The sequence below is a fragment of the Anthonomus grandis genome, chromosome 1 (assembly GCF_022605725.1).
Source record: "Anthonomus grandis grandis chromosome 1, icAntGran1.3, whole genome shotgun sequence".
NCBI classification, from domain to species: domain Eukaryota; kingdom Metazoa; phylum Arthropoda; class Insecta; order Coleoptera; family Curculionidae; genus Anthonomus; species Anthonomus grandis.
The window spans coordinates 24,272,484-24,560,841 of NC_065546.1; the positions used below are offsets into that span (position 1 = coordinate 24,272,484).

Consider the following 288,358-nt stretch of genomic DNA (forward strand, 5'->3'; position numbering starts at 1 on the left):
AACCCGAGATCCGATTTTCAAGATGAGATCCGTTTTCGGATCTCGCCTTGTAACACGTGTATATAGGTCGCATTTGAATGCTAAAGGTCTAAAACGACTTTTTTCAAAAAATTGTCCGGATCTCGTTTGGCACGATTATGTATATTATATACTAACATGTATTCCGTCCTAAATCTCTAGGTGGCGCTCGAGCCGCCTTCCTCTGTATGCTGTATTTCAGTTAAGACGAGATCCGTCAATCGCGGCAACCTTGATGAATTATTTTTTAACTGCAGGCGCGGATTTTTATGGGGCATTATAAAATGAGCTTTGTCTTGAACTTGATGATTTGCAATATATAGGGACATAAATTATTATTTTTAGTTGCCAGCGTTTTCTAAAGTATATTACGATTAAGACGAGATCCATCAGACCAGCATGACTAATGTCTTTAAGCAGGTGATAAAAGTATAAATAGAGGAAATAAACTTTGATTCTCTAGAACTAGAACTTCTTTGCATAACGTCAAAAAAATTAACTGTTAAAAAATGTTTAACTTATACGCTGCCAATTATATTAGAATCCGCCAACAAATAACTGCAGAGAAAGAAATTAACAAAATTTGAAATGTCAAATTGTATATAGACTGACCCAAATTTAACATTTTTAGCGTATTCATAGCGCTCTTTTCCAAAATTATTTTTTTTTTATGGTATGTTTAAAATTAGAAAATTTTAAATAAAATAAAGTCAATTTACTATTAGATGGGTTGTGATAGAAATCAAGTAAATACGGCAAAAAATGAACACTTATGTTAGAATATTCTCATTTTCTTTTTAACGCTTCTTTAAAAAATAACACACGTCAATCTTGATATAGAGGTTTGACGTTTAATTTTATATTTGACAAAGTTCTGTCAATTACCTCCTCACCTCCAGCTAACCTCACTTTGATACATCAAATGGGAATCCCCATCGTGTGATACATCATTGTGAGCAGCATTAAAATGTCTATTCAACAGTGCCAAAAAAATCAAATAGATTAAGGTACCAGCGAATAATGAGCTAATAAAATCTGGTAATAGTTAATATTTATCGAAGTCATACTTTGGTATGTCATATCCTATAGTCGTGTATAAAAATGTAAGTTTATAGACTTATAAAGAGTAAAGGTGTGAAAAGGTGCTTAAAAAACAATTTAATTAGTTCACAGAATTTATTTTATTAAGTGCTCAAAATCTGTTCTGTCATTCGCGAGACACTAAACGTCTGTTTTGAAATTCCTCACGAACATTGGCAAGTGTTTGTCCGCTAATTTCTCTATATTCGCGAGTTATTCGCTCCTTTATCAATACACATCCCTGGAAACTCTTTATTAAGCTACTCGCGAACTGTCACAGCGTAGTGCGGGGGATGTTGTTGTAAATACAACAACATTTGTTTTATCAAAAGATATCCACTTAGTTTTCCAAAGATTGGACGATTCAAGGATATATTGTATTTTCAAAAAAATGGACTATTTGGACTTAATGAACAGTTTATTACCATACATTTTTACTAGTAAATCGCTTCAACTTGCATCCAATTTTTTTTTTGGCGAAGTAAAATGGAAAAAGTTTAAGTTGATAAAATGTCTTTTATTACCACACATTTTTTTGGACACTGTTGAATAAACATTTTACATGCTACTTACAACGATGTGTCACACGATGGAGGTTCCCATTATGACATATCAAAGTGAGGTTAACTGGAGGTGAGGTATTTGACAGAGTTTAGCAATTTTTGAAGTTTAAAATATTTCTTGAAGCAATCTAAAATGTTGCTCATTGACCACTACGCTGACTCATCACAGTGAAAATTTAAAATGAGTATATTTTCTCCACAAGATGAGATCTCGAATCTGTTTGTTTGCCCAGATGCATTTCTGACGATATTCGATTCTCACGATATTTGTATACGTAGCAAGAAAGAGATAAGTTCTTTTAAAACAAAGATATTAAGTCTTTTAAAAAATACAAAACATAAACATGAATATTCATCTGATTCAACTTATTATTAAGTTTGTAAGTTGAAAAACAAAAATATAAAAATCCTATAATTCTTTTAGGTAATAATTCCTATAATTCTTTTAGGTAACGTGAATTATATTTTGGAATCAAACATATTTTGAACAAGTTTGAGATATTTTTTTCCTTAAATGGAACCTCTTGTATATTTTTGCATTTTCAAATTCACCGAATAATTTTGTACATGTTTTATAAATATTACCTATCTTCAACTGTTTACGAAATAATTATGTTTAAATAATAATTATAATACTTTATTGCAACAGAAATTAATAAATTATATTGCATATTCCTAAAATTTATTTTATCAAATGCTGGAAGTGACCGCCATTAAGATAATTTTAAACCAATTATTTATGTCTACACAATCATTTATGTATATAGTTCATTCACGATTTAAAATTCAGGTATTTTTTCTTTCTTTTATTTTTCGGACACGTCGATTAGCATTGTCACATTTTTCAATAAAAAATTTCTATACAGGGTACCTCAAGTAGAAACTATGGCGTCAACATTAATTTTTTTAAATGGAATACCCTGTATATTATATTTTACAATTATTCTACGATATACCCTGAATACTTTTTGCATAGCACACCATAAAAGTCACCGGTTTGTGAAATTTGACGTAATAGACTAGTAAAACATACCTTATTAAAAAATTAAACTTTATACAATATTTATTTCAACTAATGTTCAATTTTTTGTCAATTCAATGCATTTTCGATTGACAAGTCTAATTTCTTGTTAAATTTTTGGCTTTAAGTCATCAATATTATTTGGTCTATTCACATCAAGTTGGGATTTCAAATATCCCTATTAAAAAAATATAGTGGGATTACATCGGGTGGCCACCATTTGTTAGAAAAAGTTGCATCCAGAAATGTCGAACAGCAATGGCAAAGTGAGGAGGTGTCCCGTCTTGTTAAAACCATATCTCGCTCATTACTGGGTATGTCAGCCTCTTGTGGATCAAGGAATAAAACAACTAAAGCAGGGATAAGTTCAAACTATAGAAAGTCTCAGTAGCGCTTTCCGTTGTATTGTATCTCCGAAAAAAAAGGGTGCAAAGATTCGATATTTCACAATACTTGCCCACATATTAAATTTATGAGGGCACTGTATGTGATATTGTTGGGTCAAATGAGGACTTTCGGTTGGGCGGCATGACAAAAAGGACGGTTCATCGAATATAAAAAAAAAACCGCTTCACATGCTCCTTATATTAAGGAAAGCATATGTAAACTATCCTATACATAACAAGCAAAACAGCTAAATATTTCTAAATAATCATTAGTATTTAGTTTATGAAAGAATTTAAAACGAGCAGTAGTCGCAATAAATCTAGAATTAATTTTTATTTTTTAATGACTTATGTTTCTTTAGATATATGGCATGCTATACAAAAAGTATTCAAAATATATCATAGAATTGTAAAATATCATGATATTCCATTTAGAAAAATGAAGGGTGACGCCTTAGTTTCTACTTGGCACCTTGTATAAAATTTCATTTATTTCTTTAAAATTTTTATTTAAAAAATGCCCAAGTGACAATACTAATCGATGTATCCAAATAAAAAAAAGAAGAAAAAAATATCTTAATATAAAATTAATATGTTCCTTTCATGGTAAAAGCCAATATTATTATATAACCAATCATTTTAATTACCTGTATCTCTGTAAATATAAGTGTTAATTATTTAAAAGTTTCAACTGGATTGTTATTTTAAAATATTTACGATACACTAAACTCAGAGTTAGAGAATCGAAACAATAACTATCATGTGATGAGGAAACTAGAACACACAACGAAGTTTGAATAATCTTGATGTCTAAATATTTGAATAGAGAACCTGTAAGTCAGTAGCAACGCAATTAATATGAATATCTTTCTTGTATTTTGTAATTTAATTAAAAATAACAACCTCCAATTTGCTCGGCCAGCAGAAGGTATTCTTTCAAAGCACACATAGTATAAATCCATTGAAAAAAAGTAGACTGAAGTTTTGAAATAAAAAATTGATTTAAAAAACTCTCAAAAGTGTTAAATTTAATTAAAATAATAAAAATACAAACATTTGAAAGGAATCAATCATATTTAAATGTTATCACAATAAAACTCATTCAGATTATTGTAAACACTTCCAAGGAGAAAATTACAGACCTTCTTCCGAAATAGTTTAAAGAAAAGAGAAAAGCGCTGTTCAATGTGTTCCAGTAAACGATTACAGATTTTAATTTTATATATGATTGATTTGTTAATCAACGTAGAATGGGGCATTTGCAATACTAAATTAGCAGCAATATACAAAATCTTCTCCTTAAAACACCTCCTTAACATACTTTTGAAAAGCCAAGAAGAGAGTGCTGACTACACAAACCCCAAAACCTTATGCCATATAATAATCTCGACTCGACGGGACTGAAAATGCACCTAAGTCGATAATCTCAAATTGCATTCTGTGACGTCATCAAAATCGTGACAAAATACTTCTTCAATTGACTTAAATGCTGAATAACGCCTATTAGTTATTAACGCCTATTATTATAATGTTATGAATTAATCAGAAAAGTACATATTTTCTCGAAGACGTTGGAATAATAAAAGGCCAACTTCAATTTTAATTCGATAATTCGAAAACGTCTAAAAAAGTATTGTTAGAGTAGAATATTTATCGTCCTGAATCCCGGCTATTACTTAAAATGCAAACATTTCAAACGATTGTGACAATTCCTTTTTTTCCATTACTTTAAAATTAATAGGAATTTTTATAATTTACACAGGTAATTATCAAAACATTTAATAACTAATATCAGCAATAATTAAAATATTTAAACTTCCAGTACGTAATTTCCAATATATAACATTTCTAAAACAAGAGTACTCATGATTCGATATCTTTTATTCTGATTGACCAATTTTTTTGTGAGAAAAATATTATTTGTAGAGTATAATTTAGAAAAAAATTAATCTAAAATCTTGCAAATAACTTATTATTAGAAGAAAATTCTAAAGAAGTCAATTTACGAGTAATGAATACAATGAAAAATCAAGCTACGTCAATAAATGAGTCGCCATATAAATTTACTTCATATAGGCCAATATAGCCATAAGGCATATAGGCCATATAGGCATAAGCCAATAATATTCCTTATTTTCACGGTAATCCTTAATTACCATAAAGAATTATACCTAATATTCTATGAAAGAAATGAACCAATAACCTAAATATCACAGATTTACGAGATTAATATATTTAACTAATTTAAAAAAAAAGAAATTAGTAGTTTGTTTAGTTTGCTTTCATTAAAAAAAAAATCATCAATCCGAACACATAGACTTTTATGGGATCCGACCTCTTCCCTTAATATTGTGGCACACCTATGTAATACATATAGCCGTAACGAAATATAAAATATTAGCGGAAGATTTTTAAAATATAGTCCTATTTTCTGTTTAAATTACTGAATTATCGTCAGCTACATTATCGTCACAGTATAGACCTCTTTGATTACTTTTTAGTTTTTCGTTGTTAATCTACGTTCTTCTATAGTTTCCATTTGTATTAATACAGAAATAGTTTATAGGTAAACATAAAAGATTAACAAAACGTAATTTTGTTTTACAAAATGGCAATATTTGATCTGGCAACATCGTTGGATCTCGCGTTATGCGGTGACTTTAATGATATACAAGGTCGGATCTCGAGTTTCACCATATATTTAGTGGATCTCGGGTTGATATATATACATGGTATATATAAACAGGTTGAAAAAATCTACCCCTCTAATATTCCCATTAATTGAACCACTTTGTTAAATATATTAACAAATTATTGCTTCCATATATTAAGGGCTTCAGGTGGATCTCAGGTAGTCCACGATATGATCGGATCTCGACTTGATAGAAAGAAGTGTATGTATATATATATATATATATATATATATATATATATATATATATATATATATATATATATATATATATATATTATTTAATTATTCGTGTTTACACGTTTTTAAGATCATCAGGTATACTTATTTACTTGTATTTATGTACTTACCATATAGATTTTGTAGATATTAACTTTAATAAACACCCTATTTAAATTAAATTAAGGTGTTTTACTACTGAGTGAGGGAGTGTGACTAAGACAACTGACCATACAGAGAACCCACGAAGCCGGCCTGATAGGTTCTTTTTTTTTCCATGATTTAAATTTAACAGGGTTTCTGGAACCTATCAGAACTAGGGAGTTGTTCTTGTTGTTTAGAACTTTTAAATCAAGACTGTCGAACAAACTCAACTCTCTAGGAATGGTCCCTGTAAACCGGTTAGTCTTGACGGAATATTATTTATACCATAACAGCCTTAGAGTGTAGGGACAACTCGAATAAAAGCGAATCAAGTCCAGAAGTGTCCAGAAACATAGCAATATCTCCTGTAGGTGGCCTAAAAACACAAAGAATATATAAATTAAAACGCTTACAAAAAGAAAGAGAGAATTCAAAAACATTCTCTAAAAGAAGATTATCATACTTATCAATATTACAAAAAATCGTTTCAATTGTTTGCCTAGCCGTCATGGTTCCTCCATGTATAGATTGTTGACGACAAAAATTTGATATAGAAACATAATCAGATATTTAAAAACATTCACTAGGCCTCAACCAGTGCTCAGTTAGAAGTAAAATTACATATGTCCAGCAAAAGATGAAGCTCATCCATCTTGTTTCTTAGGGACTGTATATTAAGAATAAAGATACTTAAGCTTTTCGAAGAGCTAATTTCAATCTTACTAGTAGAATATGAACATGAATGAGATTCAACCTTCGTGGACATGTCTATAAAAAAGAAGAATTCAATTCAAGATCAGTAATCAGTTCAGACTCATTAATTTAATGATTCAAAGACAATTTATTCGATGAAATATTAATTTTAAAATATTTGAAAATATATGCATGTAATAATGATGCCAAGTCTGAACCAAAGTTACTGGCGTGATTAGACTCTAAAATCCCATACAGATTAATATTATTTGCATAAAAAGTACGATAAAGAGCCTTATTACTATTATAGATGTACTATTATAGTATACTATTATAGTATGATTTAAATAAGTATAAGGGCTTGTCATCACTAAAGTGTTTGTATCAACATGATTTTGAATTAATTTTTTTAAAACATCAGATGAAGAACAAATTCCATTTAACATTACTAAAAAATCTTCTTTCGTAAACTCCTTAACTAAATTTGTTGCTGTCCTAATTACTTCACTGCTTGAACTACCCAGCTTCAGGAAACACTGGACCTTGTAGTTAGCTTCAAACTTTAAACGTAAATGTTTTAGGAATACTCTGCTACAATTTCCACCAACAAAGAGAAGCCGAGGTCGACTATTGTCAGGTGTATTTGGCCTTGTTGGTAGCTGTGTTGGAGAATTAATAACAACAGATTTAGATATCTGTAACTGTTTCTTCAATGCACCAATGTCGGAATAACAGGTATCTTTTTCAGCTTCCAACACCTTTACGGAGTCTAACATCTTCTTATTTAAGTTAGTTAAGTCGTTTACGTCTTTTTGTAGCAAGTTTATTTCAGTCTTATAGGTTGAAGACTTATTTTCTAATGTTTTTATCGTTACAATTAAATTTTTATTTAGGATATTTAGCTCGCTAATTTGTAAATTGAACTTAAGACTTGCCCTTTCACTCACTTTCAGCGTTGATTGAAGAGGCGATTCCCTTTTCAATCAACGCTTTCAGTAATGCCAACAATTCACTCGCGTCTAGAGAGAGATTTCTACTTTGAACCCCTGGGCCCCGCATGCGCAATGTACGTGTTTACCGGCTGTAAAATAGACTAGCGTCTGCCGCCTGGAAATCACTGTGCCTCTGCAGTCAGATGTGTGGTGCTACGTTGCCGCTATTCATATTAAAATACCGGCTGCATATGTTGCGCGCCGCGCCGGCAGCTCTGAGAGATATTTTTTAAGGTGGTAATTCTAACGGGTTTGAATGAACAAAATTCGAAAGGGCGCGCCTGGGTTGGAGTGAGACTTTATTTTAGAGTTGGATCTCAAAACGGATATCGACCGTGGGTTGGAGCCTCCCATCGGTTGGGTTAGTGTCTTTTGAGCCGCGTACCGGGAATATTGACTTTATTTATTTATTCTATATATATATTTATAACTTTTTTTCGTTTTCACGCAAAAAAACTTAATTTTTCCGCATTTTTTTCCTTCAAAAAATAAAAATACTATACAATGCCTCTCCTCTTTAAATTTTCTTCAAAAAACGTTTACTCTTGATTGTAAAAATATTAAATAGACCTCTAAAAGGAGTTAAGAATTGATAAAGGTACCTAGTACGATTTCAATGAACTCATAATGTAATAAAATCACATGCCATTATTTTATTCAACCATTCATGAGATAAATGTGTTGAAAATTGTGCTTGCTATGACTAGGCAACTGTGCAGGACTCTAAAGATGGTAAAAACATATTGCACTTTTCTGAATGTAACCATTAACCTTTGAATTGCTAATTTTTAGGATTCATAAACATTTTGATATTTTATTCAATAAATACCTAGGTATTTTTTTACATAGGTAAAAAACGTAAGATAAGAAAATGCGATTTGTTTATTGTTTATCTGCAAATAGATAATAGATTTAGCTGCATATTACAGACTGAAGAGCATTAACGCATTAAAATAGTAATAATGTAGGATTTGGAATTTTTAAAATATCGCTTTTGAGAAATATGTTTAAATTAGCAATTATTTCAAAAATATTTCAAATTTAGAAAGAAAATAATTTTCTAATGATCTAAACACTATCAATAGAAGGAATAAAGGCACCAATCCAAAATAAAACCATAGTATAGGTAACTAAATTTTATTAATAAAAAACAAAGAAAAAAATAAACTTATTTATGTAGCGAAGGGTTACCAGAAGTAGGACCCAATAACAGTGGCGAAGCGTGAACTTTTTTTTCGGGTAAACAAATAATAAAAATCGTTAATTAGAAAAAAATGTGTATTCGATATTATTCATTTTAATGAAATAGAGAATGAAAGCGCATGAAATATTAACTCAAAGAGAAAAATTATGTAGTGATATAAAAAAGAAAAAAATAATTACTACTAGCATAAAAAGATAGATAAATAAAAATAAATACTACTTTTAAAAAAACACAACATAGGTATGACTATAACTTATAAATCCATAATATCCATTATTTTAAAATTAATTAAAGACAAATAAAAACACAACTAAAATACAATTGCCAATATCGAACAGTCGTTCATAAATAAGAACTAAAAAAACCTGTAAGATGTATTGCGGCTGACCAGATCAAGCGTGTTAATAAACAATAACCCTCAACAGCATAATAAAATAGCTGGTCGACTTCGATAGACAAAAGCTCGAATGTCTTTCCCGCGAGTAAATTTTGCATACGTAATAGGCTGAATGCTGATGCGGCCGGACCTCTGCCACCTGCTTGATGCGTATATGGTTCGATTAATTGCTCTAAATTTCGGAAGATAAATATCAATGTGTCTTTCTGGGGCACGTATACAATAATTGGGTGTCAGCCCTGCATTTTTATTTTAATTGGTGCGTCAGGCGGGGCGCGCCTTAGATATTATCGATAGATAGATATTATAGCCGTTTAGATACTATATAAAGGAGCGACTACGTTTTGTGTTAATTTCTTTTTAATTCTAATTCAACAATTACATGAAATAATAACGAAATAAATTAATGACAAATAACTGGATAATTTTGGGTAGACGGTGTCTACTCGTACGCTTCGCCACTGCCCAATAAGGAAATGAAACCAATTTCTTACAAAAAAAATGCCGACGTTTCGACCTTATCCTTATATTTAGATCATCTTCAAATGTGGCTGGAAATAACACAATACATGCATAATGTAAATGGATATACATTTAAACCAATCACTTAGCTAATGATATTTGTTTATATTAAAATAAACAAGTAAATACAAAATTGCTAAACATTGAGCCTGCGAGACTGCGAGCGAGCACATAACGGCTCACCCAGAATGCGTTTTAATCATAAAATATGATATGTTTGATGAAAGCGGCAACATTGACTATGCTCTGCCGCGAGAGCGAGCGCCGGCGGCACAAGGAACGGTGGTTCCGCAGACGCTAGTGTAAAATACAGGTTATGTTACGTTTTAATACTTTGTATTCATTAGTATTGATTGGAGTTAATTTGAAATACGGAAATATTTTTATGAACTGTTTTATATTTCATAATTTGTTTCCTGGTGTTGGAAAACTTCTGTTCTTCTTATAATATTGTTTTTTTGATTTTGTGTAAAAACTTTTATTGTGTTTATTGTTGTGTGCTACGATCATCCTTATTACTATGGAAAACTCTATGGAAAACCAATGTGCTGTTTGTAAAAAAGACTTTTCCAGCAAGTCTAAATTAAGAAGTCATGCAAAAAAGTTCCATTCTGGTAAGTTTATTGATAAAATATGTTTAAACAATTTTAAAAAAATATATTTTTTCATAATTTTTAGATTTGGTAAATGAAATTGCCCCAATGAAGGTGGTTAAAGTCGCAGCCACCTGTAACAAGTGCTTGAAAACATTTTCACAATATTCAAACCTTAAGAAGCATGTAATAAAATTCCATCCTGGTAAGTTTGGAAATGATATGTGTATAATATACAGTGGTAAAATTGAGGGTAATATATAATATAAACAATATTCTTGTAGTGTAAGGTGTAAGTTCTATCTTAAAAACATTTGGAGATAACTTGCAATTCATATAAAAATTAGAAATACTAAAGCAAAAATTCTATTATTCATTTGCATACCGTATACCGGGCTGCCATTTCTTTATTTTTCCACCCTGTATACTGAAACTTGGTAGAAGGCAAAAGTCAAGAGGATTTTCATATTGAAAAAGAAAAACTTAAAATAAATGTCTTACAGCTAATAGAAAAAGTAACAAATAATGATCAATTGGAAGCTTTTAAAAAGATTATAGCCCCTTTGGAACCAACTATGGCAGCCGTGCAGGAAAAAAATGAACCCACACTGCCCGCTTCCCACAAAAAGAATATTCCACACATATAAAATTATAGATAAACAAAGACGATTTTTTTCAACAAAGAAAAAAAAAACAAAAAAAAGCCAACTTAAATAAACCAAATGCACAAGAGGCAGATGTTACTGCTATGCAACTTTTAAATATATAGATTAATAAAATATATTTTATTCAATGTCATAATAATATAGTTTATAATTATATGTTATAATTAATAAAAACAAAAAGTGTTATTAATTAATTCACAGTTTAATTTATTTTATAACTATGTCGAATAAAATGAACAAAAAATCCTTTTTGTTCCTCAAACAATACCAAAAAAACCAGGACGTATAAATTTTAAAAAATTTATACGTCCCGGCTTTTCTACAGCCTACAATCTAAATTTGAATTAAGCGCCGTTTCAGAGATGCAATTTGCGCATGCGGGGGCCAGGAAATTAAAGTGGAAATCTCTCTCTAGACGCGAGTCAACAATTCACCTTCTTTAATTTTTAAGATTTCCAATTTAACTTTAAGTTCTTAATTCCGTTTATGCAGATTTTTCAGGGATGAGGAAAACTTCTTTTCGGCCTCCGACACTTCATCTTCAAAAACCATGCTGTTTCTTCTCATTCACTCTATATGCCTATATTTATACCTTACTTTCTCTTTCAATTCTGTCAACAAATCATAAATCTTTTGCTCATTAATTTTTCCTTCCTGATCTCTTTCATTAAAATCATCTTGACATCTTTGTGAGCATAAAATCCTGTAGCCTCCCAGTTTTATGGCATCAGAATTTCTTTCCAGACAACTTGGGTGGAAGATTGAAATACAAGAGATGCAGCAATAATTTGAAAAATCCCTTTTTTGGCAACATTTGAAACTGCGGTTCATTTTAGATTATAAGGAAATATTATTAAATTGAAATAAATATTAATGGTAAAAACAGGAACTGCAAGTAAACAGTAACTTGAACTTAAACCCAACGCAGGAAACAAACGTACAACAAAACACACAATTGCACGTCCTACGGTTAATGTTCAATTATTTCAAGTTAAGGTCAATGGTAGCCAGATAATTTTAAATTTAGTCAAAACAGGAACTGTTTATAAAACAAAAACATTTACTGATGCAGCAACTTAATTAGTTTTTTAGGAAACACTTGTACCGCGAAAATATAGCACGTTAATGTAAACACGCAACACTAGATCAAAACAATTTAAATTAAATCAAAACAAAACAAAACAGCACCGGCGCCTCCTACGAGTATAGACGTCTACTCTGTACGACTGCTAAACCGATACTAATGGATCTAGTACTCTTTTTATACAATGCCACAACTGTTAACTATTCTATTTAATAACTTAACTATTATATTATATTTAATATTCTATTGCAGCACGCCCGCGACATAATTTTATACCCGTGTTACAACAAACCACCCACTATATTTTTGAATTTATTTGCATTTTTACTCAATTTAATTTAATTTTTGTTTAATTCAATCTATTATAATTAAAAAAAAAAACTGTGTGAAAAATGTGTGTCATTAATTGTAACCATAACTTCTGCACAAGGGCTCTTCGCAGACGAAGTAGATGGTGTTTAGAGGTTAATGGCGGTATTTTTCAACATTTATTAAAACAGCGCGATAATTAAAAACACATTAATGTAGGAAATTTTGCTTAATTGTAATTACGCTATATTTTGAAAACAATTTTTTTATTATATAAATTATGTCAACAAGTGTATACATACATAATATATTTATTTTTTAATAAAACAAAACTTTAAACTTAATATCATACTAAAGAAAAATTGAACAAATTAATATGAATTATTGACAAAATTTACTATTAACGTTTAAAAAGAATAATTTTTGTATCTTTGAACCACTTGGATAACTTCTGTCACAAAGTATTAAACCAGCCTTCGAAAACAGGCTTTCACGAGGCAAAGATGAGCCTTGCACGCAGGATTTGTCTTTATTATATCTCTGTACTTCTATTATCGTAGTAGATTTAGAAGTTTGTGTGGATTTTGTATTGGCATTCGATTGCGGCCCATACTGACATCTCATCTGCCTCATCAAGATCATCATCTTTTTGTTCTTTTCTAATTGGACATCTAGACGATATTTTAAATAGTGGTAGCTAAATTCTCGCTATTATGATGACCTGAAGACTGGGGCGAAACTGTTTAGAGCTGAAAATCATCTGTGATGAAATGGGCGGTCAGGGCGATATAGCTTTCTGAATTAATTGATGACCATTAATCGGTCGTAAGTAATATAGACTTTAAGTTTTTTATATATTTTATATACATGCATGTATTATAATTTTTTTCATAGTGTCCTGGAATTAGTGTTTGTGAAATATACTTTCCATCCGGGTGAGCATAGAAAGTATTTAATGAAGTCTCTAAACCCTATGCCATCAGTCATACCAACTTAAAACAGATCTGCAACGTTTTAGCATAGTAAGACTGGTGGCATACCTTCAGTCTTACTAAAAAGTTGTGTGTTCCCTAACCAAACCCCTACATTATTTGTTTTGCCTTTGATTCCGGATGTTTTCCAGATTACTGGACAACAAGTTTCTTGACTCCGATATACAGGGTGTTTCCTAACTACGGTACGAAACTATACAGGGTGAATCGTTAGGTCGTTTTATGAAAAAAAGTTCCTATGAACGTATGTCAGGAGTTGCTTTGTTTCTGAGATACAGGGCGATGAAGGTTAAAAAATAACGGCATTTTAAAAATACTATAACTATCCTTAAACCGATTTGAAATTTGGTAAAGTTATTTGAAGTTATAAGACGCTTATTTAGCTGTAACTAGATTGAAATTATTAGGTCCAGTGGAGTGTCAGTGGGCACCACATGCTTATTGTTGAGAAAAAACAAGGCCAATAATTGTTTTGCAGCTTTTTATTTATTTTTGTATTTAAGCAACTAAAAATACAACTTTTTCGTATCTTATATTATCTTCATATCTGGCTTTGTTTTCGAAAAAAAAAATTTAAGTATCTTTAACTCATTTTAAAAATTATCCATGGACGATAACATGAGATAAAAACCAATTAATTCGATAAACAATTTCGACCTTAAAGTAAATGAGCAAAATGCCCACCTTCTGATAAAATACACGACTGCAAACGATTTGTCATCGAGTGTCTGACACGCTCAAAAATACCTGGAGTATCCCTTATGATATTGCAATTGACAATTATCCGATTCCTCAAGTCATTCATATCTAGAACAGGAGTTTTATAAACAAGGGCCTTCAGATGGCCCCATAAATAGTAATCCAGGGGATTCATATCAGGACTGCGAGCCGGCCAATTTTGAGGTCCTGCACGTCCAATCCAGCAATTAGGGTAGATGACGTCGAGATTCTGACGAGCAAGAACACTGAAATGAGCTGGAGCCCCATCGTGCATAAACCACATATTGACTCTTACTTGTAGGGGTACTTCTTCTAATAAAGTGGGTAAATGGTGTTGCAAGAAATTCGTGTAGGATTCACCTGTTAATCTTGCCGGCAAAAAAATGGGCCATTTAGGTAGTCACCAATAATTCCTATCCAAACGTTCAGCGAAAATTGTTGCTGAAAATTAGTTTCTCTAATAACGTGGGGATTTTCGTCGGCCCAAAAATGATCATTGTGGAAGTTCATAATAGCATCTCTTGAAAAATTTGCCTCGTCCGTAAATAAAATATTTGGTAGAAAATTATTATTGTGTGCCATCGTATGAATCAACCACCTGCAAAACATTAATAAGATAAGATACGAAAAAGTTGTATTTTTAGTTGCTTAAATACAAAAATAAATAAATAGCTGCAAAACAATTAATTATTGGCCTTGTTTTTTTCTCAACAATAAGCATGTGGTGCCCACTGACACGCCACTGGACCTAATAATTTAAATATAGTTACAGCTAAATAGCTAAAAGCGTCTTATAACTTCAAATAACTGCACCATATTTCAACCAAATCGGTTTAAGGATAGTTATAGTATTTTTAAAATACCGTTATTTTTTTGAAGCTTCATCGCCCTGTATCACAAACAGAAACAAAGCAACTCCCGACATACGTTCATAGGAACTTTTTTTTATAAAACGACCTAACGATTCACCCTGTATAGTTTCGTACCGTAGTTAGAAAACACCCTGTATAAGAGTGGGGATAGAAATGATATTGCCAACTACAGGGGTGTAACCACTCAATCTGAAATACCCAAAGTTATTTACAGCCGTTTTGCCAGAGAGATTTCATAGCGTAGTCGGAACATAATTATACGTCAGCCACATGGTTTTTCTGACAGTATATCTACCGTAACTAATTTGTTTACATATCAGCAATACTTGTTGGATGCTTTTGAGAACCATAGTCAGGTGGACAGTATTTATACTGACTTCTTGATGGCGTTTGACAGAGTAAGCCATGGACACCTCATTTAGAAGTGGCTTATGATCGGTCTGGGCGATAATCTTTTGAAGTGGATTGATGGATTTTTATTGAATCGTATTCAATTGGTGCATATAAATAACATGATTTTTGAAGAAATTTCTCGGGTGTACCTCCGGGTTCCCACACAGGGCCTATTTTTATTCATTCTTTTTATTAATGACCTTTGTTGAACAAAACCTTGTGCAATTTTACTAATGACCTAAAATTCTACAAGGTGATAAAATCAGCAATGATGCGCAACTTTTACAAGATGAAGTAGATAGTGTTTTTTATGGTCAGTAAATACTGGTTTGGAGCTTAATATTATAAAATGCTTCATCAAAAGCATTTCTTTTGGTCATTCTCTAAGATTAGGTGTGCATCATTAGTACAAAATTTCCACGAAATTCTGTAGCGCGTGATAGAAATTGATCCCGATATTCCTTTGCTGTCAAAAACCTTTCAATGGTAACGAGAATATTCTAAAAACCTATCAAAACTCCAGCTCAATCCATTTAAGTTCCAACTTATTAATTGAGTCTTCAACTTATTAAATGGTTTGCGAACGAGATGCGCTGTCAGGAATTTGCCATATCCTCAGCCTTCTATGGGATAGCACTGGAGCTCTACTGAGGCTAGTACCTGGATTAATTTCATGTCAAACAAAGATTGTTTTTACGTTACATATTTCTTATTGTTTAAGCAACGACACTAACGCCATGAACATTTTAAGCTCATTTCTCAGCTGGTTGGCAGTAATATTGGTTTCATGTAGTCCGTAATGCCTGAAAGCGAATAAACCTATAATGTATAGATTCTGTTGCTCTTGTTGGAACATTATCTATGTCTTTCTTTCACATTATAAGTTTATTTAGATCTTTGCCACATTTTTTTTTATATGGCCCTTGGTTGAATTTAAAGCTTATTTGACGTCACGTATACCATACCACCCTGTATCATACCAATAACTCGCAAAAGTCTTTCACGACCAAGATGTTGCCTTTGCATAAAGACTACATTGTACGCACAATGAAAACAAATTCTCTTTCCACCGGCAACAAAAATTGTACTAAATACATTTTTTAGTTTACCTATCAAGCCTTTAAAAAACCAGCCTACTGCGTGTAGCAGGCAATTGCGTGTCAGCAAGTACCATCCTTATTTTTTCTGCCCTCTGACTCACAAAATATCCTGGTTTACCCATCCTTTTGTTACATTTTTAGTCTCTGCAATTTTAATATCACGATTCCAAGCGACTATCACAGAATTTTAAATCACTGAAGTTTTATTAATTGACATAGAATGATTGTCAAGCCTTGGTTATTTCCTAATTGCTCAATCGCATGTTTGTCTGCTTGGAGATGACGAAAGCCCTAAATTGGATTCGAATTAGGGTTTTTCTTACTTTAAATAGTTTAATACTAAAATAAGGCAAACAAAATTACAGGCCTCTTTCGGACTTTGTGCCCAACATATACTTTAGTGGATCTGTGTTACTAAGTCAGGCCATGGAATTATTATATAATCGTTCATAGTCAGCTTGTTGATTCTTATGTTGCATAAATGTAATATCATAAAGCGTCATTTCTTTTAAAATAACCTTTTTTTTCATATATCTCCCATGCTAATAGGACAAAGCGTTATTTTAATACAGAAAATTTCGGCTGACATTAAATCCCAATATTTATAAGTCCTATTAGGTATTTCGGATATTAATAAAACAAAAAAGACGAGATTTATGAGTATTATCTTGTATATAGATTACAAATTTTTTTTTCATAATAGCTATTTCCACTACATTAGAAAAGTTATTATCACAGCCGCACGTTAACTTTGATGTGAGCTTTGAATCATTTTCTCTTTAGAATGTTTGATCTTAAAGAATTCCCTAAAAATATATACAGTCAGATATAATGGTTAGGTTTGTTTTGATTGAATACTTACATCATAAAAAATACTGTGTAAGAATCTTGATATATTTTGTAATGATCCAAGTTTAATGCTTTATCAAACAAGATCAACCTTGTGTCATTTATTATAGATTCGTCAACGTTTCTTTTTCTGGATATTTTGTACAACTAGAAAAACAATTAAAACTTAACTAAATTTCTAATTAATAATTCTATAAAGAGCGTTACAAATTCTTGACAATGTGTGAGGATCTCGGTAACGGTAAGAGATATGAGGTCGTAAAATTTTTTAAAAATATCTCGTATAAAAAGCGCAACACGTTACTTTTTATTGTATTCCTATTAAATTATTATAGGTATTTGCCAGCAAACACAGTAGAAAATAAAGGTCTTATTTCACCAGAAATTCCTTTTATTATGACGACCGGTTTCTCGATTACAATATCATCGCATCATCAGGTCGAGGACTAAAAGTAAAGACACAATTTACATAGATCCTACGCTTATCAAAAATTGGTAAAATGCTGAATAAAAACGAATTTTAAAGCGTACTTACATTGTTAAAAACGAGATTTGTCAGAACAAAACAAAAGCACATATAGAACGGTACAGTTAAAATTGAGCGAGTAAATCTTATCATAAGATAACAAATAATACACTTAGGTTCAAAATAATAACATCTAAAAAGCACCGTTACAACACAATAGACAAAACGATCTAAAAACTATGATAACCGCCATTCAAACTAATCTTACTAACAGAGTCATCTATATCTAGTTTTCATATTTAAGAAAGAACGTTACAATAAATCTATATTTTATATCATATAACCGAATGGGTACTAGATAGCGGTACCCACAGTAACCTTAAAATATTTAAAAAAAAAACTGTTAGACTGTAGAGACATCTGTTGTTATCTTATGATAAGATTTACTCGCTTAATTTTAACTGTACCGTTCTATATGTGCTTTTGTTTTGTTCTGACAAATCTCGTTTTTAACAATGTAAGTACGCTTTAAAATTCGTTTTTATTCAGCATTTTACCAATTTTCGATAAGCGTAGTATCTATGTAAATTGTGTCTTTACTTTTAGTCCTCGACCTGATTATGCGATGATATTGTAATCGCGAAACCGGTCGTCATAATAAAAGGAATTTCTGGTGAAATAAGACCTTTATTTTCTACTGTGTTTGCTGGGAAATACCTATAAAAATACATCCCAGAACATGGACACCATTCTCCAAACTATCCTATTAAATTACCTTTTGACTCATAAAATAAGGAACAATACTATCATCTTTTGCATGTAAAAACAAAATGGGACAGGACACATTTAAAATGGCACTTGCTGTATCAAAAATAAATCCATTTTTATGGAGTGGATTAACGACAGTTTGTTGAAACCAAGGCAACCATGTAAAATACTAAAAATATATATTTAACGTTCGAGGGAAGTTAAAAAACATCCAATCTACCTTGACATAAGGATGGTGGTAAAGTTCATTTTTGAAAGTGGTAAAAGCACTTTCCAATACCAATCCACTAATATTAGCTGTCGACCCCAGATCTTTTATAGTGCTAACAGAGATCGAGGTGCCGAGAGAATGACCCCATATATAAATAGAAGAGTTTGTTCTATTTTGAAGCCATCTATAGATTTGACTACAGTCATTAATTATGTTTTTTTCAAACATATCACCTTCGTCTGAGTCACCATAACCTGCAAAAATTAAATGTTATAACTAAGTTATTACGTTAAACTTGTTACAAATCCTCTCACCTCTATAGTCAAAAGCTATTATGTGAAAGAACAACCTAAATATCTGGTACTTTCTAATGTTTTGAGTCCTATCTTCTCCAGTTCCATGAAAATATAATAAAACATCATATTTGCTATCTTTTAAAGCTTTGTCGTAGTCAATGTTGCCAGTTACTAGCGCTTCCATGGCTAAATCTATTGGCAAAACATGCCAAATTCCTATATTTAATTTAGGTTTATTACCTAAATCTTCAACTTCAACATAATGTTGTTTGTAAGCTGGAAATCTGAACTTTTTATAGGCAGTTTTATTTGTCAAAAGATTCCCTAGAATCATTTAAATATTAAATATTTTTTCGATAAGCTTGATAAAAAACATTGAATTAAGGAGTTCGCACATTTATTAATTTAAGGATTTATTATGATTGTTGCATGGAAAGGACATCTACCTAATCGTGTCATAGGGATAATTTTACCTTAAATGAATCAAAAATTGACAATAACGCTTTTAATCAAAAAAAGAGACTTCTTGCTTTAGGTATCTTTGTTATATTAGTAATCTTATCAAGCACTTTCATCTAATTAAGCCACCACCAGAAGGGTGACGTCAAGTAGGAGAAATATAGTATAAATAGGCTTGATTAAACAATAGTAATACAACCACTAACGTATATAATCCAACATACGAAAAGAGATTAAAATTAAAATTTGTTAATTAAGATTATTTTACCTATGACCCCTATATAGATTTTTACGTATTTTTATTTGAAATTAAAACAAAACAGGAAATCAGTAAGAGCGAAATAAAAACCTCGTCTTCCACATGTGGAATTTTACCATTAATTTTGGATGGTTAAAACTCATATTTATCTAGAGTCAAAAAAACTGCTATTAATAAACCTGTGAACTCCTAAACCGACTAAAAAAGTTATAAAATTTTTAACTTACATCTTGTAAATACTAAAGTCTGCTGTAATGTGATACTATTCATAAATACTAGAGGAAAAACAACAAAAACCAGTATAAAACCAATTAATAGAAGCCCAAAAAACCTGCAACCAATAAAGAATATTAAATAATAAATTAATTTTGCTTAATAGTGTAGCATTTCTACTGTTTGTCTAGGTGTGAATTAAAACACTCGATACACAAACTGATTTATTACACACTCATAAACAAATTATTTACTCGTACATGCTAAACAAAAAGACTTAAGATTTCCATCATTGCAGAATTTTCCAGCAACTTAGCTTCCAGACTTTGCAACATTGACCGATATCCCTTGCAGATATAATTTGGACAAAGTTGTCCGGGTCGCGTATTTACATACTATAGTACAGCACAGAGCACCCTAGAACTCGGCGGTTCTGCACCGCAGTATAATATGTAATTGAAAAATGCGCTTATTTATCACTCCATACACAATAATTAAATGTGTTACCACCAATTTTACAGCACCAAACCAATCACATAAAAACATTTTTCTTTCTAATGCTCTGTAGCGTAGTATAGTATGTAGTGATAAACAGGCGCATTTCTTAACTACATATTATACTGCGGTGCAGAGCCGCCGAGTTCTATGGTGCTCTGTGCTGTAGTATTGTATGTAAATACGCGTCCGGGTCATCGCCTTCCGCAATGACTGCATTACAGAGCCACTCTTCAACAAGTCCGCTTTCTTTCCCGTCGTATTTACAGATATTTTCAAACGCTAATAATAGGATTTATTTCAGTTCACTATTATTTATTTTTAACTAATGTTCAGTTGACTGACGTGGAATTCACACCCTACACCAATGTGGCGTTTTTATTGTTCGTTTAGATGTGAATTAAAACCCTCGATACAGAAAAATAATCATCTGATTTATTACACAATAATTATTACATACGTACACGCTGACACAACACAATATCTTAAGACTACTAGAATCATTTATTTACATTGTATTTATTTCGATTTAAGAGTATAAACGTAACATATTTAAGATGACTGATTTCCTAGCTGTGAGGGCTCCTTATACAGATCGTGTTATCGTGAGCTACGTATTACCCAAAATAATGGCAACACCGCTTGGTTGCGGCTTGCAGGCAGCGGAATTTTTCGTTTTTATTTTTTGAACCGAGAGTCAGCAGACCTCACTTTGCTGTGTTACTGCACGTTGCTAATAATTTTTGATCGTTCTTTTCGTGTTTTTTTCACTATGGCTGTTTATACCCCTTCCGAAAGAGTTCAACTAATTAAATGGTTTTATGGAGGCAATTCGGCAGTACAATGTAGAGATTTGTTTTCAGTGACATTTGAGAATAGACCGATTGCTTGTGCAAAAACGGTTTTAAATGTGGTTACAATTTTTGAGACATCTTTTTTGTCTTCAAGATTGTAAAAAATGCCACACAAACGTCAACCTGTTGAAGTGGTCCAGGATATAGAACGGCGGGAAGAAATGGTTTGCAGTACCCTAGAACTTGATTCGACACGGTCCACTAGAAGTGTTGGAGAGGAACTGGGAATGAGCAATAAAACTGTTGCTCGTATCTGGAAAAAATATGGGTACAAATGTTTCAAGTATTCAAAAACTCAGGAAATATTTCCTGAAGACCAGTGGCGAAGAATGGAATTTTGTGAAACCATGATGCAAAAGGCCAATGAAAACGAATATTTTTTAAAAATATTTTGTTTTCTGATGAATCTTCTTTTCCATTACATGGCAAACACAATCCTTCCATTGTTCGTTATTGGTCTCAGGAAAACGAGCACAGAAGTTTTCAGTTTCGTACCCAGTATCCTCAGAAATTGAATGTTTGTGCAGGTATTTTGGGCGACAATGTTGTAGAGCCATTTTTTATTGATGGCACTTTAAACGCCCAAAAGTACCTTAAGTTGCTGCAAAACCAAGTTCTTCCTGCCATTCAAATCCTACCAGTAGACCTGGGATCGGTTTATTTTCAGCAAGATGGCTGTCCTGCTCATAACGCGGCTAGGGTAAAAGAATTTTTAACAAATACTTTTCCTAACCGCCTTATTAGTGGGACTGGCGATATTAAATGGCCTCCTAGATCTCCAGATTTGTCACCAAATGACTTTTATCTGTGGGGTTACCTTAAGCAGACCATTTACAAGCATGAATTTAGTAGGCCAGCAAATTTAGAGGAGTTGCGAAATAAAATTGTCGAAGGTGCCAATTCCATTTTACCTGAAACTCTTTTGGAGGTGCGAAATAGCTTTTACGATGGGTTAAGTTTTTGTTTAGCGAAAGAAGGCGGTTTATTAGAGCCTTTTATTTAAAAAATTATATGTTGTTAAGTTTGTTTATTAGAGTTTTATTTCTGATTTTTTATTATATTTTTATCAGAGTTGATATTTAATTTTTTATTAGAATAACATATTAAACATTTTAAGATTACAATTCTATGCGGGTTTTACACATTGTCATGTCTGTAAAACCCGCATTAGAATAAATATTTAAAAAATGCCTGGATTTTCGCGTAATATTTTGGGACATTTTGTCGCCAAACGACGCAACTCCCACGAAATTCAGATGTTTACTAATCCCATCCTCGGGCCGGCCGGGGCGGTGCTCTGTCGCAGGCACTCGTACATGCGTGACATTGCAAAATTTCGCCTCTATGCCATTCGTTGGTACTGTTTGATGACAAAACTTTTGGGTCTAGGCGGCGGACAAGATAATTCTTGAATGCCGAAAAACAGCTGGTATATTCGCGGCTTATTATGATCAATATAAAATTATTACAGTACCTATTCAAACAAAAATCAATTTAAACAATACAAAATATATAATAATACAGGATAAAACGGTAACTTTTAAAATGGCAGTTGCCATTTTACCGTTTTTGATACCCATTCAAGATTTTTTCAAGAAGTTCTACAATTTATTTTTAAATAAAATTAAATTTCAGACGGTTTGATCTTGTATCTCAGATCAATTTGGGCTAAAGATACACTTTAAATGTGCAAAGAAAAAATATCAAGTTGTTCTTACGGAAAAGATATATTTTACACAAACTAATATTTTACAATGCTAAATGTATATTTGCTGGGAAAGCTGGGAAGATGTTAGCGTCAGCTAAAACCAAACACACAGCACAGTATTTTTGCTGCAATGCTACTTTTATTTTATTTCCGTTATACACAGGAGAACAAAAAGCTCTCTTTGCTGGATGCACACAGAAATAAAAAATTATGCCAATTATGTTAAAGATTTGTATATTTTTTTATAAAAACAAATAGCTGACACTCTTCTCTCATCGGATTTTTTATTTTCTTTTGAAATCAAAATAAATGGAATTTTTTATGGTATTTTTCGCCCTTAATTTCGCCTTAATTTAATTTGGGATAATGGAGTCGCTGCAATAAATTTAGTAGAAATTTTTTCTGAAGATTACGAGCATTTAAACAAAATCTATATTTTAAAAAGATCTTAATCTTTAAATTACATTTAAAAAAATCTTGTAAACCTCTACACAAACTTTTATAATAAGGCTTGGGATTTTATAGTTTAAAATTATTAACTACAAGATTACAAGTTGTCCCTGCATGAGATTAAATCTTCTTTAATTTTTAACTAGAAGGAATGAAATTTGGTATGTAAGGATGTTAGATAATCGTGCATTTTTTGAAATATTCTGTCACTTTCGGTTTAACGGGAAATTGCTTAATGTTCCAATTTTTCTTTTCAAATATTTACATTCTTACCATTGTTTAAAATTAAAACGCCATGGAAACAATCATCAAAAATTTTGGCTTTATTAAAATTGATGAAACATTTTTTCCAGAAAAAAATATAAGTAAATTAGGAGCATTTTACAAGTCTTAAACTAAATGAATAATTTTTGTTTAAAATTGTTTAAAAAACGATTTGAAGATTGCAAATACGCTAAAAATGGGTCAATTAAGTTAAAGACCTAATGGCCTAAAAAACCTATCCCATTAAATTATTAAAATTAAAAAACACTTAAATTTTCGTGCTTTGAGATTTCATTTAGATTGACTTTGTTATTTGCTTCCTGTGGAGTTATTTTTTAGGGATTCTAAAAAAGATTAAAGAAAAACGGTTGGAAAAAATCTACATAACAAAGGAAGTTTAATTTTTTTGATTATATTTAATCATCAAAACTAAGAGGTTCAAGAATTAAGAAATGCAGAACTCTTGAAACAAGATTGGCATTTGCTTTGGAGAAGATTCCCTTAAGAAAGCATCTTCCTTATTAAATAAGAAATTGTTTCTAGTGTCAATTAAAAAAATTGATTTAAAAATGAATTTGGCATAAAAAGCAAGAAAATTATTGAGTGCTCCGTTTAACCTGAGCCACCTGGTAAAAAATAAAAATAAAAAAATTAATATTTTTAAAACTAAGAAGGATAGATTATTAAAAAACTACATTTGATGTTAATGCAAGTCAAGAAACGTTTAGAATTAAACCAAAATAATATTTACACCGTATTTATTTTAGTCTTTTTGGCATTTCATTGAGATTTTAAAATTTAAATAAGAGGAAAGAATAAATGAGTAAATACTTTTTTATCCATTAAAATAAAAGATTTAAATCCCATCAAAAATATCAAATAGGCTTTTTAATGCATGGCTTGCAAAGGTGTCAGGCAAGTCAGTCAAGTTACTAGTGGCAAGCGAGGAACATTAGTAACTGCCCGTTGTTTTATAAATGCCTTAGGAAACACGATTCCACCAGGTCTTATATTTCCTAGAGTGCATTTTAAGCCGCATATACTTCATAACGGACCACCTGATAGCTTGGGACTCGCAACACCATCGTTCTGGATGAACAGCGAATTATTTGTGGAAGTTATGTCGCACTTTATAAGACTCCACTCAGTTAAGAAACTCCTCAATGGGAAATCCAATATTACTACTGTCTTACAATCATAAAAGTCACCTTTCAATTGAGTGTATGACTTTGTCAAGGACAACGGAGTCACTATTTTGACCTTTCCGCCTCCCTGCTGTAATAAAGTACAACCATTAGATGTAGGCGTTTATTTTTCATTTAAAGCACAATACAATCGAGCTGTTGACTCCTGGCTTATATAGCATCCGGACATTCTAATGACGATTTATGATATACAAGAAACTATCCACGTCCTTGTACCTCAGCCCTAACCATGTACATCCCCCAATGCTATTGTTAAATCATCAGCTCTGAAGATTTAGGCAATTGTGATACTTCTAGAGCCTGAGCCATTATAACAAAAGCATTTTTAACTTCTCAGAAGTTTCGAGGATTTCCCAAAGCTGCTCAGAGAAAACAGGTATAAAACAGACTCGAAACTTGAAAAATTAAAACTGGAAGTAAAGAGTCCCAAGAAACGGAAAGTAAAAGCCAATATTGTAATTGAACATGAATATTGTAATTGAACCGGAAACTCATTCATCTAATGACGTAGCAGGGATTCTAGATAGCTTATCCGAGTATGATGATACAGGATTTGAGGAACTAGATAAAAATGATGGCATTAACGATTCGTAGTGAAATTGTCTGGCAAAAATCAGAATATTTTGTTGGCCAAATTTTAGGCAATATCTATCATGAACCTGAATATGATATAATCTATTTGCGAAAAAAAATAGATTCAACAAATTTGTCTACCTTGCTTTATATTATAAAACTGTTTTCTTAAATGTTTAACCGGTTTTGAAAAAATTGAGAATAACATAAAAACGTCTCACTGTGGACAACTCTCCCCTACACTGGAATAAATATAGGCTGTTTTTTATTGAGCATTCCACCTACACAGGTAGCAGAAAATATTTTCTTGATAAACATGCTTAGAATTCCACGTTGCCAGTGTCTGACTGACTCAATTTTACCAAAAGAAAAAAATTGTATAGTAATTTATTGTAATTAGCATGAATTAAAGGATTACTTATTATAAGGCGAAAGAAAGAGTAAAATTAGTTTAAAAACAAAAGGTATATTGGAGTATATTTATATCCATCACTAATAATAATTAATATTTATAGTTTAGCTTCTTTAACTCGCCAAATTTCCACACAGAACGGCAACGCTGTAAATATCGCCCGGAAATAGTATCTCGATAAAGATATTTAGAAACTGCGCTTATTGTTTACGTTTTGATGGAATAGTATTAGTATAAGCATATTTTGAGTAATTTCAAATTTCAATGCGTTTTTATGTATTAACAACTTAATTTCTTCTATTAATAACAAAATGAAAAAAATCCTTCTGCTAAAAAATGATAAAGCAGTGTGGGGGGTTACATATATTGGAGAAAGGAAATTCAAAGCTTTCCTTTCACAGGTAAGTCAGCTGTCATCTTTATAGGTTATATATTATAAAATATAAACAAAATATTTCTAAAATTCTATTGAGTATTGGATATCAAAATTAAGATATTTGCTTTAATTTTTCGAGGAAAATATTAATAGAAATGTGTATTTAAGTAAATTATTATAATCTGGCAATGGGCTTGGAAAATTTAAAAAAATATATATATATATTTTCCTAAAAATAAATAAAACATAAGTTTATAAGAACAATGACGTTTATTTCAAGTTGTTAGGGCAAGTATTTGCAAAGTTATAAGGCTGCTAGTCTGGGGTTTCTTATACCTCCCGAGATTCCGTCCCAATTACGCGCTACGTCATAGACGCCGACGCGACGCGACGTTGTATTATAGAGCGCTCGCTAGCCAGCCAGCCACAGCCTAGTGCCCAGGCGTTATTTTGACAGGGTGGTTTTGTTTGTTGACATTTTGACTTTAACTTTTATTATTTACGTATTTTGCTTGTTTACTAATTACAATAGAGCAGGGATTTGTTGGTTGTCAGTCAGACAACTTACCCATTATTGATTCCCTGGCAATGGCTAGAAAGCACTAGCATTTTTGCAAATCTGCAAAAATGTCATCTGGCAATTATTTTTCCTACGAAATTTAAATCAAAATACTAAACATCCCACTTTGATGTAATATCCAAAAAATATAGATTTAACCAAAAATTTTACTTATAAAAAAAACCAAGAATCTCTTAAAATTCACTCAAAAACAAGTAAGCGTGTCACCATAATGCGAGAAAAATTCGGCTCACTTCGTTAACATTGTAAATATAGGCTAATACCAGTCCAACCATTTTCCTTGTCTAAGGCGTTTTTCGACATAGAACATATTATGTACATATGAACTTATTAAAATATTTTTAAAAGTTCTACATTTCGTTAAAGTTGCTGCTACAAAAATTTAACTCACCCTATATATTAAGAAGACACAAAACTTAACTTCTGTTGTTTCACTTTTTTAATTTACTGTAGTAACCGTGAAAGTAATGTAAAAATATCAAAAATTGGGTAATTTTCTATTGGGTAATGCTATTAAATCGAAAAACTGAACGCAACCAGTGACCAACCCTCATATTAGTATTTATTTCATTCCACTTCCAAAAAAAACCTGGAAAACGGAGCATTACCTCAAAAAAAATTTTTATGCATAGTATTCTTATGTAGAATCATTCTAAAAAACATTTTTTTTTCGTAACCTGCAATTTCCGCTTAGCGAAACTTTAAATTTTAATAAACGTCTCTATTTTCTTATTATACTGAAATATCCATAAAAACTAACTATTCAAATTAATTTTTATCGATCCTATACCTATTATGACAAGACATTTTAATTTAGTAATAGCAGACCCTGTAAGTTTACTAGTATGTAGTAGTAAAAGGACTGCCGTCATAGCTATCTTAAATAACTTTAAATTAACTTACCTCAAAATGATCCTCACAACCGAGAACAAGTACTCGAAAGAACTTTGTTTAAATTATTGTCTCTCTTCATTGCATTACACCACTGTTTTTTTCACTGTATTTTCTCTCCTCTGGGTACACTAATAAATACTTTATTTGGGTAGTTTTTGTCGTATTTCTATACCTTGGCACAATACAATATTTATAGCGGGTATGTGGAGCAGACATTTTGAAAAACAACAGCAAAAACATGCATAATAATATTAACAAAGCAGCGTGCGCGGTCGACATGCTAGCGTCGGTCGCCTGTGACGTATCATCATGGCCGCGCTGGTACAAGGAAAAAATTAAACATGGCCCATTTATTCAAACTTTGAAAATTAATTGTGAACTAGAGAACTGAAATAAATTGCTAAATTTAAGTTGGAGCCTGCTCTTTTTTACTAAAAAATAATCGAATTGTCGTTTCCAAGCTCATTATTTTGGTGGTAGATGTTGTTTTGGTGGTAGATGTTGTCCACTTGCATCGCCCGGTTCAATACCACCACATAGGACTTAGGCGGCGTGAAGTGGTTCCATTGAACTCACGTTTCGCCGCCATGTCGATGTGTCCGGTTTCCAAAGGGGAAATGGTAGAAAGAGATGGTAAAAGAGTAGAAAAATAAATGCATGATGGCGCCCTCACGACCAAAATTTTCCGGAGGTAAACTCGCCTCCCATTCGGATCTCCGGGCGGAGGCTGGTCGGGGGGGGGTCCATCAAGTCGGATTAAAAGCCTAAAAATCAATGTCTGCAACATCAGAGGCCTAAACACCAATATTAATGCAGTACACCAACACCTGCAATCAAATAAGCCTCACATTCTGGAATTAGCAGAAACAAAGGTGAAACCTTCAACAACAAATGTTTACCTCATTTATCCTGGATACGATCTACACATCCGATTTCGACTGAACTTTGGATTGGCAGTATTTGTCAAGAGCGATTTGAGTTGCCAGCGGGAGGAAACGCTTGAACCTACGGACTTCGTAGGTTCAAAATAATAGCCAGTGGAGCCAGAAAATTTATCTGCTGTATCTACAGACCACCAAGCGACACCCAATAGAGGCGGCTCTTTTTGAATCTGGTTGATTGCATTAACCAACTGCAAATTGACTACCCAAGCGCAGAAATCATCGTCATGGGTGATTTTAACGTTCACAATATCAACTGGCTGCGCTTCTGCAACAAAAACGACGATGAAGGACGAGAAGCTGAGCTATTTGCCACCATATGCGGGCTTACGCAGCTTGTGGAGGAACCTACCAGAATCCCCGATCGAGACGGCGAGTTCGCGAGTCTCCTAGATCTGGCCTTGGCTTCAGACCCTGACTCTGTACACTGTATCAGTACAGGCCCCCCTAGGAACATCAGATAACAGTCTCTTGCCAGTTGGATGTTAAAACGCAGGATCCTCCGATGCCGCGGAAGGTATGGCACTATAAATCAGCAGAGTGGAACCATCTTCGAGAATTTTATCGCTCATTCCCTTGGAAAGAAGTCTGCTTTAGAACCAATAACATCTCAGAATGTGCAAACCAAATTACAGAGACGATCTTGGCAGGAATGGAAGCTTATATCCCTTTTTCTACTAAATGCGGATCAAACAACAAGCAATGGTTCAACCTGAATTGCAAAAAGGCAGTAAACACTAAAAACGTAGCATATCGCAAATGGCGTCAACATCCTTCCACCGAAAATCGGAGGAACTTTTTAACCTCCAGAAATAGCTGCAAGCGAATTATTGATGAATGCAAAGAGAGTCACAAAAACAGGATCAAAAACAAATTGCTAAACTGCTCAAATGGAACAAAATCTTTCTGGTCGCTATCGAAAGCCGTTAGTCAAGGATTTGCTAAGTCGGCCTTGCCACCCCTAACAGCAGATGATGGTTCTATCGCGGTAACAGCAAGGGAAAAAGCCAACTTACTGGGTAAACTCTTCGCGTCCAATTCTACTCTGCACTCGCAAGGCAAAACACCACCATATTTGCCAAGAGTGAATTCATCGATGGGAGAAATTTCGTTTCCCCAACGAATTATAAATAAAATTCTTAAAAGCGTAGACACCAACAAAGCTTCTGGACCCGATGGAATTCCAGCCCTAGTACTAAAAGGTTGTGCAGACGAATTGACTCCTCCCTTATGTAGACTGTTCACGGCATCGTATAAGCAGGGCTCATTTCCAACAAGCTGGAAAACTGCTCGAGTTCAAGCTGTACCCAAAAAGGGTAAGAAGACGATGCCCTCCAATTACCGCCCGATTACCGCCCGACGAAGCAGTCAAACAACAACTGTTAAGATATCTGGAATCATCTGGACTAATCAGCGATCATCAATGCGGCTTTCGAAAGCTTAGATCCACCGGCGATCTTCTGTCTTACGTCACACACTTGTGGACGGAGGCCATGGAGAAGCACGGCGAGTCCCGCTCAGTCGCTCTTGACATTTCCAAGGCATTTGATAGAGTGTGGCATGAGGGACTACTAACCAAGCTCTCCTCAATCGGCATACAAAACTCATTATTGAATTGGATCAAAAGTTTTCTTGAACAACGAACAATCCAAGTAGCCATCGATGAATACCTCTCCGACAAATTTAACATTAACGCTGGAGTCCCTCAAGGATGCATTCTATCCCCCACCCTTTTCTTGGTATATATCAACGATTTGCTAGGAACCACTGTCAATCCAATCTACAGCTTTACGGACGATAGCACACTTATTTCCACATTTAAGTACGCCAAACCAACGACAGCCGCAAGTTCTCAGAATCTTAGGCAGCAACAAGTAGCTTCAACCAACAACGATATTAGAGCAATCTTGGAGTGGGGCGGTAACAATCTGGTCAATTTTAACGCTAAAAAAACGCAGGCTGCAGTATTTACGATGAAGACTAACCTCGGTGGCCCGGAGCTGGTTATGGCAGGGAAAACATTGCCAATGAAATCATCTTTACATCTTCTAGGAGTCGAAGTCACCAACAGTGTGTCCTGGTATGACCACGTGGCCGAGGTCGCCAGGGCAGCTTCCAAAAAACTCGGAGTGCTTTTCAAAACGAAAAAACTGTATACACCAGAACAGCTGCTGACTCTTTATAAGGCTCAAATACGCCCTTCCCTCGAGTATTGCTCGCATGTCTGGAGCTCTGCACCCAAGCATAGTTTAAAACTGCTAGATTCTTTACAGAAGAGAGCTATTCGTCTTATCGACAAACCAGAACTGACAAAGAGTCTGGATAGTCTGGAGCACAGGAGAAAGGTGGCTGATCTCTGTTTATTCTACCGTTATTATCACGGTAAGTGCTCCTCTGAGCTGGCAGGCCTGATTCCACCCAGGGCTGTTCCGGCAAGAAGGACGCGTCTAGCAGTTGCGGCTCATCAACATCGAGTCCACCTGCCTACCCCAAGGACGTCGCTGTATCGGGACTCATTCATCTGGAGAATATCTTCTTTGTGGAACGGGCTTCCACCTCACATATTTCCCGACGCATACAACCTGCAGCGATTCAAGATAAATGCCCACAAATATCTTCGCGCAAGCACCACTCCAAGAGTGACATAGGACTTTCCTCTTGTGCTTGTGTTTACCATAAAAAAAAAATATATAAATGAATTAATTATTTATTGTCTGTTGCCAGTGAGTGCCCAGGCACCCAGACAAGCTGAACCCTGCAGCCCAGCTATACCGTTTCCTCCAGGACCTTTGTGTACTCCAGTACGAGCTTGGAGCTCACCTTCTCGGCCCTAATTGCCTTGATGGCAGCCCTGCTATCCGAGCAGATTGAGACTGTGTTGCGGTGTCCACAATGTTTACGTTTGCGCACAAAATGCAATAATCCATGTTTTATTATTTGAAATATATTTTTTAAATACGTCTACCTGAATATTTTCATGCATGCAACTCGATGATCCAAAACAAAACCATTTCGGAGCAACTCTAACCAATATTTCCTAGGTGTATAGACGCAGAACGCCCATATCGCAGGGCAAATATTCTTGATGGTGGCAATTACGTTTAGGATTCGAACTAAACTTGACTAAGACTCAAATGAAAAAGCAAGCAACTTACTAACACGTTGGGTTTAAAATAATTTGATATTTATCATAAAAATTTACATTGTAAAACACAGGAGTAATTACAATGTGATAAATAACGGTATAATGTTGAATTTGCTAAAATGGCATGTTAAAAAACGGTAAAGTTCTTAATTGGATGAACTGCCGATTAGTGCACTCGGGTGGTGGAATCCGATGCGGGGGAAACGCTGCTGGGTACTCAATGTGATTGAGCCCGTGATCGGATTTTCCCTTTGTTATGCAACGATGTGTTGTTCCGTCGTTTTTTATTTAGCGGCAAACGCCAGAAAATGAGGGTGTGTGATTTGAAAAAACTTAGGTTTAAAAGAAAAAGTAGAAATAAAGAATAACGGACGTCCTACACCGGTATTAAATATAAATGAAACACAAAAAGGATGTAAAAGCACACCCGCTATTACACGTAAATTTAACATAAGTTAACGACAAATTTTTGTCGTTAAATACAAAATAATTAGGTGAGTAGTAGTACGTAGTAGTACCTAAAAATTTACAATAATAAAATTTGTGCTTTATAAAATTATACTAAAATTGGCTACATTTTTAGCCTAAAATAGTAAAAAAATAAAATAGAAAAAACAGCAGCTAATAGGTACATTTTAAATTTCAATATCTATGTTGTATATCCAAATATTATTTTCACGCACCCCCTAAACCCAAACTCACGAGCCACCACTGCTGTATACTTTTATTACATTACTTTTTTACTTGTATTTTTATGGCAATACAAAAATAAATATATATAGTAACAACTTCTAATTGTGAAAAGTTTGTTCTGGTAAGAATATTCTAGCTTTTTATTTCTCCTATAAAAACTGATGTAATTAAATTTCTTCACATGCAAAAACAAATAATTTTTTAATGCATCATTCACATAGTCATTATATCTCCAAGCAATAAAACCTGATCAAAATATGATGAAACTTCTGTATAAAAATTTACTATATGCATTTAATTTAATAACAAAAAAAACTACTAATCTTAAAACAGATGCCAAAATGTGTATGTAAAACCCAGAGAATCAGCACCCCCAAAAGAATCAGCAAATTAAACCAAAAAGATGCAATTTCTATATTTAAATATTGTAATCAACTCTGTCAAAAGCTCTGGAGAAATTGGAATAGATGAGATACATCTGCCACAACTTTTCCAAAGCATTTATAGACAACTCTTTATTGTAGAAAGTCTGTAAAGTTCTTAAAATCTATCATACACTTGATCATAATAGAAAGACCTTAGAACATTAAAAGGCTAGCATTGCCGTGGAACTATGGGCACTTTGCTTGAAACAGCTCTAATGCAATGACGCCAAATGCTTAAGTCGAAATGGCAAAAAAAAAACTCATATCATAAAAAATTTATCACTTATTTTGACAGGCAAAAAACAATACTACTGTTCCCTTTTAATAAAATATAAAGCATTTTTTTAAAATTAAAATATGATAAGATACTCAAGATATCAAGAAGTCAATATTCAAAGTTAACTTAAAGTTACCTATCTAATAAAAATGCATTTTTATGAAAGTGAAATATTTTACAATTATTATAGATTTCTTACTAATTCATGTTTTAGGATAAAATTTTTAAATATTTTAATATGTCATTGTTCTGCAAGACAACAAAAAACATAAAGTAACTCCTGTTAATAAAATCATGGATAAAACTCGAGTTTCTTATTCTTGATTTTATCTTCGTAATAGATAAGTATTTTAAAAAAAAATATTTTAATTTGAAAATATATATTCTTGTATTTCACACACACTTCACATTCAAGTTTTTATTTAAGTTTATTTCTATGATCCCCTATTCTACGTTTATGATGACGGTTCTCCCTTCTTATGATGTTAAGACAGTATCGGTATTTACTTGTGAAAAGATCGGCTTAAATCGCCTTTTTTTATTGGTGCGGTACAAATTTTTAACGTTAATTTTCTCCTTGTGACAGTTCACAAAAACACTCAAATGAGACCATTTTCCTTTTTCATCCAAAAACTAAAGAAAAAACACTAAATTTCACAAATGTTGAGTGTAAACTCAAGGCCGTTTGACAAGATGACATTTCGCGCACCACTGAGAATTTGCTTGCGGTGTTGCCATTCCAATTTTTTTAGAAGCATTTTGAGGAATAAAAATGTTAATAATTTTTTTTTTGGTTTGAAGATATAATTTTTGCCCTTAGAATATCATATCTACATCTACTTTTTATTTTTTATCTAAAATCCAACAAGTAAAATTAACATTATTATAAGTATTAATATATAGCTGAAATTTTCTCATTTGAAAATGTGTGTAAACTTGACAACAGAAAATCGGTGAATATTATTGTAAACAACAACTCAAACAAAGTTGTTGGTTCCTGATTATGTTCTTTCAATGTTCTAAGAGAAAGACAGTTATAAAGTTCAGTTCAGAGATCTATTAGAATCTTTGATGTGTTGCAGATGCCGCACTAAATAGTCCGTGCGCCTATGTCGTATTTATTGTCGCATGATATACTTGTTTAAATGGCAAAATTTTATATAGTTTATCTATGAAATCATTTTAAATATACATAAAACCCCATGTTTTACACTATTTTTAATTTTTATTTCGAAAATGTCAATTTTTAGAAATTATAATATTATAAGAGAATAATATCAAAAAATTGACCGCGGACTAAAATCCAAGCATCTTACAAAATATTTTAAACACTTCCAGCACTCACAAACTTCTCACCTCTTTTTAGCCAGTCTATTAAAGAAAGTTAAAACACATGCGTTCTGGCGTTTCCTACTACAGGCTGTGCAAGTGATTGTGTATCTCTTTCTATCCCACTGATTTTGAAGATTACGGGGCCGTACCTAAATAAATTTTTGGGCTGTTTTTGTATTACTTTTGTCGGGTTTTTAAAGAGATCTTTAAGGATGGGTCTATCGCCTTTAAAATAGTTCTGTTGGATGGGTCTATCGTCTTTAATAGTTGGGGAGGCATGTGAGGTTATTATTTGATGGGTTTTGCCGGTTTTGCTTTTTTACACGTTTATGAAAGTGGAGATTTAGAATTTGATCTGTATTCGTATTGCAGTTTTTACTGTGAGGAAGTGTTTTTTTTATTTGTGGATTTGTTTTGGTATTATACCTAAAGACCTTAAAATGTTTCGACCTTGGGAAAATAGGCAGGAAAATTTGGCAAATGAACAGGAAAGTATTTGTGCAGGCTTATGGAGACCGTGGGTGCACAAGAAAGACAATAACATTTGTGATGAAAAAAAAACAAGAGTGATCTGGACAGTAATTTAGACTCACATAGTTCTGATAGTTAATTTTCTAGTGTTGAGGAAACAGACAAAGAAGCAAGGGAAGTATTCTAGATACAAAAAATATAAGGTTCTGACCATAGAGATGGAATGAAGGACACCTTATTGGCAAACGGCAAATATTTCTCAGTCTCAACCTTGCGGAGATACCTGATAAATCTTGGATTTCACTTTAGGATGGTTAACAAAAGAGCTGCTGTAATGGAATTGTTAGGTGACGTATAGAATATTTGGAGTTAATTAAAAAATTTTGGGAGGAAGAAAGATCAATATATTATTTTGACGAAACATGGTATGATACATTTATGATTGATGTAAGATTTCCATTCTCTGGGAAAAAGTCCCTTTTTTGCCATAGTAAGAAAACCATATTCTTATTAATTAAACAAGTTTAAAATTTTGTTTTTTACAGATTACTGCCCCTGTTTGTCCTTCAGTGACACAATAAAGACTGCTTTTTCCTTCGTTCTCTGGGAAAAGTCCCTTTTTTGCCATTGTAAGACACTAATGGCACTAAAAACTAAACTTATTAAATTAAAATTTTTGGTTAAATTGATTTTACGTACGTAAATCTTATCTTTAAATTAAATATAATCTTGTTATCAACTATCCTGAATTTCTAGCCTTATAAAACTAAACCCAAAAATCCCGAATAATAAAATTTTAAGGCCATACCTGTGCAACTTTTCACGGTTGAGTGGCTGGGACGTCTAACAAAATAGTACGTGGGCGTCTGAAGCCAAATTTTACGAACCAAAAAATTAAAATTAAAAAAAATATGTTTAAAACATTTATTTATTTAATGGAATGATTAAATATCGCAAAATTTGCGATTTAAACATGCATGCCATGTGACAATACAAGCAACACCGGCACACGGACTATTCGCGGCACATCAAAGATTCTAATAGATCTCTAAACTGGACTTTACTGTCTATACATATACTGTCTATAAATCTTATACTGTATACAATACTGACAGGAGACAGACTTACAATATAATACTGTCTAATAGGGATGGTCTCTTTGGATTTTTGATCGGGACATAGTTTTTACTGTGATTCTAATTATACATAGTTAAAGTTGGGAAAAAACCAGTCAGACATCTGTGCCGTGCCAAGTCAAAACAATATACATACATTACAAAAAAATATAATTACAAAAAAATTAGTTTTGAGATAATTAGGTTTAAAGTTTGAACTCTTCCCAGTTTAATACTATTAAATCTTTTTAGGTCAAACCTTTATAGAAAAATGTATAGTTGATCAAGTAAATAGTAGACTATCTTAGTATTTTAGTATTAAGCAGTATTGGAATAATCTTTTTGATGCATTGTTTGTCAAAGTACTCTGCACTAAGTACAGTTTTGGAAAACAATTACTAAACACAATAATATACAGGGTATTTTTTTAATGTTGCGACAAAATTCAGGGACGTGTTCCTTGGACGAAATCAAGCAAGAAAAAATTTATATGAACATGTCCTAAACATCTTAGATTTTACACTACAGTGGTAAAGTCGAAAAAAGTTACTTTTTTCGATAAATTTGATACCCTAGTAGATTTTTTATGTTTATCTATGAATGCGCGAAATGCGATTAATGTAAACAGCACCAAATCTAAGCCAGCCTTTGCGTTTTTTGCAAGCTCAGCAAAACCCGAGCTTCAGGCAAGGGGAACACGGAACCAAGCGCGGGAAAGTACCGCGCCCGGGGAGTCTTCGCGGGCATCTGGGATAAGCAGCAGATTATCTTGTTGTGCTAGACAATAAATCGCGTTTGTTTTAAGAACTATTTGTTTCATTTAGGGTTAAAGTAACCCTATTGTTTACATCTATGCTTATGTTAATGTTTTGCCGGAAAAAACTTCTTCAAAAAAAGATGCTGAAAATAGAATAATAAAAGTAATACTTGCCTAAGATAGTATAGATAAGTTTTCTTTTTCAACAACAAACCCTGTAGTATAAAATCTAAGAGGTTTAGGACATTGATTTTGTCCAAGGAACATGCCCCTGAATTTTGTCGCAATACTAAAAAAACACCCTGTATAGTACAGTATTTTGATAAGCATTCACTATCGATTTTTTTATTGTTTTTGTTTAAAAAGAAGGTATAAAACATTACGTTCCTTGTTTTATTGAGTTAGAATATAAATTATTTTTTGTGGATATGAAAATGATATTAGCCTCGACAAGTTGGTAAAACTGCATAATTGTGATTAAGTTACATTTTAGAGTAATATTTTATTCTTATACACCTTCACCTAAAATATTTGACGTATGTTATTATTTTCTGGGAAACCGTACCAAAACATTCTTTGGTTTTCTTGAATTTTTCGCACAATCATTTTAATGATAGTCTAACGAAACACCTCCTAGCCCTTTTGCCCTTTCTGGAAGTGCGGCATTTTTAAAAAAATATATTCACAGCCATATTTATCTTTGTATTTGATGTATTTGATCTTGACCAGAATTCTTGACAAACTTCACTTTCCCGATGCCCTTAAAGTAAGGCAGGGCAGGGCAGGGATTTCTTGGAGGTGACAAGTTTGTTTTCTATTTTCATAAAATCGGTAAACTGCATTTCAGTAACATTCATTTTAATAGACGCTCTTTTACGGCAATTCTAAAAAAATACATAATATATACATATGTCAATATAAAAATTTTCTATATAGCTTTTTAGTTGTTTTTCATATACAAAAATATAATTATAATCAAAATATATTCAAAAAATCAATGATTTCAAAATTTATTTTCTAATTTTTTAATTTAAAATTCCATCATTTTGAGTTTACTCAATGTCGTTGTCTGTATTGATTACCAGTTTAATTTAAATTATTAGCTTAATGGTTGCATAGCAGCGAGTTAAAAAGAGGTGGAATTTTTCTGAGTAGGCAGCTAAAAATAGACTTTTTAATCCTTTGAATGGCCATTAGACTGCCATTAGTTTTTAATGACATTTAGAGAAAAAAAAAATTTACATTTTTGGTTTCACCCTTATTACCAATATTTTATTTACAAGTTTAATAGTAATATAGCTACCTTAAAGTGAATAAAGTCTTGTATGTCCCCTTTCTTACGAACTATTTGTTCAATTTTGTCGTGGAGTCCATCGGCTGCCATATAAGTGGGTCCAGTGTTAAGAAACTTTAATGTTATTGTATCGGAAGTGCAAAAAGAAGAATCCACATATATTAGAAGAGCCCAAAGACTATATTATTTTTATTCTGCCCACCACAATTTTTCCATTATATAATTATCCCACAATATTATAATGTTTGAGTATTTCTATTTATCTCCAAAAACTTGCACAACATCCGGCAATTCCTTCATGCCATATTTCACAATAATGTTGTGCAGTTTTCGAAAGGGAGGCGAATATTGTATTAAAACCAATTAATCTTTGGCATTCGTGGCAATAAAAATACTTTTTGTAGGTCAACTGCAAATACTCGATTTTCGGTATATGAGATTTCTTGATCAGCTCTATAAAGAGGTCTGACTTCTTGCACCTAAAAGTATGCAAGAAATAATATATAATATAATAAGCTTGAAAAGTTCCACTTTAAGACACGCATATAAAAATCTGCAAAACTCTCGCAATTGCATTTCATACTTTAGAGTCTCTTGAATGCACTTTCACACGTATATATTAGATAGAGAGGCGCAGGCAAAAGTCCGTTTTTTTTTTTGGGTGATTATGATCATAATGTAGATTCAAATACTCCGGTCAAGCGCAAAATAGAATGTTTCAACCACCGACTTACTGAAAATTATTTATGATGAATGAATAATATCTCTTTCTTTTAACTTTTATTTATTCATAAAAACAAAAACTTTACTTGTCTTTTGTACTCATACTAAATTGATTTCAGTAAGTCGATGGTTAAGACATCTTTGAACGCGTACCGGAGAAATTGTTCCGAATTTTCCAATGGTTCCGAATTTAAAAATGATTCGGTACAAGAATTATTAAAAGCACACAAAATTAAAACACATTTTACCAAACCTCTTCACCATAAATCTAATTCACCAGTTGAAAGATTTTGTTGACACTAATAGAATACTTAAGAATTCTTAGACACAAACAAAAATCAAAAATCTTTGAACTGACACTTGGTGACACAAACTACAGAGACCCTTGCAATATTATTGAACCCAATATTCATAATGATTGTGTCAATGATCACAAAGAAAAAGTGTAACATATTTACGAAAAAGTCGCAGACCAAATCGATCATATCCACAAAAATAATTGATATATCGCAAATCTTATTCCGTTTTTTTTATTCCACCTCAACCTAAAAGAAAATCTTTTTTTCAATTCATAGATAATCGAGCATTTTTCGCAAACCTAAATAGAATATTTTTTTAAAATAAGAAACTTTTAAATTAAATTTGCATTTTAATTGAGGAAGTGTGTATTATTAACTTAAATTTAAAGTAAAATGTTAGAATTTAATGAGATTATACAAATTTAAGTATTTTCAACTAATATTATACTAATCAACCTTGCAAAGAGTCACAGCGTAATAAGCAAGAAATTAAGAAAACCAAGATAAAACAACATAATATGCAATACCATGTTAAAATTCAGAGGACCTCTCTAAAGTCAAAACAATGTAACATAAAATACCTTGTTTTGATAAAGAATTTTTTTTTGTTGTATAGGTAACTTTTTTATTTATTTATTTATTTACCATTGTCTAACAGGAAATGCCTAATAATAAGACAACATATGTATGTATGTATGTATGTATGTTTAACAGATGAAAAGTAATTATACAAACAATAAACTGAAAAAACTAAATACTTAAGGCAACCAGGCAAGGTAAACAGCACCTAAAACTTAACAGTCTACAAAAATTGATTTGACTCAAAAGAGCCTACATTTTAGGCTGACAACTTCAAAGTATACTACAGGCAAGAGAGAATTAAATGGAGAGTTTATATATATAGAAATATTTAATGGTTATAAGATCATAATCATTGCAGCAATTTTGCGTTTGAATGTAGCTATAGTGCCCATTAAATAGGTCAATATCATTACTGTTGCGTAAAATATTAAACTGTGAGCTATTCTGAAAAACCACCATTAAGTATAACAGCTTTAGAAATTTTAGCTGCATTTTTAGAAAAAATGGTCTATATATGTTTTACTGCTACCTTGAGCTCTAGTTACATGACACTCCAGTCACTTTTGGAGAACTTCGTAACTCTACATTCTAGTTACAACTCTAGTTACATAGTTCTCCAATTAAAATACTTGCATACATTTAAGGTATTACTTTTTGTGTTTAAAATGTCAATGTTGATATCTCCAATTTTCCAAAATGATTCTCTAAAATTTCAATTTCGTGTTTTATTTGTAGGTTTTGGTATAATGGTTCCAAGCCCGCCATTAAATCAATTTCATCCATGTCATGGCAATGATAAATTCATGTTAGACCAATACTACAATTATTTGTTTGTGTAATATCAACTTATTCAACCAAATTAGATTTTATATAAAAAATTAACCCATCGCACTTATTTATAATACTTACGTTGTAACATAAGCGATAATCAGGAATATTTAAGTTATTCAATTTATACATAACATTATTTGTTTCAGAGAGAGCAATTAAATTGAGCCTTTATTTAGAAAGTCTAACTAATTAAATTTTCAGAATTTTTATCTATGCTTCTTACATTAAAGTGAACATTTAAATCCCTATCTTCACAGTTAAAAAAGTTAATAGAATCGCTGTCTATTTGAGTATCATATCATCACATACATGGTTATGAGCCATATTGAAGGTTTTATGCCACCAATACTATAGATATGTAAAAATATTTGTTTTTTTTTATTATTTAACATTTTCTAAAAGATCATGCAAATGGTAGGTACTAAAAATTTTAATTGCTCACCTTCTTTTGCTCTAGCATATACAGTGCCGTTACAACTCCAAATAAATTTGTAACCAGCCTTCCTCAGTTTTCCAGCTTCACGCAAAAGATGTAAGTTGCCGCAGTTAATTCTTCATTGACATAAATTCTTTTGGCTTCTGGAATTTTGCATTTTTCTCCTGGAAGTTGTCCAATCGGGTTACTTTCCTTTGGTATTCCAGCCTTTCCCTCTTTGCTTTCCAGAGTTACAATTAATCCCATTTCCAATTTAGTTTTCTGTAATTTAATATCAATAATATTCTCTTGTATGAGTAATTCATGAATAGTTTTCAACACTGAGTGTTTTTTTCCTTGAGAATCTTTTTATCGTATTTTCCATTTCAGCGCAAACTCCACTGACCACTAAATTATTTTTGATTTTCTGGTATTCAACTTCATTCATAAATTTATTCGTATGACTTAAGTCTTTTTTGTATTGAATTCTCAGTTCGGAGTTCTCTACAATTTCTGTAAGAACCTATGTGCGCACTCGTTCTGACTCAAACAAGTCGTTCATATAGACTAGTGAACTTCTCATTTGAGAAATTTGCTTTTTTATTGCCTTAATAACTTTCGTAAGTTCTGCAAGATTATTGTCAATGCCAGCCTCCTGATTTTTGATTAAGTTTTTTTCAGTCTCTTTGGACTTATTAGCTTTAGTGGTAGTTGATGCTTTGTCATTCTTCTCATTACGCACAATTTTATCACCAGGGAGACAACCTTCACAAGTCCATGTTTTCTTTTGTTTTAAAAGAACTATCGTATCTACTTCGTTAACAGCCGCGCATGTTTTATGAAAATATTTATTGCATACATTGCAGTACAGCTGGTAGTAACCCTTAGGCATATTCTTAGTGCAAATTTTAGAAATCACAGACATGTTTTCCTCATTAAGTCAGTTTGTCAATTCCAATCAGTTTGAAATAAGTACTCAACATGGAATAAAATGAATACTTTTTGAGATAAAGACGTTAGTCTATTGTTTGTACTGTAATTTCACTGCATAGACTACACTTAAATATTATATATAGATTTTTCAAAAATTTACTAGCCTTTTACCACTAGAAAACAAGTTTAAAGGACAGGCAATGCAGACAGTGCTTATGAAATACAATGTAACTTCAAAAATATAAAAGTGCATTTCTTGCTAAGTTAGTAGGTCTATTTTCTAAATTAATTCGAGGGTGTTTTCTAGTGCATTAAGGAGAACAAAAAAGTATATATACTTCAAAAACCTGCGCTGCACATATTTTAGTCTGTCTATATGGATATTAGAGTTGGGAGAGCACATCATTGCATACATTTAACAATATAGGCATAAAGCAATTTAGAATTAAATAGGCCATTATACAAATTAACAAGACTGTCCAACCTTTTAAATTCTCTTGTTGATCTGATTATGAAACCAAGAGTTTTCAAGGAAAATTTAACAACTTCATTGATGTGTTTATTGAATGTCAGTTTATTATCAACTATGACCCCTAGATCCCTCATAGAGTCAACATTTTCTAGGAGTATTATCTAACCTGTAACTGTTGCCATGATATATGCATCTAAGTTCAGGTGCCAAACTATATATTTGATTTCTATTTGGCTGTACATACTTTATAAGAGTAGAAAATAAGAGTAGTGGAATTTAGACATACATTGGTGTATCATTACATAAATAAAAACCATAACAACTGTGCTTAATTTCATTGGGAATATTGCTTCCTGGTTTGCAAGATTCTTCCTTGATTTGGGATCATTTTTCACAGATAATTCAGTTCTTTTAATATATGGTTTATCAGTCTTCTAATATTAGAGAATGCAATATAGTTAGAATGAAGTTTATTTTTCCTGTTTATTTTATGAAGTTTTTCTTTCTTTCGCAGATTTTTGATAATTACATTTGTATACCATATGGGGTATTTAATTTATATTTGTTGTATTTAAAGAGAGGCACTGTTTGGTCGAGTATGTCATATAGATGCTTATAAAAAAGTGATACTGCCAGATTGACATCAGATGTAATTAAAAACTGCCAATTCGTCTCTGAGAGTAGTCTATAAAGCAGAGGGTAATTAGCTTTTTCAGTTGCAGCATTTGCTATTAGGATTAGTTTGAAAGGAGCACCATGTTTGATTTTCTTTAGCAAGCTCTCTCAAAATTACTTATCACAAGATCCAATATATTATTGTAGGGTTTTTTAAATGTATTAAGTTGTTTTCATAATGCCATAAAATCATTTAACTTATTAAGTTGGGGAATAGATGTAATATTCAAGTGTCCAATGAATATGAAATCTAATGTTATTGTTTTGTATGGGCTTTTGTACAGGAAAAAGAATCAAAAAGTTATGAGAGATGATATTGAAACAGTGGCATTTGTGGTTGAATATAAATACCAAATATATATACACCCCTAAGACCTAGCAGAACTCCTCCTCTCACTACATTCATCACATCCAAATTCCTATCCCTTCTAAATACAATGTGGTATGTGGTTTTAATTAAATAGTCTGGCACTCAAGACACTATTCTGGATCCAGATCTCTGTAACTACCACCTGAGTTATCACTGAGAGACATATAAAATTCCCCAATTCGAATTTTGGTGGTCAAACCTCTGACATTCTCATAGGTCATACTTATATACATGTTAGATCTTGCTAGTTTAAATTATGATTTGTTACAATTATAGGTTTACCATTGCAATAAACAATCCTTAGATTAGTTTCTCCAGTATTTAATCTGTCATAGCTTGTATAACTTTTAAACTGTATTATATAAAAACTGTACAATATATTATTTGGAGAATATGCACTCTCCTATTACAGAGTTTCTGAAGGTAACTTGGCACATTAAAAACAACTGTTCAACTGAAACATAAGCCACTTTAAGCCTGCTACAACTAATAAAATTCTGCTCTTTCCAAAAAAAAGCTATTACTCATTAGCCACTAGTGGAACAGATTAGATAAGCTCTCAACAAAAATTAAGACAGTGTGAACACAAGATAACTTTTTCTTAACTTGGCCATAGACCACCAACTATATAATTATATATGACTATAACAACTGTAAGAGCATTATTTATCTGGGTAAGGAAAGAACCCATTTAAGAGTTAACTAAAACCAAACTTTCAATTTTGCATGCTATGAAAAGAATATTGTAAAAAAATAATTTTTAAGTGATTAGGCTTTTAAATTGTTTTTGGAATTAAACAAATTTTTGTATTTCAAGAAATTATTTTATTTTAGGAATTTATGTATCCCTGTTCAAATAAAATATTTGCTTAAAATAGAAAAACCTTTTTAATTCCAATGATAATTTCAAAGCCTAATCACTTTTTTCATTTCCAAAAATTGTCCAAAAACAATCCAGCTTTTCTTGTATAAATTATTTGCCAAATTAGTGACAATATCTATTCACTTAATTCTCCTTTTCCATAGATACTTTAGATAAGCGTTATTTAAAGTGTGCTCCGGTAGAAAGAAACCTCCGGAAGGGGTCCGACAGCAGTCATAATAAATGAAAGCATGTATTAAAGTGGACCTGTATCTATCTTTTTTTGTATGATTATTAATAAACAATTCACATATAACTGCTTTTGCTTTTAGTTTAGAGTTTAGGGTATCATTAAAAATTTAGTTTTTTAAAAGGGTTCCATCATGAAAAAAGTTTGAGTAACACTGCTTTAGATAAATTATTTTTTCTACTACCATGTGTAACATGCTCACTTTACACACTTCGCAGGGTGTGTAAAGTTTCACTTTTAATGCACTTGTGTGTAAAAAGTAATTTGACACTTCTTTGACATTTAATTTATAGTTTGTCAACAAATGTTTTAACTTTTTTTACCGTCGTTTAAGTGCCTAAAGTAATTTGATATTTTTGAAGTTTTCTTTGGTGGTAGAAAAAAATTTGTATTTTACACTTGTGTAAAATCCCCTTTTTTTTATTCATGGGAACATGGAAAAGTTTCCCATTCATGAAAAAAGGATCATTTTACACACTTGTTACATTAACTACTTTATTTATTCAAGGGGGTTAATGTCCAATATTCTGATTTAAACACTTCAGAAATGTAGTTTAAACAAATTAAATCCTTAAAAACAAAAATAAGTGAATACTCACACTATTATGATAATAAACATGATCTTTCTGTTCTTGCATTTATCTGGACTTCTGTATGGAAATTCTTCTGCTTCATGTTCCTCCATATCTTTGTTGTTTACCAAATTCACCAACTTTGATTGTTCATTTTCGAGATTACATTTCAAGTTTCTGATAAAATAATGTGTGTGAAGCTAGCGTCCGATCGATATCCAGCAACCAAAATCGAGAACGCAGCATATGCCGGTTGCCAGCGACCAATTTATAGTCCGCGCTCCCTGTTATTTAATCAATATAATGCCCGTATCTCCAAAAATTCCCAAGGGATTTTAATAATTTTTTGTCCAGATATTAACAATGAATACCTAGATCGACTGACGATGGTCTCAAACCTCTACAAACTAAGGTTTTGTTGTGAAAATTAATTAAAAAGTCAAATGGTAAAAAAATGAAAAAGGCTCTAACTCCCAAAATTCCCAAAGGATTTGGATAAAACTTTTTTTTATAAAAGATAATAAATATCTAAATTGATTTTAGATGGTTGCAAACCTCTACAAACGAAAGTTTTTTGGTAAAAAATTATTGAATTTTTAGATGTACAAAAAAAATTTAAAAGCTATAACTTCCAAAACTCCCAAAGGATTCGAATGAAACTTTTTTATACAACTAATAATAAATATCTAAATCGATTTTACATGGTTGCAAATCTCTACAAACGAAAGTTTTTTGGTAAAAAATTATTGAAGTGTTAGATGTAAAAAAATATAAACGGCTATAACTCCCAAAACTCCCAAAGGATTTGAATGAAACTTTTTTACGCAATTAGCAATAAATATTTAAATCGATTTTACATGGTTGCAAATCTCTACAAACGAAAGTTTTTTGGCAAAAAATTATTGAAATGTTAGATGTAAAAAAATATAAACGGCTATAACTCCCAAAACTCCCAAAGGATTTGAATGAAACTTTTTTACGCAATTAGCAATAAATATTTAAATCGATTTTACATGGTTGCAAATCTCTACAAACGAAAGTTTTTTGGCAAAAAATTATTGAAATGTTAGATGTAAAAAAATATAAACGGCTATAACTCCCAAAACTCCCAAAGGATTTGAATGAAACTTTTTTACGCAATTAGTAATAAATATTTAAATTGATTTTACATGGTTGCAAATCTCTACAAACGAAAGTTTTTTGGTAAAAAATTATTGAAATGTTAGATGTAGAAAAAAATAAACGACTATAACTTCCAAAACTCCCAAAGGATTCGAATGAAACTTTTTTATACAACTAATAATAAATATCTAAATCGATTTTACATGGTTGCAAATCTCTACAAACGAAAGTTTTTTGGTAAAAAATTATTGAAGTGTTAGATGTAGAAAAATATAAACGACTATAACTTCCAAAACTCCCAAAGGATTTGAACGAAACTTTTTTACGCAATTAGTAATAAATATTTAAATCGATTTTACATGGTTGCAAATCTCTACAAACGAAAGTTTTTTGGTAAAAAATTATTGAAGTGTTAGATGTAAAAAAATATAAACGGCTATAACTCCCAAAACTCCCAAAGGATTTGAATGAAACTTTTTTACGCAATTAGCAATAAATATTTAAATCGATTTTACATGGTTGCAAATCTCTACAAACGAAAGTTTTTTGGCAAAAAATTATTGAAATGTTAGATGTAAAAAAATATAAACGGCTATAACTCCCAAAACTCCCAAAGGATTTGAATGAAACTTTTTTACGCAATTAGCAATAAATATTTAAATCGATTTTACATGGTTGCAAATCTCTACAAACGAAAGTTTTTTGGCAAAAAATTATTGAAATGTTAGATGTAAAAAAATATAAACGGCTATAACTCCCAAAACTCCCAAAGGATTTGAATGAAACTTTTTTACGCAATTAGCAATAAATACTTAAATCGATTTTACATGGTTGCAAATCTCTACAAACGAAAGTTTTTTGGCAAAAAATTATTGAAATGTTAGATGTAAAAAAATATAAACGGCTATAACTCCCAAAACTCCCAAAGGATTTGAATGAAACTTTTTTACGCAATTAGTAATAAATATTTAAATTGATTTTACATGGTTGCAAATCTCTACAAACGAAAGTTTTTTGGTAAAAAATTATTGAAGTGTTAGATGTAGAAAAATATAAACGACTATAACTCCCAAAACTCCCAAAGGATTTGAATGAAACTTTTTTACGCAATTAGTAATAAATATTTAAATTGATTTTACATGGTTGCAAATCTCTACAAACGAAAGTTTTTTGGTAAAAAATTATTGAAATGTTAGATGTAGAAAAAAATAAACGACTATAACTTCCAAAACTCCCAAAGGATTCGAATGAAACTTTTTTATACAACTAATAATAAATATTTAAATCGATTTTACATGGTTGCAAATCTCTACAAACGAAAGTTTTTTGGTAAAAAATTATTGAAATGTTAGATGTAGAAAAAAATAAACGACTATAACTTCCAAAACTCCCAAAGGATTCGAATGAAACTTTTTTATACAACTAATAATAAATATCTAAATCGATTTTACATGGTTGCAAATCTCTACAAACGAAAGTTTTTTGGTAAAAAATTATTGAAGTGTTAGATGTAGAAAAATATAAACGACTATAACTTCCAAAACTCCCAAAGGATTTGAATGAAACTTTTTTACGCAATTAGTAATAAATATTTAAATTGATTTTACATGGTTGCAAATCTCTACAAACGAAAGTTTTTTGGTAAAAAATTATTGAAGTGTTAGATGTAGAAAAATATAAACGACTATAACTTCCAAAACTCCCAAAGGATTTGAACGAAACTTTTTTACGCAATTAGTAATAAATATTTAAATCGATTTTACATGGTTGCAAATCTCTACAAACGAAAGTTTTTTGGTAAAAAATTATTGAAGTGTTAGATGTAAAAAAATATAAACGGCTATAACTCCCAAAACTCCCAAAGGATTTGAATGAAACTTTTTTACGCAATTAGCAATAAATATTTAAATCGATTTTACATGGTTGCAAATCTCTACAAACGAAAGTTTTTTGGTAAAAAATTATTGAAATGTTAGATGTAGAAAAAAATAAACGACTATAACTTCCAAAACTCCCAAAGGATTCGAATGAAACTTTTTTATACAACTAATAATAAATATCTAAATCGATTTTACATGGTTGCAAATCTCTACAAACGAAAGTTTTTTGGTAAAAAATTATTGAAGTGTTAGATGTAGAAAAATATAAACGACTATAACTTCCAAAACTCCCAAAGGATTTGAATGAAACTTTTTTACGCAATTAGTAATAAATATTTAAATCGATTTTACATGGTTGCAAATCTCTACAAACGAAAGTTTTTTGGTAAAAAATTATTGAAGTGTTAGATGTAAAAAAATATAAACGGCTATAACTCCCAAAACTCCCAAAGGATTTGAATGAAACTTTTTTACGCAATTAGCAATAAATATTTAAATCGATTTTACATGGTTGCAAATCTCTACAAACGAAAGTTTTTTGGCAAAAAATTATTGAAATGTTAGATGTAAAAAAATATAAACGGCTATAACTCCCAAAACTCCCAAAGGATTTGAATGAAACTTTTTTACGCAATTAGCAATAAATATTTAAATCGATTTTACATGGTTGCAAATCTCTACAAACGAAAGTTTTTTGGTAAAAAATTATTGAAATGTTAGATGTACAAAAAAAATTTAAAAGCTATAACTTCCAAAACTCCCAAAGGATTTAAATGAAACTTTTTTACGCAACTAGTAATAAACATTTAAATCGATTTTACATGGTTGCTAACCTCTACAAACGAAAGTTTTTTAGTAAAAAATTATTGAAATGTTAGATGTAGAAAAATATAAACGGCTATAACTCCCAAAACTCCCAAAGGATTTGAATGAAACTTTTTTACGCAATTAGCAATAAATATTTAAATCGATTTTACATGGTTGCAAATCTTTACAAACGAAAGTTTTTTGGTAAAAAATTATTGAAATGTTAGATGTAAAAAAATATAAACGGCTATAACTCCCAAAACTCCCAAAGGATTTGAATGAAACTTTTTTACGCAATTAGTAATAAATATTTAAATTGATTTTACATGGTTGCAAATCTCTACAAACGAAAGTTTTTTGGTAAAAAATTATTGAAATGTTAGATGTACAAAAAAAATTTAAAAGCTATAACTTCCAAAACTCCCAAAGGATTTAAATGAAACTTTTTTACGCAACTAGTAATAAACATTTAAATCGATTTTACATGGTTGCTAACCTCTACAAACGAAAGTTTTTTAGTAAAAAATTATTGAAATGTTAGATGTAGAAAAATATAAACGGCTATAACTCCCAAAACTCCCAAAGGATTTGAATGAAACTTTTTTACGCAATTAGCAATAAATATTTAAATCGATTTTACATGGTTGCAAATCTCTACAAACGAAAGTTTTTTGGCAAAAAATTATTGAAATGTTAGATGTAAAAAAAATATAAACGGCTATAACTCCCAAAACTCCCAAAGGATTTAAATGAAACTTTTTTACGCAACTAGTAATAAACATTTAAATCGATTTTACATGGTTGCTAACCTCTACAAACGAAAGTTTTTTAGTAAAAAATTATTGAAATGTTAGATGTAGAAAAATATAAACGGCTATAACTCCCAAAACTCCCAAAGGATTTGAATGAAACTTTTTTACGCAATTAGCAATAAATATTTAAATCGATTCTACATGGTTGCAAATCTCTACAAACGAAAGTTTTTTGGTAAAAAATTATTGAAGTGTTAGATGTATTAAAAAAAACTTAAGGCTATAACTTCCAAAACTCTCACAGGATTTGAATAAAACTTTTTTTAATATTAATAATAAACATTTTAAGTGATGAGATTTAAGACATGTTGCAAAACTCTCTATTTAAACTAATTAAATTGAGTTATTTTAACTAATCAAAAGACCATAATAATTTTCCAATTGTTTATTTTATATAACAAATACAAAGATAGTGATTTCTGAGTAGAAATACAAGATCCAAGTCCAGCCAAATAGTAGTAGGGAATTAAACCATCGGGGCTAGTAGCTCTAAGTCGTCGATACTACAGTCAGGTGCTACAAAAGGAGTCCGGGTCTTCCCTTTAGGTAATCGCTCTCTTTCAGGAGACAACAGTCAATATTCTCCATAAAGGTCCAATCAAAAATTACGTTAAAACCACTGGCTGGATTGTTACCAAGATGCCTAGAAAGTATACCTGAGGAGGTTTCATTAATTGTATTTAAGGAAAACTTACATAGGCCCCGTTTGTAGCAGTGTGTGGTCTCAGTTAAGATCCTTTTGGAAATTCATCCAGGAATTTGCATATGTTGTTAGAAGCAGTTAAGTTTTTACCCACTGAACTGCCCAGCAATAAAATTCTTTGCGCACTTTGGTGTAATTTTTTTTTTAATTTTGTTTTATTACACGACGGGGAATGCATTTACGCACGAACTGGGACGCACAAGGCACTCCATATTATTCCATACTACTATTTGGCTGGACTTGGATCTTGTATTTCTACTCAGAAATCACTATCTTTGTATTTGTTATATAAAATAAACAATTGGAAAATTATTATGGTCTTTTGATTGGTTAAAATAACTCAATTTAATTAGTTTAAATAGAGAATTTTGCAACATGTCTTAAATCTCATCACTTAAAATGTTTATTATTAATATTAAAAAAAAGTTTTATTCAAATCCTGTGAGAGTTTTGGAAGTTATAGCCTTAAGTTTTTTTAATACATCTAACAATTCAATAATTTTTTACCAAAAAACTTTCATTTGTAGAGGTTTGCAACCATGTAAAATCGATTTAAATATTTATTATTAGTTGTATAAAAAAGTTTCATTCGAATCCTTTGGGAGTTTTGGGAGTTATAGCCGTTTATTTTTTTCTACATCTAACATTTCAATAATTTTTTACCAAAAAACTTTCGTTTGTAGAGATTTGCAACCATGTAAAATCGATTTAAATATTTATTGCTAATTGCGTAAAAAAGTTTCATTTAAATCCTTTGGGAGTTTTGGAAGTTATAGCTTTTAAATTTTTTTTGTACATCTAACATTTCAATAATTTTTTACCAAAAAACTTTCGTTTGTAGAGATTTGCAACCATGTAAAATCGATTTAAATATTTATTGCTAATTGCGTAAAAAAGTTTCATTCAAATCCTTGGGGAGTTTTGGGAGTTATAGCCGTTTATATTTTTTTACATCTAACATTTCAATAATTTTTTGCCAAAAAACTTTCGTTTGTAGAGATTTGCAACCATGTAAAATCGATTTAAATATTTATTGCTAATTGCGTAAAAAAGTTTCATTCAAATCCTTTGGGAGTTTTGGGAGTTATAGCCGTTTATATTTTTTTACATTTAACACTTCAATAATTTTTTACCAAAAAACTTTCGTTTGTAGAGATTTGCAACCATGTAAAATCAATTTAAATATTTATTACTAATTGCGTAAAAAAGTTTCATTCAAATCCTTTGGGAGTTTTGGGAGTTATAGCCGTTTATATTTTTTTACATCTAACATTTCAATAATTTTTTGCCAAAAAACTTTCATTTGTAGAGATTTGCAACCATGTAAAATCGATTTAGATATTTATTATTAGTTGTATAAAAAAGTTTCATTCGAATCCTTTGGGAGTTTTGGAAGTTATAGTCGTTTATATTTTTCTACATCTAACACTTCAATAATTTTTTACCAAAAAACTTTCGTTTGTAGAGATTTGCAACCATGTAAAATCGATTTAGATATTTATTATTAGTTGTATAAAAAAGTTTCATTCGAATCCTTTGGGAGTTTTGGAAGTTATAGTCGTTTATTTTTTTCTACATCTAACATTTCAATAATTTTTTACCAAAAAACTTTCGTTTGTAGAGATTTGCAACCATGTAAAATCAATTTAAATATTTATTACTAATTGCGTAAAAAAGTTTCATTCAAATCCTTTGGGAGTTTTGGGAGTTATAGTCGTTTATATTTTTCTACATCTAACACTTCAATAATTTTTTACCAAAAAACTTTCGTTTGTAGAGATTTGCAACCATGTAAAATCGATTTAAATATTTATTGCTAATTGCGTAAAAAAGTTTCATTCAAATCCTTTGGGAGTTTTGGGAGTTATAGCCGTTTATATTTTTTTACATCTAACATTTCAATAATTTTTTGCCAAAAAACTTTCGTTTGTAGAGATTTGCAACCATGTAAAATCGATTTAAATATTTATTGCTAATTGCGTAAAAAAGTTTCATTCAAATCCTTTGGGAGTTTTGGGAGTTATAGTCGTTTATATTTTTCTACATCTAACACTTCAATAATTTTTTACCAAAAAACTTTCGTTTGTAGAGATTTGCAACCATGTAAAATCGATTTAAATATTTATTGCTAATTGCGTAAAAAAGTTTCATTCAAATCCTTTGGGAGTTTTGGGAGTTATAGCCGTTTATATTTTTTTACATCTAACACTTCAATAATTTTTTACCAAAAAACTTTCGTTTGTAGAGATTTGCAACCATGTAAAATCGATTTAGATATTTATTATTAGTTGTATAAAAAAGTTTCATTCGAATCCTTTGGGAGTTTTGGAAGTTATAGCTTTTAAATTTTTTTTGTACATCTAAAAATTCAATAATTTTTTACCAAAAAACTTTCGTTTGTAGAGGTTTGCAACCATCTAAAATCAATTTAGATATTTATTATCTTTTATAAAAAAAAGTTTTATCCAAATCCTTTGGGAATTTTGGGAGTTAGAGCCTTTTTCATTTTTTTACCATTTGACTTTTTAATTAATTTTCACAACAAAACCTTAGTTTGTAGAGGTTTGAGACCATCGTCAGTCGATCTAGGTATTCATTGTTAATATCTGGACAAAAAATTATTAAAATCCCTTGGGAATTTTTGGAGATACGGGCATTATATTGATTAAATAACAGGGAGCGCGGACTATAAATTGGTCGCTGGCAACCGGCATATGCTGCGTTCTCGATTTTGGTTGCTGGATATCGATCGGACGCTAGCTTCACACACATGATAAAATAAGCGAATCGTCCCAAACAATAGAAAAGATAACTGAAAAATAAATAAATCAAAATAGAAAAGGAAATATGCAAAGAATATTATCAGTTATCAAATCTGCTTGATAACTGGGAAAATAAAAATATGGAAATCATGAATCAGCTGATTTAAGAGATCACATCATTTAGTGTGTGAAGCTAGCGTCCGATCTATATCCAGCGACCAAAATCGAGAACGCAGCATATGTTGGTTGCCAGCAACCAATTTTTATAGTCCGCACTCCCTGTTATTTAATATAATGCAATATAATGCCCGTATCTCCTGAAATTCTCAAGGGATTTTAATAATTTTTTGTCCAGATATTAACAATGAATACCTAAATCGACTTATGATGGTCTCAAACCTCTACAAACTAAGGTTTTGTTGTGAAAATTAATTAAAAAGTCAAATGTTTTAGAAATGAAAAAGGCAGTCTGGGGATTAAATAGGCAGGTAACTGAATACTTGCGGGTACGAATAACTTGGTGGCAACAACCCGATTTAACGATCAAATCTATAATAAATAAATTAAACGCATAATCTGCTCCGTAGGGTATCCCTGGTGGTACGCTACATGTGTCTGAAAATCGTTAATAAAGTCTCCGAGTAACCTAAATTTAATTCTAGCGGTTACAAAAATGGTGGCAGCGGTGGGATGTCCTAGTTATGCCTCTGGAATAATCTAGCCGTTTCTTTAAAATTCTCAGTTTATTTATTCAGTTTATTATTAAAAAACAAGACAAACATTAGAAAAAGACCCTAAATTTTTTTTTTGTACGGAGGTTGTCCCTCACTAAAATAATCTCAGCCAACGAATCTTTTCTTGTTCTTGCAATTTTTTCTTTTATTTAGGTACCTCTTGTATGCCACTAAAAATAAAAACACCATTATATTTTATGCAGGTCCCACGAAATAATAATTTCATCAAAAGAAATGTATCAGAATAAAAAAATTTGACCCTCCTGACCCGTAAAATTTAAATGATAAAGGTTTCTCTTTTATAAATACATTGAACTTGAGTTAGCATAGGAAATTAAAAAAAAAAACCTAGGACAACGAAATAAATATCAACCCAGTTTTTTTATCAACGAGTAATTAATTTTATTTAAACCCGAACTTTTATGATTTCTTATAAGACAATTCTGAATATACTCTTTTCTTTAAACGCTTAGAAATATCACTAGGTTTCTGTCCCGCCAAAAATAGTCAGCCAGCTAGTAGTTATTTTTCAAGATGCCTTTTGTTTTCTATGTTACTAAAGGTTTGTCATCTCTACTTTTTACAAGGTTATAAACCATTGAAGAAAAATCTGAGGAGGTTGAATGTTCAGAGCCACTGAGCGCATTCGTACTTGGTTTTAATCCCGAATACTATACCTTATTTTTTGACACCTTCTTAAAAATGCCGAACACTGATGCTTTAACTAGTAGTACTCATAACTCAGCTAGCACCCCTGCTACTTCTGCGGTAACGGTAGGTAGTATTGGTCCATATGGAGCCATCGAGGGTATAGATAAGTTTAACGGACAGGGAAACGCGCATGAATTTATTGACATAATTGAATTAACTGGTAAACTACACGGATGGGATGACAACACAAAAGCAACTATTTGCCAAACGAAGCTAAGAGGCAGAGCTTTGGAAATAATTAATGTTCCAAACACAACATGGACTTGGAAAAACCTACGAGAGAAAATCCTTAGTGAGTTTACTAGCAAACTGACGGTATTCCAAGCAATGCAAATTTTGCAGAACACCACTCAGAGATCTAATGAATTGATTAAGGACTATGCGCAGACAATTCAACGAGCCGGACGTAGGACAATCCAAGATAGAAAAACGAACGACGCGGAAAAGAATGCACTTCTTGAAGAATCGTTAAAAGAACACCTGCACATTCAATTTCTAAACGGGATGTTACCCTACATCCGCGATAAGGTGGTACTCTGCAGCACAAGCGACTACGATGACGCAGTAAAAGTAGTTATAGAGATGGAGAATAATATGAAAACTTGGAGAAGGCCCGATAGAACACAAGCTGTTCAATGGTCCGCTCAACCTAACCAATCTCATGGACAAACTTTCAGAAGAACCGAGACATCCAGACCCCAACAACCCCCAAGAAACCCTTGTCCAAATTGTAACAAACATGGACACTGGCGATGGGAATGCAGAGCCCCACCAGCATGTTATAATTGCCATCAATCCGGACATTTTAAGCAAAATTGTCCAAAAAACGTGCAAGCCCCGGTGCCTGTACAGAGGCACCACTAAGCCATATTATCTCTCTAAACTTCTCTACGCCATATAACTGTCAAGAAACATCAATCATCGTACACATTCACAGCAATGCAAACTATCTTAACTTATTTTTAACCGATTCTGGAGCATCAGCGTCGCTCATTAAGAAAAAATATATACAGAACCAGCCTTTTCATGCTGAAAATACACCACAACTAGTTGACGTTCAAGGAAACCGGATACGTAACCTAGGACAAATTACTTTAAAGTTTAAACTAAGTAATTTAATCATAAATCAAGAATTTGTTGTCGTACAAGACAATTTTCCCATAGAACATGACGGTATTTTAGGAGCCGATTTTCTCCAGCAGCATGCAGTTAAAATTTCCTTTCAACAAGAACACAGTAAATTGCTAATTAAAGGATGCGAGATACCTTTATTAACCCTAGAAGACGGTCTAACGAGTCTAGCAAGCAACAGAAAACCGAAAATACTAGCAGTTATGCAGAATACCGGAGAGAGTTTTACAACAAATCTAAAACCTGAACCTGAACCTGAACTTGAACCCGACCTAGAAACTGAGGATCGATCCAAAACGGGTGAACGGCCGGCCACCCGCAGTGAAAACCGGAACCTAGAGGATCCAGTAGCTATTCCAATTTCTATCCCCGAGGAAGTAACCATACCTGCCAGGTGTGAAGTGATTGCAGTAGGGAAGTTCACAGTACCTACCAAAATCCAAACAGACACTGCTATTGTGCATCCAACGGAAGTGCACGTCCAAGGAGTTATAGTAGTGTAGTCAGATGCCTAATAAAGCCCGAAAACTGGATACCTATCCGCTTGTTAAATTACTCTGGGACTGAGGTAACTGTACCTGCATCAACGATCGTAGGTTACATGGAACCCTTCACTAGTATTGGTGAAGAGGCGCACACCCAGCCAGAAGTACGTTGTATAAAACAAACCTCTCGGTACCATTTGCTCCAGACAGTCTTACAGAAGATAAATCTAGACCACGTTAGCCCACCTTATAAAGAGACTATAATTAGTTTAATTAGCAAATATCTTGATATTTTTCACACCGATGAAAAAATTTTTGCAAACCACTCATGAAGTTCAACACGGAATAATCATAGAAGATGTTCCTCCTATAACGAAAAAACCCTATCGAGTACCTTTTCATCAGCAAAAAATTCTTAAAGAGCAGATCGAGGATATGCTAGAAAATGAGATAATTCGCCCGTCACAAAGTCCCTGGTCCACTCCTGTGGTTATGGTAGCCAAGAAATCCAAAGAAGGAGAATCAGCAGTACGAGTCTGCATCGACTATCGAGAACTAAACAAAATCACAAAAAGGGATTATTTTCCACTGCCAAATTTGCAAGAGACGTGGGATAATCTAGGAAATTGGACTCATTTTAGTACATTAGATTTAGCAAGTGGATACTGGCAAATAATGGTTCACCCAGATGACATTTGAAAAACCGCATTTAGCACCCCCGATGGACATTACAAATGCTTGAGGATGCCTTTTGGATTAATTAACAGCCCTTCTACCTGGCAAAGGTTAATGTATAATGTTCTGGGAAACCTTACCCAAGATATTTGTCTTGTATATTTAGATGACATCATCATTTTTTCCAGAGGTACACAAGAGCATTTTTCCCGATTAGAAAAAGTTTTTCATAAAATTCAGCAGGCTAATCTTTCACTAAAACCATCAAAATGCAATTTTCTTATTACAGAAACCGAATATCTGGGTCACGTCATATCTCAAGAAGGAGTTAAACCTGACCCGAGGAAAATTGAAGCCCTCAAGAACTACCCTGTATCTAAATGCGTTAAGGACATCCGATCATTTTTAGGATTAATTAGATTCTATCGTCGTTTTATACCCCAATTTTCTCATGTTGCCTATGACGCAACTTACGCATAAAAACACACCATTTATATGGACAGAAGAAACACAAAATAGTTTTGACACTCTTAAACAACTATCATGTAGTAAACCGGTAATGAAATATCCAGACTTTGAGAAACCCTTCACCCTAACGACAGACGCTTCAGGATATGCCCTGGGCGCTATCATCAGCCAGGTAACCAATGGACAGGACCACCCCATTGCATATGCCAGTCGACTAATGAACTCAGCCGAAAGGAATTACACCACCACAGAATAGGAATGTCTAGCCGTAATATGGAGTATCAAATACTTTAGATGTTACCTGTATGGAAAGAAGTTCACTATAGTTACAGACCATAGCGCTCTAAGATGGTTACTCAACATCAAGGACCCGAGCCGTCGTCTAGCTCGATGGGCATTATCACTTGCCCCTTACGACTTTGAAATCATTCACCGACCTGGTAGATTAAATGGAAATGCTGATGCCCTATCTCGACATCCAGTGATTGCAGTATATAAATTTGAGACTTACGAACCAACCTGGGATAGACAACAAATTAAAGCCGCACAACAACTTGATGCAAATTTACAAGCCCTGGCAGATCAGGAAAACTTTATGTATGATGTCGAAGGATAATTATACAAACAAAAAGAACTTCACCAAAGGCAAGATTTACTCGTGGTTCCCACACCGATGGTACGTAAGGTCATCGAAGCTCAGTGCTGCCAGATGTGACGTATGAAATTATCGAGCGACGTTGTCAAAATTATCGGATTTTCTCGAAAAATATGTTACAATCCGGAACTTATTTTTCTAAGAGAGTATTGAGGAATGGAAATAAAAAAATTGCGTCGTTAGTAAAAAACAGTTAGTATTAAATAAAACCCCAACAAATATAAATTTAACTTATATATTTTGATATTATGTATGAAATTTAAACCAGAAATTAGGTACAAGAAAAAAATTTTAACACAAAAGTCATTATTCAAATGAAATATTAATATCTTCTTCACCATCCTTCTTATATATTATATTTGATATCATAGACTTTGTCATTTTTTGAGTAACATCAAAATTATAGCATTCACCATGAGCGCGCTGTGATGATAAAAGTAGTGCATTTATAGTTTTAGTGCACAAACTATTACGCGTATCAGTTTTAATGAGATTTACCTTAGAAAAAACCCGTTCACAATCTGCATTGGAATGGGGTAAAATAAGGATATCCAAAACAAATGCGCCTAAATCTGCATATGGTTTGGAGTCTAAAAGGTCTTTCTTTATAGATATTTTATACCAATATTTGTCAATGTTATTTTCATTTTTAATATCCTCATCAAACTCATTTAGGCACTGACAATATAGCCTCCACTGGTCATCAATTTTTTGTTTTTTGTCGGTATCTTGAGGATCTATAATTCTAGGTAGTAAGTTTATTACCCCTATAAGAGACTGAGGTCTTGGCTTACAATAATTCTTATCAAATATAGCTAAGTTAGATAAGATACTATCATTGAAATTAAACCTTTTTTTCATCTCCATAGCAGATACTATTAAAAATTGACGACATCGGATGAGGAAGTCATCTTGTTGTTGCTGATTTAGTTTATTAATATTTTCCATTACCTTAATACCAAGATATACTTGGTTTAACTCTATAAAAATTTATCGTTAGATGGATCTATGTTTTGCAATTCTGTTTGATGGACATAATTGGGTTTTAAAAGGGCCAACAAAAGAAATTTAAAAGTTTCGCACATTTTAGTATAAACTGTTGTTATAACTACTTGTTCGTTTTGAAAATAAATGTTTAATTCGACAAATTTTGGAAGAATCCATTGGAGAAAATAAAAAAAAAGTTTAGTTTCACTGTCACCTAACCTATTGGCTATGGTTTCGGATGCTAGTAATCTATGTCCAATCCACTGCTGGGTAAAATATAGCTGTAATGGATCCCACTGCTCAATAATTCTGTTAACTACCATGAGCAGTGAAAGCCACCTAGTCTGCGAAGGCCGCAAAATTTTGTGAGGCTCAACTTGACAAAATTCTTGAAATTCTAAAAGCTGAGCTTGCCTTTTGCTACTGTGTTTAAAAAAACTAAAAATATTCCTAGCTAAGTCTTCACAGTGCCGTGGAAGAACTTTACATGCTTCACTGGCGCATAAATGGAGAGAATGACATATACATTTTTGAATAACTATTCCAGGGAAGTTAAGTTCTAATCGAGTAACAACAGAATTTTTTGACCCAAACATTGTGTTGCAGCCGTCCGAACCAAAGCCTATGATATTTTCTAAGGGTAACACGGATGATGTAAATACAGCAATAAGCTTGTTGTATATTACCTCAGCCGTAGCACCAGTATTTGCTTCATCAGCATTTTTGCCAGAAAAACATTGCACTAAACTAAAAAATCTAGTTACAACTTTTTGACATTTTGAAGAAAAGTACCGCACGCAAACACACATATTTTTTACGCTGCTTATATCTGTAGATTCGTCTATTAAAAAACTAAACCTTTTATACCTTAGCTCTTCTACAAGCTCCTCAAAACAACATTTCCCCAAAACGTTCTTAATAATGCCGGTACATTTGGTTCTTCCCATTTGCATGTCTTTGGCAATTCTGGAGTCAGGAAACATATTTTTCATAAGGGGCACTAAATGATCTGACAGTTTCATAGATAAGTTATGCTCAGAAATAAAAGCGGCTACTTTGATCTCTGCTTGGGAAACTTGATCTTGAGCCTCATTCTTTTTAAAATATGAAGAATCGATTTTAGGTTGATTGTATGCCAGTCCCTTTACAAGCTTCATGTGTTTAACGCCCTTGCCGTGATTTTTGATGACTGTAATATCAGCTTGGAAATCAGTGTTACATGCAATGCACCTTGCCGGTAGAGGATTATCTAAAACACAATAAATACCAAATAAATCAAAGAGTGTCCCACAGTCCCACCAATTATTAATTACATAATTTATGTAATATTAAGCCACCGAATTTATTTATTTATTTTATTTATTCTGTTTTTATTTATTTTGATAAATTTATCTAAAGAAAATAAAAAATCTATATATAAAAGTCAGTTACGATTATTTTTCTAAGCAAAAATATTCGTTTAGGTATACCGCTCACGACGCCGCTTCTAATAAATTGAATCAAGCTAAGGCTAAATTAACACCTCACTAGTATAAACTATCCACCGCCAAATTATGACAGAATTAGATAAAGCGTATTAGGATATTCCCGAAAAACCAATTGTTTTATTTAAGATTAACATCTCGTAAACAAACCGCCGTTGCGGACACATGTTTATCTAAACTTGTATTAAAATAACCTAAAGATTCATCTGTCAAATTTATTGTACCTAATATACTAAATTAACACCCTACATAATGGAAATATACCACTTACCTTTAACAGGTTTTAACCACGCCTTATAAAGATTTTCCCATTCTACCCTGTATTGCTGAGGTCTAGTTTCCCGTCTTTGCATGTTTTTAAAACGTTTCCTATTGATGTTTGCTTCAGATTCCGAGTCCGAATCAGAAGAATATTTTGACGTAGTTGCAGCGTTCATTTTACACGTTTCAATTATAATATTACCAATTACACAGTGAAAAAGTTATAGCTCTCTACCGTAGGCTTTAATATGTATGATTTTATTTTTATTTGACGTTCTGTTCGGTGATTCCCACAACTCGTTACCGGCGGAGCGGAGCCCACGCCGAGCGCCGTTTAAAGATTTGGATTTGATTGATTTGGTCTTGAACTTGCACCAGAGATGGCGTTATCGGTTTGAAGTTCGGATAAATAATTGAAAAATAGCTAGTAGGGAGGAAATATAATGGGTAGATGCCTATAATAGATAGATGGTATACATATACATTTTGCCAATAATATAACTCACGTTATGGTAAAAATCCTAAACTCTCTTGATAGTTTATTAAGTTTGAAATGTATTTTAACGTTTTGAATTATTTTCTGGTGAAATTATGTTACAATTAACGAATATGGTACAAGTAATATTTCAGTTCAATTTTAAGGATAAATTATGTTACAATTCGATAATTATGTTACATCTGGCAGCACTGTCGAAGCTTACCATACAGCCCCACATGCCGGACATCCAGGAATTGAAAAAACTACCCAACTCATTAAGCAACAATTTTATTGGCCATCTATGAACAAAGATATTAGACACTTCTGCGAACAATGCTTATCATGTAATCTAAGAAAAACTTCGCCCCATTTAAAACCAGCCCCATTAGTCAAATTCCCGGAAGTAATTAGACCTTTTCAACGAGCATCTATGGATATTGTAGGACCCATCACAACAAGCTTAAAGGGTAATAAGTACATCCTTACCTATCAGGATTATTTTTCAAAATGGATTGAAGCCATTCCACTACCTGACCAAAAAGCTTCAACTGTAGCACGGGCTTTTTCCGAACAGATTATTAGTAGACATGGAGCCCCTGAACAACTTCTAACAGATCAAGGATCAAACTTCTTATCTGAAGTCTTTAAAGAGGTTCGTCAAATCTTCCACATCAAGAAACTCCAGACTACTCCCTACCACCCGAGTGCCAATGGAATGATTGAAAGAACACACCGTACCTTAAAAGATATGCTATCGCATTTCATCAGCCGAGATCAGAAAGATTGGGACACATGGCTCCCTTATATTACCATGGCTTTTAGAAACATGATTCATAGTTCTACAGGTGAAACCCCATATTTTCTTATCCATGGCCGAGATATGCAACTTCCATGTGAAGACTTCATGAAATCCACTCGTGACCGGTACGATGTTAGTGAAAATTATGCCGCTGAATTACTAAAACGACTAGAAACAGCTTACACTACTGTCCAAGAAAAGCTGAGAGAAACTGCTGAACATCAACAACTTAAATATAAAGTAAAATCCAAAACACCCGCATTTAACCTAGGTGACTTAGTTCTCATGAAAAATATGGCACCAGTGATCAAAACATCACGAAAATTGCAGATGAAATGGAAAGGACCTTACCGAATTGTTTCCATCCCCTCCGAAGTAAACGTCGTCATTCAAGAATTAGGAAAGAAATCGACAACACGTGTACATACGAATCTAGTGAAGAAAATTAAAACACCTTACCCCGGTTCACCAGTTATAGCTGAAACCTAGAACGATTCTCTCCATGACCATACTACCGATATCTCCGTTGATAAAACAGATTTTTCTGAAAATGCTGAAAACCCCGAATACTTACCTGAAATTTATATTGACCTTCAGTCACCAAACAATAGCGTACAATCCAGTCTAGAAAATCTCATAAATACCGACAATACCGACCCTGACACACTCACAGACATAACAAACACTAACATACTAAAACCGAACTTTATACAAATTCCGCCTGATCAGACCGACTCCACTCCTGATAGTGAGTTGGTATCCTTAAATCCCGTTCCCAACCAAGTACAACCCAGTGAGACTGATAGACTACAAGTCACCGCCAGGCAGCCCCAGACGACCACAGAAGTACCAGACGAAACCAGACGACCGATCACTGACACCCAGCACCGCACAAGAAGTCACGGTCCTATTGAAGAGCATCCCTGGGTTCTCCGTAAGCAGATCTAGCCCAGTCCGACATGTTGCTAGCTGTATTTCTTGTCATGTTTACCTACTGCTACGCGGACCCAGAGTTTACTCAAACCTTATCCCAGGGCATACTGTTTACGAAAGAGGCGCATGTGACCTTAACCGACGAACGATGGACACTGGCAATAGACATTAACTTGAATAATTACAATTATAAGTTCGGGAACAGATGAAGGAACAGATCACTAAGGGCGTTGTCAACGCACTCTCAGGCTATCAGATGACATTTTTGAAGGAGGAAAAGGACTTCATGACTCAAAGTGTCGAGCAGATCATCAATACCATTCAAGGCATTAAGGAAACTACCACATTTCCACCAAGAACACGCCGAGGTCTAGTAAACCTTGGAGGCACTGCTCTGAAGTTCCTATTCGGGCTGATGGTGATAACCGCTGGGCCTATAGTCTTAGTCACCCTCTCAAGGCCGTTATAAACTGTTTAAACAAGAATAGCTCCACTAAAAACTACGAGCTCCGAACTGTCCAGTACCTAGAACACACTGGCCTATTATCCTTGGAAAAGAACTGTAATGCTCAAGTGGAAGGTAGGACCCTCCTACCTCACAGTGAAGATGTTACCCCCATCAACACCTCATTGGAGAAGTTCCACATACCGACCTTGCTAACTGGCAAGTCAGCTACCCGCCATGACGTTACTAACGAATCAGAGGAGCAACTGCCCAATATATTGAACAACCTAATGAGCCAAGACTTTACTGCAACAGATCAAGAGCTTGAAACTTTACTTAAAGCTCTTAACCAGAACATTCCGTCTCCTGCCCCTCGTACTACCAAACCATCATGGCAAGGGATTGCCATCGCTAGTACCTTTGTAGTAATCATAATAGTTCTGATTACTATAACCTATCACCAACGCCGCCTCGCCCGTAAATCAAGATCCAGAACCCGACTCTCGTTCCAAGAGCTTCGATGACTACATTGACATGACCCAAGTCAATGTTTCGAGATCGCCCAGACTGACCAAACGAAATCCAGAAGAGCTGCCTAGCCTAGTTCCAGTTCCACCACCTATCCCTAATCTGTACTGCGAGGAACCAACCACTACTAGTCATGTGTAAGGACTTTATAAGTATCGTGCTATAAGAGAAAACACATACCACCTTAAGGTGTATGTTTCCTTCTAAGAGGAGGGTAATGTAACAAAGCGGTTCTAATTCTCTCATTCCTTTCAAAAAACAGAAAAAATTAATTTTTTTTTGAATTTTCATATAATTTACCAGATAAGAAAAAAAATCATATTTTTGTTTAAAAAGTATTTCGTAGAAATAATTATTGTTATATCCAAATGCGGTAAATGAGTGTCAAATCAAATTCGCCGAAAATAACGAAAGGTTAATAACGGGTTAATTAGCATCACGCGCTTCCCGTCAAAAGCTCTCTGTCTTTTAATTGCTCTAGTGGCCGCCAAAGAAAGTCTTATCACATCTAAATTTTGCCAACGACCACCCACGGCACGTACGCAATTTCTTTTAATTATTGAATAATTTTTTTTTTTTTGGATAAACCAAGCCACCCCACGTCAGTGTAGAGGATATAAATTGAATAACTAAGCAGCGGAAAAGTTAGTTTGTGCCCGCGAATTACCAAAACCAGACTAAAAGGTAAACATGTAGACCTTATTGTTTTTTTTTGAGATTTTTCTGGCTATTGTCGCTATTGTACCATTTTATTTTCTTTTTATTTTATTTATTTTTTTTTCTTTTCTCTCTATATTTTCTCTGTTCCGATCTTGATATTTTTTTAAAATTTTTGTCTTTACATTTAAATCACTCTAGTAGGAACGATGATTTACCCTGAGAACCGTTACATTAATGCTCGCCCTTTATACACCTATAAATCTAGTAAATACTTATAAAGCCCAACTAAATACTAATCTAGATTTAGTATTTTGTTTCGTATCTTTTCGTAACTTTGACATTTTTATCTACTACTCTTATACTCTGTTTTTGTTTATCTCTATTTTCTCCAATTTTGTAACTTATTTAAATAAAATATTTTCTTTTAATTTTAAAATAAAGCTTTTAATGGCTCTTACACTGATTATATTATTCCCTGGGGATTAAATAGGCAGGTAACTGAATACTTGCGGGTACGAATAACTTGGTGGCAAGAACCCGATTTAACGATCAAATCTATAATAAATAAATTAAACGCATAATCTGCTTCGTCGGGATCAGCAATGATCCCTGGTGGCACGCTACCTCTGTCTGAAAATCGTTAATAAAGTCTCCGAGTAACCTAGATTTAATTCTAGCGGTTAAAAAATATATGAACAAAATATACTTATCTCTCAAATTTCCTGACCACATTTTCTACTAGATACATAGGTCTGGGTTTCAGAAATAAAACAAGAAATATTCACCAAATGTTTTATAAAAACCATATACCATATTATAAAAAGAGCAAACAATTCACAAGTTATGCAACAAAAAAATTATATAACCTTAAAATAAAAAACTGTTAAACATTAAATAAAATTAAAAATTCGTCTAAATTTTACATTATTATTATTATTATAATAGACTGAGTCAGAAGAAGAAGCGAACGGACCAAAGGAACAAGTTCTCGAAAATAATCTAGTAATGGAATTTAGAAAATCCATGATAGAATATGGCGGCTCTGACACGCTTAATAGGCCCACACTACCAACGCTAAGCTCAACGAAAAAACTTGGAACTATGATAGGTTTACTTAACACAATTATTTTGGGATATTTCTATGGGAATATCAAGATCTGTCCAAGGCTTTCGATAATGTAAGCCACAAAACTTTGCTTGACAAGCTTGAGAGATGTGGCATTCGAGGTCCAGCTCTAGAGTGGTTAAGATCCTTTATCTCAAACAGGCAACAAAAAGTGGTCATTACATGGGGTGGGCAGAGCCTCTATTCTGAGGAGGATATCCTTGCTCTTAAAATTGCCCAGGGAAGTGTTTTGGACCCGATCTTGGTCATTCTTTATGTAAATAACTTAGCCAGTGATATATTAAATAACAATTCCCATCTAGTAAACTTTGCCAATGATTCCAATTTTCTGGATCACAACGAATTCTTATTTTATATCCTGACAAAACTAACTTTGTGTGTTTTAGATCAAAACAGAAAGGTAGGGAGACTCCTTGGGAGGTTTTTTTAGATAATCATCATGTAATGCTGTCAAGGAGTATTAGATTTCTGAATATTCATGTAGATCTGAACTTAAATTGGACTGAGCATTTAGTAAGTGTTTGTGGTACAGTTAACAAGGCAGGCACTCCTTAAGAGTCATGGATATCTAAATTTAGAACATCTGAAAACTGTCTACTATGCGAGCATTTATAAGGCTTAAATATGGGATTATTTTCTGGGGCAACTGTATGGAGGCGGATCGGGCGTTTATAGCACAAAAAAGAGCAGTATGTACCATGCTCAATTTGTGAAAACGCCATTTATGCAGAGGCATTTTTAGCGACTTGATACTTCTTACTTTAGTGGGTCTATATATATGTCATCTATGTTATCTATGAGGGCTTATTATTTCCCTCCAAAAGCCGAGAAAAATTTTAGAAATTTAAAGTCGCGATTGAATTCGAAGTCGTGATCGTATCGAGATCGAGTCGTGATTTTAGAATCCTAGCCCCAGGATTTTTTTAAAAAGTTGATGAAGATGAAGATAACTTCTACATTTTGAAGTTTACTGTAACATGTGACGTTATTTCATAAGTAAACTTTAAGTTATCTGCCAAAATAGCTTTACAATACCGGTTCCTAGTATTGTCATTATTGCCTTATGTATAAATTTTTAAACATTAAGAGCCAGGAACCAGTGGCTGCTTTGCCGACCCCATATTTCGCCATTGTTTTACGTGTAGATTTTTTTACTTACATTTGCCAGGCAGGCACTACACTACTGCGCAAACCCCAGTTGAAGAATAGCAGTGTGGGTTAGCGAACTTACGCTGTTACGCCATACATGATTTGGTACACCCAGCACAGGCAAAATATCTCTCCTCCTTACAGTCTTCTCGGTCGTTATCTATGGTCACTGACATAATAGAATTCTATAATGTCAGTGTCTATGGTGATGTCATGTTATCTCAAAAAATATCAACAAACTGAGGGTGTATTAATTATCAAAATTATAAAAAAAATTCAAATTAGGCACATTCCCTTACCTTAGTTTAATGGCTCAGATAGGGGAACCTCTTACCTTAGGGAAAGGTGAGCCTTTGTTTTACTAATAATAAACAATTTTGCTTTTTTTTCTTTTACCCTAGATATCAAACGATCCATTGAACTTCTAGAAAAACTGCAGAAAAGCGGAGAAGTGCCGGCTACGAAACTTATAGCTCTTCAAAAAGTACTTCAAAGTGACTTTTTACATGCTGTCCGAGAGGTTTATGAACATGTTTATGAAACAGTTGATATTCAAGGATCTCAAGATGTTAGGTAAGATTTTCAAAACTTCTGTATCAAAATCTGATGTTTTTTGGTATAATTGCCACCAGACATAATTTATTTTATCACCTTCCAATGAACCTGACAATGTTAGACAGGTAAAAAGCAGGAGTTTTGAGAGGTTACCAAAATAATTGACATCTGGTGGTGACTATGCATAGAAAATTTTGTCAGATTAAATCTAAGCAGATGTGAAAGATCGGCTATTTGGTGATTCAAGTTGCTTCAGCCTTTGAAAAATTTTTTGATGTATTTACAATGTATATAAATACATAAAAAAACAGTATTTATAAATTTTATGCATTTACTGAGTGTCTTATGAAAAAGATTGTGAGCACCAATTTTAAAAATATTTGTATACAGTGCTTTTAATTGAATGAATTACCACCCTTTATAACTTAGAAAGAATATATACACTGAAAAAGAATATATCTGTTTAGCTGTTAATGGGGGGTTGTTTGAACATTTGATTAATTGATGTTTTTACGTAATTCTCTATTATTTTTAAAAAAGTTACTGTATTTTATTTTATTTTATTTTTCCACACTTAGTAAAATATTAAGAGTTCTGTTCTCTCTTTTTTCTGATCTATTTTCGATCTTATGAGTCTTACTCATAAACATTTACAATTATTTATTGCAATGTCTTTGGACTCAAATTTACTAACAATAGGTTTAATGGGTGAAATAGACCAGATAGGCTTCATGGGAAAATAAATTGAAAATATTTCAGATACCTCTTGGTTTATTTACTTGGTTTACCATTGGTTTAATTAAATTCTAAGTATGATAAAATAATTTTTTTAATAATCTATAATAATAATTGTTATAAAACCAATCATTATATTAAATAAAAGTTTAACTAAAAAAGTAATGTTAACGTGTCTTACGTTGAATGTGAGATTGATAAAACAAAAAAAAAAACATTTCTTGTATTTGGCTGTATGTCAGATTTGACAAAGCCTTATAACAAATTGTTTGCTGGTGGCTGGTGTCTGGTTTTACCTGAACCGAAAATTTGGTAATTTTACAATTACGTTTAATTGAATAATTCAAGATTCACTTATTCAAATTTTTTGAAACTTTGCACGAGGGTTTGCCAGATTGGTCTCTTCAAAAAGTTATCTTACATTTTTTCTGTAAAATGTACAGGGAAGCCAATAATTGACCCCCTTAAAATTTACATGGGATTTCCTATGTTCCGCTCTGTAATTTTTTGCTGGCCATGTATTTTATTTTTTAGTGGAAAGAGCTTATGGAATAAGAATGGTTTTTGTGATCTGAACAATTTACATAAATTAATTAAGACACAGCAGTAGCAAAGTGCATATACAGGCCATCATCAAAGAAAAAACTTTTGGTAAAACAAGAATTGAGCACATATCAACATCAGATAATCAACAAAAACTAGTGGTACAGAAACACAATGAAGAAGTAAGAAATAATTGTGAACTGCTAAAAAGGATGATAGATGTGGTCTGCTTCCTTGGTAAAGTTTGTTTGTTTCTTAAGCTTTTATGTAACAAAATGGGACATGTGTACAACATTCAATATTTTCTAAAACCTGGTTGCTTGACTCATGATTTGGTACTAACTGCTTCAGCTCTTGCTTCCAATTTTACCAAGAATGATTTGGTGATCTTGTGGTTGAACGGAACATATTCTCCTACATCTATTATTAATGATTTTATCATTCCCTGTAAAAACACTACTTTCCTCGTTATGACATGCCCTTGTTTTGGACCAGGTTGCAGTGTCGTATATAATAGTAATCTGTCATTATATAAAGCTTTCCATAGAAACAGCATTGACCTAAGTCGAATACTTGAATGCAATTATGCTAATCATTTTGCTGATTTGGCTTGTATATTACATGACCACATAAAAAAATATTTTCTAAACCCACTGTATAATTCTAAGCATCTAAAACTAGATAGATCACCTAATTTTGTCGAAAGCGTGGGAACTGCGTCTGAGCGTGTGACTGGTTCTCACTCTTTTTTATAGATGAGACCGTAGAGGTTAAAGCTCCCCTTCATTCAACTGCAATATCAAAATTAGAGCATTGTAGTGCATTTTTATTAAATATTCAATCACTTCGGAATAAGGTGGATGAGCTTTAACTTCTGCTTGCTAATTTTAATTTTCCTGACATTGTTATATTAACGGAACATTGGCTTAGACCTAATGAATGTTTTTGTATTGATGAGTATGTACCACTGTCAGTTTATTATAGACAGAACTCTCTGCATGGTTCTAATTAGGAGACATTTTCAAAACTTTTTCTGTACCATTGATAAGTTTAGTGATGCCTCAGTTGAACGGGTTTTTGAGGGTGTTCGGTGTGTTTTTTTAAGTTGTTTAATATGTGCGTTATTTATATATACCGCCCGCCCTCTGAGGATATCAGTCTGTTTCTTGACAGGTTAGATTGTCTTCTGTCCCGGCTCCCAATTCACTTGCGTGTTATCTTGGCTGGAGATTTTAATATTAATTATTCAGAGGTTTCCTTACCGCAAAGAATTTCTCTTGATGGAATCTTCAAATCATTTGCACTCACCATGCATGTTAATGCGCCCACTCGTATTTCGTCCTCTTCATCGACCACTATTGATTATTTCTGCAGTAATCTGGACGGTGTTACCTGTTCAGTGCACTCATTGGGTGTATCGGATCACGAGAGGGTGTATGTCCAATTCCCTGGTGACTTTAAAGACTTTAAAAACAAATCTGGCCGCCGCATTGGAAGAGTGTTTAGCGGGAACAATTTGAATTTATTTTCTCAATCCCGGCCGCACACAGAGGGTGGTTGCATCTGGATTTTCGTCAGGGATAGCACATCTTAAATGTGGTGTACCTCAAGGGTCAGTGTTGGGTCCTATTTTGTTTTTATTATACGTTAATGACTTAAGCTCTCTATCACTGCATGGACTAGTGGTTCAGTTTGCCGATGATACTACAATTCTGTGGCATAACAAAGATCAAAAAGTAGTCAGATCTCTCATAGTAGAGGACCTTCACAAAATTAAAGAGTGGTGCATCTGCAATCAGCTTGTATTCAATGTTGATAAGACTTGTTGATAAGACTGTTCTGGGCTTTAAATGTAATGTAGAGGGTTTTTTGTTTGATGAGCAGAGCCCACTACATGGTAGGGATTATTGTCGATTTCTCGGCCTCTTCATTGATGAGAGTTTAAGGTTTGACAACCACGTTTTGGGCCTCGCTGCTAAACTTTCTTCTTGTTGTTTTGCAGTCAGGGTTGCCAGGCATGAGTTGGGGGGGTTGTTTGCTCGTTCAGTTTATTTCGCCTTAATAGACTCTCATATCCGTTATGGGTTGCCATTTTTGGGGTTTGTGCTCCAAGGGACTCCTTAGCATAATTTTTACTATTCAGAAAAAAGCATTAAGGTATCTGTGTGGTGTTGGTCTGAGAGTCTCTTGTAGACCTCTTTTTGTAGCTGAAAGAATTTTAACAGTTTTCAGTCCACCATCCTGCACCAGTCATAATACTTGTCAAGTGGGCAACTTATCTCTTCCAATCCCCACCTCCTCACTTACGAGAAACTCTCTTATATTTATTAGTCGTAAAATATTTAATCATGTTCCTTTTTCGATTAGGAATGTTACAGACCTTAAAAAGTTTAGGAGAGAACTAAAGAAATTAATCTTACCAAAAGCTTACTACAGCATTAAAGAGTATTTTAACGATTCATTTTAATATTTAAAATTATTTGGTTTTTTCTTTGTTTATATAAAATATGCTTCTATGTACAATCAAAATCGATTCTGTATTCTGTTTTTGTCCTGTATAACCAAATAAATACTTATATTATAAATTCTAGGATTAGGAAGCTTTTAGCATAAATTTGTAAACTTAGCAAATAAAGTATATTTTGACTTTGACTAAACATGAGCTATCTTTTTATCTTGTCGATATGATTTATTTTTTATCAAAATACGATGACGTTTTAAGGCTCCATTTGGAAAAATCGACAAGATTTAAAGGAACGTCCAACTTGATTCAAAACGATCTTATTTTAAGTGTGGGGGAAGTTATCCAAAAAAAAATTCAAATATAATGTAAAAATTTCTAGAGCTTGTCAACTTCAAAGAAAATAAAATCATTTTAGAAGAAGGTTTTGATTCGTTAAGACAAAATTATCCTTACTTTTTTGACCGCGTTTGAACTGTCTGTTATAAGTATTCAGTACTTCAGAAGGCCTAAATAAAAATAGTGTTAGTGACTTAAAAGGTTTTAAAATCAATAAAAAAGTGTGGACTACATCTTGCTTGCCCCGAAAGGCTCATGCTTTGTGAAATTACACTTACTATACATAGTTACAGAACATAATACATAGTTACAGGACATATAAATTACACTTACTATACATAGTACAGAACATAGTTTTTCTCAACTCAAGATTAATACTTTTACCAGAAATTCTACAGGACAAGAAAGACTTTCTGCTTTGGGAATGATTTCAATTGAACAAAAACTACTTCAGGAACTTTTCAAAAAACCAAATTTTTATGACAATGTTATTGAAGAATTTGCAAAAAGTGGAGTTGCAGTTACATTTTAAGTAAGGTTAGGAGAATATTTATAAATTCAGACATAAATTTCTCATTAAATTTTATCATTTAAGGTAATTTTGTTTTGTTCCTACCTGTATGAGGTAATAAATGCGAAACAATAATATTGATTTTCGTATTTTTATTCTATTATTAAAAAAATATATGTACCTATATGTACTTGAACCGCACATATTCGTGATGAGGACGAATGTAACGGTGTAATGATGGTGATAGAGGACGTAATGTAAATTACGTCGTAAATTACGTAATTTACATTACGTCCTCTGTTGATTTTAATTTTTGATTATGTCAAAAAATCGAGCAAAAAAATAAAACAGCTTCCCCATTTCTTAAGGACTAGAGACGCCTCTGTTATAAAAGTGATTTTAATGTGGACTTCCTTAAACCCTCAAACTATTTGTCTAGGTTAAGTTGTCTTATAAATAGATTTGATTTAAATCAGATAATTACAGAACCTACCCGATTTTGCTTGCGGAATAATTTCGCTATTTTTAATTTTAGTACAGAAAAAACTAAAGCCAAATATTTGAAATGTCGAGACTACAATAATATTTTGAATAATCGAGATGCCTTTGATTATGCTGCTAGCCTCTTACCATGGGACGAAATTTATTATTCTCCTAATATAGATGAAAAGTTTTTTAATTCAAGTATCAAATAATTAATTGACAAATTTGCACTTACAAAATTAAAGAAAAATAATAAAAGCAAGCCTTTTACTCCATGGATAACCGATAATATTAAACAACTTATAAAGCTAAGAGACACAGCACATAAAAAATATCTGAAAACTAAAAGTTGTAACTACCTCCAGTACTAGCGTAATTTAAAAAAAATTACTAAACACGCTATCATACGCGAGAAAAATGCTTATTTTTGCAACTTCTCTAAAACTTCTGGAAAGCCCTTTTGGGATACAGTAAAGAAGTTAAATATTATACAAAGAAAAAATGATTTCAACATACCTGCCGTGTTATCTGAAACAAATGTACTCAATGACTTCTTTGCTATTTCTAATAAATCGAATGACACTACTTGCAAAGAAAAAAATTCCTTTTATCAAAATAAAGCGTTCAATTTCCGCAATTCACTAAATTTTAATCTTATGGATGAGACTATTTTAAAAGATATTATAGCAACAATTGGTACTAATTCAGTAGGCTATGATGGATTAGGAATAAGAGATATTACTTGTTTTCCATTCTGTAGCAAACCGCTCCTCAATATTATTTATTCTCATATATCGAAAATCAATTTTCAGACGGAAAAAGGCTATCATTAAACCATTTGCAAAAGTCTCAAACCATAAAGAAGCCAAAGATCTACGCCCTATTAGTATTTTACCTGTTTTGTCTAAGGCTCTAGAGAGACATGTGTTTAATCAAATTACTGCAGACATGTGTTTAATCAAATTACTGCATTTTCAAATTCCTATAAAATTATACCTGAATGTCAATCCGGGTTTAGGAAACGTTTAGTTTTAGTACAACTACTTGTGTGGTAAATCTCATGAATGATATTAGGCACTATGAAGAACAAGAACAAGTAACAACCGTATTTTTTATTATTATTTATTTATTTATTCATTCATAAAAATAATACATCTCAAACCAAATATATATTTTACACAATGGAGCATAGCTCTGTGTGTGTATAAGGGTATCTAATTACTTTAATATACAGGGTGATTTTTATAAGAAGGTCATGCTTTTGGGCGATGATAGGGGACGTTCAAATATAACTTTTGATATAAGACACTATGGGTCGGAAATGCGTAAGAAGCAAAATACAGGGGGTTAAAGTTTTTAAAAAAATTAAGAAATTAATTTTTAGTTTTTTGACTGTTTAAGATATCGGTGTCAAATTTTCTCAATAAAGCTACCTAATAAAGACGCTTTAAGTGTAAAAAGTAAATGTTTTAGTTTCAACCAGTGGCGTAGATCAGATAGGCATTAGAGTAATTTTTTAATAAAAAAAAATAGTACGCCACTGATAATCAAACATTTTAAGAATCCTTGGTTTATTTAACAGAAAAAAATGTATCCTGCATCTTTTTCCCAAAAGGCACCATTTTATCAGAATTTAAACATAAATAACTTTAATAAAAACTAAGGAAAAAAAATTATTGGATAACGTTAAAAAATACTAAAGAATAATAATTAATAATTAATTTAAAAGGTGCTCAAAGTGGCCGCCATTTTGTTGGATACAGAGCCTGCAGCGTAATGTTAAATTGTCGTGAATTTTCTGAATAACTTCACCCCTATCTTTAATTTCGGTATTTGGTCTCGCACGAACTCATCGGATTCGCCGAGTGTGCATATCCGCTAACTCAATGCCACGCAAATTGTAAAGAGGGACATGATAATAAAATAAATAATAGCTTTAACGGTTGCTAGGATATTTTTGACATACGAATCAAAACTTTGTTATAACGTCATCTTCCTGATTAATTTAAATAAGGTAGTTGTTCTGCCGTTGCTTTATTTTGAATGTTATGGAGCGATTTACGTGGAATGAATTGGCAGATATGCATTTAACCCTTGAGAAGTGAATCCAGAGGAAATGCTGTATTAGCTCGCGCGATTTATGCTGAACGTTTTCCCAATCGAATGGTCCCAGAGAGAAGATTTTTTCTTAAGGTCGAAAGTCGACGTGAGAGAGGACAATTACAAGTAAGTACCTACTTAAAAAAATTAAAACAAAAAATTAACATGTACTTTTTGTTTTAGGTGAACCCAGGCATAAGAGTTCGTGCAAGACCTATTCGTGATAATGTTGAGGAGGAAATACTTCACAATATTGAAGAGGATCCAAATACAAGTACCCGAAAAATTGCTGATCACCTTAGGATAAGCCAAACGTTTGGAAAGTTTTACATGATAACCACCTTTATCCATTTAAAAAACAAAAGGTTCAGCATCTGTTGCCCCAAGACTATGCTAATAGGTTCGCGTTTGCCACTTGGTATCTTCAACAAGGGGCTGAACACCCAGATATACGCCAAGCTATTTTGTTTAGTGACGATTCAACGTTTTGCCGAGAGGGACATTTCAACCCAAGAAATAATCATGTCTGGGCTGATGAAAACCCTCATGCTAAATTTATCCGTGGCTACCAACAAAAATTCTCTGTGAATGTTTGGGCAGGCATTGTAGGGGAGAACTTGATTGGTCCGTACATTTTGCCAAGACGTCTCATTGCAGAAAATTATTTGATTTTTCTTCGAGATTTTTGCCTTTCTGCCTGAACATTTAGAAGATGTGCCATTGGATGTTCGGCAAATAATGTGGCTTCAACATGATGGTTGTCCGGCACACTATGGTCGCGTTGTCAGGGAATATTTGAACCAAAGATATCCTAGACGTTGAATTGGGAGGGGAGGCCCAGTGGCTTGGCCAGCGCGCTCCCCCGATTTAAATCCCTGTTATTTTTATTTGTGGGGTCATTTGGACCAACTTATTTATTCTACACCTGTGCCAGATGAACATGATCTTTTGGCTCGCATTGCAGTAGCTGCAGGCGTAATTAAAGATAGGGGTGAAGTTATTCAGAAAATTCACGACAATTTAACATTACACTGCAGGCTCTGTATCCAACAGACGGCCACTTTGAGCACCTTTTAAATTAATTATTAATTATTATTATTTATTATTTAGTATTTTTTAACGTTATCCAATAATTTTTTTTTCCTTAGTTTTTATTAAAGTTATTTATTTTTAAATTCTGATAAAATGGTGCCCTTTGGGAAAAAGATGCAGGATACCTTTTTTTCTGCTAAATAAACCAAGGATTCTTAAAATTTTTGATTATCAGTGGCGTACTATTTTTTTTTATTAAAAAATTACTCTAATGCTTATCTGATCTACGCCACTGGTTGAAACTAAAACATTTACTTTTTAGATTTAAAGCATCTTTATTAGGTAGCTTTATTGAGAAAATTTAATACCGATATCTTAAACAGTCAAAAAAACTAAAAATTAATTTCTTAATTTTTTTAAAAACTTTAACCCCATGTATTTTGCTTCTGAGGCATTTCCGACCCATAGTGTCTTATATCAAAAGTTATATTTGAACGTCCTCTATGATCCCCCAAAAGCATGACCTTCTTATAAAAATCACCCTGTATATCTATTTTTTACAATATAACAAATTTTAATAACGTGTATACTTTTTATATTAATAATAAGCCGTTATTTCCAACAGGCAACTTGCCCAATAACAGGAAACAGTTGCAAAACAATGAGAAATATAGTTTAAAGAAAAAAACACAAAACAAACCTAAAAGAATAAAAAGAAAAAAAAAGTAAAGTCACAATCTCAAAAGTTATCCAAAAAATTAGAACAAATAACTGTTAATATGATATAAAAACCCAATTATAAAAGTTTAACAAGATAATCATATATTCAACAAAATTGAATTAAACTAACTGCAATATACCTACTAACTATAACTTAAACACTTGGGTCTTAATCCCAAGAGTAATGATCCACCAAGATATTAACAGTCACATGAACCGGAGAGAGATTTATATCACACATATGACAGATCCGATTAAATATAGCGCATATTGTATATAGTGGCGATTTCAACAGGATGTTAGTATGAGGCCTTAACAGAAAGAATGTTAGGGGATGTCTAGCATTAAGCCTAGGCACCATGAAACGTACACCAGAAAGAAGTACAGGACTATCAACTGAATCCATTCAGTAACCCATGCAGGAATTTTACAGAGAAGATCATTCTTCTGAGATGTAATGGATGTAGATTGAAGCGTTCCAATAGTTGCCAATGATCAAACCCCCTAACTGTATATATGCCATCCTGCCTGAAGGCCAAAAACTTAGCAAATCTATGCTGAACAGATTCAAGGAGACCAACATGATTCTGATAGAGCGGGTTCCATATAATGCTGCCAAACTCCAGTTTTGATCTCACAAAGCAACAGAAAAGCAGTCTTAATGTAGATTCCAAAGTAAAACTCTGAGAACTTCTAATTAAAAACCCAAGCCTTCTCAGGGCTGACTTGTCTATGTTGTTGAAGTGTGGAACGAATGTAAATTCAGATTCAAAGGTGATACCAAGATTAGTAATTTGCTCTAATCTACTCAAACTAGTATCATTAATAAAGTAATCAAAATTTAAGAGTGTTTTTGATCTAGAGTAACTGACCACACTACATTTAGCCGCATTCAAGCATTACCTGTTAACAGCGCACCATTCCTCCAATGTATTTAGGCAGTTCTGAAGAAAAACACAATCCTCCAAACCATATACATTTAAATATAGTTTCAAATCATCGGCAAAAGCCAGCCTATGACAAGTGAGTGACTAAATAAAGTCATTTATAAAAAAACTAAACAGGAGCAGACTAAGGTTCGAGCCCGCTGGCACACCCGATGTTACGTTAAAATGTTTCGATTTAAAGCCCTCATATTCGACATATTGAGATTTACCAATCAAGTAGGAATGAAATAATTTCCCTGAAAAACTATACTGAGTTAATTTATGCAGCAAAATATAGTGATCTATCCGATCAAAGGTTTTTTGGAAGTCGGTATAAATAACATCGACTTGAATATTAACATCAAGTGATTCACAGATGTAGGCTAGACAGACAGGATAAGTTAGTAACACAAGATCGCCCGCTAAAAAATCCATGCCGGTCTACAGAGATAAGTTGTTTTGCGTGACTAAATAGCGACCGATTCAGGATAATTTCGAAACTTTTTGGGAAGTTACTGAGTATTGAGATTGGCCTGTAGTTTTGATCAGAGTCCCCAGCTTTTAATATAGGTATTATTTTAGCAGTCTTCCAAATTTCAGGAATCTGATCTGTTGACAGTATTAAGTTGAATGCAATCTTTAACCAAGAAGCTAGGTACACCGTCTACACCAGATGTTAACTTATTTTTGAGTTTTTTACTTTACTTACTATTACGCCAAAATAATCTGGGAAGCATAAACGTTGGAAATGTCAAAGTGGGGCACATTATCAGAGGTCGACGAATGGTTAAGAGCAATCATCAGCACGTGACTTTGCCTGAAATGGATTTAACGCGCTTTATCGGGAAGATGAGCATTTGGCAACAACGCATCGCTAAAGCAAAGCAGAATACTGTTCGTCTCGCAGCAGACGAGTCAATGTTACCAGAGATTCATCGGGAGGAACCAGTAAAGAAAATAACATTTTTGTATTAGTTCACTCAAAATATCCTCATGTTCCTCTGGTAATACGGTTTTTTCATTATTCAAATTGACGGATTTAATTTATTCATAAAAAATGCTTTTATATAGGAGGGTATTAGTATCACAAATTTAGGGAGAGAAGGAATGAAATATAAAATTTGTGATAATTTTGTCTCACTTTCAAATATGCCTAACACGGTTAGTTGACAATTAAAATACAAAAAATAAATTATAATAGTAACGTACTTTAATTACCTACACTACATTAATATCACAAATTAATTTATAATGTACAGCCCAAGAATAAAAATCTAAATAAGGATTACAAAATAATGATAATAAAAGACAAAATAAATTAATCATAACAAAAATCAAATATACAGTGCTTTCATTTCAAAACGATCCACCCTTAATAACTTTCTTTAAAAAAAAAAAAAAAAAAAAAGTCAAATTAGATATGACTTTGCGGGGATGGGTCGATGGGGGACGATGCATTTACTGAAGTTTTGTCAATCACCTCCTCACCTCCAGCTAACCTCACTTTAATATGTCAAATGGGAACCCCCATCGTGTGATACATCATAGTAAGCAGCGTAAAATTCTCTATTCAACGGTACCAGAAAAAAAATGAAATCGGTAAATGTGTAAGCAAATAGTTAGCGAAAATGTCTAGAAATAATGAATATTTTATTTACGCCAAACTTTGGTATTTTAAATGAATACTTTTAGTGTGGTACCTACCTCATTTTAAAATTCTTACATTTTTTATAATAGATCATCAAAAAAAAAATACAAGCAATTTAGAAGTTAAAATGTGTGGTAACAAACAGTACATTTAGTTCAAGCAAATTATTTATTTTTTTAAGTAAAGAATGTGTACTGCTATTTGCGAGAAAAAAGTGTCTTCAAATTTTTTGCAAAAATCTTTGCAGTCTTATAACTTTGTATGTGTATTTAAAACACTGCAATACCTTACATTTTTAAGGCGTTTAAAAAGCAGGCGATTTATTATTGTTAAAACTGTCAGTTTGACGTGTGCAATTTTTCAATTTTAGTTAAAACAGTGAGTTAATAAAATGGTGTATACGCTAGCCGAAAGAATAGAAATAATTTTCCTTTATGGAGCTCAAGATCGGTGTGCTCGCAGAACCGCGAGAGCATTTAATGAAAGGTATCAAGATAAAAACGTGAGCCATAAATACGTATTAGAATTGATATGAAAATTTGAACAGACGGGATCGATTTGCAATAAGAAAAAATATGAAAATAAAGTTGTCGATGAAGCATGCCAAGTTGAAGTACTAGGATAATTTGCTATGGATCCAACTTTGTCTATACCAAAGGCCGCAAAACTAACAAATATTTCCTCTGGTTCTGTACATAAAGTTAAAAAAAAAATAAGTTCTTTCCTTATAAAATTCATATTCTTCCTGAACTCGGAGAAGATGATTTTGATAGGAGAATTCAATTTTGTGAAGTGATGTGCCAGCGAATTGACGACGATCCCCATTTATTGAAGAACATTTGCTTCAGTGACGAATCGACCTTTTTTTTAAATGGCCTGGTGAATAGACATAACTGTAGATAATGAAAATCCGCATGTTTTTCGGGAAGGCCATACCCAATATCCCCAAAACATTTATGTGTTTGGGCAGGAATTTATGGGAATGAAATAATCGGGCCATTTTTTTTGGAAGAAAATTTGACTGGCGAAATTTATTTAAACCTTTTAGAAAATGCAATATACCCTTCCATCATCCAATCTATGGAAAATCAAGTAGATCAACATGGTGCTATATTATTGAATGAAAATAATATGCATTTTCAGCAGGATGGAGCTCCCGCGCACTACACTTTGGTAGTTCGAGAGTGGCTTGATGAAAATTTTCGAGAAAAGTGGATTGGCAGACGTGGTGCAATAGAATGGCCTGCGTGGTCTCCGGACCTAACCCCACTAGACTTTTTTCTTTGGGGCTACTTTAAAAGCAAAGTTTATAAAACCCCACCTGAGAGTATTCAGAATTTAAAAAATAGAATATTTCAAGAATGCAGAGAAATTAGCGGGCAGACCCTTGCCAATGCTCGTAAGGAGTTTGAAAATAGTTTTTTTTATTGTCTTGCTAATAACAGCGCGCATTTTGAACATTTAATAAAATAAATTTGTTAAACTAATTAAATTTGTTTTTCTACCCTACCAATTTACACTTTAATTGCTTCTTGGTCAAACAGATTTATTTTTTTTACAACCAATGATAGCATAATGAATGCCCTTTAAAATAATGTATCACACCATGGGGTAGCCATTTGACATACCAAAGTTTGGCGTAAATAAAATATTGATTATTTCTAGACATTTTCGCTAACTATTTGCTTACACATTTACCGATTTCATTTTTTTTGGTACCGTTAGTAATTTTACGCTCCTTACTATGATGTATCACACGATGGGGGTGCCCGTTTGACATATTAAAGTGAGGTTAGCTAGAGGTGAGGTAAATATCAGTAAATGCATAATTAAACGTCCCCCTGTATATCTAATTTGACGTGTTTTTTTTTTTTTTTAAAGTTATTAAGGGTGGATTGTTTTGAAATGAAAGCACTGTATGAGAAAAAAACACACACAACACAACATTTATCTAAAATTATAATTACCAAAGATTGTAGATGATCTGTAGTAACGCAATAATAAAAATCTAATAAAAAGGATAAAATGATGGTTACTATATATATACACTGGTGGCCAAAAGTAGATTGACCACTACTTATTTTTCAAATTTCTTTATATCACGGTTTAGGAAATGATAAATTAGGTGGGACAGTACCCGATTAAAAAACAACGGAGCCTATTTGTAATGTTTAAATATATTTAAACTATTTATTCGTAATACTCAATTTTATAAAAAAAAATTAAAAAACTAAACAATTTTCAAGTGGCCAAAATTAAATTGACAAATTCAAAGCTTACTAAAATAAAAATAAGTATAGAAAATTTAAAGGGTTTTATTCAATAATGCATTGCATAGCCTCTCTTTCTTCTCACTTCCACCAACCTTTTGGGCATTGACCTAATAAACGCAGGATCCTCCGATGCCGCGGAAGGTATGGCACTATAAATCAGCAGAGTGGAACCATCTTCGGGAATTTTATCGCTCATTCCCTTGGAAAGAAGTCTGCTTTAGAACCAATAACATCTCAGAATGTGCAAACCAAATTACAGAAACGATCTTGGCAGGAATGGAAGCTTATATCCCTTTTTCTACTAAATGCGGATCAAACAACAAGCAATGGTTCAACCTGAATTGCAAAAAGGCAGTAAACACTAAAAACGCAGCATATCGTAAATGGCGTTAACATCCTTCCATCGAAAATCGGAGGAACTTTTTAGCTTCCAGAAATAGCTGCAAGCGAATTATTGATGAATGCAAAGAGAGTCACAACAACAGGATCAAAAACAAACTGCTAAACTGCCCAAATGGAACAAGATCTTTCTGGTCGGTATCGAAAGCCGCTAGTCAAGGATTTGCTAAATCGGCCTTGCCACCCCTAACAGCAGATGATGGTTCTATCGCGGTAACAGCAAGGGAAAAAGCCAACTTACTGGGTAAACTCTTCGCGTCCAATTCTACTCTGCACTCGCAAGGCAAAACACCGCCATATTTGCCAAGGGTGAATTCATCGATGGGAGAAATTTCGTTTCCCCAACGAATTATAAATAAAATTCTTAAAAGCGTAGACACCAACAAAGCTACTGGACCCGATGGAATTCCAGCCCTAATACTAAAACGTTGTGCAGACGAATTGACTCCTCTCAAGCTGGAAAACTGCTCATGTGCAAGCTGTACCCAAAAAGGGTAAGAAGACGATGCCCTCCAATTACCGCCCGATTGCACTAGTTCCAGTATTATCGAAGATTATGGAGAAAGCAGTCAACCAACAACTGTTAAGATATCTGGAATCATCTGGACTAATCAGCGATCATCAATACGGCTTCCGAAAGCTTAGATCCACCGGCGATCTTCTGGTCTACGTCACACACTTGTGGACGGAGGCGATGGAGAAGCACGGCGAGTCCCGCTCAGTCGCTCTTGACATTTCCAAGGCATTTGACGTAGTGTGGCATGATGGACTACTAATCAAGCTCTCCTCAATCGGCATACAAAACTCATTATTGAATTGGATCAAAAGTTTTCTTGAACAACGAACAATCCAAGTAGCCGTCGATGGATACCTCTCCGACAAATTTAACATTAACGCTGGAGTCCCTCAAGGATGCATTCTATCCCCCACCCTTTTCTTGGTATATATCAACGATTTGCTAGGAACCACTGTCAATCCAATCTGCAGCTTTGCGGACGATAGCACACTTATTTCCACATTTAAGTCCGCAAAACCAACGATAACCGCAAGTTCTCAGAATCTTAGGCAGCAACAAGTAGCTTCAACCAACAACGATATTAGAGCAATCTCGGAATGGGGCGATAACAATTTGGTCAATTTTAACGCTAAAAAAACGCAGGCTGCAGTATTTACGATGAAGACTAACCTTGGTGGCCCGGAGCTGGTTATGGCAGGGAAAACATTGAATGAAATCATCTTTCCATCTTCTAGGAGTCGAGGTCACCAACAGTGTGTCTTGGCATGACCACGTTGCCGAGGTCGCCAGGCTTCCAAAAAACTCAGAGTGCTTTTCAAAACGAAAAAACTGTATACACCAGAATAGCTGCTGACTCTTTATAAGGCTCAAATACGCCCTTCCCTCGAGTATTGCTCGCATGTCTGGAGCTCTGCACCCAAGCATAGTTTAAACCTGCTGGATTCTCTACAGAAGAGAGCTATTCGTCTTATCGACAAACCAGAACTGACAAAGAGTCTGGATAGTCTGGAGCACAGGAGAAAGGTGGCTGATCTCTGTTTATTCTACCGTTACTATGACGGTAAGTGCTCCTCTGAGCTGGCAGGCCTGATTCCACCCAGGGCTGTTCCGGCAAGAAGGACGCGTCTAGCAGTTGCGGCTCATCAACATCGAGTCCACCTGCCTACCCCAAGGACGTCGCTGTATCGGGACTCATTCATCTGGAGAACATCTTCTTTGTGGAATGGGCTTCCACCTCACATATTTCCCGACGCATACAACCTACAGCGATTCAAGATAAATGCCCACAAATATCTTCGCGCAAGCACCATAGGACTTTCCTCTTGTGCTTGTGTTTACCATTAAAAAAAAATTAAATTGTCGATATAGGACGTGTCAATGGATATCCAGCATGCCTTCAAAGCTTCAAAAAATTCTTGTTTATTTTTGAAATTTTTACATCGGATGTGACGATCAATGTAATCCCAAATGTTCTCGATCGGATTTAGGTCCGGTGACTATGACGGCCATTTGATAACATTAATTTTTTCTTGGGTCAACCATTGCTTAATGACCTTGGATGCGTGTTTCGAATTTCATGTTGAAAGTAGTGGTTGAGTGGCATAACTTCATCAGCGTAAGGTACCATAACATCCTGCAGTATGTCTTTATACATGAAACGATTCATCGTGCCTTCTATCAAGTGTAGTGGACCCATCCCATAGCCCGAAAAACACCCCCAAACCATCACGAAACCACCTTCATGCTTGACTGTGGACACCGTATATTTGGGATCATACCTTTGCCTCACAAGACGCTTAACATATCTTTTGCTATCCGAATTAATCAAATTGAACTTTGATTCATCACTAAAAATAACCTTTTTCCATTCGGAGACTGTCCAGTGACTATGTTCTCGAGCAAAGCTCAATCGCGCCCGTACGTTTTTTAAACTTAGCAGTGGTTTCTTTGCAGGGCGTCTTGTTTTTAAATCACTATATTGAAGTCTCCTTCTAATGGTGCGACAACTAACTGAACCCACACCTTCTTCTTCCAAATGCAGCTTATCAGCCTCGATTATTCGCATCTTAATATCGATCGATACAGTTATACCACGTGGCATTGTGAATATTTTACAAAACTAATAGTACGGAAAGTCAAATCAACAGAAACCAACGCATAAAACTCAGAGACTGAATAAATAATTATGTTGTTTGTCAATCCCATTTTGGCCATCTAGCAGTCAAACAAAATTATTGGAATTTGCTAAAAAAAAATATTGAGAAAAAGTGCAAGGAATAAAAATCTATGGAATTTGTTTCTTCAAACTATGTTGTTTACATTCCTGAACACTAATAAGCTCAACCGGTTTTTCCTTTGCTTCAGATAAAATATATCCATAAAAATGGAATTTGTTAATCTACTTTTGGCCACCAGTGTATATATATATATATATATATATATATATATATATATATATATATATATATATATATATATATATATATATATATATATATATATATATATATAAGAAGGTCCTAAACGCAAATCTCAAGAGAGGTGTAAAGATTTAGATTTTTTTTTATATATTTTAGACGATATAATAAATCCGCTATCACTTCTTTTCATATACAAGACTTCCATTTATCTAGTCAACCAAGTAACTTCTGGCGGTGTTGCCAATAATATGAAGTGAATACATCATATATATATATAAGAAGGTCCTAAACGCAAATCTCAAGAGAGGTGTAAAGGTTTAGATTTTTTTTTATATATTTTAGACGATATAATAAATCCGCTATCACTTCTTTTCATATACAAGACTTCCATTTATCTAGTCAACCAAGTAACTTCTGGCGGTGTTGCCAATAATATGAAGTGAATACATCCTCTTTGGATCCATTTTTTTATTTAATATATGTAAAATTGAAATTTGTATTGTAGGAACTGTGGTATGGTAACAACTTAGGTACTCGTAAATTGAGTTTAATTGGCATCGCAGAGGCAGATTAGTGTAAACAAAATAAGTGGAAAGAGAATTATGTCGCCGAAAAAACTTTCTTAAAGTTTATACAAACCTTCAAAACAAAAGATTTTTAGGGAAAAAAAGATTTTTGGAAAAGTTAAAAAGAAAAGTTTTATTCTTTTCACTGACGAAATTTACTTTAAATTATTCAATTTTAAATTATTAGAACTAAAATAATGAATTAAATTAATGAATTAATAAAAACTTATTTATTAAAAAAATATACTTTATGAATTTTGGTATTATAAACGTAAGGCATGTTATACATATAAGACAAGTTACATAAATCTTTTATTAATTTTATTAAACATTATATAAAAACATCTTAAAAAGATTTAGCTTTTCTCAAAGTTTTTTTTCATTAGGTGCTGCATTTTTGCCTTGATTTGGGCTGGTGTTCTTTTAAAATCAACGCTTTTTATAAGTTCCAAGAGAGATTTTTGAGATTTTTTAATGTTTTGTTTTGAATGTGCTTTTGAAAATTTTCTGATATTAAACTCATTTCTTTCGGTGTCCAACCTAAAATAAACAAAAGATGTTTTTTAACATGTTTTAAGAACGCAAAAGATCATACCTCTTTTTATTATTTGCTTCTTTTTTAAAGGTTCTTCTGTATAATTAAATTTCTCTTTTTAAATTTTATTTTTAGTATTTTTTGGTACAGCTGACCTTTTTTCATTTAATGCTCGTGTAGTTTCTGAAAAAATAAAGAATATTTTAGCTGAACCTACAAATTATTTAAAAAATTACCGAAAGATATTCAGAATATTTTATTTTCCGAATAAATGGGAAGTAAAAATGGGTTATTAGTTTAAATTAAAAAGTCTTACCAACATTATTATCTTTATTTGTTCTGCTAGTACTGCAAGATGTCGAAGGATTATTTTTTTGGGGCACAAAATGTCCTAAAACTGAAATATTACATTAAACGATCCATCTCGTAAAATATATTATTACCTTTGTTACTTTCTTCCGGAAATTCCAAATTAGGATTGAATTCTATTTCCGATAAAGACTTTCCCCTAAATTCATTCGGTAATGTCCCCTTTTCCATCATAAGAAGTAGTTTGGAAACCTTCGCGGTTTGGTAAATATCCACTGGTAGTATTAAAATATGAAACATGATACGAAATATTGGGTATACGGAAAATTGGAAAACGTAAATAAGAGAGCAATAAAAAACAACCTTAAGATGTTAAGGTTACATTTTTTGACTTACTCGTAAAATTCCGCATGCGTTTTTTCAGTTTGACCCATAAATTTCGAAAATTGTGCGATGTCTTCTTTGGAAAGATTTAATATTTCGTTGCACAAATATTTGTGTGTGGCAATATTTTTTTTAAATTTATTGCTCGATATAGCTTCAGGATATTGAGGCTTCATTGTAGTAGTCAAATATCGCATCGTCGCCTTGTCCCCACTTAATTTTGCTATGTGGCATGGCAAACATGTATACATTGTTTTGTGATATATACTTATTTCGACATTCTAATAATTTATTTATATATTTCTCTACATTTCTGGTAATAAAATAACTACTTGTCTAGAACCTTTTCCACTATTTACGATACGTCTGTATTTTGTTGTTAAGATTTTTTCCGATTCTGTTAAAACTGATTCAAAATCTTTAAAATTAGATATATTTTGTCTCATATAGTTCTCTATCTTTAAATATTGTACATCACCTATACGTCTACGATTAAACAGAAAAAGTAGTGTCAAAGAACATTGAACCAGCAATTTATAGCTTTCATTATCATCATCATGAGTTAAAAACTTTGTGTAGCAATCTTCAGCAAATTTTGTTGTTTCCTCTCTAAAAATTTTAAATCGCTTACTAGTGGTATAAGGAGTGGTTTATTCCAACGTTTTTCTTGCATATCCTTATTTGCCAGACTTGATATTTCTGTGTTCCAACTTGATATTACCAATTTTTCCAATATCCTTAAATTTAATATATACTTAAAACTGCATGTAGGATTGCCGACCAAATTAATAAGCGCGAAAGCTCACGCATTCTTGCACTACAGGAATACTCTTTGCGCTCTCTCTTATGTTTTTTTTTAGATATAATCCAAAATGACAAATGAGAAGATCTTTTTTTGCAACAAAAGATATGTCATCTCCCTTCATAATAGAAAATACCTAAAAATATTTTTTTTAATGAACTTATTTTAACTTCACCGAAATAATTCAACAAATTATTAATAGTTGATACGAAAAAAAAGAATCGAGTCGGTCAAAAAATTAATTAAAAAAAATTTTTTATTTAATATGCTAATTTGAATTAATCAATTTGTGAATTATTATATTATAGGGTATCCAAAACTAAACTTCCACTGATTTTCATTACATGTATATTACTTAATAACAACTGGGCTGAGCTTAAAAAGGCAATCAATTAAAAAAGTGGTATTTTTATTAATTGTTTAATATAATAAAAATATTAACTGTAACAAAATTTTGATATAACATATTTTTTTGGTATAAGATCACTCTAAGTTGAAGAAAAACCTTGGAATATTTTTTTAGAAATAATTAAAAACATATATATGTATAAAAGAAGTTCTAATGTATCTATTGTTGCAATTTCATATTATGCTTTTGTCTTATATTTATTGTTTACAATTTGGGATACCTTGTATTGTAGCTGTCGAACAAATTTAACGCTGCATGAAACTTTGTTTCTTAATAAAAATTTAAATTATTATTAGCATCTTTTTCTATTTAATCTAGATATTAAAATTAAAAAAAAATAAAAGCAGACTCACCAATTCCTTTATATTTAGCTTTGAAAATACATTTGTCGCATTGCACAGGCAATTTCGGATTGCGAGTCGCTAATATAGTAGTTTTTACCCTTTTTTGGTTTTAATTTATTATTTTTAATAAGGCACTTTTTCGTGTGTCGTTTAAGATTATCTTTTTTAAAGACTCCTTTACAGTAAACACATGGATAAAAAGTTAAAGCATTTTTATCCATCGTTTTCCGATTTGGGCATACTTTGCCCTCTATATATAAATCAAAATTAATTTTGTTCCTAAACAAATTAAATGCCTCTCTTCTGTCTTTACTCTTTCTTGGATACTGCAAAATATCTTTGACCTCATTTTCATTTTTGTGTTTTGTTTCCAGGTGTCTAGCAAAGTTTTTCGTAAAAATTACATTTTTACAGAAAATACATAAAACATCTTTCTTAATCTTTCCAATTGACTGTAAATAAATAATAAAAATTCAGTTTGTTTTTTAACATTTACCTATTAAGTTAAAAATCTTAATTAGTATAATTGAAATTAAATTTAAAAAAAAGGATGTCTTACATTTGTAATTTCCGTAACCACCGAGTTACTTAGCTCACTACATATCATTTTAGAAGTATCCTGTAATTTCTTTTCAACGCATCCCGTACTATTAGAACTATTTTTACTTGTGCTTCCTATTAAATTTTCTAATTCGTCAGAAATATGGGAATCTGAACTTTCAGTCGCATCAGATTGATATTCATAATCCTTATCCCTGTCGTCTTCGTATGATTCCGAGATACTATTATTGGAACTGTCTGCCAAAACCACGTTTTTTAACATAATTTTGGAGATATAGAAACATTCTTAAAAAAATACATAAAAAACATAACATACATAGAAAAAAAAAGGTTAATAAAAAGCGTTTATCCTTACATCGTCATCAGAAAACATATATACATTTTTATCTGTCACATTATTACGATTCACTATTATGATATCTGCTGGTAATAATGAATAATTATTACAAGCAGATATATTTCCATTTACGGAAATATAATTTTGTAAATTTGTTAAATCATCATTTTTAGCTGTTGCAAAAGTCACTTCGCCGGAAACAGGTAATTTAGGAGAAAATTCCACATGTTTTATTGTAGAAAACTCTGTTGAATTCTATATAATTATTTATATAAACTAGTGATAAAAATAAACTAAATATTTACTTTTACCTCATTAGTATCCAAATTATTAGTTGTTTCCGAAACAACAGTACCAAAGGAATATGCTTCAATTTCAGAATCAGAAGCATTGCTTTCAATTCCTTTTTATTTGAATTTATTTCAGAGTCGTTGAATTCAGAAAATTGAGAAGAAAAATTCCTAATTTCATATGAATCGGGTAAGTCCAGAGAGTCAGGGGAATATGTACTACATTTCAGTACATTCTGTAAATAAAAAATATTAAAGCGCCTTTATGCTATATGCAAGGTTTTAAAATGCAATTAATTATAACGAGCGTTTGAAAACAATTATTCGAAAAAATTACAAAAATCATCACTATTGGAGACATGCACTCAATGAAACTCAGACATGCACTCCACATGCTTCTTCTATGAGAATTATCAAAATTGCTATGATATTTGAAACACTGAAATTTGGCAAAATATTTTTTTACTTTATTCTAAGAGATATGAAAAAATGATTAATATTTTCAAATTACAAATTTTAGAGCCATGCATTAAGCACATATATTTAGATGTTTTTTCTGACGTTTCGTTTTCAAGAAACCATCATAAATATTATGTTTCTAGATGGACCTAAAAAAAAGAGTATCCTATATCTATCCTACCCTACCCTATATCATATAACATTTTTTATTACAAATTTAATAATGAATGTTGTATATTGGACAAGGAGATAATTAACTTAAAGTCAAAAGAAAAAAATAATTAAAATGATTTTGCCAAATTTAAATTTTGTCCAAGTATCTTAGCAAGTTACGTATGGGCCGAGGGAAACAAAGTTTTAAAAAACAAACTTTTATTTAAAATACCTCGTATGAGTAACAAATTTATTTAGGGAGGATTCGTACATGAAACAAAATTAAAGAAAATGAAAATTGGGGTTTTAACAAAATACAGAAAGTAAGTTGAGCTAAACAAAGAATTCCTACTCAATGCATTTATCTTATATTTATAATCTTGCCTTATCTAATAGTAAAGGAGTGGTATTTAATGTAAACATCAGCTATTTTAGGGACGTAACTCCTCCACCCTTAGAAAGGAATGTAAACTTTATTAAAGTTTTTATTAAAGTTTCCATGACCAAAATTTAAACAATTATATTATCTTCTTTTGAAGGTTCGCTATTTTTAAGTTTTAATTGGAAAAAGGGCCATAGAGACTTCCATAAAAATGCTATAATTAATAACATTATTACAACATATAGTAAAACTGTCCAAATACTTGTTCTATTATAATAAATAGGATTTTTAAGTAATTTATTATTTTCACTTTTTTGTAAATTAATATCATTCTGTAATTGATCAAATTTATTAAAATTAATATTATTAAGATTGAGCAGTTTTACTTTTTTATATACAGTGTTTCTTGTAAAATTAAACGATACATTAGGTAATGGTATTTTCTTAAAAGTATGTTTAGTATTTTTATAAGCCTTAATAATTATATCATTTAATTTTAACATACATGGTGAACTTAATTCTATAAGATAAGTACCATTAAACATTATGTTATATTGCGAGTTTTCGCAAGATTCTATTCCTACAATATCGGTAGTTGTTATAATAATCCACGTATTATCGTTAATATTTTGGATTTGTGTATCTTCTATATCTATAGATATTGGTTTACAATTTGAACTATTAGAATTATATTTAAGTAACTGTACCTCACAGGGTATATTTTCATAGAATGATTCAGAATGAATATGATAAATATAACATAAATATTCATTTTCTGCAATTTTTTTACAGGGTTGGTTAGAATATCCAAAATGTTTTTCATTTAGCAATAAATATTCAAAATTGGGAACAATTATTTGAAAATGATTATTTTTATTTTTTGTAGGTAGTGGAAATAAATGATACAAATTATAATTGTATTTCTCTACCAGAGGTATTTCTATAATAAAGATGATTTCTGATTCTTTAACGTAACTTCTAATATTTAAAGTATTTTCTATTAACAAAATAGTTTCTACTGAGGGTTCAAAGGGTAGTTTTTCAGGACCTAGATTCTTTTTTATTAATTGTAGTTCAATTAGGAAATCTTTTATGTTGACAATTGCATTATGAAATACGTTTAATTTTGCAAAACTTATGGCTACTTCAATTTTATCAAAAATATTATATATATTTTGAAAAAGTGTATTTATTAGGGAAAAAGTTGCGTGTATTCGAGTAATGTCGGAAATAAAGGCATTCTCTAGTTCAAATAGATTCATAGTTTCTAAAATTTGATTAATGTGATTCTTTAATGTTTCTTGATTATGAGATATATTTTTTATAGATTCTTGGAAAGTGTTAACGGATTTACTAAGGATTGTCATTTGTTGATTTAAGGAATGTTTTAGGTTATTTTGGTTTTGTCTTAGAATTTTTATATTTTTATCTATTCTTTCGGCATCTTCGTTATCCAAATTACCTGTAATACTTTTTATTATACTACCTAATCCATTTATTAAGCCTCGTTTTTCACGTTTTTTTGTAGGAATTATTTGATTAATTTGTTCTTCAATTTTTCGTTGTAAATTGTCTGTTATTATCAGTGAGTTGAAAAATTCATTTTTATATTTAGGATAAATATTAAGATTATTTTTGAGTTCATTATATTTATTACAAATGTTATCATATTCATGAATTAAGTTTGTCAAGTCAAATATTTGTATAAAAGTCCAGTGATTTATTACCTTTTGTGCGTTTCCTATTTTGTAAGGTAAAATTCCAGGGTTGTTATTTAAGTTGTGGTATTTTGGGGATGCTCCAAAGGCGAAGGACCATCTGTAACAAGAGGTCTTTTTAACTCTTTAATATGAATTATTTCTGTTTTTCCCGGGTTTTTGCAACTTTCTATTTTGACACGGTTATGTTCTAAAATTTCAATAATAGTAAAATGGCCTGTAAACTTACTTTTACTTTTATTTCGGGGAGACAACTTTTTGTAGACTTTCTGGTTTAATTCAAATTCAATAGGATCGTTGCCTTTTACGTTAGTTTTTGCTAAAACTCTCTCTTTTTCTTTATCAGTTTTAGATATTACATTTTTGTATATGGCATCAATTTTCTCTTTATGGGATGTGACATAATCAGAATAAAAGGTCGTTGAAATTAAATCAAGTGGGTCACGGGAATTTGTATGACCTAATACAAGTTCATGAGGAGTAAACTTGGTAGTACTATGAGTTGTGCTGTTATATGCAATTATCGCATAAGGCATTAGTTCAATGACAGTTTTATTTTTATCTTTTTGTTTTAAAATACGAAGGTGTTCGATGATTGTTGAATGGAATCTTTCAACAGGGGAATTGCACTCATGATGCCTTGGGGTTGTAAAATGTATTTTAATTTTTTGAGTCTTAAGTAATTCTTGTAGAAGTTCATTTTTAAATTCTCCTCCATTATCACAAGTAATAGTTTCTGGACATCCAAAAAATGAAAAAAAAAATTATTAATTTGTCACAGACTGATTTTGCATTTTTATCATAAGGGTAAGCTTGTCCGTATTTTGAAAATTTATCAAAAACTGTTAGAAAATTCTGTCCTTCAAAAATAAAGGTATCGATATGTAACATTTGAAAAGGTTTACTAGGAGTTTCCGTTTTAACTAGGGGTACATAAGATTTAAATCTGCTATATTTTTGTGTTTGGCAGATATGACAATCATTAATATATTGGATAATATCTTTTTTCATATTTAACCAATAATAAAGGTCTTTTAGTCTAGAATAAGTTTCATCAATACCACGGTGGTTTGTTTTACTAGTATGTTGTTGAGTAATGAGCATAAGTTTTTCGTCTGGTTCTAATATATTATTAACTAGTTTAGTACATTGTATAATTTTAAAACCTTGAAAATGTTTTAAATAAATGTCATTAAAATTGGGAATAAGTTCCTTATCATAAAAATAAATAAAACATGTTTTTCAGGGAACATATAATCTCGAATAAACAATTTAATTTTTTCGATATCTAATGGAAGTTCAACATGATAGATTTTATGTTTTTCAAAGTTTTCAAATTTTACTTTTAATTCAGAATGTAAGGATTTCGTTATTAAATATTGTAGAGGTTTATTGTTTATTATTTCATCAAGGATACTTAGGCTATTATTCTCCATATCAGGTTGATTACTGTGGGCTGTTGAGTCAGGGGTTACATTAGAAGGTTTGATTTGAATGTCAGAGATGATATTAATCTTTTGTTGACTGGTACTAGGTTCATTTAAATCTATAGGTTCATTGTTTTCATTATCTATTGGATTTTCAGCAAGGTTTCGTAGATATTCTAAAATATTTTCATTGTTATCTCCAGGGTTATTAATTAATGACTCATTTTCATAAACATTTAATTGTATTCGGGATAAGGCATCGGCATTGGAATTTTGAGAACCTTTTTTATAAATAATTTGATAATCAAATTCTTCTAAGCGTAAACGCCATCTAACTAATTTTGAATTGGGTTCTTTTAAATTAAAGAGCCAAACTAGAGGTCTATGATCAGTATAAATAAAAAATTTACGTCCATATAAATAAGGGCGAAAATATTTACATGACCACACGATAGCTAAAAGTTCTTTTTCTATTGTTGAATATCTAGTTTCTGAAGCACTTAAAGTTCTTGAAGCATAAGCGACAGGTTTATCATTAGGGATTGTTCCTTGTGACAAAACGGCACCAATAGCAAAATTACTTGCATCAGTTGTTAGTAAAAAGGGTTTTGAAAAATCTGGGTATTGTAAAATTGGGGCATTGATTAAAAGTGATTTTAAATGTTCAAATGAGTTTTTAAATTCGTTAGTGTGCTGTATTTTTGAATCTTTCTTCAAGCATTTAGTTAGGGGTTTTGTTATTTTTGCAAAATCTTTAATGAACCGTCTATAGTAACCTACTAAGCCTAAAAATGATTTTATTTCTTTAGTAGTTTTTGGAATTGGGAAATCTTTCACTGCTTTTATTTTTTCTGGATTGGGTTTAACGCCATCTTTATTTACAATATGACCTAAATATTGTACTTCTTTTCGTAAGAAATGTGATTTATCTAATTGGATTTTAAATTTTGATTCGCGTAATCGTGTAAAGACTTTTCTTAGTTTCAAAATGTGTTCTTAAAGACTTGTACTAAATATAATTACGTCATCTAAATAGACATAACATATTTCATTTTGTAAACCACGCAATATATTATTCATTACTCGTTGAAAAGTCGCAGGGGCATTTTTAAGACCGAAAGGCATTCTTAGAAATTCATAATGTCCTAGATCAGTACTAAAGGCAGTTTTAGGAATGTCCTCGTCATTCATTTGAATTTGATAAAATCCATTAGCGAGATCTAATGTTGTAAAGTAATGTGCTTTCCCTAATTTATCTAAAATTTCATTTATATTAGGTAACGGAAATTTTTTTGTAATTGTTTTTTCATTTAGTTTTCGATAATCAATGACCATGCGCCATTTTTGCTTTCCTGATTGGTCTAATTTTTTAGGTACAATCCAAATAGGAGATGACCATGGTGAATCAGAATCTCTTATAATATTTTGATTCAAAAGATTTGAAATTTGAGTTTTGACTTCTGCACGATGAATTTCAGGGTATCTATAAGTTTTTGTAAAAATAGGGGTCTCATCAGATAATTTTATGTCATGTTTTGTAGCGTTAGTGAAAGATAAAGGGATGTCTTCACAATGAAATATATCTCTAAACTCAAAGCAGAGTTTATAAATTTGATTTTTTTCTTCGTTGTTGCAATGTTCAAGATTTATATTTTTCAAATTTTCTTTTAATTTATTATCTGTGTCACGATTATATTTTTCTTGATATACAGGGTGATCAATAAAATTTAATTCAGCTAAATCAACAGGTTCAATATCAATATAATCAAGAAATTGTAAACTTACAGGATCGTTTTTTGAATTTAAAGCTGTTGCATAAGCATAGTTATTTTCTATTTTTACGAGACATTCAGGTATTTCTATATGATCAGTTTTTTGATATGGTAAAATACCGTATTGAGATTGGTAAGATGTTTTTACAGGGATTTTTATTTGTTGTATACATCTAGGTTCTATAATATGTGTATAATTTTCTATGCATATTTTGAGCGTACTATTTTCAGTTCCATATGAAATTGGAATTTTTATATTAGGTAATTTTAACGTGCAAGAACCAAAATCTAAATTAGCATTTAATTGCGTAATAAGATCTAAACCTATTAATCTGTCAAACTTTTCTGAAAAATTAAAAAGATAAAATTTGTGTGTACCAGGGGTATTAAAAGTTGGAAATATGGGAATTGTTGCAACTTCATTATGAAATGATGTAGCATGTGCTGTTTGAACTTGAAAAATTTCTTCTTGTATTGATTTTGGAAAATAAGAATAAGCAATTTCAGGTTTTATAAAACTTGTTGTACTTCCTGTATCTAACAAAAAATTAGAATTAATTTCTGGGATATAAATATATGGTAATTGGGTGTTATAATTATTTAATATTATTACGTCATATTCGGTGGTTGGCTCGTCATAGGAAAATTTTGGGTTCCTAGATCATTACAGGGATAATCATAATTTTGTTGATAATCATTATTTTGATTAACAGCATAATCTTGAGTGTAACTTTGATCAATTAGTTCAGGGTTTATTGAATGAAATTCAGGATAATTTTCGTCAAAATTAACTATACTAGAATAGTTTAAATCTAAATCATAATCATAATAATTAGAGTTTGAGGGTTGTTCTGCATCAATATGTGAAATTGATGGTTCAGGATTTTGTTGCAAAACTTCTTGGTTATAAAGTTGTTGGGAAACAATTTTACTTTTGTTGAAATTATTTAAAACTGTATTTCCAGAACTTGTATCCATGGGTTCAGTTTTTCTATTGAAATTTGCTCTTGCTAATTGATGTGAATTTGAACCAAATTTTTGTTGATTAAATTGAGTGTTATTAAATTGAAGGTTATTTGGTCTAGTAAATCTTTGTTGATTTTGAAAATTTTGTCTGTGTTGAAAAGATGGATTTTGTGGAATATGTGGATAATTAGGATTTCTGTATGCTAAAGGTTGTATATTGTATGGATTATATGGTAAATGTTGATTATTATAATATGGTGGATAGGGTTGTGGCATGTAGGATGTATGCATATTATTAGTTGTATTATGATAAGTATTTGGTTTATGAGTCTTGTTTTGATTTTGTTGGTTATTTGTATATCTCTGAATATTAGGTGTATGGTGTTGTGCATTTTTAAAATAAATAAAATTTTCTTCTTCTCTTACAAATGCCATAGCTTGCTCTAAAGAATCTGGATTTTTCAATCTAGTTACCAATTGTAAATTATATGGAAGGCCATTTAAAAAGGTTTTTAATGCAAATTCATCATAGTAATTAATTTTAATTAATTTAGTATCAGCGTTATCTGAACTTGAGTTTAATTTTGAAAAAAGTAAACTTCGAGAATCTTGTATTCTCATGCCAAAATTTAAAGGATTTTTATTTTTGTTCGGTCTTAAATTTATCAAATCTTGGATTAAACAATCAATAGATCTTTGATCCGAGAAAGTTGTTAATAAAACATCTTTTATTAAAGACCATTTATTTAATTCGCCACGAGAAACAATTAATTCAGCGGCTCTGCCAGTAAATTTACTTAATATTGTATCAAAAAGACATGTATTTATAGATGCATTTGGATCGGTTTTATCTTGAAAAGCTTTAAGTAAATTTTCTACAGCGCTTATAAAACGATTTAATAATTTTGGGTTACCATCAAAACGGGGAATATTATCAGATTGATATTTTAAAAGTTGATAATCTGGTGGGGCCATTTCTTTTAAATTTAAGTTATCTAGAATCGAAATTAAAGAGTTTACGTTAATATCAGAATTCGACTCAATTTTTGCAAAGTTTAAATATTAAATACGTACGAAAAATAATCGATACTGTAAAAACAAAAATTAGATATACCAATACGTGAATCATAAAATAAAATATAGTATAAATAAAATGATTTAATGTGTAGAATAAAAATAAAATAATATATAATATATATATGATTAAAAAATAATATGATAATACTATAAATAAAATATAAAAATATTTCTAAAAATATTTGTATATACCGCTATCAATCTGCCATTGATAATTTGTTGCGTTGATATACGAATATTTCCTGGTAAAATATATGTACAAAATTTAATAAAAATGTTAAGACTTACAATAAGGTAAGAATTAATATCTTCATTGGGATTTGATGACTTCTCTGTCTAGTCCAACTCTTTTTCTTGTCTGTAGCTGCTTTTTTTCTTCTTCCGATTCTCTTTTTTTCTGTCTCACGGGTCCAACAATAACGCGTCCAACGATTCTGGATTACTGGATAGATACCTTAGATCGGTACTCTCTGTCTATCTTGTTCTCCTAGTGATTGGTTGAACGAAAAGCCACCTTAGATCGGTACTTTCTTACTTTTCGTCTTCCAAAAATAGTCCAAAAGCTGTCTTAGATCGACACTATCTGGCTTCTGGTCTTCACCTAACCGTTGTAGCACTTTTTTGAGTAAATTCTTGAAAGAAACCGTTCTTTTACGTATTCCGCGTCGATAAGAACGTCTCAAAAATCCGAACGACTGCGCCAGTTACGTATGGGCCGAGGGAAACAAAGTTTTAAAAAACAAACTTTTATTTAAAATACCTCGTATGAGTAACAAATTTATTTAGGGAGGATTCGTACAGGAAACAAAATTAAAGAAAATGAAAATTGGGGTTTTAACAAAATACAGAAAGTAAGTTGAGCTAAACAAAGAATTCCTACTCAATGCATTTATCTTATATTTATAATCTTGCCTTATCTAATAGTAAAGGAGTGGTATTTAATGTAAACATCAGCTATTTTAGGGATGTAACTAGCAATGATACGTGAATACATCCGAAAAGATGGAACTTTTTCCCGATTTAACTTTGTTATTAGTTTCAGAAAAAAAGTTTCAAAAACTTTAATTTTTATAATCTAGCTTCCATTCGTTTTTTCGTTAGGAATCTAGAATTCACAAAATAATAGAGTAATGCTATAAATAATTAACAGGGTACCTAATTCATAAATTTCGCCTTGATTTTTCATCAAAAGTCAAAAAGTCTACTTTGGCTTATTAGTTGGCCTGTTTGTTTGTCTCCCAAAAAAACTGAAGCAAAACAAAATCCGTTAACCAGAATAAATAAAAATATTTTTTTTGGATCAACGTTTACAATAATTACACTCGCTATAAATAGGAAGTAAAGATATTAAATATGGTGAAAAAATATTGACAATGAATTTAATAAAACAGTAGGGACCTATTAAAATGAAAAGCTTGCCTATGCCATATCAAATATACGCTTAGATCTTGAATTCATATTGATTTTTTATAAGAAATTAAATTGAACACACACAAAAATCCGCGCGAAAACAATTACATTTTAAAATTTTAAAACACGTGTTAGTGTTATCTCGTTGTTGCCGCTAAAACAAATGATGAAGAAGTCAGCCCGTACCAAATGTGCCTAAATACCGTTTGAAGTCATATGGTACAGCACATAATTTTCTTTAAATGCGCCAGTTATATACGCCCGAACTAAAAACAAAATATCATCATAATCAACTAAAACGTTGTGACTTCACTTTTCTGAAGTCACAGCGTCGAATATGAAGTCAAAGCGTATTGCCCATATCTATATACAGTGCTTTCATTTCAAAACGATCCACCCTTAATAACTTTCTTCTAAAAAAAAAAAAACACGTCAAATTAGATATACAGGGGGACGTTTAATTATGCATTTACTGAAGTTCTGTCAATCACCTCCTCACCTCCAGCCAACCTCACTCTAATATGTCAAATGGGAACCCCCATCGTGTGATACATCATAGTAAGCAGCGTAAAATTCTCTATTCAACGGTACCAAAAAAAATGAAATCGGTAAATGTGTAAGCAAATAATTAGCGAAAATGTCTAGAAATAATGAATATTTTATTTACGCCAAACTTTGAATATGAAAATAAAATTGAATACTTTTAGTGTGGTACCTACTATCATTTTAAAATTCTTACATTTTTATAATAGATCATCGAACAAAAATACAAGCAATTTAGAAGTTAAAATGTGTGGTAACAAACAGTACATTTAGTTCAAGCAAATTATTTATTTTTTTAAGTAAAGAATGTGTACCGTTATTTGCGAGAAAAAAGAGTGTCTTCAAATTTTTTTTTTGCAGTCTTATAACTTTGTATGTGTATTTATTTCACTTATATTTTTTGCGAAACCTACCTAATAGGTACAAAAAAACACTGCAATACCCTACATTTTTAAGGTGTTTAAAAAGCAGGCGATTTATTATTGTTAAAACTGTCAGTTTGACGCGTGCAATTTTTCAATTTTAGTTAAAGCAGTGAGTTAATAAAATATATTTATATATATTTATTATATATATACAGTGGGGCTAACCGAAACGGCGGCCATGTCAGGCTCAAAGCAAATAATTTAGATTACCACCCCCATCTGTCATTCCTTAGCCAGGGTGGAACTATCCTCAAAAATGTATTACTATCCTTTAAATTTTTTTTATAAATGCAATAGCGGGTCGAGTTATAGCTCGTTTGAAAGGTCTTTTGATTCTCTTTACGGCTATACCCACTTTAAAGGACTTTACTTTAGCGGTTCTCAAACTATTGACTATTTTAACATATAATGCAGTTTTTTAGAAAATAATCGCAATTCTTTGTCAAACAATTAATTTATAACGATCATACATAAACACTAGTCCAACAAATGCAGAAAATGGCCACCGTTAACCTCACTTATAATACAGATTTTGTTCAAATCGACGTCGCACATTTCGTAGCATATCAGGAGTTATTTGTTGGCATTCAAATGTAATCCTTTTGCGCAATTCTTCTATTGAAGCTGGTTGGGTAGCATAGATTTTACTCTTTAGGTGATCCCACAGAAAAAAACCCATAGGTCAGACAACCGCGCGGCCCATTCAACAGAGCCTCTCTGTCTATCCAGCGACCAGGATAGTTCTCATTTAAATAATTGCGGACAGCTATTACCTATTGAGAGGGTGCACCATCCTGCTGAAACATCAACTCGTCTTCAACGTATTGATTGTTATTGTTATTTTCAGTCATGTTCGTGATTGCCAAATCGATAGCTTCTTGTAAGGTTTAATTTTTGTGCTTCGTGATAAATGTGTTTCGACCTATAACGGCAATTATGACGGTTTACAGTGCCGTTTAAGAAGGGGGTTGAGATCTGAGAAATAAACGTTAAACACATAAGTGGGATTATTTAATGTAGTGTTGTAAAAATCCGGATTAATTTAATATCCGGAAGTATTCATTCGGATGAATTGAAAATTCGGTTTTTTCATCCGGATTAATTCATCCGCTCGATGTCTCGCCCGTTCGGCAAATTATGCCATGTTTTGGGCTGGATGCTCGACCGTTCGATAAACGTTTTTTATAGCTGTTTTTCGAATATATGCATTATGCAACCCTTTAGACATTTCGTTCTTACCGATTTCTACATGATGTTAAAACTAAAATAGCTAATTATGTATGTAATAAATCAAGTGTATTTTAAACGATGCAAAATATCAATACAAAAATGGTTTGTTGTCGATTGCCGGGTTATTTGTCCGGACGAATTAATTCGGATTCTCTTAGCCGGTGGAACGTGGAACTTCGTGAGCCTCGTGCAAGCTCATACAATTATTTCATTGTCGGACGACGGGCGAAGTGTATCCGGACGATTTAGATATCCGGATTGATTCGGAATAATTTGATATTCGGATTGAACGGACGATTAATCCGGACTCTTTGCATCACTAATTTAATGCTCTTTCACTAGTTATTTCACAGAACTCCAAGCGCCGATCCTCAGCGACTTCATTTATTTCGTGTATCAGCTTTATTTAATAGGAGTAGAAATCATGTGTATTTAGAATTTCTTGTATACTTCCCCAATTGATCCCAGATACAGAAGCTAACTGTCGAGTGCTTAGTTCCATATTAACAAGTCTCAAAACCGCAACCTCTACAGCTTCGTTTCCCTGAATTAATTCTATGACATACTTCCTTTGTACGTTCCTGTTTTCTTCACGTTCATTGAATAGTTCCGCTGTTCGAAATGTATTTTGATTGTTAGCAAAAAATAATTCCACTATTTCTATTCTTTCTTGTGGGGTATACACCATTTTGACTATTCCTACTTTGTTTAACACGATAAACTAAAAATCAATCATCCGATTTCACTCTGATAAGTCAAACCGACCTCTAAGTGACATTATTTATTGTTTATTTGTATTTTGACATTCTTATTTTTTTCCCTCCTAAATGTCGATGTAAATCTGTACTATTGCATGGCTTATAACGATGGCCATTTTCAGTATTTGTTAGACTAGTGTTTATGTATGATTGTTATAAATTAATAGTTCGATAAAGAATTGCGATTTAATACAGTTTTTCCAAACACCCAACATTAAATACAGGTTTTCCAAAAAACTATATTAAATGTTAAAATAGTCAATAGTTTGAGAACCGCTTAAGTAAAATCCTTTAAATTAGGTGTAGCCGTAAAGAAAATCAAAAGACCTTTCAAACAAGGTATAACTCAACCCACTATTCCATTTAAAATTTTTGAGGTTAGTTCCACCCTGGCTAAGGGATGACAGATGAGGGTGGTATTATACTCTGAAAATGTTTCCTCGTGGTAATCTAAATTGACGTGTCAGAGCGTTTTCTTTTTAAAATCTTTACGAGTCCGACATGGACGCCGTGTCCTTTTCGTTTAGCCACCCTGTATGTACAGCTCTCGTCAAAGAGAAATAAAAAAATAAATAATAATTTCTTTTAATGTTAATCACCTTTAAATATGCCTTCTTAAACAGTTCTTAGCAATCAGAATACAAAAAATAAATTATGACACACGCGAGTTATGTGACGAGCCACCCTGTAAACTACACAGAAGCCAAGATGCTGACCCTACAGTTCTCCCGAAACAAAACCATTGTGTCCGCCATTTTTCAGTTAGTCAATTGTAGCCCGTTATTCATGTAGCATATAATTATTGTAATTTTAATTAATAAATTGTTTTTAAAAAGGAAGTTCGGGAGTTTAAGAATTTAAGTCGCGTGAACTTCATCAAAGGTGCATAAAATAAACCCCAAAGTTCAGTTAATTTTAAAAAAAATGTGTGTCTCACTTTCAAATACAACATGCTATAACTTGAAAATTGATGTGTAAAGAGAAAATAATAAACAAAATAACATGTCTCAGAGACATGTTTTTTTAAAATGATGGGATGCAAAATCTCTCATCACCACACCACGTAGATAATAATAATAATTTTGAATTCGTTACATTAGATTACACTTATTTTTTTTGTGTTTATGGATGTTGTGTGTACTTATAAAGACGTAGATACATGTTTTTTTGCAAAAATCATTGCAGTCTTATAACTTTGTATGTGTATTTGTTTCACTTATATTTTTTGCGAAACCTACCTAATAGGTACTAAAAAACACTGCAATATCTTACATTTTTAAGGCGTTTAAAAAGCAGGCGATTTGTTATTGTTAAAACTGTCAGTTTGACACGTGCAATTTTTCAATTTTAGTTAAAACAGTGAGTTAATAAAATGGTGTATACGCTAGCCGAAAGAATAGAAATAATTTTCCTTTATGGAGCTCAAGATCGGTGTGCTCGCAGAACCGCGAGAGCATTTAATTAAAGGTATCAAGATAAAAACGTGAGCCATAAATACGTATTAGAATTGATACGAAAATTTGAAGAGACGGGATCGATTTGCAATAAGAAAAAATATGAAAATAGAGTTGTCGATGAAGCATGCCAAGTTGAAGTACTAGGACAATTTGCTATGGATCCAAATTTGTCTATACCAAAGTATTTGTCTATAACAAATATTTCCACTGGTTCCGTACATAAAGTTTTTAAAAAAAATAAGTTCTTTCCTTATAAAATTCATATTCTTCATGAACTCGGAGAAGATGATTTTGATAGGAGAATTCAATTTTGTGAAGTGATGTGCCAGCGAATTGACGACGATCCCCATTTATTGAAGAACATTTGCTTCAGTGATGAATCGACCTTTTTTTTAAATGGCCTGGTGAACCTGACATAACTGTAGATACTGGGATAATGAAAATCCGCATGTTTTTCGGGAAGGCCATACCCAATATCCCCAAAAAATTAATGTTTGGGCAGGAATTTATGGGAATAAAATAATCGGGCCATTTAAAAAAAAAATAAAAGCACTGTATATTGATAATCGTATTATTTTAAGTTGATATGAATATTTGAGAAGTTTATATACCGCAGCTATCATTTCTTCATTTATGAAAATATTAGCAGCGGTATCAATAGCACAAGAGGCACCTGTTGCTTTTCCCTTTCGGTATGTCTTCTTTAACAGATCATATTTCTTTTTGGAATACGAAAATGAAACGTGCACTGACGCCTGGTTCTCCGCCTGCTTAATAATTCTTATAGAACTTATATCATTGACCACCAAAGTTTCATTCACAAAATTTAGAATTTTCATGGTTTTTTCTCGCACGGAGACTAGATCTTCTTTTAGGTCTTTGCACAAGCCGGTAATAACAATATTGTTCTGTATAGGCGTTCCGAATCCACGAATTCCCCGAACTCCCTACGCATGTCCTGAATTTCAGTCAGAACTTGACAGTCCTCAGCCAGGGTGGAAATACCAGATGATAAACGCCCTTCAGTCATGGGCTGATAAAGGAGACTGTGTAGATCGTTATTCCTCCTACTCTTACTTATTTGACTTGGTTGCTTTTTGGATTTACATTTTCCGCAAAACCAAGATATTTTGCTTTTCTGTATTCGGCCTAGCTCGGCCTCATCTACACCCATACAGTCTGCGTGAAACCATATTTTGCAGGCCCCACAACTTATGCTAGCTTTGGATTTAACAATATTGCTGTTGCAAATTCCGCATTTAAATTTGCTCATATTTCCCAACCAATCTTACCGAACTACAATCACGAACAGAATTTTATCACATGATTTTACCACGACCACTGGATATTTAATTCAACTGTACTATCAGTATTCGGTCGAGCTCCGCGCCTGAGATTCCAATGTATTGTGTGTGGATCTATTGTTGATGCACAATCGAATCTATTGTTCAAACTTAATATGGAGTTTATGTATTACCTAATGAATGTACTGATTATGTGACTGGAATGTAATTATGTATTATTTGATTAACGGATTTTTTATAACACACCACTGTCATACACCAAAAATCAGCTTTATAGATCGACTTAGTCTCGGTAAAAATTGATTAAAACCTTAAACTTAAGCCAGCTCCGTGCAAAACTATTAAACTATTTTGTTAAACTATCTATTAGTAGTATTATTAGTATGTTTGCTGGATTTTAGTAAGGCATTTGACATTCTAAATCATGATATGCTGCTAGCTAAATTAAATTTCTTTGGTTTTTCTAATACTTCTATTGCCTTACTAAGATCCTGCCTGACCAGCAGGTTTCAATGCGTAGAGATTGATTCTCACCCCTTATACTCAAAATCTGAATTTATTCCTCTTACCACTGGGGTACCTCATGGATCTCTTTTAGGACCCTTATTATTCTCATTATACATTGCTGATATGAAAAATATTATATCTTATTCAAAGCTACAATAATACGCAGATGATTTTCAGATTTATACATCGTTCTCATTAAACTCCTTACGACACTCACAAACACAATTTAATTCCGACTTAAATAATTTACATATATATGCTAAGGCTCATAATAAACTAACCATAATATAAAATAAAACTCATAATATAAAACCCTTTAAAATCGTGACTTCTAGAATCCAATAGAAATAACATAGTTAAACGTGGTTCTCAATTTAAAAGACTTTGTAGTTAAAATAGACAATACAGTAGTACCGGTGGTTAATGAAGCAAAGAATTTGGGTATTATTTTTGATAATACTTTGTCTTTTTCAACTTATATAAACAAATAAATTGCCACTGCGCTTATGTGCTTAAAATATTTAAATAATCTAAAGTGTCACTTACCGAGTGAAACCAAGTATTTTTTGTGCAACTCTTTAATATTATCATTGTTTGATTAAGGTTGATGTAATCTACATAAACAATAACGGAATTAGTTCGGCAGTTTCATCTTTTATTTAAAAAGTGCAAAATTCCTGTATGCGTTTTTCTTTAATATTTGCTATAGAAGTCATATTACACCATATCTTAATAATCATTTTATTCTTTCAATGTCAAATTGACGTAAATATCACATATACTCTTTCATATACAGAATTTTAAAGTCGGGAAACCCACCATATCTAAGAAAACTTTTCAATGTCCATGAACACAACCATAATACCAGACAGTTTAATATTTTTAGGGTTCCTCAACATACAACAGCAGCATTTCAAAAATCATTTAGTATAAAAAATACCTAAGAAACATGATTATGCCGACAGAATGATACCTAATAATTAAATATGTAATGAGATTTTATATAGATATATTCGACGGGTCTCAGGAATTTTGCGAGATAAATTTTGATTAGTTTTAAGTGAATTTATTCCAGTTAAAGTCACCACACTGTATACAACTTATATTCATTGCGTATGCAAACTACAAAGTTTGATAAGACGTCTAAGAGAATGGAATTTATTTCGAAAGAATGGACAATTGTACATTTTATAGTCCTTGAAAGTCTTCTTTCCTATAAATATTCTTAATGAATGCTCGAGAATAATAATTTGGAAATCTTCTTTTACGTTGCTCCTTAGAGGAATCTGTGCGGCAAATATGTCATTCAATATATCATATAGGGCTCACAGTAGACCTGTATCAGTCAGCTTCAAGGATCGAGTCGTAAAGGAGATGAAAGTTGGCCTTTCTAAAGTTAAGTTTGTCTTAAGCTGAAAATTATGGACACGTTGGCATAAGAAAGTAAAATCAATTTCCAGTGGAGGGAGATGCAAATCCTCCAAGACAAAGGCACGTCACTACGAGAAACAGTACAGGTGAAGTTAGATAAAACAATATCCTATAGTCCGTTAGTCGTCCTAATAGTCTGTTATTATAGTTTAAGATGTGATTACACTGAACAAGATTAAAAGTGTTAGCAAAATTATTCACAGCAATAGACTTTTCACTAACATGATTACCTGTAGGTGAGTTAATAGAGAAATTAGAAACGTTAAAATCGCCCACTATTATTACATTATGATTTATATTAAATATGCTTTGACATTATATTACATATGCTTTGATATTAAAAGTGTAAACTGATCCAGAAATTGCTCGAAAATTACAAATGTATATAGATGGTGGGATGTACAAAACAATAATGTAAAATATCTGTATCTTATATAAAGATTATTTTCTCCTTTCTCTATGCGTCGCTTTAATTCCGATTTGGCTGCCTTAAGCTCATTGGCGCTGCCGAGGAGTCATGTCCGTCTCGATGAAGAATTTTCCGACAGTCTTCAATGTGTTCTTCAAAATGAGCCTAACATCGTCTATACTACCAAGGAACACTTTAACAGCCTGACGCCCGTTATGATTCGGCTTCCCAAATTTAAAAACAGCCAGCACATTGACGGCAGTTTCGCACAAGTCAGTCAGCAGCATTCAAATCAAAGTTAAAAATTATAATGTTGTTGGCCCTTTTCTGGCGCTCATGCAGCTTACTTAGGATAGCGTTGTCGATTGGCGCCGGCGTGACACTCGTGCTAGGAGCGGAAATAGGAGGAGTAGACGCCCGACAGCTGTAATCTGCTGAGAGAGCAGGCAAGTTATGCAGAGTTTTTTTAAGTCAACAATACGTTGCTCCAATGTGACAGTTCTCTCGATAATTTCTGAGTTGTGGTTGTGCATAGTGGTTTCCAAATCGTTTATTCTTTTTATTGACATAGGAATATTAAATAAACCTTCCCTGCAGAGGAGACAAGCAAATGACATCATTCTCGAAACCATCAAAATAACTCTAATTTCACTGAAGGATATGCTACCACATTCTCTACAAATAACTTTCTTGCAGAAATCGCACGGATAACCAAAAAGTTCATTTTTGAATTCCTTGAATGAGCAATTCTTACTGCATATATAACAAACTCCACTACGAAGCAAAAATGTATAATAAAAGACATGTTATCAACTTAAACTTTGATATGTCAAATGGTGGCCTCATAGTGTCACACATTATTTTAAATAGCAAACAATTTCCCATCTTACTTCGCCAAAAAAATTGATGCAAGTTGAAGTGATTTACCAGTAATAATGTATGGTAAATCGGTTCTAGTCGACTTTAGGTATCTCCGATTTTTAACATTTTTCAATATAATATAGTAAGCTAATCTTCTTTGGACTATTCTAAGCAAAAAAAAATTGGAGAATGAATAATATTTTCTTTAATAAAATAATAAAATCATGACAATGTGTACCTATGTACGATAAAAACTCTTTTTTCGAATAATTGCTGCAAGCGCTTCATGGCTTATTGGTAATGAGAGTGAACTATGAGCCGGGCGGCTTGGGTTCAGATTTCAGCTGTAGCAGTTTTAATTTTTTTATTTTTTTGCAATAAAGAATTTTATAGTTTTGGAAAAATTATTTAATATTAATGAAATTATGCATAAGAAATGACCAAAAAGAGGAAATTAATATAACAATAAAAAAAATTGTTTTTACCATTTCTTGTAACTAAGTCCCTTATTCTCGTGTAAAAAACATACCGAAGACGCCCATATTGTATTATTTATTGTTTTAGTGCAGATTTCGGTTCGAATTAAAAATAATATGAAATATATGCATATTTTAATTTAAATTAAGTCTTAAGAACATTTATTTTACATATAAATAAAAAAAAAAAAATTTCCTTCCATCTTCCATTATTAATTTTTATTGACGTTTGACATAACGTCGCAAGGTGACAGCGTTGCCATACATGTGACATGTTCTTTGATTAAAGAATTTTTTAGTTCTTCCATATGCATTTTTTTAGTGTTTTGGGCTCGGCTGAATTGCATTGGGTTGATTTTGGGTTGCGTCAGATGGAGTTAAGCACGCCTGTGTGTTGGGTTAGGTTGGGATGGGATGGGATGAATGGAATGGAATGGAATGGAATGGAATGGAATGGAATGGAATGGAATGGAATGGGATTGGATGGGATGGGATGGGATGGGATGGGATGGAATTGTTTTGAGTCAGGATATCGACATTTACGAGCCCTTTATATATTTTTTCATATGGATAGAATTTCAAAATGTTAGAACCTCTGCATAAAGGTATGAATTTTTTTCGGCGCTGGGTATTAGCTTGTGTAGAAATAATGAAACCCAACCATCATTTTGGCAGATAGATTTAAATGTCTTTCGTGTTTTCTTTTCTTATATGGGATATGCTTTTTAGATGTGCTTGTTTCTTATTACTTACATTGAGCTTTAGCGAAATAATTATGTTTATTATAGGAAATATACACAATTTGGCAACTACGAGATCATATGTCAAAAGTTTGACAATATAATTATCAATAGCAACGAGTTTCGTTTATCAAATAGACAAGAGTAGGCCTCTTTTTTGACATCATTTAAAGGAATTAAATACTATGTTTTAGCGTCCTATGTGAATAATCCACACATTTTTTTCTCTTAATCTATTCTTTTCAAAGTACTCTTTCTGCTCTAATTTTAAAATATTGCAAAATCGGAGATACTTAAAGTCGACAAGACTCAAAAGTTCATTGAGTCCAAATATTTTGTTTAAAATATGCATCTATTTTTGCTAGAAATTAACTAATGCCATTTTGAAATTCTTCCGAAAATTTTTTGCAGTATAGTAATATTCATTAGTATTTTTTGCAATACCTAATAGGTACAAAAATAACACTGCAGTAATTAGCATCTTTAATACTTTTAAAAACCAGCAAAGGAACTCTCTAACTCGATAGAAAGAAAATTTCTTTCATAGAAAACATGTCAGAATCATACTTTCGATCTCAACTGGTTCCGATCGGGTAGAAGTCGGCAGGCTTCGGAATAAAAATATAGAAAAAGGTTGTATGGTCTTGCTATTGGTTTCGTCTCTTTTGAGTTCATTGAAATAAGATTCAGATCTTTTCAGATTTCAGATCTTTCCTGAGGGGATGGGACGTTTTTGTAGTAGATTTCAAAATCAACAAGTTTATAAAGTCATATAGTTTATCCACGCTTATGTTTGCTCCGAAATTGGGAAATTCCCAGTCATTCCACTGAAAGGAATAAAATGGGGTTTTATTACTCTATACCAGTGGCGGTTGTAGCTTATGAGAGAAGCAGTGCACAAGATTACCCAGCGTGAAAATTTTTTTTCGCTGATAGTATATACAGTGTACTCTGTCTATAACGTACATGGGATATAACGTACTTATTTTTTGGACCCGCCCAAATAGTCTTATATTTTTACTGGATATAGCGTACTAACTAAAATTTTATCTCCGGTTGTAACGTTCAATATTTTTGCTTATTTGGTAGTCATAGGCTGGTTGTAAAGTACCAACGTACGTTATAAGCAGAGTAGTTCTTCGCTCTTGTCAGGGATTCCCATTAATCGATACTGGGAAGTTTCTTAAAAGAGTGGGATGAAAAACTAAGGCGTCAAAAAAGAGAAATATTGATTCTAGTTGACAATTGTGCAGCTCATCTGAAGAATGTAGATCTCACAAATATCAGAATAGAATTTTTGCCTCCCTGAATTGTGGCACCTCTTTGGACTGGTACAACCGATGGATCAAGGCATAATAAAATACCTTGAAACTTATTATTCTAGATATTTCATGTATCGCCTAATTCAAGCATTAGATAATGAGGAAACCATAACAATTTTAGACTCAATAAAATTAATTGCGCAATCAAAGTCAAAACAGCTTTATTATCATAAGATATGGATCTTCTTGCCAAAGCTAATATAAATTAGCCTAGCTCAAAAGCTTAATTTTACAGAAATAGCACTACTTACAAACAATAAAAGTAGCCTTAACACACATTAATAACACACAAAAATATAATGAGGTAAAATATAATATAAAAAACATAAATATAAGTATATAAACAGTGCACATAACATATTATCAGACAATTGCAAATAGAACTTACTAAAATGTTTAAAAACTTAAAATAAAGAATAGTAAAAACATTAAAAACTATCACAATAAAATTCATTTAAACTATAATAGGGTCTACCAGGTAGCAATTCTAACTATGTTTCTAAACATTTTGAGGGAAGGAACGGCGGACAAGTTATTTGGTAGATGATTGTAGGTCTTAATGCTCTCATAAAAAATTGACCTTTTCACCAATGTTGAACGAGCTATGGGTAACTGTAGTTTTGAGGCGTTTCTATTCATATGAGTGACATTGTTAGGCTGAAACCTGTGTCGACATTTATGGGTCATTTTCGCGGCTTCGAGAACAATTAATCCGTATAGAGTTAAAATGCCTAGGTTTTTAAACAGTGTTTCCTACTGGCTGCGCCGCAAATATATCGTATAGCTCTTTTCTGCAACAGCAAAAATGACTTCATGAGGCCCTGACTAGAGGACCCCCAAAAACAAAGACCAACCCTTTGACTCTATTAAGGCATAGTACACTGATTTTGCCATTACACATCCTAAGTCAGTGACTGTAATTCTTACAGCGAAACATCCGGATGATACCTTCTTTGAAAGATTTATAATATGAGGTTTAAAACTCAATTCAGTATCAACCATAACTTCTAAGAATTTAGTCTCAGGCCGAGATGCAATAGAAATATTATGAAGAGTGGGGAGCCCCACCTGAAACTTGAACGATAAAATATTTGTTTTGGAGAAGTTTTGCAATAGAAGGTTGGAATCACACCAGGACTTAAGCTTTTGAAGATCTGTGAGAATAGCTTCTTTAAGGCTTAGTTGCTTAATGCCATAAAATTGTGGTGTCGTCTGCGAATAAAGTGAACTTATTAAAACGGCGACGCAACACCCGGTATATACTTATACTTAGCCAATTATATCAAGAGATGTAATATAATTTATAAAATCTAAAAATAGTATGAGGCCCAAAACTGACCCCTGAAGAACACCCCAATTATTTTCTGATATCTCAAATGTAGAAGATCCAATCAAAACCTTCTAGAAACGGCCAGTCAAATACAACTCAAACCAAGAATGCGTCACCCCTCTAAAGTGGTAGTACCATAGTGGTTGAGTTTTTGCATCAAAATGTGATGATTCACACAGTCAAAAGCTTTTGAAAGGTCACAAAAAGCCGCTGCATTCACGCCACCACTATTAATGGCTGAATATAATCCCCCCAAAAACTGAAAAATGGCGTTGTTTGTACAGAGCTGCTCTCAGAACCCAAGTTGAAGAGGACCTAGAATATTGGTTCAATTAAGAAAATAAATTTTAACTAGCCTTTCTATAATTTTGGATAAATTGGAAAGTAAAGAGATGGGTCTATAGTTGGAAGGATCCTCCTTTGTGAAAAGGAATAATCCAATTTTAAACTTCAATTCTTCGAGTTAAGTTTTAGTAAATAAACGTGCCTTGACATCTGGTTCCTAACCCTACTAGCCGATTGACAGTGACTGTGATTGACAGTAATGACCATTGACACACTTGTTGTTGTGGAGGTTTGGCAGCGTTGCTGTTTCCCATTAAAGTTTGGTTTCCATTTGGCGGATGATGGAGCGTCATAAATCAGGCAGAGCGACGTAAGAGGAAAGTTGGAATTTCGTAGCCCCGTTGGGAAAATTTTGTTAGTTTTCCATGTTTTAGTATCCGAGCAGTATCATTTTGCTGTGGTATCGCGGAATTTCTATTTTGATAGAGTGAGGCTCCGCGTAGTTTGCACCAAGAGGCAGGGTCAGATCGTGTCGAAGAGAGGGAGTGACAAGTTCACTGCCAGTGTCACCTGTCATTGTCACTGTCTTGTCCAGCCTGTAGCCATCCCGTTATCAGAAAGAACAGTCGACATTTTGTGGTTTTAAGGAAAATTTAAGTTCATCTTGCCGGGAATTCGGTTGAATGGAAAAATATTCCTCCCAAGTTTTGGGGTTTAATTTGATGAACGTCTAGTGGGAAGTTGTAGCCGAGAGGATTTCGGATTGAACTAATATTTTTGGATTTGGTCGGCTGCTCCCACACCACTTATGGGATTTTGACATTTTCTAACCACAAAACGAGACTCTAGGCCTCGCTCACCACTTTAGGTATGTAGCAACATGTTGGTAATTGCCATAGAATTGATTGTGTGTTTATTTTTAGTGATTTTTTTTTGTCCTCTATTTTAGAGGCCTCCCTCTCCTTTTTCTCATTCTCTCCTCTATTCTCTGGTCTCTTCCTGTTCTCTGGTTTCTTCTGGTCATCCCAACACTGTTGGCAACCGGCTGAAGTGAGCCTCCACACAGCCTGGACTGAGCATTGTACTGTGGCTCTGCGATTTTGGATTGGAACTTACCTGAAATCGACTTGCCCATGTGGTCGTTACCCTGGTTGTAGCTGACTGGTTCCAGAGCTGTCGAGTTAAGCTACCTTAGCCAAATTCACAAGAGATTAAAGGACACGCAAGTTTTTGCACATTTTATTTCATTTTTTTCTTATTGAACGGTTTGATTTAGGGTTGGGGGTTGATTTATTAATTTGAATTTTATGGGTTTATTTTCTTTTATGTAAAACAAAGACGTTAAGGGGTTCTTGCTAAGTCTATTAATATTAACCTAAGGGTTTTCATTTGAGTCGAGCATCGACATAATTGATTTTGACATTGAGCCTGGATCGCCTTGTAAGGGATCGGCTATTTGCTACAAATAACATATTTAGTCATAATGTTGGTTGTTGGTTAATAGGTTTTATTGCACCAACATACCATTAATAGGCTTTCAAATTCGAACCTTACTATTTAAAAGTTTTATTTAGATTAATGTGACTTGACTAGAGTTTGTAAAAGGTATTTAGGGCCAGTGAGGTATTGTGAATTGGGCTCCAAACATATACTTCTTGTAAACAACACGTGATCACGTTTTGGATTTTCCTCTTGAACAGTAGTTCAGTGCAGATTTGTTTTTTACTAATTCCTCGCCTTAAGCATACCTCAAGTAACTCTTAATTCTTTTATCAATTTTTTTATTTATTTAAAATTACTACAGTATTACATTTTGAATATTTATATTATCTAAATTTAAATATCTCAGTGGAATTTAATTTTTTTATATATAAATGGAAGTTACTATGTAAATTCTTGGATGATTATATCAATCTGGTGGACCTATGGATTGTTATTTGAGTTTTTCCCAAATTATTTTCAGCTTTTAGGATCTAGGTACAAGCATAAATATAGGTCATCATTTTCTTGATTAAGGGGGGCTTATATTACCATCATAATATATCAGGGTTTGGTGTAAAATATTTAAATCAAGTGGCGCTCTTATTAAAATTTCTCCCACTACCTTCTTTACTGTCTAAAAGCTGGCGGCCACCAAATCTCTGAATCTTTTAAAACAAAATTTGCTTGTCTGGACTTGGAGTAATTTTTTTTGTGGTTGGATAGTAGCTATGAGTCACACGGGTTGGAAATAAATTGGTTTGAACCGAGTTACGCGCTACATGGTTAACCATAAGTCCAGAATATATTAACAAACTAATGCTGTCAATGAATTCTAGGTGTATAGAAGTTATTAAGACTAAGGGGTTTGCAACCCGATTTTAGTTGTACTCAATGGAAAAATTAAATAAGTTGTTTCTCTACTTGTCTTTTAATAAAATATATAATTATAAATTTTCCGCTTGGATCCCGTTAAAGTGTAAAAAATCTAAAGTAAAGTTTCATTGTGCCCTACTGAAGTTATTTGCTAAATAAGAACAAAATATTACAAAAACAAAAAAAAAAATTTAACAAAAAAGTGTTTGTTTCTCCACTTTTTGCCGATAGTGTACGTTAAAAAAACTTGCAAAAAAGTTAAACCACAAAATTCTGTAGGACGTATAACAGAGCTACTAAAGCACTGGAAAATGGTTAGTTACTATAAGTCTTAATTTATTAAAATAGGCCGATTGTTGCATCCTTTTTAAAACTATATTTTTAATTATGAAAAACAAGATAATTTGAAGATAAAGGTTCTACAAAATAACATTTGTACAAAAAATTATAAAAGACCTAATTTCAAAACCCAAAGTTATGAAGTCTCGTGACCCTTAAGCTCAATATGTCACATGTTTGTTAAAAGTCATTAATTATGTCCCAAATAAACTACATATATAATAATTTTAACCAAATTGAACGAATAGCAAACAAGTTATGATAGTCACGTGACATTGAAACTCGACATTTTAAATATTTATCACAAATCAATAATCATATCCTAAACAAACCCCAAATACCAAATTCTAGATGAAGGGATACGATAATGATAATCTCCTATGTCACACAGTCATTTCCGTCTCATAATTGTTCTCCATCCCCCTGTATTCACCTGATATCAATCCCTGTGAGTTTTTTCCTTTTTCTTAACTGGAATATGTTCTCAAAGAACTTTACAAAAAATCTTAAAGTATACCACTAACATACGTGAACCATATCCGTTGAAGACTTTCAGCGCTTTTACCAGCTGCTTTCAAGCCAGCAGTGGGAAAAACGTCTGCATCAAAGTTGTCGAAGGAAACTAATATGTAGAGGGTTTATTATGTATTAATGTTTGAAAAAAAATTATAAATAAAAAATCAGTCTTCTCAAAAATCATTGCTTTTCTGCCGCACCTGGTATATCCATGTATTACTTACATTAATTTTAAAAATAAAATTAAAATATAAATTACCTATATAATGAATGTATACTAAAACAAATTGTAAATAAATTAAGGGCCTCAGCAACAGCCAAAGCAACAGTGGCAGCTTTTGCAGCCAGTGAAGGACATGCCCATCCAAGAGTAGTCGAACTACCTAAAACTGAAGAAGGTTTGGGTTTCAATGTTATGGGAGGTAAAGAACAGAACTCTCCAATATATATTTCTAGAATTATTCCTGGAGGTGTGGCTGATAGACATGGTGGACTTAAAAGAGGAGATCAGCTCTTAAGTGTTAATGGAGTTGTAAGTATCATAAAAAATACTAAATTTTTTGTTAACATTCATTAAAAATGTAACACATACATATTTTTAGTTTTAATTGATGTTCTGTTAAAATATATAGTTAATTTCCTAAATTCCAGTCTGTAGAAGGAGAGAACCACGAAAAGGCAGTAGAACTCTTAAAACAGGCTCACGGCTCTGTTAAATTAGTGGTGAGATACACCCCTAAAGTTCTTGAGGAGATGGAACTTAGATTTGATAAACAGAGGGCCAGAAGGAGACAGCAGTACAATTAAGGCTTATATCTTTTAATCATTGTTGACTGGATAGGATTTGATTATTACTATGGCTCATTACATGATGGCTCATTTCTTCATACACGACTTAAAAAAAAGCTCTTAAAATTATAATTAATATCTCTTAAATATTAGCAATTATTGTAGAAACTTGTATTAATCCTAAGACTATTTACTAAAATACATATTAAACCCTTTTTTAAAATTCTATTTAGATTTTGGGGAGTATAATTTGATTGCCATTTGAAATTAAATGATTTGTTGGTTAGGTAATTTAGGATTATCATATTAATCATAAATATGTTTTCTTGTTACGATTAACATTTAAAATCAATTCTGTAAAAGGATATCCTAATATTGGAATCCATATATCAAGGAACTCTAAAAAGAAAGAAGAATATGAAGACAGTGTTTTTAGAATTTAGGGTTTGAAATACCTATTTAAGCTGCCATAATGTTTATTTGCTAATAAACGCCCACTCATACTATTTAGAACCGCAAATAAACCTCTTGTTATTGCAAATAAGCTATGCCAAAGTTTTTTTTATTAAAGGTTATATTTATACAACAGATTAATAATACAACAGAAAGACTCTATTTTTTTTAAAAAAAGTTGCTGACCACATTTTTGTATTTAAGCTATCTTGCGTAAATAGGGTTTCTTCACATAACTTATTTGCCGACCCCGGTGGCACCGTGGGCAAGGATTCTCAAAGGCATCGCGTGTGTGGTCCGTAGAGAAAATAAATAAAAGATTAAACGAACTTACCTGTAAGTGAAGTTTGATCGTAATTATATGAAAGCCTCGTTCGAGATGATTACACATAACGTAGTACCTTGTATCTCATACATGTGACGCCACGAATTCCAAAGCCCTACAAAAAAAAACTAAAAAGAAATATGCATGCGATCCCACCACTCTGACCTGGCCCTACGATCTTCTGCATATGGGTCCTCATAAGGTTTAAAGCTGTAACACAAAAAATGCCTAACGGGTTAAGTTTAGGGTAGATAAATCTGGGTGGGATGTAATCATCTCGAACGAGGCTTTCATATAATTACGATCAAACTTCAGTTACAGGTTAGTTCGTTTAATCGTTTAATTATATTTCAAGCCTCGTTCTTCGAGATTACACATAACGTAGAAGTTTAGAGCTATCAAAAGGCATTTTTGTGTATTTTATTATTTATTACCACACAAGTATAATATATAACGAAAATTGAAAAAAAAACACACAACTTAACTCATTATTTAACATAATAAATTTAATTTAATATTAACAGACAAGAGAAACTCTAACATTAATAATATTATAATAATATAATAACATGTATATGATTTTTCTTACGGTTCTAACAAAAAACAAATTAACAACCCTCAAGAATTGACTGAGCAAACTCCTGCTCATCAGGAATAATGGGCTTGTTATAAAACTTTGCAAAAACCAAGGAGGATTTTGTCCACCCGGCAGTTTTACGAATCAGATCTAAACATATGCCATTTTTAAAAGCCTTAGAAGTGGCTGCATGTCTAGAACTATTTCCTTTAAATATTGAAGTATCAATACCACTTCGGAATAAAATAGACTTAATCCATTTACTAATAGTTTGAGCACCAACAGCTTTATGAGGTTTATTGAATGATATAAATAAGTTTTTAACATCTCCTCTTAAGGTAGATGTACGTTCTAGATAATGTATTAAAGTCTTAGCTACGCATAGCTCAGGTTTTTCTGAGAAAAAAGGTAAAACTAATATAGGTTGGTCTCTTCCAGGCGCTGAGGTTTTTATCAGACTTGTGATCTCGATTTCAACTTTGGATGCATATATATTTATGTTATTTATGTCTATCAACGAGAACATTTGAACTCTGTGGGCAGTTACAAGAGCTAACAAAATTACAGTTTTATCAGTTAGCTTTTTAAAAGATAATGTTTCTATTGGAAAATAGGACTTAACAAAATTTAAAACAATAGAAGTGTCCCATGTTCTTTTATATCTAGATTTTGTTGGTCTCTTTCTATAAAGGCCTTTAAAAAATCTGGATACCAGTGGATCTTTCCCAACTTCTCGAGTAGACAATAAAGATACAGCTGATCTAGCAGTGTTTATCATGCTATATGAAGCTCCATTATTAAACAAACAGCTAAGAAATTCAAGTAAAATATTAACTGACACATTATAAGAGTTGAAACTCTTTTCCTCACAAAACTTCAACCACCGCCTTAGAGCTGTATCATACTGTTTTACAGTAGAATCTGATAATGATGCTATTAATACTTCTAAAGTTGAATCCGAAAGGTTTTTTTAATAAATATACTTCCCTGATCGCTTGCCTGTAACTAGAATAAGTTTGTCTGCCAGTGGGTGCCGCAGGTTCCTGCAAGGAGATATTAACAAGTTAGGAGAAGCCTTAAAAATAATTAGTTCTACTATTAATAAAGATTTAAATAACAGGAACCAAGCTTGAGATTTCCAAAAAGGAACAAGCAATACACCTTCTGCCTTATCTAGGATTATTTTCTTTAATACGCGCAAAATTAAGGAGAAGGGAGGGAATGCATAAAAATACAGATTCTCCCAGCAAACTGTAAAAGCATCTACTGAGAGAGCCTCTGGATCTCTTTTCCAGAAATAGAACAATTTACATTTTCTATTAACCCTAGAAGCAAATAAGTCAATTCTAGGGCAACCAAAATTTTTTATAATTTTTTGAAAAGCAAAATCTGCTAACTCCCATTCCGTGTCAATATTATTTATACGTGATTGTTCATCTGCTTCTACATTAGCTTTTGAAGGAATATATGATGCAAACAACCAAATACGTCTACGCTCACAACATTGCCATATCTGCCTAGCCAAATTATTTATTTCCGGAAATTGTATCCCTCCCATCTTATTAATATATGATATTGCCGTTGTATTATCAAGTCTAAGCAAAATTTCACAATCATTTAAGTTGCCTGCAAAACATTTTATGGCAAAAAATGCTGCAAGCAATTCCAAATGATTGATATGGAATTTCTTCTCTCTCCAACTCCAGAGTCCCGAAGTTTTTTGATTATTACAAAACGCACCCCAGCCGGTTAAAGAAGCTTCACTTGAAATTTCACATAAAAATTTAAATTTACGAATAGGATTATAAGCTGTTCGTAACTTAAAAAACCACCATTTTAAATCTAAAATTGAACTGTCTAAAATTTCAATTGTTTCATCATAATTACCATTATTCTTAGCTAAAGCAATGAATTTTTGTCTTTCCAGTTGTTTACAATACATCCAACCATAAGCTACAGCAGAACAAATTGAAACTAATGAGCCAACTAAACTGGCAAATTCGAATTGTGCAAGTTTTAATATTTAAACATTTCGTGATTGAAGTATTAAGATTATTTATTCTCTTTTTAGGTAAACCTAATGAATATTGCTGTAAATTTATAATGAAACCTAGAAATTTACATTTAGTTTGAGGTATTAAACTACTCTTTTTGTAATTAATAATAAATCCTAATTTTGTCAAAAGAGCAATAGTTATTTGAATATTTTGAAAACAGTTTTCATATGTATTTCCAAGACATAAAATATCATCTAAATAAATTGTGGAAATATGACCTTCACTTCTTAGTTCATTAATTACAGGTCTTAGGATTTTAGTAAAAGCATAAGGACTAGTTGATAAACCAAAAGGTAAACAACAAAACTGGTATAATTTACCATTAAATTTAAATCTTAAATATTTGTTATAATTCTGATCTATTGGTACTAAGTAATAAGCGTCTTGCAAATCAATAGATCCTAGAAAATCTCCAGGAGACAACAGTTTTGACGCAGTTCGAATGTCTTCCATTTTAAAATGATCCGTGTCAATAAATTTATTTAATTGTTTTAAATTTAAAATGAATCTTTTGCTACCATCTGGCTTAGGCACTAGAAAATATTTTGAGAGAAATTGATCCTCCTCAAAATTACAAAGTTCTATAGCACCACAACTAAATAAATTTTTAAGTGCTTGCTTAATATCAATAATTTCCTTTTTTGACCATTTTGGTTCAATTGGAGGAAAATCTTGCTTAACAAGTCTGGTAAATGGAATTTTATAACCAGATATGCAAGAAATTACAAAAGAATCGGATGTTAATTCTCTCCAATGAGAAACATCATTTTTAAGTGCACCAGCTACGGTTTTTACCTTAAATAATTCTTCCGTTGGTCTGGACGTCTGCTCTGATAACGCATATGGGTGCTCCTTGGATAAGATGTGGTCCTCACTGGGAAGGGATAGAGTTCACCGAGTCCATGTAATAAATATTAAAAGTACTCAATAAAACCTTTTAAATGAGGTAACACAAGATTTCTATTTAATGCATTTATTCAAGATGGCGCTTATGTGTTATTTTGACATTTAGAACTGTCGGTTTTATGTCAAAATAGAATAGTGACGGATTTATTTTCGTACACTGATTTTTACCTATTCAAAAATCATAAAAATGTAAAACGTTAAAATAAAAAAAATACTTTTTTATTAGGCCGCCATTTTGAAACGAGTTAAGATATGGGTCTAATATTTCAGGGTTATAAAGTACTCATTGAGACCTTTAAAATGAGGTACCACACGACCCCCCTTTCTATTTAAATTTTTTTCTCAAGATGTCGCCCAGCCGCCATCTTGGAATTTACAACTACCTAGTTTACAGTGAAAAATAGTATCTATAGACCAATTTACTTATGCCAAGTTTCAAAAATTTTTTTTGACCCGTTCAAAAAATAAATGGGGGGGGGGGGGGACTTCAAAGAAAAGCACTGTATATGTAAACGACCAGACAAATATAAAAAAAAAACCAACAACTCCAAACGGTTTAAATACCCTAATCTAGAAAGAAAAATGGAACATACATAAACACAACAACTAACCTGTAAGATCTTCGACGTCTAAAATACTTTCACTTTCCGCCTCAAGCGACAAAACATTATCGGCTGTGCCCTGTTGTTCACTATCGTTCTCGGAACCCGAACTCGATGATAATGGCCGTACTATCCGTCTACGACGCTGACGCTACTGCTTATTACGCCTTGATAATAATTCTTTTTCTAAACGTTTGATACCTTTAAAAACATCACTAGAAATATGTTCTTCATTGAAAACTTTTCTCTTCCTATTACCCATTTAAAAAAAAAAACACGACACAAAGCAAAAATAACGGGAAAAAAAAACAACTTTTTTAAAAAATGAAAAAATTTATGTAGCGTCACCCGCACAAAAACAAGTTATGAGGACCCATATGCGGAAGATCGTAGGGCCAGGTCAGAGTGGTGGGATCGCATGCATATTTCTTTTTAGTTTTTTTTGTAGGGCTTTGGAATTCGTGGCGTGACATGTATGAGATACAAGGTACTACGTTATGTGTAATCTCGAAGAACGAGGCTTGAAATATAATCTCTTATTTTACTTTCTCTATGGTGCGGTCTCAGGTCGAATCCTGTCATAGACATGGTTGTATGTGAGTGTTCGATTAGGTTTAAGTTGCCGGTGTTAAACTCATTCTATTGACGCCGGTAACCAGATCGAATGGGCCGCACGGGTCGTAGATGAGATGACATCGGGCATTGTAAGTTTTAATATTGTCAATAGTTATAGACTTAGTATTGTTATAAGCAAATCATGCGGGCAAATTGCCTCATAGCAAGGTATAAATTTTATTCGTATACAACATAGTTCCTGCCATTTTATGTCTTAGTAAACATTTTAATTTTATATTATTTGAGAAGTACGATACTTGTAGTTTATTGAAAACATTTAAGTAGAGTTTTAATAAAACCTTAGAAGTATAACAATTGAGAACAAAATAAAGCAATAAAGGACTTCGCGCCATCATAGACCAATACCATACTTTCAACCTATGCCAACATTTTCGAATGTTTAATTTTTAAATTTTAATACTATCGTATTAAAAACAGTATATTGTGAAGATCTTAGTCGTCGCTAATATACAAGTTGTTCTCCGGCATTTGTGATTCATCTCGGTGGAGCTAGTGGAGCGTACAATTTGCGACATCTCAGTGCCCACGTGGAAAAATAGCGAATGTTCTGGAGCAATGGTATACCTAATTAATGAAGCCTTTGCTGCTAGGAGGCCAGCTACAAGTTTACTGAGCTGAATGAATCGGACTGTGATATGACGGGAAAGAAAGTAGACTTGCAGGAGCTGCTTCGTAACGCATTATTTTGGGAAGGCATTGACCCGGAGAACTTTGTGTTGGCTGGTTGTTGGATAATTTTGCAAAATTTAAAGAACTGCCACACTCGCCAATTTAAAAACTGAAGTTGGGGAAAAGCTAAAAGAGAATTCTACTAGCTAGGAAAAAAGATGAATTCGAAAATAATGCAAATTTGAGAAAGGAATTAAAAGAAGAAATTTTACAAAATTCTTCTTTACTGGAAAGGCCGATTATTTAATTGATGGATGACAGGAACCATACCTGCGTCGCGCCCGAAGCTGCCTTACCTTGAGGCAGCCTCAGGGTATTTGGTCTCGGTTTTTTGATCGTGCTCAAAGGTGCCTCACAGTAAATACTCGCTTTGTTTGTACCAAGGATTGTTGTGTTATTTTTGCTTCGCGAGAAAGATTAAAATGAATGAAAAGATAATTGAATTATATAAATAACGTGATTTGCTGTGGAATTCAAAACAAAAATCATATCATAATAATACCCTCAGAGAAGGTACCTGGAAAAAACAAGTTTAATGTTGGAGATTCCTGTGGATAAGCTGAAAAGTGAAATGACTGTTTTAAAAGTCATTGATGGGAACCTACAGGAGAGAAAAATCAAGACAAAAACAAAGTCAAATCACAGGTTCAGGTATGTAATTTAATTAAGTATAAAAAATATATACAAATGCACAATGCAAACTCATTTTTTTTGCCCTAATGACCGGCATTTTAAGCCGCAAAACGGTCAAAAAAACAATTTTTCTTAATTGTTATGAAAAAAAAAACTGTCTACATATCTTAATTGCGAAAAAAATTAAAACGTAATATGGTGTTTTGGGGGGCTTTCGGGCATCTAGATTTAATTTTTGCAAATAATTTAGATTTGCTGACAAATATCAGGCTGGGGTAGAGGAAAGATAAAAGTTTTTGTTTGTTTTTTTAGTTTTACAACTTAAAACATGCAACATAGCAATTAATTTTTCGACACAGCTTAAATTTTTAATTTTGCAGTAGCATATATTTTTTTCAATTGTACAATATCCATGATGTGAAAGTATTAACTTAATTTGCAGTGATCCAACAAACCGAATGATCAAATATGGTGGCAGCGGTGTAGTTTTGTCGTGCAGTGGCGTAAAAAAAGCAAATTATTGCTTTTACAGTAGAGTGTCGCCGTGGGTTCTAACCTAACTTATAAATGTGTTTTAAGCCTCAGAACACAACACAAGCTAGGGACGGGGATACGTATCGGGATCAGCGAATGCGCAATAACCAGTTCCAGTAGTGTAGAGTATCATTTAACGCAAACCCTTGTTGAAATCATACAAGGTTATATTTTTGGTTAGATTAAAAAGGTCATCATACCCGGACAAAAAAATCAAGGAGGAAGATGCAAATACATCTGGACAGTTTCAAGGCTCCCAAGTGGTTAATGTTACAACTCCCTTTAGTGTAAGCCTGCCAGACAAATTTACTTTTTCTGCTCTAGGTGCATGGACATCTTGGAGAAAAAGGTTTGAAAGATACATGTCAGTATCCGGACAACTAAGTAAACCAGAATAGGAGAAAATTAACATTTTGGGAGAAATAATGGAAAAATAAATATAATTTTTGAAAGATTTAAATTTAATTCTACAGTTCAAAAACTAGGTGAGCCAATAGAATCCTTTATAACAAATTTGCATTCACTAGCTGAACACTGCAACTATGGCACTCTAAAAAAAGAAGTTATCCGAGATAGAAGGTAGTTGGGGTGCTGGATTCTAAGACTTCTGAGTGTCTGCAGCTAAAAGAACACTTGGATTTAAAAGAGGACATTCTGATGGCTAAGCAAGCAGAATTACAACCATCCCAGTCAAGGGAATTATCTAGTCATCAAGTAAGTTGAGTGCAGTCAAGTGAAAACTTAAAGGTTCCAGGTATTTCCAACCAAGGTAGGGAAAAAAACAACTTTCGAAGTGGCAATATTGGAAGTAGAAACAAGTGTGGGTTCTGTGGTCTACGACCCCACTTTAGGGATCAATGCCCATCGGCAAAATCTACATGTAGGAAGTGCCACAAGCCAGGACATTGGGCAATAGTATGCAGGAGTACAAATAAGGTCAGACCTATCCACACTAATAATAATGTAAATCAAGAGTTAGATTTAGAACAACTTGAGTTAGAGTACAATTCTGTAAATAATTTGGGGGATTCTAAAAAGGTCAATTCTTTTTTGGGGTCAATTCAGATAAACCACATAGATACTAAAGAATGGGTAGCTTTAATTTTTGTCTCTATGATTAACAAAAATATAAAATTTTTAAATAATTCGGGGGCTGACATTACATGTGTACCATATCATTTATTTAAACAGTTTAAAAATAATTTAAAATTTTCTGATAAAGTCTGGAATTAAACTAAATGTTTTAGATATATTATCAGTGAGATTGAGTTTTCAGCATCAGCACTTCGATACAGACATTTACATTATAGATAAATTGACCAAACCTACGCTTGGTAGAACAGCATAATAAAACATAAATAATAAAATTACATACATAATAAAATTAAATTTATTATCTCACATAAAAAGTCAATTTTTTTCAATTCAACAAGAGAATATGTCAGTATCTCTTAAAGACAATGTCAAGAGAAGGTTTTCAGGAATCTTTAAGGATGTTGGTACCTTAAACTGAAATTCGTAAACTGAAATGCGTATTAAACTCACAGAGGATATTCAGCCGTATGTACAGTCTGTGCCTTGTATTGTACCCATTCCATTATTAAATCCTCTAAAAAAAGTGCTAGAAAGACTTGAACAGCTTGGTATAATTAAAGCTATAGAGAGTCCAACAGACTAGGTTAGTCCTATTGTAGTGGTTCAAACAATTTTCAAATCAGACTATATATTAATTATACTAAATTGAACAAAGCAGTTCAACGTTCACACTTCCCAATAGGAAAAGTAGAAATCATTCTGGCACAATTAAAGGGATCTAAGTATTTTACTAAATTAGATACTAATTCAGGTTTTCATCAAATTAAACTTAGTCCTGAGTCTCAAATTTTGACCACTTTTATTACTCCATTTGGGAGGTACTTTTTTAAAAGAGTTCAGAAATAATTGTGCTCCAGAATATTTTTCTATACTATTAAATAAAATATTGTCAGGCGTAAAAGGGGTCATAAGTCATATCAATGATATACTAATTCATGCTTTGGAAGAACATAACAAAATTTTAGAGGAAGTGTTAAAACGTATCGAGGCGGAGGGACTAACCTTAAATGAGCAAAAATGTGTTTTTGCTTTGCAACACAGTCTTTAACATTTTTAGGTCATCAAATTTCAATCACAGGTGTCACATTAGATTCAGACCGAATCATCGCGATTAAAAATTTTTCTAAACCTAAAAGTAGAAAAGAGGTTTTACAGTTTTTAGGTATGATTAATTTTTCTTGTAGATTTATTCCCAATCGGTCACAAATCCCAGAGCCACTGACATCTCTATTAAAAAAAATCTACAATTTGTTTAGGATGCGCCTCAAATCCAATCTTTTGAAAAAATTAAAACATTGTTGCAGAATAGCCTAACTTTGGCGTATTTTGGTCCGACTAGATCTATACTGATTTCGGCGGATGCTTCTTCTTATGGTTTAGGTGCATGTCTAATTCAATCTCAGGATGGGAAAAATGAGATTATCGCCTTTGCTTCGCGCTTACTCTCTGATACTGAGCGAAGATATGCGCAAATTGAGCGAAAAGCACTCGCCTGGGCGGCTAATAAGTTTTCGGAATATGTCACAGGAATACCTATTTTGTTTCAAACCGATCGTCGAAACTTACCTGCTTTTGCAGTTGGAGACTATGTCTGGGTAATAGATTAACGTACGTATCGGAAAGTTATTAAGTTATTGGGAGAACCTCCTTCATATTTAATACAGACTAATAATTCAGGTGTGTATCGTCGAAATAGGTTTTATTTAATTCCTGCACCTTACTAGACTGAACCCATATTTACTCCGACATGGGCAACTCCCACTAACCATATTATTAAGGATCAATGTCAAATTAGTAATAGATCTGTGCCTTCGGATAACAGTGAACTACAAACAAGTGTAGAAGTGAAGAATTCAGATTCTGAATTGAATCTAAATTCTAACAGTGGTGATAAAAGTTTTTGTAGTGAAAACTTTAATGAGACGCAGGTTCCAAATTCCTCTCTTAATAGACCTTCTCACATTCCCCCTAGTGTTTGCCCACCCCGAGCTAAGAGACTTGTAAAAAAAAACGGTGCACCTTAATGATTACTTTCTTGATTAATAATTTTAAAGTATGAAAGGGGAGATGTTTGTTAGTTAGTTTAATACTTTTATTATCTAGTTGAAATTTGGTTTTATTCATATGTTTAGTTAGTATTAGATTTAGTTATTAGACGTGGCAACGTTGGATCGGCTGTAAATGACGAACAGTGACAGAACCAACACGGTGTGTCAACAGGCCTTGATTTCGCTCTTCAATAAATGGTATAATTTAAAAAGTAAAAACGAGTTCCAGCGAGCAAAGTAGCTTTCATTTCAAGAACGCAATGATCAGCTACAGTGCGGGAACTTCCACACATACATCAGTTACAACACAATTCTTCAAATTGAAACTTCAAGAGCTGCACAGCAACCGAACATAATAACAGAAGAAACTAAAGAAACCTCTCATAATATTGGTGATCTTTTACAACTGGCGTTACCAAATAAGTAATAAATTAACTTTATTAATATCTATTTGTTTTGACTTTGACGTTTACATTTTCTGCAAGACTATTATTGCATAGCAAACATCTGGCACAATAGTCGATATGGACTAGTTTGAAACAAGGAAAAGATATTGAAAACTTGTAAAATCCTCCTGTAGCCTTAATGAAAGGGGTAATCGTTCCTTAACACTAATCGCTTGTCTCACATGTGCTTTTCTTTTTTCGACTTTAGTTAATTCAACTAAATCTATTCCCTATTCCCATGTTGTACTCGATTTTTAAATAATTCTTTCATCCACCAGCGCTTTCTACGTCGTTTCGTCGTATCTGCTAAAGTTCGATGTATCGCAATAGAAGAAAATCCCATAACAGCTGTACATGAGAATACCTGTGCACACGTCTGCCACCTGGACCATGTCTTATGACCCCTTGCAAGAATTTGAAGGTGATATTGCACGTTTGGTTCGATTGGCATATCCAGATGTCGCCGAGAGGATCAGACGTTTGGTAGTTTAAGCATTCCTGGATGGATTTCACCATGCGGAATTGAGGCAGGCCTTACTCCTAACACATCCAGCTAAGATCGTAGATGCACTAACTCAGGCTCTTAAATTCTAAGCCGTCTAGAATACCAACAAAGGCCAGTCTGGCAGATTCGATATGATATGACGGCGACTTTCAGGTATCGGTTAAGCGGATCATTAGAAAGGTTAATGGAGGACGTAGCCACCAGGACTAGAAATTGGAATTCTGGAAATGTGGCAAAGCAGATTGCAAGCATTGTCAGACAACAGAGAAGAAAGATTCTCATTTGTAAAGAGTCAACATCGTCATTAATACTTGGTAAAATGGGGGATCTTTTATAAGACTCACGACACAATCACGGATATGTGTGACCCAACACTAAAGGCGAGTCGTAAGATAAATGTGCCTTACGACAAAACGCGGAAAATTGAAATTCAAGGCGAAAACCTAGGTACAGTGCGAGGCGAAGTATTTAAAAAGGATGATTTGGTTTTAAAGCGAAAAGCCGGAACCTGTTCGAATGAAAAAGTTAATTGTTAACCGTAAAATGATTAACAAATATGATGGCCCCTCTCAAATCATATAACTTTTACCACATGATTGATATATCATTACTTCATTGAAGGCCATTAGGGGTTATAAATCTTTCAAGACAATTGATTGACTGAGGCGTTATTGTAGCACCACTTTTGGCAAGATGATCACTCTGGCTAGACTGATAGTATGGCAAAATCACTGAGAGGCAGGACTTAGTTTGTTGAAGAAAAAAATGGGTGGTTGTAAAAACTTAGTTTAACAATTTATTACAAAGTGAAAATATTTTCACCTATTTCAGGTATTCTAATACAATATACAGGGTGTTCATTTGAAAACTTCCCACCACTGATTTATCGAAACCCACTGTTTAAAAAAATACTTGATGAGGCTGAAATATATTTCCAGCAAGACGGCGCTCCTTTTCACTATGTTCTTCCCGTTCGGCAATGGCTAGACGACGAGTTTCCAGATAAATGGATAGGGCGAAGGGAGCCTATCGAATGGCCTGCTAGATCTCCTGATATAATGCCGTTAGACTTTTTTGTATGGGGTCATTTGAAATCTATTGTGTTTACTCCCAAACCTGAAAGTTTGGATGAACTTCGTCAACGCATCATCGACAGCTGCCATGATATCCCACAACATGTTTTTGAAAATGTCCGTCAGGAATTTGAACATCGCCTATATGATTGTTTGGCCAAAAACGGGCCACATTTTGAACACTTATTGAAATAAAAACTGATATTTTCATGTTATTGTTTTCTATCTGAACAAATTAAGATAAACAAATATTTTTTAAAATTTCTCGAAAACGAATCGACCGATTTAAAAAAATCAAACGTCAAAATAAAAGACTTTGAAAGACCTTTTAAACAAGCTATTACTCGATACGCCTTACCATTTAAAATGTTTAAGGGGATGACTCTGGAGGGTAGAGGGTGAAAGGGGGTTAATTAATTTTAGGTTAGAAAGTTGTCCCCCTTGACAAATCTTTTGACGTATTTCGGCTTTTTTTTTTTAAACAGTGGTTTTCGATAAATTCGTGGTGGGAAGTTTTCAAATGAACACCCTGTATAATAACACTTAATTTATAATACAACACAAATATCATAATAATAGTCTTGGTCCTGTTCTGTTTGTATCCCAAAGACTGCAATAAATATTTATTTAAGCTCTTATTTTCAACTAGTAACTTGTCCAATAATAGGACATTACGAATTGGCTACATGTTAACTCATATATCAAACAAGAAAATTTTAAGAGCAAGAATAATTTCGTTTTTAAATCAAAATTGTTTCCTTAACAATAAATAAAGAATAAATCAAAACAATAACAAAATATTAAGATCAATAAAAAAGAAAATGAGGGACAACGATATAGTTTTCACAAAAGCCGATAAAGGATCGTGCTTACTTATTTGAAAACTTTAATGGCTTTCCTAAACACGGATGCCTTTAAAAGAGTCAACAGAGATCCCACAGGTCCATTCTTTAATAAATTTAAAAGTCTTAGACATGACTTTGCTAACCTTAAAATATTTTAATTCAGCAAAACAAAAACTATGTCCCATGAACCCTAAAACACCTCTATTGTATGGGTTGACAAATGTCCATAAAACTAGCATGCCAATTAGACCTGTAGTTCCCCTTGTTACCAGTTATTATTTTGGCTTAATAACGTTTTTAGAAATGTTTCAAACTTTAAAGCGCCATATTCTGTAACAAATTCAGTGAATTTTGCCAAGAGCATTCAGAATGTTCACATTCCAGATAAAGCCCAGCTTACATTGCTAGACGTAAAAAACTTATTTCCAAACATTCCACCGGCTGATTGTCTGGTCTTAGTCAAAGAGCTTCTCAGGAGGAAACTTGATTCACTCTTAGTAGAAAATCTACTTTTACTTCTTTCTACTGTGTTAGATCAATTTTTTTTCCAATTTAACAACCGTTTTTTTAAACAAAAAGAAGGACTGGCAATGGGCTCTTGTTTATTCTTAGTGAAGCATTTCTTAATAACTTAGAAACAAAAATAATAAGCAGTAATTTTAAAATAACATCATCTTTTGTAAACGTCACGTGGATGATATCTGTATGATTTAGAATGGAAGTGAGGTAGAGCTTACAAATTTCCATAACTATCTACTCTCTTTACTCCAAAATCGAGTTCACAATCGAACGGGAACAAAAGAACACCTTACCTTTCTTAGAGTTATTACTTAAGAAGGGAGATCGTTTGATATATATTCTGTAGATATAAGATATCCTTTGAAATATTCTGTATAACAAGCAACAACAGATAATATTATACAATATAATTCAACATCACCGTCCTCGCATAAATTTGCCGCTTTCCATTCCTTGTTTTACAGACTTTTTAACATGCCACTTTCTTGTAAAAAAGAATTCCTTACCATTAAACAATTAGCAGTCAGTAACTTTTTCCCTTTTAAACCTATTTATAAAATGTGTTTTCAGTATGTAAAAAGAAGATTAAATTAAATCATCATTTAATTTAATCCAACAACAAACAAACTATATTAATACTTTTAGGTCGTTTACTTATTTTGGACCAATCTGGTCCCAACTATCCAGCTTTTTTCTTCCCTTTGGCATAACCCCAGCTTTTAAATTCAATAATACATTAACAAGCCACCTAACTAAAACTAAAGACAAACTACCTCCGCTATCTTCTCCGGGAGTTTATGAGATTAGGTGTAAAGATTGCCCTGCAGCTTACGTCGGCCAAATCTGGTAGGAAGATTTCTACTAGGATTAGTGAACACAAGGCCCAATATGATAAATTTAAAAATACCGATATCACAGTGACCAGATCGGCTTTTGCTAATCACCTCCTTGACTCCAAACATAATTTTCCCGACCGCCAACATATAAAAATACTTCATCAGTGCAATAAAAGTAAAAAAACTAACTTGCGGGAGACAATGGAAATTAGTAAAACTTTTAAAAGTCCAGATCTGTTCTGTGTTAATGAAAGGTTTAAATTTGATGGCCACCTAGTTTTTAATAACCTTAAATAATTTTAAACTCAAATGATTATTGGACTTCTGGAATGTATAAGGTGATAATTTGATTGTTTAGTTTTGTTCTTTGTACATAGATAGTGCTCATTGTAAGCTTTGTTTATTGATATGTTAGGTGTTTTGGGTATGTTATGGTAAGTTTTTGTTGCATTTCTTTTCGTCGGGTTTTTTTTTTTTTTTTTTTTCTTGGGGTCGGTGGAGAAATTTTTTATGAACACTGGTTACGCGGCGCCGCCCCCAGTAGTGTGGGACTCAGTGTCGAGTCTGTTTCGTACTATACCCACTAAAACTCCACCGCTGGGTGGTGCCTTGTGGCTCCCTACACTGCGGTCTGCTAAGAAGCAGTCCTATTGTGTCCCCTGATTGTTTAGTTTTGTTCTTTGTACATAGATAGTGCTCATTGTAAGCTTTGTTTATTGATATGTTAGGTGTTTTGGGTATGTTATGGTAAGTTTTTGTTGAATTTCTTTTCGTCGGGTTACATCATCTTAATTATTATAGATCTGATGATGCTCTCGGGGTGAGAAGCTCTCCGCTGCAGCTCTCTGATGAAGTCGGGCGAAACATGTAACCTTTGTCGTTTTATTAAATGTTTCTGAGATGCTGTAGATTTTGTGTTTTTGCCTTTTATACAAACGTATGACCAGCATCTTTGGAAAAATGGATGAATTTTTCTAGTCAAGATTCAGTTTTTAACGATTTTGTCATAAATTTTCCAATGGCTGATACCTGCGATATTCAAAGTGTTAATGGCATATCTATAAAAAAATTAACCACGTTGGACACTAAATTGGGTTAGATTCTTCTTGGTTGGATCAATCTACTGACTTTTCGGGTTATGTTTCTAACGTAATGAATGTACAACTGCCAAAGGTAGATTATACAGACGAATCTAACGTTTAACCGTTTTGGGATAATTTCGGGTCGAGCCTACTATATGCTACATCGGTCGGTATATCGCGAGAAAAAGGACACAACGAAAATTCGGGTCGTCTTTGACGCGCATGCACGAGGTTTACGTTCACCTAACGAGATGTTGGAATCTGGTGAAAATCTAGTACCTGAGTTGCTACGAATCTTATTAAAATTCAGAATTGGGAAGATTAGACTCACAGCTGACATAGAAAAGGATTTCTTGCAAATTATATTAGTAGAAAATGAGCGAGACTGTCACAGGTTTTTATGGTTTGAAAGATAGTACCACTCACAGTAGATACAGATTTACCGGAAATTGCCGAATTCAGAATAAAAAGAGTTACTTTGTCAATTTTTGTTAGCTATAACATTAAAAAAGCATTTATCAGATCAACCTGAAGACATGAAGTATGTTTGTGATATCCTAAGGAACTCATTTTATGTGGATGACCTGGTCACATCCTGTGACTCACAAGAAAAAGCCAAAATGTTATATAGCTAATTGCGAGAGATTTTGTCAAAATAATTAATAAATTTAAGGAAATGGTAAAGTAACAATGAAATGAAAAGAAAATTAAATAATAACGAAGCAGAATTTAACATTGCAGTTCGAGCATGTTTCGATTAAGTTCGAAAGATTTTGGGAATACAATGGTACGGACTGACCAATGAACTTCGAAATTTTAGTAGAAGCCATTACGAACACTCTTCCACTTACTTATATAGACAACAGTGATCTAGAAAACATGATATTAACTCCCAATTATTTTTTGATTGGAAATACCCATACTTCAATTTTTTTTAATTTTGATAAGGTGCGTAATGAAGCAGATGATGTTGTGGGAAAGAAGAATTGCCATAATGAAGAGATTCTGGAAGGTGTGGTTTTCTGACTATCTACGACGCAGATCTTTAAAGTTGGTGAAGTGGTACTGTTGCATGACTAGCGTTTGCCAAGGCAGCAGTGGGAGTTAGTTAGGGTAGAGGACATTTATCTGGGGAGAGGTGGGCATATTCAAGCCTGTACGAACCAGCAATGAAACTACGATGAAGAGGCCTATCCAGTTGTTATTTTCTTTGGAGATTGAGCCCGCCGGGGAAGATGTTAATAAAATCACCCACAACAGCAAAACTAATAAAATGTAATAAATATTGAGCGATACGGGCTAAAAAGAATAGTGCGGCTGAAAAAACAATATCGAATTACCAAGTAACGAGTGTCGGCGTGCAAAACAAAAACTCAATCATAAAATATAAACCTACTGCCCGTAGGTTTATATTTTATGGACTCAATTGTATTGGGCCAAGTCGTAGCCGATCGATAATTCTAGCCTTTATAGGCGACATGTCGCTATGGAATTTAACAGTACACGGAATCCGCGTCCTGGACACTTATCCCCGCTTCCATCGATACCTCACAACAGAAGCCGAAATCATGCGAGGCGACGACCGCATCGCGATGGCAAAAATTCCGCGCTGGGGCACATATTTTGCGTTGATTCGAAATAATATTTTACTGCAGTTATTATTGTAGTTTATAGTAAGATTACGCATTTAAAATTTTAAACTACCAAACTATTTTGATACTCGCTTTGAGTTTTAAAAAGAATAAAAATTCGGTATTTAAATTAGGTGGGTAAATTAACAATTTTAGTTTTAACTTACATTTTACAATCTTAATTTTATTTAGAATAATGCCTACCTCTTGCTGCATTTCTGGGTGCAAAAGCAATTATAAAGTGCTACTGTTTAAGCTCAGAAAAAATTAAAATAGATTTTTAATTTTTTTTTTTGGTTTTTTTTGATTATCTTCGGAATCATTCAAATTTTCGATTTTTTAAATAAGCAACAAAAATTTGGCGTAGATACCTACCTAATTTCGTTTTCGCCATTAACTTTTTTACGAAAAAGTAATATAGCAATGCACAAACTTCCCCATAGCAACCAAGATAACCCACAAAAATGTCAAGAATAAGTTTTTGAAAATTTTGTTTTTTTTTTCAATAATCTTCAAAACCACATAAAATATATATATATTTTTCTATATGGCATATTCTTTTATAAGTAAATAATGTGCAACTTTGGGGTAAATTATCCATTTTCGTATTTTGAGGGTAGACGAATTTGAAACACCGTTTATGTATATTTTTCCAACAAAAAAAAAATAAATATTTAAAACATTTATCATGTACCTAAAAATACGTAATAATAAAAAAATATATTATCTTGTAAAATGTAAAATATTAGGTCTCGCGGTATCTCCATTTAGTCGTTCCACTGTACGGCGTGCGCCACCAAATCTCGGCTTCAATTTTGACGCCACGAAACCAGTGTCACGGGTAGAACTATCGATCGGCTACGGCCAAGTGTACGCCATTTAGTTTTTAGCTTAGTTAGTCCTTACTTATATCTGTTTAAGGTAGGGCGTCGCTTAATAAAAAACTTGTTTACAACCCGGGAGTTTTATCTACCTTTTAGCGAACTGCATAACATACGTAAAATTTCATACTGTACAACTGTATAGAATCACTAACTGTGGGTCACGGCTGGTTTTGCTCACCCAAATCATAACGTTTATAGTTAGTTCTCCCTTCTTTAAAGAGGTATAGGGATTAGGGTCCCTGCTAACTCGAGTCAGGGCTGAATAAGTCTAGTTATGTCTTCTAGGACCTGCTGGTTTCTTTAACTGTGAGTAAGATGTTCCAGAGCGGCTACTTCAAGGTCTGTTTCATAGAAGTGTGGAAGTCATTGCGAACCGCTATGATCCAGCCCTAGAAAATGATTTTCTCAGGTTCCTTCCCACTGGAAAGAAATCTAACAGTCTCATTACTCAAATTCGCAACTTACTACCAAATTTTCTTTAAAATTTTTTGAAAAAACCTAATACTTGTGACCACAACAGGGCCAAAAATGAAGAAAACATGTGTCTGTAAGCACCTATCTGTTAGATGAATTCATCTGACTTTTAACATATGGCGCCATCTAGCATCAGAAGCGGTAATACATAAAAAGTAATCTATGAAGAATGAAGCGCCGAATATATATTTCAAAAAAGGTCTGAATGAAACCTTCTAAATGAAGTTTGTAATTGCTTACAATTTTAGAAAACCAAATCCTTGTGTGCTTCTCCTGTCGGGTGAAAAAATAATCGTGACACGTCCAGACTGTACCAGACACAGAAAAAGGGAACCCTAAATAACTTTGTTGCTTTTCAAGATAAACAAATGAAATTTGGTATATCGTTAGAATAGTTATATGATTGTGATATTCTGTTGTTTTCCATCACTGCCGGTTTCCTGTTCGTTCATTTTTGTGAATTAGTTTTTTTCTTCTTATGGGCTTATTAACCAACCGATTTAAAAAATAATTATATCAAATTATTGGGAAACAGAAAGCGAAATTTCAAAAGTAGTTGTTTTCAATAATTTGTTATTAAAAAAAAAAAGTAAATGCCGAAATTAATGGTTTCGACAGTTTAAATAGGCGTCATCAAAATGTGAATGAAGTGAAACGTGAATAAACCGGAAGTGATGGGAAACAATAGAATATGTCAAAAGATGCTCTTATAACTATTCTATCGATATATCAAATTTCATTTGTTTATCTTGAAAAGTAAAGCACCAAACCAAAACAATTTCTTTCTTTTCTGCTTACCTGTTCTTTAAACTTCGTGGTTGTAATCTGACAAATGTCATTCGTATATAATTTCTTTTGTCATAGAATAGAGATGGTATATGTGGTGAGGTTCGAAATTCACATGTTTGAATCACTAAAGTGACAATTTTTTTTAAATACAATTATGGTATTAGGTAGCGTAAAAAAAATTCTATAAACCGCACTGGAGTGTCAAAGAGAGTACTGAGTTTAAGTTCTCAAAGGTTTGACCAAAAAAAAAAAAGGTTAATAACGAACTCCACTACGAATATGAAGGAAAAAAGTAAATAAAGTATCTACATAAACCAGTGAAATAATTGAATAACAAAACATAGTAAAATCTTTAATGTATATTAAGAGGATAGTGTGAATTTGTGATGATTTTAAAATGGTAGAGCCAATTTTTGATTATCAGTTCCGCCTCATCCTAATAGGTGATAGTACTGTTGGAAAAAGCTCTTTGTTGAAATATTTTACTGATGGAAAATTTGCAGAGGTATAGTATTGCAATTTTCTTACATTCAATTAATATTTTCCTAATATGTGTAACTCAAATAGTTCATCATAGTAAATAATTATGTCCATATTAAACCACCAACTGACCACCACCACAACAAGATAAAATTCTCAATTTATGTTTATGATATAACTAAAAATCCTCTAACATGTTTATGAAAAGTTCTAAACTGTAAAGGTCAAGTTTAGCAACTTTTCTGTAAATTGCACTTAAAATTATGGCAAAATGCTTGAAATGTGTATAATTTTACCAGAAAAATTATCTATTTTACCAGAATATTGTTCTGGTAAAATAGAGAATTTTCAACACTCTGTAGCTTTTAAATTCACAGCTTCATCACTCCACTAACTTTAATATCCTTGGAAGTCAAATTTGGGTTATGTTGAAAGCAGCCTATTGTGATGGTATAGAAAAATATTACAATCTATTCTTTTTAAAAGGGAGTTTTAATCTACTTGTCTCCCCAAAAAATGTATATTGCCAATGCCTTGTTGTTCCAAATGCATCCCTTTCTTATTGCTATACAAACAAACAGAGTAATAAAATTTTAAATAATCATCCATTACTCTCAAAGAGACTTAATAAGTATATGACCAAAGGGGGTAGAAAGTAAACTCAAAGTCCAAGTTTCATAAATCAAGCATCTATTAAAGGTTATGCCGCATTAGGGCATCATCAGACCTATCTAAATACAAAAACTACACACTGACTCACACTAATATAAATAAAAAAATATAAAATAAAATAACTTTACACCATCGTGTATTGTTATTGACTCCAGTACGCGATGCCATACTCTGTAATCCATGGCAAGAGGCAATATTTTCAAAAAGTCAATGTATGGTGCGCCATATCTTACCATTTAGGTATTATTGGCCATACTTTATTGAAGGATCTATTAATTAAGAAATGTATCTTCAGATCAAAGAATAAATATTTATTTTCAACACGTCCAGCACACTCCACTATTCGAGTAACAGAATGGTTGAATAGAACTTTTCCAAATCAATGGATTGGAAGATGCGGCCCAATTGAGTAGCCACCGAGGTCACCTGATTTAACCATTTCTGATTCCTATTTATGGGGCTGCCTCAAGCAAATTGTTTATTCCGAGCCAAATGACAGGGATACCTAATGACAGGGAATTACTAAAACAAAGAATTAGAGATGCTTGTAATTCAATTTCCATTGAAGAAATTATAAATTCTTTTAAAATGTTTAGGAAAGATATTGAAAAATGTTTTGATAATGGAGGTAGCAACATTGAATAAATTTAAAATAAGTAAATAAAATAAATTTTCTTGTTAAATTAGACATACTAAGTACATTTTATTACAAACATATTTTTGAGGATGGTTTGTAACTCTTAGATCACTGATTTAACTATTAGATAAATAAATTAGTTAGTTTTTCTCTAATAATTAAATATGAATACAAAAATTAATTGGTACACAAAACTTAAAAATCAAAGTAGGCCTATACTTATAAAATTCGGACACAATTTTGCATTCTAAACAACTTTTTCTTATAAACTTTTTTTATATCTTGCCTAGAAATACTACTTTATTTACTCATAAAATTTAAAAAATGCTCATATCCAGCATGCTTGATTTTAAAAATATAAAAATATGGTGAATTTTGTTTTTTAATCAGGCAGTGCTGAATGCCAAAAGGTCAAGTTTCAACTACAAAATTTTTTGTCATTTTTTCGTATAAATGAAACCTTGCAAATTTTGGTACTAGTTTTTCATTTTTATCGACGGTTATTGAAAAAAAGAAAGAAAGATTTGATATAATCTATTGTTTTTAATAGTATACATATTTTTTAATTCCTGATCCAAATCTTTTTCAAGTAGCTTGTTATAAATAAGTTTTAAGGTATCATCTTGGTGTTGAATACATAAAAACCAATCATCAGAACAAATAATACTACACATGTTGCGACATGTTTCAAGAGCATCCACATGTTTGAATCGTAAGCCACCATGGCGCTACACGCGGTAGCATATCGCGTTTGGTAAAAGTAGATTGTGCAAGACATTTTTGTGAAGATTAGATTAGATTTGTGAAGAGCAATTGGTTATATGTAATTGTAAAATGAATACCTACTAGATAAACTCTAAATAGCTTTACAGACTCAATAATATCAAGGGTTTCTAACTCAAAAGAGTGATAAAGTTTTTCATCTTTAAATGTCATTCTGCTATAGTACATTACAGGCTTAAAATTTTCCTCATGGTTTTGTAATAAAATGCTTTCTATACCTTTACTACTAGCATCCATATGCAATTCAGTTTCTAAATTTGGGTCATATATGCAAAGTAAAGGCTGTAAAGTTATTTTTTTTAATTTCATTTCAAGTGCCTTTTCGTTAGTAGCTGACCACTTCCATTCCATTGTTTTTTTAAGAGGTTAGTCAATGGGGCTACAATTAGTGCATGATCTTTAACAAACTTCCTAAAATATGAAGTTAATCCCAGAAACTGTCTTAGTTCATGCAAATTTGTGGGCACCAGAAAGTTTGACACTGCCCTAATTTTATTTATTATTTATTATTATACAGGATCAACCCCATTACAAAAAAGAATAATACAACATAATAATTTATTTAACCTAACCACAATAATAAACTATTAAATTCTAACAGAATTAACAACCATTTAATTGTTATTAACACTGATTTGGATCTGATAACTTAGTGACATAGTGATTAGAGTTAGGTTATTAAATTTACCTAAATTTCAGACACTAAAAATGCATGATTCTCTTTATGACAGAAGATTACATTGCTATTGTCCAAACCATATAGAAAGAAAATTAAATCTCAAATACTTGGGAATCATACTAGGTAAAAACTTAAACTGGAAAGATAATTTAAAATATGTTACACAAAATACTAGAAAATTAATCTTTAAGTTTTATGAATTGAGGAATATATTACCATTGATAACCCTTAGAACAATTTACTGTGCACTTGTTGAGTCTGTGATTTCTTATGGGATAGTAGTTTGGGGTAATGCAGGACCTACAGTAATTTCCAAATTACACAATGTACAAAAGTAGATAATTAAAATAATGCTTTTTAAAAGCAAAAGGTTAGTGAAATTGTTAACCAAATACAAGTTTAAATAGGCCTATGCATTATTCTTTATTAAATAATCCAATCATTTAACAACAAGTAATTTTAATTTAACTAAAAGTGACATTGTACCAATTTTTTATCCCAAACTCGTGATATAAATTCAAAAAACTGGATCAATAAAATTGAACAGCTTGGTCAAATTAATCTGTGAAAAGACGTTACAAAGTCGTATTTTATGCAGGCTAAACTGGCAGGAATAGCGAAAGGGTAGCTGTTTCTTGCCCTTTGAATTCACATGGGTTAATATTAGGTTATTGTTACTTATACCTGAATTTTTATCAGCAGATTACATTTCCCTTATGGTGCTGATAGGAAGAGCATTAAATTTGTTGATTTTTAAAATGAATTTAAAACGGCCGATTATAATGGTATCAATAATTATCTAGGTCCAGTTAACTATGACACTTTATTGGGGTGTCAAATGATTTTAATGTGATAGTCTCTCAAGTTCGTCCTATTTTAGGAATGGCTATAGCACTCTTTGTGCTATTAAAAAGGTATAAAGCATTCCAGTTTCCTTCTTGGTTTTCAGCTGAATTGAGAACATTGGTTAAATTGAAGAAAGGGGCTCATAATTGTTACAGGACCAGTAATCGAGCAGCTGACTATTTAAAATTTTCTAATGTCAGAAAGAGACATGAAAACTGTGAAAATATATCACTATGTGAAAATATCACTCAAAGTGTAAAACTTTGAGTGATATTTTCTATTAAAATCATCTTTTGAAGTTAGATCAGCAGCTTTATACTAACCTTAAAAGTTTTTAGTTTAATTTAAATAAGGATAGGGAGGTAAATGGAATACCTAATTTGATGAATTACAGAAATAATGAATTCTTCGGATGTGAGGAAATTGCAGAGTTTTGCTCATTTTTTTTTCCACTGTATAAACAGAAAAGCCCAAATTATCCTAGTGCTTGTGATCAGACTAGAGTAAATAATACAATTATTCCCAATGTAAATTTGTCATTTGAATTGGTATTTGATTCAATTTTTAAGCTAAAGCTAAGTTCAGGTCCATTTACTACAGGTACTATTTCTTACCCTCTTTTTATTATATTTGAAAGATCTTTGGATACTGCAGCTTTTCCAACTCTATGGAAACACAGCTTTGTGGTACCAATATTTAAGGCTGGTGATATAAGTGAATTAATGAATTATAGAAGTGTGAGAATACAGTCTGCAATCCCAAAGCTTTTGGATGGGCAAAGCTATTTATGATCAGTTGCATTTTCATTGTAAGGAGTTATTGGTGGGTGAGCAGCTTGGGTTCACACCTGGAAAATCAACATTGACAAATTTGCTGATATTTCATCAGGATTTACTAACTGCCTTCCTTGGGAAAGAGGTATCAGGTAGTAGTCATCTACACTGTCTTCTACAAGGTTTTGATAGAGTTAATCATGGCTATTACTAAGGAAGTTGGAACTGTTTGGCTTTCCTGGGAGATTAGTGGGTTGCTTTTTTTTTCTTGTCAGGAAGGGACCAGAAAGTTTGCATTGGTAATACTAGGTCAGGCAACATTGTTGTTTACTCTGGTATTCTGCAGGGTGGCCATTGTTCACCTCTGCTATTTAATACATTTATTAATGATATTGCCTCCTGTTTTGAAAATAGTAACTTCTTGATATTTGCAGATGATGTTAAATTTATAGACAAATATCATCTTCCCTTGACCAGATTAAGTTGCAGCAGGATTTAAACAAATTGTATGAATGGTATATTAATAATAATTTATTTTTAAACATTAGCAAGTGTATTATTATGATTTTTTATAAAGCAAATAAGAGGAATGATCCATCTTAGTCAACGGTATTGCTAGCCGCAATATTCGGTACTGCAGCACAATAAAGGACTTTGGGATATGGTTTTATGAACAACTAACTTTTAATACACACATTAATAATATAATCTTAAACTCGTCCAGGGTTCTTGGCTTTGTGGTTCGCAAGTGTAGGGCTTTCTCACTGGAGACCTGCAAGAGAGTTTATATCTCACTTGTAGTTTCTCTGCTTGATTATGGTTCAATGGTTTGGTCACCATTTTACATGAACAGCTGTTTAGCCTTAAAACCGGTTCAGAACCACTTTGTTGGATTTTGTCTGTTTAAGCTAACTATAAGAGTCCCTGATAATCATATATATGACCATGCATTGGAGATGCTAAATCCAAAATCTTAAAACAAAGATGTTTACATTCTGATCTTATTTTTATATTCAAGTTGTTAGATGGTCATATAAATTGCCCTGAACTTCTGAAGATGATTTTCTTTAATGTGCCAACTAGAAACCTAAGACATAATCGTTCGTTTTCCGTGCCTTTTCGTCGCACGAATTATGCACCACACTCCCCAATTGAGAGGAATTGAGAGGAAGATTGTTAAACTCAGGTGAAGTGGATATTTTGGGTAATGCCCTTTGCATCAAATTAGAGAAATTATTTGAATCTTTTTGTTAATTTTTTTCCAATTTTTTTACTTTTGATTATGGACGGTATTTTAATTTTTAATATTTGTGATATTAGCTTTTAGTTTTTGTTCTTTTTTATATTCATTGGTTGTCATTAAGTTATCAGATCCAAATCAGTGTTAATAACAATTAAATGGTTGTTAATTCTGTTAGAATTTAATAGTTTATTATTGTGGTTAGGTTAAATAAATTATTATGTTGTATTATTCTTTTTTCTAATGGGGTTGATCCTGTATAATAATAAATAATAAATAAAATTAGGGCAGTGTCAAACTTTCTGGTGCCCACAAATTTGCATGAACTAAGACAGTTTCTGGGATTAACTTCATATTTTAGGAAGTTTGTTAAAGATCATGCACTAATTGTAGCCCCATTGACTAACCTCTTAAAAAAACAATGGAATGGAAGTGGTCAGCTACTAACGAAAAGGCACTTGAAATGAAATTACAAAAAATAAATTTTCCGGCTTTACTTTGCATATATGACCCAAATTTAGAAACTGAATTGCATATGGATGCCAGTAGTAAAGGTATAGAAAGCATTTTATTACAAAACCATGAGGAACATTTTAAGCCTGTAATGTACTATAGCAGAATGACATTTAAAGATGAAAAACTTTATCACTCTTTTGAGTTAGAAACCCTTGATATTATTGAGTCTGTAAAGCTATTTAGAGTTTATCTAGTAGGTATTCATTTTACAATTACATATAACCAATTGCTCTTCACAAATCTAATCTAATCTTCACAAAAATGTCTTGCACAATCTACTTTTACCAAACGCGATATGCTACCGCGTGTAGCGCGATGGTGGCTTACGATTCAAGACTTCGATTTTGAAATTAAACAAAGACCGGGAAATAAAATGAAACTGTGGATGCTCTTGAAACATGTCGCAATATATGTAGTATTATTTGTTCTGATGATTGGTTTTTATGTATTCAACACCAAGATGATACCTTAAAACTTATTTATAACAAGCTACTTGAAAAAGATTTGGATCAGGAATTAAAAAATATGTATACTATTAAAAACAATAGATTATATCGAATCTTTCTTTCTTTTTTTCAATAACCGTCGACTGAACTTAAGACAGTACTGTCAACGAGTCCTGGATCGAAAGATGAAACTAGTTTTAAAAATTCTAGTTGGTGAGTTAATATGCATGACTATACCAGATGAGTCGAAAATCGACTAGAGAGATTTTTTAGCGTCACACACAGTGGAGAAGTCAATGTTAATGTTGATCGCCACATAAAATTAGTTTGAACTTAAGACAGTACTGTCAACGAGTCCTGGATCGAAAGATGAAACTAGTTTTAAAAATTCTAGTTGGTGAGTTAATATGCATGACTATACCAGATGAGTCGAAAATCGACTGGAGAGATTTTTTAGCGTCACACACAGTGGAGAAGTCAATGTTAATGTTGATCGCCACATAAAATTAGTTTGGTATTTAAAGGTAGGGGCTCTAGCAAGCTCAGTAATTTCTGAAAAAATATATTTGCGTTCGCGTCGGGAGTTCTGTAAATACAAATCATATAGAGATTATAATTATTATGATAGATAATACAAAATTCGAATACTCTTTTAGGTAGCAGATTATCAAACTTGGTAATTGGTCAGTTGAAAAATCGTTGTTAGTAGAAATTATTATGTTATCTCCATAAGATAAATTACTTTTATTAAATGTAGCGATTGTTGTATATTTTTTAAGAAAAACAGGCTCATCAACATTTAACCAATGTTCAGTAATGGCGATGCTGTCTAAAAGAAAAAATAATTAATCTGTGTTATGTCAGATAAAAAGTGAGACCTAAAGGCAGCCAGATTCGACTTGATTTATCCCATAGGCGTCGTGAAAGCAATAATATAACTCGAAAGGTCCTCAGATGCTAACAAGCAAGTTTGATGCTACTACAAGTGTGTCCTTCAAAGCAGAAATTAGATAGTTAGTCGTGAAGATAGGCAAGAAACAACCTAAGAGGTTTTTAATATTGATAGACCTTCTAGTCTTGCCAATAAGGCAAGGCGCAAATTGGAATACTTATAGCACTTGTGAGGCGACGCAGCACAGCACGTTGTTTTGTAAACTACAGGATTGAATATATTGGCGCAAATTGACGACGCAACGCGACCTGGCACGACACGCGTGTTCATAACTATTATTTACAACAAGTGTTTTACTTATTTTTTTTACCAACAATGACAGAACAAAAGTTAATAGAGGTAATATTGGAACACAGCTTTACGATACAAAAAATGCTAATTATATGAAGACAAAACTAAAGAATCGGATATGGAGTGATATTGCAAATGATTTAAATTTCACAACAATTGTTTCGTTCGTCTGTCAAAAATATCAGACATTTTCCCGATGGCAGCTAGTCGCGAAATAACAATCAAATGCAAACCTCGGCGTTTCCTATTTGAAACCGCGTGTCCCAATATGCGGATCACCACGCAGCACGTGTAGCACGTACAAAAAAGATTCAGTACCGGTTTAATTAAGCATTAAAAATAAGAGTACCTTCATATAAAGAAAATATGTAGTTTTTAAAACATTTGCAATTTAAGACTTTTATATCAATAGAATACTATACGGTTTCTAAATTGAATCAGTTAGTCATAACAGCGCGGTGTTAGAACACTATCAATAGCCTGTTCAAGCGTTAGTCTGGTAAGAATCAACGGTTACTGTCAAAAATGTTAAATGACGTCACGGTTAAGGCTATTGGCATCCATCCAAGGGATGCTTTAATATTGCGGTCGATCGGTTATTTGTTTATAATATATGTATATTCGGTGGCGCTGTATTGTGTACATGGATGTTGTTCTTAAAACTTAATTATTCTTTTGGATGGAGTTGAACAAAACCCACTTGTGGTTTTACATTTCTTAAAAAATGTTGGGCCTGATACATTTTTGTATATTTTGGCAAATATATATAATATTATAGTAGTTTTTGTTTGTTTATACAATATACGTTTTCGATTTTTTTTATTTGTCAGCTGTCAAACGCTATAACTTTCCTCATAAGCAGAGTTACTGGCGGCTAAACCGATGACGTCATTCGATTAATACCAAATGTCGCTTGTATAAAGCGGTATTTACTTTTGGTTTTAACCACTCCTGGCTTGGACAGGCTACAAGTAATACAATATTGTCAATACTTGTCATTTGTCAAATGTCAATAATAAATCATGCCGGGAAAATAAAATTTATGCACACGAAGATTTATTAAATTTATTTATTATTTACGGAGTTATTTCAAAAACATGCATTTGCATTACATTTGCGACTCGATTTCCGAAAAAACAAAAACCATCACAAAATACTGTCAAGAAGTTTATTAAAAATATTCAAGAATTTTAGATCAGTATGAGCAAGAGTTTAAAATTGCAATTTTGGCATATTTTAGGGCATCCCCAAGAATATCTACCAGGAATTAGAATCACAATATCTGTCACCAATAATAAGAATTTTAGAATTTTATGAAAACATTAATTTTAACCATATATCTTTACCATTGTTTAGCATATTAAGAAGACCGATTTTTCATCGGTTCAATTCATTTTACTCCGATCTTAGGAAAATATTTTCTTTGTGGATACGGATCTGGACGGATGAAGCGAAGTTTACGAAAAATGGAACTTTTAATCGACGAAATTGCCATTATTGCAGCGACACAAATTTGTATCCATTTAGAAAATTACCTAGAATATAATGTTTATTGTACCATAAGAAATGACAGCCTCGTGGCCTTAGAATTTTATGAAGATAATTTAAATTGTCAAGAGAGTTTTGAATTCTTCTAGTAAGCGTTATAGTATCATCTTGCACAATTCTGGCTGATCGTAGAAATTACACAATGCATCCTGCTCTCCAGATCTGACAGTACTCGATTTTTTTATATGGGAACAATCTAAAGTATTATCAGTTATAATTAATTATCAATAAATACCAAAAGTGAGGTTTACCGCAGTAACCTCCAAAGAAGATTCCATGCGAAGGCTCAGAACTGCATTTGAAGAACTTAACTCTCAGTCAGTCAATATGCAGTGCAAGAAATGGCTAGAGCTTCAAGGGTTTAACGAAGGGTATTTAAATAAGGATAAAAAAAATATATTAAAATAATTTTTATAACTTTTCATACTATTATTAGTAATAAAGTTGAATCGAACGAATTTGAATAAGGCAATGGTTACATGGATGAAATTCTTCATTGCAGTAAAAAGTGTTTTCGATAACTGGACAACCGTTTCCATTGAGCTGGACTCCCTAGTTAGTACGTACTAAGTGAGGGTATTTAGGAATAATCTCAAGTGGGATTTTTGGATTATACGGAACAGGTAATGGAAAAACAAATGTGTGAGGCTTCAGTATTGGTACCTGATTAGCAAATATTATACTCTATTCCAGAATTGTATAGAGTAATAGACTTGATTCGGGCTTCTGCTTTTTTACAAAATATAAAGGGTAAACTGCAAATTGATTGCAGTATTGGTCATAAATATAGTAACAAATAGGTACAATTTTCCTTTAATATTTTTGATTTCTTAAAAAGTGCACGTGCACATTGATAGATATTTTACAAAAGGTTTATTTAAGCATATTTTTTGATATTTTAGAAAATAAACAAACAATCGTTTTTTAGGAATTGGAAAAGATATTTGTTTTAATATTAATAGCACAAGAAGCGAACTCATACTTTTACTTATAATTTTACTTACCCGAATTTAATATCCATTGATTGCAAGTCCTTAAGTTTCACTGGAAATCTAAACATCCAACGGTAGAATCTGTGCGTGAATTGCCACAATTAAAATTTGCATTCATTTCCATATGGACGTTTTTTAGCACTTATTTCATCCATTTTTAATTTAAGGCTTTAAAGTGTAGCCAAACAAGACACAACTATGAAAATATTTTTTATAATAACACACTAAGGAAAAAATAGACCATTTGGGTTGCGTAGACCAATTGGGTTTTTGCAATGCTCTCATTCGTCGAGAACAGGTTATGAGCGTGGGAAAAACCTAATATCTAATTTCGGGTTTTGGGTACTTCCCTGATCATGCTTATTGTATTAATTAGTATTCTATAATTAACATTAAAATTGCTACATTGATATACATTTTAGAAACAAAAATATAATTAGGGGGCTTTAAATTTATTCTGTTATTATAACTATAGGACTTATTATAGTACTGCTGAGAACTGAAATATAAATTTAATTGACATACATATACATTAAGTATGTATCTATAGCTCCCTCCATCAATATCACAATATCAGCTTTATACATTTATTTTAAATATTTTCTGATTCACTAGTGGATAATATATGGTTATGAAAAGCATTTAATTTTGCAAAAATCATGGTATCCTATAAATTATCAACGAAATTTATAAAGAAAAGATTTGCAACAAAATAGCTTCAAAAACAATTTTGAATATTTTGTCAGTTGATAAATTATAGGTAATAAATCAACGTAACGTATACTAAGTAGCGGCGGCTACCGCCAGGCACGAACTCCTCTATTTTTTTTAATAAAATAAAGAATATTAAACTCACTAAAAATTTAAAATAAACAGGTTAAAGTATTAAACTCCCCTCGTAATGTACATAATTAGCCTCCCATCCAAGTCTAAACCGGCAGTGTCATGCATCTGCCGGGGTGATGCGGTCTCAAAGTGTTTGCAACCTTGCCGAGTTCAGCCAGCAGTGCCAACATCGTTTATTTTTATTGCGAATCTAGTTCGCCGTTTCGGTTGGACTTATTTTTCTGTGTTAAATGTAAATAATATCAATAATGAATACTATTAAATATAGTTTAGAAAGTAGGTCACGCTTGAAGAAAAAGTCGAAATTTAAAATTTAGGTGCAAATATTGCTTAAATGTTTGTTTGAATGAAAAATTATTTAAGAGAGTAAAGATGGAAAAACAATTTCATGTCTTAGAAGAATTTCCTTCATTATATAACTTCCTAAATCGAAATATTTCTTAATTAAGTTCAGTAAAAAAATTCAGATATATATGTACATATATCCATAGGTGTGTAATACATTTTAAGAAACACGTACAGGAAATTAATAAAATACTCCACTTATTTATTAAACATTTAGTTAGCTTAAAATTCCCTACATGTTTTGGACACAGGTCCATCATGAGGGGGTACTAAAAGGAAATAGTTCCGAACAAAAGACAAACAGACAGAAAAAATTAATATAAGGTACGCTTACAAAGGTTTAAAATTGGTAACAGGCACACGCCCCAGGGTTTGATTACATGTCAAAAATCCTCTATTTATTAGTATTGTTTTCAATTTTAATTTTTTTATTTTTATTTGTTTACATTCTGTTGTTGACAAGCACTGTAGGTGACATCTATGGGGGAAGTTCTAAAAGTGCCATGGTACCTGATGGTGTGTTACTATAATTATTGTTTTTTTGGTAAAAGCAAGAGGAAAGCAGAAGGTTTATAGAGAACATATTAGATGGCGCGTTAACATAATGATTCGTACGCTGTGGAGAAGGAAAGCAACGAATAAGTACTATATAAAAGAAATTGTAAAGGGTAAGAACGATGTATTAAGAGACTATGAAGAGTTAAGACACAGTGAGTTGAAAAAGTGAGTACAAGAATGATGTACTTGATCATTAACACAGTAATGGTGGTTGTTTTGTGTAGCTTTATTTATTTGGAATATTTCCAACAGATCAAGTTTGTTGCAAAAGCTTTAAGTCAGTAGTTGGATTAAAACTGTGGTTGCTAGTATAAACATGTCTTGCAAAGTTAGATTTGATACTTGTAGGGCAAATATTTCGGTTCTTGCTTTTCTCAATCTCCCTACAATGTTAATTGATACGTGTAGAAAACCTTCTACCGGTCTGTCCAATGTAAAATGCATTGCAATTCTCACTCGAGCACCCTATCCGATAGACTCCTGATTTTTTTTCTGGCGGAATTTTGTCCTTGATAACAAAGAATCTTAATGTATGTTTAGTTTGAAAGCTAGCTAAATTTGAAGCTAACTAAATGTTTAATAAATAAGTGGAGGGAGACTGAAGGATTTTCATTTTACCTTAACCTATGACTCCACTGCAAGTATGAACTATTTCTTCCCTATAAAGAAAGCTGGTCTGGCTACACTAGTCCGCGAGTACAAGAACAATCTACTGACAAGGAAATTGGTTTAACTGGACATTTGGTTTAACCAGGAGTGTTTGAGAAGAAACCTGAGACCCAACTATGTCACCCTAAGGTCCAAAAGTACGTCTACATCAGCCACCAAAGCATTGAGGATAGCAATCAAGGTTTGGATCAAAGAGGAAATTAAGAAATTCTATTTTAAACTTAATCGATCTTAAACTGAAATTTGTATACTTACATTTTAATGATTTGATGTATGAGCCAGAACTTCTTAACTATATGTACGATCAAAACAAATTTTAAATTCCAACGTGTAAAAAACAAAATCAATGTTCTCGCCAAAACCAGTAACAGCTCGCTAAACTTCCCTCCCGAACAAAACAAAATAATTAAGAAAGACGATGTTTTCAACTCAACAGCCACGGACTGTAAGTTTGACAGATATTATGAGTTTAAGTTTTGACAGTTCAATTTTTACATCTGAACTCCGCCATAACACTTCCAGCAATAACTCACTTAACTTCTCTTTTCACCCCAGAATACTTAATTTAAGCAATGTTACTTTTACGGATAACGAAAACTGTATGTTGAATTCTAGTTTAAACTATAATTTTCACATCATTCCCCAAAGAAGGGATTTGGAACTATTGGCGGTCGCGTGCGAGAACATCTTTACCTTTATCAATGATCTCCCTCCCATTAAAGGAGACACTCAGATCCCAGGCTGCTTCATGTATTAACACATCATAGATGCAATAGCTTTTCTCCCTCGAGTGTTTCCCCTAATCTTAAGACGCTAAAATCTTTACAGAATAAGATCACTACTAATAACTTGACCTTAACTACGAGAAATCAGACAAGGACAATTGTCTTGTAATCTGAAGTTCAATATGTTGAAAAAGTTGAAACCTTTTTGTCCACAGATAATTTTTCTGTTGTCAACCTCTGTCGTTCTGACAAATTTTTGGTTAAATTTAAACTCATACCTATCAATCCGTCCATCTCGTTGTTGTACATCCACAAGCATGATATGCCTATTCGTCCAGTGGTTTCTTATTGTGGCTCTCCATGTGACAAGCTGAGTTCTTGGCTCAACCACACTTTACTTAATCTCACTAAGTTTAAAAGTTCATTTCTATAAAAAATTCCACTCAACTAGCTCAAGAGTTGAAAGATATCATTCTACCCGATTCATCCTTTCTAGTATCTTTTGATGTTTCTAACCTCTTCCCTAGCATTCCACTTGAGGACTGTTTACCTTTAGTTGCAGACTTACTTTAAAAAAATACTGATCCTAAGAAAGTCCATATTGACCACCTTTGTGTTCTGGTTGACTTAGTTTTACAACAATTTTTTTTTCAATTTAACTATAAATACTACAAACAAAGCTCAAGTATTGCAATGGGTTCTAGCCTGTCTCCTCTTTTAGCTGAATTGTTTATGTCAGACTTGAAAAATAAAATAGAAAATAGTCCCCTCTTTCAACACATTTTCTTTATCAAACGATATGTGGATGATATTTTTGCCATTATTAAGGGTAGCCCCTCCGACCTTCAAAATTTTATTACGTTCTTAAACTCTTTACACTCATGCATTAATTTTACTTTTGAAATTGAAACCAACGAATCCTTAACATTTTTAGATCTTAAACTAACAGGTATAAACAATAAGATCAAATTTTCAATATTCCGTAAGCCTGCATCCACTGACTGTACCATCCCTTATAACTCAAATCACCCTAATAGCCAGCAATTCGCAGCTTTCTATTCGTACTTTTCTAAACTTTTCTCGATTCCCCTAGACAAAGCTGACTTCAACACGGAGTTAAATATTATAAAACAAATAGCTTCTAACAACCATTTTCCCCCTAAAATTAATCAATAAAATTTATTTCAAACATTTAAATAAAAATCTGATAATCAAACAATCAGACGATCAAAAATATTATCCAATCCCCTTTTGGGGTACGGTTTCATACCAAATCAAAAATATATTTAATTCACATAACATCAATACTAGCTTTCAAACTAAACATACATTAAAATCTTTTGTTATCAACTGTATGGACAAAATACCACCAGAACAAAAATCAGGAGTCTATCGGATAGGGTGCTTGAGTGAGAATCACAATGCATTTACATTGGACAGACCGGACATGTTTATACTAGCAACCACAGTTTTAATCCAGCTACTGACTTAAAGCTTTTACATTTCTGCCGGAAAAGCAACAAACTTGATCTGCTGGAAATACTCGAAATAAATAAAGCTACACAAAACAACCACCATTACTGTGTTAATGATCAAGTACATCATCCTTGTACTCACTTTTTCAACTCATTGTGTCTTAACTCTTCATAGTCTCTTAATACATAGTTCTGAGCCTTTACAATTTCTTTTATATAGTACTTATCCGTTGCTTTCCTTCTCCATAGCGTACGAATCATGTTGTTACCGCACCATCTAACATAATATCTATGTTCTCTATGAACCTTCTGCTTTCCTCTTGCTTTTACCAAAAAAAAAAATTGTTGTAACACACCATCAGGTACCATGGCACTTTTAGAACTTCTTCCATACATGTCACCTACAGTGCTTGTCAACAACAGAATGTAAACAAATAAAAATAAAAAATTGAAAAATTGAAAAGAATAGAAATAAATAGAGGGTTTTTAATATGTAATCAAACCCTGGGGCGTGTGCCTCTTACCAATTTTAAACCTTTGTAAGAGTACCTTATATTAATTTTTTTCTGTGTCTGTTTGTCTTTTGCTCGGAACTATTTCCTTTTAGTGCCCCCTGATGATAGACACCACTATGTCCGAAACATGTAGGGAATTTTAAGCTAACTAAATGTTTAATAAATAAGTGGAGGAAGACTGAAGGATTTTCATTTTACCTTAACCTACGACTCCACTGCAAGTATGGACTATTTCTTCACACTTATATATGTTTCAGAGCTATGAAAAACATTTCCTAAGTAATTTAGGAAGCGCAGTAGCGCTTATCCATTTTTTAATAGTGGAAAACTGAAGTTCGAGCTTACTATTATATACAGTACAAATGATATGTATAGTATCTTAAAGAGCACTAGTATTCTTCAGTTTTTTCATTTGTAATAAAAAATAATTTAAGGGAATGTTTTTTTAAAACCTATAAAATTTTAGAAATTATTTCTAGTACTACTCCAATGACAACTTGTGAGTGTGAAATATATTTTTCATCTTTAAAAAAAAAATAAGTATTTTGTACGATGTACGCTGGCTCAGGATAGACTTAAGGCTCTTGATGCTTTCAACAGAAAAAAAAACTTGTGCAGAATATTTTAGATTTTGTCAATAAAGTCATTGAAGGACTTGCTGCCTTAAAAAAATTGAAGGATATATTTAAAATATAAATAAACAATCTGACAAAAATTTAAAAAAAGCATTTATTAGTGCGCTTGAGACCATACGACTGAATTAAAACTTCTGTAGGCCCATTTAGCTGTTGTTGCATAGATATATCTCCATATATATCTTTGCACAACTGCCGTGCGTAATTTCTTTTTAGTTGATGGTCCTGGAGCACCACTTTTATACAGAGTCTGTATCACTTCCTGCCATAATTCCTTAATATTTATCCGAAAATTCAGAAAATATGAACTTTAAAATGAATTTATAATTTTATTCACTTTAAAAGTAGAATAATTAAATTAATGAACAACAAAAATTAATTTATAAAATTGTACAAGAACGAAATGAAATTACGAAATAATCAAGAAGCACTTTATGACTTCCTACTGTATTTCAACACGCTTATGGCGTTGAAATGCGGTAGCAAAACCGAATATCATCTATCCATACTTTAAACCATAGGTGAATTATGTGCTGTAACCTAGGAGGAATTTAAAAGTATTCAAGCGAGTAAAACCTGTTAGAATCATACCTGTAATTAAGATTGCAAGACATAAATGGTGAAATTAAATAGATAATTTTATTATTCCATCTTACAATTATTATTGAATAATGATGAAAGCAAACTTTAAATTTTGTAAAATGGAAATGTTATTATTTTAGGTACCATAAGAAAAGAGATATTTGGACATTAAGAAAATAAAAGTTATTGTCTGATATGTTATAGGTTAGGCCCATATCCAAAACCCGATCAAAACAGTAAATATACGGGGTGTTTGAAGCATAGGCGGAAAATATTTTAGAGAGTTATTCTTTGTTAAAAAATTATATGTTTGCCCATGAGCGTTCGCGATTTATATTTAATATTTTATTGTAATATGTATTTTATATATTTTTTGACGTATATACATATATGCACTTGGAGTTTTCCAAGATGCGCTTTTCATCTAAAATATTTTTAATATGGCTCCGGTACTATCGGTGGCGTCATTTTGTAAATATTGTAGATGGGATGAGCCTCTTTGAAAACCACACATTTCTAGAAAAATATAACACAGAGTGAATCAGATATGGACCGCAAAAATGATCATAGTGAAACACCCTGTAAACGTTATTAGTTATTTTTTTAAATAAAATTAACAAAATTATACTTGAAAATAATATAGTAGACTAATTAAACTTTATGAAATGAAATTATTTATGAAAATAGATATGTGAAAGATAAATAAATTTAAACGTTGGAGAAATATACAGGGGGTTCTATTTAAAATTATTAAAATCTTACTACTCATAATTTTTTTATTGTCGAATAGCAAATATTATTGACTTACTATACTAAACCACTCTGTATTGATTTTTTCCTGAAAAATAATAATAGAAAACTGATAAAAGAATATTTTGATTATTATAATAATGCATTCTAATATTATTCTAGCACAGCTAGTCTAGTCTTCATGTACATGTGTTTATTTTTTAGTAGCGTTTGGCAATTTTTTTTTAATATTGTCTATTAAAGAGTTAAATAGTAATGAAAAAAAAATTAAAGAGTTCCTTTCTGACTGAACTCGATTTCTTGTTTTTGCTCCTGAAGATGTGTTTTTTCTGCGACTTATTGCTGTCCGCTGTACCTTTATTGTCCTGCTTATTCTAAAAACCGCTTCATTAAGTATTAAGTCGATAGCTTGATTTGAGGTATATTCACTTACTAATTAGTTAAAGCGAATTAGTAAGTGAATATACCTCAAGTCAAGCTATCGATTGATAGCTTTTTAAACCACCAGAACTTGGGTTCTGCTCAAGCGCTTCCACTAGTCTGTTGACTCCTATTTTCAAATTTGACGGCGCCGATTGATACTGAACTTGAAACTCTTGGGTATTTACATATTCTCTTCGTACATTTTCAGAAGGATTAATTTCTCTTTTTTTTACACGCTTTCAGTAGTGTAATATGTATTCTGAATGTTAGAATTGGTTAAATTTGAAACATATTCGTTCGAGCTTAGAACATTGAAAGGCTAGAAGTAGCATGCCGTGGAACTATGGGCAGGTTTGTTTGCTTGCAACATCCCTGATGCAGTGATGCTAAATGCTTATATAGAAATGGCAAAAATCACTTTATAATATCATAAAAATTTTCAATTGTTTCCGAAGGTACAAAACAATACTACAGCTCCCCTTTAATAAAATATCAAGCATATTTTTTTTAAATAAAATATGATAAGATACTCTATATCGAAGTCAATAATGTCAATATACGTTAAATAAATGTAAATAAAGTACGAAGAAACGAGAAAACGGTAATGTCATTGCAACTCCGCTCGATCGCATTGTTGATGCCACCAATACAAGCACTCTCTACCAGTGACGTCTTTGACAAATATTTCTATGATATATATTTATTAATTATTATAAAGTTTGAGTATAAGTAATATTACCATATATGAGTTATTTATGTGTTTTTAATAAATCATGTTTTAAGACACAATTTTTTTTAACATTTTGCAAAATTTTATTGTTATTGTTATATTGAACAAAACTCAGTTTTACATCACTTACTTTATCACATAATATATACTTCTATGATGTTGACTTTTTCAAAGTGACAGTATTGCTACAGCGAAAAGAGTTAAAACTACAAGGAAATTGTGAAGGAGTTGCAGGTTTTTTATAGGTTATAAGATTTTTATTATGGGTATTTAGCCTGTACAATGGTTTTAAAACATTTAACACTGACCTATTTAATATCTAATAGCAATTATATCATATTAATTTGTACTAAAAAACAAAGCTTACCTAAGAATAAAAGACTATGTACAATAGATTAGATTAGATTGTTTATTAGTGGTAATATACAAACTTAAAAAGTACTTTTACTTTACAAGTCAAATAATATATGTAGTATGTTGAGCTTTTTCGGAAATCATGTTATTATTTTTTAAGTATTTTAATAATGACTTGAGACATTTAATTCGATTTCTTTGGCGCAAATTTGTTTGTTGCAATCTTCAAATTTTAATTTTTTGTTCTTTATTTTTTTTCACAATTTGGCGACTAACTTCAGCTTTTGAAACGGTGGAATTATCAGTGTTTAGTATCTAGAATAATGTACATAAAAATATAGTATTACCAAAATTAAAAATGTGTCAATTTTTTAAATAAATATATATGAACTTATTATATTAAAAAAAAACTTACTTTTTGTGTGGTGATGATATTAATGTTATTAAATTAATATCTTTCTCCAAGCATACCTCTACATCTCTAAATCTAAAAACTAAAATGAAAAGAAAAAATAAAAAAGTGTATTATGATATTCCAATTAATCAATAAAATGTATTTTATTATAAAGAATCTTTATAATATCATAGATTTTAATGATTAATTGCATTTAATTAAACAAATATAACACAATAAAATACTATATCACTTTTAAATAAGATATATAGAATAAGATGATACATGGCATAAAACTCTTATTTGTACTTAGAGAAAGAACTGAACAATAATTTTTAAATGTGCTATATGGGTGTCTATTTTTAGTGTATTTTTACCTTTTCCTTAGCGGAGTAGCAGTTAAACTAAAACGGTTTGGAAATTGTTGACCTATACCCCACGGTTACTGTGAACTATTAATCTCAGATGCAGTTATTGTTGATAATAAATGATCAGATCTGTAATTATACAAAATTTGGTGTATTTTAATTATCCATACTAGTCTATATTAGCTTCACTGTACTATATACCGTTTTGGAAGCTAAAGAAGTCTTTGCACTCTTCAACAAAATACGATTTGAGCGGTGAGAAAGGCGCCATTCGCGTTTTGAAATGCGATATGAATTCAAAATATAGAAATAAACGCTTCTGTCTAAATTCATCCAAAGGTGCAACAGGCCTAGTAATTTAAAGGTGCCTTCTGCGAGCTACTTTTAAATCCCTATGTGATATTTGTGCTGACGCGTGGTAGCATTTTTGTGATGTTCTAAAAACGAACACCTACTTAATTCCTCCTGTATTTTAACACGTCGCCCTACTACAGAGTAGAATTATTATTACTTATGAATTCATAAAGCTTGTTTAAGAAGTATTTACCAATATGTCAAAAAATCGCAGTTGAGGATTTTTGCAATTTTCTAACATTTCCAAAGCCAATGTTATTACATTATCTAAAAAAAATTATAATTAATAGAAAATTATATAATTGTATATGTTTAAGAGATTTTTAAATCAAGTAGTCATTGTAATTATTGTTGTACAAAATAATATATTAACTTGCGCCTACATACGTGTACCATATGGATAAAAAGCTTTATTAAGGCGACAAGCGCAGTGTGAAAATTATTATTAGTTATATAGTATTTAAATTAACTTTGTTGATTAGCAGATTAATGCTAATTTTGAAATATTTTTTTTAGGTATCAGACCCCACAGTTGGAGTTGATTTTTTCGCACGCTTGATTGAGGTGAAAGACGGAACTAGAATAAAGCTGCAGCTATGGGACACTGCTGGGCAAGAGAGATTTCGTTCTATTACAAAATCATATTATCGAAACTCTGTTGGGGCGTTATTGGTGTATGATATCTGCAATATGTATGTATCTTATCACTAAAATTCTCATTGTAACATCAGTCTAATCCAAGTGAAATGGTATCGTAATAGTATGAAGTATTGCATAAAGCTGCTTTCAATTTTCATAAAACAAAATGTAGTAAAAAGCTAAATATGATCAGTGGCGGCTCGTGACTTTAGGAAGAGGTGAAGCGCAAAACCCAAAATATACCATAAGCAGCAAAAACAAAATTTTATTATGCAAATTGGGTCCTATAACGGCAACATTTTATAAAAAAAATTCCCGAACGCGATGGAATTTACTTCCGATAAACAAGAACTAAGTCAATAGAATAAGAACTTTGGCTGGCAGCGGCATGCATGCGCAGCGCCGTTCTGTAAATTACCCTGCGTGTTTGTCCGTGCGTTGCCATAGCAACCGTCGTAAGCGTGGGGGGGAGGTGTTGCATCGGATTATTGTTTCTGCTAATTGTGCTGCATTGACACATGCGGTGGCGGTCGCCGCTGCTGTTATGAGAATATGTTTAGCGCACTCGGGTTTCTGAATACTTTTACAAATATATTCTTTATAGGATTACACTAATTTTGATAAATCAGATAAAATAAAGAATTAATTTGTTAAAACAAACTAAATTGTAAACGTAAAGATGTCGATTTTAAAACTCTTAAATTTTTTAAAATTTGTGGTGAAGCGGCGCTTCACCCGCGTCCCCTGATGAGCCGCTACTGAATATGATTTGATGAATCCCTGATAATCTGCTAAGCAGATTATCAGGGACTAAAAAAAAAGGACAGATTTTCAAATATTGTTTAATTTCTATCATGAATATTGACTTAATTCTTAATTTGAATTAAGTAATCTCCACAATTGTTCAATTCACTCAGTATTGTCTAGCAGGCAGCAGTTAGGGAATGTCTTGTATGATGGAAAATTTCATAGCTATTTGTCCTCTTCCATTTTGTGAATAATTTAGGGAATCAATTGTTGAATTATCCTTTTGTTTTGTTTTCATGCCTTATTCCTTATTAGGGGAAAAGACCTTTGGTACTTACCTTATGATTGGAAGTGTACTAGGAAATATAAGAACTAATTGTATTAATTTATTTCCCATATTTTATTAACAGAAAACAAACCCAATAAATAATCATATAGATTTTTCAAAAGTAAACATGTCTTTTTCACTTTCTTATGTTATGAATTGCTTAAGGATACGTTAATTTGGCAACCTCGCCCGCAATATTGATAGCTGTGCGTCAGTTGTTTTAAAAAAGAGGGGGTTTTCGATTTAGTAATTGTCTGTACTCGACCCATTAACCCAGTTTTTATAAGTTACATTTTGTTAGTTGTGGTATTTTGTCTGTTAAAGAATCCGTAGGGTGGATTGTACCCGGATTGAACTTCTTTTTTTATTTTTTATTACAATTTTAGTACGGTATGTATTTGACGAAGTTTGTGTATGTTTTAATCGGGCATTTGAACTCATTATATGGTGTTTTGTAGTCGAAAGACGTGAACCTCTAAGTCGGTAGCTTTCTGGGGCGCGATCTAATATAGTGGCGACCGTGACAGGAGTACAGAAGTGGCCATTTGAGTTGATATTGATAGGTTAGGTTAAAAAACCCTTCATGACTTGTCAATTTTGTGCATTAGTAAGTACCGATACAGTTATTCCCTGCCGTTTTTCCGCGCAACAGTTGATCAGCTTTCCGAGAAACGTGCGTAAACAAATTAGTATTTTTTAAAGTGAACTTCCAGTTAAATATTACGCGGTCGTGCGAGTTTTCAACAAGGTTTAGACTGACTGGTTTAACGTTTATTTTTAGTCTATTTTGTTTTCTGTTATTGATTAGCTGAAGAAGAATGAAAAAGTTTCACGGTCTATGTTCACTAAGAATAGCATGAATTAGAACAGCTACTCAAAAACGAAAACAGTGTCACGGAAATTAAGGTACTGTTCGACTTGTTGACTTCCAAATCCGTTAACCTCAGGGCTCTGGATGAACAAGTATGCGCTCTTTTACTCGTGGATGATTACGTCACTGAAGAAGTTTTACTTAATGAGCTGGAGACCAGGGAGGAGTATAGGAAAAGGTATGTGCTGTTAGAGCTCTAATTTAATGAGTACCAAGCCAAGGCAACAGACGTGGGTGAAAGTTAACATGCAGAAGAGAATTCTAGAGAATTTTAGCATGATCTTAGCACAGGGTAATTTTGACTTAAGAGGGTGGGAGCATCTGGTGGAAGCCAGTTAATGAATGAAAATTATGGACCATTAATAGCTCCACTTCTTGGTTTGAGTTGGATACTCACGAAGATTTTTTATGTATTAGTGAGACGTGTTTGAGAAATGTTAAAGAGCATTTAGATCAGCTGATAACTAAACGCATCGTGCTATCCTTGGCTCAGAAGGTTTTTGACCCAATAGGTTTTACTTGTCTTGCCGCCCTTGGCCCCAAATTGTGGTTGCAACAAATATGGGAGAAGAAGCTGACTCGGGATACGGCAGTGGATCCGGAGTCAGAATCTATATTTAAGGCTTGGTTATAGGATATCTTTTTTTTGCTAAAACTCAGGATTCCTAGATGGATTTTGGCGGGTCCAAATGAAGCTGAGGACCTAAAGTTTTTTTTTTGTGATGCAAGCAAAAACGCTTATGTTACTGTGATTTTTCTGAGAAGTGCTTTTTCTGGAAACGCTACGTTTCAGCGTTAAATGTGTCTATTGGACAGATTCTTCCACAGTCCTGGCCTGGATATATAGGCATGAAAGTTGGGGAACTTTTGTACATAATAAGGTCAAAGAGATTAAAAAAACTGTACTTCGATGGCTCAATGGCGACATGTTCTGAACGTTTTGAACCCCTCCGACCTCCCCTCACGTGGATGTTCTCCCCGTTATCTATTTCAGTCTAAATGGTGGAAGGGTTTAGAATGGCTGTTGCAGGACGAAGAATTGTGGTCCAACCAAAAGGTTGAAGTGGAGGAAGCCGAGTTTCTTATGGAAAAGACGAGGAAAATAGTCACGTCTCTGACAAATTTTGAATTAGTTCAGGCGAGCTCAGGGGACTGGCATTTAATATACTTCTCCTCTTTTTTGAAGACCGTAAGAATGTTGACATAGGTATTTCGTTATACAAACAATTTTCGATGTCCATTACAGAGAATCAGTGGAGAGCTTAAAATATTAAACCTGTTTGTTGATGAAGATGGTCTGATTAGACTGAAGTCATGTGTTAGTGCTCGGCAAGATACCGAATAATTTAAATACCCCATTGTATTACCTGCAAAACATTATGTAGTATCGAGTACAATTTACCAGGAACATGTTAAAAATTGTCACATTCGTACTCAGGGGCTGTTGTGCATTTTACGAGAGAGGTTTTGGATTTTGGATGGTCGTCTCCAAGTGCGTAATATGCAAGGTATAATAGCAAATCGTTTAAAGTTAGTGCTAATATACTATTTTTAGTGATAATGGTCGAATTTTGTTGGGACTGATAACGCTTAAAGTTATCGATTGGGATGCTATCGCGATATTTTGTGAGGCGGAACGAATAAACTGGCGATTTATCTCTCCTACCGCGAGTTGGTGGGGTGGTTTTTGGGAGAGGCTGGTAGGTACTTTGAAACAACTGCTTCGAAAAATGTTGGGACAGGCGACCCTAGCATATGAAGAGTTGATAGGGGATGAAACCTTTGAGCTGAACGAAATTGCATTTACCATTGAAACTGCAGAAATAAATTATGGACTCATAGCACCAGCTGGAAATCTGCAGTATGTGTCAAAATCTAAGTCAGGTCATGCCAATAGCACACACAAAAGAAATAATAAGTAAATGGAGTAATGGAGCTTTTTTAGTAAAATAGATTTATCACAGACCTATGCGCAGATAGAATAGTCAGATGAAAGTAAGGGTTTAACAGTTCTAAATAGGCATAAATGGTTGTTTTAAATGCATAGATTAGTGTATTGGTAATGTCAAGTCCAGGAATTGTCCAAGGAATCATATAAAATATTTTTGCTGGTATTGAAAATAATGCGATTCTTTTGCACGATATTTTAAAAACGGGTAAAGATGAAAAACACCATATTGAAAATTTCTATATTGTTTTTGAAAAATTACATGAGTGTGGTTTATGAGTTCAAATGTCAAAATGTACTTTTTTTTCAAAAACAGGCAATTTTTTTGGGATATATAATGAATAAAACTGATTTAACCATTTCAAAGGATACGGTTAAAGCTATTTTAAAATTCCTAGTGATATAACAACTCTAAAATCTCTTCTAGGCTTAATACATTTTTACGGAAAATTTATTTAGAAGTGAAGTATAGCCCTAATAGGCTAATTTCAAATCTTGAGGTTTGATTTCTGTCCTTAACCCGCTATACTTCACTTCTACATCTATTGGAAGGACGCTAATTTTTGTACCATGCATTTCAACGAGGGAAAATTTATTTATAATTTAAGTGGTAAATTGCATTCTTTACATAAATTACTTAAAATAAAAAAAGAATTTGTTTCCCCAAAGTTGTTAGTATACTATAATTCTAATTTACCAGTAACTTGGGCTTGTGACTTAAGTTCATACGCATTAGGGGTGTTATTTCTCATAGTTACCCCTCTGGTAAGAACCGCCCTATTGCTTACGCTTCGCGTACTCTATCCGAAACCGAAAAGAATATTGGTGAATATTTTTGGCAGCAAAAAAGGCATACCTATCTAGGCTGCTATTAGGCTTCAGAGATGGAGAATCATTTTAAGTATGTATAACTATGAAATTAAATACATTAAATACCTTCATTATACAGAAAAAAATATTGCCGACCCTTTATCACGTTTACCTTTAAACGTACAAATAGAAAAAGACTATGACTATTCTCATATTTTTTAAAAAAAATGGAAAATTTTCCGATTGATTTAAAAAAAATGGGTTATTTGTAAAAAAAGACGTGATTTTAAATATTAATTATATGGTTATTGTTTTTATGAGTGGCTAGAACCTTATAATATTTCAAACGCGTTTAAAACTTTTCATAAGAAACGTAATTAATTACATTTAGAACATCATTATATTTTATGGGTTACAGGGTGGTCGTCCCTAACAAATTAAGATAGTTTTTATTCAGTGAGTTGCCCTTGACTTACATGAATATTAATAAGTGTAAGGCTATGGCCAGATCGTATTTTTGGTGGACAAGAATACATGGAGACATAGAAAAAATGTGAAAAACATGTAATACTGTTCAACAAAGTCCACCTAAAAGTGCCTTGCACCCCTGCAATAAAAATGCTCCTTGGAGTAGATAGCATATAGATTTTATGCAACCTTTTTTTAATAACAAATATTTAATTATCATTAACTCATATAGCAAATAGTTTATAAAACGAATAAGATAGATGCTAGAAGTATTATTTATATTTTTATTAATTTATTCTAGATATTCTTGTATTACCACAAAAGATTGTTTTTGATAATGGTCCTCTCTCTTTACTTCTTTTGAATTTCAAAATTACTTAAAAACCAATGGGATTAGACAATTGTTTGCAGCTCCTTCCTAAGCATCCTTAAAGTAATGGTCAGGCGGAAAATTGTGTAAAAACGTTTAAAGCTGTTTTAAAGAAAGCTAACAAGAAATGTGGATCAATTTGTGGGACAATACTTGTTTCTAGTTATGTTGTTTGATTATCGCAATAAACCTCATACTGTTAGAGGGATTAGTGCTGCACACATTATATTTCAGCGTAAACTAAGAATCAAATGTGACTATGAATTCCTTATTATAAGAAAATCTTGGAGGAAAAAAAACAATAAAAAACAAATGCAAAATTTGCAAGAATTTAAAGCTGATATTGCACGTTTCGTTCGATTGGTATATCCAGATGTCCAGGAAAGGATCATGGTACATTTCAAGCATGCCTGGATGGACTCCGCGATGGTGATGTGAGGCAGGCCTTATTACTAGCACATCAATCTAAGCTGGTAGATGCATTAATACGAGCCCTTGAATTTGAGGCTGCAAAAACCCGAATAAGGGCGAGGCTTGTGTCCTGCAAGTGGTTCCGGACGACTTTAAAGAATTGGTCATACGGATGATTACGGAGGCAATTAGGGAACATAGCCGCTGGGATCGGAAGTTAGAAGTGTGGCAAGACAGGTCACATAAGAAGACACTGTTCAGGTGGCGCTAGTTCCACTCCCGCCAATCTGGAAAACTAATGATGCGATCACGACCTGTATTCAGCAAGCCGCTAGTAAATACCGCCCAGATCTGCTTGCTACAGATTGCCAAACGAATAGAATTTTCGCCGACGTGTGTGTGGTGGAACCCTCCGCACTGTGCATTGGATACAGGTGCTAAAAACAATAATAAGACCGGACATAGAAAAATCTGCAGCTAAGTTTCGGTGATCAAAATGGCGTCTACAAACAGCTTCTGAAGATAGACGATGAGGAAAATATTTTACATCGAGAGAGGAATAACAGTGTTCGAGTCAGCACTCGTTCAAGGCCACGGTTGGTGAATAGTCATGTTGGAACTTAAAATGCATGACGAGGCTGTTGAGCGAGGGCTAATAGTGGGAAAGATCCCTCGTAAGATGGGGTACGTGTTGTAAAAAGTATTCCTTTGAGGGTGATGAACGTCAATAATTTTTCTGTAATATTAAAAAATATAAATGTAAGTATTGTAAGGAGTATTCCTGTGAGGGTGATGAACGTCAATCATTTTCTGTAATGTTAAAAAATAACACGGAATTAGGACACTGGTCTACAGTTTAAGCAGTACTTCGACAAGTTGCGGATGTGGAAATCAAAGAGGAAGCCACTTCGAAATTTAAATTCAAAGTTTTATTCTCCAACAGCAAACAAATCTTAATAATAAGACAATTATTCAAATATAGGCAGATAATACATTACTAAATCTATAGTAATGTAACAAATACCAAACCCGCTAACTGGTGCAATATACAACTAATAGTTGTTGGTTGTTAGGTGAATACTTAATGTATTACTTAATATCTAACTCTATCGGAAATAACAGACTTAAAATTATTCAAAGGCATGCCAGACAGATCAACATCAATCCGTAACTGAACTAGGGAATATTTAGAAGAGTAGACTGGTATTGTCGCCTGGTACTGGTCTAAGGCCAGATAAAAGAAGGAGTCTGGTCTGATATTAAAAAGACAGCGAGGAACAACATATTCCAGTACAAAATTAGTACAAGAGCTCGTCCCATCGGGCCGACAGTTAGAATACTACCACTGGCCGAGACCGATAACATTGTTGAGAGTATGGCTATGGCGTCATAGAACTATCTAGCAGATCATTGTCTTCACCGGTAGTACTGCTAAAGAAGAAAGCCAGCTATCCTCTTCCCCTTATTAATGACACTTTAGCTTGATGATTTTCTCACGCTAGACCTGAAAAGTGGATACTGACTGGAAGTTGAGTTCGGTTTCGGAAGATCGGGAAAAGACGGCTTTCACAGTGAACTTCATTACTTCTTTCACGGTTAACTTTATTCCATTTGGACTGTGCAATACTTCTGCCACTTTTGAAGGCCAATGGAAACGTTTTTAAAAGGACTGTCGTGGAAGACTTATCTGGTTTACCTAGGTGACATTATTGTGGTAGGAAAACCATTTAAGGATCACATGAAGAATCTAAAAAGTGTTCCTAAGTCTACGAGTTTTTGGACTAAAGTTGAGCCGAAAGAAATGTTATCTGTTTCAAAGGGCTGTGCATCTGGGTCACGATGTTTCCAGTCAAGGAGTTGTGGAGCATTGCGCTGAGCCAAGTGGGCACACCGTATGGCAACTTTGGACTTTGGTGGAAGGTTAGCGAGTCTTTCGGAACTACGGTCTAGTTAGTATATAGGGTGCACCTTCAGTCAGGAATATAGTTCAAATCGGAACCAGGCGTAATATTAGAAAAACAACTTTTTTTACGTTATTTACGAAATCCTCTTTAAATTTTTTTTTTTGTTTAATTTAGGCACGCTGGCGTTTCTATTAAACTGTCAAATTATTTGTTTTTATTACTTAGATATTAGTTTACTATTGTTTATTATTTTCAGATCAGAGGATTTATCTTGTTTGAAGTTTGGTTTCGCTGTCGATTGTTTTTATACAAGTACTTTATAGTAACTTGTGTCATCATCTTACACTATTTATCTTAGGTAATTTATACAGTGTCTCCAAAAAGTCTGGAAAAATACCCGGTTGAAAATCTCTTTTATTTTTTTTGCATGATTTTAGATTTCTGAAAAATATACAAGGTGCGTCAAGAAGACTGAGCAGCTGTCAATTTTATTATTTTAAAGAGTCACACAATAAAGTACCGAGAGTTAAATAATTTAGATTTTAAAGTTTTTAAAAATTTTGATTTTCAATTGTTAATATTTCGAAAACAGTTCAAGATTGATATAGGATGTTATACATGAAATGCATTTAGAATTTATCATAAAACCCAAAAATACATTAATAAATGTGGTGTTCTGTTTAAAATAGCAAAGTTGACAGCTACTCAGGCTTTTTGACGCACCCTGTATACTTGAAAACATGCAAGAAAAATAAAAGAGAATTGACGTGTGTTAGCGTTTTTCAACCAGGTAATTCGTTTACCTGTAAAAAATATTTTTTCAGGCTTTTTGGACACACTGTATATATAAATGTGTGAATGTCTGTCAGAGCATTACGCCTAAACTGCGCTATGGAATAATAATGCACTTGTTTTTGTCCGACGATGTTATAGTTTATAGAATGTTATGGTTTTAATCGCGGATTCGTCGTTGATTTTGCAATAGCGTCACGCGAATGTTGAACAATAGAATCATATGATCATTTTCCCGCAGCGCCTTCAGTACTAGCGTCATTCCGTACTACTTACAGACTAAAGTCGATAATTCATTCTACTTCCACGCGAGCCAAAGCGCGGGTTCGCGGATGAGGATAATTTTCTATAAATGGGATTTTTGTTGCCCTTGAACTAAAAGTATGATGGCTTTCTCCAGGGTGTACTATTATGCAAAGCAAAATGATAAACAGAAGTCCTTTCTATTTTACAATGTTTATTTCCAATTAATCCCGACGCATTTTCGGTTTTTACACTAATGCCAAGGGAGAAATGATATTGTCACAAAACATCTATAAACACATTAAAATTTACGGTACAATGATAATATATCAAACAATAAATATCATTCGTCATTTACTGGCAAATATTTACTATTTTATTTTTTAATTTATCTTTTGTATTATATCATTTATTAAAAGTGTAATAAAGCAATTTAAATAGTTTATGAATTTAATTTTTCAAAGTGCATTGAAGACTTTAAACGTAAATATCTCAAAAAGGGTAAATCGCAGGGAAACTTTCGAGGTATACCCTTTTTAAGCAGAACTGTTTTCAAAATGCATATTTTAAATAAAAAATTAAACTATGCCAAACCTAAAAAAGTTACGGAGTTTACAAAAAAAATCAAAATATTGCTGGTGGCGCCCTCTATGGCGTAATTTATAAAAAGGCCAATTTTAAGAGTTGCTATATAAGAAATAAAACACATTTCAAATTTTGTTAAAAACAAAGAATGAGTGCTAAATTTATGGCCAAATTTCAAAAAAGTTACATTAAGTTTATTACCCTGTATTTTAGAAAATTTTTCTTAACCTATTTTTTCTTTAAAAAGGAATCTGCAGTTAAATTATTTACCGTTATTTATGTGACACCCTATATAACTACATTTTTAATAAATATTTCAAATTGCAACAAAATAGTTCTTAAATATGTTTTAAATTATATTAATATACAATATTAATATAATTTGCGACGTGTAAATTATAAAAAGTTTTATCGTCATATATGACTGATCAAATTTTATTCAAATTTAAATATTCATACAATACATTTGAGTTCTTCATAGACATTGTTTTCATTGTCAAAAATTTTGTTTAATTGGCACCGAGAGGTTGATACCCCTGTATGTGCACTGAAATATTACTTATATACTACTTCCTAAAAATGTAAATGTATCATATTATATTCACTCATTTTCCTATTTATTTACAAGTGTGGAATTAAATACTATTTTTCTACCCTATGATATAAGTTTAGAAAAAGTTTCATAATTATTTACAATAAAGTCCTTACACCTTTCATTACAAATCTTAATCCTACTTATAGTTTGAATTTTAAATTTATAGTTTTTTTATTTGGTGGTATAAAGTGTCTATTAACATTTGCTCTTGTTTGATGATGATGGTATACGATTTTTTTTAGTGTTTCTTTTTTATGTATATATGTACAAATATAATGTATGTATAAAAGTCTAAGTTGCATATATCGCCTAGCTTTCCTAAAAATTATCTTTAATATGGATTTTTATATTACCCGTAATGGTTGTAAATTACTTCTGTATGTACTCCCCCTCCCCCATACTACAAGGCCGTACCGCAGCAATGATTCCACCAGAGATTTATATCCTAATTTGATCAGTTTAATGCAGAGAAATTCTTTAAGAAGATAAAATTTATGAATTAAGGTGCGAACTTTTTTTGTGAGATATATGTTCGGTCCATTTTAAATACTGATCAATAACTATTCCTAAATATTTAGTTTTCTTTATTTTTTTCTTTTTTTTCGGATATCTCCGTAAGTATCCGGAATTTTAAAATTTTTTAAACGTCATTTTCTTAAGCTTCAAATTGCGCAACTATGCCTCCATTTAACCGACCCCGTAACTCTTACGGTTTCCGAGATCTCAATGGTCACCCTCGAATTTGGGACACCCTGTACATGTTTAATAATTCGGCGGAAATTCCATCCTTTCCTGGATCACTATAATTTTTTTATGTAAATATTTGTTTGATAAGTTTGCTTGTCGTTACTGGCGTATATAAATATTTTTGAGGCGTTTTTTTACAAATTGAGGGTAATTCATGTTTTTTATTTTTTTCTCCATTTCCACACCAATGTTATTAAAATGTGTATTGCAATAATTTGCCATTTCAAGAGTACTTGGAAAACTGTGATTATTTTTATTTACAAACGCATGATTGGAAGACTTTGCTTTACTATTTTCATTTGTTGCATCTGCTGTAACCTTATAATTTTTTTTAATATTATTTTTATTGCTTTCTATTTGATCCTTATAAAAATTAAATTTCTGTTTCTTAATTAATTGTTTAGTTTATGTTGATAAATTTTATAAATAGTTTTTTGTTCTGCAGTAAATTTTTTTTAAGTTTATTTTTAAGTATATCTCTATGTTTTATAGAAGTAATCAAACCGGTTGTATCCATTCCTTAATTTTTTTTGTGTTTTGAGTATTTCATAGGGCGTCTTAAGGTGACTTTTGCAGGGACTTTTTAAAAATGTCCAAAAAGGAGTTTTGGTTTGTTCAGGATCCTCTGTACTTAAGACTTCTGACCAAACCTGAGCTGACAAACTCTGTTTTAAGAGATCATAATTTATATGGTTGTATTAGTCTATTTGTTCTTCAGATTCATTGAAAGTATTAGTGCTTGCCTCATTCATTCATTAACATTCAGCATAATTGGGTAGTGGTCTGTTATATGAGTGTTCAAGATAAATTATTTAAATTTTAAATTATTTGTTTTAATTTTTTGTCTGACAAGTAAATGGTCAATACATGTGGCTGTTTCATGACTTACCCTTGTTGGAGAATTTATGTGGGATAAAAAACCATTTTGGCCTATTAGAGCGAGATATTTATTTACAGTAGGGTTTGGTTTGTTTTCTATATTAATATTCAAATCGCCAATAAAAATTTCAATATTTTTGTTAGGAATTCTTCAAAAAATTTAGTTAAATCATTCAGAAATATGTATATGTTCTGCTATCGGAGGTGGTTTATATGTTGCAGGAACCCTGAATGATAAACCACGATGCTCAAAGATTATTCTACTGATAGTTGCCTGTTATACTTATAGAAGACCCGAAAAATAAATGATTACTGGATTCTTGTTAAAAACCCGGGTCTGTAGTAAAAAATTAATAAAAATTTAAGCTTTTTCTTAATTTATTATTCATTTGTAAATGGTTGACTAGAAAGGTCACCTCGATGAGGATTGGGCATTTATTTCCTGATTATTATCCACTCTTCAATAATTAATCTGCTCTTTGTAGAAATAATGTGCTTAATCGTAAAAAAGGTTAATCTAGTAAAATAATTAATAGAAAAGAAAGTTTTGTTAACCAAACTTTGAATGATCTTGGATAACGTGGGAAGCAGTGCAATTGGACGGTGATTCGGAACTTGACCTTTATCAGCTCCTTTATGCAATGGAATAATAATTATCGTCTTCAGGCAGCATGGAAAAGCTCCATTTTGAAATAACTTATTAATTAAATTGTAAGATGGTTTAAGTTATACACTGGGAGATTTTAAAACATTATCAGTGTAAGCCCATCTGTCTCAGATGGTGTTTTGTTTTTAATGTCATTTATTTAAGTTCGAGTAATACAATGGGTCTACAAATATAATCGGTAGAAGTTATGAGACTATAAGATTTTTGAAACATATACAAAATAATTGTTACGGGACTCAGGTGAAGTGGGGATTGAAGTAGACGAAGAAGCCTTATTTTTTTAATTCATTTACAAGAAACCATATCTTCCTATCAATACTACCTGCTTTGACCAGGCTCTTATTATAATAAATATCATTGGCATTCCTTAGAGTTCTGTAATAACTGTAGTAGACCAGGGCTTATAACGTTTGATTTTGACAGGAAGAGGAACGGCTTCGAAAGCAGGGCTGGATACTAAGAAAACTTAGTATCGACATCATTAGAGAGAAAGTTTCAATCAGTTGTTTAACATTAGTACTTAAAATTTAGAAAATTTTTATCTTCAAAAATACGGTATAATTTTCGCGTCTTATTTGAATTATTAAATTTTATAGAAAATTTAGTTAGTACTGCTCTATGATCAGAGAAACCAGAAGTAAGAATAATACAGTCAGCTAATTCCGGATTCAAATAATATGCGACATAGTAGTCTTATAGTAGGGGAACTAGTTTTAAGTATTATTCTCGTAGGAGAATTAATATGCATAACTATTCCGAAGGAATCGAAAATAGACTGAAGAGATTCTGGGCCAGCACACACTAGAGAAATCAATATTCGGTTCGCGACATAAAATTAATTTACTTTTTAAAACCAGAGATTCTAGCAAGCTAAGTAATTTTTGGCAGAATATCTGTACATTCGCGTCAGCTATTCTGTAAAAGCAAACAATATAGAGATAGATAAGAGATATGATAGACAATGGAAAATTCAAATACTTTTTCAGATAATAAATTATCACGGCAAGGAGGTAACGACGCTTCCAAAATCGCTGAGATAAATTACTTCTATTAAATTTAGTTACTATAGTATAATTTTGAACAAATGGTGGCGTGTTTATATCTAACTAATGTTCAGTTATAGCAACGATTTCTGGAAAAAATTAGTTTTTTCAATAAAAGCAATAACATTTGTGAAAAATAAAAAAAAGCTTTCTATCTTCTAATTTTTCAGGGGGTGCTTGATCCTGTGGTCGATCGATCATGTTTTTAATTTTTTTTTAATTTGTTGGAGAACCACTACAAAAGTTTTTTACTTTCACTCATGTTAGAGCTGTAGAGGTTTTTCTGATGAAGAGAATGACTTGAAGCAACACCTTCTTTAGAAAGGCCAGAGCGCTCACAATAATTTTGGCGTGACGTCATCATATGTAGGCCTAACAAATTAGATAACATAGTAGTCGACCGACGCGTGACAGTCGGCGATAGGTTGTTTATCTTCCCGCTTTTACTGCCGGTTCCGTTCGCGTTTTTTCATTTTTACACATCTAGGTATAATAAAAAATCTATAATAAACTAATCTGAATACGCCGTATAAGTTTTGTGCACCGGGATATCGGGGAAATTACTCTAAAAACGGGCGTAAAGTTATGTTTAGTTTTTCAAAGGAGAGTGATTTGCAAAATAAATGGTTACGAGCAATTCCGCGAAACGATTAAGTGCTTTGTAAATACTCTAAAGTGTGTGAATATTCCTAAAGGTAGTACAATTTGGAATATTTCTGAGCAGGATCCCAAAATAGGTAAAATTATTTTAGTAAATAAAAAAAAACCTGATTAAAGGAACATTCTTCCCATTCACATTCCAACTATTTTTTTCCGATTGCCCCGATTATTTTTCGAAAAATGTATTTGTGCGGAAAAGTAAGGATCATAAATACAAGGAACTTGACGAGTTATATCTTTTGCAAGCTTTAGAGCAAAATAAACAAAATTTTAATATTCATAAAGAGGAGACATATTTCCACACTTTGAAAGGTTTTTAAAAGTGGTTTTTAAAAACTTTAATTTTAAGAATGGGTGGTTCACAATATCAAAGTCTGATAATATAACATTATTTAAATTAGAATGTACTCCTGGTCCTGTAATAACTTGGGCAATTATTATCTAACGATTTAAAATTAGAGACGTATTTACATGGCATTATATTCAGTCCATTTATGTTCCGGTACCAAATTTAAAGTCATCATTTGAAACTACCAGTTCGGATAACTTAAGAAAATATGGTTGATATAATTGATAATAAAATGATGTTACGTGGTGACCATGACCAGACTTCTAGCTAAAAAAAGCTGATTATTCCAAAAGTTACCAAAAAAGTTGAAATAAAAATTGTTTTTATAATAAAAACAATATATTAATGTTTGTATTTTATATTTATTTAAAACGAAGGTATTAAATTGTCAACACACCAAATTTCTACTTTTTTTTAATATCAAAAATTAATACATATAAGGCATATTCTTAAAAAAAAGTAAAAATACATATTTCTACATAAAACCCGCAATAAGGAACTTGCACATTTTTTTTATTCTGATATTTTGTATATTTATGCTCCAAAAATATATTTGCCAAATAAGACCGCTCAATTTTGTAAAATAAATGTATAATCAATACTTAAAGTTTGAACATCTACTCATCAATTTCAAATGAGCTTATGCGCGCGGGAACTGTTGTGACGCCACACCGTGTGTCGAGAACCAGATGAAGTGGTTGCAGCAAACGACTTAAGGTGCTGTTACATGCATCCGATGTCCGATGATACGACGGTACGAAATCGTTCTTATTGGTCAGAAATTTGAAATGTCATTTTTAGTCCGATAATTTTTAACTTTGTACGATATCGGACGGGAGTGAAAATAATTTCTATTTTTTCCGTCATCGGATTAACTTTAACCTCACTTTTTGAAATGTTTTTATTATTATTTGTTTCTGTTTCTGGTGTGTGTTTATTTTCACAAGAAAGTTATTCACAAAAATTAAATTTAAAGATTTATGGACGAATAGCCCTGGCCGCTAAATAATAGAATCGAATAGCTGCCCTCTCTGGACCCAGAAGGGCGTGAAGCCACAAGAAGAAAATTATAGATTTGTTTTTCCTTTTTTTCGTGGTAATTTACCCCCTGGGAATCATACTTACTTGAATATCATGAATTTATGTGAATACGTAGATGTCCAAAGGCAAAGAAGACGTATTAACAATGTATTGTTGTTATCGCTACTTCTTATCAGAAAAAGGCAACAAAAGAGGCAAAGACGGTTTTGGGTTCATGACATTTATAAAAATCGGAAAAATCAAGGAGCCTATCACAACTTATTAAATGAAATGAAGCTTACCGATACTGAAAAATATTTTAATTATCTGAGGATGTCTAGTGATTCTTTCCAAGACTTACTTTAGCTTGTGGGTGGAAAGTTGGCTAAAATTCACTGTGTACGAGAACCCATATCTCCAGGAGAGAGACATTACGGTCTACTACTCTTACATTACGGTACAATATAAAATAAATATGTTATTTTTTTATTTACAATATTATCTTTCTAGGTATCTTGCCAGTGGACACAGTATGATGTCAATATCCTATGCCTTTCGTATCGCACCTTCAACAGTGAGCATTATTATTAAAGAGACATGTGACTATTTGGGACTGTTTGAATCGAAAAGTTTTACTGACCCCAAAAATAGATTCCTGGTTGCAGATAACTGAAGATTTTAAAGCCAAATGGCAGTTATCACACTGTGTTGGAGCTATTGATGGAAAACATGTCATAATCCAGGTATCTATTTAACAGATTTTTTTGTCACTACTAAATTCCTATGTTACATTATCTACAGTAACCATTATAATAAATTTTCAGGCCCTAGTAAAATCTGGATCTACATTTTTTAATTATAAAGGGACGCACAGTTTAAATCTTCTAGCATTATGTGATGCAAATTATAAGTTTACACTAGTGGATATTGGGGCAGAAGGTAGACACAGCGATGGTGGAATTTTGAAAAACTCTGAAATCGGGAGGTTGATAACAACAAATAATATTAAATTTCCAGCACCAACAGTTCTAGGCGATAAGAGGAAGTTATTCAATTATTACATTGCAGCAGATGAAGCTTTTCCTCTGACTTCTTCTATTATGCGCCCATATCCAGGTCGGTTTTTGGCACAAGATAAAAGGGTTTTTAATTACAGGTAAAAAAGTGTTTTTAACTGTTATAAATATTTTTGCATTTAATGTACAATACAAACTGGGTATGACGCCATGGACTCAATTTTATTGTTTGTTAACTGCATATTTTTTTATTTATTTTAGATTGAGTCGTGGCTGAAGGGTAATTGAGAATGTGTTTGGAATTTTGGCTCAAAGATGGAGAATATACAGAAAAACAATAATAGCAGGTGCACCAACTGTTGAAGCCATAATTAAAGCCACTGTATGCCTACATAATTATGTAATAAATGCAGAAGCTAACAACAGGAGTCCCAGAAGATATTTAACTCTTAATAGTATTGACAAAGAAACCAGTCAGGGAGAGATAATTGATGCAGACTGGAGAAATGATGATTCCATAGATAGGCTTATTCCCAAAGGAAGAACAAGCTCAAACAGATATGGTAGACCTGCAGAAATTATGAGAGATTCATTATGTAAATATTTTGTAGGTGAAGGAGCAGTAGATTTTCAGTGGAATAAATAAAAGTGTAATATTTGCTCCACTAGTTTTATTTATTTTTGCTTTCTGGATTCTTTACCCCATCTATTATCAGATATGTCAAAAAAATTGATAACAAATGCATTTTAAGAAAGTTACTTAGAAAATTAACCTACCTTTGCACCCGTTTTTAAAAATCCAGGCCTCGATTAACTGTTTAGCAGTAAGCAATGCAATTAATGAGGCCTATTTAATCCTTTAAAACAAATAAACAAATACTAATTACTCCAAAAGAACATTTTTATTAAAATTTATTGTCTTATTTTCCCATTATAATAGTTTGCTAATAACTTTTATCGTTATTTCGGCACTATAAATAACAGGTTGCAAAATTGAAAGAAAAAAACGCTAATATGATCCTTTTTTTGTATTACATAGAATCTTAACACATTATGAGTAATCTGTCAAATATTTTTTAAACAGTTAATATTATAGCAAGACATATTTAAATCGGATTAAAATCAAATAAGACAAGAAAGTTTCTGTATTGTAAAAATTTTATTAAAGTATCAGGTAAATCAATCATAAATATTTTTGGCTTCCCTCATGCCATTTGCAGCAACTTAATTTCCAATAAAGTTCTTTCCTTTTGGGGCATTTTGTACAGCATTTGGGAAATTCTTTGACATAATATGGGGTTTATTGGGGGAGTTGTAGGTGCTGGTGTAATGGGGAGGAGCGTTTACTGTTTCTCATTTCATATAGTTTCATATAGTTAAAACAATTTATTAGATATATAATGACTTTTTTAATAAGTAAAAAAAGCTAGTACTATAGGGTTTACTAAAAGCTCAATTTCTATGATCTATTCCTACCTCTGAATAATCATTAACACTCTCTGGATCAAAGAGACTCTTATCCATCTCCAAGTTAAGAAGATTTGAAAAAATTATCAAAAATTAAAAAATAATACACAAAAACACAATAACATAAACGACAGATGACAGAAAATGAGAGAATATCTTATGGACGTGCTATCGGATAGGTATGCATGTAAACACAAAAAATAGATAAATGCGATATATTTGGTGACCAATAGGAAGGCAAGATTTCGACCAATAAGAGCGATTTCGTACCGTCGTATCATCGGACATCGGATGCATGTAACAGTACTTTTATCCATCGCTGCTGTTGTTTATGTTTAGATTGAGTTGTATTTTTGTTTTAAACTGCTTATAATGACGGATTCTCAAGGAAGTAGTACTGAAAGTAGGTACTATAAGTATTGTATAGTGCCATTGTATTGTATAGTGCCATTGTATTCTAATTCGTCGTTTAAAACTCCGGATAAAATATTTATTCGCGTTCCCGAAGATAAGGATAAAAATCGCCGAAGAAAATGGCTAAAAGCTTGTCGAAGAGACATCAAAGACATTTCAGACAAAAATACCGCTCTTCACGTGTGTGAAGATAATTTTAATGTAAGTACCTATTTCTATTACAAACAAAAAACATCATTGTTTTAGTATAACCTATAAAATTGCAACATAATAATATTTAAAATAGTGACTCTTTTCGTCTAAATAATGATAATTTTTGAAGGTAAAGATTAAGGATACCAGGATACCTACCCACTACATACAATTTTTTATGTAAATATGCCATTTTAATACTTGTTGTTTTATTTCAGCTTGAAGAAGATATGGAAAACTATGTCAAGTTTAAACTGATGGGTGGAAAAAAGAAAACGAAAACAAATGTAGTTTCCCATATATTCAATTGCCAGCCCGACAGAAAAAGGTCATTTTTACATCCCCCTGGAGAAGCAGCTGTTAAAAGGGCTAAGCGAAGGCTCCTTGATGAAGCAGTATCTTATTTGGACAATCAACAAACAGTTGCTACTGCTAACCAAACCCAGGATGAGGCTTCAGACGTAACAGATACAGAAACAACTAACTTTTCATTACCATGTGATGTGTTAAAAAAGGATCTTTCTGTATAAGTTCACCCGAAGGTTAGAAGCAAACTACATTCACCCTAAATGGCCATGCTAACAAGCAGAACTGTCGCTCCTGGTCTGACGAGAACCCACACTGGGAAACTAATACACAATATCCCCAGAAAACTAATGTTTGGGCTGGCATAATGAGCAGGCAAGTTATAGGGCCCATATTCTTGAATGATACTTAACTGGGGAAAGATATCTAGAATTTCTTGAACATGAACTAGTTTCAGTCTTACAGACCTTATATCCGAGTCAGTTCGATCCAGATTTGTATGATGAAAGAATCTGGATGCAACAAGATGGTGCTCCCCCACATTATGCCCGTACGCCAGTATTTAGATGACAATTTTTCAAACAGATGGATTGGTAGAAGGGGTGCAATCGAGTGGCCGGCACGTTCTCCCGATCTCACCCCACTTGATTTTTTTTTGTGGGGACATTTGAAAAGTCAAATTTATATGAGCAAACCAGGAAACCTAGACGAACTCAAAGAACGTATTAGGCAAGAAATCCGACAAATATCTCCAGAAGTGTTAGAAAATGTCAGAAAGGAATTTTATTATCGTCTTGGGCTTTGCCAACAAGTAAATGGTGCTCATTTGAGCATCTTATACATTAAACGCAACTTTTAATAATTTAATGGTTTTTATTTTTTTTTCGTATTTCTCCTTTAGATAATAACAAAAGTAAATAGGGCAATTTAATCAAGAAAAAGGGCTCTTTTCAATGAGAGTTTAAAAAAAGTGGCTTTCCATTTGAAAAAAAAAAGTTGGGGTTAATTTGGATCCACCCCCCCCCTGTAGGTGAAAAAATACAAAAACTATCTTGAAATGTGAAAAAAAAAAAAACAAAAATCGATGGGTCTCAGGAATTTTGCGAGATAAATTTTGATTAGTTTTAACTGAATTTATTCCAGTTAAAGTCACCACACCGTATAGAGATTACTAATAATGATTGTAATATGTACTTATATTTTACCAGACTATACATTTATTGTATATGTTACTTAATTTTTTGTTTTGTTCAAATAATATTACAAATTTGGTTTTAAAAAGTAATAGTTGACATTAATTTTTATTTTCTCTCTAAAGTTATGGAAATTATTTACATTTATTTTTTATATACATCAGAATAAATATTATTAATTAATTATTATATATAATTAATTTATAATAATTATATAATTAATATTATTATTATTATTATTATTATTATTATTATTATTATTATTATTATTATTATTATTAAATACATAATAAAAATAATACTGCTGAAATTGCTGGAAATAAACTCTGCCGCTAGATGTGAAAGATGATGAAAAGTGTCAAAAAATATTACGTCGCTAATTTTTTTCAGTTTTTGCTATAACATGTTAAATTAAAGCAGGAAGATAGGGTTTCTATGATAAGACAGGTTTATAATTTTGGTTTATCTCAACAGGATTTGTTTAAATTTGGTCTATTTTAAGAAAAAAAGCTTAAAAGTAGCTAAAAAGAAATATCGCTACGTCACATTTATTTCCGTGGTCCTGTTTTTTCGTAAAAAAAAACAATTGTTTTAAAGGTCGCTAAGGAGGCCATGGATGATAAAAACACTTTTTATACATTTAATAGTACTTTTTGTGTACTTGGTGTTTTTTAACTTTTTATCTAAGTCGTTATTATTTTTTATTTGTCTTGATTCCGCGTCGTTTCTGTGAAACTTTAAAGGCTTAGAACTGGGAAAATGTAGAAAATGACAATATAAACAGTAAACGCATTTATAATTATTAATTAAACCAGCAAATCCTAATCTGCAAAGCGGTTAGGATTCTTGTTTAAGGTTGGATTCAGCAGTGCGATCGTGTCTTTGTAAAGAACACATCTAAATAATCGTAATTACAGAAGGCTCAGGGGTTATTAAGGCGTGTGCATGGAGCTTTTCTTGGGACATTTTATATATAAAATAAACGGAACTTTATATGTTTCAATAATATTTTCACTTATTAAACGCATTAAGTTTTTAGGTCAAGTTTTGAACATATTCCCCAGTGGATGAGTGAGGCAAAGCGCCATATAGAGCCTCACAGGCCAGTTTTTGCGTTGGTCGGCTGTAAAGCAGACTTAGTGTCAAATGGGGGACAAAGAGAGGTTTGTAACCTTGAGAACTTAAAACCATTTTATAAAATTTTCGTTCAAAAAATTAAGAAATATTTTAGGTTTCAAGGCAAGAAGCTAAGACTTTTGCAGATACCCATGGGTTGTTTTATGTAGAAACTTCTGCTAAAACTGGACAAAATGTTGAAGAGGCTTTTAAGGCTGTTACTCAAGAGGTTTATAACAGGATACAGACTGGAGAATACAAAGTAAGGAGTTTTTATTTAAATGTTGTTGAGTCATAATGTAATATAATGTGAGAAATTATTAGGATACAATTTATTAATCTTAAAAAGTCAAACAAATACTCTCGTTTAAAAATAACTTATTAGACGCACAAAACTATACTTGTGTAATAGGCTTGATAAACAATAATCTTTTTACCTCATTAGATCAACTTATTACGAAGAAATTAGGTAATATTTAAGTCAAAATAAATAGTCAGAGTAAATAGGCGTTATAGAATACAATATGTATTAAGTAATAGACCCATGGTAATGTCTACATAAATAGGTTTATTTAAATAAGGAACGCCGAAAAATATTGATAAAATATTGAGCAGCTCATAAGTTTTTGAATGATAGCGGCATGTTCGCAAGTATTGAAACCTAGATAAACAAACGACTAGCACTAAATGAATTACTCTTATCAAGAAACGGAAAAACCGCAATTCTAAAACCATTTGCAAAGGAGAAAAAGAAATATCTTGAGCGTGGCGAACTGGCATATGATGAACAGAATATGAAGTAAATGAAAAAGATGTTAAACAGATATTCAAGAGGAAATATTATTATTGCCAAAGCAGTGATCCCATCAGTGGTGCGAAAAAACCCCAATATATCAAATAAAAGAAAAGTAAACATCTAATGGTCTATACATATATCCTACTGTGAAACCCACAGAATGTGGCCGAGGATATACACATCAGAGAACGAATAAAATATATTCAAATATAAACGCAATAACTTTAATAACTTTAACGGCGTCTATTTTAATAAGCCCGCTTCACGTCTAGTCTCGTTCATATCTAGATTTTGTCAGTACTTACTAAAAAAAGAAAAAAATTAAAAAGAAACAGGCGATAAATCCCGATTATCCAAGTGCCCTACCAATAGAGTGTTAGTTTATTAGATACTTGCCGTGTCGTCGTAAGGTTTAAATCTTAGCATAGACATATTTTCTGCCTTAAATAATAGTTACGACTAAGTTAAAGCAAAATTCTAGCTATCACAGAATTGGATTAAGATTATTAAACATAAATATCGCATCTCTGGGAGACTTTAAGATTTTTATTCTTCTATTCTTCTTTACCTGAAAGTTCCAAAAAAGTGTTTTGGCTCCAAAATGAACATAACAGTTATTTAAGATAAGGAAGTAATATCATTTTGTAATTTTGGTCCAGGAAGTAAGGTATCGTTTAAACTTATACCTGTAGGCCCTTTGGCTGAACCATACCCAAACTACTCTAAGTTCAGTGCTTACACTCTCCGATTTCAGCACACAGTGATGGGGCAAAAAACAAGCCGGTTTAGGAGAAAAACGACTGCTTGAAGGAGCCACATACGTGTCTCATATCATAATATTCCTTCATGAAATCCGAGTAAGTAGCGTACAGGGTAGGAAATTTTATTAATCTTTTTCCAATAGTAAAAACCGACGAGACGCTTGAGGATATGTGTCTCCCAAGTCAGGTTTGGAATTTCAAAATGGAAGAGAAACGACAAATCGACCGGTTGGATCTCTTCTAGTTGTTTTTTTGAAAAATAACTTATACTTTATATCGTCAGGTGAGGGAAAGGTTTTAAATGGGACTTGTTCAATTTCCCAGAACTTCGGAATGCAAATGTCAATATTCATATCTGATGATTGAAGAAAGAAAAAATGAAGTGATTATGAAGGCCTACTAAAGACTGTTTCAATGGCCGTAGGTTCGCCGGCCTCGCCAACAACACGCCCTTTCAGAAGTATGTGAGTGAACAACTCTGTTCTTATTAAAATATCCAATGGGCCCGAAGGAAAATAATTTTTGTCAGCTAAAGATAATCCTTCCAAATGTACAATTAGGCTCTTTTATAGTAAAAGATGGAATATTTGAGCATAAATTCGGTACAACTATGGCCTCGAATGAAAAAAGAGGGCTTGATGAATTTTGTGGTTTAATTTCCACAAGATGCAATGCCTTTTCCAGAAAGGGATGACACGCAGTTTAACCCAGAAATAGTTGTAGTAAGCTGCCGCCTTTGTGAGCTTAATGACCGTAAACATTTTTCGCTAATAAAATTAGACTGGCTGCCGGAATCAGTACGTATTATTGGTTGAAAAGCACCAAATCCATCACGGATATCGACTGCAGCCGCGGCGAGCAGTACCGCACTTTGGTCGGTTTATGTATTAGCTGAAAAGCTGTTACATTCTTGGGAACGGGAACTGCACGGTTGATTTTCTGTAGTCAGAGATCCGGTGTTAGAAATATTCACCGATAGATCTGGATTAACTTCATTCGAAATTTTGAACATATGAATTAATGAATGGTGACGATTGTTACGTGTACGGCATCTATAAGATGAAAGGCAATAATTGGAATTGTGCGCATAACGTAAGCAATTAAGACATAACTTATTTTGTTTTACATAAGAAAATCTCATTAGGCAACTTGGAAAGAAATTGAGCACATTTGGATAATCCGTGGTGCTCTTTACAGAGATAGCATTTAATTTTTGAATTTGCAATTTTAGAAGTATTTCTTTATTATTTTATTGTAGACCCAATTTTACTATTTGAATATTTTGTAAAAACTTTATCTTGACTATTAGCAAAAGACTTATTTTTTGAACAATTTAAATGTTGAAATAATTCTAAAGCTTTGCACTTATTTTCAAGAAATTGAAAAAATTCTGCGTACTTTGGAATTTCTGAATTGCTTGACTGAATTTCAAAATTAGCGCGAGTCTCAATAGTTTCTTTTCTCATCAAGTTTCTCAAGAAGAATGTGCACACTGATCAGTTTGAAATTGAAGAGATTTTAAAACTGCTAGGGACTCAGAAAAATGTTAAGAACTACTCGCAAATCGTTAGCGGATTTTAGTGAAATGGAAAAAATAGCATTTAATGCATTAGACGCGATCAACCGTTTCTTTTGGTATCTGTCCAAAAGTTTATTAAAGGCTGTGGTGTAATTGTCATTGTCAATTGCGATACCGCTTAGTAATTTTAAAGGCTCATCCTGTAAATATGACAATAAATAACGGAACTTTTCAACATGAGAAAGATTGACATTTTCATGTATTAATTTCTCATAAAAATCATGGAAAGTTAACCAAATTTTTTGGTCGCCGTTAAAGCGTGGAATGTTTATTGGTGGAAGCTTTGCAGTAGCTTCTACGTTAATTGAACGGTCCCCAGTATTATTAATAGAAGATTCCTCTACGCAGCTATTATAGTAAATTGAAAGACCCTCGTAATAAAAATTCTCAGTATCCTTTCGAATTTTATCTTGAACCTCAAATCCTGAATCGTCTCTACTCATAATAATTTCGTTATGATACTTAAATAGAAAATTTATCAAAAACCTTTAGAATATCGCCATACCTAGCTTTGAATTGACCCTTTTTGTTGCGTCTTGTTATGACTGAACCCCTGGTATAAAATTCTGTAATTCTACTGATGCACGATTTTCTCTTTGCCGCTAACCTTTGTGGTTGGCTCATTTTTATAAATAATTACGCGATGCTAATTACTGAGGAAAAGTTTATAGATAAAAAATTTAAAAAATGCAGAAAAATTAATTTTATAAATTACTGCGAAGAAGTTTGACAGGAATAAATTTATTGGGCCCGGACTAAATTATCTATTATTAAATGAAAAGAAGCTCAAATAAATGCTTGCTTATCTACGAATGTTTATTTACTTACTGGGTATCTGACATTCCGGAGTAAAAATAAATTTACGTAGAAATACCTTGTATTGTTACACGGCGCGATACGGCTAAATATTAAATTGTGAATGGATTTGGAGAATGGAATAAGGAAAGGAAAGAATTAATTTGGTGTTTCCTAAGGATGAGAACGACTTTCTACTCCGAATATTATTCCGATTTATTGTAAAATTTTATGCATGAAAAGTAAGAAGAAAGGAATTAAGATAGGCGGCCTTTGAATTTTGAAATAAAAGGAATATGAAATTATATATTTTTAAATTAATTCAAATCCGGCTCGAAGGACCATTTTATGTCAACGCATAAATAGAAAATTGAAAAGGTTATGGACTGTATTTGAAAATTGTAAATAATTGCTAACGCAAGTAAGAAAGTTGTAAGGAAACGAATGTACCACACTACTCAAATAAACACTTACCGAATAAGACAGTTGTGGTCTTCTTACGGGTCCCCTTAGTTGCAATTCAGGCTCACCACCATGACGCAATGGTTTTTAAACCGAAAATTAATTAAATTGTTTGAACAATTGTAACAATTGACTTAGTACCGACCCCCAAAAATTTACTTGTTTTCACCGTCGCGTCGTTGCTCTCGTACAAGTGCCTCGACCTTGCACATTGTGCCCAGATAATGGGAGAAAAATGTGGTACATATTCCGCGCGAAATGGAGTAAAATTTGAAATTAATGATGCATTAACATACTCTAACAACACATTTTTGAATTCTCGAATTAAAATTGAAGTTGGTGACATATTAAAATAAAATAGTGTCTATTATTATCCCACCGTCTTCGAGAAAATACGTATCTACTTTTCTTATTATTTCAAAATATTATAAGAGTAGGTGTTATTGAGTCAAATGAAGAAGTATTTTGTCACGACTTTGATGACATCACAGAATGCAATTTGAGATTATCGACTTGGGTGTATTTTTCCAGTCCGGTCAAGTCTAGATTAATATATGGCATAAGGTTTTGGGGTTTGTGTAGCACATACTGCACTTACGCACTCTCTTTTTGGTTTTTCAAAAATATATTTGTGAGATTAATTTTCTTTTCTAATTTTTCTAATTAATTTTTCTTTTATAAAGATTTGTGTTACATTAGTGAAACAAGAAAACATGGATCACCTTTCTTCTGAAAGGAGAAGACTTTATATAGTACCGCTAATTTAGTATTACAAATACCCCACTCTACCTTGATTAAGAAATCAATCATATATAAAAGCATTGAGTATTCAATTTTTTTCATGGTAGTGTCTATAGTAATCTGAATGAGTTTTATTGTGATAACGTTTAATATGTTTAATTCCTTTTAAATATTTGTTTTTTTTTAGTTAATTTTAGCACCGATTTTAACACTTTTTACCATTTTTTATATTTCAAAAATTTAATCTACTTATTTTCAATGGATTTATACTTCGCGTGCTTTTTTATAACCTAATTACATTGCTACTGACTTACAAGTTCCTTGTTCGGATATTTATAGTTGAAGATTAGTCGAGCTGTGTTGTCTGTCCTAGTTTTCTCACCACAGGCAAATCAACAACAATTTTTTTTGTCTCGATTTCTAATTGTTTCGATTCTCTAAATTTGATTGTAATGTATTATAAATATTTTCAATTCACAATCCAGTTAAAACGTTTAAATAATTAACACTTATTTAAAAATTTGGACAAATATTCACAGAGATGTAGCTAATTGAAATGACTGGATATACAGTGTATTCACGATGAAAGGAATAATTTCATTTAAAATTAAGATATTTATTTCATCTTTTATTTTTTGAATACATCGATCAGTATTGTCACTTGCGCGTTTTTGAAATAAAAAATTTTCATTCATGGTGCCTCGAGTAGAAATTATGGCATCAACCTAAATTTTTTAAATGAAAAATACTGTATATCATGACATTTTACAATTCGACGATATATTCTGAATATCTTTTGTATAACATACCATATATCTAAAGTCAGCGGTTTATCAAATTTGACGTAATAGACTTATGAAATATACGACATTAAAAAAATATTATTCTTGATTTATTGCAACTAATTTGTTTGTAAGTTTAATTAGTTGTACATTTAATTCAATGCGTCTTTTGCAATGAAAATGTTGGTTACAGGGTTACAGGGCAGTACAAAAATTAATGTTGCCGTCATAGTAGAAACTATTACGCAAACGGCAACATTAATTTTTTATGTGATTTCTTAGAAAGTAAGTCTTATTATTTTCGAACAGTTTCCAACTTCTTGATAACGGTTTGTCATGCATTTGTGATTATAATTGTCATATTAGTTGCCATTTCACGCATCATTTCTTAATAAAATGCATTTATCTGAGAAGGAACGAATTGAAATACTCTTGATGAGTTGTTTTGAGAGACCGGGTGCGTACACAAGTACTTACAGTCTGTAATCTATTTAATGCAACTTATGCTGATCGTCCTGCAATTACTAGATCTACCATTAGCAAAATTAAATAAAAATTTAGGAAACATGGACTTGCAAGAAATTTATCTAAAGGAAAACCTCCAAAAGTATCTGAAGGTGCTATCTTGAATGTCCTGTTAGAAATAGAATAATCCCCATGTTGCGATTAGTACAATCTCCAGAAATTGGAATTTATCAGAATACTTCGTGTAAATAAATATTATCCTTATAAAGTACAACTGATCCACGAATTGTGAGAAGACGCAGATTTTTACAGCCGAGTTCAGTTTCGTAAGCAGATTATTGAGGCTAACAATGACAATGGAAATTTTATTCGAAATATTATTTTTAATGGATACGTTAATAGCCAAAATGCAGATATTGGGTAACTGAAAGTCCTCATTGGACTCAAGAATACCACACACAGCGCCCTCATAAAATTAATTTGCAATAAAGTATTATGAAAAATCGAATCCTTGGACCCTTTTATTTTCGAAAAAATATTAAACTGAGAGCGCTTCTTGGAATTTCTACAATTTGAACTTATCCCTGCTTTAGTTGCTTTATTCCCTGATTCACAAGAGGCTTACACACCTAGTAACGAAATATGGTTTCAACAAGACGGGGCACCTCCTCACTTTGCCATTGCAAATTTGCTTGACGTAGTTTTTTAAAAACGGGTTCTAAAAATTCAAGAACTTCTTCAATTGTTTCTGAGAAAATGAAAATATCATCAAGATAGATACTAATATTATAACAAAGAACATCTGAAAATAAATTATTTCATAATCTTTGAAATGTTGCTGGAGCGTTAGCGACGAGCGTTCGCAAATTCGTATTGCCCCTCTTGTGTAACAAATGCTGTTTTACTTATAGAATTTTCCTCTACTGGCCTTGAATCATATCTAAACTACAAAAATACTTCTTCTCTCGAAAACGACCAATTTGATCTTCAATATGTCGGAGTAACGAAATATGGTTTCAACAAGACGGGGCACCTCCTCACTTTGCCATTGCCGTTCGACAATTTCTGTATGCAGCTTTTCCTAACAGATAGATTGAAGAGGACTGGAGGAGTGGCCACCAAAGTTAACCCGATATAACCCCATTGTATTTTTTCTTATGGGGCTATTTGAAACCCACCAAAGTTTATGGTAATAGACCATATATAATATTGATCATTTAAAGTAAAGAATTCCACAGGAAATTACTACTAATTTCGGAAATTACGACTAATCAATCAAAAATGCACTGAAGTCAATCGACAACAAATTGAACATCAGTTGCAATAAATATTGTATAAATTTTTATTTTTTAATGTCGTATTTTTCACTAGTCTATTACGTCAAATTTGACAAACCGCTAACTTTAGACACATGGTATACTATACAAAAAGTATTCAGAATATATCGTAGAATTGTAAAAAATTCATGATATACAGGGTGTTCCATTTAAAAAAATTAGTGTTGACGTTATAGTTTCTACTGAGGTACCTTGCAATTTTTATTGCAAAAAACGCTCAAGTGACAATGCTAATCGACGTGTCCGAAAAATAAAACACCTAAAGAAAATTTGTTCGTTTCATCGTGAATGCACTGTATACATAAACGATTATAACTTGTTTAAAATTATGTTAATGGCGGCCTTTTGATAAAATAAATTTTAAGAATATGCAATGTAATTTATTAATTTATGTTACAATAAAGTGTTATAATTATAATTTAAATATAAATAGTTCGTGAACAGTTAAAGATAAGTAAAGGACATTATTTATAAAACATGTCCAGAATTATTCGAAGAATTCAAAAATGCAAAAATATACAAGAGGTTTCAAAGACAAAAAATTCTTTTACACCCGAGGATTTTTCAAAAAAAAACCTCTACTTTTATTGAATTTATCCACTATGAAAATATAACCTTGTTATAGGATTTTTATATTTCTGTTTATAAAGTTACTAACTTAGTAATAAGTTGAATCAGATATTGATGTTTATGTTTTATATTTTTTAAAGGACTCAACATTTTTGTTTTTAAAGGACTTATCTCTTTTTTGCTACGTATACAAATATCGTTGGAATCGAATATCATCTGAAATGCAACTGGGCAAACAAACAGACCCAAGATCTCAGCTTGTGGAGAAAATTTATTCTGTATATACTGTGATACAGAATAAACAGTCTAATAATTGATAGGCAAAATTTTAGATTGTGTTACGACCGATTCAATAAAAAGCTGTGCTTTACGATTTATTCTACTCTTCCTACATTCCGTTGTCAAAAAATGCAGGGTCTTTTTTAATAACATAAACAGTCATGGCCTGATCCCAACGCTTGGGTTGCATTCTTTACGCTTCAAGTGATATTTACTTTGCTTGCTTTTACATTCCCAGACTAAACATAAATAATCGACTAATAGAACCGGAAATATTATCTACTGAATGTTTTAGTAGATTTTTAATAAATTTTCTAAAATAAGATGTTAACCTTAAAAACTGCCTTAATTGAGGTAAATTTTTAGGAACAGGAAAGTTGGATACAGCCGTTATTTTATTTGGTCCAGGATGCTTGTTGACTTTTAGGTTACTTCGTAACCTAAATAGTCTATAGTGGTCTAAAAGAAAAAACATTTTTCTACGTTTAATTTTAAATTTGCTTGACGTAGTTTTTTAAAAACGGGTTCTAAAAATTCAAGAACTTCTTCAATTGTTTCTGAGAAAATGAAAATATCATCAAGATAGATACTAATATTATAACAAAGAACATCTGAAAATAAATTATTTCATAATCTTTGAAATGTTGCTGGAGCGTTAGCGACGAGCGTTCGCAAATTCGTATTGCCCCTCTTGTGTAACAAATGCTGTTTTACTTATAGAATTTTCCTCTACTGGCTCTTGATAGTACCCTTGAATCATATCTACAAAAATACTTCTTCTCTCGAAAACGACCAATTTGATCTTCAATATGTCGGAGAGGATATCATTGTTTCACAGTCAACGAATTTAATTTTTGATAGTTTATTGCTAGTCAATCAATCAATGTTTTATTGTCAAGAAATTGTTACAATTTGTAGACAAAGCTGTAAAACAAAAAAGACACAAAAATGCAAACAAAACACAATTAAAAAAAAGAAAAACAAAACAAAATTTAAAAAAAATATAAATAAATAAATAGAATAGATTATCTACAATATATACAGATTAATGCAATTTAGAAATTGTAAGTAGTCAAAAATATTATTATAAAATATACAATTTAATGTATACAATGTCAAAAAAAAAGATCATTAAAAAATCTCTCTACGTTAAAAAAAAAATGTAAAAAATGTTTAAAAAAGTAAAAAATTAAAGAAAAAAAATATTAAAAAATCCTAAAATAGCTACAAAAAGCAGTATACCTAAACATGTACAGATAGTAAAAATACATAATCTGCTAGTGCGAAATTTCAAATCAATGATTACAAACAAAAATCGGTAACTGTGTAAAAAGCTCTCTCCAGTAAGAATGCTTTTAATGCTTTACGAAATGCAAAAAGAGATGTGATGGATTTAATTTCCAATGGCAGATGATTGTGCATTTTTTTTGCATTATATAATATGGAACTTTTGACCAACTCTGAATGTGGGGTAGGCAGGTATAGATCATGTTCCGTGTATCTAAGTAGATAACTATGGGAAGGCCTATCAGATGCTGAACCGTGTTTGCGTATTAGACAAAGGGACTCAAATATGAATAAAGATGGAAAAGTTAATATTTGAAATTTTTTGAAGAAATGCTGGCAATGACTTCTGTATTTAAGTCTCAGTGTATAACGTAAAGCTCTCTTTTGTAGTCTAAAAATACGGTCAAATTGAGTTGCACTACATGTACCCCAGAATGGAAGGGCGTATCGAAGGTGCGATTCAAAAAGGGCAAAATAAACTGTTCTAGAAGTAGACAGGCTAAGCTCCTTAGAAATTGATCTTAACGCAAAACAAGCGGAACTTAATTTTCTTGATAAAAAGTCAATATGTGTGTCCCATTTTAACGAGTTGTCAACAGTTAGCCCTAAAAACTTTACAGAATCAACTTCGTCAATTGTTGCATTACCAAGTACAAAAGATTGCAAGGTATTTTTATAGGACAACATTTTAGTTTTGGAAATGTTGAGACAAAGGAGATTAGAGTCGCACCATGATTTGATAGTAGTTAAGTCACTTGATACGGTTCTATGAAGTTTAGAAATATCCGGATCACTCCAGGTAAAACTAGTATCATCAGCAAATAGACAGACTTTACCGTTAATATTTAGATTAGCAATGTCATTGATGAAGATAAGAAACAAAATAGGGCCAAGTACGGAACCTTGAGGCACTCCACTTTGTATTGGCTTGCAAGAAGACATAGTCGAATCAATTCTCACAGCTTGACTTCTGTTACTGAGATACGACTTAAACCATTCAAAAGGCGCTCCTCTGAACCCGTAATATTGCAGCTTTTTTAATAAGATGTCATGATTAACACAATCAAAGGCTTTAGAAAAATCACAGAAAATTGTTGCTGTAGGGTGTTGGTTGTTTAAGCTAGAGTATACATTATTAAAAAGAGAAAACATAGCATCATTTGTGCATTTGTTATTTAAAAATCCAAATTGATGGGAAGTAAGTATTTTATATTTTAGCAAAAATGATTGAAGTCTTTTTTTAACCAATCTTTCAATAATTTTTGAAAGTGTGGGAAGAAGAGCAATAGGGCGATAGTTGGAAGACTGATCTTTGTCTCCTCCTTTATGTAGTGGAATTATTATCGCCAACTTAAGGCAGTTAGGAAAAACACCTTTTTGAAAAGACTGATTAATTAGAGTAATAAGATGACATAATGTACATTCGGGCAGATTTGAAAACATTTTGAGAGTAATTCCATCAATTCCAGAAGAGCCTTTGTTTTTGATTTCCCTAATTTAACTGCAAAGCTCTGGTAACACTACGGGCGTAAAGAAGAAGCTGTGGAAATTCTCATTTGCAATGGGAAGATATGAAAGTGGATCATGGGAAGGAGTTATGGTACTCATTAAATTATTTGCCACATTTACAAAATAATCATTAAGGTTTTCAGATGAAGTGGAGATAGTATTCGACAAAGAAGGCTTATTTCTCAAAGCATTAACAATCGACCATGTTTCCTTAGCCACATTTTTAGATTTAGCCAGTCTCCTATTATAGTAAATATCCTTGGCGGCTTTTAAAGTTCTCTGATAAATCTTTTTGTAAAGTCTTACGTACTCATGAAAAAAAGCGCTGTCTGAAAATTTCTTAAGATGAGATAATAAGCGCATGTTCTTAGCAGATGTACGCAAGCCTTGGGTAGACCAGGGGTTATGTTGCTTCTTTTTAAGAGGTCTCAAAGGAAAGGACTTGTGAGAAAGACTAGATAGCGTTTTTACAAATCTAGAGAATTCTGAATCAACGTCGTCAGAGAGAATATTCCAGTCAGTTGATTGACAAAGGTGCCTAAAATGTAAAAAAATTTTATCCGAGAAAATACGGCCTAATTTGCGTGGAACATTTTTACTTTTAGATTTAGTTATGGAAAACTTTGTTAACATTGCTTCATGGTCTGAGAAACCTGGGCTTACAGGTTGTACTTTAGACAGTACAATCGACGAAATCTGGCTCAAAGGAAGATACGACATAATCTATTGTACTAGAGCTGGTTTTAGTTATTCTGGTAGGTGATTTAATGTGCATGATTAAGCCAAAAGAGTCGAAAATGGACTGGAGAGATTCTTGAGCAGCACACACACTGGAAAAATCAATGTTTAGGTCGCCACATAAAATGAGTTTGCTTTTTAATGGCAGAGACTCAAGCAAGCTTAGTAATTTTTGGAAAAAAACATTTACGTCAGCATCAGGTGTTCTGTAAATACAAACAACGTAAAGATCAAAATTATTATTGTAGACAATGGAAAACTCAAATACTTTTTCGGAAACTAAATTATCGAACTTGGTTACCATTGAAAAGTCGTTGCTAGTAGATAATATCACAGTACCTCCATGAGTTAGATTTGTTCTATCAAATCTGGCAACTGTAGTGTAATTATCCACCACCACAGGCTCACCAACATGCAACCAATGTTCAGTTATGGCAACGATTTCTGGAAAATGAAGCTCTTCCAGTAAAAGAAATAAATCATTAGTTTTATGTCTTAAGGACTGAATATTTAGAGAGAAAACACTAAGCTTGCCATTGTCCAGTATTTTAGAGGGTGCTTGATCCTCTGTTCGCGTCAAGTCATTTAAATCGTCTAAAGATCGTTTCAAATCTCTTCATGTCTAAAATCGTCATTTTTCTTTTTTATTAAAATAGGCGGGCTTGAAAAATTGGATTAAGATTCTCTAATTATTCCATTTTCCAACATATCCTTGACTTTCTCACGAATAATGGCTCTTTCTTTTTCAGAATACCTATAAGGCTTATAAAAAAAACTGGTTCGCGCGGTGGGTTGCATTCTTTACGCTTCGAGTGGTATTTACTTTGCTTGCTTTTATATTCACAGACTAAACATAAATAATCGAACTAATAGAACCGAAAATATTATCTAATGAATGTTTTAAATGTATGCACATGTATAAAATCTATAAGATACTAATTAATTTTACAAATACAGCTAAACTAATACTTTTATTAATATTAATGTAATAGGTCTAATCATAACATACAGATCTAGTAACTACTATAACTATATACAGGTAGGTACCACAAATATCCGTAACAATTGCTTCAAGAAATATTCCAAACTCAAAAATTGATAAATTACTTTTAATGCTTATGGACCGAGGAATTAGCAAAGAAGAACATGGAAAAACTATTTGCTGTAATGGACAAATGGGAAGATAATATATATATATATATATATATATATATATATATATAAATATTTCTTAAATATATATTCCTTATTTCTTATATTTCTTAAAAATTCTCTTCTTCTATATATATATATATATATATATATATATATATATATATATATATATATATATATATATATAATATAAATATTTATTTTTATAATATGTAAATAGATATATATATATATATTATATATATATCCTTATAATATAATATAATATAAGGAAGTAATACTTAATTATTCTAAACGGCAAATAAAGTTTTTATTTTGCATCATTACAAGCAGTATTAAAAAGTCTATTTAACAGTGCCTAAAAAAATTAAACTAGCGAATAGTGACAAAAAATGTCTGGGAATAATGGATATTTTATCGACCTCAAACTTTTGTATTTCAAATGGCTATTCTAAGTGTGAAACGTCATTTTAAAGGGCATACAATGTCTTTATATAATCAGGGCCTATCTAACGAAACCAAGAAAAACAAAATCAGTAAGCAAAAATGTGTAGCAATAAAAGACATTTTATTAACTGAAACTTTGGTAGCTTAAATGCTTGCCTTATAGTGTCATATTATTTAATATAATGTCATATTATTTTAAATGGCAAACAATTTTTCATCTTACTTTGCCAAAAAAATTGATACTAGTTGAAGCTATTTACCAGTAAAAATGTATCAAAAGAAACAGTTCATTGAGTCCAAGTAGTCGAAAAAATCCTCCTTGAAAATATATATATCCTTCATGGGCGATTGAAAAACTAACTAGATGAAAATGGTGTTGCGATACGAAAATAGTTTGTTTTTCGAACAAGATGGAACTTCTCTATACTACGCTTTGATAGGTGGAGAGTAGCTTAATAAACCGTTTCCAGGGATGTGTGGATTGGCAGGCGTAGTGCAATTGAATGGCCCACACGGTCGCCAGACTTAACATCACTAGGTTTTTTCCTTTGGGGGTATTTAAAAAGCAAAGTTTATAAAATCCCACCTTAAAATATTAATGATTTAACGGATCGAATTACTCGGAAATGAAGAGTTATTAGCGGACAAACACTTGTCAATATTCCTGAGGAATTTCAAAACAGACTTTATTATTGTCTCGCGAATAACGGAATACATTTTGAGCATTTTTGATATACCAAAGTATGACGTCGATAAAATATTCATTATCAGACATTTTAGCTCACTATTCGCTAGTACTTCACCCATTTTTTAAATTTTTTTGGCACTGTTGAATGTGTCACACGATGGGAGTCTCATTTAAATGTCAAAGTAAGGTTAGCTAGAGGTAAGGAGGTGATTGACAGAACTATTGTCAAATAAAAAATTAAACGTCCCCCTGTAAATCTAGATTGCCGTCTTTTTTTTAAGTTATTAAGGGTGGTTCATTTTGAAATGAAAGCACTATATAAAACTAAATATTATTTTAATTTCTATAATATTTGAGAGTATATCATATAAAATGTTATAGTAATTAAAATATTATTGTTGATTATATAATTTTATTTAATTTATTACATTATTTTAATGATTTTAATAACTATAAATTAAAATAGTTATAATGTAATATGTTATTAATTAAAACAAAATAAAAGCTAATTTTAAATACAAGTTACAAACATGCAGAGTGTTCTTTTATTTCTGCGACAAAATTTAAGGACGTGTTCGTTGCATGAAATCAATCAAAAAGGGTAGTAAAGTTGTACATATGAAAATAACTCTTTTTTTTGCGAGTAGATATTTTTCTGAAAATTGGTATGCAGTTTTTTACTACAATTTTAATTCATATTTTGACTTGACATAAAAAGGGATAATGAAAAAGATTCAATAAACACTGTAAATTTCAATACTTCACAAGACTTTCAATTTGTAGTAAATAGAAAATACATAACTATTACCGCAAATCAGTCTTAAACACGTAATTTATACGTCCTGGATTGTAAAATATCTAAAAGTAATTTCAATTCTGTTTTATTTAAAGAAGTTAGACGATAGAGTACATATTATTATTTATTTACTATTTTATTTGTAAAATGTAGTATATGTATGAGGTATAGGATACTTTTATTTGGGTGTTTACTTAGTTTGTCGTATATGAAAACAGAGTTTATCTAAAAATTAAAAAAAAATATACTGAGGGCCAGCACGACAAGCAAGACTAAACTTAATATTACTAAATATAGATAATATTCTGTAACGTAATTGTTCATTTTTTGGTTTATTTCCTGGATTTCTATTACAGCCCATCTGATGGAAAATTGCCTTTTGTTTTATTAAAAATTTTGTTATTTTAAACATACTATAAATAAAAAATTACAATATTATTTTTTAAAAGAGTGCTATAAATAAGTTAAAAATGTTAAATTTGGGTTAGAACCTATGTACATACAGTTTGACGTTTAAAATTTAGTTATTTTCTTTGTGCAGTTATTTCTTGGCGGATTCTAATAAAAGCTGCAGCATATAAGTTAAAAATGTTTTAAAAGTTATTTTTTTGACGTCAAAAATTATGTTAATGTTAAGTTAGGTATCATTGCTTCAGATTTTAGAATAAGTATCATTTTATATCGAAATTGATAAAAATATACCAGGTATCCTAATTCCTAATTAAAATTAGAAATTTACTCTTTAAACCGAAAATGGAAGAAAGTAATTGAATACGTCAAAAAATTAGCTTTTACGCGAAATGTATAAAATTTGGAATTTTAATTGTTTTGAATAAAAAACAAAGAAGTTCTAGTTCTAGACGATCAACGTTTATTTCCTCTATTGATACTTTTATTACTCGCTAAAAGGCATGATTCATGCTGGTCTAATGGATCTCGACGGATCTCGTCTTAATCATAATATACTTTAGAAAAAGAAAATGTCCTTATTGTAGTTTTTGATCGAATATCCATAGTTGGGTGCATCAACTTGTTTACTACTCTAGCTAAGTATGCTTTGTGGCTTTGTTATGTGGCTATGGATTTGCAAATGTCTGGAAGAATGCTCGAGTTTTTCTTTTTGGCAAATCCCAAGCTGGCATGCGGACTCGATAACTTAGATTGTTTGTTTGTTTACTTGACATGTTTTATATACGTTCTTTTAGACCTAAAAGCTAAACCTTTAAGATGACATAAATAAATTTATTTCAGCTTGATTTTAGAAAGAAATCATAACTTAAATATTGAATATTTTTTTACGAATTAACTTTGAGTTTGAAAATTTTTATCTTGAAAAGAATTAAAAAAAAAAGTGTTTTTAGAAAAACTGTAGCTACTCTAATTGATTGGAAATCCTCCCAAGCCAAGTTTTTTCTAAAGCGGACGGTTTACTACTCAGACTCGTCTCAGCAAGCCTTTTTACCGCAAAACAGTTTTAGTTTTTCACACAAAAACCTGAGATTCATTTTCAAGAACGGAGTGCACAAAATAGCTACGCTGCTGGATTGCGGGAAAAAAATGACAGCACTATATAAATATTTCGTCTATAAATGACCGAAAGCCCCAAAAAGTACTTCCAAAATTATAAATACAGAGCGAGCCGTTTTCGTAAGTTTTATGGGGTTTTTCGCTTATGAAAAGAGATAGCTATCTTAGTTTCTGTCTATTTCTGTCTGTCATTTTCTGTTCTACAGGGTGATTTTGAAAGAATAGCATTTTTGGGCATATCCTGTAACTTTGTTATTGTCAAATATATTAAAAAAATAAAAACTAATATTTGTAGAAAAAATTCTATAGCATATAAGCCAGTGACGTATTTTTTTTTTAAATGCGACACCCTATATATATTTTTTAAATCTATTTTTGCTTGCCAAGAGCTTCACAGAAAAAATATATTGTATAGTCTATATTTATTTTAATAAATAACGTGCAATGATTTTTTCTAAAATTTACATTGATAATAATAGACAGCTGTGGGAAATCATGGTAACGTAAAAAGAAAACAAAATGATTAACGTTCTGCAATTACTTAATAAAAATAAAATACCAAAATAAACTTTGCAAATAAATAATAACTTGTTATCTGCCGATAGCAGCTTATTGAAGCTAAAAAATCTTCTCCGTAACCTTCACAAACAAAAAAGGTAACGTCACAAAAATATGGCTTTTAATTTGTCTAATGCAAAAAATCCTGTTACGTTTTAGCGCTTAGTCAACACCTTTAGGAGAAAATCGGTTTGACACGATGTAAATAAATAAGATTAAGGAGATTTTTTCACCAAGTTTACACTGTTATTTAAAAATTACTCTCAATTTTAGTGGCCCATGTCAAAGTTTCCAGAATATAATATATAAGTCACTCCGCGTCGGCACTTCGACAAAATGAGATCACAAACCGCCGACGTCAATCATCTTTTTACAAGCGCATAAATTATCGTATAGGGGATACCGGTGCAAAATAGTTATATATGTATAGTGTTTAGTTTTTGATTACTAGGGGAAAACGGGGCAATATATTATACTCATTTAAATTTATTGCTCTTGTGTATTATTTTTTGGAAAATTGAGGTATAAGTATAGTTGTGGGGGTAATAAATATATTTAAAAATAAGTACAGTATCGGACAAAATTAGAGCGACTGGACTTTTATGCAATACAAAAATGTATTAAATTTTTATCATTGAGTTAAAAGATTTATATCCATAAAGAGTTTAACATGCTACTAAAATAAATTAAAAAACATTGTTTCCTAAGATTTATTAGAAAAAAATTTAAAAAACGTGCGTAGAGTATTTATAAAATTTAGTAAAAAAATTATAATCGTTGACGTAATGACGTTTTTTTTAACCGTGTTTAAGTCGTTTAAGTGCGTAAATTAATTTGGTATTTTAATTTTTTTTAATGTTTTCTTCGGTAGTATAAAATTTTGTCTGTCGCAAATGTCCCATTCATATAAAATTACTATTCCTATTCATATTATTCGATATACAGGGTCATTCATGACATGACATGGGATATTTTGGCTACACTACGATTTTTTTTGAAAAATTGGGAATATTACAGGCGTTTCTTCTAAAAGTATCTTTTACAATCATTTTTATACATACAGGATGTTTCAGTTTGCAGAAACCTATCAAAGTTTTTTTTATAAAAACATTTTGGATTCTACATCGTAAATAAAGATAGGTTTTATTAAGGTTTACCCAGCCTAAATATTAAAGTTTTCGAAATATTTTGTGTTTTCTGAAAATACCTAGACAGTTTTAATGATAAATTCCTTAATATATGTTTTCTCTTTTTTTACTATATTTGCATTGAGGAGCACTAAATTATTAAATTTTATATTTCATTTGTAAAAAAGTTACTATTTTATAGGGATGTTCAAAATTAGGTTTAAATTATTATACTTTTGACAAGGCAAAATCACTTTCACCCTATAAAATTCATCATCTCCAAGAAATTTCGGGAAATGATTTTAATAGAAGAGTTCAATTTTATATGTGGGTCTTACATAAGCTTGCCGATAATAACGATTTTTTCATTAATGTTCTATTTAGGGTTTCTTTTTATAGGGATATGTGAAAGATTCTGTTTTTAAGTTACCTCCGACCATACCAAAAATATGAAAGAGCAGATAAAAGAAACTTTTTAAAGTATTACTCCACAAATGCTGTCAACAGTCGCTGTATATAAGAGGATGCGTCGATGTTTCAAATTGGTTAATATTTTGAGCATATTTTGTAATTGTTATTTTTTATGTCCCTTGATTTGTTTTGTTTAAGTATTTTTATTTTTCTTAAGTATCATTGTTACGGTTGTTTTTACACATGGGTCATCATTTATTTAGTGGTCAATATTAGAATGCATTTAATTAGTCAAAATTTATAATATCATTATTATATCCAATAAAATTACAAATAGAAAACCTTTTATTCTGCATAAATAAAGTACAAAGTGAATGCACTGTATAATACAAAATAGGATTAAAAAAAACAATTTTTATGAGTATTGAATTAAAACTATTAAAGTAAACATGTCACTTTCACTTTTTTACATGTTATGTTTGACATTCGAATTTAAGATTCTAGTTCACTAGTGATGTCTCACCGATAAAGCTTTCCTATTAAATTAAATTATGTTTGTGGTGAATCATTGATTTTTTTCATATCTACTAGTTTTATTATGGTAATGATGGTTGTGCAAGGTTGTTAGCTTCAGTATGAGCGGAGGTTAACGTAAATATGATTATTCTGATGGGTCGGGTCTTCTGCCTATTGATTAGTATTAAAGAGGGGATTGACTGTGATTTATTGTCACTTCCTGGACTTTTTTCTGGTGTGGGAAAGCGAATAAAGCGAAAGCATAATATTTTTGAAAAAATTCCCTTCGGGAGATTTAATTTTCGTAAATCGAAATTTGATTTTCGACTTTATGTCGTTTCAATCTTTTTCAACTGCGTCACCTAATTGAAAATCCTGTTAATTCAGGATTTTTTTGTATTTGTGCTAAATTGCCGTCGATTTTTTCTTCGCATCGAATTTTCCTTGCAAATTCTTCCTGGGGGTTGTTACACTGAAAGTACCGAGCATGGGGCAGCCCACCAACTAAGGAACCCCAGGCACGGCGATTTTGGCAAAGTATGTAAATATTATTAATAATTCTTTCCTGTCAATCTCAATCATTGAATAATTAAATTAGTTTTATAAAGTGATAAGTTTCATAAAACTTTAATTATCTTTGTGAAGTGGAAAATTCTTGTAGTTTAAATTGAAATAAAATGTTCTATATTTGTTTCTCTGTAAAATGTATTAAGTAATTTGTAAGCTTTCCGCAATTGCGATAAATAATTGAAATTTGTAAATATAATTTCAATCAATATTAAATTGATATAAGAGTAACATTTTAATCATTCTCAAGTCCTTTTAAAAAAATCTATCGCACTTCTAAATCACATGTTAAGGACGCTTCTAACAAGCGTTTGTTATGTAAATTCTAAAAAATTAGTAGAGAAACCCGATCCTTACATAACTTGGTTGTTTCATTCTTTACCTATTTAGCTGAAGATAACTGCTTAAGAGACTTAAGGGCAAGTACCCTCCTCTTGATTGTAAAAAAATAACTAATCATCATTTTGAAATTTACAGTAACAAGTTGGACTGTCGGACATACCTCATAGACCTGGAGTTTGGTGGAGTGTCTCATGCCCGACTGAGTTATGAGTTACAGTGAGTTACGAGGTTGAGAGGAATTACTTTGGTGAGCTTATCCTTTCCTTCAGTACTGACTTGGTTATTATTAGGGATTGCATTAATTACCAACTCAATCATTACTCCACCAATTCAGGTTATTACATAATTTAGCAATGAATATTATATAGCATAACTCAATATTTAATTTTTTTATAATAGTCAGTTGAAAATTAGATACATTGTTAATACAGTCTTTAGGATATCGAAAAAATTAACCATTTCCACTCTTCAATAAACAACAATAAACGACGAACATTATTAACAAAAATTAAATTAAGCTAAATAGCTATAAAAAACATCGATATTTATTCGCAGATCTACTGTGAACCACTCTGTATGCAACCCGGCATCGACGGCACCCTGGGCTCCTGATCGGGACGAGGGGCAGGGGCATAGCCGACTTTCGCACCGATTGAGAGTGCGGCAACTTATATAGTATATTCTATAAACTTTTCTCAAGTTATTTAATTCTTGACTCTGCTATAAAAACAAATGCAGGAGCTTTGTCAAAACCTTGCAAAATGCAAAAACAGTAAATGCAAATGTTCTCCAGCGTTCTGATCAAATTGCTTCTGAATTTCTAAAAGCTCTGCTGGCAAAATGGGTTTCCTTACTGGACTACTGTTTTTAATAAAATGCTTGAAACACAAAAGGTACCGGATTTACAGCGAGATCTTTTTCAAATGCTTAAAAAATGTATCCAAATGACCTCAATAGCTTCAGACCAATTGTATTAATCAACTACACCCCAAAACTTTCCACGCAAATTCTACTAGCAAGATTATTAATATTGGGATAAACTATTCGAATCGGACTCTTTATCTTCGTATACCTTATTCTATTCTTCCTAATAAATATTAACTTTTATTAACGCTTTCTTCTTTCCTAACCTTCAACCTGTCACTACTGCCAGGGTTATTGCTCAAATCCGCCTAAGAACCAAATATCTTTATGAATTTCTGTACAAAGGCTTAGCTTTAACAATGAAGTGTGTGCAGTATGTAATATGCATATGCTCGAAACATTTAATTATATCTTTATTGTTAACCAATTGTACTGTAAGGTGAGCCTGCTTACTGGTCAGTTGTACAGTTCTTTAGAAAGCATATTTCGCTCACGCCGGCTTTGGCTAATGAAATTTATCAGGTAGTACTGCAAATCATGAGACTTACAACTTTTTCTGCGAAATTTCTTCAAAAAGAATTAATGAGGAAGTTCTTAATTCGTCAACCGTATTGTTGAAATATCTATTATAGAACTTATCTACACTAGCAATAAAGAACTCTAAATGTTCACTTTTTCCTGAAAAACATTTAATTGTACGTGCAATTTCTTTAGCTGCTGTGATAGTTGGCATATTATCTAATTCAGGCGTTTGAGATAATGAGATATTTGCAATAGTATGAGCTAAATTATCGATATCAGACTGTGACATCAAAATAACAATAATTATTAATTGTAAAATAATTCGGAAATATTAAAATAAAATGCTTAAATAGTAAAACTAAAATTAAAAAGGGTCCTACACAATTTTACGAAAATGTAAGTAGGTAAAAATAAAGAATGAGATTCTTAAGGTAAACGAAAATACTTTGTTATTTCGCACAATTAAGAAAAAAAAAAAATTTCACAATAATTATTAAAATAAGGAAGGAATGAAGGATCACTTACGATTATGCTGCTTCAACTCGCAACAGTGACTTCTTCTAGGTTCTTTACTCAGTAAATAGTAAAAACTAACGATTTTTGGATTTTGTGGTCTCAGGAATCTCGCACGCGGTTTCCAAACACACAGGTGTCCAAAAGATCTTCTGAGTTACGACCGACTGCGCCAGTTATGTATTTTATATTGAAAATACTCTTTTTAAAAAAAGTAATTTTATTAAATATGATAACCAAAAAATAACTACGTTCAAGACGAGAATTAATTATGGAGTGTTTTTCTATATCTAATATCGATTAATCGTAACCTAATTAGTATAACAAAATAATATAAACTAAGCATAACAATAATATAAAATAAGCACTTTCATCAGAACCTTGAGGTCGATGTCCGGGTTGTACTGGAATTGGGTCACATAACTCGAGTAAGAAATTATGAGGCCAAGAAAGTGAGAATAAATTGTTGGTTGTCAGAAAGGGATGATAAAGTAATCATTGAAGGTCTGGGTCAAGGTGTCAATGAGTAATGAAGGAATAGGAGTGCGATTGAGAATGGTATTTTTTCACCCTTTATCCTAAGAGAGGTTCTTATATCATTACCTACGCCAGTCTTAAATGTTCATCTTGCTCTTTATCTTGAGCTTGCGTCATTTTAGATGACCGCCCAGATTCAATATTTATTTTGATTTTTTGTAAACACAAACCCAAACGGATCTGAGACCACACGATCGCATCGTGAACATTTGCCCATCGGGTCCGGCCACTCTTAAATGTATTTTGTTTAATATTTCGATGGTAATATAATGCCTTTTCTTTTTAAAAAAGTGTAACACGATTGTGATTTATATAAGAACGGCCATCACCAACTCTTTTTCATTGCGAGAATATACGCAGTTTACTTCATACTTCTATCATAATAACGGTGTTATCCAGGTTTGCATGTAGAAAAATAACAACATATCTTTTAGTAGAAAGATGAAAAATATCTTTTGTGTTAAATCAAGTCAATGACAGTTTATTCTTTTGCAACTTTATTATATTTAATAATGCTTTTTCTTCCGTTTTTGAAGATAAAATATTCTACCATGGATTCGGTTAATTTAAACACTTAAATTGTTATATTTAAATATATTTCCTTAGGGGCCCTTTTGCTTATTTATTGATAAACTAACAATTATATACATATTAATCTGTTTGTTTAAACACATCTTTAAATCAAAATTAGCCCATACAATATTTAATTGAAAGTCCGCTCGTTCAAAAAACATTTAGAAATGCCATTCGGTTGAATATGAGAAACATTGCATTCAAATTATAATAGTATTTATATTTTTTGAAGGTTGAAGATGGTTGGGATGGCATAAAAACTGGATTTTCTAGACCAAACAACATGGATTACAATTTGGTAGAAGCGGAGGCAGCTAAAGCCACTTGCTGTTAATATATTGGTTATGGCTATTGAAAAGGTGTATGTATGTATACAGGGTATCAATTTGAAAAGTTGAAATACGAAAAAAAGGTGAAATACGAAAATACTGCTTTAAAAATTAACGTTTTGGGTAAATTTTGAAAGTACTTTCTGAAAAATATGCGGTTTTCGTCACTCAATATCGAAAATTTTGTTTTTCCACATTTCCATTTAGAAAAAATGAATATTCATCGCTAAAACGGATTTTCGACAGAATATTTGGGATGGCATTGATTTGATGTCATGAATTCACAAAACTCTATTACTATATCAAAATCATCATCATAGAATTACAAACATCTTGAAGTATCGGCATTTTGTATAGATGGTGTTTATGCATTTTCATATTCGTTTATGCCTTTCTTACTGTCTCGTGTAATATGTGCCTAGTCTGCTACTGTCCGCAATGTGCTGGTAAGCGCTGCAGCAAATAGGCCCAAAATCACAATTTGAGCTCCTTTATTCATCTTAATTTTTTTTCCATTAAGGTCGAGACACATATTCACACCGAGTCCGCAGCGCAGCTCGCCCGTGTCGAATCGCTCGTTACTGCGCAAAGTGGTCAGAAGTGCACAGGAATGTTCTCAAACTTTAGTACTAGGGATTTGGCACTAGTAGCTAATGCGTTAGATAAAGAAGATGACTAGCAGAAAAGAACTGCCGTAGCAATTTAAATTAAATATTAGAGCATACGTTCCATATTTGTTTTTTATAAGTGTTGGTTACATTTTGTTTACTTACCTAAATTTTTTAATAAAAATTTAACTAATTAATTATTTCGTACCTTTAGTACTAAGTACTTTAGTACTAAGTACCTTTAGTACTAACTTTAGTACTAATAGTATTATCGAAAAGTATTGATATTAATCTTAACTTATATTTTATCCCCAAGGGATCACTAGAAATGTCTACCGAGCCCGCACCGTGCCCGTTAAAATTAAAACAATTATTCTAAATCTATTCTAGCTTGGTGCGGACGCAATACGGAGTCAGAGCTCGGGCACGGTGCGGTCATGTTAAGACTACTTCATATGATTACACTACTTTATTCACATCCAAGAGACGGCCGTGCGTGCTCGGTGCGGACATGTGTTAACCAGTTTCGGAGAAGTTTTCCACCAAATCCAGCATGTATCTATGTGAATTTCTTCACGATTTCTATTCATTTCATTTAAAACCAATGCCGTCCTTGATGCACACTTACCAACCTATCCATCAATTTTTCATGTTTTTTCAAGTTTTCAAATTGACGCCCGATATATTAATAAATTATAAGTTACACCTCAAACCATTTGAGGTAATTCACGAGAATCTACAAAACTACTTGAATTTGACTATTCGGTTTATTTACTATTATTTGTTAAAATTTTAATTTATTACAACTTTTTTTAGTATGGAATTTATTTTGGCCAATAGATGGCTTTTAAAAAGTAACAAAACATAGATATAAAGTTAATTGAATCAATTGGTTCGATGGAGTATTTAAAAATGTTTATAAATATTTAAATATTAAAAATCGTTCGTTCTGCAATATACTATCATTAGCGTGTTAATCAATTCAAATAATTTTTGGATGTGAGTCACCTACCTTGGTTTAAAAATTGTGTTTAAATTTAAAATTATTGTAAAATTCGAGTTGATTATATTTATAATGTATATTCTTTTCTATTTGTTTAATACGTCTATACTAATATTATAGTTTTAATATTATATTTTATAAATAAAAACAAGAGGCTCATAACATAAAATTAATTTGTAATATAATGTTAATTTATTTGTGTAAAAAGTTTTCGTTTTTTTTTTCCAGGAAAAAGCCTTGAACATTAAAGAAATATTAAAATAGCTTTTTATTGTAGGTAATAATTTAAAATTTACTGACATTTGAGTAAGAGTTATACAGTTTTTTTGTGTGATTGTGCACCATCAGAAGATAATTATTAGATTCTTTTACATTTTTAAATATGGGTGAAATTAAAATTATATTATAGATATTTAATATTAAAAATTTATTTTGTGGACTATAAAAAGATATTTGGCATAGTTTAGGTAAAGTTACTTGGACAAGCATAAAAACTAAAAACGTTTAGCGCTCGGCCTTTTATTTACGAGGCATTGGCGTGAATATAGTTTTTGTTCCTCTGGCTTAATATATATATATATAGTAAATATGTTATTTTGCAACCAACAAAAACATTTATCAAGTTACGCAGAAGTCATGGATAGATTTATTGAGACATATTTTTTACACAGTTTTTTTTTTAAATTATTACAATTGTTAAAATAATAAAATTAAATTGAGTAAAATAGCAAATAAATTCGAAAGAATAGTGAGTGGTTTGTTGTAACACGGGTATAAAGTTATGTCGCGGCCGTGTTGCAATAGAATATTATTATACTTGCGTCTGCTGATATTTGATAAGCCCAAAAATTTCCGCTGAAGAATGAAATTTCATTGTTACGCGGAGTTTTTTGGTCTTATCGAAATCAAATATAAGTGAAGTTAACTACATATTCATAATTTTACACTCAAATTTTTATACGTCCAAAAATGCTTACCTTTTTAGCGTCACGTTCGTATATTGTCTAGGACATGCGCGTTTAATTGCGGTGTTTGATTAATTTTGCGCGACTATTTTTTAATTGCTCCCTAGATCATCTCAATAGGATTGAAAATACAATAGTATGGAGGCAATCGTAAAATGGAGTGGCCGTACCATTCGAAAAAACTTTCTAAAAAATATTCGTTTTTGAACTTTTGCTCCCTTATTACTGCTAATAATATTTTTTTTGTGTCCTTTAAAGGAGCTTGCATGTTTTTTTCTCGCCATAAATTTAACTAAATCAGCTTTTTTACTACTTAAGACTTATTGAACTTACATTAATTTAAATATAACGAAAGGTTTCGTTAAAAATTAAAGTTCAGATATTTTTTAAAAACGTCAATAAGTCTATTTTCTTCTTTTTTTCAGTATTTGAGCGTATGAGATAGTATTTTCTACATTGATATTTAATATAAGTGACATAATACCCAATAAAATAACTCATTAATTATAATGTCAATACTATTTAACCTTGAATTTGTATCTTAAAAAACAGTACTGTAATTTTTTTTATTAAGCGAATATTAACGATATATCTTTTAATGTATTGTATTTAAAAATTGTAATTCAGGTTTAAAATATATTCAGGTCGAAAATGACACGTGTTAAGAAACTGATACTCTGTTAAAATTTGATCACATTATGAAATGCCTGAAAATATTTACCACAACTATTTGATTCAATATTACTAGTATCAAAAGGCCGCCAAAATTTTTAGTGTTCAAAAGTTCAGATGAAAGTAAATAAAACAAAACATAGTATATAACAAATAGAATAACAACAAGACCTACAGTATAATATAAACGCGAAACCGATTTTAGGGTGAACCAAGTCTGCACCATGCTAATTAAAACACTGACAAAATTCAAAATTGTTATAATTGTTAGCATATACAAACCTATATATTATGACACGCATCTTAAGAAATGGTTGATTCTTCGAAACATTATTTCCACGTACAAAAGGGGTCCAATAGCGCTTCAACAAGAAATATGAATTTAAATATTTTTTATACACATTTTTAGGCTCAAAAATGCGTGACTTTGTCCTAAATTTAACATTTTCTTCTTATCTCTTATATTTACCGAGATCCCAATAGTGAGCTAGGAATTTGTAACATGCCGTATAATATACAGGGTGCTGCAGAGGAATAGAATGTTTTTGAAATAATAATAAAATCATTAGTTTTTGCTTTAGGGAAAATTTATTGGTAGAACAACATACACAAAGACATAGCATTTGATAATACTCTGATGGATTTTCCGTTGTGAAAAAGAATATTAAGCATATGGTGACCGTTTACATCGACGCATTTTTTCAGGCGTTCGCTGAAACTAGCCTCGACTTTTTGCAACAAATCTCTATTCATTCAGCCGAATTTGAATTGAAATGCTTTGTCAAGGCACGGAATGTAATCTGATGCACACCCCTCCCTTCTATAATGGCCAATCGCTACCTATCCCAAAAATATTCGCTTTTTATGTCGCACCCTGTATAATATTTAGTAAAAAATAACGTTTATAAATAATAGAACGCAATACAAGTAAACAAACAAAAAACAATGTTACGGTCTCATAAGCAAATTTTTATTGGCTACACGTGTTTCGCCCTGTATAAGCAGGGCATCATCAGGCCTAAAAACAATTAAAAGAGGGGTGTTTAATATACAATTATTTGCAAAATAAAATAAAATTATCTTAGGACCTACACATACACTGTAAAACTAGTAGTGTATAAATTCAATAACTATTAACTTAGGGTGTGTTCGAAAAAAGGGCGACATTCCTTGGCAGCAAATATTACATCAAATACTCCTAATGCCAAAATACATTAATTTTTTTTTGTAAATAAATAAATAATTAAGTAGATAATTAGGTACTTTATTAGATTTTTCCTAAATTAAGTAAAATAAAAAATTAACCTATATCGGCTTTCATTTACCGCGTAATACATAAATGTTTTTAATAAGTTTGTGTTTAACATTTTGGATGAGCAAAAAAACACTAACTTCTCAATTATGTGTTGCAGTCTATTAGATTTAGCGGCTTGGCGCTGTACTCGAATATATTTAGGAGTCTAATGGTAAAATCCTATTTAATATTGTGGCGGCGTTGTATCGTATTAGATTTTGGAGTACAGCATTGTAACCAACTAGATTTTGAATTGACCAATAACAATCGAGGAAAACTTGCGGCCGTTGAACAATATTAGGTTTTGGAAATACGCGGCCGGGGTGCCGTGGAAAGACTCGAACCGACCGTAGGTAGATATATACGGGGATCGATCACTAAAAATCGTAATATATTTTGCAATTCATTTTAATGCGAATATGTAGTATGTTGATTGTATTTTGTACGTACTAAATTTTGAAGCTTGACCAAGTAACTTCACTTAAACTTTATGCCATTTACCAACGTTTTGGTGGTTTTTCTTTTATCTCCAGTTGGATATTAAAAGTGCTTTAACTAACGCCTTATTATTAAATTTATGTTACTCTTCGGTTTTAAAGTAGTAGTAATTTGGTTACTAATGCAATAGTGTCTATTTTTGTTTTTATCTATACTAGCAATAATAAATGTTCTATTTATATAACTCTTTGCTTCTAGATACACAAAATATGTTTCTAGTTATTTGCATATTTGGTATCAATATTTTGTAGCAGTTTCTTTTTATTTGAGCTACAAATAGTAAGTTTCGATTAAATATTAATGTGAATACTTAACTTATTGTGTTTTTTTTATGAAGCCAAATTCGCAAAAATATGTATGTATGACCTATTTTTTTAATTAGGAGTAAATTTAATGTTTAATGATTAATGTGGTTAATATTTACATGTAATGACATTTATTGTTACTTTAGTACCAAATTTTCATTATGATAGTGTCGGAGCTGTTCTACTAACGCAGACTTAAATAGTGCAACAACATGCGCTTTCTAGTCAGGTTCATTACTACATTGCTACGTATAAGTATAATGGTAAATAATTAATTTGGGAAAATATTTATGATTTAGAATAAACCGTTTTCTATCGAAAAATTTTTATTGAGGTTTATGATTAAGGATTATGATAATATTTTGAATGTTTCGGGCTTTCGGGAGGAAAAAAGGCGACGGCGGGTGACCAGACGGGGCATTGAATGCCTTTATTTTTGGTCTCTAGAGAACCGCGGTGTTTTGAAGTGTATAAATAGGCAAGCTGTTTGAAAAATTAAAATATTTTCGTCTTTGTTTTAATAGTAGTATTGGTCAATCAGACAAATGTTTTAATATGATTTTTTGAAAAACAGTATTGAATTGCGAATGTTTTATAAAATATGTTGGGATTTTCATAAAATATTTGTAAAGGTTTTTTGGTGTTTTTGAATAACATAAGGGGTTTACTCATCTGTGTTTGATCATTTTTTTGTAAAGCCCTAAAACATTTTTTTTTGGTGAAATCAGTACAAAAGCAATAATAATTTTATTTAGTAAAAGTAATATTTTTTTAATGTTTTTTTTTAATACAATTGAGCCATTTTTAATGTAGAGTTAGGTAAAATAAATCTTTGCACATATTCGAGAGTGACCTTTGGTATTTGGAAACCCGTAGAAGATTGATTGTAATTTAATTAAAACAGGTTTAATTAAATTATGGCAACAGCAAAAAAAAATATGTTGTGTAATTTGATGCTTATTTAAATAGACAAAAAGGAATTAGGAACTTTAAAACTTCGAAATATTTACGGGAAAAATCTAAATATGTCTTCTTTTTTCCATGTAATTTCTATGAGCAATATTTGATTCCGGAATTAGTTAAAAAAATTAATTACACTAAGATTATGTTAAAAAATTCCTTTTACTTTAGGGTCAAGTTTAAAGCATTCTTGTTTTCTTAGTTTTATAACATAATTGATTTCTGCAATACTGAGTTTTCTATGAGCAACATACAACTGCAGCATCAGTAAAAGCAATTTATTTCTTTAAAAGTCTGCAACATTTTTTTTTAATATAAAGATAAAGGATTTTGAAAAGAAGAAACGTGCATAAGAGTTGATACATATAACACTAGCTCCAGTGCATATATAAAAAAATCCCAACTAAATGATTGAATTTAAGAATTATTGGATTTAAAAACTCGTGCATAGTTCCGTTTTTTGTGCTTAAAATTATTGTAGGTATGGTTTTGTCCCCAACAAATGTCGATTTTGCGGTAACTGTTTTAGAATAATCTATATACAGGGTGTCCCGAAAGTAATGGGACATAGAACAACAATAGATTTCTTACGTCAAAATAATATGATTGAAGTCAACTTGCCTTATACTAACTTTAATAGTAACTGAAATACAGGGTGTCAAAGTATTGTTTGATTTATCGTTTTTTTTCTCATATTAGGTCCTGAACCAAATGACATACTGACATGAAATTTAGAACATACGAGTCTTTTTAAAAGAGAAATAAAATTTCGAATACAGTTTTCCTGTTTTCGGTAGAGGGCACTCGTTGCGTTAGTTTTCACTTTTTTAAATCCCCTAACTTTTTTGCAGCTCCGTATATTGGTTTGAAAAGTAACAAAATAATTTCCTTTTTTAATATTACATAAAAATGCATACCTTATTAAAGTACCACCTATATACCTAGGAGCAACCATTTTCGAAAAAGTCGCACTTTTAGGTTTTCATAATATGTGAATGACTAAAATTTACTAGATTTTTACAAATGCAATCCAAAATAAAATAAAATTCATACCTAAGATTATTGATATTTATGTAAAATTAGAATAGTTACTAAATAAAAAACAAATATTAGGATTTTTTTGTTAATTCTTATATCATAACCAAAGTAAATAATTTTTTTTTTTATATTTAATTTTAAAGCAAATATACCAAAAACAACAATAAACAAAGAAACATACAAATAATGCTACACGCAACTGTTCAAAATGCCCTCCATTAACTTCAATACATTCTGAAACACGTTTAACAAGTGACTGCCGTATTTTAAAAAGAAGATCCTCATTATTTTTTAACATATTAACAGAATTTACAATTTTTGCATTTAGATTAGTCCATTTAGATTATTTATAGGACTATCATAAACAATTGATTTCAAATATCCTCAAATATAGAAGTCCATGGAGTTTAAGTCTGGACTACGCACAGGCCAATGCAAAGGTCCTTTACGGCCAATTTAAATGCATGCTGGAAATCCCGACCTGACAACTGAATGGGGGTTTTCAGTATCCCACATATGAGCATTTCTAAAATTAAATACGCCGCGTCTAGTAAATGTAGCCTTGTCTGTGAATAACACTCTGCTAATAAACATTGGATCTGCATTTTGCATATTTTTAAACTGACGACAAAACTGCATTCTGGCTGGCAAATCTGGTGGGATCAAACACTGAACTGGTGTGGTATGAACAGAGGCCTTCATTCTTAAGTACTTTACGATACATGATTTGCTTACACCCGTAGCTGCCGCTATTCGCCTAGTACTTAACCGGGGATTTTCTGATTTTCCAGAAATTTCTTCTTCCTGTTCTTGGGAAATATTTTTTGGGCGGCCCAAAACAGGCATTTTTGGCCGAAATGATCCAGTTTCTCCTAGTCGGCTATAAATTCTTTGGAGTAATTTATGGTTTGGTTGCTGTCTATCTGGAAATATTCCCTGATACCTGCGTTTGCATGTCGTCCATTAAAATTTACTTGCGTTAAACACAAAGCATATCACGCATCTCCAAATTAGTAACAACAACTCCAATTTAGAACTTTTGCATAGGCATTACTTAAAATGATTAAACTTAAGAGAAAACATTATATGACATTCACAAAGTTTGATATAAATAATTAACACTTAACACTTGTCTTCAACGCCAACTGTCAAAGATACGATTTAAATAAAGTAGTAAATAAATATTATTTTAAACATTTTTTTGAGAAATGATGATTATGTCGAAAATGGTTGTTCCTAGCGACTTTAATAAAGTTTAAAGAAGATAATTTTTTTATATAAAATTAAAAAAGGAATTTATTTTGATACTTTTTAAACCGATATACGGGGCTGAAAAACGTTAGGGGTTCTGAAAAAGTAAAAGCTAACGCAACGAGCGCCCTCTACTGAAAACACGAAAACTGTATACGAAATTTTATTGTTCTTTTTAAAAGACTTAAAAAAACGATAATTCAAATAAGGTAGGATAAGACAAGTTGATCTCAATCACATTATTTTGACGTAAGAAATCTGCTGTTGTTTTATGTCCTATCACTTTCGGGACACTCTGTATATATTATACCTAATTTCGGATAACATTTGATAAGAAATTGCAGTGACATAGTCAGCAGAAACCCAGTCACATACGTAAGTAAGGTTGACCGTACCTGTTGCCACTGAACCGGCATATTCAAGAATTTATAAATAAAAGACCAACCAAGATTCGACAACATTATTCATACATTCGTACATTTATTTTTAAGTGAATATAACTCTTATGTATTTTTAATCAGAAAGTTGTGATTATAATTTGTAAGTAATAAAAGTATTTTTAAAAAAGCGATTTTTGAAATAAGTATTTTAACAATTGGCGCAGTTGTTGGTAGGATCTGGAAAATTTTGCTAGAACACGAGCATCTCTAACTAGCGACGATGGATTTCTATCCTTTAACAACAAAAGAACTATTAAGAATCCCGAAGCATTCTGACGTCATCAATCACGGTAAACTACGGAAGAAACACCTAGTGAAGCCTCTGGTAGTAAAATCGGCGTAAGAAACAAGACGATCAGATAGATGATTTCGTTACTGTAAGTACAGCATTAAACAAATAAGTGATAGCTTCAATTCCTAGAGATGGAGATGTAAATAAATAACTTGGCAATGATGGATGGATACATGCCACAGGAAATAAGGCACGAAAATTAGAAAAAAATCAAAGCTTAGTCTAGCCAATTCAGGGGTCTGGACATGGGTTTTTCAGATCACGGAGCACAGATTGTTGAATTGTCAGTTTATATGTTACAAGCACAAAATATTTTATGGTGGTCTACTAAATTTTCTCAAGGCACTTAGTCGCCAGTACCACTATGAAAATATAAAGCAATCTTATAAGCACTTTAAATCCCAATATAAAATGGCTCTTCATAGAGCCAATGTCGCAGCGCATGATAGTGACATTAGTTCCTCTAGGTAACTAACCTCGAGCCATGTGGGATATTATAAATCACCAAAGAGGCTTAAAAATAAAATAATAATAACATAACATCTTACTTGACACATTTAATCAATTCTTTGCTAACGTTGTTACCGATCTGATTAAGCACATCCCACCAGCATATCAATAAAACTCCTCTAGACATGGTTGATAACAGGTTCTCCGAAAATCAATTTAGATTTTGTCAAATTACATTTAACGAAACACGGGACATAATAAATAAATTAAAAAATAAAAACAGCCGTGATGTATATGGGCTTAACATAACATTAATTAAAACCATTAAAAATATCAAGGCGGATGCAAGTCGCGTGCGGGATAGTGGAACAGTCGTATCGGGAGACAGGGCTGTTGATCAACCCTGAAAGACCGAGCTCATTTTTTTTACTAAGAGGCGGAATTTGACAGGCTTTAAACCTCCCATTATGTATCAGACTCGCCTAACTTTGAGGCAGCAGGTTAAATACTTGGAAGTCGCTTTAGACAGCAAGCTCACGTTTAAAATTCATGTAAAACAGGTAGTAAATAAGGCAACGGGCCTAATATGGCAATGACGGCGAACAATGGGTACAAGATGGGGTCTACAACCTCACGTTCTCCAGTGGCTTTATACCGCAGTCATACGACCGAGGATCTCGTATGGATCCGTGGTATGGTGGCTAGCCGTATTGAAGGTCACTAACGCCCAAAAGCTGACCAGACTGCAAAGACTGCTGTGCTTGGGAATTACTGAAGCTATGAGAACAACACCTGCGGCACCACTAAATATTCTTCTTGGGCTATAGGAGCTCCCAGTTTGAATTGAGAGGGTATTACACTGTTTCTTGCACAATGCCTAAATGTGGGTTCCAGGGTTATTATTATTAGCCTTTATTAGGGTACGCAAGGGGGGGATTTGCATCTACTCCGATAATGGAGCTTCCCTCAAGGCGATTCAGAAACCCAGGGACTGCTCAGGCCTACTTGCCGAGCTCTAGATCTTCCACCCTTACTACTACTACTACTAGAGCACATAAGGAAAACGCAGCTTTATATCGGTAAACCCAGCTTTTGTATTGAAGGATAAATCAATGTCATAATTGACCACTAATTTAACCTATAAACTCAATTTAAAAAATAGATATATAGTAATACTGATATATAGTAATAAGATTATGAGAGAAAATAAAGTAAATTAGCTTTTAATACTTATTCAATTGTACATCTGATAATACCTCAGACCATTGTTGACGTTCACATTCTTATCACTACTGATCCTTATGACTTGAACAAAATAAACAAATAATTAATATCTGCTTGGTATTCATTAAAATCTAAAATAGGATAAATTGACCTGCAAGGTAAAATCAATGGTAGTTCTTAATGATATTCAACTAAGAAAAATATGAAACAATATCCCACATTATTATTTACTTTCCTCATCCAATAATGAGTTTTCTTCTGTTTTAGATCGGGTATGTTAGGAGGGATCATCTTATTGGTGTATATACATTTATATATGATCTTTAAATAAATCACTTAATGAAACTATGGTTGAAATTTCTTTATCCTGGCAAAAAAAAGATCATTTAATTGTTTAATATTTCTGCGTTTGAATTTAAAGAGAATAAGTTAAGCAAAACAATTTATATCTGTTGGAGATTAAACCTGTAACAAGGGAGGTCATGGCGGCGCATATGCGGCGCCAGTGAAGGATAGTGGAGGGTGGCGCAATGTTCACTTAGGACAAGACCATATGACTATTGCTCTCAGGATATGTAAGAATATACCAACTCTGACATCCAGATGCACTACAAAAAGTGGCAAACTAAGGTTAAAAAAGGGGTTTTAAGTCAAAATACCGACAAGGGAGGAATGGTCGAATATAGCGAAGTGGTTTCCAGGCCTGGTACACAGATGGATCATGGATTAAAAGCACCAATTCAGCTGGAGCCGGAGTGTACAGGATGGAAATGAACACAGGGGAATCCTTCCCGCTAGGAAAACACACATTTTCTAAGCGGAGGTGTTTGCTATACTCAAAGTAGCAAACAAACGAGTGGCCTTGGAAGGTAACGGGAAGGATTTGCATTTACTTCGATAGTCAAGCTACTCTCAAGGTGATTCACAAACCCAGGGCCAGCTCAGCGCTAGTCCAGGAATGCAGAGACGCATTGGAAAGGTTTGCAGCACACAGGGAAGTGAGACTGAAGTGGGTCCCAGGACACCAAGGTGTCGAGGGCAATGAGCGGGCCGACGAACTGGCAAGACAAGGTTCTGTTAAACCCTTCTTGTCTCTTACCTTCTTACCTTGTCTCGTCTCGGTCTTAGCAAAAAACAAATCTTCCAGGCACTTAATAATTGGGCCTGGGAAAAAACAAGGAAGAATTGGAGGACAGAAGGATACATCCTTCTGTCAGGTTCACAGTCTTCTGACAGGCCAAGGAAATTATACCAGACCATGACGGCTCTAAAGCAAGGCGACTGCAAACAAAGACCCGGACAAAGTATCAAAGACTTGGTGGGAATCCTGATCGGGCTTAACATCTACACCTTCTTGGTATAAGAAAAAGCCCGCTCTGTCCGAATTTCGGCACAGGGGAGAAAACATCATACCGCATACTAGGTATCTGTAATAGGTGAAGTCGCCTGAGAAGGAAAATTTTTTTGGTGACGGCAAGAGGAAAGCAAAAAGTTCATAGAGATCATATTAGATGGTGCGATTAATATAATGATTAGTATGTTGTGAAGAAGGAAAACAACGGATTAGTATTGTATAAAAGAAATTTTAAAGGGCAAGAACGATGTATAAAGAGACTATGAAGAGTTAAAATACAGTGAGTTGAAAAAGTGAGTACAAGAATGATATACCTGATCATTAACACAGTAATGGTGGTTGTTTTGTGTAACTTTATTCATTTCGAGTATTTCCAGCAGATCAAGTTTATTGCTTTTTCGGCAAAAATGTAAAGCTTTAAATCAGTAGCTGGGTTAAAACTGTGGTTGTTAGTATAAACATGTCTTGCAAAGTTAGATTTGATGTTTGTAGGGCAAATATTGTAGTTCTTGTTCTTCTCAATCTCTCTACAATGTTCATTGGTACGTGTAGAAAATCTTCTACCGGTCTGTCCAACGTAAAATGCATTGCAATTATCACTCGAGCACCCTATCTGATAGACTCCTGATTTTTGTTCTGGCGGGATTTTGTCCTTAGAGTTAATAAGAAAAGATCTTAATGTATGTTTAGTTTTAAAGCTAGTATTGAAGTTATGTGAATTGTATATGTTTTTGATTTAGTATGAAATCGTACCCCAAAAAGGAATTGGAATATATTTTTGATCGTCTGATTGTTTGATTATCAGATTTTTGTTTAAATGTTAAAAATAAATTTTATTGATTAATTTAATATGACTTTTCTTCAGTTGTAGAACTTTATGTATGTATAAGTGGTCTTTGTACTGAGGAAATAAACAATAATTATTTTATGAAGACTTTGTGTTGTTTACATAAATACTATAGTTTTTATATACATTTTGATTTACTTTTATAGTAATTGTTGAAATATACTTTGTTTTTTCGCATCAGTATAAGAATAATAATATTTTTTGTTATTTGATATTCTATATGTTTAATTTTTAGAAAGTTTTATGTATTATTTATTATTATTAAACTACATTTCACTTAATACTTTTTCTTCATTAACTTAAAAAAAAAATTAAATATGATACAATTAGCTTTTCAATTGTAGTTCTTATTATATTGGTATGTAGGATATTATAATTTGGATATAATTTTGGGTTTTTCATACTCTTTGTTCTGTTTAAAAGTTTAGACAAATTTACTATTATTGAACTAATTAATTATTTATTACAGTTTTTGGTACACTAACAGAATGTCCCAAACTATTATTATATTACAATTTGTATGCTATTATAAATTAACAATGTTAATTATACCGGGTGGTGCGTCGCCAAGTGGAACATAGGAAAACCCATGTAAATTTTAAGGGGGTCAATTATTGGCTTCCCTGTACATTTTATAGAAAAAATGTAAGATAACTTTTTGAAGAGACCAAACTGGCAAACCCTTGTGCAAAGTTTTAAAAAATTTTGATAAGCGAGTCTTGAATTAATCAATTAATGTAATTGCAAAATTACCAAATTTTCGGGTTACGTAAAACCAAACGGGCACCAGTAAAATGAATATTGTCACTGACGTGAGGAAAAGTGTCAATAAATCAGTGACAGTCGATATTTGAAAACAAGTATGAATTATTCAAACGACGAAAAAATAGCCATAATTAAGTGGCATTATGCGGGAAACAGTTTTAGAGCAGTAACTGAAATGTTTTCAGTTTATTTCCCACCAAGCCCATTCCGTCCATTTCAACTATTAAACGTATTGTCAATAAGTTCGAGTCCAAGGGTACCGTAATAAATAATTGTAAATGTTCAACTCAGGATATCGAAAATAGAGCCGAAGAAAGAGAGAACAGAGATCTTAATATTCTACTGAGTGTGGAGGAAAACAAGATGGTTAGTACGAGGGTTTGAGCAAGAGGTAAAAACATCATACAACGGTATTGCGCACTTTAAAAATACAAATATTATTCGTATAAATTCGAAAAACATCAAGAGCTGCAGGAAGGAAATGAAGAGCGAAGAATGCATTTAGTTTTAAAATGATGAAAAGAGCAACTAATAAATAATGATAGGAATTTTTTAAGAAATATTTGTTTTACCGATAAGTGTACATTTGACCCTCAACAATGAACCAAATATTCAGAATTGCCGGTATTGGAGCCAAGAAAATGAACATCGCTTTGTTCATACTCGGACACAATATCCCCAAAAAACAAATGTATTCGTGAGAATTATCGGACACCATATCATTGGACCCTTTTTTTATGGGCTATAACTTAACAGCTGAAACCTATTTAGACTTATTTCAAAATCAAATTGGACCCGCCTTGGAAGAAGTTGTTCAGGAAGATCAAATGATCTGGTACCAAATGGTTACCCGGCCCATAATGCCCGTATGGTTAGAGAGTGCTTGGAAAATACTTTTAACGGCAAGATTATTGGTCGACGGTACCGGATACTTTGGCCAGCCAGGTCACCTGATCTTTCACCGAATGACTTCTTTTTGTGGGGTCATTTAAAAAGTGTCATTTATAAAAGTGTAAAATTTGAGAATCTAAACCAGTTTCAAAACGCTATTTCGCTAGAATGTAATAAAATTTCCCAATATCAACTTAGTAACGTTAGAAATGAATTTTATGATCGGTTAGGATATTGTTTAGCGGTTAATGGGTCGTGATTGAGAATATTGAATGCGTGCATTATTTACTACATTTTGTGTGTTGTCTAGGGATAGGGTTGTGTGTAGGGTTGTTTCTGTTTTCAGAGCGATAATTACCTTGTGATTGTGAGTGTGAGTTATTTTGTGCAACATTTAAATCCGTATGCATGAGTGTGTGGTGTCTTCTTTGACATATTCTACATTTTGATTTTGAAAGACAATTACTCGTAAAGTGTTTATCACCCAAACAAGTAAAACACAACTTTTTTGATTTAACAAACTGCTCTTTTGCATTCAGATGCAAATTTAAATTTTTGACACTAGTAAATGCGGTGATTAGCCAAGCTACAATAAAGACCAATCGAGTTTTTATTTTCAGAGTTTTGAAAATCATCTGATTGCGCGTGATAAGAAACTTTTTGTTCACTTGTTTTTACAAAATATTTACTTGTTGAATGGGGCTGAGAATCACAAATATTTTCTAACATAACGCATCTTTTTTCCAGAAAATCTAAAAAATGTTGTAAACTTGGCAACGTGTTATAATTTCTCTCTTGTTCAAAGCCTCGTTTTGTGTTAAAATCTAATTTTCTTTCAAAAATATAAATTAGCAAATACTCAAAGATTTGTTCTGTAGGGATATTTAATTTTTTTAGACATTCTAAATTTCTCTTGATTGTAACAACAAATTCTCTCAATATGGGGGATGTACATTTACTTATGGGCGATATGTCAATCAAACTACTTAAAAAACTATTTACTACACAAATCAAATTTTCATATCTAGATTTTAAAATATCAATAGCGATTTCAAAATTATCATTAGTTAATTCAAAGTTTGAATCAACTTTAAAGCTTCACCTTTAACCGTAGATCTTAAGTACCATAAGCGTTTAACATTAGTAAGATTTGTATTGTCAATAACAAATGCAGTGAACATTTCAAAATATGACTGCCAATTTAAAATTTGACTATCAAATGGGGGTATATCAATTTCAGGTAAATTTAAATTTGAATTAAAATTATTACTATTTACACCATTTACACGCGGGGTGGATAAATAATTTTCTTTGAAAACATTTTGAGTTTCAGAAAAAAATGAAAACCTTTGACAAACATTTCTAACTATTTTTATACAAGTGTAGTGCTTATTTTCTAATTCTTCACGATTTTCTTCATCATTTTCGTTCAATTCCTCAATTTCATCTTGGGCTTTACAGTACATTGTGTCCCATTTTGGATGAGACTGCAGGGTATCTCTGTCATTTTTTAAGATAAAGCTTTGCGGTTTTCGCGACCCTGTATCACTTTTTTGTAAAACTTTTAAAGCCACAAACAGAAATATTCTAACTACTTTTGTTCCTGAAATACAGGGTGAAAACGAAAATGTTCACTTTTGGAGATGTTATTATTTCTCAGGCCCTGTATAAGATAGAATAAAAATGAAAACTGCTTATAATAGATATTTTTACATAAAAGTCAGTGGCGTATTTAATTTTTTTTCCCAATGCACTGTTTTTAAGATTGGGCACAAACTTATTATTTTTTAAATGGAACACCCTGTATATTTTAACGTCAAATTTTTGCATTTTTTTTTCTGAATACATTGATGTATCACAACCTATTCTTTAGTAAATTTTAGCTTCAAAAATCAGAAAAATCCATATTTATTTTTGTTTTTAATAGTAGGCCATGAATTCTTACACACATGCATTTAATTATTACTTTTTTAAAACGCCATGTGATTTAAACCTGTTTATTTAACTATATTTTAAACATTAACTTAAAATATTAATATAAACATAAAAATGTTAAAAACAAAAAAAATATATCGGACCAGGTTTAACATTAAAAACTAATTAGTAATTACAAGAATCAAATTAGAAAATTAATTACAAAAACCAAAAAAAAAACAACAAATATAAATTTAATAAAACTGTTCAAACTGCTGTCCATTTTGTCTTATACAAAAACCACATACAGTCTGTATTCGTCTTAAGGCATTTAAAATTATAAAGGGTTGCCTTTGTAAGTTTATGAATGCTTCTTCATTTGTCGCTCGGAGTTCATTTATATTATTATGCCGATTTGCATAAATTTTATTTTTTAAGTACGACCATACAAAAAAGTCCAAAACACTTAAGTCCGGTGACCTCGGGGGCCATCTGATTGGCCCGTGTGTGCCAATCCAACGTCTATCAAAATGGGCACTTAAATATTCTCTAACTACCCTTGAATTATGAGCGGGCGCTCCATCTTGCTGGAAATATATTTGATGTCACTGGGCTAAAGGTATGTCCTCCAGCAACTCTGGCAAATTATTTTGCAATATATTTAGATATCGTTGGGCAGTTAAGCTACCCTCAAAAATTGTATATACAATTTAAGTGCCCAATACAAAACAGGAAACACTAAAACCAAATCGGCCTTGTTGCTGTCGTTCAAAAGTAATATGTTGGTTTTCTTGATACCAATGTCTGGTATTTTGCCTATTAAATATGCCACTACTGCTTATATGGGATTCGTCAGACCATATTACCTTTTTTACAAAATTCGGATCTTCATTAGTTTTGGTTAAAAACCAATTAGAAAATTCCAGTCGTTTACACGGATCGTCAGGATGCAATTCTTGAATAATATTTATCTTATACGGTTTAAATTTATGCTTTTTTAAAATTTTTTGCACTTTTGTTTTGGAAACTCCTATCTCTTCCTCTATCTTTCTACAGGAAATTTGGGGTCTTGCTTCCACACACGCTAAAACATTAATTTCGCCAGCTTCATTTCTATCAACATGGGGTTGTCTAGGTTTTGAATAGCAGCCATAATTTAAAAGATTAGATTTTAACCGGAATACCGTAGCCCGAGATGGCTGACGTCTTTCTGGAAACCTAATAAGATCTTTTTTATTTTTTGAATTTTGTAACAAAATAAAATAAGCTAGAGCTTTACCTATTTAAATATAATTGCTGCGCCGCTTCGACATTTTCGTTAGAAAGGTTTAAACATTTTATAATATCATACTTTTCAAAATTTTGGAATTTCATATTTTCACCGTCAGCCATCATTATTGATATGTATTGAGTCTGTTTGTGACTTAGTTTCTATGAATGCAATAAACAAAACATTTTTTTATGCATGTGTCAAAGAATTCATGGCCTACTATTAAAAAAATAAACATAAATATGGATTTTTCTAATTCTTTGAGCTAAAATTTATCAAAGATTAGGTTGTGATAAATCAATGTATTCAGAAAAAAAATGCAAAAATTTGACGTTAAAATATACAGGGTGTTCCATTTAAAAAATACCAAGTTTGTGCCCAATCTTAAAAACAGTGCATTGGGAAAAAAATTAAATACGCCACTGACTTTTATGTAAAAATATCTATTATAAGCAGTTTTCATTTTTATTCTATCTTATACAGGGCCTGAGAAATAATAACATCTCCAAAAGTGAACATTTTCGTTTTCACCCTGTATTTCAGGAACAAAAGTAGTTAGAATATTTCTGTTTGTGGCTTTAAAAGTTTTACAAAAAAGTGATACAGGATCGCGAAAACCGCAAAGCTCTATCTTAAAAAATGACAGAGATACCCTGCAGTCTCATCCAAAATGGGACACAGTGTACTTATTAAAGTACAATTTAAGAGTCTCTTCGCGGGCCTGAAGATCGGTTACATCTTCTTGTACAAACGCGTTCTGGTTTTTTGTCAACCACTTATAATACCGGGTAATTGTACTTTTCGCGGATATACGGTCTTTTTTAAAGAGTTCTAAATCAGCCATCGTGATTTTTAAAGCAAACAAAACAACAGTATGAAAAAAGTCTAATTTGACCGCACTAGTGTAAATTTAGCCAGCGAAATTAATGCGAGAGAGTCAACAGTTCATGCATAAATAATTGGAACAAACTCACCAAATTTGGGTTTCTTGGGCTGCAATGGATCCACAATCCATACAAAAATCTGGGCTTAACAGGGCAAAATCTCACCAATTCGTGCTTCAAAACTGCACTACAGGCTCAACAAGAGCAAAACTGCAATCTGCTCGTCAATCCTGCTTCATCTCAGGATCAATCCGGGGCTCACTTCGATACAATTTAGGGCTCGATCTCTTAAAATTAAGGGCTTATCCGGCTCGCTAGGACCATAAAATGATGGAATTTGGGCTGCATCCAAAACCACAACACTTGAGGGCTTTCTTGTATCTCTATTTAGGGCTACGAAGGACCAGCTGGCTATGTGAAAAGGGCACCAAAACAGAAACGCGAAAAGTACAAACAATTTAATTTAAAACCATTTAATTTTGTGTGAGAGAATTTGTTGTTCTTATTTTTAAAAAAATTCGAGCGGGTGGGACAGAACGGCAAGACCGAGAGTCTCCTTACACAACCATTATCTAGGAGCGACTGACGCCAAAAAGTCGGATGATGGATGATGCAATTTCCCTTAAAAACCGTTACCTGCGCGGGGGTGTGAGGAAGCTCGTCGCGACCAATAGAATGAAGGGGAATGATTCCGGGAATATATATCTTGTGACGAATATAAATTTTTATTTAAGTCGACTTCTATTGTAAATGTTGTGTTTTACTTAATTTGGGTATGAATAAATGTGTGGATGGTTTATGTGTGTATTTGAATGTGTTTTTCTTTATGTTGCAACTGGTTTGCAACAATATGATAACTAAAAACTTTGGCTATTATTCCGAATTGATTTCAATTTAATTTTTTAAATTAATTTGAGATATCTTAAGTGATGTTTCAAATTTTTTAATGTATTGTGTTTTCAAAAAATACGAACATCTACCTCTATTAGTGATACCTATTATTCGAATGTAATTTAAACTTAGTATTAAGAACTTATAGGACAACCTGTCTGATTCGTTTCGTGTTTTGGACATAATCACAGATAGGAAAATACGACTAAACGGTTTACCTATAATTCCAAATTATTAGAGTTTATTTGGTATATCCTAAATGATTTTAAAATTTTTTTGATGTATTGTGTTTTAAAAAGTACGAATATCTCTTTTTATTACGGTTACCTATTATTTGAATGTAATTTAAGTTTACTACTAAGAGCTTATATAGGACCACCAATTCGATTTGTTTTGCTTTTGGATACAATGAGTATTAAGAAAATATGATACCTATATTCGAATGTAATTTAAGTTTACTGCAAAGAGTTTATACAGATCGTGTTTTCGTTCGTTACTTATAGGAAACCGTATAGAGGCGAAATTTTGCAACGTTGCGCGTGTACGAGTGCCTGCAACAGAGCACCGCCCCGGCCGGCCCGAGGACGGGATTAGTAAACATCTGACTTTCGTGGGAGCGTCGTTTGGCGACAAAATGTCCCAAAATATTACGCGAAAATTCAGGCATTTTTTAAATATTTATTCTAATGCGGGTTTTACAGACATGACAATGTGTAAAACCCGCATAGAATTGTAATCTTAAAATGTTTAATATGCTGTGGTTTGCATAATGAAAATTAAAACGTTATTCTAATAAAAAATAAAATATCAACTCTGATAAAAATATAATAAAAAAACAGAAATAAAACTCTAATAAACAAACTTAACAACATATCATTTTTTAAATAAAAGGCTCAAATAAACCACCTTCTTTCCCTAAACAAAAACTTAACCTATCGTAAAAGCTATTTCGCACCTCCAAAAGAGTTTGAGGTAAAATGGAATAGGCACCTTCGACAATTTTATTTCGCAACTCCTCTAAATTTGTTGGCCTACTAAATTCATGCTTGTAAATGATCTGTTTAAGGTAACCCCACAGGTAAAAGTAAAATTTGGAGAAAAATCTGGAGATCTAGGAGGCCATTTAATATAGCCAGTCCCACTAATAAGGCGGTTAGGAAAAGTATTTGTTAAAAATTCTTTTACCCTAGCCGCGTTATAAGCAGGACAGCCATCTTGCTGAAAATAAACCGATCCCAGGTCTACATCAGGTAGGATTTGAATGGCAGGAAGAACTTGGTTTTGCAGCAACTCAAGGTACTTTTGGGCGTTTAAAGTGCCATCAATAAAAAATGGCCCTATAACATTGTCGCCCAAAATACCTGCCCAAACATTCAATTTCTGAGGATACTGGGTACGAAACTGAAAACTTCTGTACTCGTTTTCCTGAAACCAATAACGAACAATGGAAAGATTGTGTTTGCCATGTAATGCAAAAAAAAATACATCAGAAAACAAAATATTTTTTAAAAAATATTCGTTTTCATTTGCCTTTTCCATCATGGTTTCACAGAAATCCATTCTTCGCCACTAGTCTTCAGGAAATATTTCCTGAGTTTTTGAATACTTAAAACATTTGTACCCATATTTTTTCCAGATACGAGCAACGGTTTTATTGCTCATTCCCAGTTCCTCTCCAACACCTCTAGTGGACCGTGTCGAATCAAGTTCTGGGGTACTGCAAACCATTTCTTCCCGCCGTTCTATATCCTGGACCACTTCAACAGGTGGTTCTTGACGTTTTGTGTGGCATTTTTTACAATCTTAAAGACAAAAAGATGTCTCACAATTTGTAACCACATTTAAATCCGTTTTTGCACAAGGAATCGGTCTATTCTCAAATGTCACTGAAAACAAATCTCTACATTGTACTGCCGAATTGCCTCCATAAAACCATTTAATTAGTTGAACTCTTTCGGAAGGGGTATAAACAGCCATAGTGAAAAAAATACGAAAATAACACTCAAAAATTATTTTGGGAACGTGCAGTAACACAGCAAAGTGAGGTCTGCTGACTCCCGGTTCAAAAAATAAAAACAAAAAATTCCGCCGCCTGCAAGCCGCAACCAAGCGGTGTTGCCATTATTTCGGGTAATACGCAGCTCACGATAACACGATCTGTATAGGGCAACCTATATGATCCGTTTTGCGTTTTGGATAGAATGAGTGTTAAGAAAATACGATAACTATAAACTTTAGCTATTATTCCGAATTTATTTCAATTTAATTTTTTTAATTCATTTGAGATATCTCAACATTCATTTGAGATATCTTAACTTTTTTAATATAATTTGTCTTTTCAAAAAATACGACATGTAATTCTATCACTGATACATATTATTCAAATGTAATTCAGACTTAGTAATAAGAGAATAAGGAGATAATAAGAGATAATATATAGGACAAGCGAAATGCTTCGTTTGGCGTTTTGGACATAATCAGTGATAAGAAAATACAAGTAAACTGTTTACCTATTGTTCCAATTTAATTTCATTTTAATTTTTAGAGTTCATTTGGTATATCCTAAATGATTTGTCAAATTTTTTAATAAAATATGTTTTAAAAGGTACGAATATCTTACTTTATTACGGTTACCTATTATTCAAATGTAATTTAAGTTACCACCTATATGATTAGTTTTGCGTTTTGGGTACAATGAATATTAAAAAAATACAATTCCTATAATCTTAAGCTATTATTCCAAATTGATTTCAATTTAATTTTTTTTAATTCATTTGATATATCTTAAGTGATGTTTCAGATTTTTTAATGTATTGTGTTTTCAAAAAATACGATCATTAACTCTCTTACTGATACCTATTGTTCGAATGTAATTTAAACTTAGTATTAAGAACTTATATATGACAACCTATATGATTCGTTTCGTGGTTCCAATTTCATTTTATTAAAATTTTTAGAGTTCATTGGTATATCCTAAATGATTTTTGAAATTTTTTAATGTATTGTGTTTTAAAAAAATACGAACGTCTAACTCTATTACTGAGACCTATTATTTAAATGTAATTTAAACTTAGTTTTAAGAACTTATATTTATCAACCGATTTAAAGAATAATCATATCAAATTATTGAATCCGCATTTTAAAAGTGGTTGTTCCCAATAATGTGCTATTTAAAAAAAAATTAAGTAAATGCGAAAATTAATGGTATAGATATTTTAAATATGCGTGTGAAAGATCTAAGTCATAAAATGCAAAGAAAACTATTTTTTTTTTAATTTTAAAACATGGCACCCTGTTTTACAATTTAAAAAAACGATTTTTTCTATGATTATTAAGCAAAAGGTAGCAAATGTATTATTATTGTTTTTAGAATATTATTTTCTATCGAAATACGTAATAATAATATAAGTGTCCCATATAAAATAAGAAGGTTAATGCCACTTCCTGTTGGACCGGAAGTGGTGGAAAACAATAGTTCTTTAAAAAAAAAACAAAGTTCAACAATCAAACAAAGGTATCTATCTATCTACAAAGGTAGCTTATCTCATATCTATAAATTCCTTTCGAATCTTTCTTTAAGTTTCTCAACTACTTGTGGCTGCCTTCTTTGGGTTAACGTTGCGCATAAATTCTGTATGCCAAAAGCGTATTTCGTTCAGCAGCCCCTAAAGCATATATCATTTCGACAAGTTCTTCCCGTGGATAATTCATCATTTGCAAGTAATACAATAATTTTAATCTTTAAAACTTATTTCAGCTAAAATGCGATATATTTTTTCTAACGATATTCAAAAAAAAACTCTAAACCAAATGCAACTATTTAAATGTCAGATCAGTATTTTTGCTGATAGTCTGTCAACAATACAAACACTTTTTTCTAAGCAATCTTGATAGATTTTTTTTTAAATACATAGTTATGCACTTGTATCGTTTTTTAAGGAATGTAAAAAATCTCAAAAAAGCTAGTTAGGTCTACACCACGACACGACCTAAAAAATTCATACCTACGACAGACTTTGTAAGAAATGTAGGTAATAAATAAGCAAACTTCATGAAAGAGAAAAATATAGGGTGTTCCATTTAATAAAACTTATTATGAAGATATATCTAAAAAATAGGCCACGCAGATACGGTCGAAAGTTGCAGTACTTAGTAGACTTTATTTGCTAAATCATTTATATATACTGGAAAAGATACATACAAAGCAAATCCAAAAAAGCTATCACTTTTACAGATCTAGGACAACCTAATTCTGCACTATTTGCAGCAACTGAAAGTGTTATATTTTTTGTTCCTAAGAAAAATCGTGCGGTGTTAGTATCAAGTATGCATCATTCTAATACAGTGGTTAATGAAAAGCCAGAGATGGTTTCGATTCGCAAACATATATTTTCAATAAGGTATTTAAAGATATTTTTACAAAACTTGACATAAATTTGTAATTTATTTGGAGATTGTCATGACATATAAACCTTCTTATTGATTGGTAATAAAGGCCTAACTGAACGTCTTATTATGTTTTGCAGGCTAACTACTCAACTTTTTGAGCGAAATATGTAACTATTTTAAGAATTAATTTTAATATAAGACTTTGAGACCGAGACTTTGTACAGTTTTTTCGCCTATTTAAATTCTGCAACGAAGACACGACTCCCAAAGTACATCAAGTTTTTCGAATAATACCTATTTTACCTGGAACAACAGTCACGAATCAAAATGGCGTTGTGTCAAACCGTATCTCCGATCGACTATGACTAAAGAGAAATTTAACGATTTAGCTTCATAGAATTCATCGAGCTTGATCGATATCAAGATCGATATCTTAAAAGAATTTTAACAGTACTATTTCATAGTATAAAGAGTAAAAAAGGCTAGATGACGTTAAGTAACCTTATCGTTTGACTGTATCGTATAAGCGGATGGAATTTTCGGATTAAAAAAAATTAAAAAGACTTGATGTTGGCTACTATGATATATTTTAACAGTTGAGGACTGTTCAGATTAGATCAGTCGTGAAGTTACATTCTTTATTGTGAACATTTAACGAGCTTAACCTCCTCTTAAGAGCAGGGTAAGTTAATAATAATTAACTTATGTGGGTTAATTAAATTTGTCACTTAAAAACATCAAACACTCCAGTCTAGATTCAGCTCAAAATAAGTAGTTGTAGGAATTCAATTTTTCAGTAAAATTTAGAAATAGAGCTTTAATCTCTATATGTAATTCCCGTTAGGGAATTACATATCCAACAACACATAATTTCCATGAAGGAGGATTAAAATTAGTGAAATGCACAAAAAACGTAAATTCAATTTTTCTTTGCCTAGAACCAGAAGAATGCTTACTTTTAATTAAATATCAACACGATGGTAAATGCAACCACAGGGGCATTAACGAGACTTTTGAGAAATTCAAAACCCATTATTATTGGCCTTCTATGAAAACAGATAAAACCAAATATATTAACGATTGTGTTATATGTCAAACATCTAAATATTCAAGAAAATCCCCCTATGTACCCCTTGAATTAACTGAAACAACTGACAAACCTTTCCAACAACTACACATCGATATATTTAAATTTGACAATTAAGTTTTTTTAACAATTATCGATAAATTTTTTAAATTAGGACAATACCCATAAAAGTTAAATCTGCTGTAGCCATGTGCTCTGCCTTAATTCACTATTTCGCTTTTTATGGTCTTCCAGAAAGAATAATTATCGACAACGGTCCAGAATTTGAAAATGTAACCATTCAAGAACTACTAAAAATAAAAATAAATAAATAAAATCAATCTACACTTTACAATCCATTTCACCATGAATCAAACTCTCCCATAGAAAGATTCCATTCTACACTAATCGAATATCTAAGAATATTACGCGAACGCTTTAAATCCGAAAATACACAAAAATTAATGAATTATGCAGTACTAGCATATAACAGTTCTATCCATACAGTACTAAATTTATACCATTCGAAATTATATTTAGACACACTGATAGAGATCCTTGCTATTTAATAAATACATCTTTTTACACAGACTATATCTACAACCATAAGGAACGTATTAAACACCTTTATGAAGGCATTAAAGACCAAATTGAAACCCAAAAACAAAAAATAATCGATAAAAGAAATACCCAAGGACCAGACCAATACCGATTCAAAATAGACCAAACCGTGTACAAAAATAACGCTAACAGAAATAAAAAAGACAAAAGATTCTTAGGTTCATTTGAAATAATAAAGCTAAACTAAAAAATAAAGCAAACAACAAAACCGAAATAATCCTTATAAAAGAGTAAAAAACACACGTTGTCGCAGGTTCCTCCAACATGCACGATCTGACATAACCATATACGACATGACAAAGAACCCCGGACATAACTAAAATATAACTTCTCCAAATAAACCCACTATTATTTAAAAATCGAGCGAAACGAGGACTAATAATTGGCCTTGGATCTATGCTGAAAAGTTTAACCCACGACTTAGACCAAGAAGACGCTCAAAGATATGATGCAGCTATATCTTCGATTATTCAAAATGAAAATAACCGATTTTCAACAAATTCCATAAAATTTTTTCGAAAAACCAATTAGCATTGGAAGTATATGTTTAAGAAACGTTTAATAATGTTAACAAACAACGCATGGAAACTAGACATTTATTTTCACTACAAATGTACTTAACACTTCTAATCACAATTTTACAAGAAATGTACGATATTCTTAAAAAATAACAAATCGCTATAACATTTTCAAAATTAAATACATTTCATAATTCAATACATACTCAATCCTAAGGAATTGCTCTCAAAAATATAAAAAAATATAACTTTTGGCAAACTTCCGTTTCAAGCAAACATCGAAAATATCCTAAACATTCAATCAAATTTTTTTATAATGGAAATGCCTATAGTCGAAAAGCATAGTTATTCACTGTATCACTTTACTCCTATAAAATAATACTTCCTTAATCAAAATATCTTCTGATAAATGAGCAAATGTACGCTGGAATGAACAACCCTTGCCAGAGGATAACATCTGAAGAATATCTTTGTAAGAATATCAATCCACTTCCTATAAAGACTCACCCATCTTGTGAACTAGAATTATTGAACTTTAGTCAAAACATTACCCATTGCCTTCAAACTAAAATTCAGTTAGACAACATCAAAGTCGAACAATTGGATAAAGATTGTCGCTAAACTAGTAGCAGCAATTCAACTCTGTGATGCAAACAGAGATAACATTATAGTATATGCATAGTTCTTACATTCGAGAACTAGATCCTGCACGTGAACTCCACATCGGAAAATTCATTTTGAAAACCTACAAGAATCCAGGAAAACACTTCCAAAACATCAGGCTACCTCAAATAGAATCACAACCAAATGATGACACCAGCCCCATCATCTTTACCAACCTTCAACTCAGCTCCTTAGACGTTAACGAAGCTAAACATATCCAAAAAAATATAGAAGAGCGACGCAAAAGAATAGACAACGCTCTCAACCAACCTGTGTACTTCCTCCAATACTGCTTTTTAACTTTAATACTACTACAAAGGAAGAAGAAAGAGACAAAGAACTTCAATCCAGAATAAACTTTGATGACGCCTTCTCCACAAATCGTTATATAACGCTCTCACTTCGATGCTTTCCGTAAGCTCGTCTCTTAGGCGGCAGGAGATATGAGCTGCCATAATACCCGTGTTACCCATTATTACATTGTTATGCTAATATAATATTACGCTTTGTCATAGTTATTATATTATAAATATAAATCCCAAACATGAATAACATATAGTTGTAAGTTGTATATATAGGAAGAGCGTTAACGCTCGTCGCCCGATGTAATTTCAAACTACGTCATTCAACATAGACATCGATTACGAACAACGCGTTTTGGTTTCATATGTTTATAACTTTTATCTGCATAAAAAGATAAGAAAGTATTGGGTACACTCATATAAATATATAGTACCAAATCGTTTGATAAATTACACATGAAACTGAGCAAATGCCTACAGGTACAAAATACAAAAAATATATTTAAAATTTTTTTTTTTTAAATATCTGGGCCAGAGGCTGAATAAACATTCATGTTTCGAGATTTTCTAAATTGCCACCACAGTTTAAGACCTGAATTATATTATTGAAATGTAGAGGTAGTAATGGAGGCCAAGCAAATTTCTAAAGCTTCTTCAGGTACTGAACTAGCTCTTAGGGCTTGGAGGATAACACTCCTGCCACCAGGGAAATTTTTCGCCAAAGTGGATGAGGCACGTTCCTAAAAGAAAGTAAACGTTCATCAGCCTCGAAAACTAAAGGTGTTGATTCCAATAATGTTTTAAAAATGGGTACCATGGCTGGGATGTCCAGAAGGACACAACGATAATTCCTCTAGCTTTTTCCTCTTTTATTTTGTGCAAAGCACGAAGAATAACAGAAAATGGTGGAAAAGCATAAAAGAAAAACTTGTTCCATTTTATCGTAAAGGCGTCCACTGCTATGCATTCTGAACCTCCCAACCATGATACAAGCTTTTTGCTTTTAGCGTTCATTTTTGAAGCAAAGAGATCAACTTCTGGTTTCCCAAAAGTTGATATTATATCTTTAAACACCAAGTTGCTTATTTCCCATTTAGTTTCTTTGGATAATTTAAGTCTGAATTGTGCATCTGCTTCAAAATTGTCTTTATATAACTGGCATATAAATAGATATTTTTACCCTCGCACCATTGCCAAATAATACGAGATAATTTATTTAGGGACTGGTGCTGTACACTTCTCATCTTATTAATATAAGCCATAGCAGTTGTATTGTCAACTCGGAACAATATGTTACGGAATAATGTTACCAAAAACATACTCAAAATATTATGTTGGCACCAAAAACGTATAATTTGGTACTTGCTGTTTAACTGGTGGACATCCACCCTAACTGTTTCACGAACAGAGTGGCGAGGCGATAAATCACTATCATACGGTGAAGAATATGTACTAGGTTCTCCGGCATCACCGCCTCTAGAGCTCCCCATACTCTCCAAACGTCGCCTTTTTTCTCGACTATTAATTTCATCTAATTGTCGTTGCATTTCGGCCAATCGTTTTTCTAAACGCCGATTTTTCCGTTTTCTAGATCGACTACGAGAATGTTGTCGTTTACGACTGTGCTTAGGCATATTAACCTATTTATTTAATGAACAATCGATAATTTCGAAAAGCATTTTTAGCAAAATGTATAAAACCAAATAAACAGCTTTTAGCTCTAAATTATTTATATGATAAGTTTTTTCTCTTTCGGTCCAAAAATTTCGAGAATTTGAAAATTTTCTTAGCAATTTTAAAACTTTTAAAATTTTTTCTTTTAGCGAAACAGTCATTGTTGTAGAATAATATAAAAATCCTTTTTTTTTTGTAATTAACAATAAAACCCAAGTTTTGTAATAATTTGATAGTCGACATGATATTATTATGGCACTCCTTTTGGGAATTACCAAATAGCAAAAAATCGTCTACAAATAGTACACATGTGTGATTTCTGCTCCTTTAATAGGCTAGTATTGGTTTCATGATCTTGGTGAATACTAAGGGAGCAGAATTTAAACCAAAAGGTAGACAATTGATTTTTAGATGGTATTACTTTACTAATAGCTCCAATTTTTAAAACGTCTTCAATAGACGAATTAATGGAACTTTTTTCAAAAACAGACCATTTACCATTTTTTAAAAACCATATTTTTGAATAGGCTTTTTAATAAAAGGCAACCTATAACCTTGAATATATGATAAAATAAATTTGTCATTAGTAACTTCATGCCACTTATTTACAAAATATTTTAATCTACCGGCATATACACTACCCGCAAGGGGTTGCTTTACTGTCGACGTCGACGGAACCTCTCCATCTGTGTTTTGGGCAGTTCCCTCGGGTTCCTTTCCATCCGTTGATCTGGATGGTTCTTCTGCTGTTGGCGTTGGTATAAGGTCTCTTGTAATATTGTCCAGCTCGGGTGCTCCCCTGCAACTGAGCTGAACCCCTGGAGTTTAAATGAGTGCGACTGACAGGTTTCTTAGCAGTTTTCGGCTTAACCTGCTTAAGTTCCTCGCCTGATTTTTCCAGGTTTTTTGCAGCCTTCACACGTTCTTCCAATGCTTGACCAAACAAAAAATTATCAGTAGGCGCAGCAGAGAGCGTATCTTTTAGATCTTTATTCAAATTTATAGAAATAAGATCTTTGCGTGTCATGGTGTCAAGATGGTGTAGATGATACAATAGGCGGCCAGCATTACTTAGGTATTGCATATATACGTTGTTGCCCCCCCCCCTTCTTCAGCTAGCAGCAAAGTTAAGGCTTGGGAAATTGCTGATATGCTTGCAGCCACAAACTGCTGTTTTCGCACCAGGCGCTCATCTCTGCGGAGTATTTGAGCAGTTAAGGCTGCCCTAACCTCGAGATTTAACTGAGGTACTTCCAGAGACTTAAAATTTTCGGGTATTATATGTTTTTGGAGAAGAACTTGAATATTCTCCTCACTTAAACCATTCTGTAAAATATTACTCCAGCGAGGGACTACTGCCTCATAAATTGGAGGTCCTAAGACGGTCTTATTTATTGGCTCATCGCCAAGTATCTGCAAAACCTCAGAACTCAAAGATTTTTCTTTTGCTTCCTCTGATTGCACGATCGGGGGCTGAGGATTATTTTCTTGCTGTTCAGAATCACCTGAAGCAATAAAAGAGACGAGAAACAATAAAGAGATCTTAATTTCTAATTTGTATTAAAACAGAATCAGAACAATAAGCATATTAAAGTGTTACCAAAAACACATAATATCATGTCTCGAACAACAAATACATGTAGGTTGTACAAAAAATATGTTGCCAAAAACATAATTTTAAAATTAAGTTTATTTTTTCACTAAAAATAATCAAAGGTACAGGCATGTCCCCAAAAAGACACTGATAATATTCTGTAGCCACCAAAAACAACAAATATATATACAGGGTGTCCCAGCGAAAACAAAACCGGTATTTTTGGTATGAAAAAAAAATTTTTTACAAAAATCTCGAACACGTCGATTTTATTTTCGAGGGGGACAACTTTTCCTTACCAAGGCACCCTCATACCAGTAACCCTCTTCGAGGGGGTGGGATCACCCCTAAAATCTTAAATAGAAAGAGGGGTCGTGTGATACCTTATTTTAAAGGTCTTTTAATTCTGAATGTAACTACCAAATTTGAAGTGGCTAAAATTTTTTATCCGGATATGACAGCTTGTCAAAATTGTAGAAACAGCGAAAATGAAAAAGGTATTTTGAACTCTGTTTTGGATAATATTTTTAAAAGAATAAGGAAGTCCTAATTTCAAAGGGATCACTTATTAATTAAGAGGCCACCCTAATACCTGGAACCCTTTACGAGGGGTTGAAAGCACCCCTTAAATCTTAAATAGTAAAAGGGGTCATGTCGTTCCTTATTTTGAAGGCCTTTTTACTCTGAATTTAAATGGTGACTTCTGAGTGACTGATGGATATCTTGTGGATATAAAAATAGCAAGAAATACAATCTTTACTGCCAGTAAAAGTGGAGAGATAAGAAATACCTACCCTTTTCCTTTTGTGTCTTTTAAATAAAACAAGTTTATTTAAATTACGTCAATTTATTAAATGTTCAAATTGTGCCCCGCCTACTTCCATGCAGGAATACAGGTTTTGCTCAAAACGATGCCTGATGTTTTGTAGAACTTCAGGTGTTATCATCTGACACTCATTTATAATTCTCTGGTGTAAGTCTTCTAGGGTGTCTGGTTGGGTAGCGTAAACTTTTGTTTTTAAATGCCCCCATAAAAAAAAATCTAATCGGGTTAAATTGGGTGACCTAGCTGGCCATTCCATAAAAGGTCCTCTCCTTCCAATCCAACGATCAGGAAATATCTCATCAAGATATTGCCTCACACCAGCAGCATAATGTGGAGGCGCTCCGTCTTGTTGGAAAACGACTTGATCATCATCAGAATGATTTCCGCCTTCCATTATTTCTACTATTCTTGGATATACGGCATTTTCCAAGAGATCTCGGTACATTTCTCCATTCAAATTTCCGGGCAGAAAAAACGGACCAACAATGGAGCCGCCCAAGATTCCTGCCCAAACATTTAACTTCTCAGGGAACTGGGTATGAACTTCACGAAACTGGCCCGGATTTGCATTTGACCAGTAGCGGCAGTTATGACGATTTACGTTGCCATTAAGAAAAAAAGTATATTCATCTGAAAAGCAAATGTTGTAAATAAGACGCGGATTAACAGTTATCATATCACTAAGCGATTCACAAAATTGCACTTGTCTGTCAAAATCGTCCTCATTCAGTTCTTGCACCAGATGAATTTTGTAAGCATGGAATTTATTATGCTTAAGTATCCTATGAACACTACTTTTGCTTACTCCTGTACTCGTCGCCAATTTTCTGACACTTATTCCTGGCTCGGCATGAAGTTGACCTAGGACAGTTATTTGCATTACTTCATTGACAACAACAGCATTTTAAACCTCACGCTTTTTATTTAAGACACTGCCAGATTCCCTAAGTTTAGCAACTATTTCTAGAACGTATTTTCTGTTGACTCGTTTTTCTGGATGAAGGTCATTAAATTCTTGTACCGTTCTATTGGCACAATTGTTATGCCGAAAGAAAAACTCTATCATCTCAACCCTCTCTGCAGTAGAATAAACCATTGCTAACAGTGTTTCAACACGTAAAAGACTGGGTAATGATTTAAAACTATTTAAATAAATGCTGCTTTATGAAAAAAGTACCAATGATATTTAGCAATCTAAATAAATTCTTCAGATACTTGTGTTTGCATTTTATTTGGTATTTTGTTTTTATTTATGATATGCTGATAAGGTGTAATAATAATAATAATAACAATACTAATAAATTTTTAATCATGTTTTAATGATCCAATAAAAAAAATTATAAGAAAGGGTTTCAGGCATAAAGGTTTATTTAAAGCATTTTTTCCAGAATTTTATTTGGCTTTCATATCCAGTAGAAATCCATCATTCACTCAGAAGTCACCATTTAAATTTAAAGTGAAAACGCTTTCAACATAAGGTATAACACGATCCCTCTTTCTGTTTAAGATTTAAGGGGTGCTTTCAACCCCTCGTAAAGGATTCCAGGTATTAGGTGGCCTCTTAATTAATAAGTGACCCCTTCGAAAATAGGATTTCCTTTCTTTTAAAAATATTGTCCAAAAAAGAGTCCATAATACCTTTTTCATTTTTGCTGTTTCCGCAATTGTGACAAGCTGTTTTATCCAGAGAAATAATTTTAGCCATTTCAAATTTGGCAGTTATATTCAAAATTAAAAGACCTTTAAAATAAGGTATCATACGACCCCTCTTTCTATTTAGGATTTTAGGGGTGATTCCACCCCCTCGAAGGGGGTTGCTGGTATGAGGGTGCCTTGGTAAGGAAAAGTTGTCCTCCTCAAAAATAAAATCGACGTGTCCGAGATTTTTGAAAAAAAAATTTTTTTTCATACCGAAAATAGCTCTGTTTCGTTTTCGCTGGGACACCCTGTATTTACTTATGTTACCAAAAACAACAAATTAGTGTAGGTAAGTATGTTACCAAAAACATACTCAAAATATTATGTTGTCACCAAAAACAACAAGTATGTATGTTGCCAAAAACATACAATTTAAAATGTACGTCACCAAAAACGTACTATTTGGTACTTACTGTTTAACTGGTGGACATCCAACCTAACTGTTTCACGAACAGAGTGGCGAGGCGACAAATCACTATCATACGGTGAAGAATATGCACTGGGTTCTCCGTCATCACCGCCTCTAGAGCTCTCCATACTCTCCAAACGTCGCCTTTTTTCCCGACTATTAATTTCATCTAATTGTCGTTGCATTTCGGCCAATCGTTTTTCTAAACGCCGATTTTTTCGTTCTTTAGATCGACAACGAGAATGTTGTCGTTTACGGCTGTGCTTAGGCATATTAACCTATTTAGTTAATGAACAATGAACAACACGGTACAAAATAAAAATCGATAATTTCGAAAAGCGGAGCGGTACATATGGTCGACTAGACACACAAACGAAGACTAAAGGTATGCAATGGATTTAGGTATGCAGGACCGAGGGGGTTTTTTATTTGCTTTGAATTTGTGTGAGACTCGATGCCATCGGAGATACTACCTGTTCTACTTATTTACGAGACAAGGCTGAAATATAATTTAAATGGATATCATGATTTCATTCATGGTATTAGGATAAAACAAATATTTTAAAGTGAATGCATCTATTCCAAGTTGAAACTTTGTCTCATTTTAGGTGGGGATTACTTTATTTGATAAATTTTAACGAAATTCTAGTACTAGAAAAATCCATTAAGTACCAGAAAAATCACAGATCCAACGCAACTATCTTAAATTCTTACCTATATGTAACCTTCTATTTTGTATTTTTGTAAACATAACCTCTCAAAAACTTTATTTGTTTTGTTTCCCTATAGTTGGCACAACTAAAATTTGTCAGAGTGACCAACGTCAAAAGGACACAAACACGCAAAATGGCGGCCCCCTAGTAGTGGTCATTTACTTTTCATTGAATTGGCAGTCCAGGTATATTTATAAGTTCGTGACGCTTGCATTCATTGAAATGAAAAACAAACTCAAATGGTATGACAATGACAAATGATGTTCTGTCAGTCAATGTCAACAATTTTTCCAAGCAAGATGGCCGACATAGGATTCCGTTTTTCACCATACAAGCTTCATGTGTAAGAAACCCCGGTATGAAGGTTGAATGTGGCGGGGCGGAATAGTCTGCTAGCCAAGATGGCCGATTCATTCTGATTGTCTAATTTTTGACGTACATCAAATATGACAATAGTGACGTTAATGACATTTTAACTGTCGTATTGGACAATTATCTTTTTTAAGTTCTTGTAGCGAATATACATATAGTGAACATGCGCCCCAGATGCATGAAGCTTGGCAACGCCGGCGGGGAGCGATCAGCTGTGAACTGTCAAGAATCGCCTCGAGACTCTACCACGATCCTCGAGACTCTCGACACGACAATATTATAATCGAAACCTCATGTAGTAAATAAGTTCGTAAATGTGTTTATTTGTAGTTTAGTTTCTGATTAAACAATTAAAGTAAACTGTGAGTGTGCCTTACTTGCTCTCCATAACGGCCACATTCTCTTTGGGTGGAAAACAAGCCAAGCCTTATGATTTTCTTCCAATTTAAAGTTTTTAAGTAATTTTATAGCTTTTTGTAGTTTTTTTGAGTCCTGGGTTGATAAATTATTTTACAAACGTGCCAACATCGAATCATCGACTACATAGAGCAGGAGACAGGTAAATTTTAATTATGACATAAGGTAAGGTGGAGTAAGTGCATAAAGCGGGAAAATGCAACCACGCAAGCCACACACATAGCTAGTATATTTCAACCAGTAAAACCAGCGCCATCTGGTTCCTAAGGTGAACTTAAGAGCTCACCATAAAGACCGAATCCTTACAGTAATGCATCTATTGTTTATACGTCTTAGTTTTAAGCTAAGCGCGAGAGACTGCATTAACGCGAAGCACGTGTATTTTTAATTTGCTGGATTTTGCCGAAAAACTGAAGGTAAGTATTTTATTTTAGGTGAGATAATAGGGTATAAGGGTGTTATTTATGAATTGTATTGTTTTAAATAAGTATCACCAATTATTTTTTGTTTGTTTATATGATTGCACTTGCCTCGTCGAAAATCGACCGTGAGGCAAGTGCAACCACATATTGTAGGGAAAGTGCAATCGTTAGGTTGCACTTTCCCGATATACAAATATCATTTAATTGCACTTTTTGGATGGGTGTTTTTTGGTTTTAGGTGGTTAGAAGCTATAAAAGAAATACACAACGAGGAACAGGTTATACAAAAGAAGCTATTGCGGCTGCGATTCAGAGCATAAACTCCAACTTATTAAGTTTAAGAGCTGCCTCAAAAAGATACTCTATTCCATACAGTACTTTCAGTGCTATCTGTCTGGTCGTCGTGGCAAAAAGCGCCACACTGGAGGGTGTTATACAGCATTAAAAAGAAAATGAAGAATTGCTAGTCGAGTATCTAAAAACTTTAGAAAAAAGTGGTTTTGGTCTTTCATGAAAGGAGCTTATGGACGTCATTCAACAGTATGTGAATCGGAGTCAAATTCAAACACCCATTAAAAACGGACGTCCTGGCAAAGACTGGTTTATTCTTTTTAGACGGCCTCATCATCTAGTAATTAGAGAACCGTAGTCGGTTGAATGCTTTCGAAAAAAGCAAATCGATCCGTTTATTATAAATGAATATTTTAATTTACTTGAGGGAACGCTTCAACGGTTAAATTTGGCTGACAAACCACATCTCATATAAAATTTGGATGAAACGAGTATATGTACAGATCCTAGTAAAACGAAAGTTGTAGGAGAAAAGGGAAAACCGTCGTCTAGAATTACTGGAGGCACCGGAAAAGAAAACTTCACGTGTTTGGTAGCTGCTAAAGCTAGTGGTGAAAAGGCACCACCTTTAGTAATTTTTAAGGGCTTGAACTTATGGTCCAATTGGATTCCTGAAAGCACGGATAATAAATGCCCCAACATGACTTTTGCTGCTAGTAAAAATGGCTGGATAAACTGCGAAATCTTTATTAACTTTTTAAAGAATAATTTGGTTACCACATTCACTGAAGAGAGACCTGTACTGCTGATATACGACGGACATGCCACCCATATTACCGAAGAAGTTGTACAGTTTGCAAAAACCCAAAATATTAACATTTTAAAATTACCAGCCCATACAAGTCATTTGTTGCAACCCCTAGACCTTTCCGTTTTTAAATCAGTTAAAGTATCTTGGGATGAAAGTTTGTGTGTTTGGCAACAAAAGAATCCAGGAAGGCGTGTTTCAAAACGGGTGTGTGCACTTCTTTTTGGAAAGATCTGGGCCAATTTGGAAACAAACATTATTAAAAGCGGATTTCGAAAAGGAGGAATTTTACTATTTAATAGAAATGTTATAACCCCTGACACGTATGATTGTGATATATGGTTAAAATACCAACAATTTCAGCATCAAAACAATAATAAGCCATCAGTATCAGATAAACCTACAGACATTATAACCAAAAAGACACCGGAGCAAACTAACCCATGTTTTAAAAATATTTTATTGGATACAATACGATTGAATAAATCGGAAAATCCTCAAGCGATTAGACCGCGAAAAAAAATTTCAGCAGGTGCTTAAGTTTTAACTGCTACAGTGGCACACAAATTCTTGAAAGCAAAACTACGAAAGTCGTTATCGAGCAAAACGATGTTCCAAGCACTAGTGGAATGAGCAAATGGAAACCTAACAAAAAAAACAGGAAGATAAGTTCAAGTTCTGAATCTTCAGATTACGAAGAGCCAACATATATTGACACCGAGTATGACATAGATTTGGAATCAAATAGTTCCAGAGAAAGCCTCTCAAGATTTTGTGATGTACAGGAAATTACTGAAGAATCTGATGGCTCAGAAAACATACCTTTGAGCGAATTAAAAAAGGACCAGCCTAAAGATCTAGCTGTAGGCACATACATAAAAGTGGCATTCAAATCTCGAAATTGTGATAAAATATACGTGTTCATTTATGAGAGCTGCTTTAGAGCAAAAATATCCTAAAAATACTTTTATTTTTCCAGACGAAGAAGACAAATCAGTGGCGTATAAGTATGAAGTTTTGGAAAGTTTAAATAGACCGGTGGTCAGACGGGGGCTTTACACATTTTCTCCATTTTACGTTTTTAGTTAACTAAATTGCGATATGGATTTGGTTTTTTTATACTTTTTCTCAAATTTCCACTTACTTGTTATATTCCTTTGGTTTAAATAAAAAATATGCTTAAATTTAAAAATATTGTTTCTTTTTTTCTGATGGTACGCATTTTATATTAAAGATATATCAAAAATATTATTTATTCCGATTTAAGCTTACTAGAAATATGATGCTCTTTCCCGTTCTTTTTTATAATACGATTTAACTTCTTATTTTATGTCCGATTGCACTTTCCCCCTACGGTTGAGAAAAAGCAATCACCTGCAACTAAAAATATATATTATTATATTTCCAAAATTTGTAAAAGTCTTTATATTTTTAATACTATATCTTTATAGGAAACACCTGAACAAGTTCGCATACAAATTACGATACAATTCGGCAATGTATATATTTAAAAAAAAATGAAGATGTAAAGAGGCGCTATTAAAATTCTTGGTCCAACTTACCCCACTTTACCTTACCTACGTGTTTTGTAATAATGTTTAGGTGCATCTTGGATGTATTATCAGTTTCCAGGATATAATTATAGATTTAATCCTATTTTGGACATATCTATGTCACTGTTCTCAATTTAACTTTTTTTTTACAATTCAGTTTTAATTCTTGAACCTTCACTGGGAAAATATTGACTATTTCCTTTTCCTTGTCTTTATCTAGATTAAGATATTCATGCAAATATCCTTTATGCACTAGTTTGTATATTAGGAATTGCCCAGACAGTCACAGAAATCATAGATTTTTTTTAAATTCCATTGAATCCATCCTTACAAAAATCTTGTCTGTCATGTAAGTCCGACTAAAAATGTATTATCGAATTTGCTCCAAACACTTTTCTGGTTCTTGGATAGAAATGATATTCACATGGAGTAGAAACACCTATTTGTTCAATTTAAAGAAAATTGCTATAATAAAATAATGATAAAATAAAGCTATATTTATTTTATAATAAACTATAATAAAATAAAGCTATGCCTATTTCGAAGCGTTCAAGGCAAAACGACGTAAGCATCATTTTAATAATTTCGAGTTATTTACGAAATATATGTTTTAAGGCATTATTTAAAAAAAAAATACTAAAAATGCCAACCAAGTTTATATTTTTTGTCAAAATTTAGCAATAAAAAGTGGTAAAAAAGAGTATAAATGGTGAATAAGATTATTATATTATTAACTATAACTATATATTATTAATTATACACATTATTTTAAAACATGGCGCTTATAATAACTTACGCCATTTCTATACAAAGTGGTTCTTCATATTTTGGTTACGCTTAGGCCAATAAAATAAAATAAAAGTAATTAACTTGTGTTACTGTTTTATTACAAAAATATATAAGTTTCTCTCAAAAATAAATAAAAACAAAGATATTTTTATTTTTTACCAAATAATGAAATGAAAATATTTTTTCTAAATTCTTAAACATAACATTTTATATTGCCCTAAAGACTAAAGGACTAGAAATTTATTAACTAATTCACAAAATGATAAAGACACAGCATTACCAATAATAAACAACATAAAAAATAAAATAAACAAGAAACAAAAAATATTCTCTAGAAAATTGTCGAATAAAATATGAGCTATTTTCTACTTAAAGTTTATTATCTATTACAACTCAATGTCTTCAATGTCTGTTTCGTTAAGAACATCCGCAACAGCTGTACTATGCTTCAGTAAAAGATATTCGCTATGATACCTTGGTGGAATTGTATTGTCATCGCACATAGTTTTACGGTCATTATATTTCTTTTTAGTTATGGATAAAGGAGCAAAATAAGCATTTTGTAGTTGTTCAGTATCCTTATTTTTTATGCTTTCTAAAACACATTCGTGGTCAATATCATGGTATTTATAGCGGTAAAAAAATGTAGAGCTGTCTTTAAAAAATGTTGCTGTTTTTACATCTGTTATTTTAAGGGTTGCCTTTCCTTTGTCGCCGTTAGTGATAAGTCGGAATTTGGTTTTAAGTTTTCTCATATGTTTTTTAAAATTGTAAAAATCGCTATAAGAGAGAACATTTACCTCATAGGGTTTGGGTTTTGTTCTTGCATTACGCAAGATCGTTGGCCATTCTGATGGGGCCATGATGGCCTTACGTTTTATTGACCTTTCAATTACTGCGTGCATGGAATCAACAGGCATGTAAGTGTGTCCCGTTACTAAATTATTCCGTTACTAGGTTATCGAAATTTCTTTAATATTTTCGGATTTTTGAAGAAAATAGTGTAGCATAAAAAGTAGAGCTGCATTTTTAGTTTGTCCCCCACAGTTTTCACAAAAGAATTCGATGGATGTAATTGACTTATTTGCAGTGTCAATATTTTGTAAGTAACTTAGTAAGTTACTGCAAATTTCATTACATCCACGTTTTCCGTCCTTTTCTTGCCACAAAAAACAAATCCCATTTTTGCTATACGTTTCATATATAGTAAAATTAAATACCGCATATTTTCTGTAGAAACCTGTTATAGTCGCATTCACTCTTATCGTGCGAGTTCAAAGGTCACCACGTAATATGAATCAAATTGAAAAATCAGTGGCTGCCAAAATGTTATTTCCTTGAGAGTTTGACAATACATTGAACGCCGTCATGTGACATATTAAAGCCGCGTATACACCTTAGATCATAATTATTAACTGACGTGATGCCTTTAACGCCGTAAAAATGTCGGAATACTACGTATCCGATATTCGACATGTAAAACATACGTTGGTTATTTCCTTTCATGACGTGAAAAAGCCCATAAGTATAAAGCCCGTTGGGTATACGCCTCATCGGTATATGCCTAGAATCCCCGATATTCTGCTAAGTTGCCAGACATAATATCAAAGTTTACTGAATAAAATACAAGTTGCTTCACTCGGCTCCACGCGCCGAATTACCTATTCACCGCCCCTCACTTCATTTGCCGGGCGACGCTCCTACAACGGAATCTGTTGGGTTACACAGTGAGTAGAGTTTAAATCGTTTTGATGTGCGAGCGTTTTATCGTTGATTGAATATTTGGGAAGATACGCAATCCTGTGTTAAAAAGTGTACCCAGTCGACTATCGGATTGCCGTTCAGTTTCGTGCACCGTGTGGTGCTGCCGCGAAGCGTCAAATCTAGGAACGATTTATCTTAGCTGCGTGGACCTGGCTTTTGGCTTCTTTGAGTCAGGTTTTTAACGACGCTGGAATCTCCGATTACGCGGCAGTGTTGGATATTTTTTTAAGATATGGGATGATGCTGCTATGTTTTTATTTTTTTTTTGAACATACAGCACGGTGTCATTTATGTGGTGGTCAAGTGATAAGTGATATACTTAAGGGTGGAGGCATATTGAAATTTCTTAAAAGTTAAATTTTAAAAACAAATAATTACTTACCAAAATATGTTTTTGAGACAAAAATTAATACAAAAATATATATAAAAAGCTATTTTTACAAAATTACCAACAAAGTTTAATACAAGTTATAATTCCAACTAACATTATGTTTCCTCCATTTTGTGCTCAAGAGGGTCAAGTTTTTAAATAAAATGCCCGTTGCACTTAATTAACTAAAAACTAATATACAAAAAATATGTGGAACAAATTTTAAGATATAAGTAGGTTTCACGTAAATATTATAAAGAATAATTGAAATAATTCATAAGACTTAATACCGATGGTAATATAACTTCTTGATCAATAATTTTTTGTAAAAAGTAACCCATTTTGTCATGTGATTCAATATCTGAAAAATTGTGCAGCTTAGTGAGATCTGTAAAGTAAGGGGTTGTGAGTGAGGATGTTAATAGAAATAGAAAATAGGCCACATTTTAAGTTTTAAGCGACACAGGAAAATTCTCAATTACCAGTTGTTACAACTATACTTAAAACTATAAAAAGATACCTAGTAACAAAAAAAAAAAACATTTTGTTTAAAGACCCCGCATCACGGTTATACAGGACGTCAATAGAGGTGGTATAATTAGAGAAAAGTTAAGCAATATAGTGTCCTTTTATAATAAAACCTAAATACTTCCTAAATTTTGCAAAAAACTGAAATTTGGCAAAATCATTTTATTTTTTTTTCTGGCGTTATTTCAAAATATATGACAAAAGTATTTATTAAATGAATAAATTATTGTGACCACTTTTTCTCGCCTATACGATGACACCTTTAAATTTAAAATACGACGTTCTGTCTTTAAAGAGCCATCATCAACTTGTTTTGTTTTTCTTTGTCGGCGCTATATTGACCATTTGCAGTTTATCGACGCGGGAATCTTTGGGCGTCCGGCCGTTTTGTTATTTTTTTAAGACAAGGGCGATGATGATAACAGCGCTTTTATTTATTTTGTTATTGCCGATATTTAAATGCGCTGTGATCTCGCATAAATAACTAGATAAATGTGGTGGTCAGGTAATGTATTGGAAGGTGCTATCTCTTACAACTTAAATTTTATTAACAAATAATAAATTACTTACCAAAATCCTTTTTTGAGACAAAAATAAATAAATAAAAACAAAACAAAAATTCAATAAGCTTTTATTTATTAATTAGAAAATTAACAAAAATATTAAATAAAGGTGATGATATAGGTAGGTTTCACGTAAATATAAAGAGTAAATTCAATTTTTAAAGATTTAATATCTATATACGGTACTATAGTTTTTTAGAGTCAATAATTTTTTGCAAAAAGTAGCCCGTAATGTGATTTTTGACAATACGGGTTTGTGAAACCAGCCAATATCTCAAAAACTGTGTAGGGTAGTGAGATCTGTGAAGTACACTTTTTTTTGGACAAAAATATTGAAAAATAGGTACCTTTAACTGAAATTAATATAAAAATAAAATCGCAAAATTTAAAAGGTTTTGAATAAGGGTGTAACAACACTATAAAATATAGAAAATAGGCCACATTTTAATTTGCAATACAGGAAAACACTTAATTACTAATTCTTAAAACTAGAAAAAGTTAATAAGAAAAAAAACAAATATTTTGTTTAACAGTATGAAGGGTCTCATCGCGATTATACAGGATGTCCAAAGTAAGGATGAGCAGTAAATGGTTTAATTAGGCGAAAGTTGCACAATATAAATGCAATGATTGAATAAATGCAATCTAAAAATTGGAAAAATGCCAAATACTTCCTAATATTCAGGAAAAAGGTGAAATTTGGCAAAATGGTTTTTAATTTTTTTCTGGCGTTATTTGAAAATATAAAATAAAATCATTTATACATTGTTGTAAACACTTTCTCTCATTTACAAGTTAACATCTTTAACTTTTAAATACGACGTTCCTTCTTTAGAGAGTCATAATCAACTTTTTTTCTTCTTGTCGGCGCCATGTTGGCCACTTGCAGTTTTGAATAACCCTTTTAATTACTTTTTTAATGAGGTAATTTCTAGTGAGTATTTGGAATCATCCTTATTAAATATTATATACCTCTCTCTGTTTTAAATACAATTTCGACTTTCAAAAAATTCAAAACATACTTTATTCATAAATACATGGTACCTATTTGTTGACATGGTACTTCTATAATATAAAATAGGCACATTAATCGACATATTACTAACACATAATTTAAAAACAATACACAATAGTGGGTTTAACATACTAGTATAAACACAAAATGTATTTTCAATTTCAAAGCAAGACGACTTAAAAATTTTTTAGAGTAACATCACAAATTCTAACCTTTACATCTTTACTAAAAACTAATTATATACTATTGGCCTATTCCTAACTATCTTCAAAAAATTCTAATGTTATAAAATACTTGCTTTTAAGAAGTTTCGTTAAGGACTTTTTAAAGCGAGGAGAACTTCTAGAGACTTTTATGACATTTGGAAAATGATTAAAAATTTTTATGCTCAAGTAAATAAGAGAATTCTTAGTTCACTTTTCGGGATGGGCATTGGAATATTGTATTCGTTTCTGATATTATAATGTTTTAAGGAGCCATTATTTTGAAGATACAATTTATATTTTTTATATATTAGGCAAGCAGACTCAACAATAAACAAGCAACACAAGGAAAGTATATTTAAATAGGGGTCTGCATGTCCTGTGGAGATTTATGACACATATATTTAATGGCTCGTTTTTTAAAAACAAACATCGAGTCAAAAAGCCGTTTACTAATGCAACTCCAAAATGTTATTCCATACTGTAGGTATTTTTGTATGAAAGTAAGTTCCAACTTTCAACAAAAAAAAATAGACCGTTTTTGCAGATATCAATCTCAGTTCATTTAAAACCACTCTAACAGCATAACATCGTCTAGCCAGTTTTTGCCTCCTGACATATCTCCATAAAACTTAGGTTTATGATCGATAACAATTCCAAGAATCTGTTAAAATTATTCACTTCCAATTCTTTGTTGTGAACCATGAACTGCTCTGAACATAAAAACTTAACAATTTAGTCTTATCTATGTTTAAAGACAACAAATTAGCATCAAACCACTATTTAATCATTAATAAATCTTTAGAAATTGTTCTTGTTAATGTGCTTTTATTATTGTCTGCCCATAAGATAGTGGTGTCATCTGCAAAAATAGTGAAGAATCCTCTTATCTGGAGAGACGCCAGGTCATTTATATACAATAGAAATAAAATAGGACCGAGAAACGAACCCTGCTTACTACACAAAGTTCAGACAAACTGCCATTTGGCCAAACAAACTTTTTTCTATCTAACAAAACAAAATTTTAACCATTCTAGAGCAACTCCCCTAAACCCATATCTAGAAAGCTTACCGAGCAGTATTCCATGGTTGACACAGTCAAAGTCTTTAGAGAAGTCGCAGAATACCGCTGCAGCAAAGTGACCTTCCTCAAGGTCAAATATAATCTCTCCATGAATGAAAACATTACTCGACATTCATTTAATATGTTATTTTTTTTAATTAGGAAAGCTACCATTCGTACTATAACCAGTTTCTCAATAACTTTAAAGGCTTTTTAGGCTTTATTTTTATCTTTTTCATTAATGAATTTCATCATGAAAACAATTATTGAAAATACTTAAAACACTAAAGACCATAAACATAATATATTGATTTACAATTTTCTTAAAGTAAAAAAAAAGAAAAAGAGAAGATGGCTCTCATAGACATGAAGAGACAATATCTTTAAGAGTTCGGATTGATTTTTGTAGATAAAATAGATAATTTTCTGTGAGGTTTATAATTAGATTTTTTTAAAGATTTTCTAATAAGATTTTGAGATTCCCATTTTAGGTTGTTATAAATCAAAGTCTTAATTAATAAATGCAAAAATTTATCAATATGCTGTGGACTTAGTTTTGGTTTATTTATATTTATTTTATCTAGTAATATTTTATTAATTGACTTGCATATATTATTATTTACTTTTAGAGTATGATAAAGTTCATTATAGGATTTTATTGTATTTTGACACAAATTTGAAAAATTCTCTGATGGGTTTATTAGAGAAGATACATTATTTGATTTAGCAAAGCTTTTATTAATTAAAAATATTTCTATCTTAAAAAACTGAGAACATTGTTTTTACATTTTCTTACATTATTGCACCCACGATTCGCACACTGATTAATTTTGCCTAAAGGAGCCATTGTCTCACAAACTAAACACATTTACATATATCTATCTATTTGTGATTATGATATCCAAGAAAATTTTTTAACATCTACCAAATTTCAATACGGCAAACACGAACCTGTGCAAAAACTCTCCCACACGACTCAGGGATGATCGGCCGATTAATAATGAGAAGCGACGGACGAAATTATTTTCGCGCATACTAGTTAAAGGACAACAACCAGCATTTGCTTTTTTAAAAAACAAATTTATTGAGAACAGGGACTAACTAACTTACAACTAACTTGATTGATAGATAATGACTACATCGATTACTATATTAATTGTTATTGCTCTTGTCTATTACATTATATTTATACGTTCTAAAAATGATGACAATACAAACTAAGCTATTTCTAAATAAAGTATGCAGGGTCGGCATAAGGTGGCGGGTTGGTACCCGTAACTCCTCCCTCCTAAGAAATGAGCCCAGGGGTGAATTATATGACAATATGGCTCGGATTCTGTAGGGTTTCTTCGTCGTCACTGGTCGTGGTGGTGGTTTGGTTGGGATGTTTTCTTTTGGTCTGGATTAATTTTCTTGTCTTTCTCAGCAACAGGAAGGCGGCTACAGTAGTCATCAGGATATACAAGATGATGGTCCATACGCTAACATTTGTTATATGGACAGGTCCTTGGCTGGTTTCTTCCATTTTCTTGGCTTGGATGTCCATCATGGTTTGAATGTTCTTAAGTTCATCGAAGTTTAAGCTATTGAGTTCAAAGGGCTGTAAATCAATAGCATTAGGGCGAACATTTAAGTCTAAGGTCAACTTGGGTAATTCAATGTTGTGAAAATGGGTGTTTGTATCGTGGAAACTTCTAATCTGCAAGTCCTGAATTTGTATGGTGCAGCTAGGGTTTAACTCAAGGACAAGGGTGCCTTGGATTGGAATATTTTCTTTATTATGGCCACATTGTTGGACAGCTACGGTTTTTTGGGGTGAAACAATTATCCATTTTTCTTGTTCCAGCTTCTGGATTTTCAAAGACTTGACCTCGGTTTGAATGGCTCGACAATTTGAGGGATGTTTTGAATACAACATCATTTGTACTTCACATGGCGGATCCTCGGATACGCTCAGAGGGCTGTTTTCTTTGCAGAGGTAGGTTTCTGTAGCTACCTCTTGACATTTGGCATTGAACAGTACATATGAGTGTTCATTTAGGATAAGGTATTGACTTTGAGGGATAATTATTTGGTAAATGGAATTTAAGGGTACGGGCAAAGGGTAGAGGTGATATAGTACATAATTTTCAAGTTCAACTATAGGTACCTCTATTATAAAGAATATTTTGTTTTCCTTTGTATAACCCTTAATTTCGACAATTTTTTCGAATAGTAAAATGTTCTCTAAAGTTGCTGCAAATGGTAACTTAGTTTTACTTAAGTTAGGGCCAATTAATTTTATTTCATTTAGAAGTTCTTTTGGGTCGATTATAGAGCTGTGAAATATATTTAATTTCGAGAATGTAATCGCTATTTCGATGTTATCCAAGATATCGTATATATTTTGATACGCATTTATCACTTGAGAGACAAGTATTTCACTTAAAAAGAAAGAGTATGTATTTGTATTATTCAAATTCATTTGTTTAACCACCAATTCTAGTTTTTTTATACGATTTTCTAAAATACGTTGATTATGTGACAAATTTTTGCTTATGCTTTCGAAATGTTCGACAGATTTTTTAGATATGGTTATTTGCTCTTTTATAAAAGTTTTTTGCGAATTTTGGTTATTAGAGATTTCCAAAATAGCTTTGTCATATTTTTCAGCATCTTCTTGTGCGAGATTACCAGTTATGGTTTTTATAATGGAACCTAAGCCGTTAATAAGTCCACGTTTGTTTCGGTTGTTAAATAAGGGATTTACTTGTTCAATTTGTAAGTTTACTTTAGCACTTAACGAATTGACTAGTTTATAAGAGTTTAAAAAGGAGTTATTGTCAAAGAATTTATGAATTGATTCTTTTAGTTTTATAAAAGTCTGTTCTAGGTATTTGGTTTCTTGGATTATGTCACTTACGTCAAAAATTTGTACAAAAGACCAATAGTCTGCTGTGTTTTGGGCATTGCCGAGTTTAAGTGGTAGTAGTCCAGGGTTCTGGTTGAGGTTATGAAATTGGGGAAGGGCTAGTTCTCTTCCAACGAAGGTGAGGATTCTGTAACAACAGGGGGTTTTCTTAATTCTTTAACGTGAATTGTTGTTACCTTTTTAGATTGTTTATTTTTTACTTTAACTTTATTATGTTGTAGTAGTTGTAGTATTTCGTAGGGGCCTTTAAACTTATTGTCTTTTTTGTTTCTAGTGTTGTTAACTATATAGACAGTTTGACCTATTTTAAATTGTGTTTGTTCTGGTCCGGCAGTGTTATGCTTTTCTACGATTTTTCTTTTTGTTTGATTGATGTTTTCTGTCACTTTTTGGTAAATGTGTTTGACTTTTTCCTTGTGATTGTTAACGTAATCATTATAGAATGTGGGTTCTATAATATCGCAGGGATCTCTACAATTAGTATGTCCAAGGGTTAGTTCAAAGGGAGTAAACTTTGTTGTTGAGTGTATAGAATTATTATAGGCAATTATTGCGTAATTCATTAAAGAAGATACATTATCTGATTTATGTTTGTGTCTAAGAATTCGCAGGTGTTCAATTAGAGTCGAGTGGAATCTTTCAACAGGTGAATTAGATTCATGATGGAGTGGTGTAGTAAAATGTATTTTGATTTTGTGCGCTTTTAGTAATTCTTGTACAGTTTCATTCTTAAATTCGGAACCATTGTCCATTATAATTTTTTGGGGGATGCCATAAAATGAAAAATATTTTATTAGGGCATTAGAAATTTCGATAGCAGTTTTTCCAAAAATTGGAATTGCTTGTCCTAATTTTGTAAAGGGGTCAATTAATGTTAGGAAGTCTTGATTGTCGAATTTAAATACGTCAATGTGAATTAACTCAAAAGGTTTGCCTACTGTTTTGGTTAGAACCAGGGGAACATAAGGTTTTGTTCTGGAATATTTAGTGAGTTGACATGTTTCGCAATCATTAATATAGTTTGTAACATCTGTTTTCATGGAGGGCCAATAGTAATTTCTTTTAAGGTGTTCTAGAGTTTCGTTAATTCCTCTATGATTACATTTGCCTTCATGTTGGTGTTTTATTAACAATATTTTATGGTCGTATTCTCGTATGTTAGTGACTATTTTTGTACACTTAATTAGTTTCAGTCCAGAGCTATAGAAATTTTTTAAATACACTCTGTTAAAATCTAAATAAAGTGAGTCGTCATAAAAATATAGATAAAATGTTTTATTTCCGGTGGTGTAGGTTTTTAGTAAATCAAATATTAGTTGGTCGTTTGATTTAGGGATTTTTACTAAAAGAAGTTTTAGATGTTCGAACTTATCGTGTATAACATCAAGTTTGTTTATGGAATGTCTAGAGATGATCATTTGGTGTGGTTTGTTATTTATTATGTCATCTAGTATTTTAATTCCTTCACTAAGATTATCAGGGTCACTGCATGAATGCGGTGTTGCCAAAGTTGGGGTATTGTCTATGACTTCTAAATTCGTGTTATTATTAGCTGGTCTTATTAAAATATCTTGCAATATTTTAATTTTTGGGGACTTTCGTTGTTCGTTTTCATTAAGGTTTATGGTCGGGTTGGAGTTATAGTTGGTGCTTGTCGATGGTTGCGGGTTAAAGTATTGCGATTCAGGTATATAAGGGCGGGAATAAATTGTATCATGATTTTCGAGAGGATTTTCAGCCATATTACGCAAAAAATCTAAAATGTCGTTGTTGACTTCGCCTGGATTGTTAATGATGCTTTCGTTTTCTAAAGCGTTTATTTGAATTCTGGAAAGGGCATCGGCATTGGTGTTTTGAGTACCTTTTTTATAAATTATTTCGTAATCAAACTCTTCAAGCTTGAGGCGCCATCTGATAAGTTTACTATTTGGTTCTTTTAAACTAAAAAGCCAAACAAGAGGACGATGATCGCTATAAATTTTAAATTTCTTTCCATAGAGATAAGGGCGGAAGTATTTACATGCCCAAACTATTGCTAAAAGTTCTTTCTCAATAGTAGAATATCTGGATTCACTATCATTAAGTGTGCGGCTGGCATAAGCTACAGGTTTGTCATTTGGGACGTTGCCTTGTGAAAGAACGGCTCCTATTGCAAAATTACTTGCATCGGTGGTAAGGATGAATGTTTTTTCGAAATCGGGGTACTGAAGGATAGGGGCATTAATTAGCAGTTGTTTACAATGCTCGAAAGATCGGATAAATTCAGGAGAATGAACTACTTTTGAATCTTTTTTTAAGCAAGCTGTCATGGGCTTAGTTATTTTTGCAAAGTCTTTGATAAAACGTCTGTAATAGCCTAGAAGACCCAAAAAGGCTTTAATTTCTTTTGGACTTTTGGGAATTGGAAATTTCTGGATAGCAGATATTTTATCTGGATTTGGTTTGACTCCATTGGATGTAACGACATGTCCGAGATATTGGACTTCTTTCCTGAGAAACTCGCATTTGTCCAGTTGAACTTTAAAATTCGATTCACGAAGTCGTGAAAAAACTTGTTTTAGACGAGAAAGATGTTCTTCAAGGGATGTGCTAAATATTATTATGTCATCGAGATAAACTACGCAGATTTCGTTTTGGAGGCCACGAAGGATGTTATCCATCACTCTCTGGAAGGTGGAGGGTGCGTTTTTAAGACCGAATGGCATTCGACAAAACTCAAAATGTCCAGACTCAGTAGAAAAAGCGGTTTTAGAAATATCATGTGGATCCATCTCGATTTGGTGGAAACCATTGGCGAGATCTAAAGTGGAAAAATACTGACTTCGACCAAGTTTGTCCAGAATATCGGCAATATTGGGAAGGGGGTATTTATCTCCTACAGTGCGCTCGTTTAATCGCCTGAAATCTATAACGACTCTCCATTTGCGTTTGCCAGAAGAATCAAGTTTTTTTGGAACGATCCATATTGGACTGGACCAGGGAGAAACTGAATTTCGAATAATTCCTTGATCTAGCATTTTAGAAACTTGTTCCTTGACTTCTTTTTTGTGAATCTCGGGGTAGCGGTAAGTTTTAGTGAAAATGGGGCTTTCGTCTGTTAAATTTATTTTGTGTTGAATTTGGTTTGTAAAAGTTAATGGGATTTTGTCACAATAAAAGATGTCTCTAAAATTAAAGCATAATTTTCTGAGATTTTCTTTTTCTTCTTTATTACAGTGTTGTAAGCGTAAATTTTTCAGATTTTCTTTTAATAAATTGTCATGTTCGATAGTAAGAGTTTGTTCACTTTCCATTTTTTGACAAAAATTTACGTCTAAAGAATTTATTGGTTCAACGTTAAATGATTTATTTATGTTGATTTTGACGGGGGTCTCGTTAGAATTAGTGACCATAGTATAAGCGTAAAAGTTAGAAATGTTTACTAATGCTTTTGGAATTTCTACTCCATTTTCGAAATTTATGTAATCAAAAATTCCTAAACCAGATTCAATAGTCACAGGTAGTTTAATAACTTCTTGCGATCTTGGCGAAATGATTATAGAAAAGTTTTGAAAAAAATTGTCGGAATTATTATTGGTTATTTCTTTTTCGAAAATTATTGGAATGTCAGAGTTTTGTGTAGAAAGTTTACTATTTTTTAGGTCAATTTTAGCGTTTAGTTGTTTTAATAGATCAGTACCAATCAATCCATCATATTTTTGAGAGAAGCTAAATAAATAAAATTTGTGTGAGCCACGGGTGTTAAATATTTTAAAAATAGGGATGTTAGCAACTTCATCATGAAAGGAATTAGCGTGTGCCGTCTGTATATTAAATACCTCATTTGAAATGTGATTCTTGAAACATTTGTATGCTAGTTGCGGACTCATCAAACTTCTCGAGCTTCCAGTGTCGATTAAAAAATAAGCTTGTATTTCTGGGATGTAAACGTACGGTAAATCTGATCTGATATTGTTAAGGTATATTATGTTACGGGTTCGTGGTTTGTGATTTCGTGAAAATTTTGCTGTTCAGATATATTGTAGGGTTCATCGGAACTATGAGGTAGATGACTTTGATCGTGTGATGAACTATCATGAGGTTCATCGTATTGAGTTTCTGGGAATGCACCAGTTAATTGTGCATGTGGCGACAAAATTTCACTGTGATAATCAGAATAATTGTAATATAAATTAATATAGGGGTCATTGAAATAATTATCAGGATCGTAGTAATTATTTTCTGAATATTCGGGGTAGGCGGATTCCAAATTATTATGGATAATAGTGTTGCCAGAACTTGTATCCATAGGCTCAGGTTGATTTCTTCGAATAATAGAGCTTGCTCGGGGATTAAAATTATTTGGTCTACTTGGGGGTAGAAAGGGTTGTCTAAAAGTAGAGCTGTTACTACTTCTAAAAAGGTGGGGCTGTGAAATAGAGTCAGTACGAGATCTATTTTGGAAGTTATTGCCTAGATGAACAGGGCCTTGAGGAAAATTTGAACGATTCAAATTTTGGGGAATTGATCCAATACCTTGTGGTACATTAGATCTGAAAATATTTTGAGGTAATGGGGTCGGTTGAGGAGCATTTCTATATGGAAAATTAGAGGTTGGAATATTCGTATATGGTCGTTGTTGGGGTCGATGCCTGGAAGAATGTGGGAAATTTCGAGGTGGTAAGGGTGGTAAAGTAAGCGGTCTTGAATAGTTTTGTTGAAAATTCTTGCCTTGAGAAAAATAAAGAAAGTTCTCTTCTTCTACGACTAAAGAAATTGCTTTTTCCAAAGTGTCAGGGTTTCTTAGCCTAACAACAAGTTGGATTTGGTAAGGTAATCCATTTAAAAATGTTTTAAGGGCAAAATCTTCGTAATGTGCTAACTTAATTCTACGTTCATTTTCATCTGCAACGGAAGTATTGAGTTTTGAAAATAAGAGTGAACGAGCATCTTGCACTCTCATACCAAATTGAACAGGATTTTCATTTCTACGTATTTTTAATAAAATTAAATCTTGTATCAAACATTCAATACTACGCTGATCTGAAAAAGCTATTAAAAGTGCGTCTTTAATTAATAACCATGAATTTAAATCTGAGTTAGAGCATATGAGATCGGCTGCACGACCTCTCAGTTTCATTAAAATTGTATCAATTAAAGCTAAATTTATCGGATTATTTAAATTAGTGGCATCTTGAAAGTTTTGAAGTACATGCTCACAAGCAGTGATAAATCTATTGAGTTGTCTTGGATTGCCATCAAAAGTAGGGATATTGTCAGCTTGATATCTTAACATACCAATATCTATTTGACTCATTTTCTTTTTTTCGATAGTAATTGAAGGTAAAGGTCTTAGTTCTTCGTGAGAAACGGTTTGCAAAAAATTTATGAACTCGTTGAGTTCTCTTATTTCATGCTCAGACATAAAAGAAATTCAAAAATCTAGTAAAATTTACAATTATTAAATGTAAAAATTGTAAAAATAAAGGTTATAAAAAGGTAAAGCGCCTTTTTATAAAGAAATAAAAATAAATGGTAAAAACTTCAATTAAAATTGCACTTAAATAAAATAAAATACACCTTGGTAAATATTAAAATGTACCAAATACTCGAAAATAAATGCAAAAATATATCACCAAAAGGGTTTAAAAATAATGGTAAGGAAAAATGTTCACTTACAGTAAGGTTCTTGCCAAAATTTCCATTTGTCTCTTAGCCTAATTTCCTGAAGGAATCGATTTTTGTATTCCCAGGACCTAAACTATAGCTGTTCTCAATCCGGTGCTGAACGGGTGGTTGCTTCAATTGGATCGCTGCAGGTACTTCCGACGATTCTTGTTCTTTGAAGGTTTCTGCAGGTCTTCTTTCAGCTTCCAGGGATTGTAGCGGTCTTCAAACCGTAGAAACGGACCCAAATATGGCGATTTTTGTCCAATATTGGAAAGACCGAACTACCGACTGCGCCAGTTAAAGGACAACAACCAGCATTTGCTTTTTTAAAAAACAAATTTATTGAGAACAGGGACTAACTAACTTACAACTAACTTGATTGATAGATAATGACTACATCGATTACTATATTAATTGTTATTGCTCTTGTCTATTACATTATATTTATACGTTCTAAAAATGATGACAATACAAACTAAGCTATTTCTAAATAAAGTATGCAGGGTCGGCATAAGGTGGCGGGTTGGTACCCGTAACTTACTGGAGAGAATCGCCATCTATTTTTCACGCATTTTTGCGGTCACGCTTTAGCCCATAAGGTTGCGTATCTTCCCAAATATTCAATCAACGGTTTTATTACTAGTTGTACCGGGTGGACTCAGTGGACCGGCAAATTATTATAATCTATTATAATAAAATGTCGACTTATTTTTCGGTAGACAGTTGTTTTACAAAGCGTGGAAGTGGTTTAATGTTTTTTTTAATGTCCGAAAAATTAAAATATATATATATTTATATATATAATAAAATAACAAATAAGAAATAAGGGTAACCAATTACATGCCAGGTTATAGTACCTCTCTGTCTTGAGAGGGTGTGTTGTGACCAAAATAACGTGCGCAGTTTCGTTTTCACATAAAATAAAATATGAAAGTTGGATTTTGGTCAACTTCTTATTTTATTCTTATATTATTTTGCTATATAAATGCGTTATGGAACTTTTGTACATTTAACTCTTATTTTATTTTTATTTTACTTTATTTGTCTGTATAAATCCAGCTTAAGAGACTACATTGTTTACATTTTAAAATGGCAAAATATATTTTCCTCTCCATCTTTTGTCCTTCTTTTACAATATTGCACTTTTGCCAGAGCTATTTATCCGCTTTTTAAGTATTAAAAAATATAATACCTTTTAAAGGTTATTTGAGTCGGAAACATAACTGAGGTTATAATGAAAAAAAACAAATCGAAAATTAATAAAATTCATAGAAAAATCGACTTAATTTAAAAGCAAAAATATTAATAAAAGCAGCAGTCAAAACAAAAATATCTTGGAGCATTAAAAAATTTAGTCACTTCGGCAACGTTGCGCTACAGTCTCACGCAGGTTTTATTATTTTTCGAGTTCTGTCAAAAATTATGAATGAATGAATCCCGAGCGATGTTGCCAAGGAATTAAAACAAATAAACGCTTTAAATTATTGAGTCTAAGGTCGTGTTTTGTATTAAGAGTGTGTTTTATCAGTTTTTTGTTGTTTTCATACTTTTTTGGAGAAAATTAATGCCAAAATAAACGAACATGGTGCATTCTTGTATAGTAAAGAGAGTAGAGCATTAAAATCCAAATTAACGTTTCATCGGTAAGTTTATTTCTTTACGTTTAAACAGCAAAAGACTTTTGTATTTATACCACCAGCGTCATCACATGAAAAATATTAAGATTAATTAATTATGTAATGACATTTTTCGCCTCTATTTAAAATTGCACAGGAGCGACGAAAACAACACGTATAGATATAGAAAATGATTTGTACAGTACACAATCCTAACCCGATTTGTAAGGGAGGGAAAATGAAAATAACAAATTTGTCGATTATTATAATATTATTTGCACTAGTGCATAAGCTCTATCCCACTGGCAACAAGCCAAACAAAAATTAATTGAAAATATGCATTGTTTCCAAGGGGTACTAACAACACTTTCTCCATCCTTTTCTCTCTCACTACTAATTTTAAAACAATAAAATTCCACATTTTTGGGCTGGTTATGAATGAAACATTACGTTTATTACTTATAATGTCTTTGGTAATGTTATTATTAGTCTGACAAAATAACAAAAACGTCAAAAAGGTAGTCAATCATTAAAAATTTAAACATGTCATTACTTAGTAGTTATGTCTATCTTTAGTTGTTACGTTTAGTAACAGTAATATATGCATTTTTTCACACAAACTTTTGACTTTGATTTAAAAATAAATCCTAATGAAACCGGTCGTACCAAAACAACCTTTAATAAGAGTTAGATACAAAAAAAAATAACCATTTAGTTCTTGAATTACGTAAAATTTGATAATGTAAAATTTATTTAGTTTGGTGGCTATAAAAACAAATAATTTAAAGTATTGTCAATTTATTTATTTTTCCCAAGTAGGTACATTAAATAATAATTTTATGCCAGATAATAAAGTTATTATAAAATCGTGCTCCGTCTTCCCCTACAGTTCGAATTAGACGAAACTCGTAAAATTTAGTATTTTTTACCAGAATTCCCCTTTACATTTTTTGCTAGTTCCCCGTCGGCGAGGAGCTCGGCGGCCTGCCTTTGAGATCGAAAGATAAAAGGTTTTTCGCCGAGTGAAGCAACTTGTATTTTATTCAGTAAACTTTGATAATATTTACTTTTCTTTTTTGAAAAATTGTCCGAAATAGACGGAATTCTCAATAACGATTTTTCTTTACGCAATAATATCTAAATCTAAGCATTTTATATTTTTTTATTAGAGCAAAAATGCCTCCCTAGCCTTTGATTAAAATTGTACATATTTCATTTAAAAATGGTTGTTACCTAAATTTTTGAGAAATTAGTATACGATTTAGCATGACCCTATGTATGTGCATAACATACTAATTTGTCCATTTCAGGGCCCAGCGTCTAATTTTTGACGATTATTTGATCTTGTCTTCTTCTTTGTTTATGTGTGATTGTGTTTTTTTGTAATAATTGGGAAACTATACGTTTTTGTATAATGACAAACAATTAATTTGTATTGTGTGTGATGCAGTGCAGTCAGAGACCAGAAAACTACTTTCTTTAAAGGCAAGTTCATGTTACAATCTCACTTTTAAAATGACATTTTAATTTTATGATTTATTATTTGTCATTTGTCTATACGTTGATGCACAGAAAATTTAAAAATTTGTGTTATCTTTTCTTTTATATCAGTTAAAATTCAAAAAAAGATAAAAAATAACTAAAAAAAAAACTGGTGAATGTGGCGGGCATTTCTATCTCCCAGCGCATTCGCCAATTTATTTATTTAACTTTTTTTTAAAAGATAAATACGAGGCGAGCTACGACAGTTCTTTAAAATATCGTTTTCTTAAGATAATTTTTTTTTACATATTACAGGGCAAAAAAAAAAGATTAAAAAAACCTTAAAAAAAAAACTGGTGAATGCGGTGGGCATTTCTATCTCCCAGGGCATTAACCGATTTATTTACTTAGCTTTTTTTAAAAAGATAAATACAAGGGGAGCTACGACAGTTCTTTAAAATGTCGCTTTCTTATGAATATTTATTTATTTACACATTACAAGGCAAAAAAAAATTGAAACTAACTATTAAAAGAATGGAGAATGCGCCGGGCATATCTATCTCCCAGCGCATTGACCAATATATATACTTAGCTTTGTTTAAAAAAAAAAAATTTGTACTTTTTAATCATACCTAAATAATAAACGAAATGCGAAAAGAAAACTAATTATTTTAATAACGAAAAAGAAAATAAGAAATTGCTTAGAATGTACAAGAAGAAGTAGCTAAAGCGCTTGGAATTAGTTCAAGAATGGTGCAAAAGGTTGTATATGAAAACAAGAACAATCTTATTTCCAAGCAGGAAACAAAGTGTAAAAGGAAGAAGCCGAAGACTGAAGATTTAAGTGAATGTGTAAAAATGAAGTAACAAATTTGACTAAAAAAAGAAACTAATTATAACTATCATTATCACTAAGAGAGTCGGAAAACTCTTCGTCATTTTCCGAATCTTCTTCAAATGGAGCAATGATCAATGGTTCAGCTTGGATATCGAGTACTTTTTCTCTCTTTTACCAGGTTCTAATAATGTTTTCTGTATGATCCACTGATTTCCACCAATACTTGTGATGTGATTCAATGCCTCATTCCAAACAGCTTTAACCTGGTCAGATCTAAGCCCAGCACCCACATGCTTCTCATAATAAGATTGACCCTGCCCATATAAGCTCAATGGCATTAAACTGATAATGATATGGTGGAAATCTTAAAACTTCATGGCCATATTTACGTACTATTTCGTCAACAGCATATATTTTTGGTCTTTTCAGCGATTTTGCAATTGAAAGAAGTTCGGATTTTAGCATATATGGCAAGGGATTCTGCTTTTCTCTTACTAACCATTCATAAATTTTGCTTTTTCTCCTACTTCCATTTAGTTGTTTATTCAAAATTCTTGAATGCTACGACGCATTATCTAATACTAGTTATGTTTTCTGTCACGTTAATAACGTTTTAAAAAACTTTTATTACGCGATACAGTGTACTCGATACAGTGTACTCTAAGCAAGAACGAAGATTACCTTAACTTAATATTACAAGTGATTATATAGACTAAATAATGCAAATAAAGCATGAAATACAATATAACTGAGTAAGTATATACATAAGCAAATATTATATATAGGGTGGCATAATTGTGTACATAACTCCTCCCGCCTAAGTCGAAAACAACAGGGATGGTGTGTTGTTTTTCGAGGTACCAGGGGTAGCATCTTTTTCTTCAGCTTCTTCTTTGTCTTGAAGTTTTAGTTCCTCTTCGGTAGACCTTTTCTTTTGGATAAGTGTGTAGATAGCGAAGACTATACAGCATATGGCTAGTATGGTTCCAAGAGTTATACTAAAGCTCCAGGCTGCAGGGTGAATTCTTTCTTCTTCCTCTGGAAGGGGTTTCAAGATATTGGAGCGTTCTGCTAACGATCTGATGTGGTTGAAGTCGATTGAATCTAGTTGGATTGTTTCCTCTGGCAGCTGCATTTCCAAGTCAGTAAATGTTACATCCGGTAGATGAAAAGGGTTGGATCTCAGGATATCCTCTTGATTCCAGAATTGTGATCCTAGTAAGCTTATACCGCATTTATATGGTATTTCTATTAAACTAGGTGTATCAATAAAGAATATTTGCTTGTTTTGGCACGTTTGTTGTGCTTTTATTTTGGTGCTAGCAGGAATAGCTAGAACATATTGCTGATTTATGGGATGGATAATAGGGGTAGTGACGTTAACTTTAAGCAGCTTGCAGTTTAGATTTTCTGCTTTTCTTATGAGAGACGTAGTACAGTCATCCACTTGGGGTCCTAGGGCATTTTGACAGACGTATAGGTCTTCAATCAATGGGCAGGCCTCTTCTTGATATTGGTGTAGATCAGTGCCAATTATAAGGTAAGGAAGTTTGGGAATTATAATGGTTTGGTTTGTTGGAATAGCAAACAAGTGGAAAAGTTCGAAGGTTTCTTTTATAAATATAGGAAAATGAATAGCAAAAATTATTTTATCATTTGAAAAACTTACTTGAAGTCCTGTTAATTGATAATAATAATTTAAGTCGCTAAATGATATTAGTCTTTCCTCACCATAAAGGGTGGTTAGATTCAAAATTATTTGTTCTAATTGGATAGCTGAAACTACGGTACTATGTAAGGTATTGAGTTTAGCAAACATTATCGCATCTTCTAAATTATCTAGAAAAGTAATAAAACTCTGGCAATTTATAATTAATTGAGTTATAGTATTTTGAAGTTTTAAATATATGGAAAGATCATTAATTGTTTTATTCATTTGCTTTTTGAAAAGGTCAACATGATTTTTTAAAGAGTTTTGATTTTTACTTAAAGTATGTATGGTGTTATTGTAACTGTTAATTAAATCTTTTGTTAATGACATTTGCATATTTATTTCTTTTTTATATGTATTTTGACTATAGCGTAATTCTTCAATTGCTTTGTCATATCTTTCTCCATCATCGGAGTCTAATGTACCAAAAAGCCGTTTTGACGTTTTACCTAATATATTTACTAAGCCTCGTTTTTCACGGCTATGTGGTTTAATATTATTAAGTTTAGTTTTAATTTCATTAATAAAGTAGCTAGCATGTTTAAGCATATCTAATGTGTTAATATGATGTAAAAGCAAAGCGTTAATAATATTTGTTTCATTACAAGCAGCAATTAAAATTATAAAATTATCTTCTAGTTTAGTAAGTTCTACAGCTAATGGTTTAATTTCTACATAATGGAGGAAAGTATGTTTACTTTCAATAATTCTCGCATTTCCTAAATGAAATGGGAATAAAGGGGATTTGATTGGGGTTATGATAGGATTAGTCGCTATCACTGTTGTCGATAATACTTGTAGGAGAACTGCGAAGCTCTTCCGAAGTGTCAGGAGGTTCATTATTTCTAGGGACAAAAAGTGTTTTTTAGGTTTTTGTATCATAGATTTATGTACAACTTTCTTGTTTTTAGTAATGATTTTATTACCGATATCTTCTTGAACGTATTCTATTTTCTTACGCGCTTTATCTTTAGTTCTCGAAGCGGATTTATCTGTTACATAGATTTTTGATCCTGATGGAATATCTATAGGGGCTTCTCTATTTTTATTTTGTTTTTCATTTAAACGTAATTTAGTATTAAGAGATTGATTATAGATTTCGTCATAGATAATTTTCAATCGGTCTTTACGATCGTTAACATATTTATTTAATATGATCTCATCTGTAAGATCAAAAGGGTCTAAAGCGTTTGGACGTCCATTTAAGACATCAAAGGGTTTTTGTTTAGTAACACTATGTACAGAGAGGTTGTAACCTGTAATCGCATAAATCATTAGTTGTTTCGTTGTCGCATTTGGGAATTTAAGTTTTAAAACTCTAATGTGATCAATTAAGGTTGAATGGACTCTTTCAATAGGACTATTGCTATTTGAATTTCCGGTAATAGTGAAATGAATTTTTATTTTGTGAAGTTTACAAAAATCAATTAATAGGGAAGTTTTAAATTCTGTGCCATTATCACAGGTAATCTGATGAGGTAGTCCATGATGACTTATAAAAATTATCTAGAACTGTAATTGCGTTGCAACTAGGTTCTAAGGGGTAAGCTTGGGCGTAACGTGAAAAAACATCTATTATAGTTAGGAATTTTACGTTAGAAATTTGGAAAGTGTCCATGTGGATGGATTCTAGAGGTTCTCGAGGTGTGGGTGTTAATGAAAATTCTATTTTTGGAGGATGGCGGTCATACTTGGCTTGTTGACATATGTCACAATTGTTTATATACTGTGTGAGGTCTAATTTCATATTGGGCCAGTAATATAATTTTTTCAGTGACATCAAACATTCATTAATACCTCGGTGGCAAGTTTTCTCGTGATGGTTCTTTATTAAATTCATTTGCATTTCTACATTTACTATATCGTTTAAGAATGTATTGGAGATTACTAATTTGTAAGAGTTATGTTTAAATGTTTTGGATAAGATTACTCCTATTTTATTTCCTAAATTGTCAATTTCAGATTGCTGAATATACATGCAGTGTACAACTTTAGGATCGATATATTCTCGGAAAAAGTATACGATTTCGTGTACATAGTTGCTAGTCAAAGTTAAGTGATATCTAATTTTGTTCTCAAAATGTTTTGTTTTAAAGGCACAATATTGTTTATTTGTATTGTGGGTAATTAGAACTTGATGATTGTAAGTATTTAAACAATTTTCTGTTATAGGTATATTTAATATTGGGTCATCTATTGCTGAGTGAATTGTATCTCCATTTTGTGGACGTTGGTCACGAGGGCGTAATATTTGTATATCAGAAAGAATTTTGATTTTATTCGATTTTGGTTCTAGGTCTAAAGCAGGGTTAAATAGATCTGGTAATTGATCTAAATCATCTAAAGTAGCGTTTTCACTTGCAATGTATTGATCAATTTCTTCAGTGATGTCTCCAGGGCTTCCAAGTATAGAATCATTTTCCATCATGTTAATCTCTATTCTGGATAGAGCATTAGCATTTGTATTCTGGGTTCCTTTTTTGTATTGGACTTCATAGTCGAATTCTTCCAATTTTAGTCTCCATCGTACCAATCTAGAGTTTGGCTCTTTTAGGTTGAAGAGGTATTGCAGGGGTTTATGGTCTGTGACGATTATAAATTTTCTGCCAAATAGATAAGGTCTGAAATGTTTTGTAGCCCATGCTATGGCTAAAAGTTCCTTTTCTATGGTCGAATAATTACATTCAGCTTGGTTAAACGTTCTAGATGCGTATGCAATTGGAAGATCTTGTCCTATTTTTCCTTGGCTTAATATGGCTCCTATTGCTATATTTGAGGCATCTGTGGTTAAAACGAAGGGTTTTCTAAAGTCTGGGTATTGTAGTATAGGATCGTTACATAGCAAATTTTTACATGTTTCAAAGGCTTGTATGTATTCAGGGGTGTGTTTTATTACTGCTCCTTTCTTTAGGCATTTCGTGAATGGTTTTGTTAATTTCGCAAATCCGTTTATAAAGCGTCTGTAGTAACCTAATAGTCCTAGAAATGATTTTATTTCCTTTGGTGTTCTCGGGATCGGGAATTTCTGGATCGCTTCTATTTTTCTAGGGTTTGGCTTAACTCCGTCTTTTGTTATCACATGTCCCAGGAATTCAACTTCTGTTCTTAGAAATTCAGATTTATCAAGTTGAATTTTCAATCTTGCTGTTCGTAATCTTTGGAAAACATGGTGCAAGTTTTTTATGTGCTCTTCTAGGCTTGCTGAAAAGACAATAATGTCATCCATGTAGACTAAACAGGTTTTTCCTTGAATATCTTTCAGTACATTGTCCATGATTCTCTGAAAGGTGGCTGGTGCGTTTTTTAATCCGAATGGCATTCTTACGTATTCATAATGGCCATTTTCCACTGTGAACGCTGTTTTCTCAATAGAGTTTGGTGCCATTTCTATTTGGTGGAATCCTGATGATAAATCAATTGTGGAAAAGTATGTACACCTTCCTAGTTTGTCTAGTATATCGTTGATGTTTGGCAGAGGGTATCTGTCATCAATTGTTTTAGAGTTGACTCCTCTGTAGTCATTGACAATTCGCCATTTTTGTTTTCCACTTGCGTCAGGTTTTTTACTTACTATCCATATTGGACTACTCCATGGGCTTTGGCTGGGTCTTATAATTCCATCTTTCAGCATTTTGTTGATTTGCTTTTGGACTTCTTCCTTGTGTATGAAAGGGTATCTGTATGATTTTGAGTGTATTGGGATTTCATCATGTGTTGTTTGTAAATGATAATTTTTCAGTTTCTTTATGAAAAATGTCTGAGAATTCTCTGATTAATTTAAAAACTTTTGACTTTTCCTCTTTATTAAGATGGTCATGTCTTATAAATTGGGTAATATCGAGATTTTTATTAGATGTAGTGTAGTTATTATGAGATATTTCTGGGTTTGAATTAATTAAATTGTCTAGATGAAAAAATTCGAAATTATCTTTATGATAATCTGGTAAAATCTTACAGTCAATTGGACTCATTAATTCAACAGTAATATTTTCATCTGTGTTATTCTGAATGTCAACACGTGCAAAACCATTTTCTGCTGTGCAGAGCGTTTCTGGTATGTATAAAGAGTCATTTATTGTTCCTTCAGGTATAATTATGTCAATAGTATCATGTGTTGTTACGGGTACCTTTGTGCTTAGGATTTCGTGGGCGTTGACCGTGATTTTAAATGTTGAGTCAGGCTCGCGATATCTGAATGACAAGGTTGTAATACCGTCTGACTTTATCAGCTTTTTATGATATAGGTCAATGTTAAACATAAATTTAGTTAATTCTCGAAGGCCTAAAATACCATCATAATAGTTATGAAAATCATAGAGTATAAAATCGATCGAATCGTTTGTTTGCAATTCTGCAAAAGCTGGAATATTGGCTTTGTAGAGAACTTCTTTTTCTCCAACTCCGGTTTTTAATATCGATGAAAATTGATAGATTTTGTCAGGAAAGTATTTTTCAGCTATGGAGGGTCGTAATATTGATGGATAACAGCCAGTATCTATTAACAGTTTAATTGGTGGGTTTTGAATTTCGATATAAGGGAGGCTATTAGTGACTTGTGTATTTACTTCGTATGTTATGTTAGGGTTTTCGAAGGGTTGGTAATAGGAAAATTTTCATTTTCTATTTGTTGGTCTGGAATAGGGAATGTATTCTCATCATAAGAATATTCTGGTTCATATTCAAAATCGTTGTAATCTGTTGATGTACAGGGGTCATTTCTATTTGTTTGGTAAGAATTTAACTGATAAGGATTTTCAGTATTATTTCCATAATAATCATCATTATCTTCACTGGGGTGGTAATTGGTTGTGACATTTTCTTCTAGATTTTTATTTTCCATTTGGAAAAGTTCTTGCGAAATGAAATTTCTTGGGCCAGATGGCTTAAAATGATTATTGGGGTGAATGTTAGAATTTGTTGGCATTGTATAAGATGTTCTGGTTGACATTGGCTCAGGTTTATCAAGGGGTGTTCGACCTGTGGGTTTGAAAACATTCTTTGGGGTACCGAAAACTTGTCGATTGGTTGGAAGAGGTCTCTGAGGCATTGGCCTAGGTTATATTGGAACTGGACCTCGTGGGAAATTTGAATTTTGATTGAAATTCTGATAACTAGGTGGAATAAAATTCTGTCTATAGTTATGTTGTTGATAAAAATTATTATTTGGGGTTTTAAAATTATTTTGATTTGGATATTGTATATTATTATTATGATTTTTGTGTTGTGCGTTATTCTGTGAATATGCTGGTGGTTTGTGCATTAGTGTTGGTTGTTTGTTATGGTTAATCGGTATAAATGGTTTGTATAGATTTTGTGTATAATGGAAGTTTTCTTCCTCTGATATCATTGTCATTGCGGTTTCTATGCAATCTGGGTTTTTTAATCGGATAATACTTTGTAAGGGATTGTTTAATCCTCTTATAAATGTTCTTAAACATATAGTATCGTATTGTCTAAGATAAATAAGTTTTGTTTCAGCTGTCATAATATTATCATCAAAACTATTAATTTTTTGAGCTAAAGCACTACGCAATACTTGTAGTCTTTTTGCAAAATCTAACGGTTGTTCATTTTTATTTGGGATAGCTACAAACAAATCTTGTTCAAGGCATTCTATACTACGTTTATCGCCAAAGCAATCTAATAAAGCATTTCTAATATGTGCCCAGGATAATAATTCCATACGGCAACCTACTAATATTAGTGCACGGTCAATTAATTTCATTCTAATAGTTCTAATAAGGTAATTTTTTAAAATAGGATCTTCTTGGTTATCATATGTTTCGAATAGAAAATCTGCAGCAGAAATGAAATTATTAAGAGTATTAGAATCACCATTGTAAGGGTGAATTGTATCAACATACATTTTTAAAAGAGTGTAATTTATAGAATTTGATCGTGTAGTAGTCATTGTATTAGTTAACTCGGATTGTTTCTAAATGCGAATTTTGTTGTTGTAATTTGAGAGTTCTGAAAAATTCTTCAGCTAATGCATCAACGTTTGGTTCACTCATAGAGTAAAATAAAAATAATGTTATTAATTAAATAACATAAACTCAATTCTACAATTAATGTTACTACTAAATTATTTGAATCTTTCTTCCTTTACGATAAAGAGAGAGTATATTCCAATAGGATTTGCTCAAAAGAAAGTTCAATGGTAATTTCAATAATATTCAATTGATAAAGATAAATTCAAAATAAGTTTTTCAAATATGTGTTTCAATAAAAAAATTTTAAAATAACAATAATCTTAAAACTAACTTTCCACTCGCTCAATCCAAAGTAAGGGAAAGGGTTTGAAAGGAAATTGGCACTTACCTTTTTCCAATCAGATGAATCCCCGCGTTGCTAAGGTGCTGTGGTCGTGCTGCCAAATGGTGTGTCCACTGATTTCTCGTCTCAGAGCGATTCTGATAAGGTTTGATCTCAGCTTCCACGTTCGTATCAGGACCGAAGAGTTAAAACTCACGTTTTTACGATTGATCGTCTCGATGACGTGCAAATCTCAATCGAAAACTGCCCTGATCCTACCGACTGCGCCAGTTATGTTTTCTGTCACGTTAATAACGTTTTAAAAAACTTTTATTTTGACAAGCCGCGATACAGTGTACTCTAAGCAAGAACGAAGATTACCTTAACTTAATATTACAAGTGATTATATAGACTAAATAATGCAAATAAAGCATGAAATACAATATAACAGAGTAAGCATATACATAAGCAAATATTACATATAGGGTGGCATAATTGTGTACATAACTTACTATTAAGGAAGGTTCTTGCAAGTTCGGTATTAACTGTTCCTTTAACCATTTTTCAAACATTTCGCAATTCATATTGTCATGATAATCCATACTTTTAGACTTAGAAGAAAAAATTAAACTTGCACCCGGAACGAATCCCGTTGAAGACCCGGCATGTAAAATAATAAATCGTTTTTCCTGACCACATCCTTTTTTTCTTTTCACGCTTTTCACAGATTTCTTCTTGCCAAGATTTTATTCCACTCCCGTTTGAAAATATCCAAGTTTCATGTAAGAATCTCACTTTCCTTAACTTTGATTTTTCATTTTGTGTATATTGTCTTAAAAATCCTATTCGTTGGCTCACAATATTTGGTAGTTCACACAAATATCTTCTATTGCAGTCTTTTTTATAGCGAAAACCTATGCTTTTAATTAATTTTGATAAAGCAGCAAGTCCAATTTCCAAAGTGCCGCGTTGCTTTAAAACATCCCTCAGAAATGGCAGCGTTATATTTGCTTTTAGCCTATATAGTTCATAAATCCTATCCCTTACTTCCATTTTTACACATTCACTTAAATCTTCAGTCTTCGGCTTCTTGCTTTTACACTTTATTTCCTTCTTGGGAATAAGATTGTTCTTGTTTTCATATACAACCTTTTGCACCATTCTTAAACTAATTCCAAGCGCTTTAGCTACTTCTTCTTGTACATTCTTAGGCAACCCTTTATTTTCTTTTTCGTTCTCGAAGTAATTAATAACATTAAGTACCATTTTTTGGCTTGAGCATTTAGAAATCCACAAAAAGGCTTTTTCTTTTCCATAATTTGAAATTTAAATTATCTTGTGACAAATAATGTCATCCGTCATTCGAAACGAGACAGGCATGTTTGTTATGAAAGTAATAGTTTTAGAACCACTGACATTTATCATTTTATCTTCTTTTGATACATTAACGCTGCATATATCTGTTTCGTTTATCTGACGCGTTGTAGTTAAAAAAAGTTGTTGCGCAAATTGGAATGAAATGTAACTACAAAAGTTTGTCGTTGATAATCCGATACACCCGCACGATAAGAGCGATTTTGACTATAACATACTATCAGCGTATGGCGTCGTCAAAACTTGCAATAATTTTGTTTGGATTCGTTTCAGCTTCTTTTTGACTTGCTAACAATTTTTTTGCCAATTCTTTTTCAGTTAGATGGAACTCATACTGCTCCTTTATTGAATCAGTTTTTTCTATTGCGTTTTGATAAAATTGATACTTACCACACTTGTTTTTTCGAGGAACATGAATTTTAATATTCTTTTTTTTTAATTTTTGAAAGAATACAGATTTTTTGAGCACGGGAACACTCTTTGTGCATGTAATGCAATTGTATAAATTATTATAAGACGCTACTTCAGCGGGAAGGTATTTTCTGGTTGAAGAACTACGACAGTAATGTGAGGGAACTGCAGGCAAAGATTCATCGAAAGCTTCAAATATTGTAATTTGCTCGCCAGATGTTTTGTTTTTTGGAAAATGTTCTCCTGTTCAATCTAGCCCGTTAGAAAAAATCTCTTTCGCTTTATTTTCTGTGACAGGTCTTAACATTCTTTGCGATATGTCAACGGTTGCACATAAAAATTGATGACAAACTCGTGCTTTTTTGTTATTTTTTAGTAAGAAATATTCGTGAGTAACAAGGCGTTTAAAATTCATATTAAAAGGTTTTGCAAAGCTTTACTTGTATTGTATGGACACACTCACTTAGAAAAATTTTTTGTTTCTCGGTATCTTTGGGATTATAAAAATTGGTAAAAATCTGCTTTCTTTTATTTTCTGAAAACTTATTACACATATTATTACACCTCTTCGCACTACACGGATTTTCCTTAATTTTTTTTTCACTTTGGATAACATTTTTGTAATTAAAATATTTTTGTCCGCTATACCTTCTTCTTTGATTTTCTTTTCTTTTATTCTTTACCTGCATCATGTGGTTTTCATTAGCCTCTTCTTCACTACTGCTTGCCTTACTAATTTCTTCTTGGTAATCGGTATCATCTTAATAATCGTGATCTTCTTGGTAATTGGGATCTTCTTGTTCAACCTCGGAGTCGCTGCTGCTGTATGGCACTAAATTAATAGCGTTTTCCCTAAATGTTTTTTTATTTTTTCTCGGCTGATTAAGACCAGAACTCGAATCATTACTTTCCTTGCTGGTAGACGGGATACAGATGATGACGTCAAACGTGTCGCTATAGTTTTAGTTGTCAGTTTCTTGTATATGGTTTTGATTGTTCTCTTTTAACTCAAAAAAAATCTGGTTTTCGAAGCTTGGTATTTCATCAAACTGATTGTCTGATGTGACGATGTCAATAATCTGCCTACCCGGTGAAGTATTTAACGAATTGTCGCTAACAAAAATGTCTTGAGGTAACGGTAATGAGTCTTGCAATACTGGAGCATTTTCTTTGTCGGCTTCTAACGGGTCCAATGGTGACAGCATATTAACGTCCTTAAAAATTACGTCATGGTTAATGCAATCATGTAATGCTTCTTGCAAAGGAATAGCTGGAGAAACAATCATTTCGCTTATTTCCTTTTGTTCGTTTAAAGAGTGTTGTCCAATAACCATCATCAACATTCGTTTAGCTCTAGACGAAATTTTGTCACAAGCGCCAAATTTAGAAACGCTGAAAAAGAAGAAAAACATAACTTTAATTTGTTTTTATGTTAAAAATAGAATATATGGTACCTCCTATTACAAAAAGATTAAAAAATAACTGACATAAAGATCCTATTTGAATAAAACATTAACAAAAAGCGCTTATACAAATTTCAATACTAATAGGCGTTTATGTCACACTGTTAATAAATAATTTTGTTTTGGTATAAGCGACACCATAAAAATGTGCGATTTAAATAAGAAATATATATGGAAAACCATAAAGTAAATATTTTCAAAAATAGCTAAAATCACTTACCTGTTTTAATAAAGAACAGTTTCTATAAGGTTTCACTATAAACGAAAGAGACGTTGCCCCTATGACGCCCAATGCATTACTGGCGCTTATGAATGGAGTAAACACCCTGAATGAAATTCGTTCAAACAAAACTGGCGCTTGCGCAACTTTACAACACAAAAAAGGAAAGTAAACCGTGGTATGGCCAAATTCAAAGAATCTATTTAAAGAAGGCGCCTATGCCAATTGTATGCGCCTATAAACTCAATTTTTTTTTTAAACGGCGCTTACGTCGTTTTGCCTTGAACACGTCGATTTATGGATAGCCGTGGTCATTTAGTCAATTTAGAGAAAAAATTTTGGTTGGTTTATAAATATTTAAAGGATAAAATTAAAAGCCAACTTAAAAACCACAACGACAATCTTTAAGTGTTGGTCATTCTAGAAAACAGAAAGTTTTGACAATCTAAAATGCCTTCAAAAAAAAAAATCCTGAATAAATATCCTCATTTAATACTCATGATACGCAACCAGAATCATTTTATTTTTTAACTTTTTAGCTAATGATTTTAGTATGGAATATCTTATTTTTTAATATACATTAATTACCTGAGATATTTTGATAGTAAACGCTATGCTCTTTACAGTCCTATTTTATTTACTAACCCATAATTAAAATCATGTTGTAAAAATCGTTTAAAGTATTATTTAGAGCCTTAATTGTAATCATAACTAATGTGATAATCAATACTTACTAATAATAAAGACTTATGTATTTTGGATCATTAGGATGAAATACTTATTAGAAGATTTAATTTAAACCAAATAAGAATATAATATTGTATACACAATATACTGTCTTAATCTGTTTTCTTATGTTTCATGTTCCATACTTACTGGAGACAACCCCACTGACTTGTGACATCTTTACCCAATTGTGACTTACTAAAAATCAAAAGTCATATTTTGTTTTTATTTTCTTATACAAAAAAATAAAATGGAAAAAAAAAACATGCATATTAACTTGTACATGTGTATTTGTGTTATATCTATTTTTTTTATAGTCATATTTACAATGAGAAGCCAGATTTATTTCAAGAGATAGGTTCAGTTTCTGTCTTTATAAGAGTTTATATTTTGTTTTCCAGAATATGTGGATATATATTATTTTGTTACAATTGTATAAATGGTTAGAAAATATATATGTTTAATTTTTTATTTAGGTATGTTTGTTACATGTTTCTTATAATGTTTTATACACTTATGGAAACAAAAAAAAGCAGAAAATTTGTTCTGAAAATCCAGAAATTAGGATTTTCAGTTAAAATATGCTTCATACCTGCAACAATTCTATTTTTTACATTAAAAAATCTTATTAAAGTCCAGTTCAGAGATCTATTAGAATCTTTGATGTGTCGCAGATGCCGCACTAACTAATCCGTGCGCCTATGTCGTATTTATTGTCGCATGATATATATGTTTAAATGGCAAAATTTTATATTGTTAATCTATGAAATCATTTTAAATATACGTAAAACCCCATGTTTTATACTATCTTTATTTTTCTTTCGAAAATGTCAATTTTTAGAAAGAAAATAATATCACAAGAAAATAATATCAAAAAATTGATTGCGGACTAAAATCCAAGCATCTTACAAAATATTTTAAACACTTCCAGCACTCACAGACTTCTCACCTCTTTTTAGCCAGTCTATTAAACAAAGATAAAACACCTGCATTCTGGCGATTCCTACTTTAGGCTGTGCAAGTGATTGTGTATCTCTCTCTATTCCAGTGATTATGAGAATTACGGGGCCGTACCCAAATAAATTTTTGGGCCGTTTTTGTATTACTTTCGACGTGTTTTTAAAGAGATTTTTAAGGATGGGTCTATTGTCTTTAAAATAGTTGTTGGATGGGTCTATAACCTTTAATAGTTGGGAGGGGGGTCATGTGAGGTTATTATTTGATGTGTTTTGCCGGTTTTGCTTTTTACACGTTTATGAAAGTAAAGATTTTAGAATTTGGCCTGTATTCGTCTAAATGTTTTGCAGTTTTTACTATGAGGTAGTGTGTTTTTTTTATTTGTGTTTGTGGATTTGTTTTGGTATTATACCTAAAGACCTTAAAATGTTCCTTTAAATGTTGTGAAAATAGGCAGGAAAATTTGGCAAATGAAGAGAAAAGTGTTTGTGCGGGCTTAGGGAGACTGTGGGTGTACAAAAAGGACAATAACATTTGTGATGAAAACAATAACAGTGATCTGGAGAGTGATTTAGACTTACATAGTTCTGATAGTTCATTTTCTAGTGTTGAGGAAGCAAAAAGAAGCAAGGGAAGTAGAAGCTACAGAGGAAAATCAAGCAGTTTTAAAACGTAATTGTTTAAGTACAGACGCCAAACAAATTTATCTAAATATCTATAACAATCTAAGAAATGATCCTCAGTTCACAAATGATTGTAGTGCTTTGCAAAAAACAGCGTTTTTAACAGGGGTTCCCTATAGTACAATATGCCTGTAAAAAAGGAATTAAAGGCTAAATAAAAAGGAAAGATGCAGGACAATCAAAGGGACTTGACACGGATATTGCCAAATTGCTAAGGAAAGGTGTGTATTCTAAATACAAAAACAATGAGGTTCTGACCATAGAGATGGTTAAGGACACCTTATCGGCAAGGGACAAACATTTCTCAGTCTCAATCTTGCGGAGATACCTGATAAAACTTGGATTTAAGCTTAAGATGGTTAACAAAAGAGCTGCTGTAATGGAATTATCAGGTGGTGTATAGAATATTTGAGGAAAATTTAAAAAAAATTGGGAGGAAGAAAGATCCTTATATTATTTAGCCGAAACATGGTATGATAAATTTATGATTTCCATTGTCTGGGAAAAAGCCTTTTTTGCCATAGTAAGAAAACCATATTTTTATTAATTAAACAAGCTTAAAATTTGGTTTTTTACAGCTTACTGCCCCTGTTTGTCCTTTAGTGATACAATAAAGACTGCTTCTTCCACCATTCTCTGGGAAAACACCTTTTTTGCTATGGTAAGAAAAATACTGTTTTTATTAAGAAAACAAGTCTAAAATTTTGTTTTTTACAGCTTACTGCCCCTGTTGTCCTTCAGCGACACAATAAAGACTCCTTCTTTCTCTATTCTCTGGAAAAAAGTCCCTTTTTTGCCATAGTAAGAAACAAATAAAATATAAAAAGATAAAATATAAAAAGATAAAGTTGGAATCCATAGCGGCAACAGAGAAACTGTTTCCTTCCTTAATGGAAGAAACTGTTAAAAAGAATAAAGGCAAAAAAAACAGAATTTAGAAAATTGTATTAACTCTTTGGGCCAGATTCAAAAGAGTGGTTAAATTTATAGAAGTATTTAGTATCCTCACTGTAGTTTTAGGATCCAGTATACTTAATATGTAGTGTTTTGTATAAGATTTTTAGTTTTTAGTATAAGCATTTATTTTTGTTAATTTTTATCTAATCTCTCCTAATATGTACAATAACTAAATACGAGGCAAACAAATTAATAAATATTACATTCAGGATGTAAAGTGTGTGTTTTTTTCATAAGTAAAACGTGTGTCTTTTAAACGCATAAAATATAGATAAAATATATAAAATATAGCTAGATGATTTTTAATGTAAAAGTTTATTTAAAAAAAAATACTTCCACTTTTCTGACTACATAATTACTTTTTATCAAAAGAAGTTGGTACTAAATATAGAGATGGGGGTTTTCATGAGTATATTATTATAATAATATATCATAATATGTATTAATTAAAAAAAAAACAATAATAAAGGACATTAAATATGGCAGCCAAAATCCCCATTAATAATCACCACCAAGTAAAAATAAATCTCAATACCCAAAAAAACGAAATATATAAAATTTAAAGACAAATCAAAACATTTTACCCTTTTGTGTCAAAAAGTAAATATTGAATGCCTTAATCCACAGAATAAATGGGCCTAAGTAATTCTTACCACCTATTCTCTCATCACTTGTTATAAACACCCCACTGATGGCGCTAAAAACTAAACTTATTAAATTAAAATTTTTGGTTTAACTCATTTTACGTACTTAAATCTTATATTTAAATTAAATATTATCTTGCTATCAACTATTCTAATTTTCTAACTTAATAAAACTAAACCCAAAAATCCGGAATAAAGTTTTAAATACAAATAAATTTTAAGGCCGGACCTGTGCAACTTTCCACGAGTGGTTGTGACTCAGATCAGGCGTCTAACAAAATAGTACGTAGGCGCATGTGGTCAAATTTTACGAATCAAATGTATAAATTCTTAAAAAAATGCTTAAAACATTTATTTATTTAATGAAATGATTAAATATCGCTTAGAATATTATTTTTTGACTCATTCCACATAAAATTTTGCGATTTAAACATGCATGTCATGTGACAATACAAGCAAAACCGGCGCACGGCACATTCGCGGCACATCAAAAATTCTAATAGATCTCTGAACTGAACTATAATACCATACTTACAGTTTGCAGTATTAAATTTAGATTATATTGTATTTTTTTATCATTTTTAATATTTTTTTATCATGCAGCAAAATATTTACTTGAGTGTAAAAAGTCAAGTAAAAACTATTATTAGATTTGAAACTGTTACCTAATAAAAATGTATCATATTTATTACCTAAAAAAATTTAAAAATGTTGGGGGTGCCAACTTAGCATTACTTATCTGATATGCTTCAACATTAATAGTGTTTTGTGTCAGCCTTTTAAATTAATGGTGTACAAGACAAAAATTAAACGTTGTAAAGTACCATCCAACATGAATTTTTTTATTTCCCTGAATAAGCCTCTAGTTTGTGCCACTATGTATAAAGAATTTTATTAAAACATTTTTGTTTGTTTGAAGATTTTGTTTGATAATTTTTTTTTTAGATATTTTTAGTCAGAATTCTTAGGAGATTTTTTGTCAGGAGTCCGAAGATATCTTCAATCAGGATCAGGATGTTAAACCTATTGATCAAAGTATTTAGGAAACTATACATATTGAATTAGATCAAAGTGAAGCAACACAAGTATAAATTAATTTTATGCAAACAATAAAAATATGTTTATTAATGTTAAAATTTAATTTGCATTAGGTATAAATGAAATATTATAACAACATAAATTTATATTCTGATATAATGTATTTTGACTTTTTAATTTATCTTGTTTATTAAATAATCAAATCTTCTAAATTAAATTTGCCTAACTGATTTTTGTATAATTTTGTAGCTTGGTTTAGAAAAACTTACAGAAACAGTTGAGGAAACACCCAAAAAAAGGATTAAAATAGATCTAAGGAATAGTAAAAACACAAACTCATGTAAGTTTGGGTTTAAATAAGGCTTTTGTGACAAATATTTTATAATAGGTATTTTTAGATATAAAGTCTGATATATCAATAGAAACTCCATCACTTTTGTTGTACCAACCATTACAAGGTAATGTTAAAAATCTGAATAATTTATCTTAGAATGTGACAAATTGTGTTTTCAGATAATTAATATGATAATTTAGTAGCTGCATCAAGCAAAAGAGGTAAGTTCAATTCAGAAATGTTTAATTCAAACTATTATTAAAACACTATTGATTTAAATCATACAGGTATTATTATTTACATATTGTATATTACTATTTATGTTTAAAAAAAATATCAATGATGTTTCTTTATTCCAGGCATAAGTACAGGGGAAAATAAAGAAAATCCGACACACCCTAAATGAAACCCCCAGTTATTAAAGAAGACTACATCAAAACCATTAAATGGTATAATGGTTTTAAAATTTCAAGTTTAATTATAAGAAAAGTAATTTTTCAGTAAAAAGAAAAAATCTGTTAACCAAATTAGAGGCTGCCGAAAAAGTCTCTATACTATCAGGGGCAAGAAAAGAATTATTAGAGGTGCAGACAAGTTATTTTAAGAAAGAGTTGGATTTTCAAGAAAGGGAACACAACCTAAAATTATTGAAAGCTGACCAAGAGCTAAAAAATGGTGCATGCAAGACGTTTTCAATTTAATTAGAGCTTAGTTATATGTTATCTTTGATCAGTATTACCAAAGAATTTGTTAATTTAGTTAGAAACAGTTGTTTGTGATAACAATGTTATGTTTATTATATTATTGTTGACTTATATAACACTTAATTAAGAATTTGTTGATTTAGGTCAAAGTTTATTTTGCAAGAAGTTTTCAATTTAATTAGATCTTAGTTATATGCTATCTTTCATCAGTATTACCAAAGAATTTGTTAATTTAGAAAGTTTTTTGTGATAACAATGTTATTAGGTTTTGGTTGACTTATATAACACTTAATTAAGAATTTGTTGATTTAGTTAAAAGTTTATTTTGTATGCATTAATTTAAGCTTATTACATTGTTTACTTGTTATAATTTTACATGTTGTCGACTGATGAACACCTGAATGGTCACCAATATTAATTTGGAAGCTTCCTGTAGTATAAAACCGCAAGCATAATAATAGTTGTTGCAGTGGAGTTAGAGCATCATTCCTAAAATAAAAAAATAATACATAAGTACCTACTAGTGTTGATTAAATAAAAATTGATTTGCAAAATTTAAACATAATTAGAGCTTCGGTCTAATAACAAGTGGACATATAACAAAGATAAATATTAGATATATTATATAACAGAGAATTTTACTCAAAATTTGGGTGGGGATGATTTCAAAAACTTGATGAAATAATAAATAAAATTAAAATTTTGTAATAAAAATTGGACTTATTGAACAACTTTGCAAGCATATAGTTTAATAAGAGCAATATTTTCAAAACAATTACTCATGGTGTCTATTTGAAACTTATAAGCCTATAGAGGTTGTAAGAAGATTTTGGGAGTTGACTCAGGACTCAGCTTAAAGTTGTTAAAAGGCAAATTATCATTATATAGTATCAATACTTACATTTCAGTTTGATTTTTAATAAGTTCCTCAACTTCAGGCGACAAGCGGTAAACCACTTTTTTGGACAATCTAAATCGGTTTCGGAAATCTACATCATCCCAGTAATTAAGATGGTCTATTCTCTCCTGTATAAAACGTGGTCGTCAATAAATAATGTTTATAAAATCTTCTAATTCTTCCTCATCAGACTCATCTGATAGCACATCCAAATGAAAAAATTGGTTATTAACAAGATTGTTATTCATTTTCACAAAATACTTATACAGGTTAAGAACAAAATTTAGAATATTATACAAAAACTTCTATAAAACTATGCAAGCTCCAACTCTTTGAAAAATTAAATTTGAGGTTATAAATCTCCTGGTAAACCTTTTATATGCTGCTTTTTCCTGTTGTTAATTTATTCTACTGGTAAGCAAGAATTATCCCGCTGGTAAGACAAATAAGAAGTTCTTAATTCAATTTTTAATGTTACCAGCAGGATAACTTTTTCAGACACTTTACCAGCCGGTCCATAATTTGGCCTTAAGTCCTTTTAATTTATTATCAATTTCTAAATTGATTGTTGAATAAGTTTCCATTTTTTCAGCATTAAGTTCCTGATGGTACTGCGTACTTTTTTCTATATTTCTTTTTAAATAATTAGTGTTTTAGGCCTGATCAATAAATATGTAATAACTAATTAATTTAAATTAGAAAATTTCAAAAAAAAGTTACCAATGCCAAACTGTAGTAAATAGGGACTATTTTTGATCCAAAGGCGCACCTTTAGTGATCAGGTAACGGAACATTGTTTATAATAACGTAAAATGCAATTAATTAAAAAATGTAAAGCACAAAATAAGAAAAGTATTTAGACCAAAACAGATGAGCGACTTTCGTCGACTCGACCATCGAGACGATAGGAGGAAAAAATTGATGATTTTCAAAGGCCGATTTCTCAAAAATTTTCAATTTAACACCCTGTACTTTTTAATTTCACATGAAAGCCTGTTAAATCCCCTTTCCGAAAATGTATAAATTATCTTAAATTCATGATTTTTTTTACAGAGCCAATTTTAGTAAATGACACCTTTTTGAAAATGTTCCTAGAATACATATTCGGTGATTGATGAACATTTTCTGGTAATTGCCTATGTATCGCCTTAGCATGATCATAATTAAATAATTTGCGCTATTGCCATGTCTATAAAAAGTATTTATTCTATGTATTAAATTACAACTATTTACAACAATTTTAACAACAAACAATTGAAGAAATTAATTTTAATTTATAACTAATAAATTAGCTGCTGAATATGACCCCCATTTTGCTCGGAACACAAATGTAGACGGAGAAATAAGTTGCCGAAGGCGTTTTGTAGCATTCGCGGTGTAATTTGGTTGAAAAAGTTTACTATGTTGTTGCGCAGTTCATCCAAATTTCTTGGGGTTGGATTGTAGCAACGGTCTTTTACATATCCCCATAAGGAATGGTTAGATCGGGAGAATAAGGTGCCCACTAGATTAGACCTGCTCGCCCTATCCATCTGTTTCCAAAAAGTAATATCTAAGGAATCCCTTGCCACCCTGGAGAAGTGTGGTGGTGCACCGTCTTGCTGGAAGTAGACCGTGTCTAAAATTCCATCCTGCTGAAGTTAAGGATAAAAAAATGTTTCCAACATATCGGTGTAATTGTTTTCATTCACTGTTGCTTCTTGAAAAAAAAATGGCCCATAAATTTTAGATTTCGATACTGCACACCAAACGTTCAGCTTAGGAGAATCTCTTTCAAATTCGTTATACACTAGAGGATTTTCATCTCCCCAAATTCGGCAGTTATGCTTATTTACTAGACCACTGATGTGAAATGTTGCCTCATCAGACATTATTAAATTGGTATCCGGCTCATTTCTAAAAAGATCTAGTAGTGTTTCGCACATTAAATATCTTTTTTCAAGGGCGCGATTTTCTATTTTTTGGAAAGTTTGAATTTTGTAGGGCTTAAACTTAATTATTTTTAGAATTTTATGTACTTTACTTTTTGACATATTTGTCGTTTGAGCTATCTTCCTAATAGATATTTGATTATTGTTTAAGGACGACACTTCTTTTACCAGAAAAATATCATCCAACAGATTATCTTGTGCATTTAGGTTTGTTCTAACTTTTCTTTTAACTGTTCCCTCCTGGGAAAATTTTCGTACCCAGTGAAGTATAGAATTGCGTGAAGGTGGAGCCCTTTCAAAAATCAGCCTAAATCTTCTTCTCGTCTGCGTAACTGATTTGCATTCACTAAATAATAACACGCAACGTGCCTTTTCCCGGGTAGTAAACATATTTAAACCTTTCAAAATCTTAAAAAAATGCAAAAATACATCTAGAAATCAAATTATTGGGACTGCCCAACGAATGACGTTAAAAAGATTTGATAGTAGTTGAAGCCCACAAAACAAATTGTGCAACTCACAGCCTCGTTGACAAGCTACAATTGTTATTGTTGTCACTTGATACCAAGAATGTTATTTAATAGGTATTTATTGTAGGAAAATTTTCAAAATGGTGTCATTTACTAAAATTGGCTCTGTAAAAAAAAATAATGAATTTAAGACAATTTATACATTTTCGGAAAGGGGATTTAACAGGCTTTCATGTGAAATTAAAAAGTACAGGGTGATACATCTAAAATCTTTGAGAAATCGACCTTTTCAAAATCATCAATGTTTTCCTCCTATTTCAGGTAAAGTTAAAAACTTGGCAACACTGTCAAAAAAAAACCTTAAAAATATTGATGAAGTTCTGTGAAAATCGCACATTGTTGTCATTTTCCGTTCTCGACTTACAAGCAGTTAAAATGTGTCACGTTATAGATGGACACCCTGTATAACTTAAACCTAAAATATATGCAAGCACATTTATTGAATATTATAAATACCATTGTAACTGATTTAAAAGCCTTATTTTCTCTTGAATTTTTAATTTTAGTATGATAATTTTTGAATTTAATAATTTTTAGTTATAACATAATTTCTACTTTAAACGATTTATCTTAATGTCTGATACTGACGATTCTGACGTCTCATTACAAGAAATAGTTAAAAAATATAAATCAGCAAATTTAAGAAATAAAACTAAACCCGCGCTTAATTCAAGAAACATGGCAATAAGTCTAGCTAATCTGGAACAAACTGCAAATGCTAGTACCAGTAGAAATAGTACTAATACCCACAATACGAACCTAAACTATTCTCTTTTAAAGCTAGACGTGGATACTAGTCCTAATTTCGATGGAAACCCACATACTTTAGCTATTTTTATTAACAATTGTACAAGCTTAATTAATAATTTTTATAAAGAAGGTGATAAAATTCATAATAGTTTTATATGTAGGGTAATTATTGGAAAGTTAACTGGTAGAGCTCTAACTTTGATTGGTTCTAGATTAAATGAATTAGAAACGTGGGAAAATATAAAAAATGCACTACAATTAAGTTTTGGTTATCAGAGAAAAACCCCGAATAATTTTGGTATGCGTTGTCAAGATGCACGATCTTTAATATTTTCTAAATTAAACATTTTAAATTTAATAGCAGCAGATAAAGAATTATGACGAATTAGCTTTAAAAACTTTCATTAGAGGATCTTTTATCGACCGGTCATAACTTTTCGGTGTCGGATGATGTAACTATATTACATGAGTATGGAAAAGGTAAAAAACTAGATCTCCTTGAAAAGCTGGAGATTACAAGAGCTACGAGAAGTCCAGTATTAAATTGTGTCAATGATATCTTTAATTTCGAACCTAATCTCACTTTCAATAATCTCCTAATAAAATTTTAATCTTGTCTCATATAATGTAATTATTCGCATACTACATCATTACCCCGGTTCGGCGACAAAATGTATGCTTTGGACTTCGGATCCAATGGTCTCTGGTTCGATCCCTATTAAATTAAAATTTTTTTTTTTGAAAAATTCTTTTTTATATTTTTTGTCCTTTCATAATTGTATTTGTTTTCATTCCTTTTAAGATAATATGTATAATATGTACTGGATGTGATATTTGGCGTTTTAAAGTCCATATTTTAGTCAATAATGGACACGATGGTGTAAACTTATTTTATTTTATATTTTTTATTTATGTTAGTGTGAGTCAGTATGTGGCTTTTAATTAGCGTTCTGTTCTGTATCATTTAATTTTGATAATTTTATTTAGGTCTGATGATGCCCTAATGCGGCCAAACGCGTAACCGAAAATAGACGCTTGATTTATGAGACTTAGACTTTGAGTTTACTTTCTCCCTCTTTTGGTCAGCTAAAAGCAATCCTAGATATAAATAATAAACAAATTAAAACACCATTTGCAAAAATACCTATTATCAACAATCTAGAAAATGTTTAAATCTAATGTCCAAGAAAATATAGGTCAAATAAAATACTCTATCAAAATACCCGGTGGAACAAAACAAATTGTTAAATTACCCGTCAATAAGGAAAAAGGCATAGCAATTTTCGATTACATTAAATTCGATAATAAACTTGAGACACCTGAAGCTATTGTACGAATTGACAATTACTTTATAACAACAGTAATTACCAATAGTGACGAAAACCCTAAAACGATTAATATTTTAAAACCCTTTTATATCGAGTTACTAAATCTCAATAAATTAAATTTAATAGGAAATCCAGATAATTTTGAACAAATATATGATGATAAATCACATATTACTCATGACAATTTATTAAAAAGTAATCTAAAAAATGTTCGTATGGATCATTGTAATCAAGAAGAAAAACAAGCAATTAGAAATTTATGTTACGAATTACGTTTATATATTTTACTGCGAACAGATTCCTTTAACATTTACAAACAAAGTACAATATAAGATAAACTTAATAAACGAAACACCAATTCTTACTAAAACGTATAGATACCCCGAAGTTCATAAATCAGGAGTTAGAAATCAAGTACAAAAAATGCTCGAACAAGGTATAATTCTTGAATTATACCTTATTCGAGCATTGAGATTGACCTTGTTCGAGCCTTGACTCCGATTTAGATCGTACCTAAAAAGATAGACTCATCTGGAAAACGAAAATGGAGACTAGTTATTGACTATAGAAAACTAAACGAAAGAACAATAGACGACAAATATCCCTTACCAAACATCACAGACATACTTGACAAATTAGAAAAAAGTCAATATTTTTCAAGCTTAGATTTAGCTAACGGATTTCACCAAATAGAAATGAACCCTGAAGACATACAAAAAACGGCTTTCTTCACCGAAAGAGGCCACTATGAATTTAAAAGAATGCCATTTGGTTTTAAAAATGCACTCTCTACGTTTCAATGAGTAATGGATAATATATTGCGAGGACTACAAAATGAAGAATGCCTAGTTTACCTAGATAACATTGTCATTTTTAGTAGTTCTCTACAAGAGCATCTAAACAGATTAAGACGAATTTTTACCAGACTAAGAAATGTCAACTTTAAAGTTCAACTTGATAAATTAGAATTTTTACAAAAAGAAGTTAATTACCTTGGACATGTTATTACTAGAGACGGAGTTATACCGAATCCCGATAAAATAGAAGCAATAAAAAAAATTCCTTTACCGAAAACGAAAAGGACGTAAAAAGCTTTCTAGGATTAGTCGGCTATTATCGTAAATTCATTAAAGATTTCGCACGCATAACAAAACCTTTAACGCGTTGCTTAAAGAAAGAATCCAAAGTAATACACGACCAAGATTTTATTTCTGCATTTAATATCTGTAAAAATGTATTAATTAACGCCCCTATACTCGAATACCCTGATTTCACAAAAAAATTTATATTGACAGACGCATCTAATTTCGTCTTATCGCAAGGGCCCGTTGGCTATAGCTTACGCATTACGCATCAAGAACTCTAAACGAAAGCGAGACAAAATACAGTACTATTGAGTTATTACCGATAGTTTGGGCTTACGATAGTTTAGGCCGTATTTATTCGAAAGAAAATTTACATTATATACTGACCATCGACCATTAGCATGGATAGCTAAATTAAAAGAACCAAATTCAAAATTAATACGGTGGAGATTAAATCTAGAAGAATTTGATTACGATATTTTATATAAAAAAGGGAAATTAAACAAAAATGCTGATGCTCTCTCTAGAATATATATTAATGCAATAGAAAATGAATGAATGATTAACAACCCAGGAAACCTTAAAGATCAATCAGAAACCTTAGATTACTTGCGATGAATAGCAGAAAGTTTTACCCTTTATGAATTACCAGACACAACAAATATAAATGTCGACAGAAATCAACCCTCATCTAGTCATCAAATCCCGGAAAACAAACGAATACAAATTTTATCTGATAAGACCACCGGATAATAAAATAATAAATAATGAATTAGACCAAATTGATTCACAAACCCAACATTCTTCAATCAATGAAACTACCAACAGCGGAAGAAAAATACTCGATGAAATAATCAACAATAAAACAAATCAAATATTAGTTTTTCCCTATATTTATCCTAAATGAAAAGTCAACCAAGACAACTATGAATACCATAAATTTTTAACAATTCATATTTCTCAAACTAATAATGAACATTTAATAATTGAGTTTTTAAGAGACTACACTATTTTAAACAAAACATTTATTGTATTTATTTTCACACAGACGATCTGTATAAAAAATTTAATCAAGTTTATCTAAACCATTTTGCAGAAAATGGCCCAAAACTCTTAAGGTGTACTAAAATACTTAATACTATAACTCATAAGGAAGAACAAATTTTATTAACGAAAAACCACCACGAAGGAAAAGTAAACCATAGAGGTATAAGCGAAATGTTAGAATATCTAAAACGTAATTATTATTGGATAGGCATTAAAAACACTTTAACCGAATATATTGTTCCTTGTGATATTTGCCAAAGAGCCAAATACGCACGAAAACTACCATATGCACCCCTTATGCTAACAGAGACACCTTCAAAACCTTTACAAATAGTACATATATTTACGTATTTTATTATGACGATAAAATCTATTTGACTTTAGTAGACACATTTTCAAAATTCGCGCAAGCAATTCAAATACCCGGCAAAAATGCTATTACTATATCTAATGCACTAATTAAATATTTTGCTTATTGCGGTATACCAGAAAAACTAATAAGTGACATTAGATCAGAATTTAATAACGATACGATAAAAGAAATCCTAAATCTGCATAAAATGAAAATTCATTTTACTACTCCATATCATCACGAATCTAACAGTATAGTAATAGTAGAACGTTTTCATTCAACCATAATTGAATATCTAAGATTATTAAAAGAAAGTTTTCCCCGAGATAAAGAAAATCTAATGGACTACGCCATTATAGCCTACAACAGTTCAATACATAGTGCAACACATTTTACATCTTTTGAATTGACACATGGACATACTAATTCTAGAGATCCAAATGATATGTTCCTGTCGAAAGAATTTTTTAGTGATTATGCAGAAAATCACAAAAACAAACTTAAAAATGTTTATGAAAAAGTAAAAGAGAATTTACAAACAAATAAAGAAAAATTCATTTCAAAAACCAACACGAAAGGAGATACAAATGATATCTTCCATATTGGACAAATTATATTCAAGAAAAACCCTTTAACAAGAAATGAAAAGAATAATACATTTATAGGACCTTACGTAATTTCACAAATATTAGATAGAAACCGTGTAGAAATATCCATAAAAAATAATCTTGATAAAAAAGAGATTATACACATAATAGAATTAAAACAACCACCAAATGTTGTTTCAGATACCTCCCCTGCGCATTCGGAGAACTAAAAGGACCCATATTCCATGACATGACTGACAACCCCGGACTATTACCCTTAAAATTAGGAACAGCCTGCAGTAAAGTAAACTCATGGCCTTTTATCCAAATATTTGATTTAACCAACATAACAAGACAATTTCATTACTTACAAGAACAGTACGCCCAAATAAAAGATATTTTCGAAAATCAAACAGATGTCTCAGTAACTTACAGAATAGGTTTCCAAAATATATATAATTTAGCACTCTCATTAGAAAACAAAATTATCGTACAATTAAGTCAATTAAATCCCTTTTTTAAAAGTAGGAATAAAAGAGGCCTCATAAATGCCTTTGGCTCTATAATAAAATAGCCGGAAATTTAGACCAAGATGTTGCTCAAAAATATGATAATGCAATTAAAATGTTATAATAATTTTTAACCATTATCAAAGATCAAATCCCATGACTTGACAAATCTATACAAATATTTGAAAATAATGTAATAAAAACCTAACAAAGAATCAAAATATCTTAAAGGATAAAATAAATCAAATTGAAAATGCTATTCGTACAATGGAAGTACAGTACATGAGTAGCTATAATTATCTATTTTGAGAAAGTTTACTATCCCAAATAATTGCACAGTTTCAATCAGTATACGATATTTTTGAAAAGATAGAGATAGCCATCACTTTTGTGTGACAAAATAAATATTGTCCACAACTCTATGATAGAATCAAATGAACTTTTGAAAGAAATTAGTCAAATTTCGAAATACCTGACATAGAGTAAATTGCCTTTTGTTCCACAAGCTGAAAATCTTATACTTTTCGAAAAAATATTAGAAATTAAGAGCTATAGCAAAGGAAATCAAATTATATTTATTATCGATATACCTCTAATTGGAAAAGCCAAATACAATTATTTTTATCTTTATTCTTTACCGATAATGAGTAATGTCTCTTTTAATATGATGATTCCAGTTTCCAAATACTTAATTTTATTTATAAAATTATATTTATTATCGATATACCTCTAATTGGAAAAGCCAAATACAATTATTTTTATCTTTATCCTTTACCGATAATGAGTAATGTCTCTTTTAATATGATAATTCCAGTTTCCAAATACTTAATATTAAATGAGCAAAATCATGTATTTTTTGAGAAATCTTGTAAAGAAATCATTCCGGAGGAATTCCTTTGCAAAGCAATTACGAAAGTAACGAGTACACTTCGAAAGCAATCCCATGAAGTCCGACGATGATTCTCCTTGTGAAATTCAACTCTTAAAGTTTTCATAAAAGCTGTCCATTTGCCAACCAGTAGCAGCGCATATAGGAAAAGAAGGATTCCAGAAGTTGGAGAACAACAAATGGATTGTTATACTCCCTAATCACACAGTAGCTGTTCAAAGATGCAGTAACAATATCGAAAACATCCCCCTCAGAGGAACTTCGATACAACGAACAATAATTTCAAAAACATTTTATTACCTAAGTTTAATTTTAATCTTAATTTTTCTACTTGTAATAATGTAGATAATTATGATGTTAATTTAAACGAATTAAGTGCAATAATTGAAAATCAAAAACAAAAAATAGACTCTATTGACTCTTACATGTATACAGATATTAATGGCTGGATAATTACTATTTATATAATAACGCTATTTTTGATTATATTCCTCTTCATTTTTATTTCTATAATTCTAAAAAACTAAATTGTAGACAGAAAAAGGTGCCTAAAAAGAAAAACACTCAGAAGGAAAGAAAACAGGACCAGGAAAACCCAGATGAAGAAAGAAAAGTTCAACCACCTCAGAATTCGGTAGCAAACCCCAGAATTATTTTCCAAAGGGCGGAGGAGTTATTTGCTACCACCCACAGATCATACCATTATGGGAACTACGCCTACACATGAGTTCCCGTGGAAACCACTGACCAAACAAAATATATGCAAGCACATTTATTTAATATTATAAATACCATTGTAACTGATTTAAAAGAGCCTTATTTTCTCTTGACTGTGTACATGTAGAAATAAAGTGATAATTTGTAAACCTGTCGTTTTTAAAAACGCCTTTTTCCCGTTCGATCGTAAAATTCTCGACATGTTTCTCCGCAACAACCGGGCGGCGACACCTCATTTCTATATTTTATATCTGTTTTCTGTGCCTCATTTTATGTTCTGTGATGCGCGATGTCAGACGTGTTTATATCATTGTTCATATGACGCAGCGGAGTGACTTTTTTTTGCGTACTACTTACTGAATATGTTGTAAATTTGTGAATATAAAATACATATATACCTTTAGTATTCTCAATAGATGCTTTTGTGTACCTTCTTTGCTTATTGCATATTCACAATAGGATTTAAATTTAAATCATAGGACTTAAAAACTAAAACACTTAACGAATTCCTCCAGATTTAGAGGAATTCGTTAAGTGTTTTTTGGTAACGTAGTCGCGTCGGATCAGGTGAAATTTGCAGTTGTTTGGTGTACAGAAAAACAAACTTAGTAATGGCGGCGGCGAATTATTTAGCTAGTGTGCTAAAATTAATGGGTCGCGAGAACTATGAGATTGGTGCTTTGCGATCGAAAACGTTTTTGTGCTTAATGGCTTTTCGAAATGCCTAGAAGCAAATGGTGAAACAAATTCGGATAAGTAGAATAAAGCTAGAGCAAAGCTTTGTTTAGTCATTGATTCATCTATTTATGTGCATATTCGAGAGGCGACAAAGGCGTTGTATATGTGGGTAACACTTAAAAAACTCTATGGTGAGAAAAGCTTCATACGAAAAATGAATTACTCAGGACACGAATAAACTTGCGGCTGGATAATTGTGAAAGCATGAATCATTATATAGGGCAAATGATCGAAACAGCCCAGAAACTAACACGCAGTGGTTTCAAAATTACCAGTGAGTGGATCCTTTTACTTGCTGGATACCAGACATTTTCACCACCTATGATCATGGAAATCGAGCACAGCGGTATCGAGATAACGGCGAATGCGATAAAATCGAAGTTAATCTACAGGTAGTGCTTTTGCCGGTCAAGGCAAGTTCAGAAAGCATCCTAAGGTAGTAGTTCTAAAAATGGGAATTCAAGTAAAAATGTTGTTTGTTATGATTGTTAACAAATTGGCTGTTATAAAAACAAGTGTCCAGTTTTGTATTTCTAAATTGCGAGTTTAATGATTTAGATTGGTATGTTGACTCGGAGGCTAGTGTGCATTTATCGTCAAGAAATGACTGGATAAAAAATGCATTCCAGGATATAGAGCTCGAAGAACTTTTGGTTGCCAACAATGAGAAAATACCTTGTGGTGTGTGTCGGAGAAGTAGAATTAAGCACAGTGATGAAAAATGATGAATGATGAAAAAATTTTCATTGCGTACCACCTTTACCTTAGTAGTTGTAGGCTTGAACTATAATGGGCAGGCCAGTTTGGATAATCTGTATCAAGTATGCTGTGAGATAAAGTAGGCTTGACTACCATTTAAAACTAGTGTGAATAATGCTACAGAACTGCTCGAGGTGGTGCATGGTGATTTGTGTGATCCTATGGAGATGATGTCCATTGGAGGGTCCAGATTTTTTTTGGTTCTAGAAGATGAGCTGAGTAAGATGGTATTTGTTTATTTTTTAAAAAACAAAATTAAAGCCCTAGCTAAATTTAAGGAATTTAAATTGTTAGTTAAGAAGCAAAAAGGAGACTAAATCAAATGTTTTCGGCTGACAATGGAGGAGAATTCTGTAGTGTTGAATTTTGAATCTTTTTTAAGTAGCAATGGCATAGTACACCAGAAAA

At 32.1% G+C, this 288,358-nt stretch overlaps 4 protein-coding genes and 5 long non-coding RNA genes across 13 annotated transcripts; 6 read left to right on the forward strand and 3 right to left on the reverse strand.

Annotated features, from left to right (window-relative positions):
* Positions 1-10,165: 10,165 nt before the first annotated feature.
* On the forward strand, positions 10,166-11,383 carry LOC126738856 (uncharacterized). The gene is made up of 3 exons (XR_007661467.1): positions 10,166-10,545; positions 10,610-10,729; positions 10,809-11,383. It is a non-coding gene; the product is annotated as an uncharacterized LOC126738856 (long non-coding RNA).
* A 5,922-nt stretch (positions 11,384-17,305) lies between these two features.
* On the reverse strand, positions 17,306-67,379 carry LOC126738804 (lysophosphatidylserine lipase ABHD12-like). 2 transcript variants are annotated; one of them, XM_050444254.1, is made up of 9 exons: positions 67,231-67,379; positions 53,520-53,561; positions 45,453-45,602; positions 20,195-20,298; positions 19,268-19,573; positions 18,963-19,207; positions 18,750-18,911; positions 17,522-17,655; positions 17,306-17,465 (listed from the first exon to the last, which is right to left on the reverse strand). In XM_050444254.1, exons 3-9 carry the CDS (start codon positions 45,536-45,538, stop codon positions 17,405-17,407), a joined length of 1,098 nt encoding a protein of 365 aa, XP_050300211.1. In that variant the 5' UTR covers positions 45,539-45,602; positions 53,520-53,561; positions 67,231-67,379; the 3' UTR covers positions 17,306-17,404. The 2 variants fall into 2 exon arrangements, with proteins under 2 accessions (XP_050300211.1, XP_050300203.1); XM_050444246.1 differs by lacking the exon at positions 67,231-67,379 and having other exon boundaries at positions 53,520-53,685.
* Positions 67,380-67,399: 20 nt separating this feature from the next.
* Positions 67,400-116,404, forward strand: LOC126738834 (protein lin-7 homolog C). Its single transcript, XM_050444294.1, has 4 exons — positions 67,400-67,565; positions 67,622-67,793; positions 115,375-115,603; positions 115,723-116,404. Exons 1-4 carry the CDS (start codon positions 67,529-67,531, stop codon positions 115,876-115,878), a joined length of 594 nt encoding a protein of 197 aa, XP_050300251.1. The 5' UTR covers positions 67,400-67,528; the 3' UTR covers positions 115,879-116,404.
* LOC126738846 (uncharacterized) lies at positions 85,732-149,200 on the reverse strand. Of its 2 annotated transcripts, none has more exons than XR_007661466.1 (8): positions 149,008-149,200; positions 92,141-92,231; positions 88,791-89,077; positions 88,241-88,683; positions 86,427-87,614; positions 86,300-86,374; positions 86,044-86,166; positions 85,732-85,988 (listed from the first exon to the last, which is right to left on the reverse strand). It is a non-coding gene; the product is annotated as an uncharacterized LOC126738846 (long non-coding RNA). The 2 variants fall into 2 exon arrangements; XR_007661465.1 differs by having other exon boundaries at positions 86,300-86,380.
* Positions 112,089-113,783, forward strand: LOC126738861 (uncharacterized). The gene is made up of 2 exons (XR_007661470.1): positions 112,089-112,729; positions 112,785-113,783. It is a non-coding gene; the product is annotated as an uncharacterized LOC126738861 (long non-coding RNA).
* LOC126738820 (ras-related protein Rab-39B) lies at positions 135,558-206,764 on the forward strand. 2 transcript variants are annotated; one of them, XM_050444282.1, is made up of 6 exons: positions 135,558-135,984; positions 156,574-156,749; positions 177,761-177,884; positions 177,953-178,099; positions 190,688-190,725; positions 201,314-206,764. In XM_050444282.1, the coding sequence occupies exons 1-6, from the start codon at positions 135,877-135,879 to the stop codon at positions 201,336-201,338; spliced, it is 618 nt and encodes a 205-aa protein (XP_050300239.1). In that variant the 5' UTR covers positions 135,558-135,876; the 3' UTR covers positions 201,339-206,764. The 2 variants fall into 2 exon arrangements, with proteins under 2 accessions (XP_050300239.1, XP_050300233.1); XM_050444276.1 differs by lacking the exon at positions 190,688-190,725 and having other exon boundaries at positions 135,562-135,984.
* Positions 156,758-173,809, forward strand: LOC126738842 (uncharacterized). The gene is made up of 4 exons (XR_007661460.1): positions 156,758-172,590; positions 172,644-172,876; positions 172,958-173,289; positions 173,411-173,809. It is a non-coding gene; the product is annotated as an uncharacterized LOC126738842 (long non-coding RNA).
* Positions 206,765-231,098: 24,334 nt separating the features above from the next.
* On the reverse strand, positions 231,099-235,464 carry LOC126737865 (uncharacterized). Its single transcript, XM_050442942.1, has 2 exons — positions 234,991-235,464; positions 231,099-231,964 (listed from the first exon to the last, which is right to left on the reverse strand). Exons 1-2 carry the CDS (start codon positions 235,256-235,258, stop codon positions 231,531-231,533), a joined length of 702 nt encoding a protein of 233 aa, XP_050298899.1. The 5' UTR covers positions 235,259-235,464; the 3' UTR covers positions 231,099-231,530.
* A 38,124-nt stretch (positions 235,465-273,588) lies between these two features.
* On the forward strand, positions 273,589-276,013 carry LOC126740119 (uncharacterized). Of its 2 annotated transcripts, XR_007661803.1 has the most exons (6): positions 273,589-274,839; positions 275,042-275,132; positions 275,191-275,250; positions 275,306-275,347; positions 275,486-275,575; positions 275,628-276,013. It is a non-coding gene; the product is annotated as an uncharacterized LOC126740119 (long non-coding RNA). The 2 variants fall into 2 exon arrangements; XR_007661801.1 differs by having other exon boundaries at positions 273,589-275,132.
* Positions 276,014-288,358: the final 12,345 nt, after the last annotated feature.

Excerpts from the sequence above, each read along its gene's own strand:
- LOC126738804 (XM_050444254.1), bottom strand. The coding sequence starts at position 45,538 with ATGGAGGAACATGAAGCAGAAGAATTTCCATACAGAAGTCCAGATAAA. Across the intron at positions 19,208-19,267 it reads AATAGCTTTTGACTATAGAG|GTTATGGTGACTCAGACGAA; the intron begins GTGAGAGGATTT and ends TAATTTTTGCAG. Across the intron at positions 17,466-17,521 it reads TACACAGTATTTTTTATGAT|GGAATTCTTTAAGATCAAAC; the intron begins GTAAGTATTCAA and ends ATATATTTTTAG.
- LOC126738834 (XM_050444294.1), top strand. The coding sequence starts at position 67,529 with ATGGCTCAGATAGGGGAACCTCTTACCTTAGGGAAAG. Across the intron at positions 67,566-67,621 it reads ACCTCTTACCTTAGGGAAAG|ATATCAAACGATCCATTGAA; the intron begins GTGAGCCTTTGT and ends CTTTTACCCTAG. Across the intron at positions 67,794-115,374 it reads CAAGGATCTCAAGATGTTAG|GGCCTCAGCAACAGCCAAAG; the intron begins GTAAGATTTTCA and ends AAATAAATTAAG.
- LOC126738820 (XM_050444276.1), top strand. The coding sequence starts at position 135,877 with ATGGTAGAGCCAATTTTTGATTATCAGTTCCGCCTCATCCTAATAGGT. Across the intron at positions 156,750-177,760 it reads GTGTATGATATCTGCAATAT|GTCAAGTTTTGAACATATTC; the intron begins GTATGTATCTTA and ends TTAAGTTTTTAG. Across the intron at positions 178,100-201,313 it reads TACAGACTGGAGAATACAAA|GTTGAAGATGGTTGGGATGG; the intron begins GTAAGGAGTTTT and ends TATTTTTTGAAG.
- LOC126737865 (XM_050442942.1), bottom strand. The coding sequence starts at position 235,258 with ATGCCTAAGCACAGCCGTAAACGACAACATTCTCGTTGTCGATCTAAA. Across the intron at positions 231,965-234,990 it reads GGATGTCCACCAGTTAAACA|GTGATTCTGAACAGCAAGAA; the intron begins GTAAGTACCAAA and ends TTATTGCTTCAG.